The sequence below is a fragment of the Choloepus didactylus genome, chromosome 16 (assembly GCF_015220235.1).
Source record: "Choloepus didactylus isolate mChoDid1 chromosome 16, mChoDid1.pri, whole genome shotgun sequence".
Lineage (NCBI taxonomy): Eukaryota > Metazoa > Chordata > Mammalia > Pilosa > Megalonychidae > Choloepus > Choloepus didactylus.
In genome coordinates this window covers 70,742,338-71,030,695 of record NC_051322.1, presented here as the reverse complement: position 1 = coordinate 71,030,695, position 288,358 = coordinate 70,742,338, and the positions used below count along the sequence as shown (strand labels likewise).

General features: G+C 42.3%; 3 protein-coding genes and 1 pseudogene across 11 annotated transcripts; 2 read left to right on the top strand and 2 right to left on the bottom strand.

The window, feature by feature from the left end:
- Positions 1-41,060: 41,060 nt before the first annotated feature.
- On the bottom strand, positions 41,061-41,828 carry LOC119511311 (annotated as a pseudogene).
- Positions 41,829-51,595: 9,767 nt separating this feature from the next.
- On the top strand, positions 51,596-223,650 carry GNAL (G protein subunit alpha L). Of its 5 annotated transcripts, none has more exons than XM_037805470.1 (13): positions 115,106-115,201; positions 115,756-116,004; positions 116,264-116,336; positions 116,933-116,987; positions 117,242-117,361; positions 179,050-179,147; positions 209,376-209,430; positions 210,804-210,877; positions 213,910-213,968; positions 214,366-214,486; positions 216,605-216,735; positions 218,862-218,929; positions 222,476-223,650. In XM_037805470.1, the coding sequence occupies exons 2-13, from the start codon at positions 115,863-115,865 to the stop codon at positions 222,620-222,622; spliced, it is 1,143 nt and encodes a 380-aa protein (XP_037661398.1). In that variant the 5' UTR covers positions 115,106-115,201; positions 115,756-115,862; the 3' UTR covers positions 222,623-223,650. The 5 variants fall into 5 exon arrangements, with proteins under 5 accessions (XP_037661397.1, XP_037661398.1, XP_037661401.1 ...); XM_037805473.1 differs by having other exon boundaries at positions 115,121-115,201; positions 115,759-116,004; XM_037805472.1 differs by lacking the exon at positions 115,106-115,201 and adding an exon at positions 115,502-115,647 and having other exon boundaries at positions 115,759-116,004.
- On the top strand, positions 195,966-198,605 carry CHMP1B (charged multivesicular body protein 1B). Its single transcript, XM_037805479.1, has one exon. It carries the CDS (start codon positions 196,117-196,119, stop codon positions 196,714-196,716), a length of 600 nt encoding a protein of 199 aa, XP_037661407.1. The 5' UTR covers positions 195,966-196,116; the 3' UTR covers positions 196,717-198,605.
- Positions 223,651-223,872: 222 nt separating the features above from the next.
- MPPE1 (metallophosphoesterase 1) lies at positions 223,873-242,294 on the bottom strand. Of its 5 annotated transcripts, none has more exons than XM_037805477.1 (12): positions 242,178-242,294; positions 241,945-242,046; positions 240,488-240,571; positions 234,278-234,676; positions 232,291-232,399; positions 230,574-230,677; positions 229,874-229,948; positions 228,098-228,206; positions 227,918-227,986; positions 227,706-227,828; positions 226,498-226,638; positions 223,873-225,465 (listed from the first exon to the last, which is right to left on the bottom strand). In XM_037805477.1, the coding sequence occupies exons 4-12, from the start codon at positions 234,562-234,564 to the stop codon at positions 225,283-225,285; spliced, it is 1,200 nt and encodes a 399-aa protein (XP_037661405.1). In that variant the 5' UTR covers positions 234,565-234,676; positions 240,488-240,571; positions 241,945-242,046; positions 242,178-242,294; the 3' UTR covers positions 223,873-225,282. The 5 variants fall into 5 exon arrangements, with proteins under 5 accessions (XP_037661405.1, XP_037661402.1, XP_037661403.1 ...); XM_037805474.1 differs by lacking the exons at positions 241,945-242,046; positions 242,178-242,294 and adding exons at positions 240,918-240,987; positions 241,912-241,927; XM_037805475.1 differs by lacking the exons at positions 241,945-242,046; positions 242,178-242,294 and adding exons at positions 240,918-240,987; positions 241,476-241,921.
- Between the last annotated feature and the right edge of the window lie 46,064 nt (positions 242,295-288,358).

Sequence of the window (288,358 nt, the reverse complement as noted above, 5' to 3'; positions counted from 1 at the left end):
TATTGTCTGTGTGTGCTCTTTTGGTTTTGGGACTCTTGCTTTCCTTTTGTTTGAATGCATACGTTGTGTTTATAAATTTCATATGGTAGCCAGTCTCCAGGGTGCCCCCAGTGGTCTTTTCTTTCTGGTATCCATGCCTTTGTGAGGTCCCCTCCCACAATAAAGAGGGCAGACGGTCATTGCAGAAATGACAGTACTTGGTTTCCAAGGCTGGGTCATACAGAGCAAGTCCTCGCTTGTTCTGAGCAAAGCCAGCTGCCATGCTGTGAGGAGCCTCCGGAAGCTCTCTGGCGATGTCCATATGGCAAGAAACTGAGGCCACCTGCCAACAGCCAGTGATGACTCACCAGCCATGTGAGTGAAACATCTTGGCCTTGGGTCCTCTAGTCCCAGGCAAACCTTCAGATGACTACAGCTGTGGCTGACACCTTAACTGTAACTTCATGAGAGACCACGAGGCAGAACAACCAAGCTGAGCCATTTCCTAATTCCTGACCCACAGAAAAGAAATGGTTATTGTTGTTTCAAGCACCTAAGTCTGGGGACAATTAGCAATAGATAACTAATGGATTTTGGAACATGGAAATGGGATGCTACTGTAACAAAAACCTAAAGTGTGGGAAAAGCTGTGGCCAGAAGCTGGAAGGAAATTTGACGGGTGCCAATGAAAGCTTAAAAGGCTTAGTAGGAACTGTTAGCAAAAGTTTAGTGACCTTTAAGGAGGCTGCTAGTGAATGCTTGAAGGAACCTGGGGAGAATATTACCAAAAACTGGGGAAAGGCTATTCTTCTTATGTAGAAGCAAAAAGATTAGCAACACCATCATCTGCAGAATGTGAAAAGTAGAAAATGTACCTAATGAACCTAGTAATACAGCTGGATTTAGAAAATGTCACTGTTTTTTTCTTGCTGCTCATTCTAAAATGCAAACAGGCAGCAATAAATCTAAAGGAAGGAGCCAGGAATTTGGGGGTTTGAAAATCCTCTGCCTTGCAGATGACAAAGGATGCTAAAATTAGAAATGGCTACTGGGGAAAGATCCAATGCAGTGCACTCTCAAGAAAACATAGTCTAAAGATGAAGTCAAGGGTATGACTGTAAAATCCTTTGGTATAGCTTCAAAGAACCGTTCCGTCAAACAGCAGGGCTTCCAAGTACTTCAAAGGTGTCCCAGTGGCAGCTCAAGTTAGAGAAAGGCTTGTCCTGAAAAGACCTGTAGGTGGCACTTTTGTCCTATGTAGTAAACCCCAATAAGACAGAAAGACCCACAAAGACTTTTAAGAGAATTGTTTTGGCAGAAACACCATCAACTTAGACTAGAAGGGGCAGAAGAGGTTCAAAAGGTAAGGGACTCTGAACCCTCAACCTTCTACACACAGGAAGCAGACTGATAAAAACTACTTAGTCAAGAGTGGAAATAGGAGTCCAAAGGGTAGAACCAAGAAGCAAGGAGAATCATTCCCAGGCATGAGTATGACTGAGTCCTATTTGAGTCACTTTCAAAATATGCCCAGATGGATTTCAGAATTGCTATGGGCCAGTGGCTTTTCTGTACTGCTCCCATTTCCCCCCTTTTCGGAGAACAACTGGCCTGGAGTGTCCCACCATTATATATTGGATGTGTGAGAGGCAAGCAACTGACCTCTTTAATTCACAGGTCTTCAGATTGTAAGGAACCAGATATGATGGCCTCAGCCACAGTTGGGCCTGAATTAGATTATAACGTGATATTTTCATGGGACAAGACCTTTGAGAGCCATGAGAAGAGGTGGGTGTATTTAGCACATGGGAAGGACATGATTTCATTGGGGGCCAGAGAGTGGGTGAGTTGGCCAACCCCCAAAATGGCCCCAGGACTTCTCACCCCCTGGTATCCACACCTTCATGCACTGCTCTCCCACACTGAGAAGAGCTTGTCCATGCAAACTGGAAGGTTGCTGAAATCACAGTGCGTGTGTTCCAAGGCTAGGTTGTAAAAGATATTTGGGGCTACCCTTGAGCTCTCTTGGAGGACTCAGCCCTGGGGAGGTCAACCACCAGGTTGTGAGGACATCCAAGCAGCCTGGTGGAGAGGTCTATGCGGCAAGGAGCTAAGGCCTTCTGCCAACAGCCTGCCTCAAATTGCCAGTCACGTGAGCAAGACACTGCAATGCTGTTGTTTTAAGCATCTAAGTTTTGGGGTAATTCGTTATGCAGCAATAGATAATTAGCAGATGTTGGAAAGTGGAAGTAGGGTGCTATTGTAGCAAGAACCTAAAACATAGAAGAAGCCATGGATTTGGCAGTGGGTGTAAGCTGGATCTTCAGCCTCAGTAGAGAGTTCAAATGACCACAGCACTGGCTGGCTCTTGACTGCAAGCACACAAGCAAATTCAAGCCACTCAGCTAAGCAGTTTCCAAAGTCCTGATCCACATAATCAGTGTGAGATAATAAGTGGTTATTACCATTTAAACACACTCAGTGTTGGAGTAGTTTTTATGCAGCAGTTAGATGATACATGTCATTAAAAATGTTTACAGAAACAAGTATCCTGAAACACAAGTGAAATGGAGAACATATTAAGGAATCTATAACAGAGGTAGTACATGGGGTTTGGCACAACGGATTGCTTTATAATAAGTGGGATCATACTAAGTTTACTGTTCCAAAAAGCCTGTTTTATACTTAACATTTACAGGGAAAAAGGAAATGATTTGTCAGTTTCATGCTCCTTGAGAAAGATATTTTATTAAAAATTAACACTACTGAAAATGTTTATTACATGTGGTTTTCAAATGGAGAAAATTGGTATCACTAAGAAAAAAAAGTGTGGCATGGACTACACCACCAAGAAAAAAAACCAGAAGTATAATTTCATCTCATTATTTATTTTTAAAGACTATCATAATTAATAAAATGAATTTATTAATAATCTCTTTTAACTATTAATAAAATGAAAATATTTTTTCTAGTACACCCACATGCCTACCCCAATGACAGAGCTAGTTATTTTTCCATGCTTTTTTTCCAGCATTTACTCAAATGTCTACAATTTGATTAAAATCAAACAAGTTTTATTCTTTGCCCACTTACTATTATATTTCATGTTTTCCATGTTGATCCACAGACTTTATGTGTTTATTATTATTATAGATTTATAATAAGTAGTCCATTCAAGTTCCTTGACAATTTTTAAATTCCTCACTTTACACTCAGATGTGCAAAGAAAATGTGGGTTCTTTATCCCCCATACTTCACTGGATATTCTCATGCGCCTTCACCTCCCTAAGAATTGGGGACAGGTAAAGTTTAAACTTGACAATTTATGTGAGCACCACCCCTGCCCAATTAAACAGGCTCTCTTGATTGGCTTTTGGGGCTAACATGTCACATTTGCTCCCACTCTCCTGCTCTTCTCCAAGTTGGCACCGGGGCTTGGAGCAGGTGTGGGTGCCCACTGGCAGGTCTCCACCGCAGGCTGGTGCCTTGGGTGTGTGTTGGCTGCCATCAGCTGAGTGCGGTGGGTCTGGTCCCACCCCTCATATTCAGCTTGTAAAGGTGGTGGTTCTTTTGTCACAGGCGTTCCTCCAAGGAGCCACCTCCCTTGGCTGACAGACCTCGAGCTCAGCTCCAGGCGGAGCTGTGGACCCCTTGAGGTCTGCTTGTTACAATGCAATCCCCTCACCCCTGATCCAGAGGGCTCACCTGGCCACGCCCACCTTGGCAGGCTTCTCTGGCAAGCCACCCAGAAAGACTCAGAATTGCCCAGCTCATCCATTGAGGGTAAACATGGATGCCTGGTCTCGCCCAGGCCCCACCGGCACTGTGCTGACAGGCATGCCGACCAGTGCTTTCTCTACACCTGAACATACTAAATTTCCATTTGTCCACTAGCAACGGTCCCCAGGGCGGGCTCACAGGTACTCTTCCCCTCCTAGCGTGCCCAGCGAGAAGCTGGGCCAAATCGCCTCATCTTTGGCTTTAGACCCAGCCTCCTCAAGACACCTCCCCACTGTTTCTGCCTCACTTGCCTCTCACCCCTTCTCCTTCCCACAGTGGGAGTGTAGAGCAAAACAGAAAAGCATCTGCGACAGGAAGCAAAGAAAGGACACGGGCAGTGGGACCCTCAAAACGGAATAAGCAGCCAAAGAGAGAGAAATCAAGCAGGCACAAATAGTGCAACTGAGCAACTGAATCAAGGGAAGTCGGGGGTCTCGGGCTGATAGCGAGATGGCTGCGGAGTGTCCATTGGCTTTAGCAACATGGGGGTCATGGGAGACCCCAGGACAGCGCCGCTTCAGTGAAGTGGTGGGGGCAGAGCAGAGCACAGCAGTCCAGCGGAGGTAAAGAAGAAAGGGAGACTGTGTATGTAGACACTGCTTTCAAGAAATGTGGCTGCAAAAGAGAGGAGGGGGGTGAGATATCAGAAAGGACAGGCTTTCCTTTTTAAATGGGACAGACTTGAGTAAGTTAAAGACTGATGGGGATGGTCATCACTGGAGGAGAGGCTGGCAAGTCTGATAGCTTCCAGTTTTCTCCATGATGCAGGAGGGAGGCAAAGTTATCTGCCAAGAGTGGGAACTCAGGTGGCAGGGCCGAAAGACTGGGGTGAGGGAAGAAGTTTGGGGGGAGCTTCTGTGGATGACGAGCGATGCTGGCGAGTGCAGATTTATGCGGCCATCGTCTGAAGGGAGGTGTGTGCATGTCCCAGCAGATGCCACAGCCCAGATACAGTCACAAGGATGAAAAATCACCCCCGGCAGCTTGCCTTCCCCACAGGGGCCACCAGCTGCTTCAGGTAAATGTGTCACCTGGATTAGAAGCCCCCGGGAGGCAGCCACGGTGCCATCTACAATAGACACATAGCTGGAAGGGGCCCTGGAAACCTTGTGTTTTTGCAACAACAACAAAAGAAACCCAGGGTGGCTTTCAAAGAAAAAACCCAGCTAGGAGAAGGAGCCAGGAGTCAAATCCAGAGCTCCTCAAACTACACCCCATGCTCTTGCCACAGCACAGTGCTGCCTCTGTTTCCCCCGGGGCCCGCAGAGAACACAGCCCTTCCCAACTGGCCTGTAGCTTGAGGGTGAATTCTGGACAGAAGACTTGACTGGGTGCCTAGATTCAGTAAAACTGCAAAGTGGAAATATCATTTTTTTAAATTTATTTTTAAAACAACACAGTATCCCTAAGCGATGCTCAGCGATTTACTAACAAACCTTATAGCTGTGGTGGTGGTGGTGATGGAGTGGGGGGGGGGGGTCCGTAAAACATTAACAAACCATGCCTTTGGAATTCCAAGAAAAGCCAATCAGCCAAGGCTCTGCAGGATTCCGAGCGGGGCCAGCAGAGGGCAGTCTACACCCGTATGCACACTCCCGACCCAGTCCGTTGTTGGGAATTAAATTCGTGCGTGATAAATTGCAGTGTCAATATCTCCCTTAGCCAAGAAATACCCAAAATTTGTTTTCCGAATGTCTTGCACTTCTTAGCTCTCCTCTATCAATTCAGCAACAGAGAGGCAGTGCAGAGGGAAAGAGGAGGGACCAACGTGTTGGGTCTGAGGACAAAGCAAAAAGGAAACAGGAAAACCACCATAGGTGGCTGCACCTACTAAAGGTAGATTGGAAACACAGTCCCTTGGTATCTCAGCAAAAGAAAAAAAAAAAAAAGCTGCCAGTTTTAGAAATCTCAATAGCAAAGTCAATGATTAGTCTTTATGACTAAGCGACTTTTCTAAAATTCAGGATGAGTCTGTCAACAAAGTACTTATTTGGGAGCAAAACCCTGGGGGATGCGAACAACACTGAGCTGTCCCTGTGGTCAGGGAACTGACAGGGAGCAAAAAGACCAGTCAGGAGTGCTAAGAGCTCATGGAAGGGACAATTCATCCCGACTCAACTCCAAAGGGCTAGAGTGGAAGCTTCCTGGGAAAAATGCTACAGTTGGAGATAAGATGGGACACAGAACAGGTTGTGAAGCATTGAATTTTTTGTATCTCTGAATGGCTATTTTCCTTCTGTCATGCACTCTTAACTCCAGGGTGGGAAGTTTATACTCTTTATAAAAGAATTCCTGGGTGGGGGGTGTCTTAGCCCACTCAACTCAAATTCCAGATCAATTTTTTCCATCCCACAGGGGACTCGAGACCACTTTTGGGTCATCTCAGAAGGACCAAGTCAAAATGAGACCGTTCATCAATATAGTGATTTGGAACAGGTTTTAACCCAGGTTTTTTGAATCCCCTAAATCCATGTGGCATTTCATGAAGAAGAATGTCCACTAAATAGCCTCCATAAATAGTGCTTGTGATTTGTGCAGGTGTACAGCAAACTTGAGCCCCCAGACACTGTCGTTAGAATTGTAGAAGCCATCCTTGGCCATTGTTTCTGCATCAAGAGAACACAAAGCTCAACTAGACCCAAGCAATGCAGGTAGTTGCTACTTCGGATCCTCACACATTTGGAGCTTTCCTGTACCAGTGTAATCTCTCTTAACTGCTCCCACACATACACACCTCTACCCCAACCAATAAACACAAAAACAAGAGTCACCAAAACATTACTTTGCTCTAAGGATTTTGTCCTCTCAACTATGGAGTCAGTGACATTTGAAAGTTCTCCACCACCCCCACCCCCGCCAAGCCAAATTTCAGATTTGTCCAGAGGCTATTTTTATGTTGTTTCTCTGTATGTAGGGCTCCCTTTAGTATCTGAAGTAGGGCAGGTCTTCTACTGGCAAAGTCTCTCAGCATTTGTTTGTCTGTGAAAAATTTAAGCTCTCCCTCAAATTTGAAGGAGAGTTTTGCTGGATAAAGTATTCCTGGTTGGAAATTTTTCTCTCTCAGAATTTTAAATATGTCATGCCACTGCCTTCTCACCTCCATGGTGGCCACTGAGTTGTCACTACTTAGTCTTGTGTTGTTTCCTTTGTATGTGGTGAATTACTCCTCCCCACCCCCACCCACCCAGCTGTGATCCTCCAGGAGCTCTGCCGAAGGAATGCCGTGCTACATCACCAGTGTGCGCAGAGGCTATTTTTAAATGAAGAAACTAAAAAGGCAGGGATGACCTCAGATGCTCATAAAAGATTGCATCCACAACTACTTTTAGGGGTGAGACAAACTTTGTGCCTCAAATTCCAGCACAAGCATTAAAGAAAGTCACCACCTTTTGTCCTGCCAGTTCAGCTACCCCAAGTAAGTTTCTTGGGAGAAGTTTATCATAAATGTTTTAAGAGCTGATTAGCTCTTTGGATTCCTCTTCATAAACTTCTCTAAGTAACATGCTCCCTTCTCCACAATGACAATTTCATATAGTCTCCCTTTTCCTCAAACCTCCAGCTTTTTCTGCTGACATATAGTAGATGACCTTGCTTCAGATATTTCAAAGAAAGCACAAATCCCCCAGTCAGGAATTCTGCTGCATTCTGACCCTATTTTATCCAAACCTACACATGGCTATTTCCAGTTGCTTTACCTTCCTCCCTACTGAAATGAAGGGTCTTTCTTCCCATCAAACAAAGGGTAAAACTTCTCTTGAGACTTTAACATCCCACACCTTCCTGCCCTCTCAGGGACTTTACTCCACTTTCTCCCTGCTATGTCCTATAACCCCAACCTCTCTCTTGCCAGTGATTCCTTCCCAGCGCATTCAAAGGCACTTTCCTCTCTCCTCCACCAGCCCCACCCACCCATCTCCTCCTCTTCAGAGCCCCGCTTTTGACTTACCCACTCTATTTCCATTTCCTCAGTTCCCACTCACTTCTCAACCCCTCCAGCCTTACTTCCAACCCCATGGGTCCCCTCAAACTACTCTTGCTGAGGTCAACGTTGGTTTGCATGTTGAGAAAAGGACTGTTCATCAGTCTCTATCTTTTTGTCCTCTCAGAAGCATCGGATGCTGTGAACCATTTTGCTACTTCTAGAAAAAGTCTTTCCTGGGCTTCCCAAGTAACAATCCTCTTTGCCTTCTGATTCTCTGGTCATGTGTTCTGAGTTTCCTTTAAGAGCTCCTCCTCCTTCTCCAAACCTTTAATCGTGGGCATTTATCAAGATTCTGTCCTAGACACTCTCCTATTATCACTCTATAATCCCTCCATCAAAGGTCAGACCCTCTCCTGTGACTCCGAATATGCCAGTAATGCCCAAACTTCTATCTCCAAGCCAGATCTCTGTTGCTGGGTCCTCTAGATCCAGCTACCTACTTCACATCTCCATTTGAAGGTATTGCATTGCCTCAATCTTGGCATATCCAAAACAGAACACCTCATTTGCCTCTCTCAAGCACATAAGCACCCCCTCCCCTCTAGCCTTCTCATCTCTGTAAATGGCCCCTCCCCTCCATGTCACCTTCCATGCTAACAACAGGGGCTCCTTCCTGACACATCCCTCTCTGTCCCTCACCCTGGCATCCAATGGGTTGTTGGTGTTGGCCAGTTCTGCCTCCTAAATATATTTCATATCCATCCATTTCTGTCTCCCTCTATCTGGCCGAAACACCTATCACTTCCACCATGTGACACCCCCAGAAGCATCCTAAAGGCGTATACCCAGCAGCTAGTTGTAAGAACACTGAACAATATAATCCTCTGCAGGGTCTACAGGCCCCGTGTGATCTGGCCCCAACCTCAGTGTAGCCTCCTCTCCATCCATGACCCCCCTTGGCTGCTGTCCATAGGTACATGGCCATATTCCCTGACCTCGTGGGCACCACCCCTTCTGCTAGGAAGCTGTCTTACATGAAGTCAGATGTGCCTGGAACACTCTTCTCTTTTGCTTTCCCCATTTCCCTTCTTCTCTCCCTCCCTTCTACCCTACCCAACCCAACCTGGCCAACTCTACTCAACTTTAATACTGCTCCTTCAGGGACGGTTTCCTGATTGCCACCATCCCCCAAAGAGTGTGTCATATCCTTCTTTGCATCCCAGCCCTTAATTGTACAATCATCAGCAAGCAATTATGTGTTTAATTACTTGTTAAGGGAATACCTGCTCACCAACAAGCTCCATGAGAGCAGAAATCCTATGCCTGGGTTCGTTCACCATTGCCTCCCTAGGACCTGGCACTGGGCCTGACACATTGGTAGGCACTTGGTGAATATTTATTGCATGAATTAATGAAGCCTGGCTTGGGCTGTCTCAGAGCTCCTATATACCTGTCACAGCCTCTAAGCCCCATGAGCTCTTCGTGGGGGCTAAGGAGGATGGCCACCCATCCCTGGTTGTTCAGGACAGCCCCAGTTGACACCCACTGCCCTGGCACAATTATTAGGTTCACCTTCACTTGCAAGAATGTCTTGGTTGGAACTATAAAAACCATGGCCACCCCGATGCCCCAACATGCCATGCCCCTGCCTCCAGCCAAGGCCCCTCTAAAGGTCTGCAACTACACTTGTGAAAGCCTGAAGGGCTGGAGAGTTAGCACCACAGGGGCAAGATCTCTTACTAGTACATGAATGCTTCCCCCTTTTTCACCACCAAGTGGACATCCCAAGGCTTGGTTGATAGGGCTTCTCAGGGGCACAGTCCTCTGGGGCCATGAAGTCCACTAAGTCCACTGCTCTTAGCAATGCCGAGCTCCATAAGGTCCCCTGGCAGGGGCTTTCCTCCTGGCTCCCTTTATTCCTGCCCCCTATACCTCCCACCTCAAAACAAGGATTTTCTTCCATGGGTCACTAAAGAGAAGAATCAAAATAAACAATGAAAGACAGGAATAAGGGAAAACACGTTTTTGCTCGACAAAAGACCATATAGGGTCATCCGAATGTAGAACTGTCCTTCTTGAAAGGCCATGAGTTCCCTGTCATTGGAAGAGTGAAAATAAAGAACTGACTGTCACTTGTATAGAGGATTTCAGCATGAAGTAGGGTCAGGTAAACTTTTAATTTCCTCCCTACCTATGATTGCATCCATCCATCTGGTTATAGAAAGTAATTGAAATGTGGATAATTATTTATTTAGTTTGTAAACCTAATGCAAAGAGCTGCTTTCCTTGAATTCTCTGGATGATCAAGAGCCCAAATAAAGGTAGAATGCCCAAAAGAGCAAGATTTAAAATGAAGGCAAAGACAAGTATCGCCAAATGTTCCCTAACCTACATGAGTTTGCATGCCACATCTGAAAGATAATACCATCCTGAAGAGTTATTGGCTGATACCTGGAAATCCATTATCTCTAAAGTCAGGTGATCCATTCTTTTTTTTTCAATATATCATTTCTGAAGATTTTTCAATTAACTTTATTTTTAAGTTAATTTTCTAAAGCTGTGAACACTCAAAGATCGAGTTCATACCAACCTCCTATACTAGCAAGATATAGTTGGGGTTGTTTCAAACAAGAAGCAACTTTCTTTCCAAGAGAACTTTCACTAATAAATGGACTCAAGCACAGTATAATCCAACTTCAGAATGTGACGCACCAGGAAGGAAAGCAAACCTGTTCTGGGGCATCACCTACTGTGGAAACTGACCCTGCTGGCCTGGGAAAGCAGACTTGTCAATTGAAGTCAACAAGGAGGACCTCCATGTCTGGCAAATTCAGGACTTTTACTGTCCAAAGTGATTTGGTGCCGTTGTTGGGTGGGAGAATCAAGAACCCAGTTTTACGAGGTTGTATGAGTGGTGGCTTTGTGTTGCCTTCAGCTGCCTGGGTCCTGCCTCTTCAGGACAGGGGAGTGTGGTAGGGGTCAGTTTCCTTGGCACAGAGCTAGATTTTCAAGGCAGGGTTCAGGCCCATCAAGAGTCTGCAATGTTATGCAGCGAAACCGAGGCAGAAACCCTCTCAAACAGAAACAACCTGCCAGTGGGAAACAGAAGGAGGATGTCGGGAGCCTCAGTACATCTGTAGTCACAGGGGTACCCCATCCCACCAGCTATAAGGATTGCAAGAACTATCTTAGCTGCCATCAGCTGCAGCCTGAGGCTGTCCTGGCAAAGGCTGGCTCAGGAGTGCAGAGAAGAAAATGTGCCAGTGGAAGTGGCGGATGAAGACAAATTGTAGCTCTTTCCCCGAAGGCGTGACTGCCATGTAACCCAATCTTACTTATTATTCATGTCCACATTTGGCATTCACAGATATGTGTCCTAAATCCACCTAGAACACCCAAATTTCCAAATGCCTCTGAAGCATATAATTCACCCCCATTACATGCAGTCTACCATTGGTTAGAGCAAGCATTGAAACAATTTCATGACTCAGTTTTTCTTTTTTCTCTATGCCATTTATGTTGAATTTGTACACATCATGAACTGGAGTCATTGTGGAATTAAAAAATATCTTACCCATACCTTGCCTGGAATCGTAATTTTTCCAGCAAACATCCACCCATTTATTTCACTTCCTCTTCACCTGTATCTTCAGGTTTCTTTTGAGGGCCAGTTCTGACAGATAAGCAATTTGCCCTGCTTTGAGCATTAAAGTGTAGTAACAGGCAGTAAACCACAAAACGGACAACAGAACAGCCCCTCACTCTCCAGTGACTGAGCCCTTGTGCTCTCTCCCACATCTCTGCACTCAACTTCCACTAAAGTCTCTACCTCTCCCTCCCGTAGAGAAAGATGCTTCTATAGCATGGGATTAAACCACCAACATCCATCTTCACCAAAGCCAAAAGGAAACAACCTGATGGTGGCAATGGTCTTAAAGGACCTAGGTCTAGAATTTAGAACTGGGAGGGAGCCTTAAATACCCCTGGTCTAATTCCCTTATTTAAGATGTGAAGGTGGACAGTTGGAAGGGCTGAGTGACTGACTTGCTCCCATGGAGAACACACAAAGACCTTTCCCAAGGCTTCTACTGGAAATGTGGATGCTGGGGGTCAGCTAAGCTCACCCACTAATGATTCCCTCTGTGGACTCGTCTTCTGGGGTGCATAGTTTAACTGAGAGCCTCAGCAAAATTACAACTTACTGATGTCGTGCACTTTGGGGGCCACTGACAAAAAGTCAAAACCATGAATAGCAAAGACTCAATTGTCAAAAGATTAAAGGGCACATTTGTTTGGGTACAAATATGGTCCAATCAATTCTTCTAATTTCATTCCAAAAGGCAGAGCCAACTACCCTGGAATAACACTGACCCCATGCCAAATTACAAGCTCAATGTAATTCATCCTTCCTTAGTAGATTGAGTAAGTAGATTAAGTAGCATAGTAAATCAAGACATTTACTGCCCTTGTTTTACATACCTAAGTTCATTTAGTTTTTATAGAAGCCACATCAAATACTAGTGATTTTATAAGCTTACTACTATCTGATACACCTAGATATTTTTCACATTACTATCATTAAGTTTAATCTTCCTATTGTATATTTATTCAAATGCTTTATTGGCTCCAAATACAGAACCTGACATTACTAATGATTAAATTCCACCCTGTTAAGATTTCTAGATTATCAGAGCTTCTAATAAAATATGATTATGTCATCATACAAATCCCTCCCTAAATCAGATGAGCATCCCCTCTCTATACCTTTTATTTTTTAAAAAAATTATACATTGGATGAGGTACAAGACAGCCCTATGATACAATGAGACTTTTCTCCCAAGTTTGCACTCAACCCTCCATTAGTTATCCTTGAAATCCTCCCTGGAGTCTGTGCTCACCAACCAGTTACTAATGTAACTAATTATCCTGGCACTGATCCCTCTTCCTCTACCTTGTCCCAAAGACTCTATAGAGAATCCTTATCAAATATTCTGCTTAAATATACTCTAGGACAACCACTTCTGTTATGTAGTAATTCTGTCCAAGAAGAAAATGAATTTAGTCTGATATAACTTTTCTGTGAGCCACGTGTGTTCCTAGTAATCAGTATGTCCTCTTCTGTTGCTCAAATAATTTTAGAATCTCCAACAATTCCCAGAATAAGGTAGGGCCCTACTTTAAAGAATCCAACTTGAACTTCTCCTTGACTTCCAGAATGATTTTCACCCATCATTCCCACTATGCTCACCCATCATCTCCAGAGTGTTCGCCCACCATCTCCAGAGCGCTCACCCTTCATCGCTAACATTTGCCCATCCCCACTCTTCACCCATTATTTCCAGCACTCTACAACTTCTCTCATAACTTCTCAGAGAGCTCATCTGCCAGTTCTTGCACTGCCTAGGATGTGTCCATTGTCCAAGGTCAGAAAGAGTGACTCATTTAGAGTAAGAAAGCACTGTCAACCAAAGCAAATGCTTCTCACTGTGGGAAGAGGGTAAAAAAATGTGCAAAGGCTGAAACAATTAAAATAATAGCCATCCTTCATCTTCACCTTTTCAAAATGGTGCTGAATTGTCTTTTAATTTTACCTGGTCTTTGGGAAGAAAGGGATGGGGCAGGGGTGGAGGTGGACAGGCATGGAGAGGTGGAAGAGTTTTGCTAAGACTTGGCTTTGTTTGACTATTTGAAGCAACTTGCCTTTGTCAAGTGGCCTGAGTAGACTGGCCTCGTGCCTGCTGACCACTGCATGGCCCCTCGCTCTCCAGCCACTGAGCCATGCTCTCTCCTGTATCTCTGTACTCAATATCTCCATCAGTGTCTCTACTTCTCTCACCTTTTCATCTTTTCTTTCTTCCCTCCTTGAGAGAAAGATGTTTCTATAGCATGGGATTAAGCTACCAATATCCATTTATATCTATTCAAAAAGATAAAAGGAAACACCTCATTGATTAATGGTCTAAAACGACCTGGGTCTAGAATTTAGAACTGGAAGGGAGCCTTAAATAACCCCTAATCTAATTCCCTAATGCAGAGACATGAGAATTAACCAAAGAGCTAAGTGAGTTGCTCCTTGGGCAACTCATTTGACAAAGGGCCCACAGCTAGTTAATGGTCACAACAGAACTAGAATCCAGGACTACTGGGTCTAAACTCAACGCATTCCTTAGTTTTATGTACCATACAGGAGAAGATTCGTACCACCCCTTGGAAACTTGTCACTCCAGATAGTGTCCTCCCCCATGAGTGCTCGCTAAATGATAACCAACCACATTCAGCACCTATGAATAAACAGTCACCCACCACTTATTGGGTACCAGGTGCTCTGGAAAAGAAAGAAAGTCAGATTATGCTGCTTCAGCACACAAGAGCTTACAACCTATTTGGAGAACCAAGACATTCACCCAATACATCGTATTGAGCCACTATGGGCCAGGCATTGGTCTAGGCAAACTAAAGAGGCAAGAGCTGGCCCTCACTGAGTTTCCAATCTAATGTGTGGCCGGGGGGAGGAAGAAACAATGTAAAAGCACACAAATGCATAAGGCGAGATTAGATGGAGACAAATGCTATGAAGCGAACGGAATACTGTGATGGAGACACATATCCTCCTCACACTGAAGGTGATCTCCTTCTCCTCTCTGAGGTGTTGGCTGAGTCGACACTTGCATAGCAGGAAGGAGGCAGCCTGCAAGGACATGGAGAGAAGAGCAATCCTGGGCAGCAGGTCAAGGAAGCCCAGGCTTGGCATGTTTCATGCATAGAACAAAGGCCAAAGAAGCAGGCAAAAACCAAACCAGGCTGAGTCTTTTAAGCCCAGATGAGGAATTTGGATTTTATCCAAAGTGGGTAGTGGGTTTTATGCAGGGGAGTGACATCATCTGACCACAATCAAATGCTAACTGAAAATAGAAGTCGGTACACAGCCTGTGTCTAATGAGTGTGCCTGCATGTACAGAAGGGACCCCTGGACCGGCTGGGATGGGTGGGACCCCAGCTGGATATAGAAGGGGCAATGTGACTGCACAATCATTGCAAGTAAGGCCCATGTAAACACACCCAACTTATCTCCATTTAGAAATACATGGCCACACATTTGATCACTACTGGCCTTGAAAGAAAAAAAGCAGCTTGTTATCATCCCAAGCACTTAAATAAGGAGGTGGAATGCGTTATCTTTCTTATTCTGTAAATGGCAATAGCACATGGAAGATGTTGCCTAATTAGGGAAGACATGGGAAAGCCTTGCAGGAAAACGGGAGGCGCTTATGCATGTATACCCGGGAAAGAGGCCAACGGCCAGTAGATGAGACAAAACTAGTACACTTTGTTCTCAGAGTCTTTCTATGCACGTGCACTTGAACTGGTTTTAAAGTGACCTCTTAACTTTTTTCTTTTTTTTACCAATTTCCCAATATTTTCAAGAAGAATAGTTAAAACCTAAATAGCACGCCATTCCCTCCACACATACCTAATGCCAGGGAAATTTTTTTTTGTTTTCGTTTTGCAAACATTCTGTAAATTTCTTCTTGGGCTCAGGTGAATCTGGCTCACTGGGTAGTCAAAGGTAATATGGCCATACACTGCAGGCCATTCTTTCCAGGCCATAGTTTAAATTGCATATTTTTAAAGCTTTTCATATTTATTATCTCATTTAATGTTCACAACAATCCTACGAGATGGAGCAAGTGAGAGAGGCATTAAGACGAAGGGGGTTGCTCTTGTCTGCACAGCCCGCCCCAGCCCCCGAAACCTGAGCCCTGCTGAAGGATCCATCCAGTGGTGTGGCCCCTGACCCCCTCCTGGGGGAAACCTAAGGCCCCTCCCCATTCCTGCAGACTCCCAGAGACAAACTTTTTCGTGGCTGCTTTGGCTCTCAGTCCCTTCCTCTCCCCACCCACCTGCAATCGCCACCGTCTTCCCAGCACACACCGGGACAACGTGAGTCGTGAAATTTAGCATTCTCTTCAAGTTTCCTCAAAAGAATCAACTTTCACTGAAGCATTGGTGAGCAATGCAGAACTGAATGATTATTCCACCAGGAACCCAGAATAGTAATGCTGATCACCCCCATCCCACCCCCGCCATCCTGCTGCAGGAAATCTGAAAATCCACAGTAAACATTCATCCCCTTGGCTCTGCACCCCACAAACAACATCCAGCCTGGCTGGTCCCAAAGTCTTCTCTTTGGGACCTCCTCCTGCTTCCAGCCTTCTTCCCCGCCAGTCTCCCACCTCACTCCCCTGCAACTTCCCCAGTGCAGTAAATGGCCCCTCCATTCATTCCTTCAGTGTTGCTTACTCAAACCCCGCAAAGTATTCCATGGAAGGGGCCCCACTTCCACCCTCCAGAGAAAGGAGTTGTCACTATGCATGACAAACAAGGCTTCTTAAATCTATTTTTTCATTATTTTATTTTTACTTCTGGTCATACCCAGAAACACAGTTTGGCTTTCTTTTTGTTCAAAAGCCAGCCTCTCCATTAGGAGACATACTTCAAAGGAGGTCTCTTGAAAGCTGGCAGTCAAACAATCCCTTGACTGTCATCACTTAATTTTGTCTCTGACTTATTCCATTACAGGAAATTAAGCCCTTCCTCATCGAAACCCAAAGGTTCTACTGAACAATGGGTAATCGGGGTGGGACAAAATTTCTTTTCTTTTCTTTCTTTTCTTTCATTCTCCCCCTCCCCCCCAGCCTCTGGTCAATTTTCCTGAGGAGATTTTGAGAAATGAGAGAGAAAAGTGGGTGGATTTTGGAGGGAATTTCGAGGACATTTATGGGGAGAAAACCCAGAATAAGAGTTGTGACAGAAATTTAGGAAAGAGTGAGAGAAGTAAAGCCACCTTAAAAGGTATGTGGTCCCCTCCAAGCCTTCAGCAAACCGTTTATTTCAGAGGTCAGTAGATGTGCTCAATTTCCAGGGATGAGGTGGGGGGAAGTCTGACCTGAGGGGACGTAGCCGGGGGAGGGAAGTGGCCCAGGTTGCTGCTGGGCCTTCACCTCATGGTCAGCCTGGGGCCCGCGTGGATTGCTGGCAGGCGGTTAGCTCTAGGAAGCAAGCCATCACCCACTGGAAAGTTCTAAATGCCCATTCAACCTATAAAATAATTCAAGCCCCCTCCTGAAGAGAGCGTCGAGTAAAACCTTTACACTCTGAGTGAGAAGTGAACTCTATTTGCAAACACCTTTCCTTCTATCAGGTCTTGATAAGCTTTACCCCCCCCCCCCCCAAAAAAAGGGGGGAAAAACCCTCATAATTCTCCTAAGAGTAAGGAAAAGACACTTCTTGTCCCCTTTCTTCTAAGTGTTTCACTTTTTCCTTCGGGATTCTTACTATTACCTCTCTCTCTCTTAGCTCTAGCCTCCACCTACCAACTTTTCTGACAAGTGTGAACAATGTAAAACTGACCAAAAAAATAGAAAAACAGAATCTGAGTCTCTCGGACAAGAGGAAACAAGGAGGTCCGTGCATCGAGCCACCATCTAACTCTTGAATCCTTTTCTAAACCACAGTCCCCCTGAGTCTGGTCACTGACAGACACAGCCCGTTGTCTTTTTTTTTTTTTTTTCCTTAATCATAGTCCATCCAAAAAGGCTGATATTTTCTAAAGAACTTTGATGACATGAACTGTCTTGGAATATCTACAAAGAAGAATCAGGTTTGCAAAGTTTCAGTTTCGAACCCCACAGTAGCTAATGATATTGCTTGCAGACAGCCCAGAGCTTCTCTGGCTCAGCTTTTAAAATCCTTAACAACCTTCCCCTGTTTTAACTTCCCTTCTTTCCGGGAAGATCTCAGCAAGGGCCACAAACTCAAATAACTGGAGGGGCCAGGCAGGAGACTCAAAATGATCCACTCTGTTACAGTCAGCCGTGTCGTGGAGACACCCCAGACCGTTGCTCCCGGGCAGCAGCTGGTTTTGTGGACATATTTATTCGCCCGATGCTGCCTGCTCTTCTAGTTTTTTCAAGAGAAGCCAGAAACACAAATTTTTAATACCAAATGTCCCAATTTTTAAATGTTCCCGTGCATTCCTAAAGTACACATTTCCTGGATATTCCTCTAGCAGGAATAGTGAGGACAACATTTACACAGAAATACACAGTTGAAACACAATTTTATCTTCTCTCTGCCTCTCTTTTAAGAAAAGTTGAAGGATTTTTCTGAAATCGGCTATTGGTCTATTGATGACTGTTCAGACTGATGCTTTAATGAAGGTTTTCTATAGAAAGTTAATTTTTTTCCCTTTGTTTTTCAAAAGGATGGAAAGCAGGTAAAAAAAGGTGGGGGGGGAGATGCATATGCTTTATTTCTAAATTACAGCTCCTTGTTTGGGTGCCTAAAAGCCATGAAATTCCTTCAAAATACTTTTATGATGGAGGAGGAAAGGTGAGTTTTTCAAAACTGTCCTTTTCAGTTGACTTCAAGGAATATATTACTTGCGCTCTCACTAGCACGGGCCTAAGTGCCTAGAATTTGAAGATTGAAAGAAAACACAGCTCCTGCCCCAAAGAAGCTCACGGAAGCCCAAAGTCCCCACCTTAAATGGAACTGACACCACCGCCACCACTCTGCTGACACACGGTCTTATGGAGCTCTAAGTGCCCTGTAGAGGGGAACGGTTAATCCCAAGGCTTCTTTAGCTTATAGACAAAAATATGTTCAAATAGTCCCTTAAAATGGAGGAAATAAGTTACTGAGATATATGTGTCTGCTTTTAGAAATGAGTGTTATCAGCAGAGCTACCTCAGCTCAAAGGCCAGAGGTGTGTGGCTTCTTCATCTGTGTAGATGTTACACTTTGTTGGATGCCTAGAACCAAGCACTGCTCCAGGCACCAGCTACAGCAGATCAGATCCCCACCTCCGGGGTCCCTAATCCCACCAGGGCTCTCCCTGCCCCAACTGGGCTACACGGTACCTTGTACAGATTCATAATGTTGTAATTTGTTCTGGTGGCAAAAAAATGGGTAGTTATGTATATGACTGAGCTTGTCTGCTTCAGACAAAATATTAAAACACTTAAGTTCATTCATTCAAGCAAACTTCTGGGAACATACAGTTTGTATGTGAATATAAATGATAAAATGCATGGCCGATACCCAGGTAACTATTTTCAATTTGCCCAAGCAGTTTCCCATGCATAATCTCATTTGATCCCCACAAAACCCTCTTAGGTAGAAAAAGCTGACAATCCCCCCCACCCCCACCCCCACCCCCATTTTGCCAATCAGGAAAATGAGGTGAAATGGCTGAGCCCAGTTTACCAAACCGAAGAAAATGGAGCATGAAGATTTGAACCCAGGATCTCAGATGTGAGCACAGGGTTTTTTCACCTCACTTGGCACATGGGTGCAAGATGCCATGCCAAGCCCTGCTCTTAGACATTTACCTGAAAGATCAATAGCGTCAGTAAGAGTTCTCTTTTAAATGGGGAACTGGGGCTCAGCAAACACCCTTTGGGAACTGTGATGGTTAGGTTCATGGGTCAACTTGGCCAGGTGATGGTGTCCAGGTGTCCGGTCAAGCAAGCACTGGCCTAACTGTTACTGCAAGGACATTTGTGACTGGTTAATAAAGCGGAAGGCTGGTTTATTAAATCATCAGTCAATTGACTGCACCTGTGACTGATTACATCAACGAAGGGTGTGTCTTCTGCAATGAGAAAATTCAGTCAGCTGGATTTAATCCAATCAGTTGAAGAAGACTTTAAAAGGAGAAAGAGAGAGGACCTTCACTTCTTCAGCTAGCCAGTGAAGCATTTCCTGAGGAGTTCATTGAACACCTTCATTGGAGTTGACAGTTCACTGTCTGCCCTACAGAATTTGGACTCATGCATCCCCACAGTTGCGTGAGACACTTTTATAAAATCTTATATTCACAGATATCTCTTGTTGGTTCTGTTTCCCTAGAGAACCCTAACCAATACAAGAACTGCAGAGCAAAATTGGCCACTGAAAGAACCAGTGCAGAAGATTGCTAAGGGATAGAGTTGTACAGCAGCATCTACACCTGAAACACTGGGAGTCTCTGCCTTCCCAAGACATCAGACTAGTTATAATCTGCAGGAATGTAAGATAAGAACCACCCAGCCTCACCAAGAGCATTGCTCCTTCCTAGGAGCACTGGGGAGCTTGGGGAAGGGCATTGGCTTTGTGCCAACTTCCATTCATTGCATAACTGTGTGTCTTGACAAGGGCAGAGGGTATAACGATGTGTATGCCCAGAATCCATGTGGAGAACCTCCCCTTCCCCATTCTTGGTCTTTGTGCTTTGGGTGGGGCTGAACCCTTCCCTCAGCTCTGGAGCTGGGCACGCAACCCCATCCCAGCCAACCAGAGTGCTTCATCCACAAGGTCATAGGGGTTGATTTAAGGAATGGGAGTGTGATCTCAGTCTGTCCAACCAGTACTCCTCCCAGAACTTCTGCTAGAATTACCAGAAAAGAGGCATTCTCTTTGGGGCTTACATTACTAGCTGAGAGGATGGGTAAGCCATATTCACTAATGTATAGGGTGAACACACTTGAGAATGAGGCCAAGGCAGAGAGAAACTGAAGCTAAGAACTATAGCAAGTTGTTTGATGATGTTTGAGCCCCTGGATGTGGCCAAATTTGAAATCATTGTATCCCAAGACCTCTGAGCTGATTCAATAAATGCTCTTTTCTGCTTAAACAAGTTTGAGTTGGGTTTCTGTCACTTGCAACCAAGCATCTTGACTATAAAAGCTGGTATTGATCAGAAATAAAATCTCTCAAGCAGGTATATTAAATTATTAATTAGTAAGCATATTAAATGTATTCTGTTAGAAATATTGTAAAGGAAAATGTATAATTATGTGGCCACATACTGAGAATGCTTTATATTATGGTTATTATTAATAGTCATAATCATTAATATTGTTAGTAGAAATATTGATTGGCAAAATTAGGTGAGCATGATTAGCAAAACCTATGCCTCTAGCCTCCAGGTACTTGTCCAGGCAAACAAGATAAAGAGGAAAAGGCTGCACAGTTGGGACATTCTTTCAACTCCCAAGAAGAAAAATGGAAGGAACAGAGGTAGCATTTGGAGTAAATTGTTCAGCGGAAAGGACATATATGGGGAGAAGCTTCAGCTGTAGATAGAAGGAGCAGTCACTGAGCCAGCGAACTTGAGAATTTCTTGGGCATCGTATCTTCCAGTTTATTTATTCCTTAGTAACAATTAAACAAGTACTCAAGGTTTCCTCCTGGTACTCATCAGCATCAGTGAAGGAAACCCTAGCCCAAGAGATGGCAGGCCTCATTTGTGCAATAGCTTTCATGCCTTGATTTCGGTTGTAACAACTGGGGTAGCACTTCTGGTCTCTCTGCCAACAAAGAGTATCAAATCATGGCACCAAAGAGTGCTACAAATACTACCTACATGCATCATATCAATAATTTCAGGGACATAAAAATAAATCCCAGAACAGTTGAGCTGAAAGGAAGTTCAAAAATCATCTTTTTCAACCCCTTATTTCAGAGAAAATGAGGACCAGAAATTCCATGCCCAAACATGCTAATAAGCATGTAAGTAGCCAATTACCATACAACTAATGATGAAATTGGGATGTAGCCTGTCATCAGAGTGAAGGAATAAATTTACAATACCACCTTCCTCAGGTTTCTGCCACCTCTCTTTCATAGATTGTTCTTGCTGTTTTCCTTTCTAGCTAAGGATCTTGTCCCTGAAATCTTTGGATCTTTACACAAGGAAAGAAGACAATCCCCTGGTTGGATCTCAAGGGCTAAATTCTAGTCACAAGCTTTATGGGCCCAGAAATTCAACTTTGTCAATGAGCCCAGAAGGGGACTGAGCAAACCTTCCAAGAGGCTTCCGAGTAAACCAGAAAGCCAGAGTACCAGTTTTCAATTGGTTGCACGATGCCTTTGGACAGTTACAAATGGGGAGCAAAATTGCAATCAGAAAGTGCTTCCAAACAGAGGGAGCTGGTGGGTGGTCAGGATCCTGGAGCCCAGGGAGCCCGGCCTATCCTGTGTGCCGTGCAGACAAGGGATCAAGCAGAGTAGACCTGTCGGGGGCTGCCAGCACCCCTCCCCAGGCAGAGCTGCCGCGGGTCTGATAAGTGTCTCATTTCCCATTTTCCAGCCTCCTTGAGGCCCACACCTTCTGGGGACAATCTTCAGAAAGTTAGACGATGCTCACAAGGAGGCTTCCAGGCCCACGAGACACCAGCTTCGGCTGCTCTCACTGAGGCTGCCTCCCAGCCAAGCTACTGAATCTGAGCAGTCCTCAAAGAGCACAAGGGCCCCTCCTGGGGGCTGCGAGCGAGGGCAACCTCATCTCTCATGCGTGCGGTAGGAACCATCAATTCCCCGAGGTTAACCCCAAGTTCCCGGGGCCCCAGCCTGGACCTCTCCCCACTGCATCAAGATGACCTTCAGAAGCCACTGACAGCATCAGGAAATAAGCCCCACGTTTTAAAACTAGAGGGAATCTGATAGAACCCTTTGGTGAATAGATGAGACGAGCGAGTGCCAGGGAAATTAAGTTCCCTGCCCAAGGTCGTACAGCTCATTAATCACAAAACTCTGCCTAGAATCCTAGGACCTGCATCTCCTGATTCGCAGATCTGACTCCTGCTGCCTTCTTTGTAAAGTGTTTTAACCGTTGGCCACTGTGCAATAAAAAGTGTCCCCCAAACACCTATCCCCACCCGCACAAAATGCTTGACTGTAAATCAAATTTCTGTAATCCCAAGACTATCTTCCCATTGACTTCTGTGATGAAACGGCCAATCAGTCCTGTTAGCAGATTATTTGCCTGAATTCACCAGGTAGAAATCAGCCAATAAGTTAGAGTAACATTCAAAATAGCTCAAAACCACTGGCTAAGACAAGTGACGACTGTTTCTTTCATGCTATTCTACTTTCTTTTGTTAGAAAATCTCAATTTCATTCATTTTTTCCCCATTGCTTTTTAAAAGATTAACTCATTCAACTAATGTTAACTGTTGTGCCAGGTGTGACTCAAAATGCTGAGGATACAAGAGTGACCAAAGCAGTAGGAAAAAAAAAAAAAATCACTGCACTCATGGAGCTTACATTCTAGTAGGAAATCACTTGAGCTTTTTTGTTTAAAATCAACTCTGTTTAAGGTTTTGTTGAAGGCATACAATTTGCTTGCAAGGTGCTGTGGGAAGGACAAAAGGCATAGTGCTTGTCCTTTAAGAACATAAAAATAGTTGGTGGGAAAACGAGACACACTTTTGGCTTGAGGGCCAAAAGATGTCTCCAAAAGAATTCTGGGAATAATTCAGAGGAAGAGAAATCAGAGTGCAATGTTTGGAAGCAACAGGCTACTTGAGGGAAGGAAGAAAGGAGTCCAGTGTGGAAACAATCGCGACTAAAGAAGGCAATCCAGAAAGAGCTGGTGCGTTCAGGGGACCAAGAAGAGCCTCAGGATGTGGCTGCGAGCCGGGCCTGAACACCTGCAAAATCTGAGACACCGTTGCGTCTATTATGAAAATCAAAGCGGCCCAAAACTTTGAGCGAGACGCCAACATGCAAGTGGCAGAGTGCAGAACAGGTCATGAAAAACAGTGGCCAGAGTTCATTTATTCATTCGTCAAATACGTCTCACACGCAACCTGTGAGCCCAGCCGCGTGCTAAACGCCGGAGGGCAAACAGCTAGCAAATAAATAGGCATGCGTTTTGATGAGAGATATAAAAAATTAACAGGATGCAGAGAGAGAATAAAAAAGCTCTAAGGAGATAGCTCTAAGGACCTAGATAAAGGGTGAGAAGGACGAAGCCACTGGGAGAGGAAGCGAAAGTGTCTGTGCAGGGCAGCCTGGGGCTCCACCAGCCGCAGGGGCCATGGCCGGGTAAGGCTCTCCAGGGTTGAGGCGAGGGTGGGAGGACGCCTCTGTGTTGGGGGAGCCTAAGGAGCTTTGGTGAAGGAACGGCATGACTTCTTTGTAGAGAATTATTCTAACTGCTTTGTGGAGAGTAGATTGGAGTGAGGGAAAACCTCCAACAAGGGCTGTGGCCACAGCCCAGGTGAGAAATGTTGAGAGCCCAACAACATGGCTAAAACAACTGGGAAACAGTGTACTCGGGGTCCCCCTTTTCTTTTCACTCATTTTGGTTCAGGCTGATATAGGAAAATCAAGGCCAAGATTATTGTCAGAAGTCCAACACACTTGACAAAGCCTGCTACCCCAGGCCAAGCATGTCTCTAGAAATGACTTGTGTTCCCAGTTGCTCCGCTGGCCGGTCGGGAAAGACAGACCACTTCAGTTTAGCATTCACACGTGTGACTGATGAAGCACTAGGCCAAGGCCCGGGGGTGCCAGGTGAGGTCTGGCAGCGAGTGTGCTGGAAGACGGCCCTCTGTCTTCTCACCCCAGCTCTGCCCACTGTGTCCAGGGCACAGCTTTCCCCACAGGGCCTTAGGACTTCACAACAAACTCATGGCTGGGAAATTGTGAATCCCAGAGAGAGGAGGGTCCCTGCACAGTTTGCCATTTGTGTGACCCTGCATCTGCCTGGAGCCCCTTCCACCTCTGAGGGTCAGTGACCACGTCGTTGGCACTGGCCGCTGCGGAACCAGCTTCCTCTAACTGCCGCACAGTTCTAACGGCTGCCCCCACCTCCCAGCAGCTTCCGAGCAACTGCCACGACCCCAGAACTGCTCCTCACACCAGCCAAGACAGTTCCTCATCTCTTCCTCTCCTTCTCCACCCCAGAAATGGCCAGTGTTTCATGATCATTCCTAAACGGTGCCGCAGGTTGGCCAAGCCTCAATCAACAGTTCTTGAGCTTCCCCATCACACGTGCTAAAATACTTTAGTCAAAAGCAGATGAAGATCCCACAGAAACCATTTCTTAAAAAAGAATATAATGCTTGGAGCATGGTTCCCCCTAGTTTGACCACCCATGAGATGTGTCCACAATCCAGACCTGTGTCACTATTACCTTCTGCCTTGACACCAAAGTCAGGGCGTCTGGACTCAGCACCCAGAAAATGTACCACTTCGTATTCTGCACAGTCCTGGGGCTGCTGCCCTGAATGCCCACCTTTGACCTGCTCACACCCGGTCTTGTGCTGGCCTGGGGCCTCTTGACTCTCTCTCATCCCCCACCCTCACATGGCTACAACGCTCTCCTCCTTCAAGGCCAAATTTCTTGAAAATTTAGCCTCATTTATTCTCCTGTCCTTCCTCAATCCAGTACATGCAGGCTTCCCCCACCACAGCCAACATTGACTTTCGTGAAAGACCCAGTAATCTAGTTACTAGAAGCTGGGGACACATTCAGCCTCCTCTTGGGCACAGCACTGGGGTATCTTATCCGGTGGAACACTCTGTTTTAAAACTGTTTGAGCTCTTGGTCTTGCCAAGCCCTGTATTACACAATGGTGCTGCAGGATGAATTAAGTCACTGCCCCTTTGGGAAATTCAGAGCCTGCTGGAGGGAGCAAAGTGTCCTGTGGGAACACAGAAGGGGTGCTCCAGCCCAGCCTGGAAGGTCTGGGAGGCTCTTCCAAAGAAAGGGGGCTTGAGCTAAAACTTGAAGATGAGGAACAGCTCCCAACTGACACATAAGAGTCAAAAATGAGGACCTTGGTTACCAAGATCCCAGAGGAGCTTCGGAAAAGCCATCAGGACTCTCCACAGCTTGCATTTGTTCCTCTCTGAACATCCCTTTCATTCTTTTCTCTCTGGGAACTGTCTTCCCCTGGTTTCCAGTCCCCTGGGTCACCTCCAAAGCTCCAGAGTTTGCATGTTGCATATCAAGACAGGATGACTGATGTTCTTCACACTAGTTCTTCACTTTGCCATTGGTTCATCCAAGGTTGAGTTCCAATTAGGTATGGCCCCTGATCCAAGTTGGTAGGACCAGAGGGGGGGGGTCATGTGCAGCATATGTGCCAGCTGGAGCCCATCCTTGTGTAGAGGGTTTACCATGGCCTGGAAGCCAGGCAGGCAACCAAAAGATGTCTGCTATTCTGATGTAGACTGTATAATCAGATGTAGACAGTAGACCAAGACCAGCGATCAGAAGTGGATAGTAATCGGCAGCTACCGTTGAGTCGGTTTTGACTTGAGTCTTGTTGCTCATAAAATAAACTCTATCTCACAACCAATAGGATAAAGCTCTTGTACGCTTCACCCTTCTCAAGTTTCCTTGCCACCCGGCACCCTTGTGCTAAGAATGACTGGGGAACCTCTGAAATCTGTTTCTCAATCTGCTTCCCTACAGCTGATTCCTGTGGGCAAAAGGCTCTGCAGCTGTGCACAGCGATTCTAACGCTGACGAAGGCCACCACCGGATTCCCCTGGGACATTCCCAGCATCTGATGGGTGCTCTGGTCTTGGAAGCTTCCAGACTCCTGCCCAAACCTGCCCTATACCCTGTGGGTCCCCCCATGCTTCAGGTGCACACACAGTCCAGTTCTGTCCTCCTCTCATCGGCCAAGCTTTGCAGCCAGATGTGCTTTTACCCCATGTTCTTAGAGGGTGGCTCCTCCTCCCCTCTGGACCTGGGTGGGTGGGTGTACTTCTGAAACTAAAACCCACCCACATGATGGCAACACACCCCCATCTACACTTTTAGGTAAAGCTGTAATACTCAATGCTGCCTAGACATTTAATGGGCATTGGTGTCCATATAGAGTGGGTGTCTGTGGCCATAAACAGGAGTGGGGGTTGGGAATAGAGCAGGAAAAATAAGGTAGGACCCTTGCCTAGACCAGTGATGCCAGTGGGCTATGGGCTAAAGGAGCAAGAAAACTTCCACCTCATTCTCTGGGCACTCCTTTGGAAAGGGTGCCATTGCGCAACCCCAAGTCTCCCTACTTGAGCCCATGCCCAGCTTCTACAGACTGAACCCCAAACGCTCATGCCTGAAACCCCCTTTTGAAGCCAAGTGGGTTGCTGGAGCCACTTCTGTGCCACGGAGCAAGACTGGGCTACAGACAGCACTTCCTCAGAAATCCCAGCCTGGCTTGGCCCCTTCCTACCCCATGTTCCCGACTCCCCAACTGGTTTTTCCTAACAAATCACTTGCCCCCAAACCTCTGTCTCAAGGCCTGCTTCTGGGGAACACTACCCAAAACAATTCCCGACATGCAAAAATAAAATAAGTAATGCAAAAAATCGCTATCCCCAGCCCAGTGTGTGCAAAGAATGAAACTTATTTTTCCTATTAGTCGATCCAGTTCCTAATGAGGGAGCTCGTTTCTCCAGATTGAAGAACATAAAAAAGGGGGAGGGGACCCTTCTCTCTGGCATTTACTAATTTTCATGGCTTCCACGCTCCCACATGGTCAATTTCAAGCTACCAACATGCTGTCCCTGAAGGCAGGTTGGGAAGGGGTACACCCCGGCAGCTCTCGCAAGCCAGGCCTGGCTTCTCCTGATCTAGGGTCCTCCCTGGGACTTTGTCTGAGTCACAAGAAGGCATGAAATGCCGTGATGGATGGGGTGGAACTGTCTGGCCCTAAATCTCTTGTCCACAGAGAATGCTCCTGGCTCAGGACCCTCAGTCCTGGTGGCCCCTTCTGCTGCTTTCAGGGTGCCTGGGAACACCAGAGTCCTGCCAGGCTGTCTACAGCCCCACTTGCAAACTGCTACACAGCCTAGTAATCTCTCCCTGTGGATCTTGCCACGATCCCAGTCTTCCATCTGGGAAGGAAAGTATCCGTCCTTATCTTCTGTTTCCCCTTATTCAAGTTTGGAGAATCTTCTCCACTCAAGATGGGAGGTGAGACGGAGTAGGGATGGGGGCACCCCATTCTCTCTAAAGGCTTCTCAGCACACTTATCAGATCTTTGCCCAATCTCTTCTTCCTTGGGAATACTATTGTTAAAATAGCTTTTACTCATTATTTTACTGATCTGGATTCTGGGGATGGATAACAGTGAATTAGAAAACTAGGTTCCTGCCCTCATGGAGCTTATATTCCACTCTCATGATAGCAAATAGCTGCCTGGGCAAAGCACTGCAGGCAGAGAAAGGAGGGGTGCAAAGACGTCAAGGCAGGAACAGAGCTGGTGTTTAAGGAGCAGAAAGCATGCCAGGGAGGGTGGCTGAAAGCATGGAACAGGCAGGAGCCTCATGAGGTCAGACAAGCCAACAGGAACCAGATTATGCAGGGGTTGGTGGTCAGCCACAGTGAGGAGCTGGGCTTTGATTCCCAATGCAAAGGGAAACCACCAAAAATGCATGTCTTAGTTTCCAGGCTGCTGTGACAAATACCTCACAGTAGGTAGGCTTAATCATTGGGGATTTATCAGCTCATGGTTTCAGAGGCTGGAAGGCTGGCAGGCTGGCTTCCACCCGGAGTCAGTAGCATTCTGGCTGTCTGGCAACTCTTGGGGTTCCTTGGATTTCTCGTCACATGGCAATGTCCTCCCCTTCCTCCTCCATGTTCCCACTGATTCCCATGGACTCCTGTCTTTCTTTCTACAAGTCCTCTAGTAACAGGATGAAGACACACCCTGATTCAGCTGGCCACACCTTAACCAAAAATAACATATTCGGAAGGCCCTATTTATAACAGGTTCACACCCACAGGGATGGGATTGAGATAAGGTTACATATCTCAATCGATCATACTTTATAAGAAATAATTGGATTTATATTTTTAAAAGGTTATTGCAGCCTCTCTGGGGAGTGGAAGCAGGAAATCATTTAAATCAGGTTATAGCAGAAAAAGAACTGAAAGAAGATAGTAGTTTAAAAATAGAATTAGAGTTGAGGCAGGGGAGACAGAAGTAGAAGTAGTTGAGACACATATGGAACTTGGAAGTGACAAAACTTGGACCTAATTCGATGAGGGCTATGAAAAGGAGGAACAAACAGGCCTCATATGTCATTAGCTTGATCAGTGGATGGGTCGTGGTCTCCTAATTCGAATCAATTAAGTGGGGCAAGTATGACTCCCACAGTGCACATGTTAAGATAAATTGATTATTGAACATTCAAATGGAAGTGTCAAGTAGCTAATTAAATATAAGAGGAGGGATGAGTGCCATCAACCTACAGGTGGGATACAAACCATGAGCTGAGCTTAAAACCATGGCCTGGGAGGAGAATAAGGACAGAGAAGAGGTGGGAGAAAGGACAGAGCCTGGAGACTCACCTCCAGTTAGAAGTCAGTGGAAGGAGTGGAGACTGGGGAGGAAGAGCTCAAGAAGCAGAAGCAGAGGAGAACAGTGCCGTCACCAAGGCGGGAGAGAGACAAATGCCGGGGACAGGATCAAGTGACGAGGAGCTAGGTCGTGATGCAGAAGCACCCAATGGGCTTGGCAACGAGGAGGCCAGTGCCCACCTGGACCAGAACCATTCTGGGAATGATGGGGATGGTGCAGGGAAATGAGCAGACAAGTGGGAGGGACATGAAGAAGTGGAGACAGAAGGATAGACTAGTATTTTAAGAGGAAGTAATTGCTGGAGGAGTCAACAGAAGGTTGCTTATTAAACGGGGGGGGGGGGGGGCTCCAGGACTTTGGGGGAGGGGCTTTATTCTATTGGGAATAATTCAACAGAGAGCAAGAAATGTGTGGTGTAAGAAAGAGAATAATTGCTGGAAAACCAAGGCTTGCAGGAGTGAGAGGGGACATTATAGCAGATATGGAGGAATCAACCTTTGAGAGGAGCAGAGACTCCAGGAGTGAAGACAGAAAATACAGAGATAGAGGAAAATAGGTTTGCACATTTGGTCATGAGAAGACGAGGCTTCTGTTCATTTTTGTTTTCTCTGTGACGTGTGAAGCAAGATTTCAAACATAATAGATTCCCATAAAAAGAAAGACTATTAAACATCTCAGGGGTGGGAAATGCCCCTCCCTGCTTCTCCACCACCACAGATACTGAATTCAGGAATGTAGAGTAGTCTTCAGCACATGTTTACTGAAGACTGCAGCTGTGTTGATGCAGAGTAGACATAGCTACATGTAGACTGAGGGTCGTTGGTCCATAAACCTGACTACCATGGATGTAGACAGTATCGTGCCATGTCTGGATGAACCAAAATGGACATTAACCCAGAGTTTGGTGCCCCACGAGAAAGGCCTTTGACTTACTCCTCCGTTTCACAAATGTTGGTGTCCAAAAGAGGCAGGCCTGGTTTGTTTGACATTGCCCAGGTGACAATGTTCTCAAAAGATCCAGGAACAAGAGAGAGACCACACCATTTTAAAGTCTTAGGTGTGTATTGTGTGACCCAAAAATGCACAGGAAATTTTTTGATTCTTCTTAAATTGGGGCTGTAATTCAAAATTGAGCAAGGGCCTTTAACCTCTGTTGTCTCCCCAAACCCCACTAGATTGAAATAAGCCTAACAGGAGAGAAGAAAACAGAAAAACAGAAATCCAGAATGCATATGAACCAATTGTAATTGACAAAGTGGACCTGAGAAAACTGTAGCATCAGCCAGCAGTGGGAAAGGCCATAAGGCACATCAGCAATCCTGCGCACATCATAAGACTCCCAACGACTTGGGAATAGAACAGATACAATTTGTACATTTAGAAACGTGGGTGAGCAAGGGGCTAAATCCCTGTAGGTCCCTGCCCTGCTCTACACAGAACAGCTGCCCTCACTCATCCTTGCAGAAGATGTGAGACATTCTCTGGAGAGTGTTAGTCAGCTGGAGGGGCGTCAGGAACAGCTGAAAGAGGGATTACTGCACTGAAAAGAGGGGGATGAACCGGAAGTTCACATACCGATTGAGTAGACTCCCCAGCCCCTCCACGCTCTTCCCTCAGCTGTCAGAACCCTGGGGGCTAAACCCAAATTCTGACCTTCTAGGCAAGAAAAAGAATAATCTTTTCTGGGAAATACCATCATCCCCAGGAGAAAAGACACAAAGATACTTAAGGGGTGGGGGGAGACAGCACTCTCAGCCATGAAACGGTCCAGCCATAGTGCCTGACAGAAGGGAATACAGGGCTGCCCGGTGAGGCTCGCATGTCCAGAATCTTCAGTCTCCTTTGTAAGTTCAAAAGATGACTGGCAATTTGAAGAAAAAATATAGAATGATCTGTAGTTCATTTATCAGTTCATTAAGTTTCTTGGGGTATGGTAGGAGCACATTGGAAGCAATGTAGTTATTTCAGAATATTTGTTTTTCTTATTCCTTTGTTTTGTTTTGTTTGAAATTTTTTTAAATTTCTTGATAAAGTTCAAATATATACAATGAAAGACTAAGGCAAACATTAAAAAAATAACTAGAGGAAACAACTCAGAAATAAGAAATACCAAGAGTAAGAATAAGAAAACTTCAAAATTCTCCCATTATTACCCATATAGGGCATTAAATAAGATATATTACCTATAATCAGGAGCAAGATGACATATAAATTATATATATATATGTATATATATTTATATATTACTCTCTCTCTCTAACTTCCAAAGATCTAATCAAATGCATATTCTACTGCAATGTAAGATGCTGAAGTAAAGAAATAGAAAATAAAGCAAATGAAACCACTTTAGCATGATTAAAAAAAAATCAATGACTCAACAACATTAGTTATCAGGGAAATGCAAATCTCCACGTCCACTAGGACAGCCATCATCAAAATGATGGATAACAAGTGTTGGTGAGGAAATGGAGAAATTGGAACCCTCCGTACATTGCTAGCAGGAATGCAAAATGATGCTTTTTCTTGGGAAAAATAGTTAGGCAGTTCCTTTTGAAGTAAAACATAAAATTATCGTGTGACCCAGTAATTCCACTCCTAGGTTTACAACCAAGAGAAATGAAAACATATTTGTATGAAAATGTTCCTGACAGTGTCATTCATAATAGTCAAAAAGTGAAAACAACCCAAATGTCAATGGATGAATTGAAAAATAGTTGAAAATTGTAAAAAATGGATAAACGGAATTGTGCCGGTTTGTATATTTACGTCCCCCAGAAAAAGCCATATTTTTTAATGCATTCTTGTGAGGGCAGACGTATTAGTGTGGATTGGGTTGGAACCTATTGGTTCAGTGTCCATGGAGATGTGACCCAACCAACTGTAGGTGATAACTCTGACTGGATAATTTCCATGGAGGTGGTGGCGCCGCACATTCAGCGTGGTCCTTGTTTAGTTTACTGGAGCACTATATAAGCTCAGACGGAAGTTACTCATGGCTAGCTGGAGCTGAGACAGACATTTTGAAGACAGCAGTTGGAAGCTAATGCAGACATTTTGGAGAATGCCATTTTGGAATGCAACCTGGGGGCAAGCAGATGCCAGCCACGTGCCTTCCCAGCTAACAGAGGTTTTCCAGATGCCAATGGCCTTTCTCCAGTGAAGGTACCCATTGTTGATGGACACTTTATGGCCTTAATACTGTAACTGTGTAACCAAATAAACCATTTGATAAAAGCCAATCCATTTCTGGTGTTTTGCATTCTGGCAGCATTAGCAAACGATAACAGGAATGTTATTTGGTAAAGCAAGGAATGAAGTACTGAGCATGCTATGACATAGATGAACCTCCTGAAACCACAAAAACTTGAAAAGTGAAAGAAGCCAGACAATAAAGGGCATATATTATATGATTCCATTTATATGAAATGTCCAGATTAGGCAAATCCATAGGCACAGAAAGGAGACGGGTGGTTTCCGGGGACTTGTGAGAGGGGCAAAGAGAGTGACCACTAACGGAAGAGGGTTTCTTTTTTGGGGTGATGAAAATGTTATGGAATTAGAAAGTAGTGATTGTTGCACAACTTTGTGAATATCCTTATTAAAAAAAAAAACACTTGAAAGAGGGAGTTTTATGGTATGTGAATTATCTCAAATAAATGTGTTCTGTTTATGTATGTACAGTTTTAAGAAATAGATTCATGTTTGGAGTATAAATTTTAGAATAGTTACCTAAACAGGAAAAAACAAAAAACAAAAAACAAAAAACTGGAAAGTAGGAAAGGGAAAATAAGAAAATTAGAAGATAAGAACAAAAGGTCCAACATCTGAATGCTCAGATTTCTTAGAAAGAATGGAGAAAGAAAAAAGAGGGAAAATATCAGAGGCACCTAGTAAAATGGATGCAACTAGACCTGTATGAAGAATCACATGGCAAAATTTCAAAACCTTGAAAACAAGAAAAATGTCCCTGAACTTCCAGAGGTAAAAAGCAGCTTTCATTCAAAGGACCAAGAAGCAGAATGGCATTGAAATTTTCAAAGGAAGTACTGGAAACTAACAGTCAACTAAATACCCTAAAAATTCTAAACAAAATTTTTCTAATCTAGAATTCTATTTGCAGCAAAACTAGCAAGTGATCATGTGGGTAGGGACATTTTTGGATATGCATGTTAAAAAAATTTACTTCCAATGCACCTATAAAGGAAGTATCACAAGAAAAAGAAATTCATATCAGCCAGAAAACTGGGGACCCTTTATAAAAGAGAGGTGAAAATATTATCCATGATGAGGACATTTTCTAGTGAGAAGAGTTTTCAAGCAATACCCATGTAACAGGCTTAGTAAGCAACCAGTTCAGATGACAACACATCAGAATCCAAGATCTGTTGTATTCATTTCTAAAAGAAGATGAAATTGATAATACTAATGTGTTTGGAAGAGATTCTTATGATGGTGAGGAGAGGTACATATTGTAGAGTTGAATTAGTGATAAGAATATAAAAAAGATAGAAAGCAAGGATTATATACTCCAGAGGAAAAGTGATTTTAATATGCTAAATGACTCATATATAAATAGAATTTACCTAGTTATAATAATGTGAATACCAAATACTGATCAAAATTAAATTTCAATAAAACAGTATTGGGATTTTTGAGAGTACATGTAGAGTGAATGCAAGAGGTAAGTTTAGGGGTAGGGGGAGAGCAAAAGGTATTACAGCTAAATTCCCATCTTCCCTCATGGGAAGCCAATAGATTATATGCCTAAAATTGAACAATCAGAAGTAGGAATGTAAATGTGTAAAGCATAGGAATAAGATAAATATTTTTTAAATAGCTAAATCATACAATATTTGCCTTCTTGTGTCTGGGTTATTTCACCCAACATGATGTCTTCAAGATTTCCTCTTTGTTGTAGCATATAATCGGAACTTCATTCTACCTCACTTACATGAAATACCTAGAATAAGCAAATTTCACAGAGACAATAGACTGCAGGTTATCAGGGACCACAGTGGGGGAGGGGATGGGGAGTTTTTACTTAATGGATGTCCAGTTTCCGTTTGGGATGATGAAAAATTTGGTTAATGGATATTGGTGACAGTAGCACAATGTTGCAAATGTAATCAATAACACAGAATTGTATGCCTGAAAGTGGTTAAAAGGGGGAATTTATTATTATATATTACTACATACATATTACTACAATAAATTATATATATATATATTGCTATAACAAAAAAGTTTTTTCAAAAAACAAACACAAAAAGAAAAGAAAAAAGAGCTAAGAAAGTTGAAATTGGTCACTTCCTGAGAGTAAGAAATGAGTGAGAGGAGGGCAGAGGAAAGCTGTTTTTCATAAACATTAAAGAATGATTTGCCTCTAAAATTATGAGTATGCAAAACTTTGATAAATATAAAAACCAAACAAAAGAGAAGTTTCTGAAAGGTGATGTATCACGCAGTATGAACTGTAGCTAATAAGCAACACACATTTACTGCATGCCTCCTACATTCCAGGGACTGTTGTACATGTTTGTTGGATACACATCTGTGAACAAGTGCTCAAGCACACACACTTCTAAAACACATATTCAAATATTATCCCATATGCCCATACTTGTATGCAATGAGCTAGCTGTTACCCACAGTGCTGGCGTTTTATTGACCTCACAAGCGAAGTCTAGTCTGAAATGCAAGGACTGGGCTCAGGGAATGCAAGTTAGGTGATTCGAAAGTTGAGCAATGTTCCAGGTTTCATCAGGTTGTCAAAATGTTTCCTCTCTGCTTTGTTGTGAAATACCCAGTGTCTTAGTTTGCAAAGCTGCTATGACAAATACCACATAAAGGGTTAGCTTAAAAAAAAAACAAGCATTTACTGTCTCAGGGTTGCAGAGGCTAAAGTCCAAATTGAGGTGTCCATGTGGCCATGCCTTCTCCAGGGACTCCGAGGCATTCTGGGGCTGGCATGCACCTTGGGATTCCTTAGGGTTCCTTGGGGTTCCTTGGCTTGATGTTCTGCCTCCCATTACGTGGTGATGTCCTCTCCGTGGGTCTGCTCTTCTGGTTTCCACCGACTTTTCTGGCTTCTCCCTTGGGCTCCTCTGACTTCTGTGTCCAATTTTCCCCTCTTTAAAAGGCTTTGATTCATACAATTCCATTTAGTCATACCTTAACCAAAAATAACCTCTTCAAAATGTTCACACCCACTGGAATGTGGATAATGATTCAGAGCATGTGTTTGTTGGAGGTACATAATTCAACCCACCATTCCCAGGATATTTGAAAAACATACGCACAACTTACTGTTTATGAAGTTCAGTTTGATGGTTAGTAATTATTTATCAACTACACTAATGCATCATGATGATTATAAAACACACACACAAAACCAGAAATTAAAACAACTGAGATAAAAAAAATACAAATTTTTGGAGATGTTCTTACATTTTCTTCTAGAATCCCAGCAAACCATTGTGCACATCGCCTGGTAAATCTGCCCACTGCTCTAAACCCCTTCTCTACCTGGAATTAGATGGGGAGAAGCAAACACATTCATTTTGGGTCTTTGTTTTACTCCAGTGTCTTTTTCTGCACCGTTGGAGAAACAAAATAAGCAAATGCCCAAACAACCTTGGATTTAACTAGTTATTACTATATGCAAGAATTAGGAGAAATTGATCAATATAATGATGGAGCGATACATTTTCACTAAAAAATAATAGAGAAAAGCATAAAGAAGAAAATTAAAATCACCTATAATCCCACTACTAGTAAGAGATAACCCTGATTACATTTTAGAATGTAGTTTTTCAGTGACTTTCTATATGTTGATACACTTTTCAAAATGTGCTTTTATAAGTTCCTTCTTTTCATTTATCATGAACCTTTTCCCATGTCAATAAATTTTTCAACATTTTTCATTACCACAATGTTACATAATATGTGTAAATTTTATACTTCATGATTTGTCAGTGCTTTATTATGAAAAATGTCAAGTTATATAAAGAGTAAACAGAAAAGGATGATGAACCCAAATGCATTCATCACCCAGCTCCAGCAATTATACACATTCTGCCATTCTTGTAAATCTATGATTGTACACATTCCTATGCACCACTAAAATTTTTTTAGTTTGTTAAGATGAAATTTACGTATAGTGCAATGCACACACCTTAGCTGAAATTTGAAAAATGGATACATTAGTACAACTTTCTCAAATAGTGAACATTTTTCGTCTTTCTGAAAATTTGTTCATGACACTTCTCATTCAATCCCATCCACCAGAGGCAACCACTTTATATATTTTTTCAATTTGAGTTAGATGTTGTTCTAGTTTGCTAATGCTGCAGAATGCAAAACACCAAAGATGGACTGGCTTTTATAAAAAGGGGGTTTATTTGGCTACACAGTTACAGTCTTAAGGCCATAAATTGTCCAAGGTAACACATCAGTAATCGGGTACCTTCACTGAAGGATGTCCAATGGCGTCGGGAAAACCTCTATTAGCTGGGAAGGCATGTGGCTGGCGTCTGCTCCAAAGTTCTGGTTTCAAAATGGCTTTCTCCCAGACGTTCCTCTCTAGCAAGCTTGCTCCTCTTCAAAACGTCACTCACAGCTGCACTGAGTTCCTTCTCTTTGAGTCAGCTCATTTACAGGGCTCCACTGATCAAGGCCCATCCTGAATGGGTGGGGCCATGCCTCCATGGGAGTATCTCATCAGAGTCATCACCCACAGCTGGGTGGGGCACATTCCAACCAAATCTAATCAGCACCAAAGCGTCTGCCCCACAAGACTACATCAAAGATAATGGTGTTTGGGGGACACAATACATTCAAACTGGCACAGATGTGTTTCAGAACTTCATGTAAATGGCTATGTACTCCTTTGTGGTTTTTTTTTTTTTTCTCAGTAAAATGTCTGTGCAGGCAATTCATGTTGCTAAATTTATTACTAGTTTTTATTCAAAGTAATATTCTGTTACGTGAATATGCCACAACTTGTTTAAACATTCTCCTGATGATAGACATTTGTGTTGCTTCCAATTTTGGACTACTATAAATAGAGCTGCTATGAACATTCTTCTATAAATATTTTTGTGGACACATATTTAAATTTCTTTTGGATAAATATCTAGAGTTGAATTGCTGGGTTAAAAAATAAGTAAGTGTTGGGTACAAGATGAACACCCCAAAATCAGTAGTGTTTCTATGTACTAGTAATGAGCAATCTGAGGAGAAAATCAGGAAAGAATTCCATTTATGATAGCAACTAAAAGAATCAAATATCTAGGAGTAAATTTAACCAAGAATGTAAAGGACTTGTACACAGAAAACTACAAAACTTTGATAAAAGAAACCAAAGAAGACCTAACTTAACAGAAAGACATTCCGTGTTCATGGATTAGAAGACTAAATAGCATTCAGATGTCAGTTCTACCCAGATTGATTTACAGATTCAACACAATCCCAATCAAAATTCCAACAGCCTACTTTTTTAAAAATTAAATTCAGTTTTATTGAAATATATTCACACACCACACAATCATCCATGGCACACAATCAACTGTTCAAAACAGCATCATGTAGCCATGCATTCATCACCCTAATCCACCTCCGAACACTTTCCTTACATCAGAAAGAATCAGAACAAGAATAAAAAATAAAAGTAAAAAAGAACACCCAAATCATCCTCGTCCCCATCCCACCTATTTTTCATTCAGTTTCTGTCCTCATTTTTCCACTCATCCATCCATACACTAGATAAAGGGAGTGTGATCCACAAGGTTTTCAAAATCACACTGTCACCCCTTGTAAGCTACATTGTCATACAATCATCTTCAAGAGTCCAGACTACTGTGTTGGAGTTTGATAGTTTCAGTTATTTACTTCTAGCTATTCCAATACATTAAAACTTAAGAGGTATTATCTACATAGTGCATAAGAATGCCCACCAAAGTGACCTCTTGACTCTATCCGAAATCTCTCAGCCACTGAAACTTTATTTCATCTCATTTCACATCCTCCTTTTGGTCAAGAAGATGTTCTCAATACATGATGCCAAGTCCAGATTCATCCCTGGGAGTCACATCCCAATAGCCTACTTTTTAGAAATGGAAAGGAAAATTATCAAGTTTATTTGGAAAGGTAAAGGGCCCGGAATAGTAAAAACCATCTTGAGAAAGAAGAACAAAGTTGAAGGACTCCCACTTCTGGATGTTAAAGCAAATTACAAAGCTACAGTAGTCAAAACAGCAAGGTACTGACATAAAGACAGACATATTGAAAAATGAAATTGAATTGAGAGTTCAAAAATAGATCCACACATTTACAGTCAACTGAATTTTGACAAGGCTGCTGAGTCTATTCAACTGGGATAGAATGGTTTCTTCAACAAACAGTGCTGGGAGAACTTGATATCCATATCCAAAAGAATGAAAGAGGACCCCTGTATCACTCTTTATACAAAAATTAACTCAAAATGGAGCAAAGACCTAAATATAAGAGCCAGGACCATAAAACTCCTAGAAGAAAATATAGGGAAGCATCTTTAAGATCTTGTGGCAGTTGCTGCAAAGGAGAGGCTAGGCCTCCCTATGGTTGTGCCTAAGAGCCTCCTCCCGAATGCCTCTTTGTTGCTCAGATGTGGCCCTGTCTCTCTAGCTAAGCCAACTTGAAAGGTGAAATCACTGCCCTCCCCCCTACGTGGGATCAGACACCCAGGGGAGTGAATCTCCCTGGCAACGTGGAATACGACTCCCGGGGAGGAATGTAGACCTGGCATCGTGGGACAGAGAACATCTTCTTGACCAAAAGGGGGATGTGAAAGGAAATGAAATAAGCTTCAGTGGCAGAGAGATTCCAAAAGGAGCCGAGAGGTCACTCTGGTGGGCACTCTTACGCACCATTTAGACAACCCTTTTTAGGTTCTAAAGAATTGGGGTAGCTGGTGGTGGATACCTGAAACTATCAAACTACAACCCAGAACCCATGAATCTCAAAGACAGTTGTATAAAAATGTAGCTTATGAGGGGTGACAATGGGATTGGGAAAGCCATAAGGACCACACTCCACTTTGTCTAGTTTAGGGATGGATGAGTAGAAAAATAGGGGAAGGAAACAAACAGACAAAGGTACCCAGTGTTCTTTTTTACTTCAATTGCTCTTTTTCATTCCAATTATTATTCTTGTTATTTTTGTGTGTGTGCTAATGAAGGTGTCAGGGATTGATTTGGGTGATGAATGTACCACTATGTAATGGTACTGTAAACAATCGAAAGTACGATTTGTTTTGTATGACTGTGTGGTATGTGAATATATCTCAATAAAATGAAGATTAAAAAAATAAATAAATAAATAAATAAAAAAAGATCTTGTGGCAGGCAATGGTTTCTTAGTTTACATCGAATGCAAAAGCAATGAAGGAAAAAATAGATAAATGGGACCTCCTCAAAACTGAATACTTTTGTGCTTTCTAAAGAAGTTGAAAAGACAGCTTATTCAATGGAAGAAAATATTTGGAAACCACATATCTGATAAGGGTTTAATATGCTGAATATATAAAGAAATCCTATGACTCAGCATAAAACAACAGATATCACAATTTTAAAAATGGTCAAAAGACTAGACATTTATCCTTTTTAAGGGAAATACAAACAGTCAAATATACCAGTTTTTCTTTTATTGATAATTTTTCTTTGACCTAAGAAATCTTTGCCCATTCCCAGGTGGCAAACAGATTCACCTATGGTTTCTTCTACATGCTTTATTTATTTATTTAGAGTTTCAGCTTTTATGCTTAAGTCTACGTTCAATCCCCAGTTACTTTTTGCATATGATGTGAAAAAGGTATGTGCCAGTTTGTATATATTATGTCCCCCCAAAAGCCATATTCTTAAATGCAATCTTGTGGAGCAGAGTTATTAATCTTTTTGATTAGGGTGTGACCTCTTGATTGAATATTTCCATGGGGATTTCACCCCACCCATTCAGGGTAATTCTTGATTAGTTCACTGGAGTCCTTTAAAGGGAGCTCATGCAGAGAGCAGCTAAGAGATACTTTTGGAGAGACGCTTGCTGATGTTTGGAGATACTTGGAGATGCAGAAAGAAGGACATTTGGAGATGCTAAGCTAAGAGATGAGGCCCAAAGTTTGCCCTGGAGAAGCTAAGAGAGGACTCACAGACAGAGAGAAACATCCTGGGAGAACAAGCAAGAATTCAGAGGAGCTGAGAGAGACATTTTGGAGAAAGTCACTTTGAAACATAATCGGGGAGCAAAGGACCAACAGATGACAGCCACATGCCTTCCCACCTGACAGAGGTGTTCCAGATGCCATCAGCCATTCTTCAGTGAAGATATCCTCTTGCTGATGTGTTAGTTTGTAACTTTGCAGCTTAATAAATCCCCTTTATAAAAGCCAATCCATTTCTGGTATTTTGCATAACAGCAGCATTAGCAAACCAGAACAGGGTACAAGGTTCATTTTGTTTCTCATATGAACATCCAATTGTTTCATCACTATTTGTTGAAAAGACTTTCTCCCATTCAATTACCCTAGCACCTTTGTTGAAAACTGATAGATCATGTAATTGTGGATCTATGTCTTCATTCATTATTCTGATTCATTGATCTGTTTGTTCTTATGAACCACACTATCTTGATTAATGTGGCTTTATAGTGAGTCTTGGAAGACAGGTAGTGTACATAAAGAAGCTTTGGTCTTCTTTATCAACATTCTTTTGGACATTACAGGCCATTTGCACTTTTATATAAATTTTTCATATAAATTCAAGATCAACTTATCAATTTCTATGAATAAGCCTGTTAGGATGACAAGCGAGATGGCTTTTAATCTAGATTAATTTGGGGGAAATGGGCACCCTAACAATATTGAGTCTTTCAGTCCTTGGACATGCTATATCCCTCCATTTACTTAGGTCTTTGTTAATTTCTCTCAGCAATATTCTGTAGTTTTCAGTATAGAGTTTTGCAAATCTTTTATCAGATTTATTCCTAAACATTTTGTGGTTTTCAATTCTATTTTAGATAGAATTTTAAAATTTCATGTTCCAGTTGGGTTTTTTGTTGTGGTGGTGATGGTGGTGATTATCATATGGCAATATAATTTACTTTTGTATATTTTTGTATTATTGACATTTGTATCTTTTTTCCTGCAGTTCTGTTTATCACAACTTTAATGATTCTGAAGAGATTCTACTGTCTGAATTTTTTCATTCATTCAGGTGTTTTGCTTGATGTCTAATATGACCAGTAATAAAACTTGCAACGATCCCTCTTGCAATCTAAAAACAACAGGAATTTTCTTTACTAGACAGGCAGTTATGAAGTTATCTGGAAGTAACTGTCCATCTGAAAGGAATTGGTCATCTTTTCCTTGATCTCCACATTTATTTTGATCTGATTCCAAATATCCATTAAGGGCTTTTTTGCCCCTAGAACAAAGCACCAGGTTGCAAATTGAAGCAGATGCCAACATAGATTTGTATTTTCCTGGATTCTTCAAACCACAAATCAGAGCTCTATGACCTCCCATGGAATGGCCAAAAATAGATATTGGTTCCACTGGGAAACTGGCATTTATGAGTTTGGGAAGCTCCTCTGTTACATAAGAGTGCATTCTATAGTTCGTTTTACAAGGGTCTTCAGTGGCATCCACATAAAATCCAGCATCAGTGCCAAAGTCCCAGCTGTCATCTTCTTTAATATTGCAGCCACAAGAGCTGGTGTCTGGAGCAATGAGGACAAGACCATGTTCTGAGGCAGCTTGATGGTTACCAGATTTTGATACAAAATTTTGTTCTGTGTAAGTTAAGCCAGACAGCCAGTATAGTGTTTTCCAGTTTCTACCTTTGGTGGTTAAGTACAAAGCAAACTTCATTTTGTAGTTCAGCTCAACACTGTCATGTTCAAACACTTTCTGCAACCTCCCTTCCCCCCTCCAAAAAGCACTTGTTGCTGAAAATCTGTTTCAATGCCATTTTTCTCCTGTTCAATTGCTACTGGCTTTTTTTGTCTGCACCAAAGGGTAGAGAATCCTTGGGGGGAAGTGGGTGGCAGACATTTGTATTTGTATATTCACCTTATTTTGTACTTGAGTCCTGAGTCACAAAAGTCACATATTTATTCTGGAATGTTTTTAAGATTATTCCTTAAGATTTTCTATCTAATTATGTCATTTAGGAAAACACACAATTTTATGTTTTCTTTTCCAATCTTTACACCTTTAATTTCTTTTTCATGCATTATTGTAATGTCTAGGATTTCACATGTAATGTAAATAGAAGTGGTGAGAGCAGACTTCCTTGCCTTGTTCTCACTGTTAGGAGGAAGCATTCAGGTTATGATATTAGTTGTAAGTTTTTCTGGATATCCCATTATCAGAAGTTTATTTCTATTCCTAATTTGCTAGGAATTTTTCCCAAAAATGGATATCAAATTTTTTCAAATGCTTTTCCTATATCTGTTGAGGTGATTATGTCATTCTTTTTTTAACATATCAATGTGGTGAATTACATCAATTGATTATCAAATGTTAACTCAATCTTGCATTATGGGGATAAATCCCAGTTGATTATGACATATTATCCTTGTCATATATTGCTGGATTCAATTTGCTAATACTTTAAAAGATGTTTACATCTACATTCATGAGCAATATTCATCTAAAATTTCTGGTTTTGTGTTGCATCTGTCAAGTTTTGTATCAGGGTTGGACTGGCCTCAAAAAGTCACAGAATGTTTTCTACTTCCTCTCTATTCTGAAAGAGTTTGTATAAGATTCATATTATTTCTTCCTTAAATGGTTCATAGAATTCACCAGGGAAAACACCTTATACCTGGAATTTTCAATGTGTGACACTTTTGATAACAATTTCAATTTCTGTGCTAGATTCACCACTGTTCAGATTTTCTGTTTCTTCTTGTGTTAGCTTTGGTAAGTTGTGTCTCTCAAGGATTTTGACCTTCCTATATAGGTTGTCAAATGTATTGATATGAAGTTGTTCATAATATTCCCATATTATCATTTTGGTAATGTATGTAGACTGCAGTATCCTCTCTTTTATATCTCATATGGGTTATTTGCATTTTCTCCATTTCTTGCTATGGATTTATCAGTTTTGTTAACATTTTCAAATAACAAATTTCAGCCTTCTAAATTTCCACATAGTTTGCTCTTAATTTCATTGATTTCTGCTCCTCATCATTTCCTTTCTCCTACCTATCTTGGGTTGAATTCCTTCTCTTTTTTGAGATCCTTAAGGTGGAAACTATGATCAGTGATATTTAGGCATTTCTTTCTAATGTAAGTAATTAAAGCTATGAATGTTCACCTAAGTACTGCTTTCACTATCTCTCACACATTTTTTTTTATTTTTCTATGATCCATTTATTCACATTTTATGTTTGTTTTTATTTTTTCTTTTCTTACTGATTTTGGGAAATCTTTATATATTTCGGAAATTAGCCTTGCCTGTGAAATGTGTTGTGTAATTATTTTGCATTTGTCAGTTACCTTCTTATTTGCCTATGGTGAGTTGTTGTTTCTTTTTTTTTCATTTTTATTGAGATTGTTCAGATACCATACAATTATCCAAAGATCCAAAGTGTACAATCACTTGCCCTGGGTACCCTCATACAGATGTGCATCCATCACACTTAATTTTTGTTCAATTTTTAGAAACTTTTCATTACTCCAGACAAGAAATAAAGTGAAAGATGAAAAAAGAAAAGCAAACTCTAATCCTCCCCTATCCCTAACCAACCCCCCTCAGTTGTTGACTCCTAGTATTGCTATAGTACATTTGTTACTGTTTATGAAAAAATGTTGAAATACTACTAACTGTAGTATATAGTTTGTAATAGGTATATAGTTCTTCCCTATATGCCCCTCTATTATTAACTTCTAATTGTATTGTCAAACATTTGTTCTGGTTCATGGAAGCAATTTCTAGTATTTGTACAGTTGATCATGGACATTGCCCACCATAGGATTCAGTTTTATACATTCCCATCTTTTGACCTCCAACTTTCCTTCTGGTAACATATATGACTCTGAGCTTCCCCTTTCCACCTCATTCACACACCATTTGGCACTGTTAGGTATTCTCACATCTTGCTACCAACACCCCTGTTCATTTCCAAACATTTAAGTTCATCCTAATTGAACATTCTGCTCTAAGCAACCACTCCCCATTCTTAAGCCTCGTCCTATATCTTGGTACCTTATATTTCATGTCTATGAGTTTACATATTATAATTAATTCCTACCAGTGAGACCCTGCCATAATTGTCCTTATGTGTCTGGCTTATTTCACTCAGTATATCGCCCTCGAGGTTTTGTCATCAACCCATTTTTTCTTTTAATATGGTTTTGTTCAGTCACCATACATTCCATCCCAAGTAAATAATCGATGATTCTCTGCATGGTCATACATTTATGTGTTCACCACCTTCACCACTATCTATATAAGGGCATCTACATTTCTTCCACAAGGCAGGAGGGAGAGTCAAAGAAGGTAGAGAGGCAAAAGAAAGAGGAAAAAAAAAAATGACAGCTAGGAAGCAGCAAAAGGAAAAAATAACCTTAAATCAAAGTGGAATAAAGAATCAGACAATAGCACCAATGTCAAGTGTCTAACATGCCTCCCCTATCCCCCCCTCTTATCTGCATTTACCTTGGTATATCGCCTTTGTTACATTAAAGGAAGCATAATACAATGATTCTATTAGTTACAGTCTCTAGTTTATGCTGATTGCATCCCTCCCCCAATGCCTCCCCATTTTTAACACATTGAAAGGTTGACATTTGCTTGCTCTCCCTCGTAAAACAACATATTTGTACATTTTATCACAATTGTTGAATACTCTAGATTTCACCAAGTTACACAGTCCCAGTCGTTATCTTTCCTCCTTTCTTGTGGTGTCTCACATGCTCCCCACCTTCCTCTCTCAACTGAATTCATAGTTACCTTTGTTCAGTGTACTTACATTGTTGTGCTGCCATCTCCCAAAATTGTGTTTCAAGCCACGCACTCCTGTCTTCTATCACCCTGTAGTGCTCCCTTTAGTATTTCCTGTAGGGCAGGTGTCTTGTTCACAAAGTCTCTCATTGTCTGTTTGTCAGAAAATATTTTGAGCTCTCCCTCATATTTGAAGGACAGCTTTGCTGGATATAGGATTCTTGGTTGGCAGTTTTTCTCTTTCAGTATCTTAAATATATCACACCACTTCCTTCTTGCCTCCATGGTTTCTGCTGAGAGATCCGCACATAGTCTTATTAAGCTTCCTTTGTATGTAACGGATCGCTTTTCTCTTGCTGCTTTCAGGATTCTCTCTTTGTCTTTGACATTTCATAATCTGATTATTAAGTGTCTTGGCGTAGGCCTATTCATATTTCTTCTGCTTGGAGTACGCTGCACTCTTGGATCTGTAATTTTATGTCTTTCATAAGAGATGGGAAATTTTCATTAATTATTTCCTCTATTATTGCTTCTGCCCCCTTTCCCTTCTCCTTCTGGGACACCAATGATACGTACATTATTGTACTTTGTTTCATCCTTGAGTTCCCGGAGACGTTGCTCATATTTTTTCATTCTTTTCTCCATCTGCTCCTTTGCGTGTAGGCTTTCAGGTGTTTTGTTCTCCAGTTCCTGAGTGTTTTCTTCTGCCTCTTGAGATCTGCTGTTGTATGTTTCCATTGTGTCTTTCATCTCTTGTGTTGTGCCTTTCATTTCCATAGATTCTACGAGTTGTTTTTTTGAACTTTTGATTTCTGCCATATATATGTCCAGTGTTTCCTTTACAGACTCTCTCTCTTTTGCAATATCTTCTGTAAACTTTTTGATTTGATTTAGCATTAGTTTAAATTCCTGTATCTCAGCTGAAGTGTACGTTTGTTCCCTTGACTGGGCCATAACTTTGTTTCTCTTAGTGTAGGTTGTAATTTTCTGTTGTCTGGGCATGGTTTCCTTGGTTATCCAAATCAGGTTTTCTCAGACCAGAACAGGCTCAGGTCCCAGAGGGAAGAAATATTCAGTATCTGGTTTCCCTGAGGGTGTGTCTTAGAAAATTGCTCCACCCTTTGATGCCTCAGGTCACTGTGCTTTTCTGCCCAGCAGGTGATTCCTGTTAGCCTATAATCCTTGACTGGTGTGAGGAGGTATGGCGATGTTCCCCCAGGCTCTGGGGTCTGGTTCTGAATGGAAAGGGCCCCACCCCTTTCCTCCTAGAGAAGACAGAGCCCCCAGGTGGAGGTCATTAGCATTTCAATGGTCTCGCTCTCTCCTTGTGCTATCTCCACCCTTCCCCAAGTCACAGCCCTGGAAACTGAATATGACTGGGGCTTTCTCCACTGAGCCGAAAAAGAAACAGATAGTCCCCTTCACACCCAGTCCAAGGCGACCCTCCGGCTCTCCAAGGTCAGTCGTCACCCAAAGCCTCTGTCTGTTTTTTGGGGATGCGTACCTGTAGTGAGCAGTTCACACTCGCTACTTAAAACCCCAGTTGGAGCTCAGCTGAGCTATATTCGCTTCCTGGGAGAGAGCTTCTCTCTGGCACCACGAGGCTTTGCAACTTGGGCTATGGGGGAGGGGGGTCTCACGACTTGGATCCGCAGGTTTTACTTACAGATTTTATGCTGTGTTCTCGGGCATTCCTCCCAATTCAGGTTGGTGTATGGTGAGTGGATGGTCTCATTTGTCCCCCTGCAATTATTCTGGATTATTTACTAGTTGTTTCTGGTTTTTTGTAGTTGTTCCAGGGGGACTACTTAGCTTCCACTTCTCTCTATGCTGCCATCTTGCCCCGCCTCTCTCTCACACATTTTGATCCATGGCATTTTTCATTATCATTCTTTTGAAATAATTTCTCACTTCCTTGTGATTTCTTCCTTGAACCATGGGTTATTTAGAAGTTTATAGTTTAATTTCAAAATGTTTTTGGATTTGTTAGCTATTGTATTGTTATTGAATTCCAGTTTATTTCCGTTGTGGTCAGAAAGCATACTGCATAAAACTTTTACAGTTTTATAATTTAGCAGGACTTGTTTCTTAGCCCAGGCTATGCTCTATCTTGATGAACATTTCATGTGCACTTGGAAAGAGCATTTTTGCATTTGTTGCATGTTGTGTCCTATAAATATCAATTAGATAAAGGTCATCTATGACATCTATCAGATTTAACAAAGATGTTAAAGGATTGTGGATTTATTTCTCTCTTTAGTTCAGTCAGATATTGCTTTCTGCATGCTGTAGTTCTATGCAAACATAATTGTCATAGCCTCCTGATGTACTGACCTTTTCATTGTGATGAATTATTCCTCTTGATTCCTGATAAATGTCCTTATCTTGAAGTCTAGTTTGCTTGATGGTAATGTAGCCACTGCAGGTTTCTTATGATTAAGTTTCCATGTGTAGTGGTGTGCCAGTTTGAATGTCCTATGTCCCCCAAAATGCCATTATCTTTGATGCAATCTTGTGTGGGAAGATGTATTAGTGATGATTTGATTGTAATTCTTTGAGTGTTTCCATGGAGATGTGACCCACCCAACTGTGGGTGATGACTCTAATTGGATAGTTTCCATGGAGTTGTGGCCCCACCCATTCAGCATGGGCCTTGATTAGTTTACTGGAGCACTATATAAGCTCAGACAGAAGAAGCCAGCTTGCTACAGCCAAGAGGGACACTTTGAAAAACACACAGGAGCTGAGACAGGAGCTGCAGCGTACTCAGCAAAATTTTGGAGATGGACTTTGAAAGCAGACTTTTGCACCAGAGAAGCTAAGAGAGGACAAATGCCCCAAGAGCAACTAAGAGTGACATTTTGGAGAGAAGCTGCAGCCTAGAGAGGAACATCCTGGAGAAAGCCATTTTGAAACCAGAACTCTGGAGCAGACACCAGCCACGTGCCTTCCCAACTAACAGAGGTTTTCCAGACACCATTGGCCATCCTCCAGTGAAGATACCCGATTGTTGATGCCTTACCTTGGATGCTTTATGGCCTTAAGACTGTAACTTTGTAACCAAATAAACCCCCTTTAAAAAAAGCTGATCCATTTCTGGTGTTTTGTGAAAAGGCAGGATTAGCAAACTGGAACAAGTGGGTTGAATAGAATCCCCCCAAAATTCATGTCCATCCAGAACCTCAGAATGTGACCTTATTTGGAAATAGGGTCTTCGCAGATGTAATTCAGATGAGAGCAAGGTGAGATCATGCTGGATAAGGTTGCACCCTATATTAAATGCATGTCTTTACAAGAGATAGTAAAACACACAGAGACACAGAGAACAAAGCCACGTGAAGACAGAGATTGCAGTTTTGCTGCCATTGAGCCCAGGAACACCAGAAGCCACCAGAAGCTGGAAGAGACAAGGAAGGGTTCTCTCCTTGAGGCTTTGGCAGGAATGTGGCCCTCCTGACCCCTAGATTTCAGATTTCCAGCCTCCAGAACCGTGGCAGGATAAATTTCCATTGTTCAAGCTCCCCAGTTTGTGGTAATTGGTTACAGCAGCCTTAGAAAACTAACACATGATGGCATATATTTTTCCATCTTTTCACTCTCAACAAATTTGTGTCTTTGTGTTTTTTATAAAGAGCATGAAGTTGGATCTTTTTTCTTTTAAATCCATTTTGACACCCCCTGCTTTTAATTTGGAAGATTTAGTCCATTATATTTAATTATTAATATGGTTGGATTTAAGTCTGCCATCCACACTGTAGAATCATCAGAACTTCATTCTTTTTTTACAGCTAAATACTCGTGTGTGTGTGTGTGTGTGTGTGTGTAACACATTTTATTTATCCATATCATTGGCTGATGGACACTTGGGTTGCTCCCAACTTTTGACAATTGTGAATTTTCCTATCTGTACCTGTCTAGGGACTTTTTTTTATTGGATAGACATTATGAATGATATGTTGTTAAGACTTTGGATTCTGTTATATTTCTCTAACAAGTGTTTTTGTTTTGTTTTAGTCTATAAACCAGATAACTTGGCTGGACTCAAACTCCAAACTCTGTTGAGTCTGAAGTGAGAAACCACGAAATCTTTGCTCTGTTCTTTTTGCTTTTTTAATTTAAAAAAATCCATCCATTGTTGCTTAGTGGTCTGCCAAACATTTGGGTGGATTTTATATACAGATTTATGGGACTCTCCCCTCTGAGGTTCACTCCTTTCCAGGATTTTACTGTTAACTTTCTGGCTCTCCTCCCAGTTCCAAAGTCTATTCTCTGAGATCTCAAGCCAGGAAGGAGGATCAGCTTCATGAGTGTGAGGAAGTATCACTATTTAATGAATCCCCTATGACTGCATATTTATTAGACCAATCAAACACAGACCCAACTGGGAGGAGGGGCAAATTTGTGTTAACACCTTTCTATAATATTAAGGTTTCAATGTAATCATGCCAAAATGTATAACAATAACAATAACATGCCACTTTCATCAATTAAACAGGGTATCCACGCAAAGACCTTAGACATAACTCATCATTGCATCATAATTCTGTTTGCTCTAAGAAAGCAAGTTCAGAGGAAGAGAGTAAGACAGATTTAAAATGAAGTAATTCTACTGGTGGCACTGGAGATTAAACATAAAATTACACCTTAAATTAACATGCTATAATTTTGCATTTATGCACTTTAGAGTCCTTTCATGGTTTCTATTTCCAGATTCATAATCATTCTTTTCCATTAGAAATTGTTTACTTATAAGACCGCATAATTCATGAATTAAAATCATTCTGGATTAAAGAGAAAATATTGCAATTAACAGTGATGCATAAATATTAAATATTTTACTCTAATTTATCCTCTACATAGACCACATTACCCAATCTTTAAATAATTGGTATATAACTAGAAGTGTTTAGAAGAAATTGAAGTGTGAATAAAAATGGATGGAACATTTTTTCCCTAAGATTCTTTTAATAGGGTATTAAGAATGTTTTCCAGTTTAATATATAGGATATCAATAAAGAACATTGTCTTCTGTTTCTTCTAAGTAAAGTCTTAATGTGAACTAATTCTCATCTCAGTACATCTTTTGCTTGTACTTGTTAAAAAATGCATGCTGATTTGTTTCTATTTTCAATTGGCTTTAATATATAAACAAAATGTTATCTTTGTGATAATAGTTGATAAAGTTTAGCTAATTTGTTATCTTAGAAAAGTAATTAGTACAGTCCCTCAGCTCTCAGTTCAAATATCCCTTACTCTGAAATGCTTTTTCCACCTTACACACAAGCCCCCAGATCCCACAATTTCAACTGGATCTTCCCTCATTATTTCTCACCTTCACAGGCTTTGTATAATTTGCTTTATATAACAAATATATGTGTACTTCAGTTTATACAATTAAACTTATTTCTACCACACATGTCTTTAGCAACACCCACAGCAGTTGGAATGCCCAGCACATTGTAAGGACTTGATAAATAGCAATTAAAGATAGAATCAATAAATGGATGGGAGGATGAGTGAATGAAGAGTAAAAATGATGTAATATTTTGTAACTTTTCTCTGCTTTTCTGAGTTTCTACAGTGCTCCTTTCATCTACTTCTCAAAGATCTAAAGTACACCATAAATTGGGCAAGAATTTGGGGATAATGTTAGAGCAAAAGCATCACAGTTATACATACATTTGTTAGTAACAGGGCACTAAAATGTGAATCATGGATCTCCGATTTCTTAAAAAAATTAATCAAATGTAATATACCAAGTGCCAACTGTATCACAGCTTCATATTGTATCACACTAAAGAGCCTTATCTGCTGTGTGAATGGGATTTATATTAGTTACATTGAACTATCACTTATAATATTCCATGTCATTTTCCTCAAAACTAAGAAACATGCTATAGCAAGTTTTTAAAAAGCTATATTCAAATTTTCACCTGTTCCAAAAACTGTATTATATGACGGACATTGAGTGGGAAATAAAGTAGAACATGGGGACCTCTGTGTATGTATGTGTTTGTGTGTGTGCGTACGTGAGTACGTGTAAGGATAGGGCACCTTGTGTCTGAATGACCTCCGTGCCTCCCTGTGCCATTTTGTGGATTAAGAGAATACAGTGTACTTTTTCATATGCTCATTTTAGCACATACAAATAGTATATGACAAGCATATGTGTACATCTTTTAAGTTTTTAACAAGCATAGAGATTGTTGAAAATGGTGTTATGGACCTCTTTTCAACTGGAGATTTTGTTGGGGTAGAGGGTATACTAGTATTAGGGAAGTGATCAGGAGTGTGCAGACGTGTGCATGTGTGTAAGACGGGAGCAGAAAAACGAGCAGTGAGATGTGGAAGTCTCCGCAGGTAATACATTAGGGAAAGTAAGGCCTTAAAGCTAGCGTCTCTGTCCCTGCACCGGTTTTTCCGTTCTTACCACTATCCCTGATCGAAACCACAGTGGTTTTTAAAGGGCGACAACACGGCTCGGAGTGCTGACGGTCACTGCCACTGCGGCACGGTCCTCAGCTGCGCGCTGGCCGGGCTCCGGCTATTTACGGTAAGAGGCCGGGCTCGGAAGGCTGTGTTTACCGTAACACAGGCACCAGAGCGCTGGTATTTACGGTAAGTGGAGCATGCAAGGACGGCAGTATTTACCAACCGAAGGCCAGCCCGGAGGCGGTATTTACGGTAACTGAAGAAAACCCGGACGGCCATATTTACGGTACGGAGGCCGGCCGGGCAACAGTATTTACGGTAACTGGAGCTGTCCGGAGGCGGTATTTACGGTACCGAGGGCCAGGCCCCTGGAGGCCCGTCGGCGCGGTCCGCTCTCCCGCGCTATCAGGTGATCTCCAGCCTAGGCGGCCGCCGCCCACCACCAACCCGCGGAACACGCGAAATGGCCCTCGGGGGTGGTGAGAGGCCCCGGCCTGCGACCCCGGCCCGCCGCGCAGCGCCAGCTCGGGCTCCAGCGCCTTTCCGCGCCCTCCCGGCGGCAGTCCCGGCCTGAGCCCAGGGAGGGCGCAGCCAGGCGGTCTCCGGCACCCCGCCCGACCGCTCCAGGCCCGCGCGCCGACCCGTCATGGGGCTGTGCTACAGTCTGCGGCCGCTGCTCTTCGGGGACCCCGGAGACGCCTCCCACGCCGTCCTGGACCCGCGGACGCAGGAGCCGCCCGAGCGCGCCGCCCCGTCTGTCTTGGGACGCCTCCGGGAGGGCCCGCAGCCCGCCTCGGCCCCGGCCCGCGCGGCGGCTGGAAGGGGCGCATCCGGAGCGCCGGCGGCCGAGCGGCCCACCTGCGGCAAATGCCCGGAGAAGCGGCGTCACCCGGACCCGCGGCGGGCCGAGGAGCGCGAGGCCGAGAAGGAAGCAAGGAAAGTCAGCAGGAGCATCGACCGGATGCTCAAGGAGCAGAAGCGGGACTTGAGGCAGACGCACCGGCTGCTCCTGCTGGGTAGGTACCGCGCGCCGCGCCCGCGTCCTGGACGCGCACTCGGGCGCACCCCGTCGGGGCGCAACAGCGGGCTGGCCCCCGCAGGGCTCGATCCCTTTATGAGTGACAGCCTCTAGGTGGTTTGCGGGTGAGCTGCCCGCTTCTGGGATTCCCCCAAGGCCGCTGCTCCTGCCCGGTGGTCTGAGGGGTGACAGAAGTCACCAAGGGCTTGAGGGTCCAGGCACGGGGGTCAGGGAAGCAGATGGAGAGTTGTCCTTTTGTCCTGGGGGAGGGGGTTTGACAGTGATAGCAGACCTGATAAGGTCGGTTTGTAAATCCTTAAATCTTCGGTAAAATGATTATCTTGATAATGTTTACTTCACTGATTTGGCCGAGGAACACATCCGCTGGGTGATTTTGCTCTTTTCCACGCGCTGTGATTATGGCCAGTTGCTCACTTATTACTAATTAATGCGCCTCTTTGAGAAAATTTCCTCCCTCTGGTTTACTTCCACAGTATGTAATCCTCAGGGATGCCTAATGCAAGCATCTCGTTTCCTGCAAGAAGTAGTCACACTGCAGTTTGTTCTAAGAACACAAATGAAAGGAGATTTGTAGGGCCTTTTAGCTTGACCACAAAGCTTTTATTCCAATTGTATAATAGCAGAGTTGTTCCTAGGTATGGCTCGTTGTCTTTTGAGAAATAATTTCAACAGCTGAAAGTATAGCACTTACATTTCATTGTATCAGTTCAACCCTAGTGCTCATAGAATCAAAAGTAGAATGGTGTGGCAGGCTCCCAAGAACTGATCACTTTGTTAACTGAACGCCCAAAAGTTAGTGCAAAGTCACCAGTAATTTTAAGTCATAAACTACATAGTTTGCTGGTATTTTCTCAGAGTTTCAGCTATAGCAAACATAGCAGTTAACCAGTGGAAGCATTTCCCAGTCACTGTACTAGAATCAAGACAAAAATCATGAATTCCCAATGCTACTTGTTGCCTCTCCAATTTTAAGGCAAGAAAAAAAAATTAAGATGTGGCTTTTGATCCAAATTTTGTGAAATATAAGGAAGAATAGTAGTTCAGTTCTGTACTCTGCTATGTATAGGAGAAGGACCTCTTCCATGACTTGAATAAGATGCCTGCTTATAAATGAATGTGACTTTTATTTAAGATCTAGGGAACAACTAAGTCTTCAGTTTGAAAGGGCTCACCCACTGGGAGAATGAGTAATTAAAACAGCACAAACCTAGCTGCTGTATCCTGGTGCAATATCTGAATTCTAAGATAAGACAATTTTGGGGGAGAAATAAAACAAAGAGCAAAACCATAAATAAAAAGGTTACCTAACGGGGGAATAGCACCAAGGTTGCATCTATGGTGCTAGATTCCAGAAGGTGGCAGAGCAGTTTCCAGAAGTCTGAGGATACAGAATTGTAATCCTAGAATTTTCATCCCAGATAAACCATTGTTTTTGTGTGCGGGTAAAATAAATTTTCTGATATGCAAGTGCTCAAAGTTGACCCACCCACATATTTTTCTGGAAAGAAATTAATTAAAAATTACTCTAGCCAAATAAAAAATTAATCTGATTAAAATAACTGGAAAAAAAGCAGAATTCTGGTCTCAGGAAACAGCAGAGAAGAATAAAATGAGGTCTAGACTTGTGGCAATGCAATGTGTTTTTATTTTTAATTCAGTTTTATTGAGATATATTTACATACTATATAATCATCCACGGTGTACAATCAGCTATTCAAAGTACCATCATATAATTGTGCATTCATCATCCCAATCAATTATTTTAACATATTTTTACTCCAAAAAAATGAAAGTAAGAATAAATACAAAAGTGAAAAAGAATACCCAAAGCATTCCACCACCCCATCCCACCCTGTTTTTCATTTAGTTTTTGTCCCCATTTTTCTACTCATCTGTCCTGTTCTAGTTTGCTAATGCTGCCTTTTTGCAAAACACCAGAAATGGATCAGCTTTTATAAAGGGGGTTTATTTGGTTACAGAGTTACAGTCTTAAGGCCATAAAGTGTCCAAGGTAAGGCATCAACAATTGGGTATCTTCACTGGAGGATGGCCAATGGCATCCGGAAAACCTCTGTGGCCGGCATCTGCTCCGGAGTTCTACTTTCAAAATGGCTTTCTCCTGGGACGTTCCTCTCTACGCTTCAGCTCCTCAAAAATGTCACTCTTAGTTGCTCTTGGGGCGTTTGTCCTCTCTTAGCTTCTCTGGTGCAAAAGTCTGCTTTCAAAGGCTATCTCCAAAATGTCTCTGTAAGCTGAAGCTCCTCTCTCAGCTCCTGTGTGTTCTTCAAAGTGTCCCTCTTGGCTGTAGCAAGCTTGCTCCTTCTGTCTGAGCTTATATAGTGCTCTAGTAAACTAATAAAGGCCCATGCTGAATGGGCGGGGCCACACCTCCATGGAAATTATCCAGCCAAAGGTCTTGTCCACAGTTGATTGAATCACATCTCCATGGAAACACCAAAAGGATTCCAAAATCTAATCAGCACTAATATGTCTGCCCACACAAGACTGCATCAACGATAATGGCATTTTGGGGGGCATAATACATCCAACTGCCACATGTCCATACACTGGATAAAGGGAGTGTGAGCCACAAGGTTTTCACAATTACACAGTCACGCCATGTAAGCTACATAGTTATTCAATCGTCTTCAAGAATCAAGGCTACTGGGTTGCATTCAGCAGTTTCAGGTATTTCCTTCTAGCTTCTCCAATACACTAAAAACTAAAAAAGGATATCTATAGAGCACAGAAGAATGCCCTCCAGGGTGACCTCTCAACTCCACTTGAAATCTCTCAGCCACTGAAACGTTATTTTCATTTCGCTTCCCCTTCTTGGTCAAGAAGATTTTCTCAACCCCAGGATGCCAGGTCCAGGTTCATCCCTGGGCATCATGTCCTGTGTTGCCAGGGGGATTTACACCCCTGGGAGTCATGTCCCATGGAGTGGGGAGGGCAGTGGGTTCACCTGCCCAGTGGGCTTAGAGAGAGAGAGAGGCCGCATCTGAGCAACAAAGAGGTTCTCTGAGGTAGATTAGGCACAATTATAAGTAGGCTTAGTCTCTCCTTTGCAGTAACAAACTTCATAAAGGCAAGCCCCACGATTGAGGGCTTGGCCTACTAAATTGGTAGTCCTCAGTGTTTGTAAGAATATCAGTAATAATCTAGGTGGGGACATCAACATTTCTACATTTTTCCCCAGTTCCTTGGTGGGGGGGGGGGGTCCTGCAAATATGTTTCTTTTCTCTGCCCAAATTATTTTGGGAAATATTGGGATTTCACCCTAACCTATACAAACCGACCAGATCTCACTTCCTATTCAAAGTTCTGTGCAATTATAGTGGGTGAATAAACTGACCGTACAAGTTAAATTATTTAATGTGCTGCAGAAAATATAGATCCTGCATTAAATAAACATCTCTTCCCTTGGTCTCACACAGAAGTTGAAGTTTTTTTTTTTTTTTTTTTTGAGGGAATTGTTGGTTGCATTTTTATTTACCCCAAATATAAATTTCATAGTTTTATTAATTCATTTACTAGACAGTTCAAGTAGATTTGGACCTCTTTCTACTAACAATATTGTCCACTCTTTCTCTCCCATCAGGGTTTTAAATGCACAATCCCACTAGACAATCATAATAATAGCAAGCATTTATGTGTCACTCATTATATGCCGGACACTTTTCTAAGTGCTTTTCATAGTAACTTGATCAACACAACAATAACATAAGTTAGGTAACTTTATATTCCCCAGCTTCCAGATAAGGAAGCCAAGGCACAGAGAAATGAAGTAGTCTGTTGAAGGTCACCTACTAGTATCAGAACTAGGATCTGAAGCCAGGAAACCTGGCTCAAGAATCCATGCTCTTAATAACTACTCTATACCATCTTTGGGTAAGATGTAAGAAGTTGAAGTTTTAAAACACAGTCAATATTGTCCTTTATCCTTTGGCCTGATTTGCCTTAGTCCTAATCAGATCTGCTTCATTCATATCTCTAATTGAAGTCTTCTGAACTCTTTTTCAGCTTTTTTAACATTTGCTGTTTGAGGTAACACTGACATTCATAGCTTCTAAGCTCTGCTCTGAGTTTCAGGTGTCACACAGATACCTGAAGTTCCAGAGACTGACCAGGTTATACACAAAGAACTCAGCATCTCAGAATTTGGAGATAATCGTTACAACTCAGGAATAGATGTGACTGCTGTAAGATCTTGCAGTCTAGGGACCATTATAGTAAGCCTTCCCCTGATAAACTATGCTGTAAGATTCAATTCTCAGAGTTTACACATTATAGTTAGTCTGTATTAGTGAGGCATTATAATGTTTGTCCTTTTTGTTTCTAGCATACTTCACTCAAAATGCTGTCCTCAAAATCTGTTCACCTAGTTGTGTGTTTCACAGCTTCATTCCTTCTTGCAGCTGCTTGATATTCAATTCTAAGCATACACCACAGTTCACCATTCTGTTCATCCATTGCAAATCGTGAATACTGCCACCATAAACACCAGTGTGCAAATGTCCATTCGTGTCACTGCTCTCAGATCTTCCAAGTGTATACCCCATAATGAGGTTGCAGGACCTTGTGGCCCCACATACCTAGCTCGTTGTGGAACCAACACACTGTCCTTCAGATAGGCTACTCCATTCTGCTTCCCCAACAACAGTAAATAGGTACATCCCTCTCTCCATGTTTTCTCCAGCAATTGTATCCCTCTGTTTATATTTTTCCCTCAGTGTTAGAGATATATTCGCATACCATTCTGTAATCCACAGTGTACAATCAGTTGTTCACAGTATCATCATATAGTTGTGCATTCATCACCACAATCAGCACTTGAACCTACTCATTACTCAAAAAAAATTTTTTTAAGAATAAAAAAGATAAAAAAATTAATATACAATACAATACAATAATAATGTCAGAAAACACCACCACTACCAAGAATCCCTTACCTTTCCCTTATATTCCCCTCTCATAGGCATTTAGCTTTGGTATATTGCCTTTGTTACATTTAATGGAAGGATATTACAGGGCTACTATTAACCATTGAATCCAGTTTGCATTGATTATATTTTTCCCCAATACCATCCCTTGTTCATCACCTTGCAAAGGTTGACATGTATTTGTTCTCCCACATGTAAAAACATTTTCATATTTGTACATTTAGTCACCATCATTGACCACTCTAGGTTTCACTAAGATGTGCAGTACCAATCTTTAGCATCTATCTTTCTTTCTGGTGTCACACATGCCCCTAGCCCTCCTCTTTCAGTTTTACTCACAGACATCTTTGTTCGGAGTACTTACAATATTGTACTACCATCACACAGTATTATGCTATTTCTGGATCTATACAATCAATCCTGTTGAACATTCTATACTCCTTCAGCATCAAATGTCTGATCTCCATCCCTTTCTGTCTCCTGATAACTTGTGTTCTCAGCTTTAACTCTCAAAATTTGCTTATTAATGTTAATTCATCTCAGTGAGACCATACAGTATTTGTCCTTTTGTTTCTGGCTAATTTCACTCAACATAATATCCTCAAGGTTCATCCATGTTATTGTATGATCCATGACTTTGTTCTGTCTTAGAGCTGTGTAATATTCCATCATGTATATATACCACAGTTTGTTTATCCACTTATCCACTGATGGACATTTGGGCTGTTTTCTTCTCCTGGCAATCATGAATAATGCCACTATAAACATCGGTTTACAAATGTCCATTTGTGTCTTAGCTTTCAGTTCCTCTGAGTATGTACCTAGTAATGGAATCGCTGGATCATACGGCAAATCTATACTTAGCTTCCTGAGGAACTGCCACACTGCCTTCCAGAGTGGTTGCACCATTCTACATTCCCTCCAACAATGAATAAGTGTGCCTCTTTGTCCACATCCTCTCCAGCACTTGTAATTTTCTGTTTTTGTTTTTGTTTTTGTTTTTTGATAATGACCATTCTAGTAGATGTGAGATATCATCTCATTGTGGTTTTGATTTGCATTTCCCTGATAGCCAGTGAAGTTGAGCATCTTTTCATATGTTTTTAAGCCATTTGTATTTCCTTTTTAGGTAAGTGTCTATCCATGTCTTTTGCCCATTTTTTAAATGGTTGTTTGTCTCTGTTGTTTAATTGTAGGATCTCTTTGTATATTCTGGATATTAAATCCTTATCTGATATGTGGTTTCCAAATATTGTTTCCCTTTGATATACAAAAGGGTTTAATTTTGAGGAGATACCATTTATCTATTTCTTCTTTGATAGCTCGCACTTTGGGTGTAAGGTCTAGGAAACCACCTCCTATCACAAAATCTTTACGGTATTTCCCTACCTTTTCTTCTAGAAGTCTTATGGTCTTAGTACTAATGTTTATGTCCTTGATCCATTTTGAGTTAATTTTTGTATAAGGTGTGAGATAGGAGTTCTCTTTCATTCCTTCGGATATGGATATCCAGTTCTCTAAACACCATTTATTGAAAAGGCTCCTCTGTCCCAGTTGCTTTGGCTTGACTGCCTTATCAATAATCAGTCGTCTGTAGATGAGAGGGTCTATTTATGAACACTCAATTCAATTCCATTGGTCAGTATATTTATCTTTATGCCAGTACCATGCTGTTTTGAGCACTGTAGCTTTGTAATACATTTCAAAGTCAGGTGGTGTGAGACCTCCCACTTCATTCCTCTTTCTTAAGATATTTTTGGCTATTCGGAGCACCCTGCCTTTCCAAATAAATTTGGTTATTGTTTTTTCTATTTCTGCAAAGTAAGTTGTTGGGATTTTAGTTGGTATTGTATTGAATCTATAATCAACTTAGGTAGAATTGACATCTTAACTATATGTACTCTTCCAATCCATGGACACAGTATGTTCTTCAATTTTTTTTAGGTCCTTTTTGATTTCTTTTAGCAGTTTCCTGTGGTTTTCTCTGAATAGGTCTTTTGTGCCCTTGGTTAAGTTTACTCCTAAATACTTAATTCTTTTTGCTGCTATTGTAAATGGAAGTTTTTTCTTGATTTCCTCCTCCTGTTGCTCATTACTTGTGTATAGGAACACCATTGAGTTCTGCATGTTGATCTTGTAGCCTGCCACTTTGCTATATTCATTGATGAGCTCTAGTAGCTTTGCTGTAGATTTTTCTGGATTTTCTACATATAGAATCATGTCTTCTGCAAACAGTGAAAGTTTTACTTCTTCCTTTCCAATTTGGATGCCTTTTATTTCTTTTTCTTAACTAATTGCTTTAGCTAGAATAGCCAGCACAATGTTGAATAACAATGGTGACAGTGGACATCCTGTCTTGTTCCTGATCTTAGAGGAAAAGCTTTCAGTCTCTCTCCATTGAGTTTGATGTTTGATGTGGGCTTTTCATTTATTGCCTTTATCATATTGAGAAAGTTCCCTTCTATTCCTATTCTTTGAAGTGTTGTCATCAAGAAAGGATGTTGAATTTTGTCAAATGCCTTTTCTGTATCAATCGAAATGATCATGTTATTCTTCTGCTTTGATTTATTGATGTGGTGTATTATATTAATTTTCTGGTGTTTTATGAACCTTGCATACCTGGAATAAATCCCACCTGGTCGTGGTACATAATTATTTTAATGTGCTGCTGAATTCAATTTGGGAGTATTTTGTTGAGGATTTTTGCATCTATATTCATTAAAGAGATTGGTCTATAATTTTCTTTTTTTATAGTATCTTTGTCTGACTTTGGTATTAGGGTGATGTTGGCTTCTTAGAATGAGTTAGGTAGCTTTCTCTGCTCTTCAATTTTTTTGAAGAATTTGAGCAGGATTGGTACTAATTCTTTCTTGAATTCTTGGTAGAGTTCACATGTGAAGCCATCTGATAGCTAAAGGTCTATCAATTTTATTGGTTTTCTTTTTTGATGACTGACTCAATCTCTTTACCTGTGATTGGTTTGTTGAAGTTGTCTATTTCTTCTTTAGTCAATATTGCTCATTCATGCTTTTCTAGTAAGTTGTCCGTTTCATCTAAGTTGTCTAGTTTATTAGCATGTAGTTGCTAATAGAAACTTCTAATTATCTCCTTTATTTCGGCAGGGTCAGTAGTTACGTCCCCTTTCCCATTTCTGATGGTATTTATTTGCATCCTCTTTTTTTTTGTTGTTGCTGTTGTTGTCAGCCTAGCTAAGGGTCTATCAATGTTATTGATTTTCTCAAAGAGCCAACTTCTGCTTTTATTGATTCTCTCTATTGTTTTCCTGTTCTCAAATTCATTTTTTTCTGCTCTAATCTTTGTTATTTCTTTCTTTCTATTTGCTTTGGGGTTTGTTTGCTGTTCTTTCTCTGGTTTCTCCAGGTGACAGTTAATTCCTCAATTTTTGCTCTCTTTTTTCATTTAATGTAGGCATATAGAGCAATAAATTTCCCTCTCAGCACCACCTTTGCTGCATCCCATAAGTTTTGGTATGTTGTGTTTTCATTGTCATTTGCCTCAAGGTATTTACTAATTTCTCTTGTAATTTCTTCCTTTATCCACTGGTTGTCTAAGAGTGTGTTGTTTAGCCTCCATATATTTGTGAATTTTCTGACCTTCTGCCTGTTATAGATTTTCAGCTTCATTCCATTATGATCCAAGAAAGTGTTTTGTATAATATCAGTATTTTTAAATTTGTTGAGACTTGCTCTGTAACCCAACAGATGGTCTATCTTACAGAATGATCCGTGGGTACTTGAGGAAATGTGTATCCTGCTGTTGTGCGGTGTAGTGTTGTATAAATGTCAAGTTTAGATCATTTATTGTACAATTCAAAATCTCTGCTTCCTTATTGATCCTCTGTCTAGATGTTCTATTCATTGATGAGAGCAGTATGTTGAAGTCTCCAACTATTACTGTAGAGGTATTTACTTCTCTCTTCAGTATTTTCAGTGTTTGCGTCATGTATTTTGGAGCCCTCTGGCTTGGTACATACATATTTATGATTCTTATATTTTTCTGATGACTTGATCCTTTTATTAATATATAGTGTCCTTCTTTTTCTCTTTTAATTGTTTTACATTTAAAATTTAATTTGTCTGATATTAATATAGCTACTCCCACTCTATTCTTGTTGTGTGTGTGAAATATCTTTTTCCAACCTTTCACTTTCAGTCTATTTTTGTCCCTGTGTCTGAGGTGAGTTTCTTGTTGACAGATGGGTCCTGTTTTGTAATCCATTCTGCCAGTCTGTGTCTTTTTACTGGGGAGTTTAACCCATTAACATTTAGTTTTATTACTGTAAGAGCAGTACTTTCTTCTACCATTTTGTCTTTTGGATTTTATATGTTGTACCTTATTTTGTCTCTCTCTCCTTTTACCCTTCCTGATAGTCTTCGTTTCTACACTCTTCTCCACACCTCTTTCTGCTGTCTTTTCCTCTCAGCCTGTAGCACTCCCTTTAGTATTTCTTGTAGTGCAGGTCTTTTATTCATAAGCTCTCTCAGTGTCTGTTTATCTGAAAATATTTTAATCTCTCCCTCATTTTTGAAGGACAGTTTTGCTGGATTTAGAATTCTTGGTTGGCAGTTTTTGTCTTTCAGTATCTTAAATATATCATACCACTGCCTTCTAGCCTCCATGGTTTCTGTGGAGAAAAATGTACATAGTCTTATTGAGCTTCCCTTGTATATGATGAATTCCTTTCCTCTTGCTGCTTTCAGAAGTCTCTCTTTGTCTTTGAAATTGGACATTCTGATCAGTAAGTGTCTTGAAATAGGTCTATTGGGATCTGTTCTGTTTGGGGTATGCTGCACTTCTTGAATCTTTAATTTTATATCTTTCTTAAGAGTTTGGAAATTTTCAATGATTATTTCTTCTATTATTATTTCTGCCCTTTTTCTCTTCTTTTCTTTTTTCTGGGACACCCATAACATGCATACTCATGTGCTTCATATTCTCATTCAGTGCCCTAAGACCCTACTCGTATTTTTCCATTCTTTTCTCTATCTATTCTTTTGTGTGTATGATTTCAAGTTGTCTGTCTTCCAGCTCACTGATCCTTTCTTCTGCCTCTTCAAATCTGTTGTACATCTCCATTGTGTTTTTCATCTCTTCTCTTGTTCCTTTCATTCCCATAAGTTCTGCCATTTGTTTTTTCAAGCTTACAAATTCTTCTTTATGGTCATCCAGTGTCTTCTCTATATCCCTCATCTCTTTTGCCATATCTTCTCTCAGCTCATTGATTTGATTTTTGAATTGATTTAGGGGATTTGGTTATTAATTAGTTGTTTCAATCCTGTATCTCATTTGGAGTTGTACTTTGTTCCTTTGGCTGGTCCATACTTTCATGTTTCCTGGTATGGCTCATTATTTTTAGCTGTCTAAGCATCTGATTTTCTTCATTAATTTCTTCTGGAGCTCGATTTTATTCTTTTACCTAGGGTATTCTTGTTGGTTGGCTTTTTTCTCTCTCTGTTCTTTGGCATTCAGTTCAACTTATTCTAGATCTTTAACATAGCTTCTATTTAGTTGATCAGAATTTTTCACCTCTTGTTTTTCTGGTCCTTGCCCTGCCTCTATGTAACATTTTGTGAGAGGGGCTCCCCAGATACCCTCGACCCCAATCAGAGCTTCCCAGTCCAGACAGACCTAGGTCTTAGGAAAAGGGTGTACTCTATATCACGTTTCCCTGAGAGTTGAGACCCCATAGGTTGTCAGACCCTCCTGTGAAGCCTCTAGACTCTGCTTTTCCTATCCTTTCCAGCAGGGGCGCTTATCAGCCTGCAGCTTTCCACCAGTGTAAAGAGGTGCCACAGGTACCTTTTATTCTCTGCAGACCCTGTCCCTGCCAGGGGTGTGGCTGACCCAAGCCAGTTTCAGTTTTCCAGCCCTTGGGGTCTGAGTTCTTTGAAGATGGCCACCACTTGAGCTGTGCCCCCCCCCCTTTTTCTTGGGGAAGTTATGCCCTTTAGAGAATTGTCTCCCCCACTAGACTCATAACTTTGTCTCTCAGACCTATCTTAGCTCCTCCCTTGCCTGGGTCCAGTGGCCAATTTCAAATATATGAGGCTTTTGGTAATGAGCTACTTGGAATAGTAGAGAAGAGAAGGGAAGAGAACAGAAGAGAAGGGAAGGGGGAAGGAAAATGAAATCCCTTTTCAAGGCCTTTCCCCAGCCTCCAAGTTTTGTCAGTCCCAGTATAGACTAATAAAGATATGCCCTTTAGGTTATTATCTCTTTCACCTGAATAGTTACTCTGAGACAACTTTAATTCTGCCCTTGCCTTGTCAGAGAACAAGAAAAGAAGAAGAAAAAAGAACCTTTTCAGAGCTGGACCCCAGCTCCCTGGGTTTGCAGACGAGAGCTGGATACCCATTTCTACATGCCCCTTTTTCTTGGAGCCTAGCCCTTTTCCAGGATTCTGAACAACTCCAATCCAGAAGTCTCTGGTTTTTTGTTTGTTTGTTTTGTTTTGTTTTGTTTTGTTTTGCTGTTGTTGTTAGGCCTGCCTCCTCTCTGCTGGACTAACTGCTCCCAGTTTCATTGGTGCCTACTCTCAGTTTATCTGTGCTTGGAGCTTTTATTCAGCAGTCCAAGTTTGTTAACTAATTCTGCAGTTGGGGCCAAGTTGAACCCCCTTCCTTGCTCCCAGCACAGATTGTTTCTTTTTCCCTTGGGGAGCCAGCTCCAAGACAGTCTGCTGTGCCTGGGGGTGAGGGCACCAGCCCCCTGGCCGGGGAGACTTACAGGCTTTTGCTGTGATCTCAGACATTCCACCTGTTTCAGACTGGTGTATGATGCATGACTTGTCACGGATGTCCCTGAAATGGCTGTTCCATACAGTTCCTGGCTATTTACCAGCTGCCCTAGAGGAGTAACTAAATTCTACACCTCACCATTCTGCCATCTTGCCCCTCCTCACCCTGTAATGTGGTTTTAATGTGATTGTGCAGTTTAACAGAAACACATTTTTTAAAAGGAGGGGGGCATGTTAAGCAGAAGATGCTTGTTGTGTAATAAAAATTAATAAATGTATGATTATATGATACAGGGAACTGGGAGATAAGTTTGAAGAATGAAATGGTGAGCTCCAAAAGCCAATTTCTTGTAATACATTTTTGACTACTGTGCCCTTTAAAGAGATTATCATGGCCTAATAAGACTTGTATCTGTATCAAATGACTCCCATTTCCGGGGGAAAGTGTATTGTCTCCTGCTCCACCCAATGATATCAACAGTAAAACAGATACTGTTATATCAGGTTGACATTGCTTTTCAGATTTTGTGTAGATTTGAGTTAAAGTTAGAAGAGTTCTTGGTTTTGTTAGAGTGGAAAATGGATTTACCTGGAAATTTTTGAATTGGAAACCGGATTAACTGAGCATTAATACCCTCAGATGCTTGCTTCTGCTGCCACTGAATTTGATAACCATTTATTTTTACTCACTGACCCCCTTCACTAATTTATTCTGGAAATGTGCATTTAGAGCCCAGCATTGGGGGACAGTGAGCTTGGGCTCAGGAGGACACATGGCCACAGTGCTTTGCCCCTTCATTTCCACTGGCCCAAGCCTAGTCCCATTTCCCATGATTCTGTCTCCTCCCAAAGACCTTTCCAGAGGCCTCAATAAGCCATTAACTTTCTTGTGTTCATAGTGAGTTTTATTTGTACCTCGCCTGCAGTACTCTGTTACAGTCTGCATCACTTTATAGTACTTTTGTGTGATCCGACACCCCCTCCCATCAGGGATGGATGACTTCAGCTTTGTTTCCCACACAGACGTGGTACCCAGGCGGTTCTCAGGCAACAGCCCAGAGTCCAAGAACCATTATTTTAAGTGACGACTTAACAGCAAGTGTGATAGGGTCTCATTTTAATTTTTAGGTAGAGCATTCTTTCAGGCATGGGATGGCTGGATTTTAAGGGGGTGCAGAGATGGGATGGAGATAAGATGAAAGTTCCAATTAGAAGGCAACCATCCAGGAGACAATGACATCTGAGCTTCAGTGGTGTAGTAGAAATGGGAAGGCATGGTCTTGGAGGAAAGTTGGATGACAGGATGCAGAGTGGAAATGGGAGGGCATCCTCAGGCAACCTCACAGCCATACTGAATGACTGGATAGATAGTGCACCCATGAGCTATGGGAGCAAAAACAGGGGAACAGGCCAGGGTACATGTGATGACATTGTGAGTTCGGCTTGGATTATGTTATTTTGAAGATGCCTATGTGGCATCCAAGTAGCTTTGGCCAGCAGAGGTTGACTTAACAAGTCTGAAGCCTGGAGAAGAGCTTAGGGCTGAAGATAGACTTGAGGATCATTGTTTTAGTTTTCCAAAGCTGCTATGACAAATACTGCACAGTGGACTGGCTTAAACAATGGGTACTATTGGCTCACAGTTTCAGAGGCTGAAAGACTTGCTTTGGTTTCTTTCTCTATATAAGGTTCCAGTAATTGGATTAGGATCCAACCTCATTCAGTTGGGTCACACCTTGATTTAAAATAGCGTCTTCAAAAGGCCCTATTTATTATGGGTTCACACCACAAGAATGCAGATTAAGACCAAGAATATGTCAAAATTTGGGTGCATACCTCTGGCCACCAGAGTCTTCAACAAATTGGTGTTAGGTAAAGCAATGAGAATGAATGAAGGATTCCAAGAAGAATTCGTGCAGTTAGGAGAGGAAAAGTCCAAAATTAGAACGTGGGGTGAGGCAAACACCGAAGGGCTGGGCACTGGAAAAGACTGAGCAGACACAGCCAGAGAAGTGAAAATAGAGCCAGGAGAAAGTGGAGTCAAGTAAGCTGGGGGCACTGAATTCAAGGAAGGGGCCATACAGCCTATCAAATGCATCAGAGCAGTCCATTAACATAGACTTGAAATTGACCATTAGAGCTATACATGGGGGGTGGGGGTGGGGGATTCAAAGCTATTTTAGAGGCATGTGTGCCTGTTTGAATGTATTATGTCCCCCAACATGCCGTTATCTTTGATGTAATCTTGTGTGGGCAGATGTATCAATGTTGATTAGATTGTAATTCTTTGAGTGTTTCCATGGAGATGTGACCCACCCAACTGTAGGTGATAACTCTGATTGGATAATTTCCATGTAGGGGTGGCTCTGCCCATTCAGCGTGGGTCTTTTTTACTTTACTAGAGCACTATATAAGCTCAGACAGAAGGAGCTCATAGTCAGCTGGAGCTGAGACAGACATTTTGAAGATGGCCATTGGAAGCTGATGCAGACATTTTGGAGAATACCATTTTGAAATGCAACCTGGGAGCCAGCAGATGCCAGCCACATGCCTTCCCAGCTAACAGAGGTTTACAGGTGCCATCAACCATCTTTCAATGAAGGTACCCTGTTACCTTGGACACTTTATGGCCTTAATATTGTAACTTTGTAACCAAATAAACCCCCTTTATAAAAGCCAATCCATTTCTGGTGTTTTGCATCCCGGCAGCATTAGCAAACTAGAACAGATTGTGGTACCAGAGAAGTGGGGAGCTGCTGTGTTTGCAAATACCAAACATGCTGAAATGGCTTTTTAAATGGATAGGGGAAGATTCTGGAAGAATTGTGAGGAACTTGATAGAAAAGGCCTAGACTGCTTTGCAGAGACTATGGACTCTGAAGATACTTCTGGTGAGGTCTTGAGCAGAAATGATGAATGTGTTGTTGCGAACTGGAAGAAAGGCGATCCTTGTTTTAAAGTGGCAGAGAATGTGGCAAAATTAAGTCCTGATGTGAGATGGAAGGAAGAATTTGAGAGCGATGAGCTGGGATACTTGGCTGATGAGATTTCAAAACTAAAAGTTGAAGATATAGCATGGCTTCTCCTTGCAGCTTATAGTAAAATGAGAGCAGAGAGAGATGAACTTAGAACTGAACTCTTGGGTACAAAAAAACCAGAAATTGATGTCCTGGAAAACTCTGAGCTTCCAGTGGGTGGAACCTCAGAAACTGTAGCCCCACATGAGGATTTAACCAAACTTGGAACCCAACTGCTGTTTCAATACAAGTCAGGATTGGAAATGGAATGATCCAGAAAGGATTTGTGGAAAGTCCTATTGTCTGATGGCTTTGACCCCTGTGTGCTTCATGCGAAGCCAACAGGATTTTTACGAGATCTTTATAGGCAGAGCCGCTGCCGGTCTGGATTGGAGGAGACAGACAAGGAACAAATTGAAAGAAAAATTTCTTCAAAGACAGATCCATAGAGGTTGAGGTCTGGAATCAAGAGGTCTCAGACTGGGAGAACGGAGTGGCCCACATGCATGGAAAGGGTGAGTTTGCCCTGGAGTTCGAGGGTGGGCCTTCCACCTCGATGTTCAGGAAGAGTGCTGCTACCTCAGGCCTCAGAGAGGGTGGAGCACATTCCTAGGGAATTGGGGAGAGCTTGGCCACCACCCCACTGTTCTGAAGGGGTTGAGCGTGGGCCCTGGAGATGGAAGAGAATCCAGGTGCTGCCCTGATGTTTGAGGAGGGTGGGGCTGAGAAGGTGGTCTCCCCAATGTGTGGATATGTTGGAGCACTCAACCCAGCATTTGGAGAGGAAAGGGCTGCCACAAAGGCCCTTAGGAAGGGTTAGACTCCCATTCTCTCAAGCCCCAAGGATGCAACCTTATTCTGTAAATGACTCTCAGACTTTGAAGTCTAATGGAGTTTGCCCTGTGGATTTTAGGAACTATTTTGTTCCCTTAAAACCTGTTTTCCTTACTGTTTCCCCTTATGGCAATGGGAATGTTTATCTTATGAATGTCCCTCCTTTGTATATTGGAAGCACATAACTCATTCTAAGTTCACAGATCCACAGCTAGAAGGGGAATTATGTCCTAGGACCGACCATGCCTGTAATTGATTTTGATGGGATCTTGTACTTAACTGTTGTTACTGAAATGATTTAAGTTTTTGTGATATTGCAATGGGATGAATGTATTTGTATATGGAAAGATCATGTCATTTGGGAGTCCAGGGGGTGGAATGTGCCAGTTTGAATGTATTATGTCCCCCAAAATGCCATTATCTTTGATGTAATCTTGTGTAGGCAGGTGTATCAATGTTGATTAGATTGTAGTTCTTTGAGTGTTTCCATGGAGATGCTACCCACCCAACTGTGAGTGATGACTCTGATTGGATAGTTTCCATAGAGGTGTGGCCCCGCCCATTCAGCATGGGCCTTGATTAGTTTACTAGAGCACTATATAAGCTCAGACAGAAGGAGCGAGCTTGCTACAGCCAAGAGGGACACTTTGAGGAATGCACAGGAGTTGAGAGAAGGCTGCAGATGAGAGACAGTTTGAAGACGCCGTCGAAAGCAGACTTGTGCCCCGGAGAAGCTAAGAGAGGACAAACACCCCAAGAGCAACTAAGAGTGACATTTTGGAGAGAAGGTGAAGCTTAGAGAGGATTGGCTGAGAAGATTAAAGAATGACGTGGTAGTAAGTAGCTAAGGGAAACATACGGTGAATAGACATGGTTGTAAGATGGTGGAGACTCAAATGTAAGCAAAGGTGAAAGAACCAGTGGAGAGAAAGCTGGAGGTAGAGGAGTGTGAGTTGGAGGAGAGGTGGATTATTACCAGAGAAGATTTCAGAAACACTAGGAGAGAAATTCAATACCTCTCTTTCCCGTCCTCCCTCCCTCTCTCAGTTCCATGAATATAAATGCCTGACTCTGTGGACAGTGTGTGCTAAGTGTTGGAGATTCAATGGGAAGCAAAAGCAGACAAGACCTCTGACCTCATGGAGCTTTTATTACAGTGGAGTCACCAGTTATCGATCAGGTAATGGTAAAGAATGTAAACTGCAACTCTGAGAGAACAACCTGAGAATGTATTACAGAGCTTTGACCTAGTGTGGGAGGTCAAGGAAAATTGAGAAAGTAATGTTTGAACTAGGATCTAAAGCAGGAGACAGCAGACTATGGCCACCAGGCCAAATGTGGCCCACCATCTGTTTGTGTCAATAAAGTTTTATTGGAACACAGCCATGCTCATTCATTTACATATTGCCTCCTACTGCTTTCACCCTACAACAGCAGTATTGAATCACTGCCATGGAGTCCATATGGCCTGCAAAGCCTAAAATATTTACCATTTTCCAGAAAAAGTTTGCAAACCCCTGATCTAGAGTTCAGGTTAATTGCGTGCTAAGGAGAGAGAAGAGTGTTACCAGCAAGAGGCAGACAAACACAAATGGCCAGTGGTGGGAAGCGCGAGGTGTTCGTGAGGTTGCAGAACAGACCACTGTAGCTGAAGATGGGAGCACAGAGGGATGGTGCTGGAGCTAGAGAGGGAGGTAGCCCTATGTTCAGGGGCTTACAGGCCATGTTAGGGGGGTTTGGTGTCTGTGTGAAGGACAGTGGGGGGCCTCTGATGTGCTCACACAGGGGACTGACTAGCATATCAGATTAGCATTTGGAAAAGTTCGTCGGGCTGCCATGTAGAGACGGGAGTCTGCCAAGAGCAGCCCCAAGTAGATCAGAGAGGAGGCCACTGTCCCCTAGAGGAGGCCGCTGTCCCCTAGGTGAGATGATGGGTTAGAAACTGAGGTGGGAATGTGGAAGGATTTGAAGGTATGTAGATTGTTTCACCAGTGCTTGGTGGTGGCTTTTAGGGTTCAAGGAGAGAGACAGAGGGTCAAGGCCTGCATCACTGAATCTCAGTTGGCCTCAAGACAGGGAGCATTTGGGAGAGACCAGTTTTGCAGGTAAGGATCATGAGTGTTTGGTCTTGAACATGTTGATTTTGAGCACCTTTTGAAACATCTAAGACAGTGAGCACTGGTCAAATATGTAAGTTGTGGCACTCAGAAAAGAAAAATACGCCATAGATAGACTGCTTGGGGTTATTTTTATGGCTGACATCAATAGCAAATAGCAAAGGGACAGATTCATCCAGGGGAGAGTAGAGTGAGAAGTGAATCCAGCTGGGCTTTCACAACCTCCAGCATAGCTGGCTGGACAAGGATGAGCCTAAAGGAAGTGGTGAGGGGCAGCCAGAGCACTAGGAGGAAAAACAAGAAGGGACCAGGTCACAGAAGTCAAGGAAAAAGAGAATTTCAAGAAATACTGAATTACAGAGAGGCCAGGGGATAAAAAGGCAGAAAACCAGAGAGCCAGAAGCAGAGACATTGGGGAGGATATGAACTTGCTGCTGCTGCTGGGATTGGCTCTAGAACCAGGTAAGCCAAGGAGGGTAAACATTGCCCACAATGAAGGCAGGTATATATATATTTTTTATTCAGTTTTACTGAGATATATTCACACACCATACAGTCATCCATGGTGTACAATCACCTGTTCACAGTATCATCATATAGTTATGCATTCATCACCCCAATCTATTTTTGAACATTTTCCTTACACCAGAAAGAATCAGAATCAGAATAAAAAATAGAAATAAAAAAGAACACCCAAATCATCTTCCCCCTCATCCCACCCTATTTTTCATTTAGGTTTTATCCCCATTTTTCTACTCATCCTTCCATACACTGGATAAAGAGAGTACAATCCACAAGGTCTTCACAATCACACTGTCTCCCCTTGTAAGCTACATTGTTATACAGTCGTCTACAGGCGTCCAGACTACTGGGCTGGAGTTTGGTAGTTTCAGGTATTTACTTCTAGCTATTCCTATACATTAAAACTTAAAAAGTATTATCTATATAGTGAGTAAGAATGTCCACCAGAGTGACCTCTCGACTCCATTTGAAATCTCAGCCACTTAAACTTTATTTCGTTTCATTTCACAACCCTCTTTTGGTCAAGAAGATGTTCTCAATCCCACCATGCCAGGTCCAGATTCATCCCCAGGAGTTATATCCTGCATTACCAGGGAGATTTACACCCCTGGGAGTCAGATCCCATTTAGGGGACGGCAGTTAGATCACCAAGCAGGTATATTTTTACTTTAAGTTTTGTTTTGATTTTTTTTCCCAGAAAGTGCTGTAAGCTTTTGTATAAAAGGACAACAACATAACAAGAATTCAGCTTCTCAGTTCTCTCTGGGTCCTGCCAGCTTCAGGATGTGGCAGCTTTGAACTCAGCAGGGACCCAGGAGCAAGGAAAAGTCTTGCAGGGAGATGCCTCAGGTACTTGGGCACTATGTGAGACCTGATACACGTCCCTTGTCCTTGGCTAATGGGAGGCTTAGCAGGAGGTACGTGTGGGGGTGGGCAGGTGAGTTCTGACTCCTCAACTCATAACCCAACCTGAAGCATTGTAGAAGGAAAATGAGGCCCCAAAATGTGTGTTGGGTTGAGTGGCACAGAACTCCCTTTAGTTTACTTTAGTGAGGGCTGTTCTGTACACTGGGGTAAGGAGTGAGAATGGGAAACTAAATGGAAATGGACCCACAGCATCAGCACCTGGGAACCTGTTCAAAGTCTCGGGCCTCACCCCAGGCACTACTGATTCACAAACTCTGGGGGTGTGACCTAGCAATCTACACTTTATCAAGTCCTCCAGATGACTCTGATGTAAAAGCTGAAAAATTTCAGTCATAGTAGATGGATTAAACTCACAATGCCTGAACCCAGTGATCAATCTGATACTTGAAGCCAAACAATCATATATTTGTACCTGATATGAGGCAAAGGAAATATACCATACCACCTGTGAAAGGTTTTTGTGAAGTAGTAGTTTACAGGAAATGTAACAGACAAAGGATCATATGAATGGAAGCCATGGGAATGCCGGCAAAAGCCAGAACGTGGGAAACTACAGGACACATGACAGACTTAATTCAAGTAAATTGCTTTAAAAAAAAAAATGGTGAGAGAGGGGTATCCTATAGATTAAAAGAGACTTAAATCTGTCAAGCAGATGCAATGCTGTGGGCTTTGTTTGGATCCTGATTTTAACAAATTAACTTTAAAAATAAATGTGTGACTTAATGTGATTACATAAATGAATATTCTTTTTCATAGGAAATGTATATGTGAATTATATTATTTGTTCAAGGATGTGTGCAGCTTGCTCTCATGTGTTCAGAAGACAGAGAAATAGATGATGAATGATAGGGAGGGAGGGAAAGAAAGAAATGGTAAAGTGATAAAATATTAAAGTTAGTAGATTGGGGTATTGGTGGAGGGGGGTTGGGATATGCTGGAGTTCTGTGTATGGGGTTTGTATTATTTTTGCAACTGTTCCTGTAAGTTTGAATTTATTTTAAAATAAAAATTAAAAAAGAAAAATAAATGTGTGAATTGTGGGAAGATGGTGGAGTAGGAAGCTCCAGGAATCAGTCCCTCCACCAGAACAACTATTAAACAGCTAGGAACTGTCCAAAGCAACTATGTTGAAACTGCAGAGTCTAGTAGAACACTGTACAGCATCCAGGGAGGAGTGGGAGGAAGAGGACGGTAAAGTACAGTAAATAACAGTGAATTGCTCTTTTCACAAGGTGGACTGCCACCCATGCCCACTCTCACGGCAGGTAGCTTTGGGGTCCAGCCCCTGGCTTAGCTTGCTGGTGCCAGAGGGAGATATAAAAATTGACTTCCCTGAAATCTGAGTGGGAGGGTGCTTTCGATCAGCTACTGCATATAACTGGGGACCCAGCTCCAAGGATAGCCATAGTTCCAAGCTGCCTCAGACAAAAGTGATGGAGGAGACTATAAAGATGGTACACTTTGTCAGAGCTGCGGAGGACAACTGGAGGACTACATTGGCTGGGCCGGGGCCAAGTCAAAAAAGTGCAGATTTTGGGAGCCATGGAAGAAGCTACCATCACCCTTCTTGGCTCCTCCCTCATCCCCTCCCCAGGGCAGTTTGGAGCCTGCCAGCATTCCTTTTGTAGGTCCGTGGCCTTGCTCCAGCTGGAAAAGACTGACTTGGAAAATTCCTCTCTAGCTTGCCCCACCCCACCACCACCACCACCAGAATTTGCCCACCAGGCAAAAGCAGCTTGAGACAAGGAAAACAATGTAAGAAACAATTGAAGTGGATGGCTGGGAGGCAAAGTTTACCTGCTTTATGTCCTGCAGTGGAAGACCTAGAGAAGAGATATGTTTTGTACTCCTCCCTGCTAAAACAAATACATGCAATGGGTCAGCTTAAACAGTGGGAATTTACTGGCTCACAGTTTTGAGGCTAGGAGAAGTCCAAGTCAAGGCATCATCAGGTGATGCTTTCTGCCAGAAGTCTGGTATTCTGGGGCTGGCTGCTGGTGATCCTTGGTCTTGGGCTCCTCTGTCACATGGCAATGCATATGGCGGCCTCTCCTGGCCTCTCTCTTCTCTTCTGGGTTCCAATGACCTTAAGCTTCTTACTTCCCATAGGTTTCTCTCTCTCTCTCTCTCTCTGAATTTCATTCTGCTTATAAAGAACTCCAATATTGGGATTAAGGCCCATCCTGATTGAGTTAAGCGACACCTTAACTGAAGTAACCTCATCAAAAGGTCCTGCTTACAATGGATTCACACACACAGGCATGAATTAAGTTTAAGAATATTTTTTTCCTGGGGTACATAGCTAAAATCTACCACAGGACACAATATGATAAAATACAAAAAAAAAAAAAAAATCAAATAAATATGAAAGTGGACATTAATGGAAGAACTGACAGAAAAGAGGTATAAGACTTACAAAGACTAGGTAGCAAAATGGCAGAAGGAAGTCCTGCATTATCAGCAGTTATTTTAAATGTAAATGGATTAAACTCCCCAGTTAAAAGGAAGAGATTGGCAGAATGGATGAAAAAGCATGACCCAGCTATACACTGTTTACAAGAGACTCACCTTAAATTCAAAGACATAAATAAGTTTGAAAGTGAAAGGATGAAAATATATATATACCATGCAAGTGGTAACCAAAAGAGAGCTGGGGTAGTGTTTCAGTTTTCTAAAACTGGAATGCAATATACCAGAAATGGGTTGGCTTTTACAATGGGGATTTATGAGTTTACAAATTTACAGTTCTAAGGCCATGAGAATGTCCCAATTAAGGCATCAACAGGATGATACCTTCTGTGAAGAAAGGCCGCTGGCATGTGGGGTTCCTCTGTCACATAGCAAGGCACATGGCTGGCGTCTGCTTTTTCTTCACTCCTGGATTTCATTGCTTTCAGCTCCTGGTTCCAGTGGCCTCCTCTCTGAGCTTCTTTGGGTCCTCTCTTAGCTTCTCCAGGGCTTTTCTCTCTGAGCTCTCTCTGGGTGATTCTCTCTCAGCTCTGGACTTTTTCGGTCTTTTACCCTCATAAAGGACTCCAGTAAAGGATTAAGACTCACCTTGAATTGGGTGGATCACATCTCAATTGAAACAACCTAATCAAAAGGTTCCACCCACAATAGGTCTGCATCCGTATGAATGGACTAAAATAACATGGCATTTTCTGGGGTACATAACAGATTCAAACCAGCACAGGTAGCTATAGTAATATCAGATAAAATAGACTTTAAGTTTTGAAGGGCAAAGACAGTCATTATATTCTAATAAAATAAAGGGGCCAATTCAGCAAGAAGACATAACAATTATAAATATCTATACACCTAAAAGCAGAGCCCCAAAATATATGAAGCAAATACTCACAGATTTGAGGGGAGAAATAAACAGTTTTACATTAGCAGTAGGAAACTTCAATATATACCACTTTCAACAGATAGAACATCTAGAGAGAAGAACAGCAAGGAAATAGAAGATTTGAATGATACTCTAAACCAACTAGATCTAATACATACATATAGCACTTCACCTGACAGCAGCAGAATACACTTTCTTCTCTAGTGTACATGGATCATTCTCCAGGATAGACCATATTGCTACCTTGTAAGAATGCCAGGTCTTCTGAATATCCAGAATACAGTGGAATTCCCCACTGTACTTTCATTGGAAACCTACTTACTGTTAAGTGCACAATTTCTGTGCCTGATGCAATCCACGAGCTGCCAACTTTATATCTCTGATCTACCCTGGGCCACATACATATTTTTGTGGGTTGTGCATGGCCTCCAGTGCATCATTTCTGATGGCCCTGGATCCACACCAGTTATTAGGTTCTGGGATCAAAACAGTTGGTCTGTCCCCAACACATATAGCTATCTAAGCTACTTCTCCACTCTTCAAGTGATATTTCTGCCACAGAGTTCAGGGAGTTATAACATAGTAGATGCAATTGATTTTTCTTCCACATCTTTTGTCAGCTGTTATTCAAATTCCCTATTGAATACATTCCTACTGGGAATTTATTCAATCGTGTTCCACCTAACTCTTCATTGGAAACTATTAAATTTTTCCTGATTGCTATTGAAATTTAAATGGTCATACATGGATAGGGTTCATGTTTATTCCTTTCATCAGTTGTTTCCTGTTATATTTTTGCATATTTGATATTTCTCTGCCAGGAATACACCTTTCAAGAAGGAATCAATCTCTTTGGGATGTTTGATGGTTTTCTTTTGTATTTGACTATTAATATAAACCAAAATGCTGGCATGAAACTTAATCTGTATCTTTAGCTCTTCTAAGGGGAAGTACAAGGTGCAGTCACAAAAATAAATGGATCACACTCCACTGTGGAATTTTGATCACTTTTTTTTCCAAATAAATGTCCTTTTTTTCTTTCTTAATTAATGGTAATGCATACAGTGACTAAAAAAATACTGCAGTGTTTGAGTTGAATAGGAGATGTGATCTGTATATATACCTGGAATATATGTTTATCAATTTTATGTCTTCGTTTTTGCCACAGCCTCCTGTGATGCTGTGGGTTTTTAAGTTGATAGAAATCCCAAAAACCCTGGCTAGCCCTTAACTTTTTAAAACTCACAAAAGCATAACACTTCCATACAGCCTTGGAAGAGGATGCAATGAGGTGTTGCACTGTATTAAAAACTTCTGTATCGTTCTGTTGTATCAACTATTAACTACAATTTTATAGAGGTGAAGCTGCCATTATTTATATGAAGCCTAATTTCATCCCAGGTATTCATGGCGTTCTTTGACCTGTCAAAGTTCTAGAAGTTGAGAACATTTGTCAAAGATGTTCTCGTGCCTTGTAAACCCATTCAAGTTTGCACAGATGATTGGTCCTGGCCCTGAAAACTGACTCTAGCTGGATGTCACCTGCTGTTGGTTAGGTGATTGCTGGACTATAAAACGATTTTAAGAATACTTCTCCAAAGTTTGGGGTTATGCTTGCAGCCCCCTAAAAGATGCAAGAGGAGCCTGGGGTTAAGAACATGGGTTTCAGAGTCAGACACTGCTTAAAATCCCAGCACCCCCATTTACCAGGTCTGTGACCTTAGCTTAAGCCTCTTTGAGCTTCCACATCGATAATATTCTCGATGCATGTGCCTTCTGAGAGGATTAAGTGAAATTAATTGAAATAATTAATTAGCATAGAGTTTAGCACATGATAAACACCCCTCTTGTATGACCTCTGAATCCTATATTCAAATGAACCAGTTCTCCGTGTGATGCCCATGCTCTGAATTAGAAATTAAATGGTCACATGACATCACAGATCCTAGAAAAGTTAATCCAGGTGGCAGCTCTTCTCTGTATAGTAGTATGTAAGAAGTTTCCGCCACTGAATTCTAAGTTACCTCTTGTTTCAGAAGGAAGAAGGAAGGGTGGCATAAATAAATGCTGTGTCATAAGCTAAAACGTTAACTTGACTGCAGAGAAGTAATTGCCTTTCACGGAAATTTCTAGGAAGGTCTAGAGAGGGTCTGTGTATTAGTTAGGGTTCTCTAGGGAAACAGAATCAACAAAAGATATCTGTACATGTAAGATTTTATAAAAGTGTCTCATGCAAGTGTAGGGGTGCACGAGTCCAAATTCCATAGGGCAGGCAGCAAGTTAGCAACTCCGATGAAGGCGTTCAATGAACTCCTCAGGAAATGCTTCACTGGCCAGCCAAAGACGTGAAGGTTCTCTCTCTTTCTCCCTTAAAAGTCTTCAACTGATGGGATTAAATCCAGCTGACTGAATTCTCTCATTGTGGAAGACATGCCCTTCATTGATGTAATCACTTACAGGTGCAGTCAACTGACTGATGATTTAATAAACCAGCTTCCTGGTTTATTAACCAGCCACAAATGTCCTTGCAGTAACAGGCCAGTGCTTGCTTGACCAGACACCTGGGCACCATCAGCTGGCCAAGTTGACACATGACCCTAACTATCACAGTGTGCTTTCAGAGTCTCCCAGCTGGAAGGCAGAGCCACTGCTTCCAATTCTTCTCCAGTCACCAGAGTCCTCGCACTTGGTGGCATCAGGCTGGAGTAAGATCCATGAATCACACAGTCACCTACACCCAAGCCATGTCCCTCCTTCTGGGAAAGACCACTGGCTGGAATCAGGAGGGCAAGACTTGGAAAGCAGATGTGCACCAAGGCTGAATCAGAACAGAATAAGAAGGGGCTGGGGCTGGTCCCCAGAAGTGCACAGGCTTCCCCCTGAGGCCCCTTGGCTGGTCACCCTCCAAGGCCAGTAGACAAACTGCTGATGAGGAAACCTAGAGCAAGGCCAAAGCCAGAGTGTCCGCAGAGAGTCCACGTCACACATCAATCAACTGTTTAATTCGCAAAACAGCTCTGTATATTCAGAAGGATGTCAGTGCCATATGAGGGCTATTCATTCGTTTGTTCAGTAAGTGGTTACTGATATCTGCAGGGTACCAGATTTTGTTCATGGTGTTAGTATACGGAGCTGCTGCCACTCATTACAACTCAGCATAACATAGCACCCTCAGAAGGCAGAGAGATAGGGGTGTGCTTCTACCCTAGAAATGAGAAGGCAGGGCAAAGGAGCTTTGCAGAGGTGGTCAGCTGAGCCTTTGACTTCCAGGTCAACAGTCTCCCAGAAAGCTTTCTCACTGAAAAATCAAAATATGTCAAAATTTATATATATATTATTTTTTCATTTGAGGGGTTTATTGGAAAACAGAACATTAGAGTGCCAGTTATAGCAAATGAATATAAAACACTCAGCACATTTTTCATAGTTGCATCAACATTCTGCATCCGCTTTAAGCCTGTTTTGTTCAAAGTCCAGTTCAAATCTACTCTAGTTAACTTACATGACATTCCTTTGGAATGTGAGGGAGGGTTCCTCATTTTAGGAAATATGAATAAATAGTTTTCATCATCATAAGTTTTGTTTGTGCAAAGAAATTCAGTATACTAAAAAGAACCAATAAAAAGCCACAGAGAAAAGTGCCACTTTTCAGTGAAGGGTACTTTCACTGGAGAAAGACCATTGGCATCCAGAAAACTTCTGTTAGCTGGGAAGACACGTGGCTGGCATCTGCTTGCTCCCGGCTTGTGTTTCAAAATGGCATTCTCCAAAGTGTTGCTCTTGGGGCACTTTGTCCTGTCTTAGCTGCAGCTGCTCTGCATCTGGGCCTGTATGGCTTTTTTAAAGTACTCCTGTGATCCAATAAAGACCCACCCTGAATGGGTGGGGCCACACCTCCATGGAATAATCCAATGAAAAGTCTAGCCCACAGTTGAATGAGTCACATCTCCATGGAAACACTGAACCAATAGGTTCCAACCTAATCAACACTAATATGTCTGTCCACACAAGATTGCATCAAAGATAATGGCATTTTGGCGTGTACTTTATTTCAGAGTTGTGTTTTTATGTGGCAGCACACTGAAACCAACCATTTGATACGCACTTGGTAGTGCTAAGAAGCATGCAGAGAAGTAGCTGGTCTAGCACGCTGTACTCTGCCTGATGGAGAACGTTCATTTCATAGTCATGTCCATTTCACTCTTCTGGTCCCAGGACGTTCTTTCAAAAATAACACTCCCCCCATTTGGGCTGGGGGATGATCACCTCATACCTGGTGTGAGGGAGCCAGGTGGATGGTCCCACACACGGGGGCAGAGCAGTGGGGCCCAGCAGCCAAACTGACCTCACCTGTGCATGGAAAATAAGTAGTTCTCTGGTGTGAGGGAGCCACCAAAGCAGAGTAAAGGAGTGATCCTTTACCCCGATTTTGCTGTGCTTTCTTCTGTCAGAGGGAAGGCATTGTATTTCTGTCAAGCTTCAGGCTGCGGCCTCTCTCTTTTCCTAATTTCCTATAAGTTATGCCTCCATGCAAACAGTCCTGGTTTTATATCAATTACACCTGAATGTTCATTTAGGAAAATAGATGATGGGTTTCTAGAGTAACCTCAAAATCCTTTTCTTCAACCCACAACAGAAAAGCAGCAGCATACTCGTCTTTGATAGAGCCTAACACCCCAGGTCCCAGCCTGGGTCCCACCATGGGTATCCATCCTGGGTGTCAGCCCAGATTCTACCACTGGTCTCAGCCTGGGTCTCAGCCCAGGTCCCACCCCAAGTCTCAGCCCAGGTCCCACTGCAGATGTCAGCCTGGGACTCAGCCAGGGTCTCAGCCTGGGTCTGAGCCTGGATCCCATTATGGGTCTCAGCCTGGGTCCCAGCCCAGATCCCACTTAAAGTCTCAGCCTGGATCCCACTGTGGGTCTCTGCCTGGTACTGAGCCTGGGTCCCACAGTGGGTCTCAGCCTGGGTCTGAGCCTGGGTCCCACTGCGGGTCTCAGCCTGGGTCCCACTGTAATTCTCAGCCCAGATCCCAGCACAAGTCTCACCCAGGCCTCAGCCTGGGTTACGCTGTCACACCCTCAGCCACACCCTTGATTACACTGTGTATTAGTGCCAGGAGCACTAAATCCTCTCCCTACCTTGACTGTAAGCCTGGCTCCATCCCACACTTTGGCTTTGCCCCCCATGCCATGATGCTCAGTGGGGGTCCAGGACACTACTTAGGGCCCAGTGGCTTAGGGCTGAGGCTGGGGTGTGGTGAGGAATGGGTCTAGGAGTGATCATGAGCCGTAATGAGGGGTCCCCCAACCATGAAGTGCCCCTTGCTCCCATTAACCCCCAGATACAGAGTGAGTCATGGAGCCTAGGCTCTGACCAGGGGGCCCAGGGGGAGGGTCTGGCCTGTTTTCCCACTTCTTCCCCAGTCCAGGTAATCAGTTGCATGTTGCATCTGAAAAGGCCCCATCTGAGCAGATTCCTGGGAGGAGGCTCCATTGGAGCAAGCCCTTTTTTTTTTTTTTTATCTTCATTTTATTGAGATATATTCACATACCATGCAGTCATACAAAACAAATCGTACTTTCGATTGTTTACAGTACCATTACATAGTTGTACATTCATCACCTAAATCAATCCCTGACACCTTCATTAGCACACACACAAAAATAACACGAATAATAATTAGAGTGAAAAAGAGCAGTTGAAGTAAAAAAGAACACTGGGTACCTTTGTCTGTTTGTTTCCTTCCCCTATTTTTCTACTCATCCATCCATAAACTAGACAAAGTGGAGTGTGGTCCTTATGGCTTTCCCAATCCCATTGTCACCCCTCATAAGCTACATTTTTATACAATTGTCTTCGAGATTCATGGGTTCTGGGTTGTAGTTTGATAGTTTCAGGTATCCACCACCAGCCACCCCAATTCTTTAGAACCTAAAAAGGGTTGTCTAAAGTGTGCGTAAGAGTGCCCACCAGAGTGACCTCTCGGCTCCTTTTGGAATCTCTCTGCCACTGAAGCTTATTTCATTTCCTTTCACATCCCCCTTTTGGTCAAGAGATGTTCTCCGTCCCACGATGCCGGGTCTACATTCCTCCCCGGGAGTCATATTCCACATTGCCAGGGAGATTCACTCCCCTGGGTGTCTGATCCCACGTAGTGGGGGAGGGCAGTGATTTCACCTTTCAAGTTGGCTTAGCCAGAGAGAGAGGGCCACATCTGAGCAACAAAGAGGCATTCGGGAGGAGGCTCTTAGGCACAACCATAGGGAGGCCTAGCCTCTCCTTCGCAGCAACCGTCTTCCCAAGGGTAAAACCTATGGTAGAGGGCTCAACCCACCAAACCACCAGTCCCCTATGTCTGTGGTCATGTTAGCAACCATGGAGGTGGGGTAGGCGAATACCCCTGCATTCTCCACAGGTGGAGCAAGCCCTTTCTGAACAGACTGCAGGTGCACTGGTTCCATCTGAACAGGTACCTTCTGAGCAAGAGCTATCTGAGGGGGCTTACTGCCTTTTGTACTTGATTTATTTTTCAGAGTTTTCTTCTTTGTACTTTTTTTCATGCAGGTATTTTGCTTTTTATTCTCCTTGCTTTGCTGTCACCCTTTGGTAATTCCTCACAGTTTCTGGATCTGCTTTCTACCTTCTTTTTCTTTTTTGTCAGTTTCTTCATTATGCACAGGATCATTCAAGGAATGGGCATCTGTTTCCATCTTCCTTTTGCTTTTCTTGGTTTTCCAAGATTTATTTCCAGGGTGCACATCCATCTTTTTAGGCTTGGATGCAGATTTGCAAGTTCTAGTAGTCACTTGAACTACTGAGGCATTACTACAAGGCTTTTTCTTTTTTGAAACATTATCTTTTTTCTCTACTTTTACAGGTTTCTTGTTTTTTTTTTTCCAGCCACATCTCCCTTTATTTTTGTCTGCTGTGTTTCTATTTTATCATTGGTAATATTGTTATCAGGCAGGTCAGCCTCCCGCTTTTTGTTTTTTTTAAGTTTCACTTTTGAAACATCCATTTATTAGGACAAGTAGGATGCTTCGATTTGAAATGATACTGCAGATTACAATTCTTGGAAGTTGCATAGTCACAAACAGAGCAGTTGAACTGCCATGGGTTAGCATGCAGCTCTACATGTCTCTTGAAGTTACTTCTGTCTGCTGTTTTGTGTGGGCAGTTAAGTTTAGGTTCGTGTGAACCTGTCTTGCATGGTGGGTTACTTCATGTTGATTAGAGGCCACATAACTGCACTGGTAACATTTAAATGGCTTCTCACCTGAATGACTATGCATATGTCTAGTTAGATGAGTCTTCTGAGAACTTGAGTACGGACAAAGTTCACATTTATATTTGCATTATTCTGCGTGAGTTCAAGCATACTGAACATAATTGTTTTTCTGTCTGAAAAATAGTTGCATTTTCCACGTGTGTACCTCCCTAGGAAAATGGTTTCTCAAGTGTTTCCTCCAGTGATACTCATTCACTGTGGTGTACATGCAAATAATGCACTTGTAGACTCGCTTATTATCCCCAGTGCTGGTGTGGTGTTTCAGATGTGCAGTATAGTGATCGTATCAGTTGGTATTGTAGCCACAGTGGTCTCGGCAAATGGGGCCTTTGGAGAAATCTCCCTCTTCTGCAGTGGGAACAACCAGATTCCCTGGCTTTTACTTGCTTCTCTGCACTTTCTTTCACAAAAAAAAATTTCTTGGCACTGTGAACTCTAATATGATGCACAAATGGTTCTTCAGATTCTGCTTCATACTGGCATGGCTTACAGCGAAAGGGTTTTGTCTTCAAGTTCTTAACATTTGTCCTCTGCTCCAGGTGTATCATAGGAAGATCTTTATTTGAGTTATAAATTTCTGGGGCAGCAGATACCTCAAATACAGGCTGTGGTTCTGTAACGCTGAGTTCCAAACTTCCAAGTTCCGTGTTTTCCATTCCATTTCACCTTTTATTTCAGGATACTCTTCAAGCCCTTCTCCATCACTATCTGAAAAGTCATTATCCCCAAAAGGCATCAGTTCTGCCGTCTGTGTTTCTTCACCAACTAGGTAATCACAGCAATTGCCATTTACTTCCCCAGTCAAGGCCACTGTATTAGGTAGGGTTCTCTAGGGAAACAGAATCAACAAGAGATATCTGTAAATAAAAGATTTTATAAAAGTGTCTCACGCAACTGTGGGATGCACGAGTCCAAATTCCATAGGGCAGGCAGCAAACTGGCAATTCCGATGAAGGTATTTGATGAACTGCTCAGGAAACACTTCACTGGCTAGCCGAAGAAGAAGTGAAGGTCCTGTCTCTCTTCCTTAAAAGTCTTCAACTGATTGGATTAAATCCAGCTGATTGAATTCTCTCCTTGAGTAACACACGCCCTTTATTGATGTAATCAGTCACAGCTACAGTCAATTGATGATTTAATAAACCAGCCTTCTGGTTTATTAACCAACCACAAATGTCCTTGCAGTGTTAGGCCAGTGCTTGCTTGACCAGTCACCTGGACACCATCACCTGGCCAAGTTGACGAATAAACCTAAGCATCACAGCCATATTTGCAAACTGGGGTGCTCTGGCTTCCTCTCGGCTCTGCCCACTCGATGCACACATCTAGGCTCCAACTCGAGGGCCTGAATCTTTTCCTGTGTTCCCAAACACTTTAATGGAAGACCGCAAACCCCGGGCGCCAATGGACCCAACCAAGTCTTTCCCAAGTCCATGCAACGCCCTCCCCGGCCCACGGCCCGAGTCTAGGAAGAAGGAAATTAAGTTACGGGAACGCTAATGTCCCGGCTTTTCTGAACGCCTTCAAACTCGTCCTCGGCGGAGGACCCGGGAGGCTCCGCGGGTGCCTCCCGGAGGCGTGGGGCCCGGAGCGCCGGAGAGGGCCCCCCACGCGCACCGCCCGCGCGTCCCGGGAGTTTGCGAACTTCACTCCCCTGCGCATATGTTGAGACGCGCACCCGGGCCCGCCAGGTGCGGAGGGCCCAGGCGGCTCCAGCGCGGAAATCGCTGTCCAGCGCCACTGGCGGGACCTCCCGGGCTCCCGGGCTGACTTACCCTGCCCGACCACGCTCAAAGGCGCCGTCCCGTGAAAGGGAGAAGCTGGGGAAAGGAGGGCGCGAGGAGCCTCGGGCCGGCGGGGCGACCTGGGAACGGGAGAACGACTAGGAGGTTTCAGGACTAGAGAAGAGAGCAGCTCCCCTCCTTGGTCTCAGGACCAAACCCGAAGGAACTCCGGGCCCGCGGGGAGGGAGAGGCTCCCCCTGGCCTGGGGATGGGGTCCCGGCGCTGCGCCGCGCCCCGCTGCACTGCACCGACGCCCCCCGCCCAGGCCGCGGGCTGCGGCGGTGTAACTCGATCCCGCTCGGCCACCCGCCCCGGCCCGCACGGCCGCCACCGCGGGAGCCACAGGATCTGCAGATCAGCCCCGGACAGCGTCTCGCTCGCCGCGTCCTTCCACCCCCCTCCTCCTCCGGCCCAACCTCTGCGAGCCTCCAGCCCCGCGCCGCGCTTCCCGGCTTTTCTGCGCGAGGAGGGACTGGCAACCCGGCGTCGTTGCTCTTTCCTCAAGACTACTTTTCTCTGTTGCTGGAGTTTCGGGGGAGGGGTGGGAGAGGGTGGAAAAGTTGGGCGCTCCGGCCGTCGAGGCCCGCGAAGGCCCAGGAGTGGAGCTGCAGAAGGTGCTCGAGCCCCTGCCCCTTGACCCGCCGTCCCGGCCGCCGCTGGGGTCTGGGGCCCGGAGCCCTGGCGGTGCTTGCCCCGTTGCTGCGCCCCCAGCTTGCAGGAGCCGCACATTCCAGCACAAGTCCCTGCCGCCGCCCGCAGTTACCAGCAGCTGCCCGCGCACGTGGCCGCTCGGTGCGCCCCGCCCCAGGGCGAATAGGGGTGTGCGGAGCGCAGATCTCAGTCGCCCCAGAGCTGGTGACGCGCCTGGGAGGTAGGGGGCGCCCGCACCTAACTCTCAGCACCCTTGTAAAGGTCATTTGGCTAAAGGTGTGAAGGTTGATTTCTGAGCTCTGAATTTGAGTCCATTGATCTATACGTCTGTCCTTGTGCCAGTACCATGCTATTTTGATTACTGTGGCTTTGTAATAAATTTTGAAAATCGTGAACTGTCAATCCTCCAACTTTGTTCTTTTTCAAGATGGTTTTGGCTCTTTATGGCCGCTTACTCTTCCATATAAATTTGTTGATCATCTTTTCCATTTCTACAAAGTGATCTGTTGGAATTTTGATGGGGATTGAACTGGATGTGTGTATCACTGTGGGTAGAATTGATACCTTAATAATATGTAGTCTTTCCATCCATGAACACAAAATGTTCTTCCATTTATTTAGAGCTTCTTTAATTTCTTTCCACAGTGTTTTGTAGTTTTCTGTGTACAAGTGTTTTATATCCTCGGTTAGATTTATTCCTAAATATTTGATTCTTTCAGTTGTTATTGTAAATGGAATTTTTTCTTGATTTCTTCTTCCATTTGTTTATTACTAGTGTATAGAAACACTGTTTCTTTTTGAGTGTTGATCTTGTATCCCGCCACTCTGCTGAATTCATTTTTTAGCTCTAGGAGATTTGTTATGGATTTTTCAAGATTCTCTATGTATAGAATCATGTAATCTGCAAATAGGGAAAAACTGATTTCTTCCTTTCCTATTTGGTTGCCTTTTATGTATTTTTCTTGCCTAATTGCTCTGGCTAGAACTTCCCTTACAGTGTTGTCTAGCAGTGCTGACAGTGGGCATCCTTTTCTTGTTCTTGATCTTAAGGGGAAACAATCTATGTCTCTTAATGGTGCCTAATGGAAAGAAGTTTTAAGCTGGACAACTTAAATAAGAACTTAGAATCATTTCTAACTGACATTTGTTCTTGCCCAAAACCTCCAAATCGCTTATTTTTTAAAAAAAAATTTTCTTGTAAAATACACACACACAAAATAAAACTTGCCATTTCCACCATTTTAAAATTTATTGGCATTAATTATTTTTACAATGTTATGCAATCATCACTATTTCCAAAAATTCTTCATCATCCATATTAACTTTTAAGAGAAAATCTTATGTCACCATTAATCTTTGCCAGCATCACCATTAAATTCATAAGGAAATAAGAGACATTAATTTCTTCAAATTTCTCTATTTTCTTACAGTGATGAAACAGACAAAACCACAGATACTTGTCACATTACTGTAAGAAAATGGAAAATTTTCCTGGATTCCCATCTCAGACAGTGAATTTTATAATGGATGCTATAAATCAGTATTGCAAGCTAAAGACCCTTACACATTTTGAAGGTAAATTATTTCCTCGGGAACCCCAAGGACCTATTCATCTTTGGGGAGAAATTATAAGGCATCACTCAGAACTCCAAGTTTGATGTGGTGGGCCAGTGACTGACCCATTAAAAAGAGAGAGAAAGAGACAGCTCTGGCATCCTATCTTTGATCTACTAATTGGTCTTGGTATTGATGATTTGGTGTCTGGCGGAAAACAAGATATTTAAGACATATTTATAAAATCCTGGAAATGAACATTCAGGTTATGAAGTTTGTGGGACTTAACATCATCTAACACAGGTAAAAGGAAACATTTTTTTCTCCTAAAGGTTAAAAAGAAAACATGCTTCCCCACCTAAGGACTGGGATCGCTGTAAGGCTCCCTGTGACCTCCAACATTGTTTTCCATTTCATGTCCCCTCTCCCTTTCCAATCCTTAACTTCACAGGCTCCTTTGGCCCCTGAAATCCCTTTTCCCCACATTCTTGAATGCCCAGATCGCCCCACATCTCCAGGGCCATTTCTCATGTTCCCTTCTTGAAACCTTTCCTGATCTTCTCTGTTGGAAGTTCTCTCCTTAAGTCTGCTCATTTGATATGTGCTACTCTGATAACATCTTTTGTAGATATTTATAAGTTTAGCTTAAATTCATTATCTGTGGTAAAAGAAAAAAGTTTTCTTGCAATTTAGGGTCTCACAGCTTTACTGAGCAATTCAGGAGTCGGGCAGCTTCCTATTCAGAAAATAGGGAGGGAGCTCTGCCAAGAGGGTGGAAAGGGGGAGCTTGTGGAGGGTGAATCTGGAAGCCAGTGAGGAAATGTTCTGATTGACTGATGCTAAGTTTCCATTTCACATAGGGGGGTCTTACAAAGTGGGGCAGACATTAAGTTTCCATTTTACATATGGCGGGTCTTACAAAGTGGGGAGCAGATACATATTGATTGGTATGGTACGCTATCTTTACTAGTCCCAAACTAGTTTTATCACTAGGTGTTGCTTATCAGCCACTCTGTAGGATATGTGTCTTTTCTCGGAAAACCCCTGCAGGTCAATTGATTTTGTCTTCTGGCAAGCCCTTCTCCACAATGCCCAATGCAGGCTGCAGTTTTATCTTATGTAACATCAGATTATATATTCTATGAGAGTCAGGCCCATTGGATTCATTTATGTATCCTCCACACCACTTAGCAAAATCTGGCATACGACTGGAAATAATCATTGACAGAACAGAAATAAGAACATGGAAATTCCGGTATGCATTTTAATTCTAATCAAAAAAGATTTGCCATTTGTTCTTTTTTTTCATGGAGATAAAATTCTCAGAGCATAAAATTCACCTGTCTTGGTTTCCCAGGGCTCCTATGATAAATTCACACAACAGGTTGGCTTATCAACAGAAATGTATTGTCTTAAGGTTTTAGAGGCTGGGAATCCAAAAATCAACGTTCCAGACATGCTGTCTCCTGGAGGCTGTAGCGTTCTGGGGCTGATTTGCCAACTTCCTTGGGGTTGCTTGGCTCACACCTCTGCCTCTCTCACATGGTGGTCTTTCTCTCTCTATCTCTCTCTGTCTCTGGCTTCTGGCTTCTTCTGGATGTATCCAAATTTCCTTGCCTCTTTAGGACCCCAGTCATGGAGTAACATCCACCTTGATTCAATTTGGCCTCATCTAAATTGGATCATCAGAGATCCTATTCACAAATGAGTCCACACCTTAACGAATAATTACTGCTTCATAGGTCATATTTACAAACATGTTCGTGACAGAACATGTATTAAAACTTGAACACATTTTATGGGGGACATGATTCAATCCCCAACATCACCCTTCTGTGGTTTTTAGTACATTCACAAGGTTGGGCAACCCTCACTACTGTCTAATTCCAGAACATTTTCATCATTGCCAAAAGAAGCCCCATCCCCACTAGCAGTCACACCCCATTTTCCCCTGCCCATGGCCCCTGAAAACCCCTCATCTCCTTTCTCTATGAATTTGTCTTCTCTGGACATTTCACATGGAATCACATGAATGATTCAATGGAGTCACTTAATATGTTGCCCTTTGTGTCTAGCTTATATCAGCATGGTTTCAAGGTTCATCACTGTTGTAGCATGTATCAATATTCAATCCTTTCTATGGCTGAATAGTGTTCCATTGTGTGGATATTCTGTATTTTATTTACCCATTCATCAACTGATGGACATTTGGGTTGTTTCCACTTTTTGGACATCATGAATAATGTAGCTATGAACATTCATGTACAGTTTTTGTGTGGACACGTTTTCAATTCTCTTGAGTATCTATGAAGGATTGGAATTTCTGGGCTATGTTTAACTTTTTGAGGAACCCCCAAAGCATTTTCCATAGCGGCTGCACCGTTTTCCATTCTCAATAACCATCTGTGAATGTTCCGGTTCTCACATCTTCACCAACACCTGCTGTTGTCTGCCTTTTAAATGATAGCCATCCTAGTGTGTGTAAACGGGTAGTCACAGTCATTTTGCTTTGCATTTCCCTGGTGACTAATGATGTTGAGCATCTTTTCATGTGTTGATTGGCCATTTGTATATCTCCTTTGAAGAAATGTCTATTCAAGTCCTTTGCTCATTTTAAAAATTAGTTTGCTTTTTATTGTTGAATTATAGGAGTTCTTTATGTATTATGGATACTCATTTGAAAAACAAATTAAAATGTGAATATACTTTAAAACACTTTTATCAATGCAGATGTAAAATGAGCAGACCCCATGATTAATTATGAACACAATAAGATAACAACTGACAGCAGTAACATAAGCAGAAGTACCAGGAAGTTCAGGGAGATGGAAAACCACAAAGTTAGGAAGAGGGAGAGGGAAAGAAGGAAGTGGGTAAGGAGTTGCCTGTGGATGTGTGTTTTTGTAAAAGGGTTTTTCTAAGATGTGATGAGCTGCTTTGTAAGAAAAAAGCAGGCAGAGAGGAAAAGGAGAAATAAAGCTGTCTATCATCCTTCCAAGAAGGAGACAGAGCTGGTGCCTGGTCTGCTGTAGCATTTTAAGGTGTCAGGAAGATGCCGAAGAGGTGGCTGACAGATTGGGTCGTTCCTTGAACTCCCACCAGGTGGCGGTGTTGCTCCGGAAAGTGGATTGGCAGGGGCCGCTGCCCGTCTTTAGAGGGAGGCTCACACCTAGTGAAATGGAGTGCCCTTGGGGGTCCCCTGTGCTTCCTGGGTTACGTGGGGATCCGGTGAATGCCAGCCCCACCTGTCAGCACCCGAGGGGGCCACACCCGAGAGCACAGCAGCCTTCTCGCTTCGGAGTCAAGCAGCAGTGGGCCCCATCATCTCTGTTCTTTTTCTCTGCTGGGACTGTTTTTGGACTTCCCTGTCCCCTGAGTCCACAGATTCCTGGAGAGCTCATGCACTGTTCTTGAGTCCGTTCTGCAAATCTGCTGCCTTCCCTCTCTCCGGGACGAGGCACCAAGCACCCTGGCTGGCGGCCTACTCCGGTTTTGTCCCACCTAGAGCCAGTTCCCCACATGCAGTCATTATTCTGAAACCAAGCACTCAGCCTGTCACTCCCTCTTCCAGCCCCTTTGTGGCTTCGCCTTTCCTCAGCCCGGTCAGCTCCCCACGAAAATTTGGGGAGATCCACGAAGAGTAAAATCCACAAAAGGTAAATCCAATTCGCAGGCAGGTAGAAAGATAAGGAATCGAAGGAGAATTTAGACGTGCAAAAAGTGATCCTTCTTTCTCCTTGGTTAACACATTAAAGTGCAGTCTTGTGCGGGTGATGTTGAAGTTTGAGTATTTATTTGCATATACTTGCAGGCTATGGTGAAATGGTGAAACCATTTGATGAAGTGGTGAAACCAAGCCTCTCTGGAGCCTGTTGTTTACTGATGGATTTGGGGAATTAAGGAAGACTGATAGCTTTTCCTCTACAGCTGAAGGGTGGAATCCCACGGCATGAATTAAGCTGACACCCTCCTAGCTCGGCCCTTTGGGCCTGAAGGGAGTGGTGTGGCCAGGCAGCAGCAGGTGCTGGGGAAGATCAGAAATGGCTTGATAATTTGCACATATAGTAAGAGCCTCACTAGCCAGGTTCAGAGTCAACAAACTCTTCTTTTTCTTCTCTACTTACATTTGAAGAGGGAGTGGGGTGGCAAAGACAACACTAAATTCCCAGCGTCAGTTTAAAATCACCATGAGACCAGGAGACTGTGGAGATTCTCACCCTCCTGTACATACAGGGTTTGGTGTGGCCCTTTTAGAAATGTAAGATGTAATTTTAATATCTGTTCCTATACACCCATCAAAGAGCAGCAGGGACCAGGAAGGCTACATTCTTTTATATCGTGATACTCACCAGTAAATCTTGCAGCAGTATTTCCCAGCCCCGGAACGGCCCCCAAAACACCTGGCTGCCAGGACCTCACCTTTGTTGGGAGTGAATTCTCTCTGCTCCCAACCACCAGGTGTCCAAAGCTTTCTTGCACTTGCTATATTTGATGATACTAAACAATTATTATTATTAATTATTCCAGGCATGATAATGATGTTGTGGCTGTATTATTTAAAAGACCCTCTGTCTTTTAAGCATACTGAAAGATACTTGGGTGGGACATGCCGTAGAGATGGGCTTCAGATACTCTGGGGGATGGGGAGTGCTAAAGAAGGTAGAATTGATGCAGCGAGGCTTGCCACAAGTTGATGACTGTTGAAGGCTCTTGGAGACTCATACTGTCCTGTCTACTTTCATGTACATTTGAAATTTTCTGTAATGAAATATTTAAAACAAAAAAACCTCCTGCAGGCAAGCATTTCATTCTTATAAGAAAAACAGCAGCACTGGAGAATGTCGAGTTTTGATCCTTTCTTTTGGTTTCTGTAAGATCCTATAAAATTAAAGAAAGATATGTTACTTTAAATATACTATATTTGGTAAAACAGAAATGTGAAATAATGTATATCTTTAAAAAAGGTTAAAATACTTCCTGATAGACTTGATTTTTTTCTTTGGAAAGTAATTCTACCATCTGAGGAAAATTCATATGCAGTAATAAACTTTTTCCTTTATGAATTGCAGATTGTAGAAGGTTGATAATAGTGACTATGGCAAATCTATGTCCGTAAATATATTTCTTCAGACTTTTAATATTATAGAATCTTGCCTTAGGACACAATAAACAGACGAGCTTGTGAGAGAATGACAGTGAAGTAGCGGAGTACTGGGAGCTTTTATATCCTAACTGGGGCCGACAGGTACGACTCAAAGGCAGATTGGAACAGCCCAGTGCTTGTTTCACGTGCGCCGTGGATGACATGGGTTTCACGTTGGGGCTGAGCATCCTCACCGCCTGAAGGTGTTGTTTCAGAGGTGAGGCTTTAGTTCTAAAGAGCCATCCTCTCCATCCTGCACTACACACTGGTCTGACAAGCTTTGCAGGAATAGGCCACAGAGGGGATTACGTTAGCAGAGATCGGGCATCACAAGTAACCATAGCAACAAGGAATGAAATGAAAAGTCGAGTGGGTTTTGGATGCGGTGAATCAGTCGAGGGGACCAGGGGCCCTCGTGGAGGAGGGGACATGTGAGCTGGATCGTTTCTGTGAGGATTTGCACGGAAATGTGCATGCAGAGAAGGGGAAGGCAAGCGTTTGGAGAGGGTACAAAACTGGGCTCATGAGTAGAGGGAAAACACCAGGCCTATGTGAACATCGGTGAGCATTTAATAAAGTGTTAACAAGTGGCATCAGGAGTAAGTTGGGTTTAATGAAGAAGGTGGTTTCGGGGATCAAGTAACTTAAATAATAGTTCATCAATCGCTTTTTTAAAAAATATGCATACACTGTAAAAAGTGCAGAATTTATGGAATGACAGAAAGCAAAAGTGAAAACCTTCCCTCCACAGTCTCACAGCTTCTCTCTTCCTATTCACATATCAGAATATATGAATATAAATAATTTTACACTCACAGAGTAATACCATCTAGATGGCTCTGTGCTAACTTTTGGACCTAACGTTAGCATGTCAGTACATCTCCGGATCTAATCATATTTTTTTCTGACTGAAGAGAGAGATTTCTTTTATTAAAGATACTTCTAGGTAATTTTATTTTTTTTAAGGTCAGAAGTATAAACTATTTTTAATTAATTTGTAATTTACATCCTAATAAAGGCAATCTCATGAATAAGGATTAAGTAAAGCACCGTACACTCCTACAATACCTTTATAAGGTAACTGTTTTAAGAGTTGCCCCAGAATTCTGCAACCCTCTTTGCAGAAGGTGCTTGAGGACAGACACGTGACTGCACGTAGATTTAACTGTGTGTTATAAAAGCTGCTGGTGATGACTTTCATGCTCTTTGGAGCATGAAGACATACTAACAGTGGTTCCCAGGTCAAATGAAGGGCATATGTTTCCCAGTAGTATTAAAAGAGAGAAACAACTAAATGATATATGTGATCCTGTATATGGGGAACGAATGCTATAAATGGTATTATTGATTCTATTAGCATAATTTGAATATGGACTGTAGATTAGTTAAAAGCACTGTAGCAATGTTTTTGATTATGTAAGAGACTCTCCTTATTCTTAGAAAATATACACTGAATTATTTAGGGGTAAAGAAATAATGTCTGCAGCTTACTCTCAAATGGTTCAGAAAAAAATGTGTAACTATGAAATATATACATAGAAAGGTCGAATATATAATAAAGCAAATATAGCAAAATGCTAATAATTGGAGTATCAGGGTGAAGAGTATGGGGAAACTTTTCTGTAAGTTTAAAATTATTTCGTAATAAAAGCTTATATAGGTATATATATATATTCGTGCTGACTATTCATCTGAGGACTAGTCTACACAAAATTCAATTACCGTGCATGTTTTTAATCATCTTTTGGAAAAAAAATTGCTTGCTTCTTTGCAATAACCTCTAAATGCTTCAAGTTGTGTATTACCTTCTAGTCAAATTGTAAGAATCTTGAGCCATTTTTTTTCATTCTCTTTGTAGCTAACTCCCAAATCTAATCAGCCACCAAGTTCTTGCAAGTTTTTCTGAATGTTTCTCATTTCCATTCTTCTTTTTATTTTCTATTATCCTTAGCCCTCTGACTCAGAACCTCTGGGTTTCAGAAGTTTTTAACTGCCCTTCTTCCCCCTTTCCCCCCACTTTCCAATCCCCAGTCTAATCTAACTTCTGAAAGCAGAACCCTCTTCAGGTCACTGCCTGTTTTCCAGGGCTGCTAAACACAGTTGTGCTGGAGCGACAAGGACATCTGATTAAGATGGCAGAAGGGATTGAGTCCAGTGTGATGGTTAGTTTTGTGCGTCAGCATGGCTAGGGTATGGTGTCCAGTTGTTTGGATAAGCAAGCACTGGCCTTATTGTTACTGTGAAGGTATTTAGTGGATGGATTTGCCCCTAGTCGATGGATTGTGTCTATTGCTGATTGCATCTACAATCAACAAAGGACAGGAGACCCCTTATCTTATGAGTTCAAGGTCTTAAAAGCTGATGCTTTTAGCAGTCAGAGAGAAAGAATCCCTGCCTCTGCTTCAGCTAGCTTGCCTTGAGGAATTCAACTTCACCTCCATCAGGGTTTCCAGTTTAAGGCCTGCCCTATGGGGATGACGTTTGCCAATCTCACAATTAGGTGAGCCATTTCCTATAATAAATCTGTCTATATGTCAGTTCTGTTTCCCTGGAGAACACCAACACATCCAGCTTGCTGTGCCGCAGACCCAGGTACCTGGCACAGGGACAGCACAGCCAGAGAAAGGGGGCTGTGTGGGTCAAGGTCCTAGCAAAAACAAGCACCCTTTCTCAAAAGGGTTATTTATAAAGGTGGGGGGAGGATTAGCGAGACCAGTAGGGCTGGAAGAGTCAACAGGGCAGGCTGCTGGGCAGGAGGCGGCACCTGGTTGGAACCCTGCCCAGTAAAGGGCCTCTGGATACAGCCATGGCTTCTGATTAAGGAGGGAGGTGCCGTCAGACCACAGCCTGGCAGGAACGGAACTGGGGGGCTTGGTGGGGGGGGTTGGCCTCTTCCCACCTTCCGTCTCCTGGAGCCAACAGGAAGTCCAGGGCAGGGGACCCAGGGAGGCCACCTGGAGAGACCTGGAGAACCTGCGGGACAGCACAGAAAACCACAAGCTCATCTCCGCCTCACACACAGCAGCAGCAGCCCTGGGGTGCTCTGACTAAGCTGATGGAGCCCTGTTCTCCCTCAGCTTTTGAATACTGGACACCTTCCCACACCCAGCTTTCCAGCATCCTCTTACTGGAGCAACTGTTCTAGAAAGCCACCAAGCCACTGCACCCAGGGAGCTCCCTCCTGCCCTGCCCTGGGCCAGGATCCCACACACCTGCCCCCGCTGGGTCTCTGCCTAGGGACCTGCCACCAGCCTGTCTGCGGGCAGTTCTGTATCCCAGAGGGGCACCGTCTTCAGGCCTCGTTTTCCTGCAGGACGGCCCCCCAGGCTGCACCATGAAATCAGTTCCAGAGCTCATTCCTCTTGAATCTGGCCTCCTTCCAGGATAAATCTGAATACTGTGCGGTGTGAGGAGGGAGACGGGCAAGCAGGAAGGTGGCATTCCCCGGGAATGGCCAGCAGTCTGAGCAGCTGGCTGCCTGCCTGGCTGAAGAGATGACCGGACTGCTTGTTTTAGTGTTGCTAGGCTGCGATCACAAAATACCACACACTGGTTTTGGCTTAAACAGTGCAAATTTGTTGGCTTATGGTTTCAGAAGCTGGAAGGCTCTCTTCGCCGGGGTTGGTGGCATCTGGTTGCCGGCGATCCTTGGGTTCCTTGGTTTCCCCATCACACGAGATGTTGTCTCCTTCCTCTTCCAGGTGCCGCTGACTTCGGCTCCTCCCCTGGCTTTCCTGCCTCTGGCTTCTGGCGTCTTCTCTTTGTAAGACTCCAGTAATCTTATAATCCACCCTCATCCAGATCTCCGCACCTTAGCCAAGAATAGCATCTTCAAGAGGCCCTCTTACCCTGGGTTCTCCGCCACTGGCATGGGGTTTACCATGAGGAACATGTCTAGATGGGGCACGTAGCAATCCCCCACATTGGTCTTAGTGTGAGAAACCCTAATGGCCCCTTATTTCACACAGTAGCAGATACCTGTGGGGCTGGGACCAGCCTCTGAGCTCACCAACCCTACAGGCCCAGGGGAACTTGACTTTTAAGGCACTTGTCAATCTTCCATAGCACCCAGAATCCCTTTTGTAGCACAGGTGTTGTTTTAATTATTTAACTTTTCATTTGGAAATAGTTTCAAACTTAGAAACAACTTTCAAGAATAAGAAGAGTACAAAGATATACCTGTTATCAGCATTTCCCCCAGTTTGCTTTGTCATTTGCTTTCTTTCTGTAGATAGAGAGGTATGCATAAAGGTGCAGTATATGATTTTTTCAGAACCATTTGAGAGTTAGTTACAGACATCCTGTCACTTCTGTGTGTATTTCCTAAGAATAGGGATATTCTCCTGTATAACCACAGCACAGTTACCAACTTCAGTGAATGTAACATGGATAGAATAATTGTATCTAATCTGTGTTCCAGTTGTATTAATTGGCCTAATTATGTCTGTTCTAGCATTTTGCCTCCAGCTGGGGGTCTCTCCAGTCTAAGTCTGGTATGCATTTGGCTTTCAGGACTCTCAGCTTCCCTGAAACTGGAATATTTTCACAGCCACCTTTTTGTCTTTTATGACGGTGACTTTTGTGAAGAACACTGACCCCTCCCCCTCTTTTTTAAATTCAATTTTATTGTGATATTTTCACATACCATGCAACCATCCATGGTGTACAGTCAATTGTTCACAGTCCCACTGTATAGTTGTGCATTCATCACCACAATCAATTTTTGAACATATTCTTACCACACACAAAAGAGAATAAGAATAAAAGTTAAAGTAAAAAAGAACACCCAAAACATCCCATACCCCCCCTCATCCCTCTCTATTATTCATTTACTTTTTGCCCTCATTTTTCTACTCATCTGTCCATACACTGGATAAAGGGAGTGGGAGCCACAAGGTTTTCACAATCACACAGTCACATAGTGTAAGCTATATAGTTATACACTCGTCTTCAAGAATCAAGGCTACTGGGTTGCAGTTCAGCAGTTTCAGGTCTTTCCTTCTAGCTATTCCAGTACTATAAAATCTGAAAAGGAATATCTATATGATGCATAAGAATAACCTCCAGAGTGATTCTCGACTCCATTTGAAATCTCTCAGCCCCTGAAACTTTATTTCGTTTCATTTCTCCTCCCTCTTTTGGTCCAAGAAGGCCTTCTCAATCCCAGAATGCCAGGTCCAGGCTCATCCCCACGAGTCATGTCCCACATTGCCAGGAGGTTTACACCCCTGGGAGTCATGTACCACTTTGGGGCCTCCCTGCTTTTTAATTTTAGGCTAACCTGATGTTCCTCATGGTTTAAACCAGGTTGGGCTCCCAGCCCGAGTACCGTGTAGACAATGAGGCGTTTCTCAGGGTCTGGGGTCTGGAGGCACATGAAGCCCAACCCCCCAGCCCCTGCTGGTGGGGCTCATTTTGTTTTACCCAAATTGTTGTCTCATTTCTCCACTGAATAGTTACTATTTTTTGCTTTGCACCTAACAGGCAACCTATGGGGAGAGACTTTAGAAGATACAAATATCCTCTGCTCCTCATTAAACATTTTCCCTTGGTTTGGCATCCATTGATGATGATTCTTTTTTCCACCTTGTTGGAGTGATACTTTATTACAATGATACTGTAATGAGTTAAAAATAATTCTTAATAGTTCTTTTATAAAAACATATACCCAGAAGCATCACAAATCTTCTTCAGGTGGAAAATGCCAAAAGTCACTAAAAGCTAGACTTGGTAAATAATGTGGGTGATCAAATTGTAGAGACATAAGTTGTGGCTTAAGTTTTAGATCAATTAAATAAGGTCAGCCAGAAAATAATAAGTAGCATTTACAGATTACTTACTATATGCCAGGTACTGTATTAAGCACTTTATATATATACTAACTTATTTGCCTCTCATAACAGCTCTATAAAGTACATATGAAAGAAATATCTGCCTTATTATTTTACAGTTACACCTGCTGGGTGTTTCCTTCTTAACTTCTTTGCAAATCACTGTATCCTGTATAGCACTTGGCACAAATAATTCAAACAAAGCAAACAGTATTGAGCTCTTATCATGAACCACACATTGTATAAGACACCCAAGAAATAAAGAACAGTTCCTGTTCTAAAAGAGCTAGCATTTTAGTAGGAGAGAGGGGGGAGCCAGCTTAGCCAGACAGGTTTTAAGGTGCAATCATTATAAAAGACTAGGAGAAAATACATCAAGATGTTCATAATGCTCAATATTTTCCCTTTCTTTGTATTTTCTAAATTGTTTACAATAAACATGTATTATTACTATACTTTGACAATCAAGAAAAGTGAAGTTTAAAACTGAAAAAAATATAAAACTTGTCACTTGAGTTCCAGAAAACATCTGAGTAGGTGTTTGCTGATTAAAGTCTTAAAACTTTTTAGATTTGAGATTCAGAAATCTATCCAAAATATGACCATTTCTCATCACTTCAAGAGTTGCAAATCGCCGAGATCTTTCGCCTGAACTATCTTCTGAGCCCTCTGATAAGTCTCCCTGCTTCTGCCCTTGACCCCCTTCATCCACATACAACAAAACAACCAGGGAAACTGCTGATCAGAGTCCTCCAATGGCTTCAGGGAAAGGCAAACACCTCCCCAAGGCCCTACATGATGTGGTACCAGCTCTGGAAAGTTGAGCTCTTCAGCAGTTTCTACCCAAGCAGTCTTAGAAACCTTGGTGAATCTGTAGAGACCGTGAAGACGCACGTCCCTTTGCACCCACCACAGGGATTTTTTTAAGAGGTGACCCTCTGCTATGGTGGAACGGCTGCAGGGCCTCCAGGAAAGCAAGTCTCTTTCTCCACTTGCTGGGAGCGCCTTCCCTGTCGTCAAGTTTCCCGTTATTTTTTCAAATGAGGTTTTTAAAAAAATCCAGATCAGTGTTTTACTTTTTTTTTTTAATGAAGTCTGATTTAATAGTCAGAATGGTTAATGGCCTTGTCTGTCACACAAAATAAAACCGAGCCTAACTGTATTTTAAAAAGGCCCTTTTGGTATGAACAGAAGCAACAACTTGATTGAATTGTGAGAGGGTTTGGTGTGTACTAAGATGGCTTCCAAAGGGCACCACTTTCTTCCCAAGCTGCCCCTTTTCACCCTCCCCCTCACCAGCTCCCCATTGCCACCCCATAGTCCTTTCTACTAAAGGGATTTTGTAATTCCCCCAATGAGTTAAAACCCATGGCCATCCTGCCAGCTTCCTCAGGACGCCCCATTCGTGGGTTCCCAGGGCTTCCTGTACCCTTCTGTAATTATCATCCTCCAGGCCCACCACGGAAACAAATGGCCTGACACCCATTTTACACCTGGGAAGACTGAGGCTGGCTTGCCCTAATGGTCCATGGCCCCAGGGCAGTGAGTCAGCAGCCCTGGTGGGCAATCCTGGCAGCTCAAGCCACTGGCACTCCCCACCCCAGCCAAACACCTCGCGGGCTCTCCAACCTATAGCAGAGAGGGCCACTGTGGGCCAGGCCATGCAGCACAGGCTCCTGTCCTCTCACAACCTTTGGAGGCTGTTCACTGACTCTAAAACCCACAGGGAAACTGAGGCAGAGAGAAGCAATTTGCCCAAGAGCCTAGAGCAACTTCAGAGGGACCTGAGGTTAAATTGGGGGTCACCAAGCACATAACTCATTTGCCTTCTGTAAAGCACGAAAGCACCCACACAGGACTCTGGCTGCCTCTCCTCCACCCCTATCCCCACTGCCTGCTCCTCTGTCCGGGATCTGTGTTCTGGCACTTCCTGAGGAAGCCCGTCTTGAGCCCTTGGGTGAGGTTTGCCAGTTGGCTGAGGCGGAAGTCACTGAGGGTCAGGGGCAATTCAGACCCAGTGGCTAACACCCACACTGAGCACACAATGGCTCCCCCTGGTATGCAAGGGATAGTGGGAAGTGGCCCACAGGCGGGCGACCTTGGGCATGTGCTGCCCTTCCCCAGTGCCAGCTTCCCCATGGGGAAAACATCTTCTTGCCCTTTATACTCACTGGGCCACCATGAGGATTCCTTGACATAAAGGCTGAAGGAATCTTATAATCGGAACATGCCCATTGCTGGAGAGCAGCATGTCCCCTCCACACCCCACAGCCATGGGGTCATCTCCTCCAGGCCCCTGCCTGGAGCTCTGCCAAGAGCAGACAAGGCCCACAGAGCTGGAGCAGCAGCAGATTCCTGGGGAAAAAGCGGCCCAGGCCAAAGTGGGTGGCTGGGCCCAGCAGAGGCTTGCAGGCTGCAATCTTGGGGAAGGGAGCCTGTCTGGCCCCTGTCACCCTTTTGCAGGGAGCCTCTTTGACTGCTGCACCCCAAGCAGGGGCCTCCAGGGAGGAACGAGTAAGTACACTCTCACCCAGAGCCTATGGCTGGGAGGGGGCATCCTGGAAGGACTTCCCAGCACTGCCCTGAGCCTGGCTGGGCAGAGAGGCTGGGCCAGGGCCAGAGCATGCAGAAAACTCTTGAGGTCGGCCCCCAGCCATTTGTCATGAGTTTCGGGAGCCTTCTAGTCCCCCAGCGGTAAGGAGGGGCCTAGAGTGAGACAGACTTGGGTTCCAGTTGCCCGACTTCCAAAATGAGTGAACTGGACCCTATCCCTGGCCTTTTGGAGCAGAGAGCCAGTGACCAGAACTTGGAAGCTGTGGCCAGATCAGGCAGGGCCATCCTCTTGCAGTCATCCAGGGAGTGTGTATTGAAGCAGAAATTCCCATCGGCCCAGCGGGCAGGGAGAACCACACTGCACAGATCAGTGTTTTAAAAGCACCCACTGCTCCCTGCCCTTCCTCCCACAGCCCAGAGCCCATTCCTCGGCCATCGGCGGCAAAGCTCAGTCATGGGATGGCGCCACGGATGATTCTTGCCTGATCCAACTTTATGATGATGGCTGGAAAATGCTAATTTTCCAGTTACAGCACCCTTCCACATTTACTAGCTGTCAATTAACAAGACCCCTCCCTTCTCTCCCATTGATTTATCTATTTGTTATTGGTATGGGATACAGGAATTCCTATATTTTTCAGTAGTTTGTAACTTATCACAGTACTTACATATTTTGGCACTCAAATCATCCCAGATCTGGCCAAAGGAGAGCCCCTTCAAACTGGCACCTGTGTTCTTGTGAGATGCCCCCAACATTTGTTTTAATTAAATTCAGTTTTATTAAGATATGTTCACATACCATACAATCATATATGGTGTATAATGAACTGTTCACAGTACCATCATATAGTTATGCATTCAACACCCCAATCTATTTTTGAACATTTTTCTTATATCAGAAAGAATTAGAATAAGAATAAAAAATAAAAATAAAAAAGAACACCCAAATCATCCCTCCCATCCTACCCTATTTTTCATTTAGTTTTTTTCCCCATTTTTCTACTCTTCCATCCATACACTGGATAAAGGGAGTGTGATCCACAAGGTTTTCACAATCACACTGTCACCCCTTGTAAGCTACATTGTTATACAATCGTCTTCAAGAGTCAAGGCTACTGGGTTGGAGTTTGATAGTTTCAGGTATTTACTTCTAGCTATTCCAATACATTAAAGCCTAAGAGGTGTTATCTATATAGTGCATAAGAATGTCCACCAGAGTGACCTCTCGACTCCATCTGGAATCTCTCAGCCACTGAAGCTTTATTTTGTTTCATTTGACATCCCCCTTTTGGTCAAGGTGTTCTCAATCCCACGATGCCGGGTCCAGGTTCATCCCCGGGAGTCATATCCTGTGTTGCCAGGGAAATTTACACCCCTGGGAGTCAGGTCCCATGTAGAGGGGAGCCCCCAACATTTTTAAAGCACTTCCTTACTCTCTGGCATAACAGTGGCCCTGCTGCCTCCCTAGAATCAGCTGTTTTTCCGAGGAGCCCTGGTTCCCCTTAGTGGTGAATGATATTAAAGGCCAAGATGTGGGCACCTAACCAGCAGTGGGCACACCTATAACGACCTTGGGGTGCCTTTACTTCTTGACCTTTTCAGCAGACAGATCTAAGAAATGTATGCTGGTGTATACGCCTACAGGCATAACTCAGAGATGTGCGGATTCGGTTCCAGACCACCACAATAAAGTGAATATCACAACAAAGGGAGCCACTCAGAACTTTGTTTCATACTAATAAAAATTATTTATGCACTATACTGTAGTCTATTAAGTGCAATAACATAATGTCTCAAAAAAATCTACATACACTAGTTTAAACATACTTTAGTGCTTGAAAATACTAACCATCATCTGAGCCATCAGTGAGTCGTATGATTTTGCGCATGGAGGCCTTGCCTCAATGTTGATGGCTGCTGGCTGATCAGGGGGATTTTGACAAAGGTTGGGGTGGTGGTTTGGAGCTGTATGTACCCCAGAAAAACATGTTCTTAAACTTAATCCATTCCTGTGGGTGTGACCCCATTATAAGTAGGACCTTTTGATGAGGTTAGTTCAGTTAAGATGTGGCCCACCTCAACCAGGAAGGATCTTAAATCCTATTACTGGAGTCCTTTATAAGCAGAATGAAACTAAGACAGAGAGAAAGAAAGCCATAGAGGGAGCAGCCAAAGCTGAAATTCAAAACAACCAGGATCAGGAGAGGCCGCCATGTGTATTGCCATGTGACAGAGGAGCCCAGGACTAAGGATCACCAGCAGCCAGCCACAGAGTGCCGGTCTTTGGGAAAAAAACATTGTCTTGATGATGCCTTGATTTGGACTTTTTCCTAGCCTCACAACACTGAGCTAATAAATTCCTATAGTTTAACCCCAACCCATTGCATAGTATTTGTTTGAGCAGTCAAGGAAACTAAAACAGATGTTGGTACTGGGAGAAAGGTGCTGCTGTTGCAGATACCAAAAATGTGGAAACAGCTATGGAATTGGGTAATGGGTAGCGTTCTGAAGAAATGCAAGGGCCCAAAAATGAGTGAGAGCTGTAAAAAAGTTTATATCATCTTAGCGAATACATAATTCATCATGAACAGAAAGTTGGTAGAAATATGGACATTAACAATAGTTCCAGTGATGTCTTAGGAAGAAATTATAAATGTATTATTGGAAACTGTAGGAAAAGCGATCCTTGTTTTAAGGTGGTAGAGAATTTGGCAAAACTGAGTTCTGGTGTTGGATGAAGGCAGAATTTGAAAGTGATGAACTTGGATATTTAGCTGAGATTTCCAGGCTAAGTGTGGAACGTGCAGGCTGGTTTCTCCTTGCAGCTTACAATGAAATGAGAGAGAAAAGGTACAAGCTGAGAACTAACTCTTGGGCACAAAGAAACTAGAAATGGATGGTTTGGAAAAGTCTGAGCCTATCCAGATAGTACGCTCTGAGACTACAGACAGAAGTGGCTCTGTCAGGACCTGCCTGAGCTTCTAGAAAGTGAATCCTTGGAGAATAGGGCTGCATGTGAGTGTTTAACTGAACACGGAGCTAGTAAGCCATTTCGGAAGTCAGGATTGGAAATGCAGTTATCCAGGTAGGATCTATGGAACATCCTTTTGTCTGATGGTTTGGGTGCCTGTGAACTGCACACAAAGCCAACAAGTTTGTTTTTTTGTTTGTTTGTTTGTTTGCGAGATGTATGAGCAGAACCACTGCCAGCCTGGGCTGATAGGGACAGAGAAAGGACAAACGGAAGGAAGAAGGACATCAAGGGCAGAATCATGGAAGCCAAGGTCTGGACCAGAAACACCACCTCAAGCCAAGAGAGCAGGCCCAGCCACATGTGTGGAAAAGGCAGATCTGCCCTGGTGCTTGGAGGGGTTGTGCCTTGCACCCAGTTTTTCAGGAAGAGTGCTGCCACCCCAGTGCTCCAGATGGTGGGGCCTGTGTCGAAGTGTTCGCAGAAAGCTTGGCCACCATACTGATGACTGGACAGGATGGAGCCATCACCCCAGTGTTCAAGGAGATCACAACCACTACACAAGCACTTGGAAGGGGTGGGGCTGTCACTGCATGAGGCCACAAGGACAAAATGTCATTCCACAGATGACTCTCAGACCTTGAAATCTAATGGAGTTTGCCCTTCTGGGTTTCAGAATTGTTTCAACCCATGACCCCTGTTTTCCTTCCAGTTTTTCCATATTGGAATAGGAAAGTCTATCCTACACTTGTCCCTCCTTTGTATGTTGGAGGAAGATAACTTGTTCTCTGGGATTTGTGGGTCCACAGACAGAAGGGAATTGTGTAGCAGGACAGACTACACCCATAACTGATATTGATGAGACTTTGTACTTAGCATTGTTACCAAAATGACCTAAGGCTTTGGGGATGTTGTGATGGAATGAATGCAACTTGCATGTAGAAAGAACATGTCTTTTTGGGGTCCAGAGGGTGGAGTGTGGTGATTTGGAGCCATATGTTCCCCAGAAAAACATGTTCTTAAGTTAATCCCTTCTTGTGTGTGTTAACCTATTATAAGTAGGACCTTTTGATAAGGCTATTTCAGGTAAGTTGTGGCCCACCTCAATAAGAGTGGGTCTTTATCCCATTACTGGAGGACTTTATTAAGCAGAATGAAACTCAGGGGGAGAGAGAGCATCCAGAAGCTGCTGGAAGAGAAGGGAGAGGCCAAGAGAGGCCTCCATGTGCATTGCCATGTGACAGAGGAGCCCAGGACCAAGGATCACCGGCAGCCAGCCCAGAACACCACAGTCTTTGGGGAAAAAGCATGATCTTGATGTTACCTTAATTTGGACTTTTTCCTATCCTCAAAACCATGAGCCATTAAATTACCACTGTTTAGCCCAACCCAAATTGCATGGCATTTGCTACAGCAGCAAAGAAAACTAAAACAGTTAGGATGGCTGTGGCAATTTCTTAAAATAAGACAACAGTGAGGTTTGCCACATCAGTTGACCCTTTCTTTCATGAAAAATTTCTCTGTAGCACATGGTGCTATTCGATAGCATTTTACCCACAATAGAACTTCTTTCAAAATTGGATTCAGTCCTCTCAAATCCTGCTGTTTCTTTACCAACTCAGTTTCTCTAATGTTCTATATCCTTGTTATTTCAACAGTGTTCACAGCATCTTCGCCAGGAATAGATTCCGTCTCAATAAACCACTTTCTGTTCTCATCCAAAAGAAGAAACGCCTCATCTGCTAAAGTTTTATCATGAGATTGCAGCAATTCAGTCACGTCTTCAGGCTCCACTGCTAATTTTATTTCTCTTGCTATTTCCACCACATCTGCAGTTACTTCCTCCACTGAAGTCTTGAACCCCTCAAAGTCATCTGGGAGGGTGGGAATCAACTTCCAAATTCCTGTTAATGTTTGATATTTTGACCTCCTCCCATGAATCATGAATGTTCTTAATGGCATCTAGAATGGTGAATCCTTTCTAGAAGGTTATCAGTTTTTTGCCGAGATCCATCAGAGAAATCACTATCTATGGCATCTACAGCCTTACGATATGCATTTCTTAAATAATAAGACTTAAAATTCGAAATGACTCCTTGATCTGTGGGCTGCAGAATGGATGATGTGTTAGCAGGCATGAAAACAACATTCATGAATCTCCTTGTCCCTCTCCATCAGAGCTCTTGGGGGGCCAGGTGCATTGTCAATGAGCAGCCATATTTTGAAAGGAATCTTTTTTTCTGAACAGTAGGTCTCAACAGCGGGCTTAAAATATTCAGTAAAACATGTTGTAAACAAATGCACTGTCACCTGGCTTTGTTGTTCCATTTACTGAGCACAGGCAGAGTAGATTTAGCATCATCCTATAGGATTTTTTGAATGTTAAATGAGCATTGGCTTCAACTTAGAGTCAACAACTGTATTAGCCCCTAACAAGAGAGCCAACCTGTCCTGTGAAGCTTTGTAGCCAGGCATTGACTTCTCTGCTCTAGCTAGGAAAGTCCTAAATGGCACATTCTTCTAATAGATGGCCTTTTTGTCTACATTGGAAATCTGTTGTTTAGTGTAATCTTCATCACTTATCTTCTGGATAATTTGCTGCAGCTTCTACATCAGCACTTGCTGCTTCACCTTGCACTTTTATGTTATGGAGATGGCTTCCTTTCTTAAACCTCATGAACCAACCTCTGCAGACTTTTCTTCTGCAGCTTCCTCAACTCTGAGCTTGAATTGAAGAGAGTTGGGAACTTGCTCTGGATTAGGCTTTGGCTTAAGGGAATGTTGTGGCTGGTTTCATCTTCTATCCACACCACTCAGACTTTCTCTATCTCAGCAATAAGGCTGTTTTGCTTTCTTATCATTTGTGTGTTCACTGGAGTAGCACTTTTAATTTCCTTCAAGAACCCTTCCTTTGCATTCCATATTTGTGTTTCCTTTTTCCTCTCTGAAAATCCTCTCAGTAACAACATAACATATTTCTTCATTCGCTCAATCCTATCATACATCTCAAATTGTTTGGGATCTATTTGTCTGCAATCAGAGAATCCCTTTTGAATGTCGATCTTTAATTTACTTGTCCTATTTAATAACAAATATGAACAACCATTTAATGGCAGATATAAACAAATATTAGGCCACATCTCTGTATAGACTGCAAAAACTTCTGACACCAACTAATGTAAGTTCAACAACTTCAAGCACATACTACAAATACTTCAGTAACTTCATTCGCCAGCTACAGTGCAATTCAATTCTGACTCTAACTCCCCAAGGCTGGGGACACCAGTCTGGGGTTTGGGGGTTCCCAGACCACCCATACTTCTGACCAAATGGCTCCAAATTCCAGGATTCCCACTACCCCCTTGGGTTTTATAATTCCCTTGAATGCCTCACAGAATTCACTGAAAGTGCTATACTTGTGATTATGGTTTTATTAGAGCAAAAAAAAGGATACAAATCAGAAGAAGGTAAAAGAAGAGATGCATAAGATGTGGTCTCAGAGAGTCTCAAACGTAAAGCTTCTGTGTTGTCTCCCCATGGCATCAGAATGTGTCACCAGATGTGTACTGCCTGTCAGAGAAGCTCCTCACGAGCACTGGTGTCCAGAGCTTTTATTGGGGTCTCATTGCGTAGGCATGGTTGATGGAATCAGTGCCTACATGATGGAACTCAACCCGCAGCCCCCACCTTTTCCTGATGTCCGGCTGGTGTCACATGACTGGGTGCAGAGCACCCACCCCAACCATGTGGTGGGCCTCTCTGGCATGGCCAGCCCCCACCCTAAGGATACCATGAGCCAGCCCCACTCTGAGTCATCTCGGTAGGGCAAACTATCAGGTGTGGTCTGCGGGCACCTTGAGTTACAAAGACACGCCTGTCAAGGGAAATTCCACGGATTTAGAGGGTATCTCCCAGGAACTGGAGAGAAACACCACCCAAGTTCTTTATCACTCAGTCTCTTCTGTCCCTTGTCGACAGCCTGCACATGTCAGAATGCGCCATTCCAATTTTCCTGGGAAATGCACATCGTTCCCACCTGCGACAAAACTAGTTTAAGTTCAATGTAATTTCGTATCTAATTTGCTATTCTGTTATAAGCAATACTGTTGCTTTAAACTCTGTCACTAAGCCGCATTCTAAAAGAAACCAGTTGCTAAGGCAACTGGGTAAGAGTTAATTAATTCGTCAGTCATTATATGCAGATTAATCTGCCTTACCAGGTTAGAAAGGAGGTGGGCTTGTTTGATTTTTCCTTTTGGAATTAGTGGAAGGTAGCATGGTGACATTGTTTTAATCTAGAAGGGAGCTTAGAGTCCCTTCTGGAAAGGGCAAAGCTCTGAACTCAGGTAGACCAGGGGCACATCGCCACTCCAGCCCTTCCGGGCCCCCGGGTGACCTTCAGATCGGGAGCCTTAACTGCAGGCATCGTTTAGGGTGTCATGATGAACAAATGAGATGCTGAAAATAAAGCACTTTTCACTGCCTTTTAAAAAATGAAGATGAAGGGTGACTTGCAAAGATGAGCATAACTTTCTCTAGGAAAGGAAATTTTCCTTTTGCTTTTAGAATCAATCTCCCACTGTGCTCTCTACAGAGTTCTGTCAGAGAGCTGATTGCATTTACCTCATTTCATGTCCATCCTGCTCTAGTAGACTGTTAAAATGCTTGAGATCTGGGACAGCCTTTTACTCATCCTTGTAATCTCAAGGCCTGGCAATACGTTAGATATACAGTAAGCATTCAAAAAAGGCTTTATGATGAATGAATGCGTGAGTGAAGGAATGGATGGCTGGGTGAGTGAATGGATGGATAAATGAATGGATGGATGGGTGGGTGGGTAGATGGATGGATGGGTGGATGAGGGATAGATGGAAGGAAAACGCACTGCTTCAGAAAGCCTTCTTAGAGCCTCCGTCTACCCACCTGCTGGTAAGAATCTACAGTTGCAGTTAACGTTTCCAAGAAAAAGGAATTGTCCTTTAACTGTAATCAGAGTCAAAACAAATATCCTGAACTCACAAATGTATGTGATCATCCAAAAAATATTTCTTTCTTCCATCATTGTTGTGCTGAAGATTCCACATGTGCATTTTTCATACACTTTTGCAATGTGTCTTGTTGCCTTTATGTTCCTAGCCAGCAGCTGGTACTTTGCTGAGCCCAGTGCAGGCAGGTATTGAACAAATTTTTGTTGAACACACTTGTTATGAGTTCAGTTGTGTCCCCCAAAGAGACATGTTGAAGCAGCTCAGATAGTGACCTTATTTGGAAATGGGGGTTAACAGATGGAATTACTAAAAATGAGGTCGCACAAGAGGACGGGAGTCCTTATAAGAAGGGAGAAGAGACAGAGAGAGAAGTCCCTGTGATGACAGGGACCAAGATTGAAGTGCTGCAGCTTCAAGTCAGGGAATACCAAGTACTGTTGGCAAGGACCATATGCTAAGAAGAGGCAGGGAGGGCTTCTCCCCTATGGGTTTGGAGGGGTACAGCCTTGGGACACCTCAATTCCAGACTTTCAGCCTCTGGAGTGATGAGACAATAAAATTCTGTTGTTTTAAGCCACCTAATTTGCAGTCCTTTGACTGCTCTGGAAACTAAGACAACCCTGCCATGCATCGTGTGTCTTCCTAGGAGAAAAACACCTGAGTTCTTTAAGAATGTCAACGTGCAGCATCACATGGTGGATAAAATGGATATGTATTTGTTAAATCAATACTGAATGCTAATAATCATCACTGTGTTTATTGAGAACTTATGACATGGTAGACACCTTGATAAGATTAGTGGATTCATAGAACTCTAACCCCAGTCCTCTGGGGTGAACACCGTTATCCTTACCAACTTACAGATAGGGAAACTGAGGACTGCAGAGCAGACGGGGGCTTCGAACCCAGGCATTCTTGCTCAAAGTCCAGGCTTCTAATCACCGTGTGACAGGCTTCACAGGAGAGGTTAGACCTTTGGAAAAATTCCCATGCCAAGAATGTGTGTTTTCCTATGGCAAACCCCTGAGACTAGATTTTCACTGTGTTTCCCTCTTCCTCCTGTGCCCACCAGTTCCCGTCCTTTGCTCTCACTGAAATGTGCTCCTTCTCCCTAAGTTCCAACCCTGTCCTTCCCCAGGTCCCACCTCAGGGCCTTCATTCTTGATGGAGGTTGCCCAACTCCATCACTTCAAGTCAACTCACATGCCACCTAAAGAGCCTGCCAACCATCTGAATCGCTGAAGGGTATTAGTCTTACTTTCTCAACTGCTCAAGAATGTTACAATTCGGTCTTACAGTTTTCTTATCTTGTACTGCTTCTCCACAGATGATGACTTGTGTGGAGAAACAGGCATGCATTCAATTATGTGAAGCTATGCTGTGTAGACACTCAATTGGATTCTATTACTCATCCTCCTTGCAGCATATCATCATATGATGTGCTTAAAATATGCCAACATTTGGGAGGCAGTGCTGAAGTCCAGCAGCGAGTCAGAGTACTGAGAATAGGATTCATGCCTCTTAACATCCCTGACTCCAAGAGAACGTTTTTAAGCATCTAAAATGCACGCAACAGTTTGTCTTTCTTTCTGCTCCAAATCAGGGGCTTTGGGGGTCAGATTCACTTTTTAAGTACATATGTTAGTGAAGGCACTAGAAAACTCTTGATACTTAGAACCATCTCAAAGTGCTGAATCATAAAACATTCCTTACGATTTTCTCTTTATTCATATACAGTAGATTTGTTTGCAGTTTTTGCATCTTGCTTCATCTGATGTTTTTTATTTGGTGAAAAAAAGAAATATCTTTAAAACTGGTTAGATGATCTCTGAAACTTCATATAAGTTTTAAAACTTAACAGTTAAACAACATGTATTTGAATATCTGCTATAGGCCAATATTTTGCTAAGCTGTTTGAAGTTAAAGAGCGAAATTGTGTAGCAGGAATGCTAATTTCGCTGTTGCAACCACTGCCTCCTCCTAACCCTTTCAGGCCCCTTATTTGATTTCTAGCTCATAAAATGTGTCTCATACGCAACTTTGATATGTGCGCCTTTTCTTGAAATACTGCTACAATTCACAGGCCTGCCTTTGTTGACCCCCTCTGTGCCTCATAACTTCACCTAATTTGATGGCTTTCATGGATTTCTTTGAACTATAAAATAATGATAGTTTCATTCTGTTTGCAGATTCCACCTGTTCTGCTTTACAGGGTTTTTTTGTTGTTGCCGCTGGTTTTTTAAACATATTTGTAGCATCCCACCTCCTGTTTTAATACAATACTAAAACTCTTATTTCTGACACTGGGTTGCATATTGTAATGGGAAAATTATTCAAACCATTCCTACCAACTTGTTGTTATTTTGGTTTTAAAGGTGTCAGTTAAACAAAATCGCGTTTACCAGCCCTTATGAAAGAAGGCACTTCTGAAAGCTATTTAATATTACATTGGTTGAAAGACTGAGACAAAAAAGAAGATAAATTGTTTCAATAATGTACAGGAAAAGAACATTGAAAAAGTTTCCCTGCCTTTCCTATTTAAAAAAGGTAAAATTTACCACAATATTTTTAAGGTGCATGTGATTAGGTCATGGCATATTTCTGCTGCTAAGAATGGAAAATAACACAGGTTATTTCCACCAAGACACTCAGAAAGAAAAAGAGCTCAAACTGTAGCAAGTTGTTGCAAATGGCAGGAATGGAAATGAAGGCTGACATACATAGGCCACTCAACATCCATCTCTTTGCTATTTCCATGGTGCCCCCTCATTGCATTGGGTTAGTGAGTATTTACCTTTCATAAACTATTTTTGTTCCTCTTCTTTTAAAACTTCTGAAATACAGATTCTGTTGCCAAAGTCCTAGTGCAGTTTTAATCTTTAATAACCTCTAATGTACAAATGCTTCAAATTTACAAAGATCAACTATGTGAGACCAATTATTACATTTTAGAAACACTGATCTTTTTACTAAAATCCAGTAACACCACTGTCTCATGGTCTTGTGCTCTACATCACACTGGACATTTTTCCACCTTGCCCGAATGCTCCTGGATCCAGGCTTGTCCTCTATCAAGATTCCCATGACTTTTTTCATCCAGTTGATTACGTTTCTGCAGGGAGCCTCCTCATAATAGGAAGCAAATTCTTCTATACTGCTCTTGTGGACTTAAGTTCAGCTAGGGAACAGGTGGCATTTTCTTCAACAACAAATAAACAAAATTAAATGTAGAAGAATTATAAGTAAACTTTCAAATGCAGAGACTTGGTGTTTTAAATATCAGCAAGAGTGAGGAAAGCACCACTTTGTTTCTCCTTTGCCCAAATGCTCCTTGACATGGCAAGGGCCTGAGCCATCCACACCGCCCACACTTGCCTCGCCGCAGGTGGGGGCGCTTCCGTGGGCTGAATCAGGGATGAGGGAGGACCCGCGGCTGCACCCATGGTTGCCTGGCAACAGATGCTGGCCACACAAGCCTGCCGATCTGCAGTGTGGGTTCCCCGGCAGCTCTCTGCGCAGCCTCTGTTGAGCCAGCTCACATTCTGGATTCTGATCCAGTGGCTCCAAACTCTAGTGACACGAGTCTGCCGAGCTGACCAGGAAAAGGAAGGATTATTGAGTTTAAAAAAAAAAGCATCTTGAGCTCTTATCTGATTAGAGACTAAGTAAAGATCAGCTTTGTATTTTTCATAAAAAATTTTTTCATCAGTGTATAAGAAAAGTGCTTTTGCGTTTTAGAGTGTTTAGCAGTGTGTTTTGAAACACACTGTAGGTAGTGTATAGTGCAGCTTTTGGAGCCAGAAACCGAAGTTTATATTCTGTATAAACCACTCACCCTCTCTTCTGTAAAATAATGGTAACATAACTTCTATTTTATAGAGTTATTGTAAATACTAATAAGCTATTCAATGTAAAGGATTTAGCCTTTACAGTGCCAGTAATCACTCAATAACTGGCAGCTCCTTTACATTGCACATATTATTATATGGTTGATACATTAATTTACTGGATATATTATGACATGTTCATCTCAGTTTAGTCCTTCTTAAATTAAAAATATTTTAAAAAGTTATTTTACCCTAATTGCTAGATTTCAACAAGTGGAAACTTCTTGCTGTATTTTTAAGATAAGTGACTTTCAGGCTGCCTTTAAAACATAGCTTTTTGGCATTAAAAATTGACAAATACTTATAAAGGTCCCACAATAATATACTTTTTTAATGTACCTTTTCTCACTTTCTGACTGCCCCATTAGACAATGTACTTCCTGGGTTGATAATATCATGTGTGCATATATGTGTCATCACATCCACTAAGTATGTATGTGGGGGGGGGGGAGCTGTCCTATATAACCATCTACAAAACTCCAGCTTTTAGCCTAGCTCAGAATGTAGTCTGACAATGTGTGTTTGCTTCTACCTATGAGCAAGAAGAGTAATTTCTTGCTTTTGTTTTAAAAAAGCATTCCTTACGACTCCTGGGGAGGAATCTAGACCTGGCATCGTGGGATAGAGAACATCTTCTTGGCCAAAAGGGGGACGTGAAAGGAAATGAAATAAGCTTCAGTGGCAGAGAGATTCCAAAAGGAGCCAAGAGGTCACTCTGGTGGGCACTCTTATGCACAATATAGACGAACCTTTTTTAGGTTCTAAAGAATTGGAATAGCTAGCAGTAAATACCTGAAACTATCAAACTACAACCCAGAACCCATCAATCTTGAAGACGATTGTATAAATGTAGCTTATGAGGGGTGACAGTGTGATTGGGAAAGCCATATGGACCACACTCCCCTTTGCCTAGTTTATGGATGGATGAGTAGAAAAATGGGGGAAGGAAAAACAAACAAACAAACAAAAGACAAAAAAAAGGTACCCAGTGTTCTTTTTTACTTTAATTGCTCTTTTTCACTTTAATTTTTATTATTATTTTTGTGTGTGTGGTAATGAAAATGTCAAAAATTAATTTTGGTGATGAATGCACTATGTAATGGTACTGTAAACAATTGAATGTATGCTTTATTTCATATGACTGCATGGTATGTGACTATATTTCAATAAAATGATGAAAAGAAAAGCATTCCTAGTTTCAAAACAGTACTGCACTAGACAAATGTTTTATGAATTGAAAATGTGATCATGAAATTCCTTTCATGAGAATCCACATCTTGAGCAGAACTTACCTTTGGCTTTCATGGGTTCATTCAGCCAATCAACAAATAGTCCTGGAGCATCTGCACTGAGGCAGGTGCAGAGCCAGGCACCCGTGCAGCTAGGCATCCATGCAGGTGCAGAGGACAGACTCAGCGCAGCCCTCGGGGAGTTTGGATAGAGCAGACAGGAGGGTATAGATACACTGGGGCTCTGTTAGCGCTCTCCCCAGGGGCCCGAGCCCTGCCTGCAGGGGAGGAAGGAAGGCCCAGTTAGGGCTATCAGGATCATTAGGTGTTAACCAAGTGAAGAAGGGGCCACGGCTGTTCCAGAGAGGAGATGCATGAGCACCCAAAACAAGAACTAGACGTTCAGGGAAACATGTAGTTGCAAGGGCCAAGGGAGAGTGCTGGGAAGAGGGAGAAGTGAGGACTGAAGCCCAGAGGCTCACAGCCACGGTCTTGAAGGACCATGCCTGGGAGTTTGTCAACAGTGGGGACAGTGCCACAGTTGGATTTGTATTGCCGCTGGGATGACGCCATGGAGTTAAGTGAGATGGTCCAGAGGCCACTGCCAAAAGCTAGATTAGAACAGGTGATCTAAGACCAGGACAGTGGCAGATGGGATGGAAAGGACAGGACAGATGTTTAGAAAATAGACGCAATAGGACAGAGTAATTTGGATTTACAAGAGGAAAAGGAGTCTAGAAAGATGCCTGTGGTTGTTTGGTTTGGAAAACGAGAATGGGGAGCAGGTTGGGGTGTGCAGCTCAGTCCTTGGTTGAATTTGAGATGCCTAAGAGACATGGAGGTACAATTGGTGGGGGGGCAGGGGGAGATAGTGGGATGGACAGGAGGATGAGCTGGCTCGAGGGAGGCCCATGGGGACAGTGAGGCAGCAAGTGCGGAGATAAGGGACAGGAAAAGGGTGTGCTGGGAAGAAAGGGGCAGTGGCCTGAGGCACACACAGGTGATGGAAGAGGAGTTAGAGTTCCACTAGCCCAAGAGGGTGTAGGAAACCCAGGGTGATGCTGTGGGAACCCCGGATGAGAGCCCCGGGAAGGATCAGCGGCTGCTCCACAGAGTGGTCAAACCAGGTAGAGACCAGACTGTGCAGATGAGCTGCAGGCCCCTGAGACCACAGCGATTCTGGTGAGAATGTTTTCAGCACACAGCCGGGCTGTGGCAAGCACAGGTGAGCACAGGTGTACACAGGTGCGAGGGAGAGGTCAGCAGAGACGGGCACACCAAGGGCCTTTCTCAGTCCAGCTGTGATGGGAAGGAAACGATCTGGAGCCTGAGATAGAATGAAGCTTTGTTATGTAGTTTGTTTTAAAACGGGACAAAATGGAAAGTGTCTGTAATGCTTGAGGAAAGGGGGGGTTGAAGAGAGAGAGGTGTCGTCGGGGGAGGCAGAGGAGAGGAGGAACCGCTGCTTCCCCTGAGAACAGGGGGAGGAGGGACAGCTGGGTCAGGGAAGGTGTTGTGAGGGCGGTGAGGGGTCTCTCTGTGAGGCACAAGGCCAGGTCCTGTGCTGAAAGTGAGGGAGGAGGCTGGGGGTCCCAAAGAAAGTGGAGGCAGGTGGGCCATTCATTCAAACAGCAGAGCACTCAGATGGACGGCTCCCTCTTGTCCTGTTCCTTTTGGCACTGGTGACTTGTGCCCACCCACCCTCTTTGTGCCTCCATTATGGATTGGATTGTGTCCCCCAAAAAAGATGCCCAAGTCCTGACCTGAGTGTGGCCTTATTTGGAAAAGTGTTGTTAAAACCATTAGGGTGGGCCCCTAATCCAGTATGACTGGTGTCCTTAGAAGAGGATATGTGGACAGAGACACCCAGAGAAGCCGGCCACGCGCCCATGGAGGCAGAAGTTGGAATGATGTTGCCTCAGGCCAGGGTAGCCAAGGATTGCCGCCGCCACCGAAGCCAAGAGAGCCGCCTGGCACCTACGCTTCCCTGCAGGCTTCAGACGGAGAAGGGCCCTGCGGACGCCTGGATCTGGGACTTCTGGCCTCCAGAACTGCGAGACACTAAAGTTCCGTTGTTTTAAGCCACCCCATTTGTAGTCCTTTGCCAGGGCTCCCTAGGAACCTAGGCACCGTCCTTGCTAGCCCCGCAGGGCGAGAACACAGCGGGTGCAGAGGCCGGGGGCTGCGGACCCTCTGTCGACTGGGTAACGAGAGAGAACAGAGACCCGCCTCCGGCCCTCGCTCTTGCCTCTGCCGAAATGCCAAGTTCGAGTTCGGGAGAACTGCCAAGGAAAAACGGGGGCTGGAGGTAAAGACGGGAGCTCAGGGAGGAGGCGGCGTGGGTGAGCCGGAATCTTCTCGAAAATTAGCTGGAAGAAGGCGGTGTGAGCGGCGAGCAGATCCGCCCCCCGATAGAATATGCATGAGCCTCCCGAGGGCGCACCTGCCGGGCGCGGGAAGCAGCGCAGATCCAGGACGGGTGGGGACGGGACCCCTCTCGGGTCGGTGCGCCCGGAGCGCCTCTCGGCAGCGGGGATCGGGTGGGGGCAGCCGACCCGCAGGCGAACGTGTAAGCACCCCTCGATCCTTCGGAGTCTCCCGGACCCTTTCCGGCAGCTCGGGGTGCTCTAACAGCCCCGGAGCCGGCCTCCCCCTGGTCCTGCCCGCGAAGGGCCCTCCCTGGGAGCTCGGGCGCAGAGGGGCGCGCATCCGACGGTGAGGGCAGAGAAGCGCGAACCGGCCGGCAGGTACCCGGAGTCGCTCCTAGGGGGCGCGGGCAGCGCCTCCCTGTCTCTCTCGCGGGCTCCGGCCCCGCGCGCCCGGCCTCCGCGGGAGACAAGGAGCCGCGGGGCGCCCGGGACGCGGGCAGGGGCGGAGCGGAGGCGGGCGGGGAGGTGCTGCGGCCCCGGCTCCTCCCGCACCGCCCCGGCGCTCTCCCGCCTCCACTCTTTGCCGGGAATCGAGCCTTACCCTGCGGGTTTTCTAAACACTGTCTATCCTAAGAAGCGTTTCCCCGTGAGTCCTCCTCCTCCCGGGTCAGGTGGGAGCTGGCGGCGGGTGGGGAGGGAGAGGACCCCCTTGCTTGCGCTCGAAAGCACCGAAAGACCGGACCATCTCTTTTAGCAGCAAGGGGGACAGCGGCCGTCGCGGGGACCCGCGAGCAACTCGGGGCTGCGATTGCTTTTTGGAGCATTTCTAAACGCGCCTGACGTCCGACCCGGCGCGCAGACATGGGGTGTTTGGGCAACAGCAAGACGACTGAGGACCAGGGCGTCGATGAAAAAGAGCGGCGAGAGGCCAACAAGAAGATCGAGAAGCAGCTGCAGAAAGAGCGCTTGGCGTACAAAGCCACGCACCGCCTGCTCCTCCTGGGTAAGGCGTGGGGCGCCGGCGGCTCCCCGCGGCCGGAGCGGCCGTGGGACCAGGAGCGGGCGTGCGGCCGCCAGCGGGGCGCAGGGGCCGGGCCAGGGGCCAGGAGGGGCTGCAGCAGAGCGGCTGGGGCGACCGTGCAGCGGAAGGCGACCAGGGCAGGTTCCTGGAGCCCAGAACGAGCTGGTGGGAACGAAGGTGTGCGGCTGCAGGTAAGGGGCAGCGATCCGGAGATTTCAGCTTTCTTTCCACTTGTCCGCAGGGGCCGGCGAGTCTGGAAAGAGCACCATCGTCAAACAGATGAGGATCCTCCACGTGAACGGATTTAATCCCGAGTAAGGAATGATCAGTTTTGGTTCTGCTTCCAGGCTGCATGCAAACTTAGCCACTTCTCTCCCCATCCTTTCCAGAAGGGCTTTCTCTAAAGTTAGTTTAACATATTTAATAGACTGGGGGGGGGGGCACAAAAGAAATTAGCTGTTGCATTTGAAATAGTTAGGCAAATTCTTTTCCTGGTAGTGTCTAGATTTAAAGAAATAATAACTTTTTAAAAATCTGATTTATTAGGTATCCTTGGGCTATTGTTCCCTGCCCTGAGGGCACTTTCCCAATATCTCAGTATTTTTTCTCTTTATTATTTGTTTCCATTTATTTCAGTTCATAACTATTGACATATGAATAGATTCAAATGGAATATACTTACAAATAAAGTGCGTTGAAATATGATTTGGAAGTAAGTGAATGCAAATTAGAAAAGAGTATGTTTTCCTTTCCCAGATTAAAACTTCACAGATTTTGTCTTGGGGGTTGATATGACCTTTAGTGAAACGAGTGTAGCCCAGGGCTGCAGCTGGAAATTTAAAATCCCACTCAATTGATCCAAATCAGTGTTAAATGTAAATAAATTAATAGCAATTCTCTTTTAATGCAGGGAAAAGAAGCAGAAAATTCTGGACATCCGGAAAAATGTTAAAGATGCTATTGTGGTAAGGGCTTTTTTTTTTTAAATGTTTGTTTACTAGAAAATTAATGTTTACTAGAAAAGTAAACATTAAAAGTGGGTAGACAGAAATGACATATTTTAGATTATCCTGCGTGGATAATCTGTACTTTAAATGACATATTTGAGATTATCCTGCGTGGATAATCTGCACTTTAAATGACATATTTTAGATTATCCTGCGTGGAGTCTAAATGTTACATTGATTCAGATATATATTTTTTCTTCATTCCCTTTTAGACAATTGTTTCTGCAATGAGTACTATAATACCCCCAGTTCCACTGGCCAACCCCGAAAACCAGTTTCGATCAGACTATATCAAGAGCATAGCCCCTATCACTGACTTTGACTATTCCCAGGTGAGTAAATTCTTATTGAAATATTTAAGTGGTGAAAGATGGAACCATTTTTAATGAGTTTTCTAACTGACAACGTCTGTACTAATTCATTATTAACATTCTTTAAAATATAGCTCTCTAAATGCTTAAAAGCTTCTTCCATTCCCAAATATATGCATTTGTTAAAAATATTAAAGATGGCAGGATTGTAAGAAATGCATTTTTTTAATATATTGGTGAGGTTGATAAGCTGGAAGACAGCAAACCTTAAGAAATATTGATAATATTTGTAACGATTAAGCAGTTTCTCAGATATGAGAGGAGAAATTACATGCGTAGAGAAAAATAACTCATGTTATGGAATTGCCGTCATGGGAATAATAATAATAAGAGAGTTCAGTTTACTCTTAAGATGCGTGACCTTCAGATCCAATGAAAAGTGAATGCACAAGGTTGTGGTTATATAGATTGTGTCTTGCTTCCTAACGTGAAGATGCAGCAGTGCTACAGTGCAGCTTGGTTCACTTTTGCATTATTTAATCACTTAGAGGCCTATATGACTTATGCAGAAGAGTGATATAAATATTAGTTTTCTTTTGCATGGTGGATGTACATTTCTTAAAAATATTGTTATTGGACAATTTGATAATGCATGTTTCAAACGAAAACATCTTTTAAAAGTTTCTCAGAAAATTGATTTTGTTTCAATTGCACCAAAAGATTCTATTGGTATTTGGAAGTTTTTATTGCTTGGCCTGGTGGTGGTCAGACATTTTTCAATCCAGAATCCTCTCCTTGTGTAAAGATGGATGTAGTCCGGCTCTGGCTGCAGGGAAGTGTGGCACTGCTACATCACCCTTCCCATCAGCAGGGCATGATTGCACAGTAGGCTCTGTTTTGGATGACAGATAAAGAATTATTCTCTTAAGAAAGTTTTTTGCCATCCTCTAAAATGGTTTTGCTTCTGATGAGCATCCCAGTATAGTCAGAGGCATGTCTAGAATTTCCACAAGAAGGGGTAGGGAGGTGGCAAACTGGCTGGAAGAGGGGGCAAGGGCACCTGGCTTGCAGTATTGGCTCAGCGGGCACACTGCTTTTACTAAAGTGTGTGTTTAACTGGAGTAAGGGGATGGGCGAAGGGAGGGGTGAGCCAAAGCAGCACCCCAGCCACACCTGGAGCCTCTACCTTATGTATTGGAGAAGTCCCAAAGTCTCAGGGTCCCCATTGAAACTAGTGGCATTCCCATTTGACTTCAGATTTATGCATTTATATGTATCTTTTGAGTTCTCAAATTTGTCCCATTATTTTTGCCTTTAAGCAATCATAAAAGATTTCATGCACCATTCTGATTTAGGAAAAAAGTTGTCCTTAGCATATCGTGAGAAATTAGAATTAAAATTTATTCATCAGTCCCTTCTTTTGTCTGTTCGTGACAAACTCACAGGTGATAGACGATCCCATATGCAATCCAAAATTCAGCAACAAGAGGAAACTCCCACGTGCATTACCTGAGGAATCTGAGGCAGCTAATTTGTGAAAGTGTTGTTTGAGCTCAATCATGAATTTTTTTTGTTAAAAAAAAAAGAAAACTTGAGAAACCATTTCCTTTTCAATGCATGTGTTTTCATAGATATGCTAAGGTTATTTAAAAATGATTATCAGAAACCCTGAGTAATTATCACTAAAATAAAAAAGAGATCTGGTTTCAGCAGATGCAAATAATGTCTTTCAAATGTAATACTTTTTTCTTAGTTTTACTGATATTTTTCAAACCTAACAATCGGTTAACTTACCTATGTTCATGTCAAAAGGGAATGTGTTTGATAATATAGACTAGAGTTACATGAATAAGGAAATTAGTATCTAAGTATGTTCTTTTCCTCCTGAAAATGCTATTTCTTGTTTTCAAATCCCCCAGATTTTCAGCAGAGTTTATTCCATGATGCTTTGAAATAGTGGTATTACTTATATTATTAGATTGTAGAGCACTTGGATTTATGTTTTGATGACCCTCTAAGGATGAAACGGGAAGACTGAATGGTTCTGAGCAGTGGAGTCACGGGATCTGATTTCTGTTTTGTAGAGCCGCCCTGGTGGTGGTGGAAACGGATTGCGGCGAGGCTAGAGTTGAAGTAGGGTAACCATTTTGGAGGCTGTTGTATAATCCAGAGAACAGGTGATGGGGTGCCTTGCTTGGGGGTGGTTATCAGGGGATAGAGGAAAGTAGACGGGGCTGGGATTTATTTTGGAGTTAAAGCCATTCAGACTCCCTGGTATTTGGAAGTGAGCAGCGAGGGAAGGAGAGAAATGGAGAATGACTGTCTGCATGGGTGATACCAAACCTTTGGGAGGAGAGAGGGTGTTTCAGGAGCCTAGAGCTTGAAGAGGTGAGGGGTGGGGTCCAGAACCCAAGGTGGGGCAGACCGCCTTCCCCGTTTGGTTAACGGGAGAAGGCAGAAAATAGAGATTCAAATGCAGTTTTAAGATTTGGTGCCAGAAAGGTGAGGCAGGGCTTGCTTGTAAAGCCTTTTACTACAAACCTGTTAAAGCTAATTGGCAGCTAATGTGAGAATGATCGTCTGGTTTGGGAATTATCCACAAGCCGATCAGTCCGAGTTTTGTCCCATTGTTCATGGCTCTGACGGATCATAAGTGACAAAGTTCTTGTGTCCTCAAGCCTAAGTGACACAGCTATCCCTTCACAAACCAAGAGTGCGAAAGTATGTTCCGTACTGGTGACATAAGCAAGAATCCAGTTGTTCCCCAAATAACTCACTGGGTATTTGCTACTGAATAATGTGAAATGGCTGGAGACAAAGCTAACATAGTATGTTGAATTTTAATTTCAGAGTAAATAAACACAAAAGTACTTTGCAAAGTGGAAATCACTATAAAAAGGAAAAATACTTGGCTAAGCCACCAATAATTCATTGGCAGTTGCCTATTTATGGTTTTTGTTTTTTTTTTTAATATATCCATTCAGAACTTCACATCATCTTTTCTCTGGACTCAGCTCCCTCCCAGCAACCCCTTATCTGGGTGGGCATCACATCTTTGCATCTATCGCATCCAGCATCTCTGCACATGATGCAGTAGAAGTTAAATGTTCTTAGATGATTAAAAGAGTCAGTAGACGATGGATCTGTTTATCATTTATAAAACAGGAAAATTATTGTGGTTGCCCCATTGTCTTCTCCAGAATCCCATAGCACTGCCCTGAGCACAATCGTTGAATTGAATCGAAGTGATTATTCATCTGTTTGACTTTTCTTCTTAAAACGTGGATATTTTATTAGCTCTTTTAAAGTGGTGCTTTGCCAGGTTTTGTAAGGGAAAGGGGCTACATAAGGCTGAAGGAGAAATGCAAAAGCAGTCTCCTGTGTTCTGTCAGTACCACCTGGTATCAACCAAGTTGACATTTTGTCAAAATTCCACCTCAACAGAAACCCAGAGTCCAGGAAAATTCTCTCCCCTCCTCCCCACACCCAGGACCCCCAAGTCTCCCAGGTGATTGTCAGCCAGGTCAGCCGTTAGTCAGACTGGTTAACCGCGCAGGGACTGGGGTCGTGAACAGCCTAACCGCGTGGTGGCCGGGGACCAGGATGCCAGATTCAGACCTTAGCTCCACTACCTGCTAAAGGTACCTGAAACTGCCTACAGAAGCGCTCAGTGCCGGGTGTGGGGTGGGGGCATCGGTCAGCAGTGGTTTCTGATAAGGTCAAGAACAGTGAAGCTCTCCTTGGGCTTAGCTATTGTTGGCTGTGTGCTTTGTCCATCTCCTCTGTGAAACGGATGCAAAATTTTTAGAATACATATTAACCGGGTTATTGTGTGTCATCTTTAAAAAAAAAAAAAGCAGTGGAATTTCCTCCTCCCTGCACAAAAACTCCTCGTAGCCCAAAAGTGCTGAAAACGTTTAAGTTGAGCCCCTCTCCTTGGGAGGATCATGGCGTTGTGAACAGAGCTCGGCCTCCCCTGGGGTCCTCAGCACCCTCCATGGCCCCTGCTGCCCCAGCACCCCATGAGAACGGAGGGCCACCAAGCACTGTCTGAAAATGAGAGAGCAGAGCCGGCTGCGTTAGCTCCTTTCTCTCAGTGGCCCTCCTCTCCCCCACAGCTCACTATCTGAGGTCACAGTGCACTGCCTGGAGACGCTGGGAACAGTCACTGAGTGCCAGTTAATTTAAACTATAAAAGCTTCTGTGTGTCCACTTGAGGAAGAAGCTGTGGGTACAAGATGTCAGGGAGCAAACTGATCGGATATCACCATGGAGTTAAGAAATGTTTCCCACACCAACAGGAGCACGTGAAGGCAGCACTTTAACTCAGTAGGGTGTTTAAATCTATTTCCCAAGGAACTGTCTCATTCTTTGCCTTTCATTTTTAATCTGAGAGAAAATTTGTTTATCATTCTGATTTACCGAAACTTAAAATACTCTCTCAAATTACCCAGGAAAATGCAGGTAGCAAAAATATGTAACATGTCCATGCCTTCAAGACATTTCAAATATATTTTACTTATATATATTTTATATATATTATGATATATATACTATGCTATTTAAATCACTTCTACCGTCTGTATGTAAGAAATAAAGCCTGTAGTGCTGAGGTGACCCTGTAACCTTCTCCAGCATGACAAGGTGGGGTTCAGGGTTAAGTGGGAGTACTACTGTGGGGTCTCCAGCACTTGATAAATTTAACCTCACACTTCAATTTTGAACCAGTTATTTGTCTTTTGAGTTAGTACGATTTAGTGTATGTCTTAAAAAAGAAAGGAAATGCTCAAAGAGAAAAAGTAAGGAAACCGCTGCTGTACTTTCCACAGATACTTGAAATTCTTCAAAATGATTATCTATGGCATAAAATAAAAAAATACTACCTTTAGTATTTCCAGATCTAAATATTAAATGGAAACTGTTCTATGGGGCCCCCTTGGGGCCTTGTCCCCGGGTACCCCCTCGTCAGCCCTCGGCTCCCCTTTGTGGAGTCCTGGTATCCCATGGGAAGGGCCTTTGCAGGGGTCAGGGTAGGAGCCTCTCGCTGCTTTCAGGCTGCCCTGTGAGGTCCAGGGCAGAGAGGGGCTGCCTGGGAAAGAGTGGGCTTCGTGCTCCAGAGGCATCTGTCCCGTCCTTCGGGACTGTGGACAGACAGTGTCCCTGCCCTGAGGGTGGATGCTATAGTGTTCAGTTCCAGCCCTGCCACTGGCTGGCCATGTGACTCAATTGCTATCTGTCTTTTCTCATCTGTAAAATGGGGACAAGCACAATACCCACTTCAGGAGGTGATGCTGTGAAGCCTTAAATATATGTTGACATGGTACGTGGGAGGCATGTATTAGAAATCATTGCTTCTCAGTGAAGGAAAGCAGGGCTGGCAGGGCAAGTTGGCCCCTGCTGTCAGCCCAGTGCTCCTTGATCAACCCCTTCACCTGTCTCAGGCCCTCCCCAGCTCAGTGCATTCAGCCCAGACGACCAGCCTGGTCCCCTTTGGAGCCAGCGAAGAACCAATCAAACCCTATATCCGTTCACACCCCTACCCCGCTAGACTCCTGCCTCAAACCTGTGTTTACAGGTAGTCTCTTCTAGTTTGTGTCCTGGAGCTGCTGTCCCCAACACTTCACAGTATTCCTAGGAGGCCAGGCCATTGCCCGGCCCCTGCACCACTCAGGAGGCTTGACATCTTTGTGCCCCTCTCAGAACATGCCCCAGGTGAGGGCTCCCCCAGGTGTCCCAGCTGACACCTGAGGATGTCATTTCCTACCTGCTCTGTCAGGGCCCCTTCCTCCTTCTCCACCTTTTCAGACAGGCTTGCTTAAAATGGCTTTGGTCTCCACCCATCTGTGTTCTACCCTGCTGACCCAGTAACTACCAACCCATGGTTCTCGGGGGCTGTCTGGAACTCACCTGGATGTGCCAGATCTTTGTTGGAGTTTTGGGCTTGCTGCCTGGGGCTTACGGTTTTTGCCCCAATTTTGCCACAAGTTCCAAAAAGCTTCTGGCTAATTCGTTCAACCCAGTACTCACACCAGCATACCTTCGCTTCATGCCGTTTGGTGATAAAAGGTGAAATGTGTTTTAGACCCTACCCCCAAGGGAAGTTAACACTGAAGCACTGCACATTTTTAATAGTAGGAGTCTTCTCCAGAAACTTAGCAGTATTTAGGACTTTTGTAAATAAAATATTTTAAATGCTCTAGGGTTTGCAACTTTGTCTTCAAAAAAAAATCCCAGAAAAGATCCTTTTTAAAATGAACACTATCTCTTTTTTTCTAATTTGCGCATCTTTTTTTTCCTGTTTTGAGGTTTGCTCAAAATGGAGAGTACCTGTGTTTTAGATTCAAGACTGCCATGTACTGATCCTATAGGGCATCGAGAAAGTAGTATTTTTTAAGATTAAAACGGTGGTGTTCTTTGCAAATAGACTGTTAGTGACAACCCCAATAACTTGTGGGGCTGAGGGAAAAGACACGTGAGAATTCTGTGCAATTGTGTGGGCACGTAATATGGAGTGTTCGGGCACGGGACAAAGATGGACTAACTTTCCTGGCTGCGGACGTCTTTCAAATGAAAGGTTTCCCTAGCAGAGCAGTCTGTGAACATCAGTCTTCAACTGAATGTCGTTGATGATCCCCACAGCTTTTATTGCTAAAGCTGAGAATAAATATGTTGCTGGGGAGAAAGGGAGAACATTAGGGTGAACCGGTAAGGGGTCACTTGAACTGTCCTTGCTTCTTTAATAGGCATTCAGCAAGGTGAATCAGGAGCAGCACTGGCCATCAAAGAGCTTATCATCTACTGAGGAAAGCAGACTTATAAACAAATTAAGGTGATACCATTATATCAAGCTCCATTACAGGCATTTATGGGGTGCAGTGGGGAGCACAGAGGAGGGACACCCCCAAACCCACTTTGTCCTGAGCTGAATCTGAGTTGAATGGGAAGGGCTGAGAGAAGTGGGCAGAGAAAATGTCAAAGCTCAAGGGCAGGACCGGCAGCTTTGGGGACCCCTGGAGAGCCACCAGAGGGTCAGGGGGTACAGCTGTCAGGGAACCGGGCCAGGCCAAGGAGGTGGGCTTCCTCCTCCAGGTGGGCGAGTGACAGCAGGTGACGTGCCTCTGGAGAGATCACGCCAGCTGCTGGGAGGTTGCACTGGGCAAAGAGCCTCTGTCACCAGCTCCAGGCCCCACGGGGCTTTGTGTGGAAAATGTGGGAGGAAGGTGTGCCTGTTGGAAGTCAATACTGTATTTATTCTCCTGGTAAACAGATGAAAGAAATTTCCATCATTGTAGTACAATACTTGGAGTTAGAGAGATGAACCATGCTAGAATTGGAATAAGGATACTTTAAAAAAATTCACTTTTTTTCCTTTGAAGTATGATATAAAGGGTTTTCCTAATAAATGTCCACTTTTCATTATGAGACCATTTTCAACTTACCAAAAAGATGCAACAATAGTGCAGAGAACTACTGGGTATCCTTCACCCAGACTCATCAATAGCTAATGTTTCGCATATTTGCTTCCTTGGTCTGTCTTCACTAATGCACATGTTTCAGGAACCATTTAAGAATCAGTTAAAGGCGCCATGCTCTTTTCCTCTAATAGTCCGTTGAGGATTGCCTAACAATGAGAATGTCCCTCTATATGGTAATTGAAATTAGGAGATTTAACATTAATGCAGTATGATTTTGCATCTGAAAACCTCATCCAGATGTCACCAGTTGTTCCCATAATAATAGAGGGAAATAAAAGTAATAGCAATGATGATTCCGGTCAATGAGGCAATCCAGTATCAGGCACTACTTTTAATTTCCACTGCTCCTTTCCTCTAGAGCAGTTCTGCAGCCTTCCCATTTTCTTTCATGACATGGGCCTGATCTGTATTTTGTAAAATGGCCTCACTGTGGGTTTGTCTTTCGTCTCCTCACAATTCAATTCAGTTTATGAACTTTGGCGGGAAAAGAAGTGGTGTGTCCTTCTCCGTGTACCTGTTCATGTTAAATCTCCTCCTTTCATTAAGGTGTTCTCCCAGGTTTCTCTGCTGTAAAGGTACCTTTTTGTCCTTTGTAATTCGTAAGTAAATTTTAGGAATATACTTTGAGATTGTGTTCTTTTAGGCTGTTCTTATCAAACCTTTCACACTTTTAGCACCTTGATATATTTTAAACACAGATACTTAAGAGGGAAACATGTCCAATTCTTTTAACTATTTCTGAATACTATAATGAAGAATGTATGTCATAATTCTGCTTTACACATAATGAAAAGCATATCATTCCACAATAGTAATAATAATAATAATAATAATAATAATAATAATAGTAAAGTACATGGAAGATTAGCCAAGCAGCCATCTCTTGTCTTCACCAGCACACCAAGAAGCGTGGACTTGAACGTCGGAACACCTTCTCCTTACAGGAAATAAATGTTAAGGGTCACAAAGAACTAAGGCAGCAAACTTTTAGGTCGTTGAAACTTCAAATCCTTTGAATGTGTGAGGTTCCACAAAAACAGGCTATGGTTTTCAAAGTTCACCTCAAATGTGAATGTTCTGGAAGTTTGTTCCTTGGTTTACTGAAGAAGTTCTCTTTGAAGGACACTTGCCCATTTCAGAAGAACATGACATTAAAAATATCTTAATATTACAACACTTTGTCTTTATCATTTCTAGTTTTATGTAATTCTGGGAGAAAACATTTTGAACTCTCTAGCTCTCTCTTTAGAAATGGTAGAAGGAGCAGTATGACTAGGCTATTTTTATTCCAAATTAAGACTTAAAATGAGTGATTTGTGAGAGAAGTACACTAAGGTTTTAAGAGGCAGAATAATGAAGCAACCCCGAGCAGGTTCCTTTGAAAGTTGCCTTTTGTTGTTGTTTTGGTTTTGCATGAGAGTGTCATCCATGAATGTTTTTCCCCTCCCTCTTAACATAATCCCATTTTTTAAATCCTGTCATTTATTATAGGCTATAGATTGAATTAAGTCAACTTTATATAACATTCCCACCACACAGAGCGATTTCACTTTTTACATTGTGTATTTGTTGATTAAGAAGTATTTTGTATGGCACAATATTGAAAATATTTAGAGAATGAAATGAAAATTCTCCCTCCTAATCCTTTCCCCATTCCTGGGGATAGCCAGTGTGGCATTTAAGTCAGCAGAAGGGTTTGCTTGAAACTGCCATAGACTGCTTAAAGTGCAATCTCTTAAATATATTTTTATCTCATAGTGAATAGGAGTTGGTTATAAATGTAATTACAGGTAATCTTAGTATGGAGACATTAGTTATTATCCTCAATTTCCAACAAACATTTTTCAAATAAAACTTAACATTCAAATACATTTTAGGGAAACTGGTTTTAGTGCTGGCACAAAATGCCAGAGTACTTGTTAGTGAAAATATTGGGCATGGTGAAATGTTGATGGTTTAAAGGTGGAAGGTGCAGACTTCATCATTCTGAGATGTATTAGTTTTCCAGCTGCTAAAACAAGTACCATACAGTGTGTTGGCTTAACAATGGGAATTGATTGGCTCATGATTTCAGAGGCCAGAAGGCATGTGTCCTCCCGGGGTCACTGTCTTCTGTCTGGCTGGCAATCTTTGGGGTTGCTTGGCTTTTCTGTCACATGGCCATGCATATAGCAGCATGCTCTCCTTTCTTTGGATTCCATTGACTTCCAACCTCTTGATTTTCCCACAGCTTCCTCCAGTGTCCAATTTCCTTTGCTTATAAGGACTTTGGCCACACTGGATTGAGACCCATCCTTCTTCATTTTGGGCACACCATAACTAATAACTCAGGTCCTATTTACACATGGGTTCATGAACATGCCTTTTGTGGGGGACGTGATTCATTCCCCCCAGAGGAGAATCACAGATCATCCAGTTAACCCAAGAAGGATGTTTCGAGGGCATTTTGACCTTTAGGTTCAGCATAGCTAATAACCTCCTCTAGCATTTGGTAGTTCTTTGGGACTCTCTCTCTAACCCTATAAGGTCCATGCTACCTGCAAAATGCTGTCTTTCTCTCTTTGTACAGTGTTCTCAAGAGCCCACAAAAGTTTCCTCTGGATTCTGTACCAGTTTGTAGTCTTCTTTCTTGGCTTTAAGACTTTCTCTCCCTCCCACCCCATTTCTATCTCACAGACCTAGTATGAAATTTCTCCCCAAGAAAAAATCCTTCACTCCCCACCAATGTGACAGGTTGACCGCCATCTATCCACCCTACACCTGCTCCTCCTTCTACTAGTCCACACTCTTTACCTCCTTCAAAACTGTGCCCACTGCTGTTTTCTTTTTCTACCTGAAAAACGGAAATTCCCAATAACACAATTCTCATGCTTATTTAAATATAGATTTGCAAAATGTCCGTCTTGAGCACTTAGTCTGTACTCAATGAGTGTTGGTTGTCTGAAAAAACTAAAGCACTTTATTTGCCCCTTTATAAGTCCCTCCAAGCAACAAAGCCAGACTGACTGACAGAGCAGGTTTATGTGTCAAAATTTGAAATATTTACTTTTCACACCTGTCCTTCTACTCTTCAAGCCCACAGCATGACGAATCGTGTTGAATTTTGCCACTAAACCCACGTTTACTGAGGGCAGGTACCATTTCCTCATTGCTGACATGGCATTTGGCAAATGTTTATACCCAACAACAACAAAAAAATGTGCTCCAATCCAGTAGGGACATGAGCTCAGCACTCTGCTCGGATCTAATGGACAAAGAAATTTAAGGTGTGACCTGTGGCCTCTAGGAGCTTATGACTGAGTAAAAGAGACACGTCCGATATGCCAAGTGTAACTAAGGAACAATCAGGCCTCATGTAATTCCATGCCAGTTTATGGGGCAGACCAGGAATTCCATAGCCGTTCAGAAGAGATTAATAAGGTTTATAGTGTGCAGAGTGAAGGCTTCACGGGAACAACTGATGTGGTTGGGCTTCCTGGTGAGAAAAACTGCTATTGGCAGAGCAGTGAAAACTAAGAAACGGGTGGAAAGAGACCACTTAGTACCAGAAAGACGGGTGTTGGAAAGAAGAGGCACACTCGGATGACCAAATACAGTGGGAATCCTGATTTTTCATTAAAAAATGAAACAAAACTGGGCACACTGTAGGTGTGGAGTATGGCTGCAGGAAGACAAACAAGGAAAGCTTGGGAATGAGACAGAAGCATTGACAGAGCTTGGAATTACTCCTGGGCCCACCTTGTAAGAAAGCCAGTTTATCCCAAAATCGAGATCTATTTTCTAGCCCAGCAGCTCAGTTCACCTCTTGTCTGTGGGAACAGTAAGCTTCGGATAGAATTCAGGATGAGCCCATATTTGACAAACCCAGCTCCCTGGTGTTCAGAGAAACAGAGAATGTCATCTTTTAGCTTAAATTGTGAATTCACTGTTGTGGCAGTTCATTTATTACTTGCATACATAATTACTTAGTGTTTAAAGAAGTGTTACTAGTGAAAAATATGTTCAAGTTAGTTGTAATTTAGTATATATATATGTTTTTCATTTCATTAAATCATGTAAAGTTAGGGCAAGATAAATATTGGTTGCTTCATTTATTTCCAATCATACTTTCTCATTCCAAGTTGAGGTAAAATGGACCTTACCGAATCTTGTTTATCCTATTTATTTTTCAACATACCCATGAATCACATACACACACAGTGAGGCCGAATCATGCACCAAATATTATCTAAATTATGAGCATTGTTTAAAAAAATGTTACCCAGAGGGTACCCTATTGTCGATGCTTTACCTTGGACACTTTACAGCCTTAAGACGGTAACTTGTAACCAAATAAACCCCCTTTATAAAAGCAAAAAAAAAAAAAAGTTACCAAAATATTGTACTTAGTTCCATAATTATTCCTCAAAAATATCTAAATAAAAGAGTGAAAGGTCTACAATCTAACATTACCTCTTTTAATGTATATATTAAAAATTATATAATTAATATATAATATATAATTAATATATATACTAATATATATACACCTTGCAGATACATATTTCAGTGCTGTTACAGTGACAGTTTTGTGCTACCATCAGCACCATCCATCACCAAAACATTTCCCTCATTCCAAATAGGAACCCCCTGTACATTTTAAGTCTTAACTTCCTATTCCGATCTCCACCCTGTCCCCTGGTAACCTTTATTCTAGATTCTGATTCCGAGTTTGCTTATTCTAATTATTTCAAATCGGTGAGATCATATAATATTTGTCCTTTTATGTCTGGCTTATTTCACTCAACATATGTCTTCAAGGATCATCCTGTTGTCACATGTATAAGAACTTGATTCCTTTTTACAGGTGAATAATATCCATTGTCTGTATATACCACATTTTACTTATCCATTCATCCATTTATGGACACTTGAGTTGCTTCCATCTTTTGGCAGTTGTGAATAATGCCACTGCGAACATCGGTGTGAAAAATACCTGTTTGAGCACTGCTATCAGTTCTTTGGGGTTTACACCCAGTAGTGGAACTGCCAAGACATATGGTTGTTTGGCTTTCTGAGGAACTACAAAACCGTTTTCCACAGCGGCTGTACCATTTTACATTCCCATTCAGCAAGGAATGAGTGTTACTTCACATCCTCTCCAACACTTGATATTTTGTTTCTTTAATAGTAGCCATTCTAATAGATGTGAAATGGAATCTTATTGTGGTTTTGACTTGCATTTCCCTGGTGGCTAATGATGTTGAGCATCTTTTTGTACACTTTCTGGTCATTTGTATATCTTCTTTGGAGAGATGTCTATTCAAGTCTTTTGCCCACTTCTTTTAAATTCAGTTTTATTGAGATATATTCACATACCATACAGTCATCCATTGTGTACAATCCACTGTTCACAGTACCATCTTATAGTTGTGCATTTATCACCCCAATCTATTTTTTAACCTTTTCTTTACACCAGAAAGAATCAGAATCAGAATAAAAAATAAAAAAAAGAGCACTCAAATCACCCTTACCCTATCCCACCCTATTTTTCATTTAGGTTTTGTCCCCATTTTTCTACTCATCCATCCATACACTGGATAAAGGGAGTGCGATCCACAGGGTTTTCATAATCACTCCATCACCCCTTGTAAGCTGCATTGTTATGCAATCATCTTCAAGAGTCAAGGCTACTGGGTTGGAGTTTGGTAGTTTCAGGTATTTACTTCTAGCTATTCCAATACATTAAAACCTAAAAAGTGTTATCTATATAGTGTGTAAGAATGTCCACCAGAGTGACCTCTCGACTCCATTTGAAATCTCTCAGCCACTGAAGGTTTATTTCGTTTCATTTCACATCTCCCTTTTGGTCAAGAAGATGTTCTCAATTCCACAATACCAGGTCTGGATTCATCCCCTGGAGTCATATCCTGCATTGCCAGGAAGATTTACACCCCTGGGAGTCAGGTCCCATGTAGGGGGGAGGACAGTGAGATCACCTGCCAAGGTGGCTTAGTTAGAGAGAGAGGGCCATGTCTGATCAACAAAGAGGCACTCAGGGGGGAGACTCTTAGGCACAATTATAAGCAGCTTTAGCCTCTGATTGCAGCAACAAGCTTCATAGGGTTTTGCCCAATTTTTAAGTCTCTTTTTGTTAAGTTGAAGGAGTTCTTTATATATTCTTTTCTTGTTAAATTGAAGGAGTCTTCAGAATGTCTCTCATCTGCAGCTCCTGTGCTTTCTTCAAAGTGTCTCTCTTGGCTGTAGCTCCTCTTCAAAACGTCACTCCCAACTGCACTGAGTTCCCTCTGGCCATCAGCTCATTTATATGGCTCCACTGATCAAGGCCCACCCTGAATGAGTGGGGCCATGCCTCCATGGAAATAGCTCATCAGAGTTACCACCTACAGTTGGGTGGGGCGCATCTCCATGCAAATCTAATCAGCAGCAAAACATCTGCCCCACAAGACTGCATCAAAGAACATGGCTTTTTCTGGGGGACATAATACATTCAAACCAGCACAGACATTATCTAAACGTTCTATTGTGTTTTTTTAATGTTTATTGTGGTAATATATATATATTTTTTTCATTCTTTATTGTGAAATATAACATATATACATAACAGTGATAACTTTCAAAGTACAATTTAAGAAGTAGTTAGGGAGCAAATTTCAAAGAATGCGATGGGCTACCATTCCACAAGTTCAGTTATTTCCTTATCGTGAAATATAACATATATATAGAAAGTGCATATAATGAGTAGCTATAGAGTAAATTTCAAAGAATGTTATGGGTTATAATTCCACCATTTCACCCATTTCCTTCTGGCTTTTCCAATATCCCAGCATCTAAAAATATATTTATATAAAGATTCAGTATTCGTAATCCTTTGTTAAATTCTATCTTGTTTTTTGCTACTCATTCCTCTCGTTTAATCACTTTCTCAATCTTCAGGGGTGTCTAGGCAGTGACCACCCTAAGTTCATATCGAAAGGGATGTCGACATCATGAGGCAGGGGGCTACATCTGGTTGTTGTTCTTAAAGAGACTGTTGCCTCTGGGTTTTAGGACTTGTCTGGCGTAGGAACACTCTGGTAGATTTAAGTTTCTGAGAGATAAACTTGGTGAGTGGAACTTTTATAGAATCTCAGATAGGGATATAGGTATTTCAGAGCTATTGTTGGTTAGAGTTAGGCATACTGTGGCCATTTGGGGTATCTAGCTGGAGCGTGCGTAAGAGTAACCTCCAGCATAGCTGTCGACTCTATTTGAAATCTCCCAGACACTGTAACCTTATTTTGTTACCTTTCTTTTATCCCTTTTGGACAAAAAGGCCTTCTCAAGTCCTCACTGCCAGGGCCAGGTTGATTCCTGGAAAGGATGTTCCAAGTCACCAGGGAGATTCACTGCCTTGGGAGTCATGTCCCATGTAAGGGGGAGAGTAATGAATTTATTTGCCAAGTTGGGCTTAGAGAGGCCACATCTGAGCAACAAAAGAGGTCCTCTGGAGGTACCTCCTAGGCACAATTATAGGAGGGCTTAGCCTCCCATTTACGGCCCTAAGTTTTACAAGAGCAAGCCTCAAGTTTGAGAGCGTGACGTATTAATCAGGGTGTTCCTAATTTCACATAGCATATATTGTTTAAAATTAGTGGTGATGATTGTACAACTAAGTGAAGGTAATGTGAGATACTGATTGTTTATCATGGACAGAATGTACACTATTGTAGTAAAAAATATATATATGTATATACTGTAAATTTCCCATTTTAACAACTTTCAAGTATACAGTTCTCATTGGTATTAATTATATTCACAATGTCCTGCTACTATCACCACCATCCATTACCAAAACTTTTCCATCACCCCAAACAGAACCTCTGTACCCATTAAGCATTAACTCTCCATTCCCTCTCTCCCTGCTCTGGTAACCTGTAATTTACTTTTTGTGTCTATAGATTTGAATATTCTCATTATATCATGTAAATGAAATCATACAATATCTGTCCTTTTGTGTCTGACTTATTTCACTCAACTTGATGCCTTCGAAGTTCATCCATGTTTTAGCATGTGTCAGAACTTCATTCATTTTTGGGGCCATGTAATGTTCCATTGTATTCCTTTCCATTTTGTTTATACATTCATCTGTCAGTGGGTGCTTGTGTTACCTTTTGGCAGTTATGAATAATACTGTTATGGACATTGGTGTACAGAGATCTGAGTCCCTGCTTTCGTATCTTTCAGATGTATACCTAGAAGTATAATTGCTAAGTCATAAGGTAATTTTATATTTAAATTTCTGAGGAAACACTAAGCTTTTTTTCCACAGTGGCTGCACTATTTTATATTCCCACCTACAGTGCACAAGGGTTCCAATTTCTCCACATCCTTGTCAGTACTTGTTATTTTCTATTTTTTAAATAGTAGCCATCCTAGCGGGTGGCTAGAAATTTTGATTTGTATTTCCCTAATGGCTGATGATGTCGAGCATATTTTCATGTGCTTATTGGCCATTCGTATGTCTTCTTTGAGAAAACGTCCATTCAAGTCCTTGGCCCATTATTTTACATAGTGAATGATGATATATCACTTCAAGCTGTTTGGTTTGAAGTTTCTTAAGGGAATTTTTAATAGTCCTTAAACTATTGTATTTTTGTTTTTTGCTAAACTGTGTAATTAGCAGCCAAAGAAAAGAAAATGGATGCAACTGGCATCTTAACTACTTGAAAGAATTGAGCCAGTGTCTTAGTTTTCCAGGGCTGTAGTAACCACAGCTAGTTTGCTTAAACAGCAGGGGTTCACTGTCCCACAGATTAGGAGGCCAGAAGTCGGCAAGAACAGGCTTTCTCTGAACTGCTTGGCGTTCTGGGGATGGTTTGTTGCCAATTAGTCTCTGCCACTATCAGATAGAGATGTCTGTCTGTCTGTCTGTCTCTCTGTCTAGATCAGTCATCTTTCTGTCCAAATGTCCTCTCCTTCTAAGGACCCTGGTCATGTTGGATTAGGACTCTCTCTAATCCAGTTCGGCCTCATCTTCACTAATACCATTGTCAATGATCCTATTTACAAATGAGTTCACACCCCCAGGACTGGGGTTCGGACTTGATCATGGCTTTCGGGGCACATAATTCAATAGATTATCATCAGTTTTCTTATTTCTCTTATTAAAATGTTATAATTAATAAGCATTTTATCAACTATCGTGTGAATTTCTGTGATTTATTGGATGTTAATAAATTCAGATTAACCATTATCAATTTATCTGAATGGGCATTCAATTTGATTTTTTTAAATGTTTACCTGATATGTGTCAGGAACCATGCTAGTATTGGAATACTAGGATGAATTTCTATGTGCCCTGTGCATGTGGAGCTCTGACAGAGGGTACAGAATTCACATGAATAAAAAAGATAGATCCTAACATGGGTGGTGCAGAGGGAGGTGGGATTGGCCTCTGGGGGTAGTTAGTGATGCTCTCCCGGGGAAGGTAAGGCTCACCTGGTCATGCAGAATGAATGAGTTTGGCAGGTGGAACAGGAAGGCAGGAGGGCAGGACAGCCCAAGGAGGACCATGGGCAAGAAATCCCCTCAGTCGAGTGAAGAATTTAGTTATTCTTTCTCAATAGGATCTTGCAAGCTTTTCAGGGCATATCTGGGGGATTCAGGTGTGGGCTGCTGCTTGGCTCCACAACAGTTTTCTCATTCTTAAAATTTAGCTACCTACACTCTTTTGGTTTCTCAAGCCACTTTTGTTTAGATGATGCAAAATGCTTTTGTAGGCAACAACCCTGTTTTACTTAGTTCATTAGAAAAAAAATTCATACTCTTGAGAATATGTTATTCTTATGTAAAAGGCATATTAGTGAACAGAAGTTTCAGATCTTATAAGATTGTAACACTTGTGTGCACAAAGTTGCGTCTGATAGTAAGAATTTAAAACTTAGAAATATTATAGTATTCTCTTCATCCCTTGTCTTTTTTGAAAACTTAAAATTAATTATGTTGAAAATTTCCTTTCTGTTTTAATAACAACTGTTAACTGGATTATGTGCTGCCGGTCCCCCTTTATCCATTTGGCCAACTTAGCCATCCTTCAGGCAAATCCGTGTATAACAGGTGATCAGCCCAAGGATGAAAATAAAGAAAAAAAACAAATAAATATGGTAGTGTCAAGGTGAAAAACCATTTTACTTTTCCTCTACTTTAGGAATCAGAAGGCTATGTACATTTTTTACCATTTTTCTTTCCCTTGATTTTCTATTTTTTTAAAAAATGAGTTTCCACTGTGTATGAGTAAGTGGCACGGGTGTTACTGTGCTTGTATAGATGACAAACGAAGGTCCAGGAAGACGGTGGGCTCAGTGAAGTTCACCAGCACATTAGTAGCACAACCAAGACTAGGGCTACATCCCTTTATCCTGGGGCCAGTGTTCCTACTACTCCTGTGTCAAAGGACCCTGGATTCCATGAGAATTTCTCATTTCCAAGGTACCATGAACCTTACAATCTAAAATCACATTAAACTCATGCTCTTAACCCATCTGACCTACTTCAAGAACTCTGCCAGTACAGTGCCTTGGATATCTTTGAAGGCCTCCATAACAGGTATTCAGAAACATATCCATTTAAGGTCATAATATTATACATTCAGATCCAGCAAATGCACACTGCTTGTTCTGAGAACCTTATAAGAGCTGTGTAAGCACAGAGATGTTAACCATCAAAACAGCATCCTAAAAAAACACACAAACAAACAAAAAAACAGCATTCTTAGGTTGCTAACATGCCCACAGACATAGGGGACTGGTGGTTGGATGGGTTGAGCCCTCTACCACAGGTTTTACCCTTGGGAAGACGGTTGCTGCAAAGGAGAGGCTAGGCCTCCCTATATTTATGCCTAAGAGTCTCCTCCTGAATGCCTCTTTGTTGCTCAGATGTGGCCCTCTCTCTCTGGCTAAGCCAACTTGAAAGGTGAAATCACTGCCCTCCCCCCTACGTGGGATCAGACACCCAGGGAAGTGAATCTCCCTGGCAACGTGGAATATGACTCCCGGGGAGGAATGTAGACCCGGCATCGTGGGATGGAGAACATCTTCTTGACCAAAAGGGGGATGTGAAAGGAAATGAAATAAACTTCAGTGGCAGAGAGATTCCAAAAGGAGCCGAGAGGTCACTCTGGTGGGCACTCTTATGCACAATTTAGACAACCCTTTTTAGGTTCTAATGAATTGGGGTAGCTGGTGATAGATACCTGAAACTATCAAACTACAACCCAGAACCCATGAATCTTGAAGAAAATTGTATAAAAATGTAGCTTATGAGGGGTGACAAGGGGATTGGGAAAGCCATAAGGACCACACTCCCCTTTGTCTAGTTTATGGATGGATGAGTAGAAAAATAGGGGAAGGAAACAAACAAACAAACAGACAAAGGCACCCAGTGTTCTTTTTTACTTTAATTGCTCTTTTTCACTTTAATTATTATTCTTGTTATTTTTGTGTGTGTGGTAATGAAGGTGTCAGGGATTGATTTTGGTGATGAATGTACAGTTATGTAATGGTACTGTGAACAATCGAATGTACGATTTGTTTTGTACGACTGCGTGGTATGTGAATATATCTCAATAAAATGAAGATTAAAAAAAAAAAAACAGCATCCTTAATATGGACTGTGCAGTTGGAATGTAAAGACTGAGTTGATGAAAAGAGGTTTCAGACCTTACTGAGGATTATGAGATAAGAGAATAACATCCTCATGTTATAATATAATTGGCACTTTTAAAGTGTTTTACTTAATACCTTTCTTCATGCTTTTTGCAAGTTGTTTAGCCAAAATCAGGTAGGGAAGCTAGCAATTCTGAAGGTTCCCGAGCATTTCACCCTACCCAGATGGACATCTCCATGGATGAATTACTTATTGAGAGCTCACTTAATCTTACAGCACCCCTATCAGGTGGAGACTATCATGTCCCTGCCTTACAGTAAAATGGTTTTTCACCTTGACACTACCATATTTGTTTGTTTGTTTTTTACTTTATTTTCATTCTTGAGCTGATCACCTGTTATACACAGATTTGCTTGAAAGGTGGCAGAGAGTAAGTTCACAGAACCAGTCAGGAGTGGATTCAGCTCTCAGGTCCCAGAGTCTGGATGTGGGGTCTGCACACTGCACCCCGTCACCATGCTGCCTCTGGGTTCCAGAATCTTCATCTTCTACTGCTGTGATGCCTCTAACATGTGATTCAGGGAGGGACTCTCATAACTGCATGTTACTGCAAATAGTGACTCTCAAGGCAGGCTAGAATCCAGTTGTTGGTTATCTGCCTTAAGAGTTGAAAAGTTTTTCTCTCGGCCATTTATGATTTTCACTCTTGGAACAGATAGATGATCCTAGTCAAAGGTCAAAGAAGAGTTCAGTTCTCTGGAATATCTGAACCATGAACCATTGGTGGTTTTGTAGATGAGGTTACTTATGTGTGTAATAAGTACATGTTAAGTCACATTTATTTCTCCTAGTTTTAGTTATTTCTTCATAAGTGGTGTCAACTAGATCATCATCCAAGTCTTCAGAGTCTAGAATAAAATCTCTAAAGGCTAGATGATGTTACGGAAGAAACACTATAAGCAAGTTTCTCCTCTCCTCACCGTGAGCTAGCAATGAAATCTTGAGAAACGTCATTCAAAACCTGGGGCTTTGGTTGCATCATCTGTGAAAATGAATGCCAGGCAAGATTATCTCTGAAAGGCCATTCCAGCTCCGAGAGCCAGCATAATTATGACAAAGTATTTGATAAATGCAGTGGGTGCATTTCTTATACTGAGACAGGGTATAGAAAGCAAAAATCCTTTTTCTCAAGAACCTCCTTTGCTGTCCATTCCCCTCATGGATTGGGAGCGACATTCCAGTGGGAGCGGTTGGAGGCTGGTGAGAGAACCAGCAAGAGAATGTGGAGGCAAGAGAGGGCCCACCTGTTCCTAGGCCAGAAACAATGGCATTAGTGCAATGGAGAAAAATGCTATAGTTTGGAAGACGGGTCTGATGCTGTTGCAAAACAGAATGCGACAGATTAGTATTGATTGTTATGATGGAAGCACCTTCCTCGTTTACCAAATCTCACCTTCCTGTGAGTTTGTCATTGCACCTGAAATTTCTGTTATGAGGTTTCCTCCCACCATGTGCAGTGTTGCTTCCAAATGTGTGTTTCCAGAAAGGAAACATATTGCACATTGCATCTATACTGTGATATTGACCACTGAGGCAGGATGCAATAACAGTTGTTTGATTACCTGCCTAACACCGATGGACAGACTTCCATATGGAGGACGGGACCTGCTCACAGGAGCTTGTGTGGCAGTGACTAAACTTTATGGACTGGCCTGAAGAGGGGAAAATCACCTGGAATAGATCAATCCATGGTGATCTACCTCTGGATCCTCTTTGACCATTCCATAAAGAATCAGATCTAGTAGTACGCTCTGTTCCTTTGTGGGAGTTAATTGGATCATTCACTCACTGAGGTAGCATTTCCTGAGCCGTTTCTATATTCTAGGAGTAGTCTGGAGAGTTGGGCAGGGAACAAGACACAGGCTCTGCCCAAAGGACAGAGTTTATAGACCAGACTTTTGTTGAAAGTCAACTGTTTTCCCTTGAATACTCTTGCAGTTTTATTTGTTTCCTTGCATCATACGATAAAAATTTAATTGTGCAGTCATTAACAAACCTCAAGATGGAAAATAACCTGCTGTTGTTTTTTCCATTCACTCAGGGAACAGTCCTGCAGCTTGCTGGTCCAATGTGAGTTGTTTCACGGTGTTTTGTCACTGTTGTGGGGTTGTCATAGATACACCATAAACCATGGGCCATCAGCTTATGTCGTACCTTGCACAGCTTTTGGATTTTATCCTCATTCTTTCTTAGAGTCTCATGTGGTTTGTGTCAGATATGTCAGATGTAGTATAAGAATATCTTGGTGACAGTTTTCTTTTTTTAGTTTTTTCACTTCCTTTCATGCGCTGTTACTTAACATTGCTCTCCAGGGACTTGAGAACGAGCCCTGCAATTGAGGGACTTTCACCCCCGCCAGCAGACAGCCTTGTCCGGGGCTGTGCCTGCACACTGCCCTGTTATTAGATGCCTAGCACCCCAGGCCTTCTTTCACTGCAAATAGCTGAGGTTTTTGTATTATGCTCAACCTATATTTAAAAAGATATTATTGGGACATGAAAAATTGGAATATTGACTATAAGCTTTTTATCAATGTTAAATTCCTGGAACTTGATCATTGCACTTTGAGTGGTTACATAAGTGAATATCCTTGTTCTTAGGAAGATTCCATGGCAGTGTTACATGTTCAGGGAGCCTGATGTGTACAGCCTACTCTCAAGTGCTCAAGAAATGGGTTCGTATATAAACAGACAGATAAACGACTGATGTATGGATACAATGATATGGCAAATGTGGCAGAAGGTTAAATTGATGGGTCTGTGTATGGGGGATGGTATGTAGGGATATACTGGAGTTCTCTGTGTGGGATTTGTATTATTTTTGTAATTGTCCTGTAAGTTTGAAAGTATTTCAAAATAAAAAGTTAAAAAAAAGGTAAATTTTAGTATTGTAGTTAAGTTTACAACCTTCTAACTATGGCTCTTCCTATATTTTAAGGTCTTCAGAAACACAGTTTTATTGTGAGGCTCTCTTTGGTTCTTTAAAATAAAAATATTTCAGCTATAGATTGGAGGGTGGATCCTCGATAATCAGTTTTTCAAAATTATTCCAGTGAAATGTAGTGTGTTGAAATGAGCCCAAGATCAAAAAGACTTGAGTCCATCGTTGACCAGACACAGCCTCTTAATCACTCTGCCTTTCGGTTTTCACATCTGTGAAATGGGGATATTAGTCCTCACCTCACAGAGCTGCATTAAGGAAGGAAGCTTTTTCACTGTTATGAAAAGCCACAGTAAATATGAATTATCATTGTTACTACTCTAGGCCAAGTTCAACAAGAGAACTAGAAAAGGACTTGAATTTCAATGAAAATCCACAGGAAACGGAGCTGATAATTCAGTTTCTCGCCCCATCAAACCCAAGCCCTGTGAAGGTGCAAATGACCGATAATTGACTATTAATATTCTACCAAGAGTACTTGTGGTTAAACAGACTCCAAACCTTTAACCCAAAGGATTGATATTCTAGAAGTTACATTTTAAATGCCAACCAGAAAATGAGGGCAGTTATGACATAAAACTTGATTATGGCTATTTCAAATTAAGACTTTAAATGTTGGAAAAATGTGTTATATTTTTCCTTACCTACTTTCACTTACATCATCTTTTCAACCTTCCATGTTGTGGTAACTGCAAATAGAGTGTTCCCCAACTTTCATTCGTAAGAATATCTAAGCATTGAGCCACACTGAAGAGCTCCTAAGTTTCCTTCCTGTCAGCTAAGCCTTGGTGTGAGAGAGCCTCAAATCCAATATACACCTTTAAAAGGTTGAGGATTTCTGAAATGGGGACGTGTCTTATAATAGATGTATGCATTTAGTGTGCTAGCACTTCTCCGCCCATCCACCCCCACACCCTCAAAAAATCTATTATTAAAACACTGCTGCCTCTTATCATCTGTATCCTCTTAAAACGGAGAAAATGCAGCATTTTGTGGAAACTGAATCATAATATTGCCTCAAAAATGAGAAGAGAGCCATCGTAGACATCCCTTTGCCTGATTGCATAATTCTTAAGAAACATTTTATGTAATGAACAAATTACTGAGCTCTTGGAAGATAAACCTCATCTTCTGTGAGAATTATACACTACTTGGCATTTAATCATTATATATAAGAAATAATAATTAAAGGCAGTGATCGGTTATAAGAAAATTCTGAACTGCATACAAAGATAATCAAGCCACCGGGTCTTTTTAACTGTCCTGTAAGTTTGAAAGTATTTCAGATAAAAAGTGAAAAAAAAAAAAAAAAAAAAACAGGTAAATCTTAGTTAAGTTTCCAACCTTCTAACTATGGCTCTTCATATATTTTAAGGTCTTCAGAAACACAGTTTTTGCTTTGGGGAAAAACCTAGAAAGATGTTGCTGCAGCAGGGCACAAAGGATTTCAAAATTAAATTTGTTTAAGTAAATAAAGTAAATAATGTAATTAGGAGTGTGTAGCAGGAAGCATGTTTTAAAATATCCATTTGTGGCACTGTTTATAAGTACGAAAATCTGGAAACAACCCCTGCCCTCCCTAACAGGAAAGTGGACACATACTGTGTAGATTATTTATATGATGGAATATTATGCAGCAGTGAGAAAGGAATGAGCTGACACACAGCAGTGGGGGTGAGCAGGTAACTCAAGTGTTGAAAGACTTTATAGAATATGGTGCCTTTTTGTAGAGTTCAAAACGAAATACCGTATTGTTCAGGCATACACATATTTCTGATAATTATTCTTTAAAAAGACAAGAATGATAATCCCGATATTCAGGACAGTGGGGCGGGCAGAGAGATGGGATGGGAAGAGAACAGGGGGCAGTGTCGTTTATTGATAACATCCAGTTTGGGGGATGGGAGGCTCATGGGTGTTCATTATATTATGAAGCAAATGAATAATAAAATAAAAGAGGATCATGCTAGGGCCAGTGAAGATGGGATGTTGTTATCCTGTTCTATTCACCTGCAGTCCACATGAAAAATAAATTCAAGTCTTCTAATTGATGAACATAAACATTAGCTTCTGTCATTTGTCTTGGTGTCATGTCCTTGTGAATAGAAAAAATTACATGGGTGACATTGAAAAGGCTAGATGAGCATAATGCATCATAAAGAGAATCATGAATCTCAAGAATTTTATCTGAGATCTGTACTGTTGTGATAGTCTGATATTGTGGTTTGCTGCCACAGAGTTATTAAATTTATTACTACCATGAAGACAAAACCTGATTATTGAAAGGACATGGGAGAAAATCAGCAAACGTTTCCACACTTAACGCTATCATTCTGGTTCACGTCAAATTCCCCATCACATGCTGGCGGTTCTCCTTGCTCCCTGGGGCTGGTGGCCTGGGCTTGGTTCCTGCTCTGTCCTTACAAATGGCAGCACTTCCATGAGCCTCAGTTTGCTACTCTGTGAAATGGACATAACTGTAGCACCTGCTCAGAGTTAATGTATGTAAAATATTAGGCTCAAGGTTTGCATGTACTAAGTACTCTCCACTAGCTCTTTGGAAGAAAAACAGTTTTAAATCAAATTTTGTTAGTTTGCAAAACAAAGAGACCGCATCAGTACATGTAACTGTGACCAGCCCTTTTAAAGAACATATTCTCTAGACCAGCACTGATCCAGTATGGAAATCAGAAACAATGTGAGCCAGAAACACGATCCACGTATGTAATTTTACATTTCCTAGTAGCCACATTTTTAAAAAATAAAAAGAAACAGATGAAATTTAATGATGCATTTTTAACCCACTATATCCAAAATATAACTTGACCATGAAGTTTTTAAAAATTATGATGAGATCTTTTTCTATTTTTTTTTCTTATTAAATGTTTGGAATCCAGTGCATATTTTATACCGGCAGCACACCTCAAATACTCAAAGCCTCATGTTGGTCATGGCTGCCTTATCAGACTGGGCAGGAAGAGGGAACAGTGGTTTGTTCTCTGCCAGCCTCAGCACCCACAGTGGGAACCTGCGCCTGGGGTTGTCTGTACAGTGAGGGGGAGGGTGGTCTCGTTGCTGAGTGCCCCCTGGTGCCTGCTCTCTAGGGAGAGAGCCCACTGCCCCCGTGCTGGGTGGGGACGGCTTTAGCTGCGCAGCTATAGGTGGCTGCACGTTTCCACCTAGTGGGGACCAGCACGCTCATCTCAGGTCTCCCCAGTGCTGACGAGACCCTCCTGCTTTCCTAGAGCCTTCTCTGCAACTCCCTTCTGTCTTAAGGCCAGTGGGTGAGCTCCCACCCGAATCCAGTCACTTGCTTCTAACTCTCCCGGGTCATTTGCGGGGTAACCCTGGGACTGGATCCAGCCACGTGGTCCTTTTCCATATTGATAGTGTGGCTTCAGGCAGGCTTGTTCTCTGTGCATGCAACAGGTGTGACTGAGCTGTCCTTACCTGGCCATACCTTTACAAAGACACCCCTGGAGTTACACGAAAATGCTCTCTGAACTGTGCTTAAACATCGGCCGTCGCCTTGGTGCCTTTGCTCAAAAAGAGCCACGATATTATGTGTTGTTTGAGCGGAGGCAGATGGTGTAATTTTGTTCTTTTCAGTTTGTTTTATGCATGTGCTTTTTAGAGCATTTTGTAATTCAGTGAAAACACAAATTAGCATTTTGCTTCTGAATCAAGTGGTTGACTCTGGCCTGTGTGTGCTAAAAGGGCTGTATTCTTGAATCTGAGTAGGATACATAAAGGAGCATTCTCTTTTCCGCCTCGGTGGAATTAAAACCATCTTAAAGCCGGATTTCCTGAGCCTTAAGTAAAAAGAGGGTATTGTGCAGGTTCTGTGGAATTATGAGAAAGATGTGTGGGCCTGGTTGGCCTGTACCTAAGGGCATCAGAAAAGTAGGAGGAAATATATGATTCACGGTGTGCAAAGGATTTGAGTTTGGAAAAGGGGAATAAACAAGAGGAATTACTCAGTGACTACTATTTAAAACTGGAAAACAGAAGACAATTAGCACAGTAGTGTATGAAGAGAGAAAGTTCCAGATATAACATTTTCAGTTTCTCCAGAGTCTAGAATTACTGTGATTCATACTTCTTGTCAGTCTCTGCTCAGATTTTGTTCCTTCTCTGCCATTGGAAATGAGCATCTCATTCTTCTACAAGGTTTTATGCAAGATTTTGCCCCAGCGGAATTTGGAAATTAGTTTAGAAAGCAGAAAGTTGAAAGGGTACCTGAAAGTTGAGATGAAGCTTAGGTAGACAGAGCTGGAATCTTCACCATTTCCTATATCAGCCTTTAGGGAAATATTTGGGAATCTGGAATCAGTATTCGTACAGAAAATAAAAGTATGGTGCACCATATAGACCTGTTAGGAAGCGTGTATGCCCCAAAGCCTCGCAAGAAGTAGAACAAGTAGAAAATATAAATTTCAGAATTCTTTACCAATTAGAGAAACAAGGGTGCCTGAGCCCCTTGGACTGGCCACGTGGGTACCTGGGCCAGGGGCTGCCGAGGGCCAGCCCATCGCCCCCACCGTAGAAGGTGGGCTCACAGTCTTACCAAGGCCAGTGGAGCGTGTTCCCCCCGCCTTCCTAAGGGTTTTGTTTTTCTCTCTCCAGCACACAATTAATGATCTTAGGTAAAAGAAATCAGTGCCCATGAATTTTAAAGCAAATTGACATTGCCTTTTCTTCCCCTTCTCTCTCCCCCCTTCCCTCCCTCCCTCCCTCCCTCTCTCTCTCTCTCTCTCTCTCTCTCTCTCTCTCTCTCTCTCTCTCTCTCTCTCTCTCTCTCTCTCATTTATTCTCTCTCTCTCTCTCTCTCTCTCTCTCTTTTTATAATGTGTCTTTCCTAAATGGAGTCCAGGTTTGTGTATCTGAGGCCAGAAAGGATCTTTCTGACCAACTCCTTGTTGACTTCTCCCGCTCCAGCAAAATATCAAAACTTGTTTCAGCTCATAACGGGTTACATCACAAGCTCCTCTACCTCCTTCTGTGTCGAGCTGTTATTGAAGGTCTTTGAAGATTTCCACCCACTTTCTACCCACTCTCCTGGCAATTGAAAGGCATATGAATTCCTTTCTCAAGGGAGAAAATTATTGAAGTGGAAGAAAATGACTGTTCCTTGTTCTAAAAAGGAGAGAGAAATGGAGAGTGGAGCCTGCCCCCTTCGTTATTCCTCCCCTCTGAAGGGGCGTTATCAGAAAGGGTTAAGGCTTCTTGCTGAGAAATCAGAAGGGGAAGTTTGCCCATCTGCCTTTCGCACACTTATGTCAGTTTGTAATTCATTGTCCTAAAATTAATGCGTGTTCTCAAAAGACATTATGCTGGCCTGGGAGGAAACAGCAGCGACTGATAGAGCGTGTCTTCCCAGGGCTGTTTTACCTGATGCTCCAAAACAAGTGAGACACAGGAAGGAATAGGAGAGGGGACTCTAAACAAGGTTTATTTACTTCTCACCCTTTGAGCACTGGAACTTCCCCTGGAAATGAACAAATGGGGGGATCCATTCTGAATGAGAAATCGAGTTTGGTGATGATTCTTTTGCATATGGCCCAAAAAGGGTAGTGTGATGGATTGTCATGCATTTCCATTTCATTTGTTTTGTATATCATGAACCTCTTTTCATAATTTCTCTGTTACTTCAGCTCATCTTTGTATATCCTATGCTGATGGAACTATTTCTTCACCATAGGTCCACTTAGCTCTGGCGGTGAACACAGCCAGGCACCAGAGGGGGTTAGAGGGGAAAGGAGGTGGCTTTAGGAAATATCCCTAATCTGGGGCTCAGGACCCAGTTAGGAAGGTAAGACCAACATCATGGGATGATCGGATTTACCTAAATCCTGGTGAGACATTGTCTCTAATCCCCAGAGACAAATGTAAAGGAAAATAAGAATCTCACTGGCAAATGGCAAAAGTCTACACTGTACAAATTTCAAGACAACACACCTCCCATCTCCTTAAGCTGTGTAGGTATTAGAACCCAACTCTCTACTGATAACAAATCACCTTTTGGGCAACAGCCGTTGTGCCTGGAAGCACGGATGGATATTCAGTGACTAAGCCGAAGTGGGCTGAGGCTGTTCTCAACACCCCATAGCCTGATCAAAATTTTATCCTTAGTGACATTTTCCGTCATTGGTATAGGGTTTGGATCCAGAACATTTCAGGTTTTGTTTGGCATCACTTGGCAGCCATCATTTAATGAATAAAAGTGAAACCTGATTGAGTGATTACCTGTACTTGTGAATTTTATTTTATGACATTTTAGTGTGCTTTTAGAGAGCATCTGCTTGATGGGATCATGGGCAAAGTGTGGTGGGTTGGCTGATAAGAGAGAAAGGCATAAAGTGGATTTGAGCACCTGGTTTTGTTGACATTGCCAATTTCCATTTTCATCTTCAAACTTCCCGATTTTCCATTTTCATCTTCAAACTTCCTGCTGTCCCCTATTAATCAGTTCTTGGCTGTACCTGGAGCCATTAGCGTGACCAGGCCTTCGAGACCTTATGTAGCCCCAGGACTTTCTCCTCGATCATTGATAAATGCGTTATTCCCAGACTGGGCTGCATTTGAGGGCCACCTGGAGAGCTTTTGAGCCAGATCCCTCATCCCTATCCTCAGGGATTTTGATCCAGGAATTCTTGGGAGAAGGGATAAGGAATCTGTTTTAAAGTTCTCTAGAAACTTCCAGCACACCGTGAGGGTTGACAGCAGAGCAGAGCGTGGATCTCCAGTGGGGAAGGTAGAACAGTCTGCAGCTCACAGTGGACCACCCACCCTCCTTACGGTGACAGCCAGCTCAGATTGCCAACCTACAAACACAACCCTGCTGTCTCTGGAATTACTGTCCACAATCCTAGTAAAAGCTGCACTTTCCTGAAGGCCTTTTGATAGTTACAGTTCAGAATAAATCTTGATTCATTAAAAGTTATCTCCAGTATTTTTACCTAAAAGCAGGATGCGTGTGATAATTAAATGTAAAGGGTTGGTTGGAAAGAGAATTGAGTCCACCAGTTCTGTCCCTAGACCTGTCTCACTCTGTCCCCTACCTCAGTGCATAGCAGCCTGAGTTCCAGCTCCCCATCCCAGCCAGGCCTGTCCCCACAGGGCTCCAGCCAGCCCTGCTGGGCGCATGGGAATGGGTGGAAACAGGATTTGCTGAGAAGCCCAAAGTCACAGCGATAAGCAGTGTGCTTTAGAGTGCCAAGAAGTTCGTCAGAGCTTTCATGGTGTCCATGAAACAATGGCCAAACATCCCTTTTCATCACAGTTTGCTGCCCAATAACCATGTATTTAAGCCCATGTAAACAATGAGTGATAAAGGAAGTTTAAATGGTTTCAGGAATTCTAGCAACAGCAACTTTCTCCAGTTTTGTAGACGCTGAGCGATGGATTCCATGTTCTCACAGCTCCCTAAAACTTGGCTGACTTTTTATGCAACGTCATGGCACCCGTGAGACATTCTGTGTGGAAGATGATATGATCTGGGGAAATCATATGATAAAAGTATTCATTTTCATCTAACAAAATTAATCTTTTTATGGATTATGAGCATAAATAAAAATACCCCTTTTAAGTAGATTTTTTAAAAATAAAAGGCCTTGGTGTCTCTTTTTATTCTAAATTATATAAATAGTTTTATCTTGGCATTTGCTACCATAATTTGGAAACAATCTTAGCTTGACACAGAGCTTTACAGGCTATTGATACAAGTAATGCTCATCTGATTTTCCCAGAAAGTCTACAGAAAGTTTAGACCCAGAAGCTATTTTAAAAAACCTTCTTATCAAATATCAGTGTTAACAAGATATAGCCTGTAACCCAATGACACTGATATATTTCATATAAAAGTAAATATTTTGGCTTCAGTGGTAGAGAGATTCCAAAAGGAGCCGAGCGGTCACTGTGGTGGGCACTCTTACGCACAATTTAGACAACCCTTTTTAGGTTCTAAAGAATTGGGGTAGCTGGTGGTGGATACCTGAAACTATCAAACTACAATCCAGAACCCATGAATCTTGAAGAAAATTGTATAAAAATGTAGCTTATGAGGGGTGACAATGGGATTGGGAAAGCCATAAGGACCACACTCCCCTTTGTCTAGTTTATGGATGGATGAGTAGAAAAATAGGGGAAGGAAACAAACAGACAAAGGTACCCAGTGTTCTTTTTTACTTTAATTGCTCTTTTTCACTTTAATTATTATTCTTGTTATTTTTGTGTGTGTGGTAATGAAGGTGTCAGGGATTGGTTTAGGTGATGAATGTACACCTATGTAATGGTACTGTAAACAATCGAATGTACGATTTGTTTTGTATGACTGCGTGGTATGTGAATATATCTCAATAAAATAAAGATTTAAAATTTTAAAAAAAGTAAATATTTTGTTTGAAGTAAAGACATTATCCATTTTATTATTTGTGATATATAGGAAAGTTAAAGAAGGAAAGGCTCAGGTTATTATAATGAAATTGAGGAGAAAATTCTAGGAAACCAAGTTAAAGGAGTCAGTTTCCTAGATATCGCTAATGGCTGGGGAAAGGTGCTTTTTAAAAAAAAATAATGAGATGCCAGATGTCTTTAAGGTAGAAATTAAAGTGGAAGGCTGGTTTTTAGTCGTTTGAATATGTCACTCAAGCTGTTCTTTCAGAGGGGAGTTGATAGCTGTGTCCCCTGGGGAGCCTCGGGGGGGAGGGGGGACAGTGGAGGTGCCGGGTACCCCCTGAGTCCTGTTTCACCGGGACCTTATCACAGGACTGCAGGGACAGAAGATCTCTCCAGAAAGTTTATTAGCTCATCAGGATTCCCAGAGCTCTGAGCATTGTGACATCATTGTGACCTTGGGGATGTGTTGTTTTCAAAAGTGTAGCATTCGCACTCAAAAAATGGGCTTCATTTGTAATGCAGATTCATCCAGGTCTTCTTTTTTAAACACTCATTTTATTCAGCAGTTTTTAACTCTAAAACCGGAGGGGGCAGGAGGATCACAGTACAGGATGGTGGTGGGAGTGAGTCTGTGGTAGTAGAAGTGGATACCATGTTTGGTTTTTGTCTCTTACACTCCTTTGATGGGCATGTAACATAATGTAAAATTCTGTGGTTTGCAACCAGACTTGATTTTTCTATTAAAACTATTTCATTATTTAGTAAAGCAAAAATACTAAGAGATCCTAATTTCAGGGAAGAGGAGGTTACCAATTCCCAGAGTTGTTTTCTAATTAAGCTGACACTTCAGTAGCTAGGAGGGAAGCCTGTCCTCGGGGCATAAAGTTGACCCTGGCTAAAGGTTTGTATGGATTGTCAAGTCTTTGCTAGGATCCTAATGATTTCCATGAAAGTGATGTCGAAAATCTAGAAAGAGCTAAAGGCTGCTGTTATTTTTAAATTCTCTGCCTGTTTGTATCTTTGTTACCTGCCACGGGTGTGAAGATGTTTTTCTGTAGCCACAGCAGAAGCAGCTCCAATAGAGACGCCCAAGCAGGAGGGGCAAGGCTGGGAAAGCCTTAAGGGGTGCTATTTGCCTTCTCAACAGAAGGCAATTATCAGGAGATCATGCTTGTTTGTTTGAAATAAATGAGCTGATTTCTCTCCTGGGTGTTTCTCTTGGTAAAACATTTTAAAAGCCCATAATAAGGCAGGGGAGGAAAAACCTGTAACCTATACTCCTCACTATCTAAATAAGATATGAAGCTCGAACAAATAATAGCCAAAAGAAAAATCAGGCCACTGGCACGTGTAAAAACGAGATGCTGTCCGCTGCTTCAACAACCCAAGCTATGGAGCAATCTGCTCATTGGGTTTGGTCACAAGGACACGAAGCTGTATGAGAGAAACGACTTGGGAGTCAAGCCACGTTCCCATGTATGTCTCTGCAGTAACCAGGTGTACACAGAGCCCCCAGGGCCACCCCTACCTCACAGTGCAGCCCCATCCACTCCCCTCTCCAGGCTCCCTGGCTTCTGTTTCTCCAGCCTGGGGAAGCCGGGCTGCTCAAAGGCACCTGTTAGCATTTTTGTTTTCCTTTCCTAATTCCTTGGGTTCAAGCCCACCTCCTTTTCTGGATCCCTGTGACTTTCATAATTAGTGCCTCACTGCTAGTCCCCATATCATTTTCAATTCTGCCTTTTGATGTTTTCTAACTGTTTTATATATGTCTTAGCCACGGTGTCCCTGAACTGGATTAGTAGCTCCATGAGACAGGAAAGTGACTCATACTTCTGGTCTACCACCACAGTGCCTCATCTTGTGCTGAGCATATACAAGTGTCCTGAGAAAAAGCCACCTCTTTCTCATTCATCGAAATATCCCCAGTTCCTAACACAGTCCTGAGGTTGGAACACATATTAATAAATACATGTTGCATGATTGATTGATTGATTGTTGGCCTTTAGGGTATACTTGGACACTGATGATAAGTTTTGTGGGACAAGGTAATCCTCATTTTGAAATGTGCTTGGAAACTACCATCCAGGTGACACGGTGATGCAACCTCTGTATGAGAGTTTTCACATTCCGTTTGTGGAAAAGAGGGCATTATGCAATTCCTCAATAAAATTAGGTATATTTTTGTAGTACAGACCTGTTATAGTGTTGAAATGTGTCATTTTCCAACAAAAAAAATCTGTGTGAATCTGAGAAATTACCTAGTTTGAATGAACTCTAAAGACATACATAACTTCGCACATACGCAAAAATTAACTCAAAATGGATCAACAACCTTACATATAAGAGCTAAAATTATAAAACTGAAGAAAACATAGAGGTAAATTTTCATGATCTTGGACTTGGCAATGGTTCTTAGATATGACACCAAGAGCATGAGCAAGAAAAGGAAAAGTAGATAAATTGGACTTCATCAAAATTAAAAACGTTTGTACACCAAATGATCTTATCAAGAAAGTGAAAAGACAACCCACAGAATGGGAAAAAAGTGGTGGCAAATCATATATCTGATAAGGTTTGTTTTCCAGAATATACAAAGAACTTCTACAACTCACCAACCAAAAGACAACCCAATTTTTTAAATGGGCAGGTTTAACACCTGAAAAGTACAACAGATGGACTTACATCAGAGATACTTCGGATATCCACTAATTTGCAAAGTAACCAGCAACTAGAGGAACAGACTGTAATTATCCACTGAGGTTCATTCCTTATGTAGTGAGATAAAAGATAGTGGAGAGCAGATAAGACCCTTGGAAGTAAGGTTGGAAAACCTGTAGCAGGAAAAAGAAGAATTAACCAAAAAATATATATACAAGCAACAAAATACTATAAGATAAGCTGAATGACATCCACGATAACATTAAAAATATTTATGGTTATGTGTAAGAAGACATAAGAATTATATTCAGGATAGGAAAGATGGTGACTGTTGGAAGCAAAAAGAAACTGAACTTGATAAAGTAATAACTAAGTGAATCTAAGAAACAAAGATGAAAGAATGGGAATTGTGAGACAAGATATTGATACACAGAGATACAAGAAAGATGGCTACAAGATAACCTTATTTTAAGAAAAAGAAATGAGGAGCCAAAAAGTTGAAGAAAGAAGGCAGCATTTGAAGGAAATGGGACAAAATGCAGGTTTTTGCAAATTAAAAATGAGCATCAAAAGTTAGAAGAAAAAATGGAAAACATCAAAAGAAATCAGTTTGACAATAGAGCAACAGAAAGGCTGTGAGGAATTAAGGAAGAATTTCAAGAACCTCAATTTCAATATGATGATTGTTATGAGAAAAACAGAGCATGTGAATAAGGATCGATCATTTATCGTAAAACCCTTGACCAAATAATGATGAAATTTCACAGTGTGAAAATGGAAGAAATCAAGAAAATTTTCTGTGATCTTTGGTGGAGATTCAATTTCGTGGACAAGTTACTGAATACATAGAAATTCAGTCTGATGCTGATGAATACGTATCAGCTTCTGATAAAAAATGGAATTACAACTGTTGAATGGTGATGCTAAAGGGAGACACGGCCTAGGATACATGAGGACGACATGGTGTCAGATGTAGCCTAGTGTCGCCTCACCATTCTCCCAGCCCTGGAGGAACGTTCTGCTTGACCATGGCATCCTGGCCTTGGATGCGCCAACGATGAATCTTAACCAAGAAAACATTGAATCTCTTGCCCATGCTCTTGTTGAGGTTATAAAGTCATTCACAGCAGCTTAACTTCCAACTGGAGGTGATCACCCATGATGAAGGTTTTGTGGAGCTTTTGGGGCGTTTCTGAATACATGGAGAAATTCCACAGGATTAAACAACATTGAATAAAACTCCTAGGAGAAAATATAGGGGAACATCTTCCAGACCTAGTGATAGGAGGTAGCTTCTTAGACCCAACGTGCAAGCAACAAAAGAAAAAATAGATAAATGGCAGATTAAATACCTGTGCTTCAAAGGGCTTTTTCAAAAAGGTGAAGAGGCAGTTGATTCAGTGGGAGAAAATATTTGGAAACGGCGTATCTGATAAGGGTTTGATACCCAGAATATATAAAGATATCCTACAACTCGATAATAAACAACCCAGTTTTAAAAATGGGCAAAAGAAATGAATAGACATTTTTCCAAAGAGGAACTACAAATGGCTAAAAAGCACATGAAAAAATGCTCATCTTCACTAGCTATTAGGGAAATGTTAATCAAAACCACAATGAGATATCATTTCATACCACTAGAATGGCCGCTGTTAAATAGGAAATTATAAATGTTGGAGAAGTTGCAAAGAAATAGGAACACTCATTCACAGCTAGTGGGAACGTAAAATGGTACAGAGCTCTGGAAGGCAGTTTGGCAGTTCTTCAGAAAACTAAGTATAAAGTTGCCCTACGACCCATCAAATCCTGCTACTTGGGATATACCCAGAAGGACTGAGAGCAGAGACATGAACAGACATTTGCACACTGATGTTCATAGCAGCATTATTCACAATGGCCAAAAGATGGAAGCAACCCAAGTGTCCATCAAACAATGAATGGATAAACAAAATGTGGTATATACCTACAATGGACTATTATTCAGCTGTAAGAAGGAATGAAGTCCTGAAGCACATGACAACATGGATAAACCTTGAGGACATTATGTTGTGTGAAATAAGGCAGACGCAAAAGGACAAATATTACATGAGCTCTCTAATATGAATGAATTATAATATGTAAATTCATAGATATGAAGTCTAGAATATAAATTACAAAAGAAAAAAAGATACTAGGAAATGCAGTGTTAACTTCCCAGGATTTTATGTTCACTGAAAATATTTGAGATTTAAATGCCCTAGAAACATAGATCCTCAAGCAACTGCTAATTTCTGGTATCAACTGAATCAAAAATAAAATATATTCCTAAAAGGGGGGAAAATGGGCAAAAGACATGAATAGACATTTTTGCAAAGAAGATACATAAATGGCCAACAAGCACATGAAAGCATACTCAATTTATCATTAGTCATTAGGCAAATGCAAGTCAAAACCGCACTTAGATACCTTTCCACACCCTCTAGGATGGCTAAAATCAACAAAATGGAAAACAGTAAGTGTTGTCAAAAATGTGGAGAAACTGGAACCCTCGTACATCACTGGAGGGAATGTACAGTAGTGCAGCTGCTGTGGAAGACAGCTTGGTGGATCCTCAAAAAGGTAAACATGGAATTTACATAAGGCCTGGCATATACACAACAGAATTGAAAACAGGTACTCAGACAAATGCTTGTGCACAAATGTTCACAGTGGCACCATTCACAATAGATAAAAAAATAGAAAACAACCCAAAATGTCCATCCATGGCTGAATGGATTAAATAAAATGTGACATATCCCTGTGGTGGAAAATTATTCAGCTATAAAAAGAAATGAAATTCTGGTATATACTGCAACACAGAGAAGCTTTGAAAACATTATGCTGAATGAAAGAAGCCAGGAACAAAAGGAGAACTATTGTATGATTCAGTTTATTTGAAATATCCGCAGTAGTTAAATCCGTAGCAATGAAATGCAGATGGGTGGTTGCTAGGGGTTCGGGGAAGGGGGAAGGGGGGGTGACTGCTAATGGACACAAGGCTTCCTTTTGGGGTGATGAAAATGTTTTGGAAATTAAATAGAGTTGGTGGTAGCACAATTTTGTGAACATACTAAATGACATAGAATTGCACTCTTTAAAATTGTTGATTTTATGTTACATGAATTTCACTTCTATTTAAAAAAAATTTTTTTAACATGCCTAAACAGGCATCTTTCAATGTGTGTGCCCTTCATCAGGAAAAATTAGCTTTCTTCCATGTCTGTCCAGTGAAAAATAGATTTTAAAAATGTACACAAAGCACAATTTTACCAAGAACCATTCATGCTAAACTACAGATTTAAGGATAAATAGTGACAAAACAGTAGAAATAAGACAAATGCTTTGCACTTATAATAATGGAAAATCCATTTTTGGACAGCTGTCTCCTTGAAACTTGAGTGTGCTATTTGGGCCTCAGACTCTGCATCCAGGCCGCCTCGCTGTATCACAGGAAGAGAGAAGTGTAGGGCTTGGCTGCTGCCACCCAGACCTCTGGTTCCTACAGACATTTTGGTCCCTTGGCTAAAGAGAGCTGCCCTGGATTATCTGCATCTCCTCTCACACTGAGAACAGCCCTCTCTGTGGTTAGAGTGAAAATCCCCATGCCATCAGCGCCAGGTGACAGGAACGGCCGTGGCTTTTCCCTGCCCGGAGACGGAATGCCAGAGACATCCACGCTTCACCTGAAAGAAGAACATCATTGCTTTCAAGGATGATAACCATCCCTTTGTCTCCAATTAATGGGATTTATTTTTATTGCAGACTCTTTTTATTTAAAAAAAAAAAAAAAAAACAAGAAAGTACCACAAAAGGAAGTTAAACCCTTCCACAGTGCCCCCGAGATAAAGACCACAAGTATTTGGTAATGTCCCTCCAGTATCTTATAGTCAGACCCATTTTTAATTAAATTGGAGTTTTAGCGTAAGTACTGATTTATAACATGCTTTTTAAACTTGAAAACATTTTTAGTTTCAATAAATAGGCCTCTACAACCTGATTTTTAATGGCCACCCAGAATGCCATCATATAAATATCCCATTACCCATTTTAGCAAAATCTCTAGTAGACATTTATATTTTTGCTATTATAAATCACTGCAGGTACCTGTAGTTTTTTACAACTCGCTGATCTTTTTAACTGTTAGGATAAATTCCTAATGGAACTGCTAAGTTAAAAGGACAATATTTGAAAGTTTTTGATGTATATTGTTATACTGCTTTTTTTGGACTGACCTAATTTTAACTCCCTGTGTTCAGATAAAATGTTTATTTATGTCATGCCACGTTTCATCTCTTGAATTACTCGTTTATCTTGTACTTTTTTTCCTTAACTCTTCTGGGCAATGTTATCAAAGAAACAAGCCTCCTGTTGAGTTTAGAGATGAATCGATCAGAATCTGATTTTTTTTTTTCTTTTCCATTAGGGCCATATGGAAAAAGGCAAAACAAAAAGATCACTGATTAGCCAGTGAACTGATGTCATCACATAGAGCTGTAGAGAGGGAAAAAAGAGTTAGTCACACAATACTGGTATAAACATTATAGCTTAAATGAGTAAATTAGATCATTGACCACAAAACTATTTCGATAAATACTTTCCTACAATACTCATATAATGAGCAAATACAGACTTCTACAGCAGATTTGTGGAACACGCTTGTGGTCATTTCCTTGGGGTAAGTGTTTAGTTCCATGTGAGATTGGGACAGAGTATGTCGAAAACAGCAAAATATCACAGAAGTGCTTGTCGCCCTTCTTACCATACAAAGAAGACAGGGTCAGTGTCGTGATGACAAGACAACAAGATGCAGAATCGTAGAATTGGAACAGCTTTAGCCAAAACATGACCTCCCCACACCTTGCTGATGCTTTTTATTCTTTATGCCTTTAGAGTAATTAGTACCTAACTGTTCTCCAGTCTTCTCTCTTATCCTCACAATAAAGGGAAAATGTCTGAATTATGCTTGTATTTACATGATAAACATATATAATGGTTTCCTGTCATTTGTCATATTCAGAATTATATACTTTAAATATAATGTCAGTAGACTTTAAATGCCTCCATGGACGTGAGAGACATTTTCTTTCTTATTTAGCTGTGTTTATATCATAAAATGGAATGTTTGGACTCATATTTGTATGGCTGTTGAATCATAAGCTAAAAGCACTTAAGGAGTTGAACGTATTTTAAATGAAGGTACTTTTCTAACAATGTCTTTGGAAATTTAGTCTTGAACTAATGAGGCCCCAGATCCCAAACCTGTTTCCCTAGCCACAGAGGCAGTCTCTGGTTTGGGTTCTGTACCCCTGAGATGGTGGTTTTGAAAGTGAATATAATCTCTCTAGCCCAGCGGCTCTGTGAGTGTCTTCCTAGGATGCACACAAACGCAGCATTTTTAAATGCCTCGTGTGACATCTTCCCAGTTGCTGTGTCTTCAGCATGAATGTTCTATTATTTCTGCAATGAGAAATGGCGCAAATGTCTCCCTGGCTCTCACAATTACACAGTGATACAAAGGGCTGACCGTCCAGCCCGTTAGCAAGTTGTAGCCTTCCATGTGTTATCAAGTGACCCACCCATAGTTATTACTCCTTTTGCGTATAGTTTTTTAAAAATAGCCCTGCTTTTAACATTTTGGTAGTGATGACTTACAATTACACGACCGACAAAATGTCCCACTTCCTCCTTTCTGCCATGCTTTTACCTCCGTCTCGGGGTTTGCCCCTCGTCTTTCTCTTTGCCTCTTGTCATCTGTCCCTTTCCTCCCCTCTTCATTTGACTCTAACTTTTTCTCCACCTGAAAGTATGTCTATTTTTCTCTTTCTTTGTGCCACTTGCCTTCCTTTTATATATATATATATATATATATATATATATATATATATATCTCCCTTTCACAGGTCATGAAACTAGTGTTGTCATCATCATCATCATCATCCATTCATCATTAATATTATTTGCTTTATTAAATTGAATGTCATATCCCATGTTCTGATTTTTCCCCTGTGGGCCACTGGTCTTCAACAGTAATGACAACTGTATATGTCCATATCACTGTATTTTTATTTCAAACATGTGTACATAATAGATGGATATATGGATAGATACATAGACAGATAAATACAGAGAGACAAGCAGACTGACAGACCAATAGTTTGATAAAATTACAAACGTCCATAGCCCAACCAACCCATGAAATAAAACCAATTATTGAAGGGTCACGTGGGGACAGTGTTACAGATTGCATGAGAGTTTAAATGAAGGGAGTACCTGAACACAAATGTTGCTTACTACCCCTGAATATCCCAGATCAAAATTAAGAATCTCACAAACATGAAATAGTTTGTGATGGGTCCTCTGGGGGGGGTGTGCACAAGTGGAGAAACAGCATTTGGTGAGGGAGGAAGGGCGTATGTCCTAGCTGGAAGTTACCGGAAGGAAAGCGGTCCCTGCTGGGCAGAACATCCCTCAGGCCCTAGACCCAGATTGAGTGTGTTCTTTGCCAAATTCTATGCCATTGCTTGGCCTCCTCAGCATCCAGTGACCTGGGCTGAAAACATCATGGCTCGTCTCCGCTGGTCGTAACCTTAGACCAAGAGCTGGTTGGCTGTCTCTGCCTGACCTTCTGGGGCATTCTGGTGAGCCTGGCCTCCACGTGAGGGACACTCTGTCTGCTGCTGACCTTGCCTTTCATAGAAAATAAAGCTTTTTTACATTTACTCAACAATATATTGTAAGTTACCTGAATTATTTGTGACTTTCTGAGGTTAGTTATGTTCCTGGCTTCCAGGAAAGGTGCCTATTAAATTATTCATGGGATAGAACATGACTTTAAACATCAACCTACAAAACCCACCTGTAGTTGCCATCAATTCAAAGTTGCTAACAAATAATTTATATTAATTTTTAGCTCACTTGATCAGCATAAACTTTTGGTGTGGAGGTGGAAAATGCACAGTAAAGTAGGTAGAAGACAGAGTGAGAGAAGAAGAGGAGCAGCAGATCTCCTAGAAAATGTATTCATCCATCTGTCATGACACAAATATTTATTGAGCCGGTAGTGTGTGCTTAATATATGTCAGCGAACAAAGCATAAAAATTCCTGCTCTCATGGGGCTTACAGTCTAGCAGGAGGATAAAGAGAGTAAGACAAGCATAATAAATAAATAAATGATAGAGTACTTTAGAAAGTGATCATCTCTAAAAGAAAGAGCAATTAGTGTAGTCTGAGGGGCATCAGGGGTGAGAGGGCTGCCAATGTAAAGAAGGTCAAACAGGGCTGCATCGAGAAGGTGATATTTCAGTCGAGACCAGAAGGTGGTGAGGCCGAACACAGAACAGGTGTGTGTGGGAAAGAATTCAGGCCAAGGGAGCAGCCAGGGCCAGGGCCCTGCCCTTGAGGAAGGGGCATGCCTGGGATGTTGGGAGAACATAAGGAAGCCCGTGCCGCTGGAACAGAGTGAGCAAGGAGGGAAATAACAAGGTGATGTTAAGAAGGTAATGGAGAGAGAAGCACTGGAGAGGTGGGACCTAGTGGGTCCCCGTGATTAGAGACTCCCTGGAGGGTTTGAGCACAGCAGTGACCTGGGCTAGCTCACAGTTTAAAGGCATCACCCTGGCCTCCCTTCTAGAATATGCTTTAGAGGAGGCAAGGGTTGAAGCCAGGAGAGCAGGCAGGAAGCTATTGCCTTCATCTAGGTGAGAGATGTTGGCAATGGTTGGAACCATGGGAGTAAGCCGCGGAGGTGGTGAGACACCCAAAGTTGGGAGCATTTTGAGTAGAGCTGGGCTGATGGACCAGATGTGGTCTTGGGAAGAGTGAGTCACGGATGACTTCCTGGTTGGTGTGTGCAACTGGGAGCATACAGACACCGTCCAATGGGATGAAGAAGGCTGTAGGTTAAACAAGTTTAGGGAGATCAGTTCAACCCCGGCTACAGTGAGTGTAAGACCTTGTCCATTAGACATCCATGTGGAGATGCCCATGCTCACTGCTCTTTCTGCCATCCCTACAAATGGAAAGGGATCTGTGGTCAGAGAATAAGGAGACTTTCTCCGATAACAAGTGATAAATGCCAGAATGAGGCCTGGCAGGTGCTTAGAAATGTCAGAGCAATAATCAACACTATGTCTGTCATTGGTGGCTCTAATTTTTTTTTTTTAAGTTTTTCAAATATGAACTCATTTACCTGTTTCCCTGAAAGATAAGGAACATTTTTCTTGTGACAGTTAGAAAGGTGGGTTTCAGATAAAGATTACAAGGAAAATGCTGCTTCTTTCCTTAATCTGTCAGATGCTTTCATTGATTTCCTCTAGGCAGACCACTTGCTACTCATCTTCTTGATATTTAGAGTCAAATTAGGAAGGAACTGATAAAGTAAAGATCATGATTCTTGTGGACATTCTCCAAAAACCCTATTGCCACCCACTGATTTTATTGTGTGGACCTAAAAGACTGATGTCTAGGGAGTATCTGATGTCATGGGTAGTCCCTGGAAAATGTTTCAAGTTCTTGCTGGAATAATTGAAGTGATTTGAAGGAAGTTGTCTACCTAACTCTTTGTTCCTCGTGGGTTTTTTGCTTTGACCTTGATCATATTGGTGCATTCCACCTCCACTCTTGCTCCTGCCCCACACAAATGTCTTGATTTACATCATGCTGTACATTTTTGCTTCTTCTCCTTGACTCTCCTCTCCCAATGGCAGGTGTTCCCTGAGGCTCTGACCTTACCCTTATTTTCTTTCTCATTCTATCTATCCTGTGGCAAGTTCATTTTGCATTATGATTTCAATCTTCGGCCTCATGAAGATCCATCTAAAATCCATCCAGTCACCAGCTCTGACCCAGAAAGGACTTACAGTCTACATTTGTAGCCCCTTCTTAGACATCTTTCTGTCCATCACACCAGTAACCCACACCATCCCAGCACTCTAAATTAAACTTGTCACATCTTTAAAAGCACATCTGATAGTATTCTTCAAACTGGTCCCACTACATACAGTGTCTTCTCTCTCCTGTCCCTCATCACTGTTGTCCCTGGATTTATAGTTCTGAGGCCGAGCTCTGTGTGTGTCTCAAATCGTAATCCCCCAATATCTTCCCACCCATTCATATATTTATTGAGTATTTATATGCCAGGCAGAATTCAATTTACAGTGGATGGAGCAGTAGATTTGAGGCAAAGATCTTCATGGAGCTTATGTTCTAATAGGGAAGCAAGAGCGTGAATAGGGAACTAATACTCAAGTTTACAGTACCTCAGTGGCTCTGGGGTTGGGATGAAAAAGAACAGAGGGGGATAGAGATGGCAAGGTTGTAGCTGGGGTTGCTCTTTTATGTAAGGTTGTTCAGGGTATGTGGCATTTGATTAGAGACCTGGAGAAGTTCCAGCAAGAGGGAAGGGCATAAGCAGTGGCCCTGAGGGGGCAGAGCTCTGTGCTTGATCCAGGGCCAGCCAGGCCAGTGTGGCTGGAGAAGAGTGAGCAGGGGCACGGGTAGTGGAGGATGAGGTCAGAGAGCAGTCAGAATCTGGATACATTTTAAGAGTACAGCCAAAGGATTTCCTTTGAGAATCACGCCTAGCTGTGGTGAGAAAGAGGGGTCCAGGAGGATCCCCAGGATTTTTGGTTTGAGCAACTGAATAGTGGAATGCCGTTTACCAGGAAACCTCAGGTAGAGCAGGTTTTAGGGGGGGAAATGGGAGTTCCGTTTAGACTTGATGAGTTATAGTTGCATATTAGAATCCAGATGGCCCTTGGTTGTGTGAGGTCAGAATTCAGAGGCCGGGGTGAAGCCGGAGCTATAAACTCAAGTCACTGATATATTCATATTATGGATGCCACAAAGTGGAAGAGGTCACCAAGGAAGGGAGTTTAGACAGAGACGAGGACACAGGACTGAGCCATGAGGCCAACTGATTATCAGGAGGCTCAGGAAAGAGAAGGATCTATAAAAAGACACTGAGAAGAAGTACGGTGGTTTAGAAGGAAACGTAGTGGAGAGCAGTATCTTAAGCCAACAGAGGTGTCTCTAGGTGACAGGTGTGATCAGCTGACTCAGGGGCTTTCAGTGGGTCAGGTAAGAGGAGTAAGAGGAGGACGAGAACCGACATGGATTCAGCAGCCTGGAGGTGATGGGTTACCTTAACATTTACCTGCAGGGGAAATTACGCATTTCCTTGCTGCCCCCACTCCCTTTTTTTTTTCTTTTTTTTTTCGGCTTGCTTTGTTCCACTCTGCCCCCTCACAAACCTTACCCATTCCAGGCCCTCAGTAAATATTTGCTGGATGAGAAAACGAATGACGTGCCTTGCTTTCATTGAGTCCACCGTGGAGGGACAGAAGGAATAACCACCCCACCCATTACATTCATAAAGCTCCCCGTAACTCTCCTTCAGAACACTCACTCATTTGACCTATGTTCCAAAAGGAAAAGGACTATCTGCAGATTCACTGCCATCTCCTCCTCTAGCCTGCAGCATGGCTCAAAGTAAGCTCAGGAAATTGCTGTTGCTTGAATAAAAGATAAATGGGTGGGGCCAGTGGGAGCTTTTGTATTTGTTTGGTCTTGTCCAGAATTCCAAGAATATCAGGTTTGACTGCACTCAGACTTAAATCTGAAACACACTCAAAAGCTGGATAAAACTGACCATCCTGTAATATCTGCCACACTTTCCCCCTCCATTAGGAAAAATAACTAAGAGTTTAATAAACGTAGTAAATATTTAGAGTAAAAATGAAGCGTGTTGAATCGGTAATTCCAACCAGTAACTCGTAATTTCAGATGTTTCTCTTGGAAAAGAAAGGAGGCCTCCTCCAAGGTATATACCCAAGAGAAATGAAAACGTACGTCCGCCCAAAAACTTCAACACAAATATTCATAGCAGCATTATTGACAATTGCCAAAAGTTGGAGGCAACCCAAGTGTCCATCAACAGATGAACTGATAAACAAAATATGGTATATCCATACAGTTGAATATTATTCAGCAGTAAAAAGGAATGAAATTCTGATACATGCGACAACATGGATGAACCCTAAAAACGTTACGCTAAGTAAAGGAAACCAGGTCAGAATAGGCAAATCCATAGAGACAGAAAGTAGATAAGTAGTTTCCAGGGGCTCAGGGAGGAGAGAATGCAGGAGTGACTGCTAGTGGGTAGGCGGTTTCTTTGGGGATGATGAAATATTCTAAAGCTGGTTGTGGTGATGATTGCACAACTGTGCAAATACTAAAAACCATTAGTTTGTATACTATGAATCAGTGGATTGGATGGTATGTGAATTATATCTCAATAAAACTGTATATATATTAAAAAAAAAAAGAGGGAAAACATAAAACTTAAAATCAGAGAATCCCAGAACTAGAAGAAATCTTAAAGATTAGGTAGTACAAACACACAAGGATAGAATTACAAGGTTTGGGTTTTTTAGACAGTTTTCTTTCCCTTTTATGTCAGTTGCCTGATGCCAGATTAGCAGCTGCTGCAGAATTGGAAAAGGGCTCACTGGCTGCCTTTGAAATCTTGCCTTTTATGTATGTGTAGAAATTCGAGGCACCTAATCCCTCCATTCAGTGCTAAGTTTTAAGTTTCCTGTAACTATCTGTTACCTCTCCAGAGCCTCAGAACAAGGGCTGCCCCAGTGGACAGTTATTGGCATCCTCTTCCTACACAAAGGATTTCGGGGTTCAGGTTACATCACCCAGAGACTGGGGTGCCCTTTGAAGTTGTAGCGCACACTGCTTGTGGAAGCAACCTGCTGGCCCCTTACTCCCCGGTGGCATGTTTTTCCTCATCATCAATTGCATTTCTCTCCAGCCAGCCTCACTTCCTCACCAGCTATTAAACTTAGTGCATTACCTTGAGGGCCTTTTCTGAAAGTTCTGGAAACCTGTGGCAAATGCAAATCTGCAGGGTATGATAAAAGCTAACAACATTAGGAATCAGAGGCATCTAGCTAACGTCTATTTTGTCTGTTTATTGCACCACCCACTGTCATCTGTTCTGTACCAAGGACACAAGCACAGCCTCTTCCTCTCTCTTCTGCAAGATCCTGAAGTTCCAACACCTTGTGCCCTCTCTGCTGCACCCCCAGCACCTGTGCAATGCTTTATACCCAGAAAGTGTTCCCCAGATCTGCTTCCAGAATCCAGCCGCCAAGCCTACACACGATCCCCATGTGTTTCTCTCTGGGCCTGTTGAAATCTTGCAGGCTTTGCCTCGGTTCAACCAAAACCATGGAGTCATGTTCCTGGTGCCTTCCTATGTCCAAAGCCAAAGGATCCTTCTGGGGCCCCTCACCGTGCCCGCACGCCAGCACTGCACTCCATTGGCCATCTCATGCTGACCGTCTGTGTGCCCCGTCTCTCCCAGATGCACTTCCTCATTCATCTGCCTTCTGCTCTCGAGCAGAAGCTGACCACACACTGAGTGTCCATTTATCTCTGCCCTGAAAGACTGTCACTGTCCTCTTGGAACAGAGGGGGGAGCTGTGGCTTCCTGGTCAACCTGGATTCAAACTCAGGCACCCAAATACCAGGATCCATCTTCAAACCACCATGAAGGTTGTTTTGTGATTTCTCATTAGGCATTTTTAGGGTGCTTCACACTAAAATTTTCCCAAAGAAACATGGACCTAATTCTTCAGCAGTTGTCAGTATGGTATAGTGAGCCCAATGTTACAGACATTTCTTTTAAATTTAACTGTGTTGCCAAGAAGTGGGGACCCCCTTTCTCCTTCTTGTCTCTCAGCACATAGAGCAGAAAGGTTTCGATGACTAAGAAGGCCAAGAATAAAAAGTGTTATATAATTCAAGCTTGATGTTCCAAGGAGGGTTTTTGTCAGATAACTTAGATAAAGCCTTGTCTGGAAGCAAAGACTAAAGTCGTGATTCTTTGAGTCTTTTTCCCCTAATGAAAATACCTAATTATTTCTATTCCCACACAAATAAGTTTCACTGGTGAGTCTCTCTGGCATGTTTCAAGTGCACAGTTTTCTCAGAGAACTGAGATGTTACAGGAGTGGGAGTACCATGGAGAGAATAATCAAAAGCTAAAAAGTTAATTTTATGATGGAAAAGGAAAACTTGAGGAAAAGTATATGTTCCCATCACGGTGGGCTGGATTCATTTAATTCTGTAGTGTGGGTCATGGATTTAAAACTGTATACTTAGCCCAGTTGTTTTGTGAGATTGTAATTTGGAAATAAAAGATCCATAAACAAGTCTTCTGGTTATCTTAAGGAAACAAAAACAAAGAATCAAGTCTAAGAGCAGCCAACCACCACGAAACCTAACTGTAGGATGGTGAAATCTTGCTTGGCCCAGGCCAGCCCTCCTGTCTTTTGAAGCCGCAGCACATTCTGAATATTCTCCAGGTTTCCATGTGTCCCATTAGCAAGAAAAAAGAGAGCTGTCTCAGCCACATAGGTAACTGCTTCTGTACACAGCAACTCAAGAAGGAATCGGAAGTTCCTAGAACTCATAAGTGCGGTTAGTAAAGTGGCCGGGCACAAAATCAGTATACAGAAATCAATTGCATCTATATACTCGAGTGATGCATTTTTCAGTTTCAAAAATGAAACTGAAAAAAAAAAACAAATGTGCATTCCAAAGTAACATACCGCAAAAAATTACTTAGGAAAAGTTTTAACAAAAGGTGTGAGAGATCTGTACACTAAAAACCATAAAACATTACTTCAAGAATTTAAATAAGGCTAAATAAATAGGGAGATATATCATGTTCACAGATTGGAAGACTCAGTATCAATAAGATGGCATTTCTTCTCAAAGTGAACTATAGATTCAGTGCAACTCCAGTCAAAATACCAGCAGGCTTTTTTAGGGAAACTGACAGGCTAATTCTAAAAGGTATATGGAAATTGCAAAGGCTGAGACAGCCAGTGCTTTGTTGGAAAAGAACACAGTTGGAGGACTTAACACTACATAATTTTAAGACTTACTGTAAAGCTACAATATTCAAGATGGTAGTAGTGGTGTAGGGATAGAATATACATCCGTGGAACAGAATTGAGAGTCCAGAATAGACACACACTTAAAGCGTCAATTTCATCAAAAGTACTGAAATAATTCAATGGAGAAAGGAGAGTCTTTTCAATAAATATACTGGAGACACTGGTTATCTTTATGGAAAAAAAGCAAACCTTGACTTTCCTCACACCGTGCCCAAGAATTAACTCAAATGGATCCCAGACCTAAATGTAAGATTTAAAACTACAAAACTTTTAGAAGAAAGCTTGGAGGAAATATTTTTTTTTTTTACTTTGGGTTAGGCAGAGATTTCTTAGAGTGAACATACAAAAAAAGCATAAAACCTAAATGAAAAAAAAATTAATTGGATATCATCAAAATTTAAAACTTTATTCATCCAAGTTAAGAAAATTAAAGTGCTACAGTGTGGGAGAAAATATTTGCAAAACACATATCTGACAAAGGATTTGAATTCAAGATGTATGTATTTTTTTAAAAAGGAATGCTTACTCATAAAAAATAAAACTGAAGAATAAGACAAAACCCAGTTTTTTAATATTTTTTATTGTGAAATATAACCTCTATACAGAACAGTGATAACTTTCAAAGAATGATTTAACAGAGAACAAATTTCAAAGAATGTTTTGGGTTACAGTTCCACAGTTTGTTTTTTCCTTATTTGAAATATAACATATATACAGAAAGGTGGTAACTTTCAAAATATGATTTAGCAAGTAGTTATATAGGTAATTTCAAAGAATGTTATGAGTTACAGTTCCACCATTTCAGTTATTTCCTTCTATAACCTAGCATCTAAAAATATATGTATTTATACAAAGATTCTGTATACACAATCCTTTACTGAATCCTATCTTGTCTATTGCTACCCCTGCCTCTCATTTAATCACTTTCTCAATCTTCAGGGATGTCTAGGCAGTGACCACCCTAACTTGTTCATATTGAAAAGGGGTGTCAACATTATGGGGAAGGGGGCTGCATCTAGTTGATGTTCTTGACGAGGCTGTTGCCTCTGGGTTTTGGGACTTATCTAGCATAGGGAAACTCTGGGGGATTTAAGTTTCTGAAAAATAAACTTAGTGAGTGAAACTTTTATAGAATCTCAGATAGGGACCGAGGTATTTCGGGACTACTGTTGGTTAGGGCTTGGCATGCTGTGGCCATTTGGGAAATATAGTTGGAGTTTGCATAGAGTAACCTCCAGGATAGCCTCCCTACTCTGTTTGAAATCTCCTAGGCACTGAAACTTTATTTTGTTACCTTTGTTTTCCCCCTTTTGGTCAAGAAGGCATTTTTAATCCCTCGATGCCAGGGCTAGGCTCATTCCTGGGAGTCGTGTCCCACGTTGCCAGGGAGATTCGCTCCCCTGGGAGTCATGTCCCACGTAGGGAGGAGGTTAATGAATTTATTTGCAGAATTGCAATGCAGTTTTTTAATGGGCAAAAGAAATGAGCAGAAACTTCAAAAAGAAGATGTTCAAATTTCCAACAGTCACTTGAAAAACTGTCCAATATCACTGATCACAAGGGAAATGCAAATTAAAGCTGCAGTGTGATACCATAACACACCCTCTATAATAATTTGAAAGATTGACAAAACCCACTATGGGGGAGTAAGTGAAGAAACTAGAACCCTTAGGCTCTGCTGTTGAGAATGTAAAAGGGAATAACCACTTTGGAAAACAATTTGGCAGTTTCTTAAAGTTAAACATACTCTTACTGGGTGACCCAACAATTCTTCCCCTGGGAACCCAAGAGTAATGAAAATAAACATCCATGCAATTGCTTGTACATAATTATTCCTAGCAGCACTTTTCATTATGGTCAAAAACTGGAAATATCCCAAATATCCGTTAGCCGGTGAATGAATATACATAATGTAATACAACTCAGCAATAAAAACTATATAAAATACCTATTCTATGCAAATGTATAGAGACAGTTAATAGAGCGCAGGTTACCTGGGCAGTGAGAGAGGGGAATTTGGGGAATTAATGCATAACAAGCATAGGGTTTCTGTTTGGGGTGATGGGAAATTCTGGTAATGAATGGTGTAGGGGTAGCACAACATTGTGAGTGTGATTCACCCCACTAAGTGATGTGCTTGGGAGTGGTTGAGATGGGAAAGTTCATGTTGTATATATACGTTTCCACAATTTTTAAAAAAAAAAGGCGACTAAAGAAATAATAGCCACTAGATGCAGTGCATGATCCAGCATATATAATACATATATATATATATATGAAGTTTCAGTATTCGTAATCCTTTGTTAAATCCTATTTTGTCTGTTGCTACCTCTTCCTCTCATTTAATCACTTTCTTGATTTTCAGGGATGTCTAGACAGTGACCACCCTAACTTGTTCCTTTTGAAAGAGATGTCGACATTATGGGGAAGGGGGCTGCATCTGATTGTTGTTCTTGAAGAGGCTGTTGCCTCTGGATTTTAGGACTCGTCTGGCATAAGAACACTGGTGGTTTTAAGTTTCTGAGAGATAAAACTTAGTGAGTGTCTTTTATAGATACTCAGATAGGGGCCTAGGTATTTTGGAACTACTAGAGTTGTGGTTTTTTAAGCATCGTTTCTGAAAGCCATTCCTATATAGAACTTTAGACTTACTGTATAAATTAGGTTTGAGGATGGACAGAGATTATAAATAAAATCACAGTGTTACCAGACATCACACATCACAAATGGACTTTCAATGTGATATCTGCCAGATACCTGGAAAAAGAAATAACAGACACCTGTTAGCTCATTCTATTACCAGAAGGATAAAATTGAGTAGGTGCATTTTTTTTGCATGGTAAAATATATATAACATAAAATGTGACATTTTAACCATTTTTAAGTTTTTAATTCAATGGCATTAATTACATTCACAATATCGTACAACCATCACCATTATCTATTTCCAAAATTTTCCATCACCCCAACAGAAACTCTATATCTATTAAGCAATAACACCCCATCCCTTTTTTCCCCCAGCTCCTGGTAACCACTAATCTACTTTCTGTCTCCATGAATTTGCCTATTCTAGATATTTCATAGAAGGGGTGTCACTAACGCTTATTGTGTTGTTTTTTTTTTTAACAATAGTCATCCTTGTGGATGTGAAGTAGTATCTTGTGGTTTTGATTTTCATTTCCCTAATGGCTAATGATGTTGAACATCTTTTCATGGGCTTATTGTCTGTCTGTGTATCTTCTTTGGAGAAATGTCTATAATATTTGTCCTTTTATGTCTAGCTTATTTCACTAAGCATGAAGTTCTCAATCCATCCATATTGTGTCCTGTATCGGAACTTCATTCTTTTTTATGGCTGAATAATATTCTGTTGTATGGATAGAGCACATTTCGTTTATTGATTCATCTGTTGATGGACACTTGGTTTGTTTCTCCCATTTGACCTTTGTGAATAACACTGCTATGAGTGTTGGCATACAAGTGTCTGTTTGAGTCCCTGTTTTCAGTTCTTTAGGGTACATAACTAGGCATGAAATTGCTTGGTCATATGGGAGTTCTATGTTTTAACTTTTTGAGGAACTGCCAAACTGTTTTCCACAGCAGCTGCACCTTTTTACATTCCCACCAGTAATAAATGAGGGACCCAGTTTCTGCCCGTCTTCACTAACGCTTATTGTGTTGTTTTTTTAACTAGCTATCCTAGTGGGTGTGAAGTAGTATCTTGTGGTTTTGATTTTCATTTTCCTAATGGCTAATGATGTTGAACATCTTTTCATGTGCTTATTGTCTGTTTGTATATTTTCTTTGGAGAAATGTCTATTCAAGTCCTTTCTTAAATTGGATTCTTTGTCTTTCTGATGTTGGATTGTAGCAGTTCTTTACACATCGTGGATGTTAAGCCCTTATTAGATATATGGTTTGCAAATGTTTTCTCCCAATTGTGGATTGTCTTTTCACACTCTCGATAGTGTCCTTTGATACACAAAAGTTTTTAAATTTTATGACATCCTATTTACCTATTTTTTTTATTTTGTTGCCTGTCCTTTTGGTGTCACGTTTAAGAAACCATTGTGAAATCCAAGCTCATGAAGATCTGCCCCTATGTTTTCTTCTAAGAATTTTGTAGTTTTAGCTCTTAAATTTAGATCTTTGATCCATTTTAAGTTAATTTTTGTATATGGTATGAAGTAAGGATCCGCCTTCATTCTTTTGTATGTGGATTTCCAGTTCTCCCAGCACCGTTTGTTGAAGAGACTGTTCTTTTCCGATTGAATGGTCTTGGCACCTTTGTCAAAAATCAATTGGTCATAAATGTGAGGGTTTATCCCTACACTCTCAATTTTATTCCATTGGTGTTATGCCAGCACCACATTTTGATTACTGCAGCTTTGTAGGAAATCAGGAAGTGCGATCCCTCCAACTTTGTTCTTCGTTTTCAAGATTGTTTTTGCTATTCTGGGTCCCTTGAAATTCTGAATGAAACAGGATGAGTTTTCCATTTCTGCAAAAAATGCTGTTGGGATTCTTATAGGGATTGTATTGAAATCTGTTTATCAGTTTGGGTAGTGTTTCAGTTTGCTAAAACTGCTGGAATACAATATACCAGAAATGTACTGGCTTTTACAGTGGGGGTGTTCTGATTTGCTAATGCTGTCAGAATGCAAAACACCAGAAATGGATTGGCTTTTATAAAGGTGGTTTATTTGGTTACACAGTTAAGTCTTAAGGCCATAAAGTGCCCAAGGTAAGGCATCAACAATTGGTACCTTCACCGGAAGATGGCCAATGGCGTCCGGAAAACCTCTGTTAGCTGGGAAGGCATGTGGCTGGTGTCTGCTCCAGAGTTCTGGTTTCAAAATGGCTTTCTCCCAGGAAGTTCTTCTCCAGGCTGCAGTTCCTCCAGAATGTCACTCTTAATTGCTCTTGGGGCATTTTCCCTCTCTTAGCTTCTCTGGAGCAAAAGTCTGCTTTCAATAGCCATCTTCAAACTGTCTCTCTTATGCAGCTCCTCTCTCAGCTCTTGTGTGCTCTTCAAAGTGTCTCTATTGGCTGTAGCAAGCTCCCTCCTTCTGTCTGAACTTATATAGTGCTTCAATAAACTAATCAAGGCCCATGCTGAATGGGCGGGGCCACACCTCCATGGAAACTATCCAATCAAAGCTATCACCCACAGTTGGGTGGGGCACATCTCCACAGAAACAACCTAATCCAAACAGTCCAAGTTAATCAACACCAACACATCTGTCCCCACGAGACTGCATCAAAGAACATGACTTTTTCTGGGGGACACAATACATACAAACCAGAACAAGGGGTTTATTAGTTCACATATTTGTAGTTCTAAGGCCATGAAAATTTCCCCATTAAGGCATCAACAAGATGATACCTTCCCTGAAGAAAGGCCTGTGGCATCTGGGGTTCCTCTGTCACATGGGAAGGCACGTGGCTGGCTCTGCTGATCCTTCTCTCCTGGGGTTAGCTGCTGGTTTCAGTGGCTTTCTCCACAATGTCAGTGGGCATCTGCCTTAGCTGCTCTGAGTTTGCATGGGTCCTTCTTGTTCCTCTCAGGGCATTTTCTTTCTCTCTTAGCTTTCTCCAAAATGTCTCTGCCTTTTATCCTCTCATAGAGGACTCCAGCAAGGGGATTAAGACCCACTTTGAATGGGTTGGGGTCACATCTCCATGGAAACAACCTAATTAAAGGTCACACCCACAATAGGTCTGCCCCCAAAAGATTAGATTAAAAAAAACATGGGCTTTTCTGGGGTATATAATAGATTCAAACCAACTCAGGTAGTATTGTCATTCTGACAATATTAAGTCTTCCAATCCATGAACATGGGATGTCTTTCCATTTATTTAGGTCTCTTTAATTTTCTTTAGCAATGTTTTGCAGGTTTCAGTGTACAAGTCTTGTGCCTTCTAAGTTAGAATAGGGATATTTTAAATGAATCAGATCTAAATTCAATGTTTGGAAAATTCATTTTAAATGGCTACTGACCTGAACTACCTATTTCTAAGGTGTATTTTGATTATTGTAGTGGACTTTATTCACTGTGTTCCCATAAAAAGCTAAATCAAGCATTTATTTATGCCACAGCTTGTTTCAGAAAGGATCTGGTGTTGCTTGCAAAATTATAATGCAAGTTAATAAAATGACTTTGAAATGAGTAAGGGGGATGAGGAGACTGAAAATAGGAACCAGAGAGTAAGTTTTGGGAGCCAGGAGTGAAGTCAGTACATGTAAAACACTCGCACATATGGGAAGTAACCCATATACTTGCTATAACGCATTCAACTGTGACATCAGCAATGGAAAAGACACAGTATCCATAAGATTTTAAATTAGCAATAAAATTTAAAAGGCAGTTGCTTGGTTCAAGTTCCATGTGAGACCAAGGGAAGAGATATTTATTTGGTGCAGGATCTATTTCCTAAACTATTTAACTTGTACAGCTTGTTCAAATACCATAATTAAATGAAACTTTTAATAGGAAGTGAGTCCTGGTAGGTTTGCATAGGTTAGTGTGAAATAGAGACACATCCCAAAGTAATTTGGACAGAGAATAAAAATATATATGCAGAGCTCCCCTGAGGAGCTGGGGTAAAATGTGTAAGTGTTGGACTTCCTCACCTGGATTGTTGCTGATGTTCTCACAAACATTGAGGAGTGATGGTTTGGTATGCCAAGCCCTCTTTCTTGGCACTTGTCCTTATGGAGCTTGTTATTGCAAAGGAGAGACTAAAACCGCTTATGACTGTGCCTAAGAGTCTCCCCCAGAGTATCTCTTTGTTGCTCAGATGTGGCCCTCTATCTCTAGCTAACTCAACTCAGCAGGTGAACTCACTGCCCTCGTCTTCAAGAAGGTGTAGATCTTCCTGGCAACACAGGATAGGACTCCTGGGGATGAATCTGGACCCGACATTGTGGGATGGAGAATATCTTCTTGACCAAAAGGGGGCTGAGAGATGAAACAAAAAAAAAATTTTAGTGGCTGAGAGATTCCAAATGGAGTCGAGCGGACACTCTGATGGGCACTCTTACACACTATGTAGATAACCCTTTTTAGGTTTTAAGGTATTGGAGTAGCTAGAAGTAAATACCTGAAACTATCAAACTGCAGCCCAGTAGCCTTGACTCTTGAAGACGATTATGTAACAATGTAGCTTACAAGGGGTGACAGTGTGATTGTGAAAGCCTTGTGGATCACACTCCCTTGATCCAGTGTGTGGATGGATGAGTAGAAAAATGGGGACAAAAACTAAATGAAAAATAGGGTGGGAGAGGGGGAATGATTTGGGTGTTCTTTTTTACTTTTATTTTTTATTCTTATTTTTACTTTTTCTGATATAAGGAAAATGTTCAAAAATAGATTGGGGTGATGAATGCACAACTATATGATGGTACTGTGAACAGTTGATTGTATACTACGGATGATTGTATGATATGTGAATATATATCAATAAAACTGAATTAAAGAAAAAGGCAGTTGCTTGAGATATGCAAAAAAAAAATATTCCTGGTACTAAAATTATAGAGATATATTTTCCATAAATTGTCCTAGAAAGGATACTGTGTACTGAAGTAAGGAATGGCATTTTTGCTTCAGGCCACTGGTGATTCCCTCTTAGCTGCTAGGACAGGCCAGCTGCCCTGTCATCTAAGTGTATGTGGGTGGAACCCTGACTCCAAACAAACCTAGAGCATCCGTTTCAAGACATGTGGAATATGGTTTTGGTTTTTATTTCAAAAATGAAAAATACACAAAATGAAAAATGTGTTCTAAGTATCAGCATAACCAAAAAAGTTATTTTGTTGTATCATCTTAGCAGAGAATGCAAGAATATTTGATCTTCTATTTCTTAGCATAGTTCCATTTAAAAGTAGTTATGAAGAATTTGAAAGAATAAAAGGAAAAAATTAACTGTTACTCATCTGAGAATTCCAGGTTATACTATAAATATAAAGATATTCATGGACAGCAGATAAAGAAGGAAAACATTGTGAAATGGAGTGGTTAGGTATTAAAAATCAAAATTATGGTTCAAAATTTTTAAGGCTTACTTTTTTTTCCAATTCAGTTTTATTGAGATATATTCACATACCATACAGTCATCCACAGTGTACAGTCAGTTGTTCACAGTACCATCATATAGTTGCATAGTCACCACCAAGATCAGTTTTTTTTTTAATTAAATTCAGTTTTATTGAAATACATTCACACACCATACAATCATCCATGATATACAATCCACTGTCCACAGTATGATAACATAGTTATGCGTTCATCACCACAATCTATCTCTGAACATTTTCCTTACATCAGAAAGAACCAGAACAAGAGTAAAAAATAAAAGTGAAAAAAAACACCCAAATCATCCCCCATCCCACCCCATTTGTCCTTTAATTTTTATCCCCATTCCTCCACTCATCCATACACTAGATAAAGGGGGTGTGATCCACAAGGTCTTCACAATCACACTGTCACCCCTTGTAATCTACATTATTATATAATTGTCTTCAGGAGTCCAGACTGCTGGGTTGGAGTTTGGTAGTTTCAGGTATTTACTTCTAGCTATTCCAATACATTAAAGCCTAAGAGGTGTTATCTATGTAGTGCATAAGAATGTCCACCAGAGTTATCTCGCAATTCCATTTGGAACAAGATCAGTTTTTGAACATTTTCATTACTCCAGAAAAATAAAAATTAAAAAAAATAAGAATAAAAATACAAGCAAAGCAGAACACTCAAAATATCCCATCCCCTTCATCCTCCATATTATTCATTTAATTTTTGTTCCCATTTTTCTACTCATCTGTCCATACACTGGATAAAGGGAGTGTGAGCCACAAGGTTTTCACAATCACACATTCACACTGTGTAAGCTAAATAGTTATACAGTCATCTTTAAGAATCAAGGCTACTGGGTTGAAGTTCGACAATTTCAGGTATTTCCTTCTAGCTATGCCAATGCACTGAAAACTAATAAGGGATATATATGTATGGCGCATAAGAATACTCTCCAGAATGACCTCTTGACTCCATTTGAAAACTCTCAGCTCCTGAAACTACTTTGTTTCATTTCTCTTCCGTCTTTTGGTCAAGAAGGCTTTCTCAATCCTAGGATGCTAGGTCCAGGCTCATCCCTGGGAGACATGTCCCATGTTGCCAGGGAGATTTACACCCCTGGGAGTCATATTCCACATAGGGGGAGGGCAGTGAATTTACCTGCGGAATGATTAAGCCTTACTTTTAAAAAGTAAGTTTAAATTTATCATTATTGTTTGTTTTGTATAACACAATGCAAACCCTTTTGAATAAGAGTAACAACTTCATTTGTATTTCATTTGCTAAATAAATGCTCACAAGGTGATTCTCATATTCAGTAATATGGAAAAAAAAAGTAAGAACTGTCACTTGGTAATTTTCTTTTCGTGCTCCTAATTTCTATATACTTCTAGATGTCAAAAACAGGTTACATTTCACTGTGAAGCACCCGTTATTTCCACACACACCCAGAAATTATTTTCATTTTAGTATTCCTGTTAGTTGCTAAGGGAGGCACACTAAAATCGTTCTTCTTATTTATTTCTCACTTGTTTTAGCAAATATGTGAAATTCTTAGGCTGGCTCTGGACACATGTTTAATTACAGCTAATGCAGCTATACTGGCTGACTGGATATTTTATGTTTTTACAGAATTGTTTCTTTCTCTATTTATGTATTTTTAGTTGAGATCATGGTATTCTGGCTATATTTTCTAAAGTCTTTATCTTTTAGAAATAATGTTTAAATATATGCAGACAAAATGACACAATGTCGGGGATTTGTTTCAAAATAATAAAGGAGGGGGAAAAGTGGATGAGATACAGCTAAAACAAAATTGGCCATGTGTTATAAATACTGAAGCTGAACATTGGATAGCTGGGGGTTCATTCTGTCTTTTTGTACTTATTTGAAATGCTCCCTAATAAAAAGTTGAAGAAGCAATGGCAGCAGCAGCTCTGGAATTTTCCAAAAAGTTTTCAGGACCCCTTTAAAAGTAAACACGTAGAATCACAGGGGCCTGGTTGTATTCTAGTCCAACATCTAATGTTTACCATTGAGGAAGCCACAGTGAAGACTGTTGTGGCTTTGTTTCTTTGGTGTTCGCCGAAGAATCTGTTTTAAAACCACAGTGACCACAGTTCCTCTTTTGCTACCAGCAGATGCCCTGGAGGTTATGTATCTTGATTCTTGTTTACTGACCTGAACTCCCATGTGCTGTGTCTCCCAGGTCAGTGTAATTTCCTGAACTTCACTGACCTTTGGGAATCCTCAGGCGTGTCTGCTCTGTTGCTTTAACCAGGCACCTTAGGTGGCCGAGCTGCTGTGACAGGCGCCACTCCTGGTTGGCTTAAATGACAGGAGGTTATCATCTAGTGGTTTTGGAGGCTGGAAGTCAGCGTGACAGGTCTCGGCACGCCATGCTTTCTCTGAGTCTGTAGCCTTCTGGTGGTGGCTCAGTCTCGGCAGTCCGTCCCCTGGCAGTTTCCCTCTCCTCCACTTAGAAGGACTTCAGCCATTTGGGGTCAAGGCCTGTGCTGATCCCTTTTGGCCTTATCCAAGTAGGCTCTTCTGAAGTCCTGTTTACAAATGAATTCACACCCCCAGCGCCGGGTCCTGCCTTTGTGGGGAACACAGGTCAGTCTACCACTGGAAACCTGTACCGGATCTTCTGTACATGCTTTATCCAGTTAAGAGTGAGTTTACTAAAATAAGTCACTTTACCAATACAGACTTCAAAGGAATCCAGCACCGAATGAGAAAAAACATTAGTTAATAGATATGATAAAGGGTGCTAGAGCAGCCTAGTGGTTAAATACAAAGATTGTGGAATAAGACAGACCCTGCCCTGCCATTGCCTGCTGTGCATCCTTGGGTGAGTTACTTAACCACTCTGAGGGTGGGCAAGAATAGCCACTTCTCAAGGCAGTTATGAGAAGTAAATGAAATCATATGCGTTACACTGTTTTGCCCAGTGCCTTCAGCAAAATAAGAGCCATGAAATAAGAACTAAATGGTAGCAATGATTATAATATTAAGGTCTTTATTGTGACCTACCAGAAATTAATGCAAAATGAGTTAGAAGAGGGCACCGTGAAGGAATGAGGACACAAATGGAGCTGAAGCCCAGCCCACTGAGGCAAAAAGCCTGCTTGGGGAGCCATGGGACGAAACAGTTACCATGGACAGGTGCAAACAATTTTGGGGGATGTCCAAGGAGGGATTTTGTCTTGATATTTGTGCAGGAGGGAGCCTTGGTAGGTCCCACTAAATATTTCCAATTCTGCAGTTCCTGCCTTTCCACCCCCATCACCTCACCAAGGACAGAGAATACAAAAGTAGTTGAAGCAAACAGCCAGTTGTGAAAAGCTTTCTCTCTTCCCCTGTTTGGCTCACACCATCCCTGCTTCAAAGCCAGCCCCAGGCATTCAGCATGGCCCAACGAGCCAGAAAAACCCCTGCCCTCCCCAGGCGCCCATTCCCCATTATTAAAATGAGGTGATTGGAGCTCTCTGTAGAGATTTTGTATTGCTATTGCACTTGCCCTGTATGTTTGCAGTTATTTCAAAATAAAAAGTTAAAATAAAAATGAGTTGAAACCCAGGACTTCTGACCCCAGCCCATTTCCCATGTGTGTAGCAGAGATAGAGGCACCTGCACAGTGGGGCAGCAAGGAGCGGGGGTGAAGTGTACACAGGGCGCAGCTAGCCAAGCGTTTGGTCCCGAACGAGCAGAGCCTTTGGTTTTCTAGTCCCGCCATCCAGGGGCTCTTCTCAGTATGACATTGTTCTCACCCCCTCCACTGATGGAGCTCTTGGGGTCCACACCGTATGGCTCCACTTCCATCGCTGGCTGGCAAGTCTCATGGTGACCGCCATGCATTCTTGTTGTCCCCTCAGCCTCCGCTCAAAGACACTGCAGAAAGATGGTGACATGTGGACTTGCAAGGTTTGCTTTTCCTCCTCCCACCTTGTCAGGGCCCTTCTTAATTCTTGGAAGCAGATGAAGGAGTTCTGTAGTTTGAGAGTTTTCTCTTTGACTTGTGAAGTGGATTGAACAGAGTACTCCAGTTTGTACGTGGTTTTGGTTCACATTCTGGTGGATGTGGACCCATTGTAAGTAGGAGCTCTTGAAGGTATTGCTTGGGTTTAGGTGTGGCCCCCTGAATCAGGTTGGGCTTCAATTGAGGTTCGTTGGAGTCCTTCATAAGAGGTCACCTCAGTTAAATGGTGGCCCCCTGAATCAGGTTGAGCTTTAATGAGGATCACTGAAGTCCTTTATGAGCAGAGGGAGAGTCATATCGAGAGAGAAGCCACAAGAAGACACCAGAAGTCAGCTGAACAGGAGGAGAAGGAAAATGGTGCCACCATGTGCGCTGCCTTGTGACAGAAAAGCCAAGGACCAAGGATCACCAGCAGCCAGCCCCGGAATGCCACAGTCTTCAGGGAGAAAGCATCACCTCAGAACATTACTTTCCCTTCAGTTTGCAACTTCTCCTAGCCTCAAAACCACTAGCCAATAAATTCCCATTGTTTAAGGCCACCCACTATATGGTCTTTGTTTCAGCAGCTAGGAAACTAAGTCAGCTTGGTTGAGAGTGGTCACCCCAATCTCGGTTGTTGTATAGAATTGCCACTAATAAACATATTATAGTGGATAATTATTATACTTCTTTCATAAAATGCAGTATTTTCAGTTCCTGTATTTGAGTAAATCCAGGAAATTTATTTTTATATGCAATGAATCTGTCATGTGTTGAGAAATTGTGGGCCTCATATAGCAGCATGCAAGTGTCTCATCACAGCCCAAAAGCCATCCTCTCTCTTCCAAGACTATCTTGACAGTGACGTAACAGGTTTATCTTCGAGGTGTGTGTGTGTGTGTGTTTATCTTCGTGTGACGCTTAGAAAAAACTACTTGTTAAGGAAGCCTACAAATTCCTTTAGTGGAATGGGAAAGCAGCAGGGGGAGAGTCCAGAAAGAAGCATAAATCTTGGGAAACAAGATTTAAACAGAAAGGTCCAGCCATTCTCCTTCAGGTGGAGATTGTCCCCTTCATTGTCACCTGTGGAAAAAATGAATTTGTTGATGATAGATAGATGGATGGATGGGTGGATGAATGGATGGGTGGATGAATGGATGGATGGATAGATGATAGATGGGTGGATGGATGGATAGATAGATAGATAGATAGATAGATGGATGCAGATGGTGATATAAGCCATAGCTGTAAAAATTATTCCTGATACTGTATAGTCAGAATTGGATTTTCTGAGAAGCTAATAAAGCTTAAAGCAAGAGCCCCTCACTTCTACTCACCCTCTGAGACATGGTAACCTAACTTTGTACTCATAATTTTTTCGAAGAGAACCCCCCAAATTTTATAAATGTCAGGCCCCACAATACTTTGATCCAGCCTTTTGTGGAACTGTGAATCTCTAAGGGAAAGTACCAACCCATGTTTCATTTCTGCAAAGAATCTATGATGATTCCTAGGAATTACGGTAGTGATAATGAATTTGAAGACAGGTATCCACCGCTTACTAGCTGTGAAGCCTCAGAATCCTCACATGCAAATGAGAGATGGAGACAGATGCTTCCTGAGGTTGGTTGAGGGGAAAACAACTGATGTTGAAAGGGGCGTAAATATTCTAATGAAATGCTGTGTGAGCATTTACATAACTTCTTTTTATATTCAGCAACTAATCTATCATCATTTGCTTCTGTGAACATTTATGTAACTTATTTTATGTTCAGCAACTAACCAGTAGTCATTTGCTTCCATGGCACTGCTATTTGGTAATTTTGGAAATATGAATTTATAAATCTACCTTTTACTTGGAGATAAGGAAATTTCTTGTTTCCAAGGATGTCACTTGCCACGACGGATGCAAATGAGCACTGTGACCTCGGGGTTGGCATGAGCCAGCAATCCCAATTTCCACTTTTCACAGACTTTTTTTAAAATGCCAAAAAATAATGAATTACTACCCTTATCCTAAAAGAATACAGTTTTAGCTAATGCTTCTGGACCTCATTTATTCCATTTTCTCAGCCATGTCTATTCAAAATCATGGCTCACATAGAATTTGAAAAGACAGCAGGAAGGACAGAACTTACCATCACAATATGCATGTTTTTTAATTGCTGAGGTAGCGGTCCAACTAGTGAAGTTATTGAATGCTAAGAATTTTTAAATTTTTAATTGTATTTATACTTCATGAATGTCATTGCCTTTTGGCTTTTAATTTTCATTTTTGGTGATTTTTTAGAGTGATAAAAATGTTCTATAACTGGTTTCAGTGATAGCACAGATGCATACATTTTTCACCAAACTGAACATAAGATCTGTGCATTTTACTGTGTGGAAAGCATGCCTCTACAAAGGGAAACAGTTCATTTGTTACCTGTATATTGTTTTTGCAGATTCTTTTAACTTTTTGCAAGATTAGAACCCATGTGTTTTCTTATTTGTAACTTTTTCACATTTTAGGAGTTCTTTGATCATGTGAAAAAGCTTTGGGATGATGAAGGCGTGAAGGCCTGCTTTGAGAGATCGAACGAGTACCAGCTGATCGACTGTGCACAATAGTAAGTGTGTTCTCCTACGAGTTACAGATCCCTTTGAAGAATATGGTCATTTCACAATTATGTGGCCCTCCCGGTGATCCTGAAGTTTCTTGAATGCAAGGAACAAATAATTCACATTTTACTACAGAAATCAACTTTAAAAATAAATTTAAAAAGAAGTAGCTGGCAAATTGAAAGGGCTTGAGGGAAAAACCAGAAGCAGTTATATTCATTTTGTCCTAGTTATTGTTTTCAGTTTTATTCATGTTTAGGCTTTCTGTAGAGTCATAGGCATATTTATATATTATAATGTGCTTAAATATTCATGATTATATTTTAATTTGGAAGCAGGGGACCCCAAATTAAAAATTAAAATGATATTGACATTTAAGAACCTTGAAAATAGAAAATAATAGGTAAACATTCAATGAAAAAATGTAATGGAGAGAAATGAGAAAAAGACTCTGATGCCTAGGTTGGCTCATTGTCTTCCCCCAAAATACATATTTTCCCATTTCTTTTGCTATTTTAGATACATTCTATTACTATTAGAGTATAATGGTCCCCAGGAAAATGCTAAATAATCAAGATGTTCTAGGTATGTTTGCTATTTTGATAACAAAAGCTATATTTATGACTAGTTATTTTATGTTACTCTTTGGGCAGCAAGAAATGAACAATTTTGTATTTCAATTCTGAAAAACTAAAATTCATAGTTATGGAAGATATTTCGAAAGCACAAAATCTGGGCACTGACAATATTTGGATCTAATAATAGAGCTCCATGATGAATATCAGTTTAAGGGGAGAGTAGATGTTGGGTCATCGCAGCCCCTTCCTCAGGCCAAGATTCTTGTGGGACACCCAGGAGCAGCGTTGGGCATCAAAGGGAGGTCAGCAGCGGGGCCTGCAGGAGCCAGGTAACCTGGGCACTTTCCAGGTGTTGGTTGAAGCCAGTCTGGAGTGGATGGGTAAAGGGAAGATGGCCAGAAAGAAGTCAGGGGGTAGGGGCAGACCCTCCAGAACGCTGAAGGCCGTGCCCAGGAACTTGAACCATATTCCAAAAGTGGTGAGCAGCCAAAGCCAGTGAGTGTGAGGGGTACAGAGCACCCTGGCTGCTGTCTGGAGGACAGGAGGGAGTTGTGCAGGATGGAGGCCAAGAAACCAGAGAGGAGGTGGGTCAAGGTGGCGGCCGTGGAGCTGAGTCCTGGTTGCTGAGAGGCCAGACCTGGGCTGTGGGTTGGATAAACGGGAAGGAGGCAGAGGCCAAGGGGGTGTTGAGATGAGAGTTGGGTGGATAATGACGCCATTTATTGATATGATGCCCAGGAGGTAACAGGTTTGTGGGAGGGCGGGAAGATCAAACTCTGATGCAGAAAGGTTAACTCTGCCAGAGGTCTAGCAAGTGGAGATGGCAATTGTGCAGTTGGTAATGGGCCTGGAGCTCAGAAGAGAGTCTGGTGATGCAGCCCAGTGTTGGTTACAAAGCCTTGGAAATAAGATGAGCATGGCCAGGAGCAAATGTGGGGACCTGGGAGAGTTCCAGCTTCAGAAGTTGGTTTCAGGAGTGTATTTAGAGAACCGGATTCGGCATTACAGGGTGCATTTAAAAAAAAAAAAATGGAAAGAACCACATTCTTAGCGCGCACCTGCTTTAGACATCCTAGGATGGCAACAGGGAGTTTTAACCATCCTCCACGGTGTGTGCTAAAGAGACTGCTGACTAATAAACATTTCTAATTAACTAGAAAAATATTTCACATTTTCTAATTTCCTGCCCTGCTTTACAGTTCCTTCAAGACTTGCCTCAAATCAGCATCCCCATTTTGAATTGCCCTGCCCTTTACGTTCCATTTGTGAGTTACATTTTGTGGTTATTTTTGTGTCATTTAAATTGTTCTCATTCCACAACTGGATTCTTAAAACCCAAAGTGCAAGACTTTTCTAGATGAGGATGTGGGGAAGTGCAGAGAAGGTCCTTGGTGGAGCCCAGAATGCAGCCTGAGAACGACGGAGGGGCTTAGCTCCTCCCAAAAAGCCTTTTATTTTTTCCTCTTTCTCTCACTCACTCTTTCTCAAACATCTCATTTCATAATCATTTAAAAATCATGATAGAGTTATGTTTTAAATCACCATGTTTTAGAGGTGGGGAGAGTATACCAGGAAATTGCTAGCAACTGGGATTTCTAGGAGAGCCCGTATTGTCATTGGCATTCATGTACATCTTCATTTGAACTTGTGGAAAGTATGCTTTATAATCCTTTCCCAGTAGGGGAATATTGAAAACTGCTTAATGGCTATGCAGATTCTCTTTAAGGTGGTGAAAATGTCTGGGATTAGATAGTGGTGATGGCAAATATACCTTACAAATATACTTAGAAACACTGAATTGAATATTCCAAAATGGTGAACTTTATGTTACATGAAATTTTATTTTATGAGAATTATTTCAATCAAAAAAAAAAAAAAAAAAAGATTATGGCGGGAGGGGGATGGGGGGATTATCCAGGGCAGGAAAAGCGTGGAAACGACTCTTCTCGGCCTGAGTGCTGAGGACATGCACCTGGATGGCAGGTGCTCTTCCCCCAAGCAGAGTCAGGTCTCGGGGTACGTCCTAGTACCAGCCAGCCAAAACCACGCAGCCTTGCTGCCCAGCTGGCAGGTGGATGTTCCCAGATGGGGCCTCGACATCATAAAGCACACAGGTCCTGGAGATTCAGAGGCTACTATGACCTGCATTAGGCTCCTTGGTTTGCAAGGACTGGGGACGTGCTAAGGCTGCTTCAAGCAAATGGGGGCTTGTTCTGAGGACACCTGGAAGCCATCGTCCATCAGGGGTAGCCTGGCTCCTGCATCTCCTCTGGGTGGTTCTCGTTACCCTTCCCTTGTCGGCTCCACCCTTCCCTGGGTGCTGACTGACAAAGCCACCCCATAAGCTGCAGGCTGGATTCCGAATGGAGCCAGAAGGATGGGTTTTGTGAACTGCCAAGCCACCTTCCATCTAGCCTTCCTGTCCCCTGCGCTGTCCCCTCACGGGGCCCCTCCACCTGGTCAGGGGTCCCTCCTGCACCCCAAGTGGGTGAGGAAGGTCAGCCCGATTACAGGGTCTGACACCAAGACTGTCGGGATTAAAGGGGTACAGGAATGATAAATTATAACTGAGCTTCAAATATCACACTTGGGGTAAAAACGTGTGTCTTTGTAGCATCAAGCAAACTGTGTGGATTACCAGCGATGATATTTTATACAGAATTTCCCAGTCCCCACTGTGAAGATTAAATAACAATCTCTACTGAATTATCCCCCAAAATACATTTCCTGTAAGTCTTAATAAGAGGTGATTATGTAGCCATGGAAACAGCTATTTTGGGAGAGAGAAAACCAGAGAAAATTGGATCTTTAGAATAGCTTTATAAAATCAGGCTTCGTGTAATGTAACTTTGAACTCTGCTGCTCAGAGAGGCTAGCACAGGGTCTCAAACTTCCTACTGATAAGTTCGCATGATCACTTCCTTTCGGAGTGTAGCCGTTCGAGTGACTAGTTTTAGGATACTCTAATATCCCAGAAAAAAAGGAAGGAGCAGTGAGAAAGGTAAACTGATTTTGTGGACAGTCCCATATCTGCCTTCTGTCATCTGTTAGGAGTTTTTGTGACCATGTACACTCTCTTTAGCCATGATTTGTAGTCATGGCTGCCAACTCCTTGAACGCTAAGCTGTCAGAACAATCTGGAAATTATTAGCAAAAATGAAATTTCAACTTCAAAGATGAATTGTTGCAGGTAATTTTAAAATAAAGGAAACTATTCTTTAAAATATGCATATTGCTATATACTCATTAAATAAACATAATTCCTTAAATATACAGTCATCCACCTTCATACACATATGTCTTCTTAATTCTCATTTTGACTTTTATTTCTAGCCAAATTTATTTTCAGATTTATTTTCTATATCTGCAGAATTGGAAGTGATCCTGTGTACGGGCAACACTATATATATATTTTTAGATGTGACGAATACATCCAGTGGCAGGGGCAAAGTAGGGGAAACAAATATCTCAGCACAACTCGATCAGCTCCTGGTTTTCCATTTTTCCTGCCCCCTTTTGAAAACCTCTGCTCTGAGGCATCCCGGAAGAGATTTTTGAGAGGGCTTAACACAGATGTTTCTGTGTGAAAAGTTTTTAAAAAGCTTTCAGGAAACTACTCCCTTGAGTGGAGATCATTTTACTTCAGAGAATTCCAGTGGATTCCTGTTCATGGATCCAACTTAATCCTCTACGAAAGATGGGGTTCACTGACCCTACCTCTTCCCAGCCTATCACTCTAGAACCTGCCGATGTTGACCATCTGCTGTATATTGTTAGATTGGTTCAGAAATGTGTGAAGATTGGGTGCTTTGAATTAAGTATAGTTAAAACACACACACACACGTTTGATGCCTTAGAGCTATGCTTCTCAGGTTATTTCTTAGAAGGAAACCCCGTGTCAAACAGAATTATATGTGCAGCAATGGTAGGTGAAGAGCTAAAGGTGAGGCTGGGAGGTTGCCTTGGGGCGAGGGGCTGAACTCCAGCCATTAGCCTCTCTCTGGTTCCCTCCCAGGCACCCTCAGATCCCAGTTTAAAACTGGGACCAACTTTCCAAGCTGATAGCCACAGAATTACTCATCCAAATGAAATTTACAGCAAATACCAAACCAAAGCCGAATTTTATTAAAATAAAAATTTATTTTAGATGTCCACATTTGCATTTACTTTTTATAAGTCAGTCCACAAAATCTCTGTGGTCATTTTCAGAAAACCAAAACTGAAATTCATATTATATGATCTCACTTATGTGAAGTACGTAGAAGAAGCAAATTTCCTGGTAGAGTACAGGTTACCAGGACAAGGGCAGGCTGGGAGGAGTTAATGCTTAATGGGTGCAGAATTTCTCTTTGAGGTGATGAAAAAGTTCAAGGGATGAACTGGAAGGAAGTGGAAAAGTTCATGAAAGTAATGTTAGAATATATTATATTATTATATTACTGTGAGTATAATTAATATTGCTGGATTGTCCACTTGGAAGTGGTTAGAATGGGAAATCTGAATTATATATATAATTAGTATAATAAAAAGTTAAAAAGAAACCTGAAACTCAATAGTTGAAGAGGACAGTTGTCTTCAGCTCAGTGTCTTCTGCTTGGGGGAGGGAGTCTGTGGAAATACTCTGAGTTTTGTAGCTGTAGCTGCAAATGGTAGCGGTTTTTTGTTTTGTTTTTTTCTTTTTTGTGTGTGTGTCTGCTTTGTAATCGCAAGGTGCTTTTTAATTTTATGCAGAAATTTGCAAAAGAATTGTAAGAAATTTTCTTCAACATTGAAATCCTAACAATCTCTAACAGTTCTTCACATTCCTTAACGTGACTGTCAAGTCCGATAAATACTTAGGCTTTAAAAAGCATAACACCCTGCCGCAGCGTGCAGAGGGGACACGGCTCACCTGTGATGACACACCAGGCCTTTTCAGAGGAGAGCGCAGGCCCCACGGAGAAGCCCAGGGTACCGTACCTGTCATTTAAGGAAAAGGACAGCCCTGCCCCTTTGCACCTCAGGGCACTTGCCTTTTTTTTTTTAGAATAACAAAAAATGTTTTGCTAAAACATAAGATTTACAGAATTTTCCAGACAAGCCATACAAAATGGTCACAAGCTTCTTTTTTGAAGGGAAGATTCTACACTTGACAGCAAAGTCAATGATATTAGAGAGGGCTGTGATTTTTGTTTAATATTCCTATTTTAGTTCAAACAATCGAGCTTGTCCAACTGCAGCATCTAAATAAAGTTAGACTTGGCTGGAGGGTATATTCTAAAGAACTGGTCAGCTGCCTTTAACCAATGCATTTAATTAGATCACCATAAAAGTGGGGGGAGAAGCTCATAAAATTAAAATAAAACTACCTCCCTCCTCAAAAATAGAAATAAAATAAAGAAAAACACCCACACCCCTGCAGCTAACCCTGACAACTACCTTCATTCACAGTGCTTTTTACTTAAACCATGATGGGGAAAATGAAAAGCAGGAGAGGGGCCATTGCTTTTGAACGTTCTGCAACAATCCAGATGATACTTCTAGCCTCTGCTTATGCTTTACAACAGTGAATCAGGACAAGACATAGATTTGCTAATGTGCATTTAATCACCAAAGGACTGAAGATGTCTGGGCTTTTATTTTGTAATGTTTCTAAGACTGTGTCCATTAAATGCAAACGAAAAATGGAGAAGTCTTGGCAGAACAGAAGTGATGCACACTTGATGATCAGATCAATTTAAATATTATTCGTTGCATGTAGCCTAGTTCATGCTCTAGCTGTTTCTATGGCTTGGGGTTCATTGGTCTTCCACTGCTCTGCTGCATCATTTGCTAATGGATCATCTGGACTGGGAGCACTTAAAGCCTAGATGGATAGCAGAATTGTGCAGATTTGCAGTGCTGGGGACCACTTATCTTTCAAAATATCTAACATATTCTTCCCAACTTGTCTACATTAGGGTGATATATTTTGGTCATGAAATGTACTTCAGGGGCTGCCACTGGGTATTCTTCTGGAAGGAATAGTTCAAGTTTAAAAGTCCCCTCCCTCAAAGGGGGAATCCCGGGGGTCAGCAATGACCACATGAAAATAACGGGCATTGCTTTCATCTGGTTCTGCTTTAATACCCAGAACTGGTTCTGCCAGCAAACACTGGTTTTCCTTGAAAATCCTGCGTGGCAGCCCAGCCATCTTGTCAGATCCCCAGGGCACTTGCTTTTATAGTTGAACCCCGGGACTTGTACCCAATCATCTACCAACAATGGCCAGTACACTGCTGCCCCCTTCAATACGTTAAACATACGTGCATAATATCCTCATAGGCTGTGGGCTACCCAAGTGAGAGTGTATTTGTCAAAACTCAGCAAAGGTGCACTTACGATTGGTGTGGTTTTTGTATGCAAATTTTACATCAAAAGAAAAAAACGTGGGCAAATATTGATGCCTAGATAACTTGCGCACTAAAGAATTCAGGAGGAAGTGTACCGACAGCTATACTATCTTTAAAATGCATCAAAAATAAGATGATTTGATGGATGGTAGAGGAATGGAGAAATGTGTGATTTTTTTTAAGTACAGTAGAATGTTAATGGCAGAATCTAGAGTCCACTGTAAAATTATTTCCAATTTGTTGTATGTTTGAATTTTTCATAATAAAATGTTGGAGAAAAAAGAAAACTATACATATATGTAGATGTGATCAGAAGTCTGCCCAAAAATGAGCCAGATAACAGCCCAAGGTAATACACTGATGTTATGGCACAGATTACCATTTGGCACATAAGGCATTTGAGTGCATGAGGTTTATTACAGTTATTTTAAGCATTTGCTGAATTCTTTGAAACACTTTCGAGGTACCCAGGGAACTCAGTTCAGAAACTGTTCTACTGACTACAAACAAAGTGTACATTTTCAGAATAAGAGTCAGTCCTTGTACTCCTTGGCTTCAAAGGGTAGTTACAGAATAGCTCACGGTCACTGTACTTCACCATGCTGGGCACTATTCTGTACACACTGCATGAATTCACTTATGAATCCTCACCTTCACCCAATGGGTTTAGCATCTCCATTTTACAGAAGAGGAAACAAAGACACAAGATGAAGTTACTCACCTAAGAAGACATAAGACTACTGTGTAACTTATCAAGGATTTCCAATTTTAAACCTAAAGTGAAAGCCTATTTTAGGTTAAACGTTCCACAAACATTGTGAGCACAAGTGTGTGTGCCTGGCCCTGAGCTTCTAGATGAGTGAGTCATCACAGGGCACCACGGCTCAGATTCCAGAGTCACTGTCTGAACTTTTTTGCCTCCATCCAGTTCATCTCTCAAGCACAGTTATCAAATAAAAGCCAGGATAGGGTTTTTGTTTTGTGTTTTTTTGGAGAGAGGTCCTAATTCCTGAAGAGTGGATGGTTCAAGAAGGCAAAAAAACAACCCACAGCATGGGGGGAAATGGTTGTAAATCATGTATCTGTTAAGGGACTTGTATTCAGAATATAAAAAGAACTCATACAACTCAAAAATAAAAAAAATAAATATCCCCAAAATGGGCAAAGGATCTTAATAGACATTCCCCCAAAGAAAATATGTAAATGCCAGTAAGTAGATGAAAAGATGCTCAACATCATTAGCCATCAGGGAAATGCAAATCAAAACTACAGTGAGATACCATTGTATCATACCTACTGGAATGGCTATAATTAGAAGAAGGAAGAAGACAGATAAAAACAAATTTGTTGGTGGAAGATTTGGGGAAACTGGAACCTTCATGTCATTTATTGCTGGTAGGGATGTAAAATGGTGCCGTCACTTCAAAAAACAGTTTGGCAGGTCCTCAAAAGTTAAACGTAGAGTTCTCTTTTGACTCAGAAATTCCACTCCAAGAGAAATTAAAACAAATGTCCATACAAAACTTGCACACAAATGTTCATAGCAGCATTATTCATAATAGCCCAAATAACTTCTCACAAAAGAAGTTTCTCATATATTTCAAAATAACCCAAATGCACATCAGCAGATGTATGTCTAAATAAAATGTGTGATATCCATACAACACAATATTTTTCAGCCATAAAAAGGAATGAAGTAATGATACAGGATACAATATGGGTGGATTGAAAACATTATGCTAAGTGAAATAAGCCAGTAATTAAAAGGTCTAATATTGTATGACCCCATTGATATGAAATATCCAGAATAGACATGTTTATAAAGACAAAAATAAATTAGGGTTTCATAAGTCTGAGGGGGCAGGGGAAAGGACAATTAGGAGTGACGGCTTAATGGGTATGGGGTTTCTTTTTGGAGTGATGAAAATGTTCTAAAAGTGATTTTGGAGATGTTGCATAACTCTTTGAATACAAGAAAAACCATCAAAATGTGCACTTTAAATAGGTTGAAATTGTAAGGTATGTGAATTACATCTCAATAAAGCTTTTTTTTTTAATTTTAAGCCCCGTAAAATTTCAGATTTTTGCAAACACTTACTTTGTGTTTTTATCAGATTAAGAAAGAACAGGGAAGAAAAGAAATAGAAAAGCAAACATTCTGATTCAAAATAATTGTTCCCATAGGGAAAGCTCTAAAAAAAATCATCTTCACAGAAATTGGCAGAATGATTTTATGAGAAATTGTTTCCCCAAGGTGTTATACATTCAAGGCCTGACAGAGTAACATTTCATTAAATATTTGATGAATATTTGAATGAATAACTAAGCATAATCAAGTGTTTTAAACTCTGCTTTGTGGATGGGTTAACGAGCCAATGTTAGCTCACCCACTGTTGGGAGCAATGCCTGTCACAAAGTAGATGTTCAATAAATATTTGTTAAATGAACAAATTTTCTGTTAAAATTTTTTGTATTTTTCATTTTATTAAATGAACAGATTTTTCTGTTTTCTCTAGCATTCATGGTTAACCGTTCTCACGTATGCAAAATTATTTTCTCTGCAATCCTCCGTTAAAGATGAATCACTTCTTCCTTCTCCCAGTAAGCAATGAGAACATATGTTCACAATATCAAGAAATGCAATTAAAGCTTTTAAAATGGGATTTAGGGAGTGAGGAAGCTGACCTTTTATAATTTCATATCCAAGAAAGCTTTCAAAAACAGAAGTAAGAAAAACCTTCCTCAGAATAGTGCATGCGTCATTGGCTAGAATTAAGTATCTTTGTTACACCAAACTCCATTGATCACATAACATCTAGAATCCCTGATATCAACAGAAAGTACCTCTGAAATGTAAGCTTTAAATGTAAGCACAAGTAGACTTTCCCTTTGATTACTAACGATTTTTATACCTATGACAACAATTAAGTGCATAGTGTGCCCTTGTTTTATATTCTACCTGATAGCGATGTAAATCTGTGGTGTTATGCATTATTTCTGTGAAAGCGTGAAAAATTCCTTATAGCAACTACCTGAGACATTCCGTAATTGCTAGGAGAGAAATTGCTTTGCCATGACTTTCTCTTAAGATACATGCAGTGACTAAATATATCTTCTTCTAAAATAGACAGGGCTTAATAGATCATTTTGCCAAAAAAGGAAGTTTTTCATTATCCTCAATTAAACATGTTTAATGACATCTCAGATCTCTTTTAAAATAAGAATCTCAGCATAAGGTGAAGGTAGATGCAAAGATCCGTTTCTCCTTTCGGTCTTTCTCTGGCACATGGAATCATCTGAGCAAAATCGTGCATGTGGTCTTTAAAATAGAGTGGCGTGGCCCTCTGGGGCCTCTCTCCAAGAGCTCTCCCACCTAGCAGGCAGTCCTTGGAGCTGTTTTCTCCACCTTTTATTGACCACATGCTTCTCACAGTTAACATTCTTGACAGTGAGCCTTTTTTAAAGGATTTTAGGAGCCCTCCTGGGAATCACAGGTGGAATTGATACAGTCATGGACGTTTAACAGGGAAGAGAAAACACCAGAATTCTTCCAATGAACAAGTATTACGGTGAATGCAGTTTGATTCTTGGTTCCTTATTTTATTTCATTTAAATGACACTGAAGAATTTGCAAGGTTTTGCCCATTAGTTTAGGTGGATATTTTCTTTCAACCCCTGAACTACCCTAAAAAAATTTTTCTTTTTCCTGCAATAGGCTAAGATTTAAGATTTACTATTTAGTATTGTTGTCCAGATTTTAATCTTGGCTAAGATTTATTATATTTAGGACATGGTTAATAATAATTAAAGATATCCTAGTGGTTCCTGGAAAAGAAATATCTTTTAGAATGCCTTGCTTGCCAGCTTTATCAAGAAAGCCTGGCCAGCCCCTCTGTGCCTCAATTTCAGAGGAAAGTCTAGGGGAAACAAATGCCCTCTGGCTTTATAAAACATTTTCAGGTGCCTCATGGTGGCCAGGTACTTGCCTGTGTCCCCTTACTGGTCATCCCCTGGCCTTGAACTCAATAAATATTTGTGGACTATGTGTCTGAACCAGAAGGTGCTAGTCCAGCTCTATCAAATAACAGATATCCCTTCTGTTTAGTTCACACATCTCATATCTGGTGAGTTAGTTCAAAATATTGATCCTTGGCTTCATTTCAAGCCAAATGTTGGCTGTCTCAGAAACTGAATGATGTAATAGTATTACATTTTTCAGTGATAAAATTTGTTCCAGGATTTTTTTACATCTAAATAAAAAATAAATTATTTCTAGTAGAACTCACTAAGTTCTAATTGATTTCTAATACCATTTTACTTCCTACTAAAGAAGACACTAGCTTAAACTAACGAGATCTTTATGTTTTTGCTCAAAAGCTTAATTGCTTCTCTTCCATGACCAAAAGAAATGACCCTGAGTAGTTTTGTATGGGCAGTAATGGCTCATGACCCATTCCATGTTGCAGATATAGTGTGGTTTAGACTGGAATTGAAAGGATTTTAGAATAAGCTTCTCCACGTTCTCAGACCATAAGATTGCTAGAACCAGTACATCCACGGTTATTTTAAACCCCTTCCCCTCCTTACACTGGAACCAACTGAGCAAACATGCAGGTCAAACTGAGCAAACATGCAGGTCAAAGAAGGCATCAGGATTTGAGGCATTATTTGCATGGGGTCAGCTGAGCACGCAGGCTCCAAGGAGCAGCAGCAAAAGACACAAACTATTTTCTTCCACCACCAAGTTCTAGTACTCAACCCATGGTGGCCTGCGGAACAGCTCCCAGCTTTTTACCCATCCGTGTCCGTTATATACAAAAGGGGCTCAAGGGGAGGGGAGAAAGAAGGTTTTAATGTGCAGCATAATTTCCTGGCTAGTTCTCACATTAACCATTTTTAACTTAAGGATCGTAAGCTTAATATAAAGGTTTAAAAAAAAAGTTATGTGAGAGCAATCAGCTTCCAGATTCCTGTGAAGACCCCGTAGGGGCTCAAGACTGGTGACTTTGGACTAGAGTCAGCCTGCCCATGAGGCTGCTCACCCTTCAGGCTTGTGGTCATAACTCCTTCCAGCAGGCACTGTGCTGGCAGGGCGAGGTGTGCTTTTCCCAGAAGGCAATCAGACACTGTTAGGTATCACAGTGGCATTTCTATGCAGGGGAATAAACTGTGCTCACAAAGAAACAAACAGGTAGAGGATGGGGAACAGTGGTTGGAAAGAGGAGTGCGTCATGTGTTTCACAGACCATGAAATTTTTCAAGTGTTTGGTTTCCTTTTGTATTTCTTTATTTCTGTTTATAGTTTCCCCTCCCTTTGATGGGTTAGGAGCCCCACCAAAGGAGTTCATTTTCTTTCTACAAAACACATTCTAAACAGATAAGTAATGTAGAAATAGATGCATTTTCTGTCTTTATTTTGCCAGATCTGCTCCATGTGTTCCCCATTGGATTTGTGAACATCCATTACGTATTGTGGGGTTAAGCCATTTAAATAATGCATTTTTTTCTCTTAGTAAATTTTACAACGAATCTGTACAGATTGTTTCAGAGATTTTTTTTTTTAATTTAATGGTTTTGAATGGCTCCCAGTAGTGATCTTACTTGATTTAGGCACTATCATCAATTATTAGGTCATAGGTCCTCTTTTTCCAGTTTTACAAATGAGGAAACTGAGGTCCAGAGAAGAAAACCAGCTCTGGTTGTGTCACATAACTAATCACACAGCTCTGCCCAGGACAAGACAGAACCAGCACCCAGGTGACACAAAATCAGGGTCTTTTTACAGGGCACTGCTTTCCTCTCCTTTCTTTCTCATTTTGCTTTCTTTGTTGGGAAAGTCCAAAATCATCTTAAAATAAGACCGAACTGAAGAGAATCTGAAGTTACTCTTTAATAAAACCCAAGTGGCAAAATTAATATTTAGAGAGTACTTTTTTTAAAATAAATTACTCCCATTGATTTTTTTTTTTTTCCAAATCAGGGTTGTCTTTTATTACAAGGAAGACAGCAAATGAATAAAAACCTACCTACTGTGAATTCCTAGGGAAGGTGGTCATTACTTCTACTCACTGCCAAAAGAAATCCTATATTGTCATTATAGGGACTGCAGTCTTTAATTTTTGGACTGTCATCAAATTAGATTAATTCAGTGTTGAAAAGGAGAAGGAGAATCCCTATGTTAATACAATATTAGATGCCGAATTAGAATATCATGACAGACGGAAGCTATGGTTCTGGTACCAGTATTAGCTCACTATGCCACACATAAGGAATAAGAAGCCATGCATTTGGTTGCATATGGAGCAATCCAGAATTATGTTTTTGTGCTACTATTCTGTTACCTTCTAACCCTTGTTTTCATTTTTAAACCTTGACATCTAAATCTAAGGGACAGCGACTTTGCAGTTTCCCAAGATTTGAGGAGTGTCTGAGTTTTAAATTATTGCAGTGTTCCTAAATTAAAGGGTGATATGGAGAAAGAGTTAAATATATAATAATAAAGTATTCTTGGAAATGATCAACAAGTGAATAAATATCCATTACTATTTCCTATGGATTATTACATTCAACAGAAATTTATTGAGTGTCTGTTATGTTCCAGAGGTTCGAGGCAGTAAATTAAAATAAGCTCAAGGTGTAGTAAATTAAAATGTCACCATGCCAGACCTATCTAAGAGGAAAGACTGATGCTAAGCAAATAAACACAAGTAAATATATAAATACAAACTGGGATAAGTGCCCAAGGAAAAGAGGAGACACTCCTAAAGAGGATTTGAGGGATCATATTTCAAAATAACCAGAAGCATGCCTATAAGAATCCAGTCATATTTTAACACACACAATAAAACACTTTGTATTTGCATTTCCTTTTTTATTTTCAAGTGTCTTTAGATTTAGCAAATCATTCTTCCCCAGTGAAGTCAAGCCACATGTCTTGCTTGAATATCTTAAATTTAACCACTTAAGCTGGTTCAAAGGAACAAAGGAAAATCAAGAAATAGGCCATATGTGCCAAATTATAGCGTATTTTTCTTCCCCATTTTATGATAAAAATAGTTAACTGGTTTGACTTGCAGTTTTCTAGAAATTTCTGCCCTAAGAAAAAAAAAACTACTTTGGCTACAGGTGTTCTAAACTAGGACTGTTATTGCAGAAGTTCTAACTACTCCAATGATTATAAATTGTCTGTTCTTTTTTTTACACCATGTGTTGAGTCCAGAAGGTTCTCATGTGTAATCAGAATCGTCTGTAGGTCCAAAGTCTCCTTTGACAATGTTTCATAAGCCCCAAATAATGTCCCCTTTTGCTAGATACACAAAGTCTAAAACAGACTTGGAAGGACTGTTACTCTAGATGGAATGTAAAGAATGGGAAAAATTTAGAGATGGGGTTGGATGTAGGAGATAAGGGGGTCATAAAGGGTAATTCCTAAAACACTGACTTGAACAACAAGGCCATTTAGTAAATAGGGAAGAGCAGGTTTGGGGGAAAGAATTAAGGGCTCAGTTTGAGGAGATGCCAAGAATCAAGGAGACAGCTGGGTATCTGGAGCTCAGAAGAAAGAAGGCTTGCTAGAGAAACGTAATAGATTACGCTGCAGACAGTGAGGACTGCAGGGGTGTTGACAGAAGGAAGGGGAGGCAGGGACCCCAGGAATGCTACTAGAGGAGATTTCAGAGAAGGAGGAGCCCTGCCCGAGGTGAGGGCAGCCTTCTCTTCTGCGTTCCTGTCACCCCCGTGTCTCTTAGAGCTGCACCCCATTCTCTAGTTGCTGTCTGACCAGTCCAGAGCAGACACTTGCCATCATTCAGTGCATGGAGCTGCAGGTACTGTAACTTCTTTTAGTACCATCATTTAGTCCTATTACGCTTGCAGTCGGTGCAACCCTCAGTCCTCTCAAAAGAACTACTACTAAACCAGCTTTACTTTTTTTTCTTAAGCTAAATGACAATCATTCTTTTATTCTTGTTCAGTTAAACCTTCACATTCCCCATTGTTTTATTACTGGTTTCCCCTATATACCCAGAGAATCCTTTTTCTAAAACTTACCAGATGTGTGGTTGCAGGCTGTGCTTCAGGCTTCTTACCTGTAAAATGGAGAATTAACTGAGCTAATTGATGTAAAGGGCCCAGTACAGAGCCCGGCTCATACATAGTCAATAAATGCCAGTTGTCACGATCATCATCTGAGTCGTTCATGATTATATTCCAAATCTCCTCACCTATTTAAGATTGTCATTCAGCAAAATATGGAACATGACATGGAACATGGTCAAGGAACTGGTTTAAGAACTGCAGGATTCTTTAAACCCAGCAGGAAAGGGGCTTCACACCCTCTATCTGCATTTCAAACAGATGCCTTCCCTTTTCTTGGTTCATATATTCCGTTTTCATGTAAAGGGAGGGCTTTGTGGTTTTAGGGAAAAAAGGGGGGGGGGCTCTTGATTAAGCTGCTAATTAGGGATGTCCTATCCCCTCCCAACAATTAAATTCTGCAGTCTCATTGTGCCTGCTCTGTGCAGAGCTGTGTTCCATGGTGAAAAAGAATAAGAACGTTTTCTGCTTCTAAATAGTTCATCATCTGACAGGTGACGTGTCCACACGCCAGGTAGGGTGCCCCGTGCTGTGGCAGAGCTGCTGAAGGCTTCCTGGAAGAGGCGGCTTTTGAAGGATAGGCAGGATCTCGATAGCAGGGACACAGAGACAGTCTATCCGGGCAGCAGGACCAGTGTCCACGTCGTGCCTCGATCTCCGTATTAGTCATACTCCACAAGCAATGCTTCACTTCCGTGCTTCCATCTGCTTTGACCCCTGCAAAGGGGAGTGAAAGGGAACCGAGCTCGCGGGCCACTTAGCGGAGCAAGGGAGTGGTGTCAACAGAGCTGTGTTTAAGGATGACAGAAGTGGCACCAGCGAACCTATAATTTGTGGGGCAAGACCAGTTAGCAGGCTAACAGAGATAACCTGAGGACTGAATGAAAACTACCTATACGCAGAATTAGTTCTCGGTTTTCATTTTTCGAACAAGATCATTACGGCACGCTGGCCCCTTCTATATTTTGTTTTTGCTGTATTTGAGGCATCCTTTTAAAAGAAAAAAGTTACAGTGCTCACTGCCGCCGTTTGAAAGCCTGTATATCGGAAGGGCGCACTGCACGGTGCAGTTCTGAGGAACAGCCTCGTACTTACCATGCTCTGCCTGCGTAATTTAAACCACTCTTTTCGCCGGTCAGACCCAAGTGTGAGTGAAGTTCCTTGGATATTTATAAAACACCAATCCTGTCGGCACTGATGGGTCTTCTAGCTCACTAAGCCACTGCAGGACTTCTGCGTGGTAACTGCCAGCTCCCCTCAGCTGAACTTCCAGCCTCGGAGTAAACTGGGGGTCGTCATGGACTCAAAGGTATTTCGCCAGTTGCAGTAAAAGGAATTCCCAGAAATCCGGCCCAAACCGCGGCCAAAGCCTGAGGCTCAAGTCAAGGACTTCTCTTTTGTTCTGCTTTTACTGTAACCGGTGGCGCCAGCGTCCCCTGAGGACGTGGGCGTTACCTCTGCAAATAAAGACCCCCTGACGGGTCACTGGGTTGGCCCTCGGGCTGGACCCCGGAAAGCCCGTCCGGTTGGGATTTGCGGGGTTTTTATGTGCATAGCCTGTCTGCCTCAGGAGATAGATTTCTCGGAAGTTCTTAATTTTTGACTCCGCGATCATGCTTTATTCTGAAAAAAGGCTTCTGTTTCAAAGCTGGGTTTGTAGGCGGCGCGGGTTTACAACGCGCAGGGAGCGGGCGCCCGGGTCCGCCGGCCCTGTCCAGGGGTCCGCCGCTGGGGCCTCGTCGCCCGGCCGCCCGACTCCGCCCACGCCCCCACCCCGGCCGGCGCCGGGCTGTTGACGTCATCACTGCGCCGCGCGGCAGAAACAGGAAGTGGGACCAAAACAAAGGAGCGGTGCCGGGAGCGGAACTCCGTCCTCCTGCGTCTCTGCCGCGCAGACCCCGGCCCCAGCCGCAGACCCGAAGAGCCGACCGACCATGTCCAACATGGAAAAACACCTGTTCAACCTGAAGTTCGCGGCCAAAGAGCTGAGCAGGAGTGCCAAGAAATGCGACAAAGAGGAAAAGGCCGAAAAGGCCAAGATTAAAAAGGCCATTCAGAAAGGCAACATGGAAGTGGCAAGGATACACGCGGAAAACGCCATCCGCCAGAAGAACCAGGCGGTGAATTTCCTGAGGACGAGTGCGCGGGTGGACGCGGTGGCCGCCCGAGTCCAGACGGCGGTGACGATGGGCAAGGTGACCAAGTCCATGGCCGGCGTGGTCAAGTCAATGGACGCGACGTTGAAGACCATGAACCTGGAGAAGATCTCTGCCCTGATGGACAAATTCGAGCACCAGTTTGAGACGCTGGACGTGCAGACGCAGCAGATGGAAGACACGATGAGCAGCACGACGACGCTGACCACTCCCCAGGGCCAAGTGGATATGCTGCTCCAGGAAATGGCAGACGAGGCCGGCCTCGACCTCAACATGGAGCTGCCGCAGGGGCAGACCGGCTCGGTGGGCACGAGCGTGGCCTCGGCCGAGCAGGATGAGCTGTCGCAGAGACTGGCCCGCCTGCGGGATCAAGTGTGATGACGGAACCCACCCTGCGGCTTCCCGGCCGCAGCCACCTTCAGGTATACAGAGAGCCACCTTTGCCCTCTGTATATTACGGAGATACGATACACTAGAGATTGAACATACCTGAATGCTGAAATGCTCTCTATTTAAGATGCTTCTATCTTTGGGTTTACGGCGCTCACCAGATACATTAAAAAATGCCCGGCTTTCTCCATTCTTAACTGAATTTTATAGTTCTGTATAGCTTGTGATGGTGTGTATTTTTATAGCTGCCTTTGACAGAACTAGTTAATTTGGTGTATATGAATCTTTCTCAAAAATTTCCTTTAAACTCTAGTTCCCGTGTACGCGATTTTCTGCGGAGAATTAATCAAATCGAAGGATTTTTTTTTTAATTTAGTGTAACTGCTAATACCTGTAATTGGCAGGTAATGCATAAAAATTAAAGAGGGGAGAATAATTACTTAGTTTGATTACAGGGCTATAAACACCTCGTTCAACATATTTAATGGACAGTGCTATGTCTGTGTATTCTGTTGCCTTTTTTTTTACTTCCTTTTTGCCATCAAAGTGAGACTACAATTGACTATTTGTTCTCCTAACTTGTTTTGCATAATACTCCTATTGTTTACCTTCTATAAGTTTTTCATGTAATAATTGCCTTTGCAAAACTGGATAAAATGCCAACTTCGTTTATGGGAAAAATTGTTCTCTCATTTTTGTTTGCTGTTTAAATAGAGTTTTTAAAAAGACTTAACCAGGCTCTCTAACACGTTTCTAGTTATTTTCCTATTTCTACCTTGTGTTTTACTTAGGCTTCTTATAAAGCATGTTAAGTAGCATGGCAGTCATAATAATCACTCTAACATTGCCAAAGAACTGTTGATTGGTTTGGGAAAACCCTGGGTCTATGTGTTTGTAGGTTTTGTTTTATTTTTGACAACCAAAAGTAGAAATAAAATTAGAACTGTATTTTAAGTTCTAATTACTTGCATTATTTATTGGTCTTAAGCGACAACTCTTAGAGAACCTTGGGAATATAAGTTGAAATATTTGACTTAACCTGTGCCAATAACTTAAATATACAGCCAGCCAGTTGGAAGTCTGGGAAGAGGGAAAGAGGTGAGATTGGAGAGCAAGCTTAACTAAAAGGCTAGAGCCCACCTGTACTTCCTTTCGTTTTCCTGGGTATAGCTGTGTGCTCTCTGGCTGAAAAGTGCAGCAGTAGCCTCAAAATACGGAGAACAGTGACTTGCTTTTGCATTGGCAAGTATATTTCTCTTAAGTTAAAGACTTAAGGGTTTTTTAACTCTTTTCTCTCACTGCAAGATTTCTCCAAAAGAGAATTCCTGTGTTCCAAAATATAGGAATTCTTGTGAGTCATTTGAAAAATTAGTAACCAAATATTCATCATTATAATATATTTTCCAGTGTGAATGAGTGTGTTTAAGAAAAAAGTTATTAACAAGCAGATGAGAAATGATTCTCACATTTTACACCTCTTGGTTGTCTGCCCAGCATCTTTTCTCTAGAAATCTCTCACCCCTTGGTTGTAACAGAAGCAGCCATGTGTGGGTTCAGAAAGAGTCTTCAGCTGGAAACAAGTAGTTACAACTTAAAAATAGTTTAGCATTGAATCCTTTGGTAAATTGAAGACCCTTTTATAGTGCAAATATTCCCTAAAAAATTAATATATTTTGTGAGATTAAAGAATGTTTGTATATGCTTGAACTTTCTCAAAATATGTTCATTTCAAACTAGCTGAATGTACATTTTTATGAACCATAAATATTATTTTCAGGAGCACACTAGGCCCATGAATTATTTCCTCACTTTTGCAGTTGTTGAAATGCTGAAATGTAAATCACAGAAATTTATCAAATAAATAATTTTAAACTGCATTTTATTGCAGATGAGTGTGTCCTGTTTAAAAAGCTTAAGAACAATTTGAGGTAGGTTTGGTTCAGAATGAACGGTATTTTTCCAAACTCACCCTCAACGTTGTCATATGAATTTTCGTTTTGTTACCATGGCATTGTCATGCATATTTCTAGAAACCCCTGGCTATTACTTTCATGCAGCTACTGGTACCACTTTTACTCTTACTTCTCTCTTTCCTATTTCTGCCTTCAAAATGTACAATTTCTAATATGGATTCCGAAGTAATGAAAAAACATTAAAGTGGACTGAAACACAAAACTAACTTTCCTCTCCTGCTCAGGAGAACAGTTGAGTTCTGTGCACTGTTGGAGAACTTTCTTATTAAAGCTGCTTCTTTGATTGTGACATTATGACCTATTTTGAAATAAGTGTTAAGGTAGGCACATTTCTGCTGAGTATGGTGTGCCACAATGTTTAGACACAGTGTACCTACCCTCTGTCTTTGATTTGGAAAAGGGCCACCTAAAATAAGCACCATTCTGGTAGTGCCCAAGTCAGCCCGTGTCACCTACAGAAGTGAGTGACTTGAGTTTGGAAGATTCCTCCCTTGCCTTACACAGCAACCTTTTGGATGCATTTCTATAGCCAGAATCCGGTGCACAAGACTTCAGTACAATTGGCCAAAAAATGTAAGCCAGGGGATGTTAAACAACCTGAGAAGCAGGCCCCTTGTGTTGTTTTTTAATCAACTGACTAGAATTAACAAACACCTGCCTGGCTTACCCAAGTTAACTTTTCTACAACTGGATGTAAGCTCCATGCAGATCAGGACCAGCAGTGTCTGCTTGGTCGTGATGATACCCCCAGGGCCTGGAGTGGTACCCAGCACATGTAGGCTCCAGGCAACTCTCCTTGGAGTGAAGACAAACTCACTTGGGAGCTCTAATGATGATCCTGCTGGGAGCTCCAGCAGCCTACGCAGTGGGTAGAGTGGGTGAAGGAAGCTCTCCCCAGAGTCTGGGTTTAGACCCGTGCAAATCCTATGTCTTGTTTGTTTTTCTAAAAGTGTTTATTGCAGTAACTTATATACAACTCAAGATACCCCATTTTAACCAATTTCAAGTGTATTGAATGTAATGGTATTAACTGTTCATAATAGTGTGCTACCATCACCACCTATTATCCAAACTTTTTTGTTCCCTTGTTACTGGTCAAGGCGGTGGATTCTTTGCCCGATGCACTCAAATAACCAATTATCCTAAGACACCCAGGTTTCAAAAAGAGATAGAATTTTATTGCTAGTCACAAAGCAAGAGAGCAGATGGCCTTTTGGCCCAAAATCTGTCTCCCCCGAACTGCAGTAATGCTGATAGTTTTATAGTATTAAAAGATGGGCAGGTTTTTAGGATAATAAGCACAGTGGCCCCAGATGATGTAACTAGAGGTGATCTAATTATTGAGCATGTGCAGATTAAGTTTTATAGTGTTAAAAAATGGGCAGGTTTTTAGGATAATGAGCACAGTGGCCCCAGATGATGTAACTAGAGGTGATCTAATTATTGAGCATGTGCAGATTGATGACATTCTTAGTCACAGAACTTATGTAAGAAAATGGTGGCCTTAATCTGATGGGTGTGATTTTTAGTATTATAATGAGATATAGGTGACTTGTAGGTTAAAGTCTGAGCTACTGCACACGTCAGGCAGGCCCATTTTAGTTAGATTTAGCTTCGGTTATCAAGATAACTTTGGACTTGGGGGTGGGTTAGTTCTGGGCTGACCCAAGACCCTTCATTAATAAACATTAGGGGCTGTCTGTAGTGATCGTAAGACTCCAAAGTCGAGAAGCCAGATAAAAATGGGTACAAGTGAAGGTGAGTCACAAGGTTTTTACAATCACAAGGGCACAAGAGAAAGGCTACACAATTGTAACCAGAGATCAAGGCAGCTGGATAACAGTTCATAGATTTCAGGTATTTCCCTGTCTACTCTAATACACCAGAAAGTACAAAGGAATATCTATATAATGATTCGGTAATCATAATCATCCCTCATATCCTAACTTCTTGGTTACACCCTCAAACAGAAACTGCACCCATTAAGCAATAACTCCCTCTTCTCCTCCCCACTCCACCCCTCACCCCTGATAACCTGTGATTACTCTCTATGAAATTTGCTTCTTCTAGGTATTTCATATAAACAACATCATACAACACTTGTCCTGTGTCTGGCTTATTTCACTCAACGTGATGTCTTCAAGGTGTATCCATGTTGTCCCATGAATCAGAATTTCATTCCTTTTTATGACTGAGCATCTATCCAAATTGAGACCTCACCCCCTTGTTCTCGGGCTTCATACATCCTCTCTCCCTCCTGATGAACAGTTCAACCTTGTTTATTACACAGAAGGACTGAATACAGTGAAAGATTTAGACTGAAATGTATCAGATGTTGCTATGTGGGGCTTTCTTCTGGAAAGAAAAGACATGCTTCTCCCTGTAAACAGTATTCAGTGCATTTAAGTAGCAGGGAATACTCATAAATAGACACTTGGACATAGGAGGATATGGATGTAAAAAAAAGTCCTCAATCTGGACACTTGGGATCACTGAGCTTGACACTGCATGCATGCTATACCTTGGCTTTTACAAAGGGGTAAATCACTGTAAGACCGCAGATATACATGCTAACCAAATCGTGGAACAATAGGGTCAGGGAGAAAGGATTACCAGGCTTCTTGGGGAAAGAAGGAGGGACTTCTGGGGCTTCCAAGAAAAACAGAAAGTGGGAATCACACAAGGGTCTGAGAGGCCAGAAACTACAGGGAGATTTGACTGAAGGGTTTATTTTACATAAAAAAGAGTGAAGAATCCTTAGGGCAGATCCTAAGGGCTGGAGGCAGATGAAAAACCTGTAGACTTTACCCGGAGGGAAGGCCTGATGGATGAGTCACCAGGAACTATTGCCAAGGTGGAAAGAGATTAGGGCCCAGGCAAGGAATTCCAACTGTAAAGAGCCCGGGAGGGAACCAGGACCCCTGAAGAGGCCGTCCTGCTGCAGGTGCTGAGGGTATGGAGGGCTCCCTTTATGACCAGCCCCAGGGGTGCCAGTGTTGCTGGTGGGAGGGTGCCCTTTAACCTTTTACCCTTAACCATTCCACTTACCTGCTCCTTTTTCCCTGCACGGGTAATATTTTCTCCACCAATATTTTTATGTCACGTAGGTAAGTATAACTTATTAGTTTTCAAACACACTGAGAGTTTTTGTCTTGCCTTGACAGAATTCCAACTTGCTATATTTGTCACAAAAGAAAATAATTTTAAATACGTTTTCATCAAATTTAGTTGGTGCTTGTTCTCAGATCCATTTGTTTCATTAATTTAACTAGTTGATTAGTTGAAGGCATTTGACTCAGAACAATTCTCACCATTTCGTGACTTTCCATGTCCCTTTTCATGATCAACTCCATTGCCATATGAACTAGGTGAGGTTTGAGTTATTTTGGTGGACTCACAGACTTTACTGGGATATAAACAATGACTTGTTATTTTGGCCAAACAGAGGGGGATCTAAATGATGAGAATAAAACTGCTTCTGTAAACATGAATATCCTTAGCTAGAGCAGGAAATAGTGAAAAAAAGATTAAATAAATTGCTTTTTTTAAAATTCAGTTTTGTTGAGATATATTCACATACATACAATCATCCATGATGTACAATCAGCTGTTCACAGTATGATCATACAGTTGTACATTCATCACTCCAGTCTATTTTTGAACATTTTCCTTAGACCTGAAAGAATAAGAATAAAAGGTAAAAGTTAAAAAAGAACACCCAAATCATGCCCCTATTCCACCCTATTTTTCATTTAGTTTTTGTCCCCATTTTTCTACTCATCCACCCATACACTGGATAAAGGGAGTGTGATCCACAAGGTTTTCACACTCACACTGTCAACCCTCGTAAGCTATATTGCTATACAATTGTCTTCAAGAGTCAAGGCTACTGGGTTGCAGTTTGATAGTTTCAGGTATTTACTTCTAGCTATTCCAATACATTAAAACCTAAAAAGGGATATCTATATAGTGCGTAAGATTGCCCACCAGAGTGACCTCTCAACTCCATTTGAAATTTCTCAGCCACTGAAACTTTATTTCGTTTCGTTTCACATCCACTTTTGGTCAAGAAGATGTTCTCAATCCCATGATGCCGGGTCCAGATTCATCCCCAGGAGTCATATGCTGCATTGCCAGGGAGATTTACACCCCTGGGAGTCAGATCCCACAAAGGGGGGAGGGCAGTGAGTTCACCTGCCAAGTTGGGTTAGCTAGAGGGCGAGAGAGCCACATCTGAGCAACAAAGAGGCACTCGGGGAGACTCTTAGGCACAATTATAAGCAGGTTTAGCCTCTCCTTTGCAGTAACAAGCTTCATAAGGGCAAGCCCCAAGATAGAGCGCTCGGCACACCAAATTGCCAGTCCTCAATATTTGTGAGAACATCAGCAACAGTCCAGGTGAGGAAGCCCAACACTTACTCATTTTCCCCCAACTTCTCAGGGGGGCCCTGTATGTATATTTTTATTCTCTGCCCAAATTACTTTGGGATGTGTCGCTATTTCACACTAACTTACACAAACCTACCAGATCTCACTTCCTATTCAAAATTCCATGTAATTATGGTGTTTGAATAGACTGACTGTACAAATTAAGTTGATTTAGAAAATATAGATCCTGCACCAAATAAACATCTTCACAAGGAAGTTGAAGTTTTAAAACACAGTCAGTATTGTCCTTTACCCTTTGGCCTGATTTATCCCAGTTCTAACCAAATCTGTTTCATTCATATCTCTGGTTGAAGTCTGGACTCTTTTTCAGCTTGACAGTTGCTGTATGTGCTAATACTGACGTTCATATCTGCCGAGCTCTGGCTCTGAGTTCCAGGTGTCGCACAAATACCCAATGTTCCAGAGACCAATCAGATTATACACAAAGGGATCAACATCTCAGAGTTTGGAGATAGTCATTGCAATTCAGGAATAGATTTGACTGCTGTTAAGAGCTTACAATCTAGGAACCATTACAATAAGCGTTTCCCTGACAAGCTGTGCTCTAAAGTTCAATTCTGAGTTTACATATCGTAGTTAGTCCATATTGATGAGGCATTATAGTGTTTGTCTTTGTTTCTGGCTTAGTTCGCTCAAAATGCTGTCTACAGGATCCATTCACCTCCTTGTTCTGTGTGTCTCACAGCTTCACTCCTTGCAGTTGTTCAATATTCCATTGTATGCACACACCACAGTTCACCATTCTGTTCCTCAGTCCATGTACCCTTAGGCCACCTCCACCCGTTGCAAATCATGAATACTGTCTCCATAAACAACAGTGTGCAAATGTCCATACATGTGCCTATTCTCAGATCTTCCAAGTATATACCCCATAATGAGGTTGCAGGACCTTATGGCACTCACATACTTAGCTTCTTGTGGAACCACCACACTTCCCTCCAGTTAGGCTACAGCATTCTGCCTCCTAACCAACAATAAATGCATACATCCGTCTCTCCATGTTTTCTCCAGCACTTTTATCCCTATTTATATTTTTTCCTGCAATTTTATAGAGATATATTCACATGCCATGCAATTTTCCACAGCATACAATCAGTTGTTCGTGGTATCATCATATACTTGTATATTTATCACCACAGTCAACACTTGAGCATATTGATTACTATGAGAAAAGGTAATAAATTGCTTTTTAACTATTTGTTTTATAGTTTCCATAATGGGAGTGATTTTTTAGTATTGTGATTCTGTATTGTTTTGAGATTCTGTCTGCTGTTAGAGCCCACTAGGGGCTCTGCTTCAATTCTTTTCTGGTTCACACGTGAGGGCACGTTTAAGGAGACAGGGTTTCTCACCCTTTAAATAGACTGTCAGATGAAAAACAAATCTGGACTTGGTATGGGGATACTTATTCTAAAGGATTATTGCAGTAGAGGAAGGGGGACATTGCAGTAAGGAGAGCGTTGTGACCACAAGTTCTGCAGGGACTCGAGTCAAGGCACAGGGTTTTGCATTTGATAGAGAAGAGTAAAGAACCAGGTGTGGGCAAGTGGGAAGGTGAATGAAAGGGCAGTGTGACAGGGTAACAGATCAGAGAATGGCTTATGGGTTAAAATTTAGGGACCTGGAGGAAGGAGAGAAGCTTAACCAAAATTTGGTTAACATGCATTTGTTCCGATTGCCCAGTGGGGACAAGGAGTTCGGCTAATTATTTACGAGACAAAGAATGGGAATGTCAGGGGTCTGTACCTATCCTGTCCTACATAAACCCTGGGACATCTGTGAGTCTTCTCCACATCATATGGGGGTTCTTGGCAGGAAGTTGATTTCCAGAACCCAAAGGGTATGGGGAATTCTTAAACTTCACCATTTTCCAGGGTCACAGGGTTTGAGTAAAGTTCAACATTGTCAGTAGTCACTGATATCCATCAAAAGCAGTGGGTTCTTTGCCTGATGCACTCAAATGACCAATTCCTGAGATGCTGGGGTTTCAAAGAGAGAAAAAGTTTATTGCTAACTGCAAAGCAGGTGATCAGATGGCCTATTGGCCTAAATATCTGTCTCCCCAAACTGCAGTAATTCTGATGGTTTTATGGTAATCCAAAGATGGGCAGGTTTTAGGGTAATGAGCACAGTGGCCCCAGATGATGTAATTAGAGGTGATCTAATTATTGAGCATGCGCAGATTGAATACATGCTTAGTTGCAGAACATATGTAAGAAAATGGCAGCCTTAATATGATGATGGGTGTGATTTTTAGTATTACAATGAGGTATAGGTGACTTGTAGGTTAAAGTCTGAGCCACTGCACATGTCAGGCAGGCTCATTTTGGTTAGATCCTGCTCTGTCTAGCAAGATAGTGTTGGAATTGGGGTGAGTTAGTTCTGAGCTGACTCAAGGCCCTTCATTAATAAACATTAAGAGCTGTCTTTAGTGATCAGAAGACTTTAAAGTTGGAAAACAATAAGGGGTTACAAGAGAGGGTCAGTCACAAGGTTTTTACAATTACAAGATAAAGGCTAGACGGTTATACAATCAGTAAAGGAGATCAAGGTAGCTGGGTTAGTGTAGAAATGTCAACAATTTCCCTCTGGCTATTCTAATGCACTAGAAAGTAAAAAAAAAATATCTCTATAATGATTCAATAATCAGAAACATTTTTAAATCCTAACTTCTCAGTTGCATCATTGCAAAATGTCTGATTCAGAAGGCGCTTTTAAAACTCATCTCTATCTATATGTACTATATATAATCTTACAAGACCCAATTTGAGTAAGTACTTCTACAACATGCTTGGAAATACGCTGATTGAGCCAAAGTTCGTGGCAAAAGGCTGGCAGGACAGAGAGGCAGCCCCTTCTCCTGTATTCCTTAATGCCTTTCAAAGAACTGGGGAGCACATTCACATTCAGGGGCAATATTCATTCATGTTTTAATTTTTTTTGTATAACCTAAAATAACTACATTGCTTCCCATATGTTTCTACCCTACCACAATAAAATAAACAGACTATAACCCAACAAAGGAATAAGAAAAACAAATAACCTAAAATAACTACATTTCTGCAAACTTGTTCCTACCATACCCCCCAGAAATTAACAAACCACAGTCGTTCCTGAGCATTCCCAGAACATTAAGTTTACCATCCATAACTTATCTGTTCTTATTAGATTATCATTCCCCCTTCACTATTTGCTGTCCATTGCTAGGTCCCCTACATTCTATAATATAAACCATTTATTTTACATTTTTACAGTGTTCACATTAGTGGTAACATACAATAGTGTTTTACTTTTGTTGCATGAACTTGAAATCCAAGAACCCCGAACACCATCCGGCATCGGTGACAATCTAGAAGATTCTCTTGGAAATTATTCATCGATGCCTCTCAGGTCTCACTTAGATCATTAAACACCAGAGCTGGGAGGAACTTAAATATCCATCCCTGTGTTAAGGACGGGGAAAGATCATTAGAAACTGACATATTTGCCTTTTGTCACTGGCATCTCAGATTCACTCTTAATAGCTTTGAGGAAGGTACTCCCACCACCTCCGATGACAGGCTGGCTTTAATCAAGAATTTTAGAGGTATTTTTTGTTAAACCGTTTTTCATTGTTTCTACTTATACTAGTTATTATGATCTCAATCAGTTCCGCCACCTACCTGCGCCCCTTTTGTACCTACCCTGTCTTAAATGGGTTGCTTCCTGAACTCTAACTATAGCTAAAGCTCATTCTTAGGTCAACATAAGGTTCCTCCCAGGCCTTTTCCAGAGGCTGTTCCTTTCTGTGTCACACTCAGTGTTGCATATCCTCTGTCAATAGGGTGGGACCATTTCTGAATTAAATCGTTATGCATGCGTGGTCTGGGGGGAGCAGCTCCGCCCCGCTGGGGTCCTGCCCCTTGTCTGTGCGCAGCCCCTGGGCACTGTGCAGAAAATGCTCTCTTCATCACAGACACGGGGTACTTTTGCTCCTTTTCCACCAGGTGGTCAGGAATGCAGTTAATATGTCCCTGACTCTCTCCATCTCACCTCCCTCGAGGCCACGAGGGACTGAGCCGGCAGGGAAGGGCCCCACACCAGGCAGGACCCCCCCACACACACACAGGACCCCACACGGGGCAGGACCCCATGGAAGGCCACCACAGGCCATCTTTAACTTTCCAATAAGAAGGAGTTAAGATGACCAAGGGGACTTTCTCTGTCTTTGGCCAAGGGGCCCATGAACATGACCCCCTTAGATGATCTCTGTGTTCTAGGATCAGGAGCCACCCAGCTCTCCTCCTGGCCAGTGGGACCCGCAGGTCTGTCTGATAAGCTGGCCTGAAGGATGACCTTCCTTGTCCCTGGGAGGACCTGGGTTCTAGATCTGCATGTCCTGTTTGCTTTGAGTATGTTGGGATGTGACCTCCTAGAGAGCATGCTGATTTATTTGAAGATACGGTTTTTTACTCATATCTGTCTTCCCCACTAGACTGGACTCTCGTGAGGGCAGAGACCAGTTTTATCCATAGTGCCTGGCACATAGTAGGAGCTCAATAAATATTGATTGAAAGAAAAAAGAAAGGGACCCATCTTTCCTCCCTTCTTGCTCTTGCTGAAAGTCAGTGTATTCATTTCCTAGCTGCCAAGACAAATACCTTGCAGTGGGTTGGCTGAAACAACAGGGATTTATCGGCTCACGTTTTTGAGGCTGGAAGTCCAACATCAAGGCATCGTCAAGGTGATGCTTTCTCCCTGGAGACTGTGGCGTTCTGGGGCTGGCTGCCGGCGATCCTTGGTCCCGGGCTTTTCAGCCACATGGCAGTGCACATGGCAGCATCTTGGCCTTTCTGTTCCGAGTTCTGTTGACTTCCAGCTTCTGGCTATTCCCGTTTGCTTCTCCCTCTGCAGCTTTCCCTGCAAGGCCTCCAGTAATAGGATTCAGACCCATCCTGATTGAGGTGGGCCACACCTTAACTGAAGTAACCTCATCAGAAGGTCCCATTCACAATGAGTTCACACACACAGGAGTGAATCAAGATTAAGAACATGTTTTTGGGGGGTACATAGCTGCAAGCCCCCACAGCCGGCAATGGCCTGCAGTGAAGGTCGGTGGAGATGGGAGGTGGGGGGCATGCGGAGATGGGGTGCCACACAAAATACCTGCACAAAATACCTCCGTTGCAGGTTGAGCATCTCAGCCAGTTGCTTCCTTGCCTTTCTGCTGCTGGAGAAGGAGCGGGAGAGGAGGACATTCATTCATTCATTCCAAAAATAGTTACTGGGCTTTGCTGTAGGTGTTGGGGAGACACAGGGACATCTAGACAAAACCCTGCCCTCGGGGTTCACATTCTAATGGAAGCCACAGCTAATAAACTGATACCAAGTAAATATAAAACATCCTGCTGTGATGAGGGCGATGTGGAAAAACAAAGTCAGGCCAGCACGGAAGTTGCAGGGGGGCTGCGTTAAATTAGTGGACAAAGTCAGCAGGGCCAGCTCCGACTCTATGAGGAACATTTCAGGCCAAGCAGTGAGCAAGGGCGTGCAGGCCCCCTGAGGTGAGAAGAGCTTGACGTGTTTTGAGAAATAGCAAGGATGGGGCCATCTTACACTCAGCTCCAACGCAGTTTCCTTTCCTTCAGGTTTATTTTTCCCTCCCTTTATTTTGTCCTGCATTTCTAGGGAAAATCTAACGTATCAGATCTTACACACTAGCCTTCACCAGGTATGCACGGACGATTCCGGCTGCTTGCAAGCGAGCACTCACATACACACTCCGTCACACGCAACTTTTGGATCTCATTAGGAACTTATTGTGCGAGAGGAGCATCTTCCACTTTGCAGTTTTTATTTTCACTGCAACACCTTCTTCTCCTAACTTAGCCTGGGAAGAGAGGCCCAGGCCCCTTCCCAATTTCAGAGTAGCCCCCATCCCCAACCACGTAGCCTTGGGTAAGAGGGAAGATGGTCCCAGCAGAGTTAGAAGGAAAAAAAATATTGATGCAATCTTTTGTCTCTCGATCTTAAGTTCAGGGATTTTATGTTGTCTAGGCAGATACATATTCAGGAAGGAAAGAGGGAAGTTATCCCAGCTTCTCTCCTTGAGCCCGAGTTGGCGGAACGCACTAAATCCTGTCTTCAGTGGACTCGTGCGAGTGTCCCCGTGAGCTCATACGACATCCTGCAGGAGAAAGCAAACATCGAGGCACATTTGCTAACGTGGGCTGGTTTCCTTTTCAGCTTCCTGGAGAGAATTGACAGTGTCAGTCTGGTTGACTACACGCCCACAGACCAGGTACGTGTAACTGGGAGCCCGCGACCTCCCGTTGGAAAGGTTTGAAACCGGGGTATTTTCTGTGATTATTTTAAAAGAGGCTGGAGGAAAAAATCCTTAAAATAACTGCTTCTGGAAAACTCTTTGTGCTGCACAGGTGGGGTGTGTTACCCAGGTCTGTGCTCCCTGTATGAGGACACGAAACTTATTAGGTATCCAAAATTGCCAACATCAAAGAAATTTTATCTGCAAGGTAGGAATAAGCAGTTGCCCTCCCTCCTGAGCTGTCAGCAGAGATGCCAAGCCCTTCCTTCCCTTAGCTTCATAAACTGCACATTCTGCTTTGGGCCCCATATGGAGTCAGATCCAGCACGGCCCAGGTGTGCCCGTGAGGTTCTCCTTGGCATTGAGCCAGAAGAAGCACCCCTACACATCTGTGAACAGCACGCCTACACATCTGAGCCCCCACTGAGACGTTCACCCCTGTGGGCATCTACAGAGTCTTGGGGAACCCTGAAGTTGCTCGGTTCTTAATCCTACGCCCCTGCCAGAGTAGTGAGCTCCAGGGAACTCAGGAGGGTCCCCACTCAGAAGGACTGTATTCCAGAGGACTCAGGGCTTAGGCACCCCCAGAGGCTCTCTCTTTTCTGTCTCCCTCGAAGCCCCTCTTCCTCTCAGCCTGACACCCAGAAGGATCATCTGGCAGAGCAGTGGAGGCCCCCACCCGCCCACCTCCGTCTTCCAGGACCGCTGCAAAGTGGCTGCTTCAGGAGCATAGCTGGGGGGGTTGGGTGGTCAGGAAAACCCTGTATCTGCCAAATGTACAAGAGGAATCAGCTCTCTCCAACTGCACCATTTTCTCAGCCCATGGGGACATGCACTTTGGATGATACATTTTACCCCAGCATCTCTTATCATGGAGAGTATCATGAATCCACTAGCATCCAGCCCATACTGTCAGTGATCTGTGAACGCAGGGTTTCTCTTGAGCTTGGCTTCTCGTGCACGTGGTTCTGTGCTGGGAGCTAGAAGCTCTCTGGTGGTGGCATCAGAACCCTAAGAGGGGAGAGTGTCCCCAGGGTACAAGTCCCGGGATGGGGTGTCAGCGCATGACAGGCAGATGCACTCAAATATGGTAAAAACAAAATGCTTAAAGAAAACAAAGCAAAGTTACCAAGTCTCTAAGGACCAAACCAACACATTCATGGTGGTTTTCTCTGGGGGATGAGACGGAGCATTTGTCTGAGTTAAACACCTATTATCGTTTCTTTTACAACTGGAAGGAATTATTTGAATGCTATTTGAAGTGCTCGATTATTCTAATCACATTCGGGGCTTTGATTTGGAAAGAGAACGATGATGCACCTTGTTGGCTTCCCCTTTCTTGCTTTCAGGACCTCCTCAGATGCAGAGTTCTCACGTCGGGGATTTTCGAGACTCGATTCCAAGTGGACAAAGTGAACTTCCAGTGAGTGTGAGGTTCAGGCTGGCTGCCGAGGCGGGTGGGGGAAAGAAGCCCACTCCTAACAGGAAGTCAAAGGACCCCCCCAAAAACCATGGCAGCCGCCCACAGGGCTCGCAGGACTGGGAGGAGGGAGCCCCGTCCCCACCGTGCATTGCTGGCGGCTGCATTTCAAACTCTAGAAAGGGTTGAAGTGTTGCTTTTCACCACTTACCATAATGCACAAGTGAGAACACCCAGAAGGAGAACCTTGTGTTCACCCCGGATGTCGGATGTCGATATGGCGGCCCCTGTAGTGATCAGGTGTCTCATCCAATCCTTCCTTCCAGCATTTGACCTTTAGGATACTTAGGCACAATTTGAGAACTGAGATGAGCAACTCATTTTTGTCCCCCGTGAGGTCTTCTGGGTTGACCCAGGACAGACTCCACCGAATAAACTTCTTTTCCCCATTTTTCTTCCGAGTAATAAACAAGGCCCTGTCCCATGTGCTCTTTGCCATCCCCCTGCAGTTACCCAGTCCCCACCCTATTACTCTCCCCCCACCCCAGTAGGGGGCCCGGTGGTCTCCCATCTCCTGACCCACCCCTTGCAGGCCGTCGTCCCACTGCCACTCAGTGAGTCCTCGCCAAATGTAGCTCTGCTCATGTCGGTCATCTGCTGTTGTTCCTCTGTTCCTCCGGGGCCCCATCGTTTCCTCTGCACTCCCACATCCAAGCCCCGCACTGCGTGACCCAGACCGTCCCCCGCATCCCCACCTGCCCTCTGCATCCTTCCAACACCTCCCGCTTGCATCCCAGCTCATCCCCTAGCTCCACCCTGGTCCTTCCTGTTCCCCTGGCGGCCTGTGCTTGGCCAAACCCCACACATCTACCGGGGATCCCTCACATCTCAGCCCATCGTGACTTCCAGAATCTCTCTGGCATCTGCTGTGCTTCCCAGCACTTGGTGTTAGACCGACTCTCCCCTTCCCGAGATATTGCCGCAGGTCTGTTTCAACTGAGCAGGTAGGGAGGTGGAAATGTGGCTTAGGGTACAAGGGGTCCTTAGTTGCCACTGCTTCTAGCACTCTCCTCAGTGCACTGCTGGTTTACAACTACTTTTTTTAAACTTTTTTATTTGGAATTAATATCACATGCACAGACAGTTACACAAATAATAGAAACCCATACAGAGAACTCCAACATATCCCCCACGTAGATACACAGATCCATCAATTTTTAGTATTTTGCCACATTGGTGGTATTATTCTATCCATTGTCTGTCTATCTGTCCAGTCATCCATCCATCTGGCTATCCATCTGTCGGTCCATCCATCCATCCCTCCATCCTTCCATCTATCTGTCAATCTATTTCTAAACCTTTGAGAGTAGGTTGTATACATCATGCTCCTTGCACACAATACTGCCATGTACAACCCTAAGAACAAGGATACTCACTTATGTAACTGCCTTAAATACCATTATCAAGTTCAAGAACGTTAATGTTGACATAAAGCTCACCTCAACCACATCTTGATTTATAAAGCACTCCATCCTGACGCTGCTGCCAGGACGCAGGACAGGGATAAAACCCAGCTAAGTCTCTGCAGTGTTGGAGAGGTGCTCCACAAAATGGGGTGTTTGCATGGTTTGCAGTCTTGCACGCATCTTAGCCAAGTCCCTGGCACAGTGGAGCTAGCAACAGCAAAGTTTGACTCTACAGCAGTGATTTTGTTTGAAAGTTCTTCGCTAATCACCTCCTAAGCATTCACCAAGCACCTCCCTTGTACCTACACGGCGTATGCAAAGCATGGGGGTTCAGATCTGGTGGGACCATCAGCATGTGCGCCCGGGACGATTAAATATAGACAGGTCCTAAAGTGCCTGCATAGGTTTAGGGACGAGAAGACTCTGAGGACCCAAGACACTGCAGAAGGTTCGAGAGACAGAGGAGAGTGCCTCTGCAGTGGAGAGAGGGCAGAGGGAGGCCAGAGGATGGGGGGCAAGCAGCCAGCCTAACTGAGGGTGCACGCCCAGGCTGGGCTAGAGCACAGAGAACCGGGGGCTGAGCAGGGCAGTTTGCACTTAATTTGGAAGGTGAGAAGGACCCACGGTAGGTCACTGAGCAGAGGAGTCTAGCGCCCAAGAGGGATCCACAAGAGACGAGTGTGAAATAGCACTGGAGTTGAGACACAGGGTCCGAAAAGCTAGAACACGTCAGAAGAAGCATCTATCCCTGGTTGGGACTCAGGCCCAAATGTCTGAGCAAGAAATAGTAGAAATTAATAACGGCTTCATTTATTTTTATTTTTTACTATACTTTATTTTTTAGAGCAATTGGAAGTTTACAAGGAAATCAGGCAGAAAGTACAGTTCCCATACATCACCCTGTGCACACACACAGTATACCCTATTATTGACATTTTGTGTACGTGTGGAAACTTTGCTACAACTGATGAGCCAATATTATTATAATTACATTATTAACTACAGTACAGTTTACATTAGGGTTCGCTCATTGTGTTGTACCTTCCTATGGGTTTTTATTTTTATTTTTATGGTGATAACATCCATACAACATAAAATGTCCCATTTTGACCTCTTTCAAGTGTGCAATTCAGTGGCATCAGTTACATTTTCACAGTGTTGTGCCACCATCGCCACCATCCATCACCAAAACTTTGCCATCACCCCAAACAGAAACTGTACCCGTTAAGCATGAACTCCCCGTTCCCCACGCCCAGGCCTGCCCCTGGTAACCTGGGTTATCAGTTGCACATGTCAAGTGCCTCCTGCATGCCCCTGGACACTGTGCGAGCTGCTTCGTACACCCTCTCTGACCCTGCGCCCACCCGGGGACTCATGGGTGAGGGGTCTGCGAGGGGAGAGGCCGTCACTGGTAGCCCCAGACACAAAGTGGCGGTGCAGGCTGGAGGCCGTCACCACAGCCGGGCTCAGAGCCACGTGGCGGCGGCTGGCTCACAAAGTGGCAGAGCCCAGGAGAGCAGAGACTTCCTAGGACCACCAGATCATCCTCTCCCCATTGCCATTTCACAGCATGTTTGATGTCGGAGGCCAGAGGGATGAGAGGAGGAAGTGGATCCAGTGCTTTAACGGTAAGTTCATGCTCTCCGGAAAAATGACGATGAACCTGACACTCACCACCACGGCTGCGTTTAAGTCTTTCTGAAATAGTTGTGCTCTAATCTAATTACTATGTAAAATATAGCATTTTTAGAAGATTATTTTCTCCTCCTTTAAATAGGAGTAACCTAAATAAAGAATTTAAGCATCCCACTTTACAGTTATTTTTTGCCTACACTAGCAGGCTCCTTGTATGTTTCTGAAACAACCCAATTACGCGTGCAGAACTTATTCACGTCATTCCTATAATCATGGAATGATGACTTCCCTGGAAATGAGTAGTTAACTGAGTGTGAACTGTGTTGTAATCCCACCATGAATAACTGTGTTTAACCGAATGCATCCTTTTCTCTCTTTCCTTCCACCAAGATGTCACTGCTATTATATACGTGGCCGCCTGCAGTAGCTACAACATGGTGATTCGAGAAGATAACAACACCAACAGGCTCAGGGAATCCCTGGACCTTTTTGAAAGCATCTGGAACAACAGGTTATAAGAAAGAGCAAACTTGGCCTCACCCCCAGGCTGCAATTTTCTTTTATAAAAAATGCCACTGAGTTCACTTTCATTTTTATTCTTCTGATATATTTTCCCACCTTAGTTTGCCAGGCTGCTGTGACAAATAACACACAGTGGGTTGACTCAAACCACAAGCATTTATCAGCTCACAGTTTTCAGAGGCCGGGAGTCCCAAACCACTTTCTCCCGGGGCAGGTGGTGATCAGGGCTGGCTGTCCTTGGTCTCAGACCTCTGGGTGATTTTCTCTGACTCTCTGTGTCTGAATTTCTTCTGCTTATAAAAGCCTCCAATTATTAGGATTAAGGCCCATCCAGTTTCAACTGGGCCCCCTCTAAATAGGATTTTAGGGGACCCTATTCATAAATGAGTCCACACCTTAACTGATATTACATCTTCAAAGGATCCTATTGACAAATGGGTTCACACCCAGGGGAACACAGGTTAAGATTAGGAGGGTATCTTTTGTTGGGGTACATAATTCAATCCTCCGTGTTTCCTTACTGATAAAACCAAAACCATAAATGGCAGCTCTTTTAGTTCATCTAATGTATAGGCATCCTTAAAATGTGGTGTGCTCCTTGAATAGTGCTTTGTCAAAAAAATTTATATCTCTGTTATAAAAGCATAAGATTGTATCCAGAGTTCAATACTGGTTTTGTTTGACTGTTAAAATTTAGGAAGGCCCAGTGTATAACATCCATTAATAACCAGATGATCTCTAAAACCACTTACAGTACAAGGTAACAGCATAATCATGTTTGACATTGCTTGTATTGATTGCAAAGTGGCAACAGAAGGGATTATTTTAGAAAGGAATATCTAGCCCCCCACCCCCAAAAAAATGCACACACAATACATACATACATATATATAGTTAAAAATCAGTTTCTTCTGAAACATTTACGAATAAATTTCACCAAGGGGAATAGGAATAAATGCAATGGAGCAAACATAGATTGACATTGCAAAAGTTCAGATAATCAGTAAAAGTATTTCCTGGTCAAGAATTCTATTTTCTACTATTTAGACAGTTAATGGGAAAGAATGAGGAGCAGGAAGAAACACTGGGTGTACCAAGGAATATTAAGGAAATGTTATAAATTTATAAAAACTCATACAGGGAGATGACCATAATATTGTTCAGTGACAGAGCAGATTAAAAAGCACTGTCACATTATTTTTATAAAAATATGGGTGAGGACAAAAATCCTAAGAGTTAAAATTGCTAATAGTACTTGTCTCTGGGAATTAATTACATTTGCTTTTATATATATATGTTTTTTTTTTTCTATAATTTAAGATTTGTTTTTACAGAATTTTGTATTTTATAACTAGAGTAAACATTAAAGCTATTTCCGTTTGGGAGAAGAATGTTTTTTCGTTTTTATTTAGATTCTCATATATTCATCAGTCAGCCTGATTCCTTTGAAGTAACATAACTTCCAGAGGCTTTTGCTGATTTGCATAGTGAAGCCAGTTTTAAGCACATTCTCAGTTTCTATTTAATGAAACAGAGAACGTTTCCATAGTTCACCTTCAGTCCGACTGAACCCACCTTACTTTTGCTTGTCATGTAAAGTGCAATCAATCTAGATCTGATTAGTATCATGTTGCAGATCTGAAGAACTTTAGGACAAAGATCTGTTCGGAGGAGGCAGAAAGTGGAGGAAGTGAGCCAGCCACACATCGAGTTCTTTCTGAGTCACGTATTTTTTTGTTGTTAACTCTTTAACTTCTTCTCCTTTGAATTTTTTTACCCTTTATCAGTCAATTACACCACAAAACTCCAAGTGTATTTATTACATAAGTACATCTTAGCTTTGGTACCAATGCATTTAAATCCTCAAGAGGGGTTGAATTAAAAAGTGCTGAACTGCTGAATTAACTGAGCTATATTTGTTTATCACGTAAGAATGTCTTGTTTACATGTGGAATGGGGGATTAAGACTCTGGTGGAGCCAACAATTGGGAAGCCTGTACATTTCCAGGAAGATGACAGTGTTCTCCTTTTAACTTAATAACTCCTATGTAAGAGGTACTTTCCCAGATTAGCGTATGTGAAATTTATGTTTATTTCTCTTTTTCAGGTGGTTACGGACCATTTCTATCATCTTGTTCTTGAACAAACAGGATATGCTGGCAGAAAAAGTCTTGGCAGGGAAATCCAAAATCGAAGACTATTTCCCAGAGTATGCAAATTATACTGTTCCTGAAGATGGTAAGAGTTCAAAACAAGTTTCTGCTGGATGAAGCAATAAAAATAATTTGCTTTTTTTTTTTCGATAGTCCTGTAACTATAATTCAAACAGTTCTGATGACTCCAAGGAATTCAATTAATTTAAATCAATTCTCTCTTCTACTGCCCCTATCCTAAAGTCCAAGAGTATTAAAAAGTCCTATTTAGGATCCCATTTATAGTATCTCATCTTTGGACTTTACATTCAAACTGTGCAGCAGAAGAAAGGGCACTTTTGGAATGTGAATGTGAGTCATTTGCTGCAGTAATTTCTGCCTCTTTCATGTCTCCAGTCGAGTGTTCATTGGGGCTGGTTTCTTGTTAAGTTCTTTCCGCAGACTGTCTCAGTTAACCTCACGCTAACCCTATGTGGTAGTTTGTAGCTTTCTCATTTTTCCCTGGGGAAACTGAGGCTGAGAGAGGGAAAGTAACTTGTTCAAGATCACAGGGATAGAAATTGTGAACATAAGGCAGTTCCTGAGCCCAGTTCCTGTTCCTTCTTTTTTTGCTCTTGTCTTCAGCATTTTTAGCTACAATGTTGGGGATTTCCAGTAAGGGTGACTGGCCATCCCAGTTTGCCTGAGACTGTGGGGTCCCCAGGACCTGGTACTTTCTGTGCTAAAGCCAGGGACAGCTGGTCACCCTATTACTAAATGACACACTTTAGTTTTTGGTGTACACCAAGTTCACCAGAATCTTGTAGGAGTGATTTTTCTTTTAAGGTAAAATAACACCATTTCTTAAATTTTAAATTCCAAACAAGATGAAGCAGAATAAAAGGAACTTCCCTAGAAATTTCAGTGACGATCAGGGGGGCTTATCTTTTAATTAGCCATGAAGGAAGAAAAAAAACTAAATGCAACGTTTGTAATTAAACTTTCTTGCTCCTTCTGTTCAATTTCCTTTTTTTTATAATGGTAGAGGCCTCAGAGCAGCATATTCATAGGAAAATCCGGAACCACATTGGAGCCCTTAAGAAAGCCCTACTGCTAATTACTTTCCTTGTTCCTAGAAAAAGAAGTCGGGAATTAGTCTTATGGTCTAGCTCTTCTTTTCCTCTCACCAACCCTCCGTATGAAGGAAATCCCAGTGCAGGGTCCACAATTAACCTTGAAGTACACCCCACTTGAAGGCAAAACAAGTTAAAAGTCCAGGCTCCTTTCTGAGGGTTAAATCCTACACGAATCTCATTAAAATTCCACGTAGCCTTAGCATTCACCTTACTGGGCCAGGCAGTGTGCTTTCCAGGTGTGCTGCTTTTGACTTGCTCTTGCAGCCCTCCCTGTCACTGGCAGTGCTTTCTCAGGTTAATTTTCCCTTTGACCACAGACACCACCTACTGTCAGCCTCTTCACTAACTGAGCTCCTTGGGGCTGCCCCCAAAATGCCCATCTCTGCAGGCTCCCGCCTCCATGGGGCCATGCCAGCTCCCCAGCCCCACCTGCCTCACCTGAGCCCTCGTGGGTGACCATGTCATTACAGAAGCTGCAACTGAAAAGGACGACAGTGACAAGGACACTCCGACAAGTAGCCTAAGACTGTAGGAACAGATCTCATGAGGTCACAGAAAATACCAGAATGAGCCCATAAGTGTAGACTGTGTAAGGGGAAATGTCCCAAGAAGGACCTGGAGTTGGAGCAGGTAAATAGGGCAGGTGTCCAGTCAGGGACTCCAAACAGCAGAGCCCATCAAAGGAATGGGGAAGGCAAGGCTGAGGGGTCCCCTGGGAAAGCAGCTCAGCTGAGGGCACAACTTGTGCAGCTCACAGGGAGGGACAGGGCTCCCAGCTACGAGGCCGAGTGCCCTCCACTTGTCAGGATGACTCTGAAGGCAAAGACGGCTTTGGAGTCTGGTTTAGTCAGTCACCAATGACGTGTTCATTTTGTTCCAGTGGAAGTTATCTCAAAAAGGAAGCAAGTTTTATCAGAGCTATAACTACTAAAATTAAATGATTTGGGAGAAGAGGAGAAAAAAAATTACCTCTTAGTTTTTGCCTGAGCATCCATGCATTTTAATGCTATGAATATACAGCAGGCCAATAATGTTAGTTCCTTTTATTTTTTCCACAGAGGTGTGTCTTTAAAATTTCATTTTTTAATTTCCACAGCAACACCAGATGCAGGAGAGGACCCCAAAGTTACAAGGGCCAAGTTCTTTATCCGGGATCTGTTTCTGGTGAGTCATTTTGTCAACCTTGGTTTTCCTGTCACCTCCGAGTCATATTGCTCTTTGCAGGTGGCGGATCACTTACCATCTCCAAGAGCTCATGTCATCTTCTCCCAAATTCTGAGAGACAAGAGAAGGTATTCTCTTCATTTCACAGATGAGCAGGGAGGCTCAGAGAGGTTAGATTTCCCACCCCAGGGCACACAGCCTCAGCAGCAGGGCAGAGGGAGCTCAGCGAGCCCACAGCAAGGTCCTCGGAGCCCCACAACCCCTGCATATGGCACTTAGGTTAGACTTTGCTCACTTGTACTCCAGTGCCACTCCTCCTCCACACAGATACACTAAAGGGTCACGGAAAAATGAACCTATTAAAATTCAGGCATTTCCTTTTTTTTTTCCAAATTTTTACTTTAAAATAACTTCAAGCTTACATAAAAAGTAAAAGAATAGCACAAACCACTCTCCATATACTCTTTACCCTAATTGACCAGTAGTTAAATTTTGCCACGTTATCTATCTATCTATCTATCTGATCTATCTGTCTGCTCTTTCTCCCTTTTGAATGACCTGCAGTGTGTAGCTGGTTATGAGTTTTTACTAGCTTGAGAGCATTTTCTCAGTAATATCAAATGTATTTTGCGTTTAATATTGGTATTATATGCTCAGTGATACCAGAAGCATTTGCAATTAAACATTTGTTGTCTGTCTGACTGTTTCTTTCTGGAAAAGTCTTAACACAGGCCTGGGTGGCTACACATGGCTCCTTATCCCGGCCGTGTGAGGCCCTGTCCCCGCCTGCGTGGCCTGAGATCTGCTGATCAGAGCCTCCAGGCAGCTTCTCAGGGCCCCTTGCTCTGCCTTCCTCCCACCAACCCGTGTAGCTTGTAACAGTTTTAAGAAATCAAGACTCTTTCAGATGTTCCCCAAAGTGCATTTGGAGGAACAGGAGTTCCTCGGGAAGTTTCCAGGAAGTATGGGGAAGGGGCCGGTGGTTGAGTGAATTTGGGAAATAGTGTGTAAAACCTCATGAGAGAGGTTTCTTTATTGCAGGACTTCTCAGAACCTTTACTGTGCTTATGTGAGTTGTAAATCTCCTCAATAAGGGAATTTAGTTTGTAGTGTATCAAGGGATCCTTTTTTTTTTTTTTTAAGAACACCTTGCAGACTAGTGCTCCATAAAATGCTGTTCTAATGATAACTGGGAGGTTAACTGAGCGTGTAAATGTTGGACATTTAGAACAATGATTAGAAGCAGGTCACGCCACCACCTGCACACCTGAGAGAGAGGCCTTTTACTCCGTGCAGTGCACAAACCCTGTTATGCATTTTGCAAATCTAAGAAATAAAGGCTGGGAGGCATCTCCTCGCATTTCTAGTTGCAGAATTTGCCTAGGCAGTGACAGGGTGTGAGAAGGTTTGAGTTGGAGCCTGGAAGTGCAGACTGGGGTGGCAGCCAGGGCTTGGTGCAGGATTATTTAGCAGTTTCATCTGGACAGGAGCTAATCTCAGGTGGAAACACAGTGGGTCTGAGGTTATAAATGGAGAGGGATCCTGGTGGGAAGTCCCTGTACTACTGGGTATGGGCAGAGAAGGGGGAGGGTGGAATGAGAAGAAATCTGCTTTGGGAAGAGGCCACTGGTTCCTCTGGCAGTGATGGTTTTCCTTAAATGAATGTCACAGTCATCATGTGAGAAAGGTACTGATGGCCAGGAGGGTGTCCCAGACAAGGCCACTTCCCCCACGAGCAGGGAGGCAGATGCCATTTTCCGAAGCAGGCAGACACAGAGACTGGGCGAGCCAGGACAGGGAGAGCCAGATGCCCCCCCACTCCCACCCCATCATCCTGCCAGGTGTACCCCCCAAGCATCCTGCCAGGCACACCCCCCCACCCAGCATCCTGCCAGGTGTTCTCTTCCCCAGCATCCAGATGATCCCCCAGCATCCTGCCAGATGTTCCCTCCCCCCAGCATCCTGCCAGGCAGTTCCCCCTTCTCCCCTCCAATGCTCAGCTCTGTCCCCCTGCCAGCACTGTGAGCCAGTCATGTCCGTCAGCCTGAAGGCCGCCGGCAGCCAGAGCCCAGCCCCTGGACAGACCCCTCCAAGGCGAGCATCTTCCTCCTTTTAAAGCTGAGGGCGGCGGCCGTGGTCAGCTGCCCGTGTCTTGAAGCGCCCACATCCATTACTTCTCCACGTCTTCCTGGCATGTTTCAAGCTCCCCTGAGGTCCTTCACCCTGACCACTGACCATGCATGTCCTCCTGAGACAGGACCTCGGGTGCTGGGCAGCCAGGTGACCCAGGAAGCAGAGAGCCTGGCCCTGCCTGGATTCCCTGGGCACCTTTAGTTTATCCTGTTTAATGGAAATCCATGGGAAAAGCAGGTGTGTTAAGAGATCTAAACTGTTGGAAGTTTGCAAATTGCAACCACCTTGGTAATGCCCATCCCCGAAGTTTTCCTTCCTCCAGGCAAGGCCAACTCAATCGGCCAAAAGCTATTTTCATTCACTGACTCAGGCTTCCTGTGTGTCTACCAAGCACCCCCCACCTGGTGCTCTAGGGTGAAAAACAGATAATCTACGCCCTTCAGTGTCCACAGGGTTAGAAAAGAAAAACAAGGAAACATTCGTCCAAGACAGGCCCAACTATTGCTAAAAATAAGTCTACCCTTCTGGGCAGGAGCCCCATTACCCAAGGGACATCCTCACAGCCTTCTCCAAAAGGTGTTTCACAAGGTGATTTGCCAGAAAGCAGAGGCGGGGAGCGAAGGGGACGTGGGTGGGGCTCAGGTTCCTGCACTGCCAGGAGGGACCTTTATCTGGGGTCCTCCGAGTCGTGAGCCTCGATGCAACCCAGTGTTGCCCTGAGTTAACTGACAGCAGAGCCCTTCTCTCCCTAAAGGCTGTGAACCTTCCGCTGCTCAACCAGCGGCCCCACCCCCACCCCTAGAAGGGCCCATGTCCACCTCCCTGTATGAGGCTGCAACACTAGTCATATGTGGCTATTAAAATTAAGGTAAAAACTCAGTTCCTCAGTCCCAGCAACTAGTAATAGTGGCTGCCTTGTTGGGCTGGGGAGAGACAGAATATTGCTATTATCACAGAACATCCTCTTTGACAGAGCTAGTGGAGACCTTCATTTCTGGAAAATTCTGCTTTGAATTCCACTTGCAGTGGCTGTTTTTGTCGTTGTTTTAATGCAATTTTGTTGAGGTATATTCACACACCGTATAATCCACCCAGAGTGCACAATCAGTGGCTCATGGGATCATCACAGAGTTGTGCATTCATCATCAGTGGCTGTTTTTTAAATGTATTTCCTGTCTCCTTAAAATTCTAAGCTTCTTGGGGGCAGGAGGTAAGTAAGCTCCAGGGTCTTTGGGTTTCCAGCACAGCCTTCACTGCTTAAACCATTCTCAAACAAAAAGATAACCAGAAAAAAAGCGACCGAGTGTTTGATCAAAGAGTTGCCTATGGGGTAGTGGGCAGCGTCCCTGAGCCTGTTGGGTGTTCAGCCCAGAGCCCCCTCAATGCAGAGGGCCCCCCACTTTTTTTTTGCAGAGGATCAGCACAGCAACCGGAGAAGGCAAACACTACTGCTACCCCCACTTCACGTGCGCCGTGGACACCGAGAATATCCGCCGGGTCTTCAACGACTGCCGCGACATCATCCAGAGGATGCACCTCAAACAGTACGAACTTTTATAGGCACCCCCTGGTTCTCTCTCTCTGCCGCCCCACGGGCGGACGATTTATTCTAGGACTGCTTCTTTGTCAGCCCCAAGCCATGGTAGAGAGTAGTGAGTCTCTAGCTTCCTCTTGCTAGCCGTCTGTCCTGTGTCATCCACGCCACTTGTGTGTCCACCAAGCCTCTGACCACCTTGGTTCCCCTCAGGTTTGGTTTTTTTTTTTTTTTTTGGGGGGGGGTTTGTTTCCATCAGACCCAACCTTCCACGCCCTCGCCGCCCTCCACTAACTTGTCTCTCCCCACACCCTCACATCTCACTTGGGAGACCCGGCCGTGAAATCTCTCAGGGCAGGGGCCCCTTTGGGTCATTCATTGAGCCATGCAGTGAGGACAACTCACGGGATGGGAAAGATCGAGATCACACGCTTTGTTCGGAGTCGTCGGATGTGGTTGCCCAAGCGCGCGTCTGGTGTGGCGAGCCCCGGCTCTTTCAGACTGCAGCTGTAGAGGTGGCAGCCTGACGCTGGCTGTCACTTCTGCCTGCATTTAGCCACAACTTGGGGTAGAGCCCGGGAGACAGAGAAGAGAATCGAGTTTCAGGCACATGCGCCGGCCCGGGCGTTTGCACGAGAGCAACTGTGAGCCTTTCACATTCAGACAGAAACCCCTCCTGCTCACCCCTGCAAAGTGTGTCCTGTCTAAAAACAGCCCTCCAAACTTCCACTCTACTTGAACAGTAGTTGTCTTTCGTATATTCACTTTTTGTTCTTTTATTGCTGGTTTATTATACTGTACAGACCATAAAATGTAATATTATTTTGTATAACTACTAAAGAAAACTCCTTGTAGATCTTTGTGCCTTCATTATGGCTATACCTGTAAAAGAAATGTGTTTTTATCGTGCTGAACAGCTTGATGTCACCTTTACCTACTGCTTGCTCTGAAAAGGGGAATGAATGGTATCTGTAGAATTTAGGATCTTTTTCAGGTTGGTACATTATTTATAAATATCCCTTAGTATAATAAAAAATCAACTCTAGTGAAATAATTTTAGTGTACAAATTGCAATCTAATTTTTTTTTCTGCAGAGCTAAAGATTTTGCTCTGTCCAGACAATATGTTTCTTAATTATTTTGGTATTTTAAGACTCTTACAAATTCCCCTAGTGAAAATAGGGCAACCATTCTCTTAGTCACAGCTTTGGAACCATTTACTCAATCTCAGGAACAAGTAAACAAATAGCAAAAACAAAAACAAAACAGCGCCAGCGTTTGTGAATTCAAGAACAGCATCATAATTTATTTTTTAAAGAAGAAGCATTAGAAAAGCCTTATTTGAAATATAAAGTCAAAATATATGGCAGTTTATCACACTTGAAAAATTTATGCAAACTCAAGTCTCAAAAGTTAGGGTACATTATACATCTAGAAAGCAAGAAATCCTGCAGCAAATAAGGCTTCATATTCTATCCATAGGGTAGTTTTCTTAGGTCCAAGATAATATGTAAAGATGTCCAAAATTACATTTGCAAAAACACAAATCCAGAGAAGTGACAGCCTCACTGCTTCATTAATTTCCTTTTAGTCTTTTAGGCTTTGTTTAATGTTTGAAGTTTAGTTGATAAATCACCATTTTGTGATTTTTACAAACTAATCTAAATTTAAATGCTAACTTTTCCATGAAAGAAAAAATGATGGCTTTATAGACAGCGAGTCTTTCCTCTCCTCTCACCCTTAAGTATTTCATAAAACTCTCAGTTTAAGTGAGATACAAAAGAGAAATTAGTTTCAATTCCTGTTGCCTTTCAAAGTAAAACATAAGGAAAAACTGAAGAGATACATCTTCCCCAAACACAAAAAAATGAAGCCGTAAATTGTTAAATGCATTATTACTCAACACTTCCCCTCTAACTAAACTTCCTATTTAAAAGTTTGATTACAGAAAATGCCAGAAACCTGGGGGGGGGGGGGGGCGGGGGTGGATGAAAAGAATCCGTTTTATCTGTCTTAAAATTATCAAGACATTTATTTTTAAACACCAAAGGCCATTTTCCTACTGCATTTTTCAAGTTTCTTTTGATCATTGACAGGCCTTAAATTAAAATTTAACGGCTTGGTCTTTTGGAGAGAACATTGCACCTATTTAAAAATTCCATTGCACCTGTTTAAAAATTCCATTAATTCTGCGCAGAAGTCTATGAAAACAATATGCCCCAGCTCACAGCATCTGTACCTTTTTTTTTAAGTGTACAGCTATAAACTAAATAAGAATTTGAGAACCGCTTCACGGGAGGACCTGCGTCTGTGTACATACATAAAACAAGTATGTCCAGCACAGCCCAGGTCCTCTCAGGAAGTAAAGCTTGTAGTGCATGCAAGCAGTAACACTGACCACATCTGCATATTGTACAATCTTCAACTGTACATATATTTGGTTAAAATGATTAAGATGAGAAAACAGATTTGCTGTAGAATATGTGTTCCATTTTCATAGCATGAGAACAGGTCCATCAACTATTTATCCTTCAGCAATTTGCATCAATGATTTAGAGCATCTGAGACATGCACAGAGACGGCCTACATTTGGTCCAATCACCTATTGATTCTAACACAAGCACTGCTCGAAGTTCAGTTTCTTCCGCTTTGATATGTTATCGCTACGTGCAAAAGTCTCCAGCTTTTCACACTGCCTTATGCTTTCTGAGGAGATTGCAACCAAATTGAAAAGGTGAAGGTAAAAGCTCAAAGTGAGCTAACAGGACGAGCACCAGGAAGCCAGCCGCTCCACAGTACGTGGTCAGCACCACATCCTCGACGGGAAGGAAGCACTTGGAGAGGGAGTAGTCTGTGGCTGTCATGCTGCCCTAGAAAAGAAAGTAGGACATTACGGAGATCAAGCACAGCTTTAGCACACGGTTCTGACTTAGAGACCACAGGTAGAGGCAGCCTTCTCCTCACCTGAGACTAGAGGCAAGTCTGCAAGCTGCACACATCACCACCAAACAACCACAAGCACTAGCAAGAGAAGCAGAGTCCGGGACAGTGTGCCCGCTTGGCGAATGCCTGGGGAGCTGATATGCTCTATGTAAACTCCCCCCAGCACACCAGCTTCCAATAGAATATTGGGGGATTTGGCAGGGGACAGGATAGAGATTCAGGCAGGCATCATGGCGATTTGGGATCAATGTGTAAGGGGTACAAGCATGGTTTTCACGCCACTTGGTTATGCAATCTGTTACCCAGAAATACATGTTCCAGGGTCATGTCAATGGATTTTTCTTTGTAGATGCTTTTGCTATGTGGAATACAAGCAGGAAAGGTTTCCGTTTACTTTGTTTTTGAAAACATGAGTGTTTCCCCATCTTTCTATGAAGTAAAAGTACCTGACGGAAAAGCTGTATGAGTCTGCATTGGAACTGGATGCTGGAGCCCATGGGTAAAAGAAAGAAGCTAAAGCATCAGATGGTCACTCATTGAAACACCGTTTCGCAACTGGCAAAAGCTGCAGCCTCCTCTGCCAGGGTAAATGGGCTTGTTTCAAAAACAAAACAATAAGCTGAGGGAATCTAACTAAATCAGTGACCCAGTTTCCTTAGAAAATTAAACACACACACACAGTCTAATATCAGTGCACACTGTACCCTCCTGGGAAAGCAAAACACTACTCTGTACAGCCCCCTCCCCTCATCAGCACCCCAGGAATACCGTCCCCGTCTCTTTATTCCCAGAGAGGCGTTAAAGGAGAGGACAATGCGTCCGAGTGTGTGCAGGAGGGGAAGGGTCTGTTTATGGCTTTTGTATATTTTTTTACAGGTCGCAGCAATGAAATGGTTGATCTCTGGTGTTGAGTTAAATGTTTATGAGAGCTTTCAGACAAAAATAAACTTTCACATTACCATGATGAAACTCGGGTTGTTTCTGTTCCTCCAACTGAAGGACGGGACGCTGACCTCCAGGGTCGTCCCGGCGTGGAGCACCTCACAGGCGCTGTGCGTGTGGCCGCTCAGGACCAGGCGGGGCCGGAACCACCACAGCAGCTGCGGGGAGCACAGGGAGGCTCGGGGTCGCAGGCTGCACGCGCCAGGGGTGCGCGAGCTGGCGGGGCCCGGGACCAACTCCTGCAAGCGCCAGGGTTGCGTGAGCTGGCGGGGCCCGGGACCAACTCCTGCAAGTGCCAAGCGGTGCGCGAGCTGGCGGAGCCCGGGACCATCTCCCGCGGGCACCAGGGGTGCGTGACCTGGCGGGGCCCAGGACCAACTCCTGCAAGCGCCAAGCGGTGCGCGAGCTGGCGGAGCCTGGGACCATCTCCCGCGGGCACCAGGGGTGCGTGACCTGGCGAGGCCCAGGACCAACTCCTGCAAGCGCCAAGCGGTGCGCGAGCTGGCAGAGCCCGGGACCATCTCCCGCGAGCGCCAGGGGTGCGTGACCTGGCGGGGCCCAGGACCAACTCCTGCAAGCGCCAAGCGGTGCGCGAGCTGGCGGAGCCTGGGACCATCTCCCGCGAGCGCCAGGGGTGCGTGAGCCAGCGGGACCCAGGACCATTTCCCGCGGTCGCCAGGAGGGCCTGAACTACGGGGCCCAGAACCATCTACCATCACTGAGGTCGCGCCTTAAATCCTAAGTCATTATTTTGGAGGCTGGTTTATTTTTTTCTTTAAGATCCTCTGGTTTGTTTATACTATATCAAAAGTAAGTTCGGCCTCTTCGAATTTAGTCTTCTCTTCCCAGATTTTATATCTATATTTACAAATACTTATATATAAAGAGAGCACCTTTTAATTAAGTCCCTAAAATCTTAATTCTAAGCCCATTCACATTTCCAAATATATTTAGATTGGTGAAAACAACTTTGAATAAAGAATAGCTGAGAATATTATTGACTTGATACTAAGAAAGAGAAGTGGATTAACCCGGAGAAATAAAAAGGATGAAAATGATGAAATGAATATGTGAGATACTGCCAAAAATCTTGCCTTCCATCCTCTAGCTGATAACTGTCTGTCTTTCAGTTACAGTTACTCTATTCGTGAAGTGGAGTTAAATGTGAGCTTGTTCAAGTGTAAGCAGGTGAAGTCATGCTGTGACCTTAAGTAACATCACGCACCTTTTGTGAAGCCTCCTGGGAAAGCACGTCATATCTCTCCTCAAACGGGAGGGTCTTCTCCTCGGGAGGAGCAGCGTCTTCTCCGGAGCAGTTGGCATCGCTTCTCCGATAGAGTGGGAAGTGCTGTTGGGATTTAAGACGAGGCAGGTGTGACTTCCAGAAGCCCTGGCTGGCACTGCCAAGTGCGTGCAGCCACTTTGCTCCCTGCTCACCTGCAGGAGGACGGGGGCTGATGCTGCAAGCTTCTGCCCTGCCCTGCAGTTGCTGGGACGATGCTCTTGCTGGTGAGGAGATCAGTGAGTTCAACATTCAGAAGTGGTAGGAGGGGCAGGGGGCGCCGGGCATGTGACAAGGAGGCAAGGGGCACCTGTGCCATTCAAACCAGCTCCTACCTTCCGGGAGCAATTCAGTTGGTGAGAAATTTCAATGAGTTCAGCTTCTGTTTCAGAGCAGATGGTACAGCCATCCCCTTCCAGCGCAACACTGTTCACCATCACAAAACTGAGGCAGGGCAGACAGATAGGACACCAAGGCCTTGTTGTTCCCATAGAATGAAAACCATCTGCAGCGTGAGGGAATGAGCCCCACGCTGCCAGAAACTTCCCCAGGCTAAGTGTCTACGTTTTAAGTATGAGTGGATGTTAACTAATCACAATGGCATTACGGGGAGTTGAGCCCAAGACATAGAAAAAGGGTTCTTAAACCTAAGCTTGGGGGAAACCCCAACAGGCCAAGTGCTCTGAGCTCTGATTACCTCCAGCTTCAGCACCTCACACAAACCACAAGTCCTTGGGCAAGTGACGTGACCTCTCTGTGCATCACATGTAAACATGAGGGCGGTAACAGCCCACCCACGCCACAGGCCATTAAATGAAATAATGCAGCAGTGTTCTCAGAACAGAACCTGCCACTGGGAAATACTCAGAAAACATGAGCGTGAGCCACACAGGCAGGTGGCACAGACGCTCTCGGCAGCCAAGCGGGGGACACAGAAAACCCCAAATGCAACAATAGCAAAGCCCATTATGGTTATCCCTTGCAACCATTTCCCCCTAATTATGTTTTTAGAGTCTCATAAAAGTGTTTTTATTCCCTAGGCATATACCGATGCAGCCCAAAGAAGGTGCCTGTCAGGAAAGACTGCTTGAAATTGAAACAATTTTAGAGATCAAGAGCTGAGTAACCAAATGGTCTGAAATGTGAGAAATGTGTTTCCAGTTTGTCAAACACTGAACTTAGGGGGAAATGACTCGAACGCTATCATGCCTCCATTATGGTGCAGGAAAGGAAGCTAGGGTTGCTGGAAACTGTGGCCTCAAGACAAGGGAGGGGAGGAGGCAACCCCTGTGGAGACCCCCCCAAATTCTCGTTTCTGGGCGTTTAAAGATATTGTCTCATTTTGACCAGCCCAGTTAGTGGCCATGGCCCCAAAAAAATGTCAACAGAAATTTGAACACCCATAGGAAGGAATTAAAATAGAATAAAATAAATATATAAATAATAAAAATAAATATAAATTAAAATTAAAAAATTAAAATAAAAGAAGTAAAATAGAAAACTTCTTCTCTGACCTTTTTTCTCAACATATGTCTACAATGAGAATAACATATGTAGTCTTGTCCACTGTGTTGTACACACACACACACACACACACACAGACTAGAAAGGGTCTAGAGACAGGCAATAAAAATGATCAAGCAGAGGGAGCTGGTGTTTACAGTCAAGCTGAAAGGGTTAAGATTCTTCAGTCTAGAAATTAAGGCTGATGGTGGAGATAGGAGCATAGCTACACAAACACAGCAAGCACGCTCGCCACCAAATCCTAGGACACCATAACTGGAGGGACAATCTTCATAAAGTGAAATAGGTAAAATCTGAACAAATCAAAAACTACTATCTTACACAAGTGGCTGGTGAAATTCATGCCACCCAGAGCCATACAGACAGAATATAGTTCCTGCAAGGTTGTGCCAAGTTCTAGAAGACCATGGGTTGTTAAGGAGAAGCAGGGTGGTTTGAGGTTTCTCATCCTCGAGGGCAACCTGAGGTAATGTCATCAGAGATTGTAAAGCAGGCCAGACAGACCACGGTTCTGACCCAAGATGGTAACCACCTATTAAAAAGTTTCCATGGATTAGTTCTTCACAAAAATTCACATTAATACTTACTTGACTTCTTTCCAAGAAAACAGCTTTTCAGAGTCGAAAACTTTCTCAAATCGTTTTAGTTTGTACGTGCTCATCCTACATTCAGTGATGAAAAACAGTTATCAGAACAAGACATTTTTGAACCTCTTAGGATTAGCCTGAACACAGAAGGTAACTGTCAGGATTTGAACTGCAGACAAGCATTATTAGTTAAGACTCCACTGGCACCAGGCCTTGGAGGTCAAATCCCAGCCCCAGTACTAACCAATGGTGAGATCTCAGGCAAGTTACTTAACTCTACTGGGCCTCAGTTTCCCCATTGGTACAATGGGTAAAATAGGATCGCAATAAGAATTAAATAAGTTAATATATGGACATGAAGTGCATAATACAGGCTGACACTTCATAAGCACAATAGCACTATATTTATGTTATCTATTAAAATCCAAGTGAACTTGTTTCATTTTGATTCCCAAGGAAAATAATTGGCCTTTAAGTGTAAGTTTCAAGTTACACATCTCTCAAGGACACAGCCAATTCATTCATTCAACAAGTATTGGTGCCAAGACAAAAATCCTGCCCTTAGGGAGGTTACATTCCAAAACTTAAATCTTTTGAGGAAAACAAATTGCTTCAATACAGCACAAATAAGGCTTTCACATGAATTTAAGCAGGTTTAAAATTACAGCACTCCCGCGCAGGGCTTTAACGGACCACTTACTGGTAGTGGAAGCCAATGTCATGGTTGCCAGCAAGTACCTTCAGCTGCACATGAGGTGGGTGTCTGAACATTTTCTGAAACCGTGCCACATCATCCGCCCAGGCCTGTGGGAAACAAGGGTCACAGCTGGGAGCCAGAGAACCTTCTCTTTCCCGTGGCTGAAAAATAGGATCCCTGTTTTAACGGTGCAAAGTTAATTCTGAACGAAAGCAGATGCTCCATGAAGCTAATGTAGAACCTAGAATGTTTAATTCTAATACTTCTTTCTCCAAGACTACACCTAACTAATACGTTAATTATTTCATTTGATACCAAATTTTAATTAAATGGTATCCTTGCCCTGCCCCCATCTTAAAACATTAACTGACAATCCCCCAAAATATCTGGTTCCTACACCTATTATTTCAAGATCTGCTGAAGGCCATGCAGAGACCGCAGGTTAAAAGTCGATTCAGATTTGGATATAGGAATAGGCTCTTAGGAAAGGCCAAGTAAACTCTTCACATGTGTAGACCAAGTCAGGACAAAACTGTCCCTCAGCACCCTATGACTACACCTGTGGAAATGAGAGCTGAGATGTGGGAGGCAAAACACAATAAAGTAAGTCAACACAACTTTGAGACTATTCTGACACTTGCTTTACCTATTAAAGCTGGAGAATTATGAAAGTATAATTCCTATTTTTAATAAGCTTAAAAATATCAATTGGACAGACACCCTAGGGTAGGCAATCAACTGTTCTTGGATGGGTAGTAATTTTATCCTTAAAGTTTTAAATATGGCCCAATCTGAGGAAATAGTCTAGGGAAAGGGTCCTTGAAAGCATATACAAAGACTTTGCTTTAACATATAGTATTTAAAATTAGAGTAATGTAAAATCAGAAAAGCCCTTATTTTGTAAAAGCAACACATACATCCAATTTCATTTTACAACTCATTTTATAGTTGCTTTTTATGTGTACAATTTCCATGATCCCATATTTAACTATAGCCTAGATTATAACAAACATTGCAACCCTATAACCTGTCGGTGCCTATTTATTATATCTGGACCAAGACTGTATTGTACAACTTTTGGATTGTCCTGGGAAACACAAGGACTTTTTTTTAATAACACCCCTCACCCCCAAAATAAATTTCTTCTGAAAACCATTAGTGGCTGAATATTTTTACCCACTCGGGAAGAACAGCTGTTTTTTCATTCATTCCAGGAATGTAATATGCAAAGCATTCTGGGCTGGCTTACAGCACCCCCATACCCAGCCTGGGGAGGTCTCAGGCCCATCCGAAGGCAGAGGAATTTCACCCCAAGCCCCAAGTCTCCTCCTCCATCTCTCACTCAGAAGACAGACAGAAAATCAGAGGGGACCAGCAAGTAACTTTTGCAGCACAGCTCCCGTAATTTAGTGGTTAAATAAAAGAGTAAAATTAATTTGTGAATTTCAGCATATATACTGTAATTCTGGTGACACCTGCTTTTCCCCACCCCAAGAACATTCCAACAAAATGGTGTCTGGCAAACTCCAGGGTTCCTACACACACGAATGTAAGAGTAGCACTGGACACAAGTCCCAGGAACCTTCAAGATAGGGTCTACATGTCTAATTCAGGAGGAAGCAAAACTTCCAACTCAGCTGATGCTCTTCTATGGTGTCCCCAGCATGTCTATGCTCGACCCTCGAGGCAGGATTGGGGAGTTGGGGTGGCAGGGCCCTACCTGGGAGGAGCTCCACTTTCCTTCATCAAAGACATCCCCCAGAATAAAGACAACTTCAGGCTGCAGCAACCACAGAGCTGTCTGGAAGGCTCTCTCCATTTGCCATTCCCTTTGGGGGAATAAGGAAAATCAAGGCATCAGTCTACTTCTTGGACCCTTTGAAAAGTATCTCCACGGTCCCATTTTTATGCCCCACCCAAAAGGGCCACAAGTCTGCATCTGTTAAATGAGGGGATTAAGAGCCCTGAAAGAGAGCCAGGGTGCCCTCCCACCTCCTCAAACTCCGAGCTCCTATGAGGTGCCTTCAGCCAGGCCCCATGCTATACCCTGGGGGATCTGGAGAGTCCACGGTCCCTTCCGAAGGTGTCCACGTTGGACTGAGTTTGCACACACTGATACTGGTCTGCTTAGGCTTCACTTCCTCCAGAAGGGACCTCAACTTCCTTTCTTACTTCAGAGTTGGGGGGAGTTGATGAGAGAAATAAACTAGCCAATATCAAACAGGAAAGCCTGTAGTTTTTAGGCACATAAGTAATCATCCCGAAGGTAAGACAAGCAAATGAAAAGGGCGTAGGATTCGGAATCTGCAAATCCCTGCTCCACCCGTGGGTGGCCGTGTGGCCTTGCAAAGGTGAGTGGAGGTGACAGAGCTGACTCCTGCTGGGTAGTTAAGGGATTAGCTCAGATGGTGTGGCAGACAGTGGGGCATGGCAGAGTAATGCCTTCTCAACCCGCCCTTCCTCTCCCTAACCAATTCCCACCCATGGCATTTTCCTAAGGATCTCAATTTTTCCCCTTTTCAAGGCCTGTTCCCACTGCTTCCCCCCACAAAGGAGAAGGTTGTTCCAGGGCATAGAAGTAAGGGGAGGTCATTGTTGGCTGGAGGTGGCTTTTCAGGCCCCATGTAAACAGGTGCATGGTATAAATCCTGCTCAAGAGACCTCTCAAAATACATTCCTCAGCTCTTCCTGATTGATGCTATTCAGCTGGAGAAGAAAGAGCTTAAATGTAGAAGCAGAAGAAGGTGTGGAAGACTTTGGAGGAATTAGATATAAATAATGCTCAATTTGTAAGACTCAAGTCAAAGGAATTCAGGTCCTGAATGGCCCTTTCATTCATTCCTCCTCTGGTCTAAAAGTTCAGCAGCCCCTCACCTTTCCTTCTTTCTTCCTGTCTCCTGCTCCTACCACTGGGGACATTGCCCATCTCGAACACTCACCAGGTGTGAGGTCTGTCCATTTACAAAGAAGCCAATGGACAGTCCCCACCCACAAGAGTAAAGACAAGCTTGGAGAGGCACGATGAAGCCAGGGCGAGGAAAATGGGACACCAGCTGGCCAGGTGGGGCCAGGATTCTGGTCACCGGGGACACAAAGGGAGCCCTGGGTGCTGACCCGATGGTTGAAATTTCCCATCACAGGCTTTCCGGTGGGGAAACAGAGGCACGTGCTGGGGCAGGGGTGTGCTGGAGAAATAGCACTTGCCCTGTCCCCAGTGGGAAACACACAAACCCAGTGTAGCTCCTTCAGCCTCCCAAAGGAGGCAAAAACCCAGGGGGCCCAACATTACCACCCAGGGACAGGTGAGATTTACCTCCTCACCAGCCCCGGGGAAGGGTGAACTGAACCTCCCTGATCACCATCAAGCACCAGGCTCCGCCAAGGACATTTTCTTCACATGCCTGTGAGGCTGATATGTTAACACAGCCAGCATCCCAACATGTCCACAGTCACAAAGCGAATCTGTGTTTTGTAACACTGTGTAGCAGTGTGATCAGAGCCATGACTCAAGCCCAGATCTGACTCCAAAATTCTGGGGCCCTGCACACAACAGACACTTGGTAAAGAGTAAGTTCAAGGAAAAGCCAAATGCCCCAAATGTCCTTCTTTGAGAGGACAAGAACTAATGAGTCCCCTGAGGCTGCTGAGCCTGATCCAAGAGGAGAGGGCTATACCTGTTGCCTGCAGAATTTCAGAAAGGCTCCTACCTTCTCAATTTGTCTAGCCAGTGGCCCCTCACTTCTCCAAGCAAATGGGTATCAGCCAGAAACATGGCTCTCAGCACGGGTTTGAGCTCCTTGTGCTCGCGGTGCTTGCTAGGGGCTGGAGTTGTCACCTCCGGCCAATTACACTGAAAGATCACCAAGTAGTAGATTAAAAATTCACAAAATAGAAGCACAGCAAAGATAACAGCTATGAGTTTCAACAGCAAACGACTCCTCTTCTTTAGCGGACGAAAATCCTGCTTTCTGAGCCCCAGTCTGATGGTCGTCATTTCTTCTGCCCAGAAGTTGCTGGCAGTGAAGAGTCAAATCCATCAAGTTGCCATGAAGAAAACAATGACTCCCGGGCAAGGCACAGGTGGTGTCCAGGTCTTACCTGCGTACCTTAAGGGAAAAGAAAAGGACCGTGCTATATTCCTGAGCAGTGCCAGGGACACTAGCTCCCTTTATTAAGAACTGACTTACAGAATCCTAGCTACATTCCCAAATAAATTAATTGCCCCATACCTTTGCACTGATAACGAGTCGGATTTCTGGTAAGGAAAACCAGGGGTTTCCAAGGAGCTCCTTATACTCCATTTGCAATAATAATACTCTTAGAATGATCTTCCCACTAAGATGATAAAGTTTTATTAACACTCAGGTGATCATTAAATGGGAACCCATCAAAAAGGTGTTTGTTAACACAGGGGACATAATAAGAAAATTTGACAAATATAATGTAAGTGTAATTTGACTCCCAAAAGAATTCCGTACCATACCTCCACGACCTCAAAAATCACCTGGTCATAAGCTCCTTTCACGTGCTGCCTTCATCATTTTTCTACTCTGCTATTTCACAAAAGAAGTGAATTTTTATGGACAATGTGCTGTGAAGATCCAAGCAGTGCATTCCCAAGGCCAAGTCTGACAGAGCCACCAGTTTTGAATATTAATGTTGAAGTTTGCAATGTGGTTGTAAAAAAAAAAAAAAAAAAAAAGTTCTCCCATTGCAAATTAGCCCTGAAACTCTAGGTGGCCTTCTTTTATCAGACCCTTGTGTGCTGTGGCTTCTCTGCAGGAACCCTTTAGAATGTTTATGGATTTATCCTGAATCTTAGATGAACTTCATATCCTATAAAGAAAGCATCTGAGCTAGGCTGTAGCAGGCAGCTTTCTACCACAAGGTTCGTTGGGGGGTTCCAAGCACCAACGTGGATGTTGGTGACCTGAAGGCCACAAAGGGCTCAGGGATCAGGGCAGCTCCTGAAGCCTTGTGGGGTCAGGGACAGGAGAGACACCAACCATAGACCCCAAGAAAGCCAGTAAAGAAAGAATGTCCTCTTCTGGGGACACGGCTTACTATGACAAATCTAGGAATTTTCACATGGCCAGTAGACATGGAGACAAGGACAATCTCATTTCCATGGGTCTAAAACAATCTCAGTGAAATGCAGTCATCAGAACTTCACATATTTGCACACAGAAATTAAGACTATGTCCTGATCCCTATAAAAGTCCCTGGCTTATTTCACAGTGGTGTTCTTTAATAAGCAATGACTAAGATATGAGAGTTTATTTAAACCTCCCCTACAGAAAAATCAATAGGGGCAAACATGTATTTTGAGCCATTATCAAAACGTTAAAGCATAACCCGAGAACTGGAAATATCTCCAGAACTAAATGGGGAAACCCTTCAGGGATGACACCAGTGGCACATTGGCAATTGGTAGGCTGTCTATTAAGGACTTGTCTCGCTGTGCAGAAGACAGATACAGTGGCAGCTTCTCTAGACCATGCCTCCGTCTTCACATCCCTCCACCTGCACTCGAATGGCATTTTTAGGTTAAATACTTGATTAAAGAGGGAACAGTAAACAAATGCTGGCTTTTAAATATGTCCTCTCAGACGGTCCGATCCAAGGCAGCCTTGCACGTTACATGGAATCAACTGCTCTTACTGGAATTCTACTCAGAAAATCCACAATATTTATCTACGCTGATAAATCCATACTCTTTATCAACCGGATCCCAGATTATTGGTGATCATGTGACGTACCTTCTTTACTTAAAACTTCCTCATCACCTCTGGTTTCTCTAAGGTGGGACCGACCACACATGCCTCAGAAATAGAATCACCATATATTTTTCCAACTGCACATATTTGCACATAGAAATTAAGAATATGCCCTGATCCTATAAAAGTCCCCGGCTTTTTTACATCTGAGAGCAAAAAGTGGCACTAACAATAAGTCCAGGGCCACAGACGTAAACCAGTTTTAAGAGATATGTGGAACCAAACCTAGAAAGTTTGCATAAATTCACCTTGTGGGTAAGAGTAAGGATTCTCTCCTTGGCTAATACCATTAAGAGACAGACTCTACAGAATGGTGAAAATATCTTAAAACCATCCAATTCCCTTTATTTTGATTCAAATGCATCAAAAGCAACCCTTCGCTCTTAACATCTCATTTCCTTTCCAAAGGCCTAGAACCTCCTAAAATTCTAAAAGTGATGGCTGAAACAGCAGCTGAAACCTCGTAAACTCTGCTTGAGGACTCAATGAGAAGGATTCAATGCCAACCTGTGCTGCTTGATAGTTCCAAGTTTCCCTGGAGATGAAACACTAGAATGGCAACTTGCTCACTGGGCTTCCACACCCATTTATTAAATCAGAGAAAACCCTGTCTGAGCAGTCATGACTAAGAGGTGTAAGAAGCACAGAGCGGGTGGATGGCTGGAGACAAAGTAGGATTCACAGCCCACCAGAGCCATTGCATAGAGGAAGGTGGGAGGGAGGGAGAGACGGAAGGAAAAGAAAAGAAAGAAGGGGGAGCAGGGAAAGAGCAAGCAAGCCAGCTCATGCTGTACAGATTTCCTTGAGAAAAGCCTAATACCACGTGAATCATCTTCTCTCTGGTAGAACGTGATCATTTAAGAAAACCAGAACTCATCAGGGTGAAAAATCGTATCTGGACAACTTCTGACACCAAATTCTTAAACTGAATTCCCTCTGCTCAAATCTTGGAAAACTCTTTTTCTTCCTCTACTCCAAAAAAAACTCATTGTAATACTCATCAGATTAGGATCCCCAGCATTGTTTTCCACATTATGGCCAAAGCATGCCTCCTTTTCCCTTCGGAAATGAATCCAGAGTAATGTGTAGAGTGGCTGGGGGTAGAGAAGGGGATTCATTCTTTCCCTGGAAGTGGATCCAGCCAGGCTTGTACCTTGTGCTTTCCTCTGCCAACCACGCCACAAAGCATGCCAGGCAGCATGTTAAGTAACAAATGTCATTCCTACTGATGACCACAGTTTCCGGGTGGGTGTAAAGTGAGCTCCTCGATTTGCTTGTCTGCTGGATGGAGCCTTCCGCCACCCTCAGGGACAGACACACCTGCTCATGTCCTGACATGGCGAAAGGAAACCTGCTGACCTGCACAAGGAGCAATGCAGAAATTCCTGCCGGGACGCCTGGTGTACAAACACAGCCCTTCCTTCTTCAGCAGGAAAGAGGAAAACAGAGGGGCCCCGGGGGAAATTTGCTTCTTGTCCTTCTTCAGCTGTTGTATCCTGTTTGCTATGAAGATACATCAGCAGATATAAAGCAGCTGCACTGAACTGGAAAGAGCTCTCCCTCCCACCACCACTATCCTACCCCCCAGCTCTGCTCTGGGACATGGGGCGGCCACTTAACCCTTTCTGAGCCTCACTGGCAAAACGGGGGCCACAGCACCCACTTCTACTATGTCCTGGGGATTGATAGAAATCATGCACAAGAAAGTGCTTTTTTTAAAAAACACAACCCCTTCCAGAAGGCAGGTGTGTCAGGACTGAACTGGAAGATAAACCTTAGCATCCAATGAATCCCAACAGGCCCAATTCAATGGTTCTGCATACTCAGGTCAGGGAGAATGGACTGGGGGTAGGAGAAAAGAAAGTTGACGTGTGGGAGAAGCTGGAAGCTGCAGCCACCTTGGGCAGGTACCCAGTTCCCTCTGTGCGTCCATTTAGCTGGCCCTACCCTTTCTCTGCTTCGTGTCTGAAGTCCCCATCCCCGTTCCCCAATAATACACAGTTTGAGGTTTAAAATGTCTGCAGCTGCAAGGCCTGAGTACATAAAGGCTATTATCCCCGACAAGCCCAGGCTAAAGAAAAGAAGCTCATTCTTTCCTAGACTCAGTGAAAGTCTAGGACGTGTGGGGTGCAACATCTAGGACCCAGTGCAACCATCTCTTCCTGCTAATCAATAATAGTAAATGGGAAAAAAACGTGTCCATCCATCTTGTACCACAAGACTATAAAACTAGTTTGGATAGAGAAGATATTTGGTGTATTGCCTCCCTGTGATAAATGATGAATAATTTTGTCCAAATTAGGGGCTTTCCTTTGATTAGGAGGCTTGGGTTCAAAAACCAAAATTAGTAAAATGTATATTGTTTTTACTCTCCAAGTTCAATTAGTCAGTTTTATAAAGACCGTCAAACTTTGTAGCAGGAAACCTTTAAAGGCATCGCAATACAGTTAGGCCTAGCCTTGGAGCCAAAGCAGATAATCTCTCTCTCTAGACCTCTCTTGAGTTGACTGTAAGAAAAGGGAGCTAGATCAGAAATTCAAGGTCCTAAAAGCTCCCAGTAAGAACTACTGAACCTGCAGGATTCTGATATCTATCACATACACGCTTCTGACTCTTAACATTGTAGTAAACAACTCTCAAAACAAAACAAACAAAAAACAGCTCAGTAATATCTACAATTCCAGAATTTTTCAAAAGCTACAAGAAACCCATTATTAATTCATGAAATCAGTTTGGTGGGTAGTGACCAGAATTTTTTAAAAAATAAAATAGACCAAGAATAGCCAGTATCAGTTTTATTGCACCTAAGTGTAACCGAGAAATTAAGAGATAATAATGAAGATGACTGAATCATTATATAGATGCCTTTTTTTTTTTTTTACTTCCAAGTATATTGTAGAATAGCTAAAAGGAAATACCTGAAATTACTGAAACCCATTGAAATGTAAATTGTAAAAACCTCATGACTGGCCCCACTTGTACCCCCTTAACCTACTTTACAATTTATGATCAAAAAGACAACTCCCTGTATCATTAATGAAAGAATTTAAGGCAGCCCAGAACTAACCACTGACTAGTGTTTCTACTGTAATGGTTAATCCAGTTTAGTTCCAGCCTAGCTCCACTCCTTTATATTTGTAAATTCTGCTTGTTTATACTTGTTACTGTAACAGTGACAACTCCACCTTCCCTTGTTTGAATCCATAAAAACCCTAAACTCTTAGACTGGGGAGACAGATTTTAGGCCCATAGGTCATTTGTTCCCCTTGCTTCATGTAGCAATAAACTCTTTCTCCTGTGGAAAGCCCAGTATCACAGGCTGGCTGTTATGCTCATCGGCAGAGAACTCTGCATTTGATCAGTATCACGAGTAAAGCAAGGATTATTTCATGCAACTTTTGTTGCCATTTTTATATACATATATCTGTGTGTAGTGGTCATGACATAAAATGTCTTTCTTACTGCAGTAGGCAAGAGATGGGCATTGTCTTGTTTATATGCACATCCCCAGAGCCCAGCAAGATGCCTGCACACAGTAGGTGCTCAATAAATGTGAAATGAATGATTTCCATTTGGTCTCATTTCCCAAAACATTTTTAAATTGCAAACATACATGTTCTCACTCCTTTGTTCCATTACCTGTCTTCAGATATTTAAGTCTACAATCGTAACGACAAGAGGAAAAGATACAGATGTTTACTCCTTTCTGCTCTTGATAAAAGGCCCAGGAAAGAGTAAAGACTGGCAAATAGATAGAGCACATTTTTATCACCTGCTCCTGATATTTACAAAAGAAAAAGCTTGGTTTACTCTCTGATTAGAATGACAATCTTGCCTTCAGCCTTCTTGGAGAAAGAAGCTTTCTTTTAAAATAAGTATACAGTTCCTCAGCTCTCCCTGAAAACCCCAGAGACGGGGTGATGTCAGCTTTGCTACTTCCTGGCTGCTTGATCTCAGTCAAGTCATTCAGAAAAAGGAAAAAAAATAAATAAAAAAGTAAAAACAACATGCACTAAAACTTCACAATGTCTAGTAACAAGGCTTTCCTTCTAATATCGAAACCCACTACTTTTACATTAAAAAAAAAAAAAAAAAGCAAATCTTGGGAGCCTTGGTTTCAAGTTAGTCTCACCTCCTTACCTTGGGAAGAATGTGTGCTGGTAGAAGAAATTGGTACAAAGGGTCTAAGTTGACAACTGTTCCCCCAAATCAGAGCATGTTTATCTGCAATAAAAAAGAAAACATGTTTTTGTCACTAAAGAGCCTTCATTTAGTTTGCTACTATTAAAGTGGAAAATGTCCAGTGGTACAGCCAAGTGACCTGGCCAACCTTGAAAGGAGGAAAATGCCTGAGAACCACACAGCAGAGGAAAAATGACCAAGTGTATGCTATTGCCCAAGAACAGGACTTTTACATTATAATATGAAATATTATATATAATATATATACAATATTAGGAGCAAAATATGTTAGCCATTGACTGATTTTTAATTTTAAAGCTATCATTATATATCAAAATCCCCATCCAAAAAAACAGCAGGAAAAAAATCATGTTTAATATGCACTGACCTGTAGTATTTTTTTACTTGTTCTTTCTCTTAAATAGATCGTCATCACAATCTCCTGTGAAAGTTCTCATCTTCAGGGGTATCGTTAAAAAGATGAAATGGATTGCTTTCAATCTACAGTAAACTAAAGAGGGGGAGTCCCCTAGGATTTAATGCATGGCCTGGAAGTAAGCCTGTTTTTCCGGCAAATAAACAACTAATTTCCCCAATACTGCTTTTTAAATAGGTCAATCACAGAATATTGCTTTTTGAATAGGACAAAGAGGTTCCATTTTGCAGTGATAAGAGGTAGCAATAAGCCTGAACGTTCAAATATCATGCCAAGGGCCCAAGAACGCACGAGCGCTGAGCCCCAGGTACGGTAGAGGGGACACCCTGGGCGCCGTGGGGCCCAGGCCACCCCGGGTAGCCGCGGCGCGTCCTGCCCGCCGGTGCCGGCGTCTCCCCGCCGGCCGGAGCAGTCTGCGGGAACCGACGCGAGCCGCGCGCGCAACGGACCCCGCACCGCCTCCCGACGCTTCCTGTCCCCGCCCCGGCCCCCGGCCACGTCGCCCCCGACCTGTGGGGACCCGCGCCCCTCCCGCCGGGCCCTCCTCCTGGCCAGCAGTGGCCCGGCGCCGCCGCGAGCCGAAAGACACAAATAAAGGCCCAGACGCCCCAGCGACTGGAGCTTCCTCTTGGCCACCCCCGGTGGCGTCCGGGGCGCTCCGGGCTTCCCGCCACCCACGCTCGGGCGCCTCCGTGGGGAGTCTGGGGCGCCCCTGCCCAGTGGCAGGGGACGCGGGGGCCGTCCCGGGAGGGAGGACGACCCCACCAGGGCGGATCCAGGCCGGCTCCGGCTCTGGCCTTCCCGGGACCCCGAGAGGCCCCGCGCGTCCCGGAGAGGCCGGCCCGGCACTGCGGCCACGCGCCACGGACACCTTCGGAGAGGACCTCTCGGTCACAGAGCTGCATCTTTAAGGCCGAAGCGGACCCGGTCGGGGGACACCGCCCACCTGGTCCCGCGCCCCGGGCTTCCTGCGCCGCACCTGGCTGCACTGCGCTGCACTCCGCTCCCCTGCGCTCCCGGAGGCCGCAGACCGTCTCTTCACCTCTGTCGCTCCAGGGCCAGCAAAGGGCCTTCCTTGGTGCTGAGGAATGAGCATGAACAGATGGCACGACCGGATTAACCGACTGCTCATTCTGGGTTTTCTTTTCTACCAACATTTTGCATTGCACGGTATGTTATACTTTTCAAGGTGCTTTCACGTCCATGACTTACCGTAATCCTCCAGGTAAATCTGTAAATTCATAGCAGGGATCAGCATCCCTTTCCACAAGGAGCAAACGCGAGCTCCGGGCAGTAAGCCACGGGGAGTCTGCCAGCCACCCCACTCTGGCATGTTTTTGCGGATCCCTGAGTAACGGGTCAGTGTACTGAGATGGAGTATGAGAAAATGATGCAGAAAACGACCAGCAAAATGCCCGGCCTGGGGGAGGAATTCAGTAAATGGAAGTTATGATTATTAAGAATATTGCAATCTTTTCAAATCTGTCCGGGTGAGCTAAATGAACATGTTAAATTATATCACCAGGAAGCAGTTTGCCTAATCCATAATGTATGAAACTCTACAGACCAAATGACCCAATTTCTTTATTCAACAAATAATGGTCTCAGCAAAAAAAAGGGGAGGAGGGAGAGAAGGAGAGCTATTATAAAGGAGATTAAAACACACATTAACCCAATGCAATTTGTGAGCCTTGTTTGGGTTCTGATTAGAATAAACTAGCTTTTAAAAAGAGAAACAGTTTTTTAAAGATTGGCACATTTGAACATGAACTAGATGTCAGATCATATTAAAGAATTATTGGTAATTTTGTTATGATAATAGTATTGTGATTAGGTTTTTTCAAAGTCCTTATCAGTTAGAGAAATATACTGAAGTATTAATTAGGGAAATTATATGATTTCTGGGCTTTGATTTAATAATCCAGAAGAAAAAGTGGACCTGGGAGGAAAGCCATTATTGGTGAAATGTTGATAATATTGCAACAAGGAGATGGGTACGTTGGCACCATGGTGAGCAGAATAATGGCCTCCAAAGATGTCCATGTCCTAGTCCCCCCAACCTGTGACTGTATCACCTTACCTGGCAAAAGGAACTTTGCAGGTGTAATTAAGGTAAGTACCTTCAGATGGTAGATTGCCTTTGGATTATGCAGGTGGGCCCAGTCTAATCACAAGAGTCCTTAAGAGGGGACCTTTCTTGGCTCTATCAGAGTCAGGAGGAATTGTGACAATGGAAGTGGGAACTGAGAGATGCACCTTGACGAGGTCTCAACCCACCATTGTTGGCTCTGAAGATGGAAGAAGGGGCCACAAGCCAATGGATGCAGGCAGCCAACTGCCTTTAAGAGCTGGAAAAGACAAGGAAACATATCATCCCCTAGAGCCTCCAGGTGCTCTGCTGACACTTGGGTTTTAATCTACTGAGACCTGTATCAGACTCCAGGAGGACAGAACTGTAGTTGTGCTGGTTTAAGTCACTAAGTTGGTAGAAATTTACATCAGCAATAGAAAACTAATACAAGCATTCGTTATATTTCTACATTTGTATGGGTTTACATTTTTTGTAATGAAACATTTAAGTCTGTAAATCATAAACCTGAGAAATACATTTTTCAGAGTACTTTATATCTGAAGAGTAGAGTCTGATGTAACAGAATTATGCAATGCATTTTAATTCAAAACAGAATTGTATGCCATGATATGCCAAAAATTCCCTTTTATTTAAAGCATTACAAAGTATGATTAATAAAATAACATGGATTTTCAAAATCACAGAAATAAAAAAGCATAGTGCAACCCATTCCCAATTTTAGAATTTGTTTATCTAAGAGGCTGCTTTCTATTGAAACCTTATTAACATGACATCAAGAATGCTAAGTAATATCAGTAAATTTGAGCCTCAATAAATAGAATAACTGCAGTGGATTAAAACCCAAAAAAAATATGTTCAAGTCCATGAGTTCATATCAATACTTTAAAAAAAGAAGATTGTCAAACTGCACCATGAGGGGACGATCAACAAATCTGGAAAACAAAAGGAAAGAGTAAAAATTGTACCCTGCCTTTCTGATATGACCAGTACCACTGGTTTCCTAAATAGTTTATTGTGGAATACTTTATACAACTATTCTAACTGAATAAATAAAAAGGCCTTGATAGGAGTAGAACTGTTTTGTAACTCCAGGGAATGGATGGATCTAGGTAGTGAATATTTAGACCCCTATCTTTACAAATCAGGGATCAGGTGCTGTTGGGGATTGAATCATTTCCTCCAAAAAAGCATATACAAGTCCTAACATCCCCTTACCAGAACACTGCAGACTTTGGAGAAAGCATGTCTTTGCTGACACTTTGATTTTAGACTTCTAGCCTCCAAAACTGTGAGCCAATAAATGCCTGTTGCTTAAGTCAGTCTGGGTGGTGTTTGTCATTGCAGCCCTGGCAAACTAAGAAAGGTGCTTCTGCTGAAAGACCCCCCCCCCCCATCTCCTGTAGCCTTGCCCAAGGGAAGAATCTGAGCAAGCCTCTGATCAAGCTGACAATCTGCTTGACATACCAAGGGGAGGAGAATGTGCTAAACTGCTCCATGAGTATGTAAACAGCCAAATCCAGACTGGGGTATTTATTCTAGAGGACAATGGATACACTTAGGGAAAGGAAAAAGGGGGGCAAATGGGCAAGACCAAACAAACTGTATTGTCTACTGAGTAACAAAACTATAAAGAAACATTAAGTCCTATGTGGTACAGTGAATCTCCCTGGCGATGTGGGGCACAACTGCCAGGAATGAGCCTGGCCCTGGCATCAAGGGACTGAGAGTGACTTCTTGACCAAAAGAGGGAAAAGAAAGGTAACAAAATAAGGTTTCAGTGGCTGAGAGATTTCAAATGGAGTCAAGAGGTTATTCTGGAAGTTGCTCTTGTGCAAGCTCCAGCTAGACATCCCAAATGGCCACAGTATGCTATGTCTTTACCAACAGTAATCCTGAAATACCTCGGTCCCTAGCTGAGACTCTATAAAAGTTTCACTCACTAAGTTTATTTTTTCAGAAACTTAAACCCTCCAGAGTGTTCCTATGCCAGATAAGTCCCAAAATCCAGAGGCAATAACCTCTTCAAGAACATCAACCAGATGCATCTCTCTTCCCCATAATGTCAACACCCCTTTTCAATATGAACAAGTTAGGGTGGTCACTGCCTAGACATTCCTAGAGATCAAGAAAGTGATTAAATGATAGGCAGCGGTAGCAACAGACAAGATAGGATTCAACAAAGGATTATGAATACTGAATCTTTACATAACTTTTTTAAAATTCTAGGGTACTAGAATAACTAGAAGGAAATAACTGAAATGGTGGAACTGTAACCCATAACATTCTTTAAAATTTGCTCCATAGCTACTCGTTAAATTGTACTTTGAAAGTTATCACTTTTCTATATATACATTATACTTCACAATTTAAAAATGTAAAAAAAGAGAAGAAAAGAAAGAAACATAAAGATGTGATTACTCTGAAAGCCAGGAGAGTGGTTACTTCTGTGGGAAGGTGATGGGATGGGATGAACACATGAAAGGGGGCTTCTGGAGCAGCTGACAAAAGTTGTACTTCTTGACCTCGGTGCTAGTCTCAAGAGGGTTTGTCTTATAAGAATTCACCAATCCATACATTCGTTCTGGGTTCTTTTCTGTGCCTGAGTTTTATTTTACAATAAAAACAAGTTTAAAATGTATATGTTCCAAAATACAAAAAGAAAAACTACAAAATTGAAATTAATGTATTTAACGCATGGTCTATAAAATGTAACAAATTTATTCATTGGAAAATTGAGTATTCATATAAATACTATTATATTTGAAAACAAGTTCTCACAGTGCTCAAACTCCTGAGTGAGTGCTGAAAAATCAGAGTCAGGTGCAAACTTAAAATCCTTTCAAAATGTTCAAAAATAGATTGGGGAAAATGACATTATCTTGGATGCAACCTTGTGTGGGGAGGACATATCAGTGTTGATTAGATTGTAATTCTTTGATTATTTCCTTGGAGATGAGACTCACCCAACTGTAGGTGATAACTCTGATTAGAACATTTCCACGGAGATGTGGCCCTGCCCATTCAGCATGGGCCTTGATTACTGGAGCACTATATAAGCTCAGACAGAAGAGGCACGCTTGCTACAGCCAAGAGGGACACTTTAAAGAACACCCAGGAGCTGAGAGAGTAGCTGCAGATGAGAGACAGTTTGAGGACGGCTGTTGAAAGCAGACTTACTCCGGAGAAGCTAAGAGAGGACAAATGCCCCAAGAGCAACTAAGAGTGACATTTTTGAGGAACTGCAGCCTAGAGAGGAACGTCCTGGGAGAAAACCATTTTGAAACTAGAACTTTGGAAAAGAAGCCAGCCACGTGCCTTCCTAATTAACAGAGGTTTTCCAGACACCATTGGCCATCCTCCAGTGAAGGTACCCGATTGTTGATAACTTACTTTGGACAACTTATGGCCTTAAGACTGTAAGTGTGTAAGCAAATAAACCCTCTTTTATAAAAGCCAAAAAAAAAATAGAGTGGGGTGATGAACACACAACTATATGATGGTACTGTGAACAGTTGATTGTACACCATGGGTGATTGTATGGTATGTGAATGTATCTCAATCAAACTGAATTTTAAAAAAATCCTTTTGAATGTGTTATAGTAATGTTTTTAATGTAGACATGGGTGCATTTTAATATGGTTAATCTCATGTGCAATGGGACCATCAGCTGTAAGCATACTGGGAGCTTACCAAGTTCTTGAGCTGGCCTCCAATGGGTGCCCTGACCACTTGGGATTGGAAGTAACTAGGTATTCTCTATGATGCTGGACACCTTTATGGATAGCAATAGTCACCTCAACTCTGGAGATACCTTCCTGGATTTAACCCAACTGTACCCCTTAGTAATTGTGGCCTTTGTGATGGTTTGACACTATATGGATCCCAGAAAATTATGCTCCTAAAGCTAATCCATTCCTGTGAGTGTAGACCTAATGTGGGTGGCTGGGACCTTTTGATTGGGTTATTTCAGTTGAGGCCTGCCCCAGGTGGGTCTTAATCCTCTTACTGGAGAACTTAAAAGAAAATAAAGGACACAGAGAAAGACACCAAAGCTGAGAGAGAGGGACACACCCAGAAGCTCAGAAAAAAAACCACAGAGCAGCCAGAAGCTGAAAGCAGAGAAATTTGGAAAAGAAGGATCAGAAGACACTGCCATGTGCCTTCCCATGTGGCAGAGGAGCCCACAGGATCACCAGATCACCCGTTGATGCCTTGATGTGCACTTTTTCACAGCTTGCATGCTGTAAGCTTGTAAACTAATAAATCCCCATTGTAAAAGTCAGCCCATTTCCCTTATCTTGCATTTCAGCAGCGTTGGCAAACTAAAACAGCCTTGGACAGGTTATTTACCTGCCTTGTACCATGATTTCTTCATCTGTAAAAGGTATAAAATAGAATCAAAGCAGCACCTACCTCACAGCATGTTGTGTGGATTAAGCACTTTGTTCCATATAAAATGTTAGAATAGATGGTTCTCAGAAAGGATTAGCTATTGTCGTCATTATGTCGGCCAGTGGAGATAGGGCCATGAACTGGGGTGGGTGTCCCCCACCCTGCCAGTGATGGCACGGGGGCCCTTGTCTGCACATACCACCCTCCAGGGCTGGGGAGCAAGCCCTTGTACTTGTGGAGATGGGGAGCACAGTGCTCAGTCACTGAGATGCTTTCCTTCTCCGAATGCACCGCTGAGGCAGCACCACTCAGCTTCTAGTAAATGTTCAGCTCACATTTCTGCACACAGACACACCAGCGGGCACAACCTTTTAAAATACCCATCAGCCCTTACTTGACACTCTGACACAGCCCAATGCTCTGTGCGAAGTTAAGGGAGAATTTAAGCAAAGTAGATCACAATACATATATTCGACTTAAAAGTGCTAAATATGCATAGAAAAATTCACAAGTATTTGCCCAATCCACAGTGTAGAAACATGATCTCGACTTTGTTTTTACTTAAATTTGAAACTTTTAGGACTCTTTTTGATTGTTCTTTTAGAAGGCCTGTGGATTTCAATGCATTACAAATATTTTTTTCCCCCAGCCAGGAGCTGTTCAATGATTTGTGCTTGTTTTCTTCACCATTGTTTTTGTTTTCTTTTATTTTTTACTAATTCTACCTCGATATGTCAGCCATGTACCATTAACAGGGCTTCTTTCCCAGGGCTCGAGGTAAGAGACTGAGGAATAAAGCCCTATGAATGCAGCTCTTGACCAGTGAGGATGTAGAATTTCCTGTACTAGGAGAAGGCATCTAAGAGTATGAGAATTCCTTCTCTCCAGATCAGGGTCTGCCTTAACAAGCTTGGGAGGGAAAAAAAATCCAAGGCGGCTGGGCCTGCCTCAGGTTTCAAGGTCAAACGAGGGAGACTTGAACTGCCTCCCTTCCTCCCAGCTGCTGCAGAACAACCCATCACACTGGAAGATGATTATGCCAGTTTGGATATATTATGTACCTCGGAAAAAGCCGTATTCTTTAATGCAGTCTTGTAGGAGCAGATGTATTAGTGTTGGTTAGGTTGGAACCTTTTGATTGAGTGTTTCCATGGAGATGTAACTCAATCAACTCTGGGCAAGATCTTTGATTAAATTATCTCCATGGAAAGTAAAGTAGTTATCTTAGGTTAATTGTCGTTTTCTTACTCCCTTGTTATGGTCTCTTTGAAATGTTCTTTTATCATATTTTTTTATTTTTATTTTTTATTTTTCATATGGTTGATTTAGGAAAAAAAAAAAAAAAAAGGAAAAAAATATGCAGAGCCCCCTTGAGGAGCTGGTGGAGAATGCAGGGGTATTGGCCTACCCCACCTCGATGGTTGCTAACATGACCACAGACATAGGGGACTGGTGGTTTCATGGATTGAGCCCTCTACCACGGAATTTGCCCTTGGGAAGACTATTGCTGCAAAGGAAAGACTAGGCCTCCCTACAATTGTGCCTAAGAGCCTCCTACCCAATGTCTCTTTGTTGCTCAGATGTGGCCCTCTCTCTCTAGCTAAACCAACTTGAAAGGTGAAATCCCTGCCCTCCCCCCTACGTGGGATCAGACACCCAGGGGAGTGAATCTCCCTGGCAATGTGGAATATGACTCCCGGGGAGGAATGTAGACCCGGCATCGTGGGACGGAGAACATCTTCTTGACCAAAAGGGGGATGTGAAAGGAAATGAAATAAGCTTCAGTGGCAGAGAGATTCCAAAACGAGCCGAGAGGTCACTCTGGTGGGCACTCTTATGCACACTTTAGACAACCCTTTTTAGGTTCTAATGAATTGGGGTAGCTGGTGGTGGATACCTGAAACTATCAAACTACAACCCAGAACCCATGAATCTCGAAGACAGTTGTATAAAAATGTGGCTTATGAGGGGGGACAGTGGGATTGGGGGGCCATGGGGATCACACTCCCCTTTGTCTAGTTTGTGGATGGATGAGTGGAAAGGTGGGGGAAGGAAACAAACAAACAAACAGACAGACAGACAAGGGCACACAGTGTTCTTTTTTACTTTAGTTGCTCTTTTTCACTTTAATTATTATTCTGGTTATTTTTGTGTGTTTGGTAATGAGGGTGTCGGGGATTGATTTTGGTAATGAATGTACAACTATGTAATGGTACTGTGAACAATCAAATGTACGATTTGTTTTGTATGACTGCGTGGTATGTGAATATATCTCAATAAAATGAATAAAAAATTTTTTTAAAAATTAAAAAAAAAATCATCTCCACGGAGATATGGACTCTGCCCATTCAGAGTGTGTCTTAATTAAATCACCGAAGTCCTATAAGAGACTTCTGGAGAGATGCTTTCTGATGCTGACACTTGGAGATGCTTGGACATGCAGATAGAAGGATGTTTAGAGATGTTAAGCTAAGAGATGAAGCCCAGAGTTTGGCCCAGAATATGCTAAGACAGGACCCCCAGGCACTTGAGAGAAACATCCTGGGAGAGAGAAGCAAGAATACACAGGAACTGAGAGAGGAGCTGGAACACAACCCAGGATCAGTAGACACCAGCCATGTGCCTTCCCAGCTAACAGAGGTTTTCCACACACCACCTGCAATCCTTCAGTGAAGGTATCATCTTGTTGATGCCTTAGTTTGGACACTTGTGTGGCCTTATAACTGTAAATTTGTAACTTAATAAATCCCCTTTTTAAAAGTCAATCCATTTCTGGAATTTTGCATAACGGCAGCGTTAGCAAACCAGAACACACAGCTTCCAGGAAAATGCCCATCAAATTACAAAACCCCAAGTTATATTCCTGTGTCAAAGAATTACTGTCATCTCAAGAATTCCATATATCCACCTCTTAGAAGGGCTTTTATAATCTTAGAGTAAACACAATGGCCTCCTGCTGGGAAGTACCTCTCCAAAATCTGAATCTGGTCAACTTGAAAATTATCATATGGTGATGTGCTCCTTTTCCTCTTTGAATTTGCTTTCTTCCTCTTGTCCTTGATGTTCACTCTAAAATGAAGGCCCTCTGAATGTTGCCACTGATAATTTGGCCTAAATTTGTCCATACAGATTCCACACAATCATTTCCTCATCAAAACTAAATGCATTCATATGAGATTTCTCATATTATCAACATTTATGGAGAAGACTTGGGAGTGGGAAACCCTCAACTATGTCACCTTAGACAATTCATTAACCTAAGTAAGAGGCCTCAGTTTCTTCTTTAAAATGAGAGTGGCACCTTGGTGGGTGAACTCACTGCCCTCCCCCACTATGTGGGACCTGACTCCCAGGGGTGTAAATCTCCCTGGCAATGCAGGATATGACTCCCGGGGATGAATCTGAACCCAGCATCATGGGATTGAAAACATCTTCTTGACCAAAAGGGGGAAGCGAAATGAAGCAAAATAAAGTTTCAGTGGCTGAGAGATTCCAAATGGAGTCGAGAGGTCAACTCTGGAGGACATTCTTGTGTGCTATATAGATATCCCTCTTTAGTTTTTACTGTATTGGAATAGCTAGAAGGAAATACCTGAAACTGTTGAACTTCAACCCAGTAGCCTTGATTCTTAAAGATGATTGCACAACTCTGAAGCTTACGAGGGGTGACAGTGTGATTGTGAAAACCCTGTGGATCGCACTCCCTTTATCCAGTGTATGGATGGATGAGTAGAAAAATGGGGAGAAAACCTAAATGAAAAATAGGGTGGGATGGGGGGTGGTGGTTTGGGTGTTCTTTTTTTATTTTTATTTTTATTTTTTATTTTGATTCTGATTCTTTCTGGTGTAAGAAAAATGTTCAAAAATAGATTGGGGTGATGAATGCACAACTATAAGATGATACTGTGAGCAGTTGATTGTACACCATGGAGGATTGTATGGTATATGGATATATCGCAATAAAACTGAATTTAAAAAAATGAGAGTGGCAGAAAAAATAAAATAAATAAGGGAGTGTATCCTATGGTTGCTAAAGTCCTGTCTTGGTTTTCCAGCTGCTACCATCAACACCACACCCTGGTTGACCTGACAAGGGGCATCTGTGGTGTCATGGTTTGGAGGCTGGAAATCCAGCTCAAGATTTTGGCACAGCTTGCTCTATCCTGGAGTGTGCAGTGTTCCTACTATCCTCTGCCACATGGCGACCTCTTTCTCCTTGTGCCTGTGCCTCTGGTTTCCACTGATTCCTGGCCTCTCCTTCCGTGTCCAATTTTCTTTGCTTATAAGGACTTCAGTGTAAGGTTGAAGGCCCACCTCATTTGGTTTGGGCACCTGAATTAGGACCATCTCCAAAGGTCCCAAATACAAATGAACTCACACCCACGAGACTGGGACTTAGAACTTGAATATGCCTCCATGGGAACATGACTCAGTCCCCAACAGGTGCAGCCTCACTCTTTAATACCTTCTAAGTATTTGTTCTTAGTTCCCTCTGGTTGGTCGCTGGCTTCAAGCACCGTTTCTCCCCTGAGTGTTCCATTTAAACCTTGGGTTATGCAAGCAAGAGGTGGATGGTGGCAAATAACCCGACTTTGGGGCTGTGTTAATCATTACCCATTCCTGTGGCAATCCAGAGTAATTAAAATAATTTAGTTTGTAGGGCAGGCCATAGTCGTTATTTTTCATGTGTACACCTGGTCAGAATTTCAAAAGAGAAAAAAATACATTTCAACATCACTTAATGAAGCAGAAGAAAAAAATTATTATTATTATTATTATTTTAATATTAGCCCCTTGTTCTGTTTGCTATTCCCATCATTATTTCAGGTTTTTCCCATTTAATAATACCTTTCTGGAAGTATTCCTATCACCACTACCACTAGAGGAGAAAAAAAAAAAATGTTCCTTAAGAGTAGGTGAAATTCCTTACTCACTGTTGAATCCCCTATTTAAGACAGGGTCTTAAGCCTAACTTAATGCCTTATTAAATTGAATCTCCAATTTAATCCCCAATTTAATTTAATTTAATCCCCAGTTGAGCCCCCAGTTTAAGACAGGGTCTTAAACCTAACTTAACTGAGCCACAAGTAATTGGACTTGGATATTTCTCACATATATACATACAAAAGTTGTCAACTTATCCTGACGTGGGCTTGCAACTCTAGCCTGGTGACCAGGTGGCCCCACTCCAGAGGTCTGGCCTTGTCCCAAAATCTTGTGCATCTCCAGTCTGTGAATACAGCTTAACAGTCATCTTAAGGTTTTCTGCACATAAGTCTTTCTCCCCCATAAGAGGTATTCTCCCTAAGGATAGAAATCACTTCTCATCAACCTCATTCTGGATTAATCCAGAAGGAAATAATTCAACATTCAAAACTTTATGGTACAGGAAAGTTTCTAAAGTTTTCATTTTTATTTATATCCATCTTTTCATTGCAGAGATAAGTAAAAGACTTCCAAGCATAAGCATATATAATGGAAATATGATTCAAGATGAAAAGAAAACAATGTAAGATTTTTTTATTATTGATAAAGAGCTTGTTCTTGTTTTGTTTTTAAATGTATAGTGCTGTGCATTAAGTCACTATGGCATTTATATTTCATTGGATACATTTAAAAGACATATAACAGCATAATTTAAATGTGTTGATATTTACAATACACTGACAATTAAATATTTTGCAACTATTTAAACTTACAAAGAAAATGCTAGAGGACAACGTAAAATGGGTGGAGTACATATTTTTCACAATGCCTTTAACATTATGTAAGTGAGAAAGTTGAAAATTACTGAGCTAGATGAAACAGTCTCTTTACCAAATGAAAAGGTTGAGCCCTTTATCTTTTTTTTAATGCAATGTATAAGCAATTTATTGTAAGCAAGAATTTGAAGGAAAAAAAAAGAAGAAAGGGGGAAGGTAATTTTCACAGAGAGAACAAAAAAGGGTTGGGATTGGGAAAGAGCCCTTGATCTTTAATGTGCATATTCTAGCTTTATTCACACAAATACAACTTAGATAAACTATCCAATTCTTAGGGGAACGCATATTTGGGAGCATTTCATCCTTAGTCCTAATTGAACCAGACATAGTTGGATATTTGCAAAGAACAAATAAAAATCATTACACACCCTGCAAATTACAAAACACGTTACAACTTTGCCACTAGAAAAGTTACCTACTGTTTTGTGGTGATTGTTATTGTTTTTTCTTTTCAGCTAGTCAGCAGGCACTCACTAAATACCTTCCATGTGCCAGCATTGTGTTTGCTTGTATTAGGGGATACAAAATAAATACAAAAAAAAAAAAAAAAAAACAGCACAATTCAGTGTTAAGGTAGCTAGGCTTTGGGTAAGAGAGAGAAAGGTAGGGTGCTGCCTGACCCACATATGACCAGGAGTAAGATGGAAACAAATTATCACAAATGTAGTGGCTTGGAACAGCAAATGTGTTCTCTTCCAGTTCTGTAGCTTGGAAGTCCCATGTAGATCTTACTGGACAAAATTCAAGATGGCGGCAGGACTGCATTCCTTCTGCAGGCCCCAAGGGAGAAGCCCTTGCCTTGCCTTTTTTCAGGGTCTAGAGATCACTCACATTCCATAGCTCCTGGCCCCTTCCTCCATCTTCAAAGCCAGCAACAAAACTGTCAGGTCCTTCCCGCTATGGCACCACTCTGACCTTCTGTCTCGCTCTTTCTACATCTAAAGATTTATGTGATGACATTGGGCCTGCCTGGATAATCAAGGATATTCTTTCTATTTTAAGGTCAGTTTATGAGCAACTTTAATTCTGCCTACAACCTTCACTCCCCTTTGCCATGTGGCCTGACGCATGCACTGGTTCCAGGGATTAGGGTGTGGACAGTGTTGTGTGACCCCAGCATCTACTGCAGCTCTGGAGCAGACAGATGATGTAGGGAAGATGGGGTATGGGATGGACAGGTGGCCGGAAGACTGTGGCTGAAGTTCTGTATTAGGGTGAGGGCAGAAAAAACAGAAGGGAAGGCATCTAGAGGCATTTGCAAAGAAGAAGTAAAAATTATGTAATAAACAGGGAGCTCATGAGAGTTCTGTTAGATTATTATTATTACCACCACAATTAATACCACAATTCTCTGGTTGATCCAGTAAATCCATTAGGAGAGCGTTAATGATCTATGTTAATTTTAAATAAACATGAAAGGGTCTAATTCTAGAGACCCACATTTCCCCTGTTGAAAAACCACACTCCTGTTACCATGGAGAAGTTCTGAAAGCTCCTCATTTATATTCATTTCCTCCTCCTTCCTCCCCTCCTACCCTGGCACCACTTCTGACACGGCTGACAGCTGCGTGGGTGGTGGGGAGAGGATACAGATTAGAGATACCTTCCATGTAGAAAAAGTTCATGGCAGTAAGTTGATTTCACAGTTGGTCAATAATTGCTGACATCCCTCTACATGGCAAGTGCATTTAAACCATCCTTGTTTTAGATTTTCATTCATTTAATCCAAAGCCCTAGATCTCAGCAGTTTAGGAAATATGGTTCAGAATGCAAAAAAGATTGATCAGGTAACTGTTTATTAAAAGAAACTATAATATTTCCTTAAATCTAAGACTCCATCAATTGTAAAATGCACCACTGAGAAAGAAAAAAGAACACCATGGCATATCATCTTGCAGAAGATTTGCTCCAATCCATGTCTTAGAATAGATGAAATAATTTATCACCCAGACTTAAAAAAGAAGGGTCTTGATAGGACATAGGGATGTGTTAACACATGAATCATTGGTACACGTGTTATCTCTGGCTGTGTAATGAAATGTAGCAGCATAACAACTAGTTCTTCTCTCACACAGTTTCTGACAGTTGGGGACTTGGGAGGGGCTCAGCTGGGGGATCTGGGGCGGCAGTTGAGCTGTCAGCTGGAGCTGGAGGCTTCACCTGCAAGTGCACGGACATGGTGGTTGGTAGTTTCGGTTCCTCCCTGGCTGTCAGTCAGATACTTCAGTTCCTTGCTGAGTACACATCTCCATCAGAGCCAGAGTGTCTCCCCAGAAAAGGTGATCAAAGAGAGGCAGAGCCTGGGATCGAAGCAGCAGAATTCTGTGGCCTAATTTCAGAGCGACATACTATCACTTCAGCGGGAGGGACTTACACAAGCCTGTCAGGAGGCGGACATGGGGCCGTCTTAGACACATAACTGAACCTGAAGCGAATTTGCTTCTGTTATTTTAGGTAACGTTTATTGAGCACTTACTATATACCATGTCCCATACCAAACACCAAAAACTCATTTAATTCTCACAGCAATCCGATGAGAGGAATCCTATTATTATCCCTGTTTTACAATTGAGAAAACTGAAGCTTAGAAAGGTTAAATAATCAACCCAAGGTCACACAGCTGGGAGGATGAGAGCTGGCACTTCTGACACATCACTGAATGCTCCCAGCCTTTGCTTCCATATACAAGATTGTAATGTGTCAACCATAAGAGAAATTTGGAAGTCTCCAAGATTCTTCATGTGCATACTTCATATAAAGCACTCTATTGAATTGTGACATTTTAGAGTTTTAGTTTATTTGTTGTGGTTGTTCTTATTTATAATAATAATAAAAGAAGACCAAGTGTGATGGACTTTGGCTCTGATAGTCTGCACTTTCACAAAAGAAACACAAAAAAATGTATGCGTAACCACTTGCCAAACACATGACTCATTCGGCAGTAGTAAGACAGGATGTAAGAGCAAACAGAAGACATTCAAGAAAGTCAGAACAATTTCCTCTGAAGACATAATAGTCTCCATAGATAGTGTGCTGGTTTGAATGTATTATGTCCCCCAAAACACCATTATCTTTGATGCAGTCTTGTGTGGGCAGGAAACGTATTGGTGTTGACTGGGTTGGAGACTTCTGATTGGATGTTTCTGTGGAGAAGTGATCACTCAGCTGTGGGTAAGATCTTTCATTGGGTAATTTCCATGGAGGTGTGGCCCCACCCATTCAGCATGGGCCTTGATGAGTTTACTGGAGCACTATATAAGCTCAGACAGAAGGAGCAAGCTTGCTACAGCCAAGAGGGACACTTTGAAGAAAGTACAGGAGCTGAGAGACGAGCTGCAGATGAGAGACAGTTTAAAGATGGCCGTTGAAAGCAGACTTTTGCTCTGGAGAAGCTAAGAGAGGACAAACGCCCCAAGAGTAACTGAGAGTGACATTTTGGAGAGAAGCTGAACCCTGGAGAGGAACGTCCTGGGAGAAAGCCATTTTGAAACCAGAACTCCAGAGCAGACACCAGCCACGTGCCTTCCCAGCTAACAGAGGTTTTCTGGATACCATTAACCATCCTCCAGTGAAGGTACCCAGTTGCTGATGTGTTACCTTGGACACTTTATGGCCTTAAACCTGTAACTGTATAAACCCCCTTTTCTAAAAGCCAGTCCATTTCTGGTGTTTTGCATCCTGGCAGCATTAGCAAACTAGAACAGATAGTATTTGAAACTGTTTTCATAACTTTAAAAAAGAAATATTAGGCAAAAAAGACACTGCACATTTTATTCTAATGTAGAGATGTTCAAATATGAATGTCTCAAATCTGTCAAGAGTGGATACACAATCGCATTCTCCCCACATTTAGGAACAGTAGAAAGAACTAGACCACCCTGTGAGCACAAAATAAAGACAGTGATAGGGTGGTCACTGCCTAGACATCCCTGAAGATCAGGAAAGTGATTAAACTAGAGGAAGGGGTAGCAACAGACAAGATGGAATTTAACAAAGGATTATGCATTCTGAATCTTTATACAATTTTCTGCTTAGTTGCTAGGCTATTAGAATAGCTAGAAGGAAAGAATTGAAATGGTGAAACTGTAACTCATAGCATCCTTTGAAATTTGTTCTATAGCTACTTGTTAAATTGTAATTTGACATTTTTGTGTATATGTTATATTTCACAATAAGGAAATAACTGAAACTCTGGTACTGTAACTCATAATATTCTTTGAAATTTGCTCTCTAACTACTTGTTAAATTGCGCTTGGAAAGTTATCACTTTTATGCGTATATGTTATATTCTACAATACAAAATATGATTAAAAAAAGAAAAAAGAAAAAGACATTGAGTCCTTACTACTCTGTAATCCCAATATTCATTATGTGCAATAAATCATTCTAACTATTCCTTAATAGAGAATCAGATCAGAGCTTATGAAATTAGTTCATTGCATTTCCAGCTCAATTGCAGACAGAGCAATTTCTTAAATTCCTTCAAGTAGAACTCATTGGAGCCATCGGTGTGGAAACACGGCTGTGACATCCCAAGGAAAAGCCAGGATGGACACTGGAGCAAGTGGGCCAGATTAGGCTTGGCAGTTGCCAGCAGTACCCAAGCAAACTCTGCAGTGGAGCAGGGAGCCAGGGGCCATGCTACTGAGTCCACCGGCCAGCAGAGCCAGGCCAGGGTCCAAGAGCGGGGCCAGGGGATGCCAGGCCGAGGAAGCTGGGGTCCAGAAGCACCGGGCAGGGCAGGAGCTGAGAGGCTGCAAGGAGACAGGCTGAGGGCCGTGAGGGCGGGCAGGGGCCACACTGACAGGAGGGGTGAGGGCCTCAGCGGAAGGCAGGCCAGGGAGCTGCAAAGAAGCAGCTTCTCTCGAGGACAATTTGGAGGCCCAGTTTTGAAACTCCAAGCTCAGGGCCCAGATCCCCCCTTCCTGTTTCTTTAGGGAGCAGGAATGGAGTAACCTGGCCCCGGCACCCAGGCCCCAGAAGAGCTCTTGGTTGCTCGGCCACTTGTCTTTCCCCCAATAGCACAGTCCTCCATCATGATTTTGAAGCTTGGAAAATTTCCAACAGATGGAGGAGGAAGAGGAGGAGGGAGAGACAGAGGGAAGGAAGGAAGGAGGGAAAGGAAGGGAGGGAGGAAGGAAGGGAGGAAGGAAGGAAGGAAGGAAGGAAATGAAGGAAGGAAGGAAGGAAGGAAATAAGGAAGGAAGGAAGGAAAGAAAGAAAGAAAGGGACAATGACCCAGTCTGGGGGAGTGTGCACACACAAACACACAAACCACTGTGATGGTCCTAAAGAAATTTGCTATTTTCCAACAATATAGATTATCTTGTCCCTTGAAGACATCCTTTGGGGCAGAGCAGTTGATGGCTGGGATAACTCTGCATCTCTTGGTTTTAAATTATTTTTATCTGAAGAGCAAACTCTGCTTTTCTTTTGTCTGAGACGCAATCTAAAAGATAAAGGGTCTGGAGACCAATACTTGTCAGTCAGAAACGGGAAGGTGATCAGGTCAATCAACTGGAATCGTGAAACTACAGCGAGATCCTCCTGTCCCCAGCAGGCGGCGCCCGCGGACCTCCGGGGCGAGGCAGCCGCTCCAAGCAGCCGACGGTTTAGCAGGATTTTGGGAGAAGTTAGTTAGGGAAGGCAAAATCTGGAAGTTTTTAAAATTTCTTTCTCGTGTTAAACTTATTAAAGACCTACATCGGGAGCACCTCCCAACCTCTGGGAAGGGAGGGGGCTGCAGATGGAGCTCATGAGTAATGAGACCCCGTATAAACTCGGGCACTTGACATTCGGTGGCTTAAAAAGACAAATCACTGAGCCCGGAGGTGACCGTTCTGACTCCACGTGGGGAGAACACAGAAGCTCCTGTTCGAGACCCTCCTAGAGCTGGCTCCGTGATCTCTTAGCAGCTTCTTGTTTGCATCCTTTACTGCAATGAAGCTCTAATCGGAAGACTTTGAATCGGCGATTTCCACTTGGAGAACCAGTTGGACTGGATATTTACTCTCACATATTTAGTTCAGCCAGTAAACATTGTTACAGATGATGTAAAAATAGAAGGCGCTGGAAATCTGACTGCCCGGCAAGGGCGGTTCCCTGAAACCTGCTCTCCCGTGGGTCTGAGTCACTGACGTTGCTTAGCCCAAAAGCGCCACCTGCGGCAGCATCGCCGCTCCCCGCGCCCCCTCCCCAGCCAGCCCTGGTGATGTCAGGTGTCAGAATTCCGGGTAAACCATTAGGGAGGGTGGCGAAGGCATCACACTGTTAATGTAGCTCAATTTCCAAATTAACTACCTAATGATAGGAGTTGATGTTAATTAGTAAGGTGACATTCCTTGGGAAAAAAAAAAAATGTTAACATTGGGGAAATCAATTAAACGATCAGAAAAGTTTTCCACAGCCACAAAAGGACTCTAAGTTGCACAGATTCAAATAGAGCAAGGGCATGCACTTCTTTAAGGTGAGGGTCTTGGGGACAGTATAGTCTTTCTGTCTGACCATATATAAATATATTTTTATGCAATTTTATTGAGATATGGTCACACAACATAGTCATTCGAGGTGTACAGCCTCGAGGTGTTCACAGTATTGTCATGTGGTTGTGATTTCACAATCAAACTTTGAACATTTTCGTAACTCCAAAATAAAATTAAAATTAAAATTAAAAAGAACATCCAAAACACCCCATTTCCCTCCTTCCCCCATTGTTCACTTACTTTTTTAATACACAGTTTAATTGAGATATATACACACACCCTACAGGCATCCACAGTGTGCAGTCAAATGTTCACAGCACCATCGTACAGTTGTGCTTTCATCACCAGAATCAATTTTTGAACCTTTTCCTTACTCCAAAATAAAAATAAAAGTAAAAAAGAGAAAAAAAAAAAAGGATCCTAAGTGGCGACTTTGAGGCAAGTGTGTGACTTGTGCGTCCCCTGTGCTGCACATAGTGGTTTCTGTGCAGCTGTGGTAAGTGGAGTCAAGTGGCAGACTTCTTTGATTTTGAACCAGAATTGTTATTGACCCTAAGAGTTCCTGCAGAGGAGGAAAACTCCCTGTCATTCCCTCAGTGAGACTCGGAGAAAAGGACGAATTACATTCAGTGAACTCTGTGTAAAGGAAAAGGAGTAATTCCATACCTCGTTGCTGCCAAAACTCACATAGTTTTGCTTTGTTAGTCTCTGACGTTGTGATGCATCTTACCATCAACCGAGTTTTCTAATCCGTGTTGGCCAAGGATCAGGTGGGATGTGTTGTCAACTTCTGCACAGTAACAAACCCAGTGGCAACTGTAATCTCTGTGTTTCTGTCAGCAAATCATTAAGGACCCCTTGAAAAAGGACCATGCTGTCTGCTGGCTGAAAACCTCTCATAAGATGCAGGAAGTGGCAGCATCAAAAACTTGTAGAATAGGTGTCCGTAACTTGGAATAAACCTGTGCTCTCTGGCACAACACGTGCAGCAATGGCTCTGAGTTGAAAATAATTCAGAAGATGAATGGAGATTCTGAGTGTGAAGAAATTACAGGAATTCCTAAATAAATTTAATTTAAAAATTCTAAATGATAAGAAAGCATTACACATCATATGGTTGGGAGTATTTTTCTTTTTGACAGCAGCTCTATACCTTTTTGGAATTAGGACTCCATTGCACTCTTAAAGATTATTGAGAACTTCTGTTTCTGTGCTAACATGCATCAATATTTACCATATTAGAAATTTAAATAGAGACTTTTGATACTGAAGAATACACAAGGATACACAACGTGTTGGCTGTCAGAGTGATAATGACAGCACACAACTCCAATGTACACTAATCAGAGAAAGCATGGAAAAGGGCAGATAACATCTTAGTATTAATACAAAAATAGTTTTGATCTCAAGGATCCCCTGAAAGGGGGGACCATACTTTGGAACCACTGGCAAACAAAATAATAGTGTGCTTTACAATGGATGATACCTTAGAGTTGATGAATATGGAAATATTTTACAAATATTTCCACCTAAAATATTGGAAGGAGTAAAATTTTGAGTACTTAAAACAAACAAAAAAAGCATTCATTGACTGAACCCAAACTCTTTCTCCACTCGCGTCATTTTCAGCTTTGAAAAGGTTAAGAATTCTTGCCTGACAGAGATTCCCATTAAGCCCCAAAGGACAACAAAGTATCAAAATCGGGAGATCTGAAAATGTTTTGATTGTCTGGTAGGGTAATTAGTGATGGGGTCCTCCTGACAAATGAAAGGTAAACTGATTCTGAAGGAAACTGTGGATGAGGGGGACGCTGATTAAAGATCTTCGAGGACAGTCAACATTTCCGCCACTTGGCAACTTACTGACATTGTTCACCATTCACATTTCAAAGCTCTAGGCTTCTTTTTTTTTTTTTTTTAAAGAACAAACAGCTAAACTGAAACATTTGCATCTCTAGGCAAGAAGTACCCCACCAAAGGAAGGCCAATGGCATCCGGAAAACCTCTGTTAGCTGGGAAGGCACGTGGCTGGCGTCTGCTTGTTCCCAGGTTGTGTGCCAGCTCCTTCCTCAGCTCCTGTACATTCTTCAAAATGTTGCTCTTGGGGCGTTTCGTCCTCTCTTAGCTTCTCTGGAGCAAAGTTTCAGCAAAAGTCTGCTTTCAAAGACCATCTCCCAAATGTCTCTCTCTAAACTGCAGCTGCTCTGAGGTCCTTCTGTTTGTGAGCTCCAGTGATTAAATCAAGTCCCACCCTGAATGGACAAGGTCCGTATCTCCATGGAAACAATCCAATCAAATGTTTACCCACAGTTGATTGAGTCACATCTCCATGGAAACACTCTATCAGTGGATTCCAAACTAATCAGTGCTAATATGCCTGCCCCCACAGGATTTCATCAAAGAACATGGTGTTTTGGAGGCCTTGATGCATCCAAACTGGCACACCCACTGTGTTGTGAGGACTCTCAGCCAACCTCACTGAGAGGCCCACCTGTGAGGAGCAGGGCCTCCTGCCAAAAGCTGAGTGGGCCCTGGGGACCCTTCTCCTCTGGCCCCAGTCAAGCCTTCCCTTGACTTTAGCCAGCCTACACACTGACTTCCACCTCAACCCGGAGCCAGAACCACTGGCTACATTGCTCCAAAGAAACTGTGACTCACAGAAACTGTGAGATGGTTTATTGTTGTAGGCCACCAAGTTTTGGAATAGCTTGTTGTGCAGAAATGGGTCATGTATACAATGAGATACTACCACACATGGACGAAAATGGCTAACGTTTTAAAGTTTGACATAGGAATTGGTTAGGATTTGGAGCAAAGGAAACTCAACCTACTGCTGGTGAGAGTTAAATGGTAAAACCATTCTGGAAAACCATTTGGCATGATCTGTTAAAGTTGGATATATGCATACCCTCTGACCCAAGGATCACATTCTAGGATATTCCAGTAAAAGGCATATGTGTATGTACCAAAGCTTAATGCACAATAGCCATAACAACATTATGTGTAAGTAGCCCCAGCCTGCAAATAACCCAAATCCACCAACAGTATGTTCAACCAATGGAGTGCTATACAGCAGTGAAAATTAATGAGCTTTACATCTCTTCATGACATGACTTCAGTTAACACATGGTCCCACTGAATCAGGTCGGACTTATTCCAAGTTACTGGAGACCTTTATAAATAAGCAGAGTGAAATTCAGACATACAGAGAGAAAGCCATAGAAGTCAACAGAACCCAAGGAGAAAGGAGAAGGAGATGGCACCGCATGTGATGGAAAAGCCAGGGACCAAGGATCACCAGCAGCCAGCTCTAGAATGCCTCAGTCTTCGGGGAGAAAGCCTCATCTTGATGATGTCTTGATTTGGACTCTTCTAATGTCAAACCTGTGAACCAATAAATTCTCATTGTTTAAGCCAACCCCGTGTATGCTGTTTGTTTTAGCAGCCTGGGAATTAAAACACTTAGTCCTCAGGCTCTCATCACTCACCAAAAGGTCAACCAGAGTGTTTTTAAACCTTTCCCCAGGTGTAGTCCTGGAAACTGCACCCTCAGCAGGGCATTGCCACAGCCTGACTGGGGCAAAATGGACCCTGGGGATCCCAGAACCCAGACTCCAAGGGGCCATCTGCCTGGGTCAAGCCCCTCCTGCAACCTGACCTCTGGTACCCCACATCCCTTGTCCGTGTTCCCTCTGCCCACCATCTCGCCATTCCAGGTCCACTGTTGCCAGATGCCCATTCCGACAGGGGCCCCTGGCCCCAGGGCTCAGCCCTGCACACAGGGTAGGAGTGGGGGTTGTCGGGAGCCCAGGGAAAGTGCCCCCCTCCTTGAGCTGTTCCCAGAATCTTCCAGCCTGTCAGGCCCCAGCCCCAAGCTAAGGTCTTAAAATATCAGAAAGGCTGTTTGGTTTAAAACTCTTTGGTTAAGAAACCACCAACATGGTAGATATCTGAAACTATCAAACTACAACCCAGAACCCATGAATCTCGAAGACAATTGTATAAAAATGTAGCTTATGAGGGGTGACAATGGGATTGGGAAAGCCATAAAGACCACACTCTCCTTTGTCTAGTTTATGGATGGATGAGTAGAAAAGTGGGAGAAGGAAAAAAACAACCAAAAAAAGGCACCCAATGTTCTTTTTTACTTCAATTGCTCTTTTTCACTCTAATTATTATTCTTGTTGTTTTTGTGTGTATGCTAATGAAGGTGTCAGGGATTGATTTAGGTGATGAATGTACAACTATGTAACGGTACTGTGAACAATTGAATGTACGATTTGTTTTGTATGACTGCATGGTATGTGAATATATCTCAATTAAATGAATATTAAAAAAAAAGAAACTACCAACATAAAGCAGACACAAAAGGACAAATATTGTATGGTCTCACTAATAGGAGCTAATCATAATGAGCAAACTCACGAAGTTAATATCTTGGATACAGGTTACCAGAAGACAGACTGAGGGTCAAACATGGGGAGCTGATGCTTAGTTTGTGCAGAATTTTTAATAAGGTTGATTGTAACAGTTTGGAAATGGATAGAGGTGATGGTAGCACATTATTGTGAGTGTCCTTATGCTTGTGATTGTGGTTGAAAGGGGAAGTTTGGGGTCATGTATATCACTAGAAGTAAAGCTAGAGAATGAAACATGGGACTGTATAACATAGTGAACCTTGTTGTGGATGATGTACAAATACAAGAGTATTCTTTCAGGAACTAGAACAAATACACATTGATATTACAAAGTGTTAATAATAAAGTGGTATATAGGAAAAATACACCTAAGGCAAACTATAGGCTATAGTTAACAGTAATATCTTAACATTTTTCCATCAATTGTAACAAAGGTACACCAAGGCTAAGCGGTAGTAATAGGGGGATGTTAGAGGCATGGGGATTTTCTCTTTAGCACTATGAATATATTCTAAAGTTGATGGTGGCCATGTAAGTTCAGCCCCATGATTATACTAAAAGCCACCGATTGTTCACGTTGGATGGATTGTATGGTGTGTGAATAAAAATGTTTAAAAAAAAAAACCAAAACTCCCAACAATGTTTTTTTTTCCTCCAGGACTGGAAGATGGCATGGGAGAGAGACTTAGTTCCATGTCTACCCTTTCTTACCTTTTGAATTTCATGCCATATGCAAAATTATGATTATCACCATTATTATGATTAAAATAAAACCTCTTGCTTTTTCCTAGGGCTGCACAGGTATGCTCATTTGGTGAAAATTCAGTGAGTTCTACTTTTAGGCTCTTAAGTACTTTTTTGAATATATAATGTTCTCCAATGAAATTATTTTAAAAATAAAACAACACCTCTGGTTAGGAGCAGTGTGAGGCCGTATGTCTGAAGGCCAGTGTCCTACAGAGAACAGACAACCAGACAGACCCCTCCCCTTCTCTTGCCTTCCTTCTCCCAAATATCCGTCCTCCGGTGGACACACACCCTGCACATTCCTACCTTCTAATTCCTCTCTAAAGCCAGGACAGGCTGGCACATGAACATTTATGTTTTGATGGAAAATCATCCACAGCAATTCCGACCACGGCCAAATCCCCACTGGGTCCCCTCCTGTGAGTCCTGAGACTTTGCTCTGCTGAAAGTGCTCCTCTCCTAAGTGCTCACACAAGGGGGTGGCAGGCAGCAGGTCAGGGGGTGTTTTCAGACCTAATGACCTCCTCAGGAATTTCAGAATACCAGCCTGGTCCTGAAAACAAACCTGCCTTCCTCAATGTGGAGGGTTTGGTGGGACCAGAATTTGTCCCCACAGTGGGCAGAGACCCCAGAGCCCCCGCAGTGACCGGCACAGCCCAGGAACTTAGATACTTGTGGAATTAATGTTGTGAAATGTCCCTTCTCATTGCCAACCACCCCTGAGCACAAGCACCAGAACATCAAAGCTGAGAAGACAAAAACAAAGTGCGGTTCAGATTATAAAGTAATAAAAAGTTATTGCTATCATTTGTAACTGCTTAACGTTTATGCCTCACTGTCAGGCTGCATCCCACTGACTTTGAAGGTTATGAGAGGTATTTGTTCAAAGAAAAACTTCCCATGCAGTCTTGGTTCTCACAGCTTTGATGAGCGACTCATGAATTGGGCATCTGTTCAGGGCGTAGAAGGGAGCTCCGCTGAGGGGCTGGAACTGGGGAGCGCATAGAGGGCAATCGTGCAAACTAGTGAGGAAATGTTCTGATAGGCTGACATTAGGTTTCCATTTTACATGGGGGGGTCTTACAGATGGGGAGCAGATATACATTGGTTAATACGGCATGTCCAGTCTGATAAGCCATCTTTCCTGGACTGAAACTGGTTTATAGCCAGGTGTTGCTTATCTGCATTCTGGAGGGTACCTTCCATTCTTCCATATTCTTGGAGAGCCCCTGCAGGTCAATTGTTTTTGTCTTCTGGGAAATCCTTTCTTGAAAAGGGGTGCCTCCAGCAATGCCCAACTCAGGAGGCCATTTTGTTTTACCTAACAGTCCCGCTTTTGGTCATTTTTCCCATGATCTCATTGGAAACTTGACTGAAAGATCTCCGCTCACCATATTGATTTCTTTTCTTGTCAGGCAACTGAGGAGGCTTTTCCTTCTCATTTTTCATGTTTCCTTCCTTGATGGCAGTGAGATTTGTTGGATGGCTGTTCAATTACATTTAAGACCCTTGAGTAGGGTTACTTAGTCAGTTGAGTGATTATACATACCGCCCTGTCAGAAAAAGGGTGTTGATTTTTTTTTACTTTTAGTCTAGTTACAAGAGATAGTCCCAGTACTGTCTCACTTTCCTGTTGATTGGCTAACTTAAGAGCAACCATCTGACTTGAAGGTAACAAGGAATTTGAATCAAATCATGAAGCACAGTTTGTACAAGAGGAAATAAGAACATATAGGTTGATAATCATAATTACATAATAATAATGTATCTCCATATTCCATTAAACCAAGAACCTAGATCAGGAAATAGGTCTGTCCATTGAATTGTTTGACCTTGACTGAAATCATGAAACACCTTAACTTGGTCTTTAAAATATTTGGGAGGAGGTGGGGCAAGATGGAGGACTGGTGAGCTCTGTGTTTTAGTTACTCCTCCAGGAAAGTAGGTAGAAAGCCAGGAACTGTGTGGACTGGACACCGCAGAGCAATCTGACTTTGGGCATACTTCATACAACACTCATGAAAACGTGGAACTGCTGAGATCAGCGAAATCTGTAAGTTTTTGTGGCCAGAGGACCCGCACCCCTCCCTGCCAGGCTCAGCCCCATGGGAGGAGGGGCGGTCAGCTCCGGGAAAGAGAAGGGAGAACTGCAGTGGCAGCCCTTATCGGAAACTCATTCTACTGATCCAAACTCCAACCACAGATAGACTGAGACCAAACACCAGAGAATCTGAGAGCAGCCAGCCCAGCAGAGAGGAGACAGGCATAGAAAAAAACAGCACAAAAAACTCCAAAATAAAAGCGGAGGATTTTTGGAGTTCTGGTGAACATAGAAAGGGGAAGGGCAGAGCTCAGACCCTGAGGCTCATATGCAAATCCCGAAGAAAAGCTGATCTCTCTGCCCTGTGGACCTTTCCTTAATGACCCTAATTGCTTTGTCTCTTAGCATTTCAATAACCCATTAGCTCTGTGAGGAGGGCCCTTTTTTTTTTTTTTAATCCTTTTTTCTTTTTCTAAAGCAATTACTCTAAGAAGCCCAATACAGAAAGACTTAAAGACTTGCAATTTGGGCAGGTCAAGTCAAGAGCAGAACTAAGAGAGCTCTGAGACAAAAGGCAATAATCCAGTGAATGAGAAAATTCACTAAACACCACAACTTCCCAAGAAAAGGGGGTGTCCACTCACAGCCATCATCCTGGTGGACAGGAAACACTCCTGCCCATCGCCAGCCCCATAGCCCAGAGCTGCCCCAGACAACCCAGTGTGATGGAAGTGCTTCAAATAACAGGCACACACCACAAAACTGGGCATGGACATTAGCCTTCCCTGCAACCTCAGCTGATTGTCCCAGAGTTGGGAAGGTGGAGCAGTGTGAATTAACAAAGCCCCATTCAGCCATCATTTCAGCAGACTGGGAGCCTCCCTACACAGCCCAGCAGCCCAGAACTGCCCTGGGGGGACGGCACTCACCTGTGACATAGCACAGTCATCCCTCAACAGAGGACCATGGGGTGCACGGCCTGGAAGAGGGACCCAATCGCAAGTCTTAGGAGCCATACGCCAATACCAAGGACTTGTGGGTCAGTGGCAGAGACAAACTGTGGCAGGACTGAACTGAAGGATTAGACTATTGCAGCAGCTTTAAAACTCCAGGATCACCAGGGAGATTTGATTGTTAGAGCCACCCCTCCTCCCTGACCGCCCAGAAATGCCCCATATACAGGGCGGGCAACACCAAATACACACACAAGCTTGGTACACCAATTGGACCCCACAAGACTCACTCCCCCACTCACCACAAAGGCAAAGCAGGGGAGAACTGGCTTGTGGAGAACAGGTGGCTCGTGGATGCCACCTGCTGGTTAGTTAGAGAAAGTGTACTCCATGAAGCTGTGGATCTGATAAATTAGAGATAAGGACTTCAATTGGTCTACAAATCCTGAAAGAACCCCATCAAGTTAAGCAAATGCCAAGAGGCCAAAAACAACAAAAAATTATAAAGCATATGAAAAAACCAGGCGATATGGATAACCCAAACCCAATCACCCAAATCAAAAGATCAAAAGAGACACAGCACCTAGAGCAGCTACTCAAAGAACTAAAGATGAACAATGAGACCATAGTATGGGATACAAAGGATATCAAGAAGACCCTAGAAGAGAATAAAGAAGACATTGCAAGACTAAATAAAAAAATGGATGATCTTATGGAAATTAAAGAAACTGTTGACCAAATTAAAAAGATTCTGGACACTCATAGTACAAGACTAGAGGAAGCTGAACAACGAATCAGTGACCTGGAAGATGACAGAATGGAAAATGAAAGCATGAAAGAAAGAATGGGGAAAAAAAATTGAAAAAATCGAAACAGACCTCAGGGATATGATAGACAATATAAAACGTCCGAATATAAGACTCATTGGTGTTCCAGAAGGGGAAGAAAAGGGTAAAGGTCTAGGAAGAGTATTCAAAGAAATTGTTGGGGAAAACTTCCCAAATCATCTAAACAACATAAATACACAAATCATAAATGCCCAGAGAACTCCAAATAGAATAAATCCAAATAAACCCACTCTAAGACATATTCTGATCACACTGTCAAACACAGAAGAGAAGGAGCAAGTTCTGAAAGCAGCAAGAGAAAAACAATTCACCACATACAAAGGAAACAGCATAAGACTAAGTAGTGACTACTCAGCAGCCACCATGGAGGTGAGAAGGCAGTGGCACGATATATTTAAAATGCTGAGTGAGAAAAATTTCCAACCAAGAATACTTTTTCCAGCAAAGCTCTCCTTCAAATTTGAGGGAGAGCTTAAATTTTTCACAGACAAACAAATGCTGATAGAATTTGCTAACAAGAGACCTGCCCTACTGGAGGTACTAAAGGGAGCCCTACAGACAAAGAAACAAAGAAAGGACAGAGAGACTTGGAGAAAGGTTCAGTACTAAAGAGATTCAGCATGGGTACAATAAAGGATATTAATAGAGAGGGGGGAAAATATATATGACAAACATAAACCAAAGGATAAGATGGCTAATTCAAGAAATGCCTTCACGGTTATAACATTGAATGTAAATGGATTAAACTCCCCAATGAAAAGATATAGATTCGCAGAATGGATCAAAAAAAATGAACCATCAATTTGTTGCATACAAGAGACTCATCTTAGACACAGGGACACAAAGAATTTGAAAGTGAAAGGATGGAAAAAAATATTTCATGCAAGCTACAGCCAAAAGAAAGCAGGTGTAGCAATATTATTCTCAGATAAAATAGACTTTAAATGCAGGGATGTTTTGAGAGACAAAGAAGGCCACTACATACTAATAAAAGGGGCAATTCAACAAGAAGAAATAACAAACATAAATTTCTATGCACCCAATCAAGGTGCCACAAAATTCATGAGAGAAACACTGGCAAAACTAAAGGAAGCAATTGATGTTTCCACAATAATTGTGGGAGACTTCAACACATCACTCTCTCCTATAGATAGATCAACCAGACAGAAGACCAATAAGGAAATTGAAAATCTAAACAATCTGATAAATGAATTAGATTTAACAGACATTTACAGAACATTACATCCCAAATCACCAGGATACACATATTTTTCTAGTGCTCACGGAACTTTCTCCAGAATAGATCATATGCTGGGACATAAAACAAGCCTCAATAAATTTAAAAAGATTGAAATTATTCAAAGCACATTCTCTGACCACAATGGAATACAATTAGAAGTCAATAACCATCAGAGACTTAGAAAATTCACAAATCCCTGGAGGTTAAACAACACACTCCTAAACAATCAGTGGGTTAAAGAAGAAATAGCAAGAGAAATTGCTAAATATAGAGAGACGAATGAAAATGAGAACACAACATACCAAAACCTATGGGATGCAGCAAAAGCAGTACTGAGGGGGAAATTTATAGCACTAAAACGCATATATTAAAAAGGAAGAAAGAGCCAAAATCAAAGAACTAATGGATCAACTGAAGAAGCTAGAAAATGAACAGCAAACCAATCCTAAACCAAGTAGAGAAAAGAAATAACAAGGATTAAAGAAGAAATAAATGACATAGAGAACAAAAAAACAATAGAGAGGATAAATATCACCAAAAGTTGGTTCTTTGAGAAGATCAACAAGATTGACAAGCCCCTAGCTAGACTGACAAAATCAAAAAGAGAGAAGACCCATATAAACAAAATAATGAATGAAAAAGGTGACATTACTGCAGATCCTGAAGAAATTAAAAAATTATAAGAGGATGCTATGAACAACTGTATGGCAACAAATTGGATAATGTAGAGGAAATGGACAATTTCCTGGAAACATATGAACAACCTAGACTGACCAGAGAAGAAATAGAAGACCTCAATCAACCCATCACAAGCAAAGAGATCCAATCAGTCATCAAAAATCTTCCCACAAATAAATGCCCAGGGCCAGATGGCTTCACAGGGGAATTCTACCAAACTTTCCAGAAAGAACTGACACCAATCTTACTCAAACTCTTTCAAAACATTGAAGAAAATGGAACACTACCTAACTCATTTTATGAAGCTAACATCAATCTAATACCAAAACCAGGCAAAGATGCTACAAAAAAGGAAAACTACCGGCCAATCTCCGTAATGAATATAGATGAAAAATCCTCAACAAAATACTTGCAAATCGAATCCAAAGACACATTAAAAAAATCATACACCATGACCAAGTGGGGTTCATTCCAGGCATGCAAGGATGTTTCAACATAAGAAAATCAATCAATGTATTACAACACATTGAAAATTCAAAAGGGGAAAATCAAATGATCATCTCAATAGATGCTGAAAAAGCATTTGACAAAATCCAACATCCGTTTTTGATAAAAACACTTCAAAAGGTAGGAATTGAAGGAAACTTCCTCAATATGATAAAGAGCATATATGAAAAACCCACAGCCAGCATAGTACTCAATGGTGAGAGACTGAAAGCCTTCCCTCTAAGATCAGGAACAAGACAAGGATGCCCACTGTCACCACTGTTATTCAACATTGTGCTGGAAGTGCTAGCCAGGGCAATTTGGCAAGACAAAGAAATAAAAGGCATCCAAATTGGAAAAGAAGTAAAACTGTCATTGTTTGCAGATGATATGATCTTATATCTGGAAAACCCTGAGAAATCGACGATACAGCTACTAGAGCTAATAAACAAATTTAGCAAAGTAGCAGGATACAAGATTAATGCACATAAGTCAGTAATGTTTCTATATGCTAGAAATGAACAAACTGAAGAGACACTCAAGAAATAGATACCATTTTCAATAGCAACTAAAAAAATCAAGTACCTAGGAATAAACTTAACCAAAGATGTAAAAGACCTATACAAAGAAAACTACATAACTCTACTAAAAGAAATAGAAGGGGACCTTAAAAGATGGAGAAATATTCCATGTTCATGGATAGGAAGGCTAAATGTCGTTAAGATGTCAATTCTACCCAAACTCATCTACAGATTCAATGCAATCCCAATCAAAATTCCAACAACCTACTTTGCAGACTTGGAAAAGCTAGTTATCAAATTTATTTGGAAAGGGAAGATGCCTCGAATTGCTAAAGACACTCTAAAAAAGAAAAACGAAGTGGGAGGACTTACACTCCCTGACTTTGAAGCTTATTATAAAGCCACAGTTGTCAAAACAGCATGGTACTGGCACAAAGATAGACACATAGATCAATGGAATCGAATTGAGAATTCGGAGATAGACCCCCAGATCTATGGCCGACTGATCTTTGATAAGGCCCCCAAAGTCACTGAACTGAGTCATAATGGTCTTTTCAACAAATGGGGCTGGGAGAGTTGGATATCCATATCCAAAAGAATGAAAGAGGACCCCTACCTCACCCCCTACACAAAAATTAACTCAAAATGGACCAAAGATCTCAATATAAAAGAAAGTGCCATAAAACTCCTAGAAGATAATGTAGGAAAACATCTTCAAGATCTTGTATTAGGCGGCCACTTCCTAGACTTTACACCCAAAGCACAAGCAACAAAAGAAAAAATAGATAAATGGGAACTCCTCAAGCTTAGAAGTTTCTGCACCTCAAAGGAATTTCTCAAAAAGGTAAAGAGGCAGCCAACTCAATGGGAAAAAATGTTTGGAAACCATGTATCTGACAAAAGACTGATATCTTGCGTATATAAAGAAATCCTGCAACTCAATGACAATAGTACAGACAGCCCAATTATAAAATGGGCAAAAGATATGAAAAGACAGTTCTCTGAAGAGGAAATACAAATGGCCAAGAAACACATGAAAAAATGTTCAGCTTCACTAGCTATTAGAGAGATGCAAATTAAGACCGCAATGAGATACCATCTAACACCGATTAGAATGGCTGCCATTAAACAAACAGGAAACTACAAATGCTGGAGGGGATGTGGAGAAATTGGAACTCTTATTCATTGCTGGTAGGACTGTATAATGGTTCAGCCACTCTGGAAGTCAGTCTGGCAGTTCCTTAGAAAACTAGATACAGAGTTATCATTCGATCCAGCTATTGCACTTCTCGGTATATACCCAGAAGATCGGAAAGCAGTGACACAAGCAGATATCTGCACCCCAATGTTCATAGCAGCATTATTCACAATTGCCAAGAGATGGAAACAACCCAAATGTCCTTCAGCAGATGAGTGGATAAATAAAATGTGGTATATACACACGATGGAATACTACACGGCAGTAAAAAGGAACAATGTTGTGAAACATATGACAACATGGATGAACCTTGAAGACATAATGCTGAGCGAAATAAGCCAGGCACAAAAAGAGAAATATTATATGCTACCACTAATGCAAACTTTGAAAAATGTAAAACAAATGGTTTATAATGTAGAATGTAGGGGAACTAGCAATAGAGAGCAATTAAGGAAGGGGGAACAATAATCGAAGAAAAACAGATAAGCTATTTAACGTTCTGGGGATGCCCAGGAATGACTATGGTCTGTTAATTTCTGATGGATATAGTAGGAACAAGTTCACAGAAATGTTGCTATATTAGGTAACTTTCTTGGGGTAAAGTAGGAACATGTTGGAAGTTAAGCAGTTATCTTAGGTTAGTTGTCTTTTTCTTACTCCCTTGTTATGGTCTCTTTGAAATGTTCTTTTATTGTATGTTTTTTTTTTAATTTCTTTTAATTTGTTTTTTTTCATACAGTTGATTTTAAAAAAGAAAAAAGTTAAAAAAAAAAAAAAAAAAAAGGAAAAAATATGTAGAGCCCCCTTGAGGAGCCTGTGGAGAATGCAGGGGTATTGGCCTACCCCACCTCGATGGTTGCCAACATGACCACAGACATAGGGGACTGGTGGTTTGATGGATTGAACCCTCAACCATATGATTTACCCTGGGAAGATGGTTGCTGCAAAGGAGAGGCTAGGCCTCCCTATAATTGTGCCTAAGAGCCTCCTCCCAAATGCCTCTTTGTTGCTCAGATGTGGCCCTCTCTCTCTAGCTAAGCCAACTTGAAAGGTGAAATCACTGCCGTCCCCCCTACGTGGGATCAGACACCCAGGGGAGTGAATCTCCCTGGCAACGTGGAATATGACTCCCGGGGAGGAATGTAGAACTGGCATTGTGGGACAGAGAACATCTTCTTGACCTAAAGGGGGATGTGAAAGGAAATGAAATAAGCTTCAGTGGCAGAGAGATTCCAAAAGGAGCCGAGAGGTCACTCTGGTGGGCACTCTTACACACACTTTAGACAACCCTTTTTAGGTTCTAAAGAATTGGGGTAGCTGGTGGTGGATACCTGAAACTATCAAACTACAACCCAGAACCCATGAATCTCAAAGACAATTGTATAAAAATGTAGCTTATGAGGGGTGACAATGGGATTGGGAAAGCCATAAGGACCACACTCCACTTTGTCTAGTTTATGGATGGATGAGTAGGAAAATAGGGGAAGAAAACAAACAAACAAACAGACAAAGGTACCCAGTGTTCTTTTTTACTTCAATTGCTCTTTTTCACTTTAATTATTATTCTTGTTATTTTTATGTGTGTGCTAATGAAGGTGTCAGGGATTGATTTAGGTGATGATTGTACAACTATGTAATGGTACTGTGAACAATCGAATGTACGATTTGTTTTGTATGACTGCATGGTATATGAATATATCTCAATAAAATGAAGATAAAAAAATAAAATGAAATAAAATAAAATAAAATATTTGGGTTATTTATTATGGTGCCAGACGTGTTAACATAAAAGCCATGTTGTTCATGGGCAGTCAGGGGAGCTAGAGCCCATCAGTTTTGCAAGAGCTCTGATGCTCAGCTGCCAACTTCAGCCTGAAGGGCCCTGAGGAGAGTGTTGAAACTGTTTCATAACCGTAGATACATTTATAAATGCTTGCTCCAAGCCGTGTGCTCCTAGGGAGGGTAGGATGGTGTGCCAGTTTGGATGTATTATGTCCCCTAAATCGCCATGTTCTTTGATGCAGTCTTGTGAGGGCAGATGTATTAGTGTTGATTAGGTTGGAATCCTTTGAATGAGTGTCTCCATGGAGATGTGACTCAATCAAATGTGAGTGAAATGTTTGATTGGATAATTTCCATGGAGGTGTTACCCCGCCCTTTCAGGGTGGGTGTTAATTGGATCACTGGGGTCCTATAAAGGAATTCACAGACAGACGGACCTCAGAGCAACTAAGAGTGATGTTTTAGAGACATGACAGCTGAGAGACATTTTGAGGATGGCTGTTGAAAGCTGACATTTTGGAGAACGCCATTTTGAAATGCAACCTGGGAGCAAGCAGATGCCAGTCTGCTAACAGAAGTTTTCTGGATGCCAATGGCCTTTCTCCAGTGAAGGTACCCTATTGTTGATACCTTACCTTGGACACCTTATGGCCTTAAGACTGTAACTTTGTAACCAAATAACTCCCCTTTATAAAAGCCAATCCATTTCTGGTGTTTTGCGTAACAACAGCATTAGCAAACTGGAACAGATGGTAAGCCTGAAAGAATGGACCCAGTATTACAGGAGGTCAAGGGGTTGGGGTATTATCTATTGTCCCCCTTTTTTAGTTTGAAGCCTGGTGTACAAAAGATCCTGTGTTTGCTATCTAACTGCATTTAGAATAGACAGTATGTGCAAGAGCAAAGAATCCAGTCCAATTTACAAGTAGGTTACAAAACCATGCAATTATGTGCCATTTGCAAAGGGGATACAAAATTGTTCAGACAATTAAACAGGAGCAGAATCTGATAACCCACAGGGCTGGCTATAGTTTCTATTGAAACACAAAATCTCTCTACAGTCATCCTCCTTTTTTTCATTTTTTAGTATGGTTTTATTGAGGTATATTCACATACCCTATAATCATCCAAAGTGTACAATCAGTTATTTACAGTACCCTCATATAGTTATGCATTCATCACCAGAATCAATTTTTGAACATTTTCCTTATTCCAAAATAAATCAAAATAAAAGTAAAAAAGAACACCTAAAGCATTCCATCCCCCTCAATCCCACCCTGTTTCTCATTTAGTTTTTGTCCCCATTTTTCTACTCATCTGCCTATACACTGGAAAAGGGAGTGTGAACCACCAGGTTTTCACAATCACACAGTCACACCATGTAAGCTACATAGTTATGCAATCATCTTCAAGAATGAAGGCTACTGGGTTGAAGTTCAACAGTTTCAGGTATTTCCTTCTAGCTATTCCAATACACTAAAAACTAAAGAGGGATATCTATATAGTGCATAAGAATGCCCTCCAGAGTGACCTCTTGACTCCATTTGGAATCTCTCACCACTGAGATTTTATTTTGTTTCATTTCACTTCCCCTTTTTGGTCAAGAAGATGTTCTTAATCCCATGATGCCAGGTCCAGACTCATTCCCGGGAGTCAAATATCCCATGTTGCCAGGGAGATTTACACCCCTGGGAATCATGTCCCATGTAGGGGGGAGGACAGTGACTTCACCTGCCTCGTGGGCTTAGAGAGAGAGGCCACATATGGGCAGCAAAGAGGTTCTCTGGGGGAGACTCTTAGGCACCATTATAAGTAGGCCTAGCCTCTCCTTTGCAGTAATAAGCTTCATAAGGACAAGCCCCAAGATTGAGGGCTCATCCCACCAAATTGTTAGTCCTCAACGCTTGTGATAATATCAGTGATAGCCCAGGTGGGGAAGGCCAACATTTCTGCATTTTCCCCCAGCTCCTCAGGGAGGCTCTGCAAATATATTTTTATTGTCTGCCAAAATTACATTGGGATGTATTGAGTCACCCTCCTCTTGATCAAGGATAAAACCAAAGGGATTATTCTTGATCATAAAATAAGGCTGGTTTTGTCAGATTTGGCCTGCTTGTTTACATAAGTGCAGCAAGAATGGAGATTAGCCATTTAAGACTTTTCAAGTTTGCTTTGCTGGTAGTTTTCGTAAGGAATCTCCAATTGGACTTTCAAAAGCCTTTCAAGGCCAGGAAGCCAAGCCAAGAACTGGACACCAAATTTCACCTTCAGTACCTATAGATTTGGGTGAATTCCTCTTTTTCAAGGTCTCTAACCATCATATGGTTCCTATGCTTGCTGGAAGTTAATCTTCTTCATTGAGCTGTAAGGCTGGGAACCCCTGGAGCCACGTACCAGACTGGTTTTTCTGAGGGTTCTGTTAGCATTGGCTCCTTAATCCCTTAAAAACCTCTGGTCATATAGCATCATGGGACTGTGAAAAACTTCTTGATCAAATGTGAAATGAAACAAAACAAAGTTTCAGTGGCTGAGAGATTTCAAATGGAGTCTACAGGTCACTCTGGAGGGCATTCTTATGTGCTATATCCATATGTCTTTTGAGTTTTTAGTGTATTAGAATAGTTAGAAAGAGACGCCTTAAACTGTTGAACTGTAATCCAGGATCCTTGATTCTTGAAGATGATTGCATAACTTTGTAGCTTACATGGTGTGGCTGTATGATTGTGAAAACTCCATGGTTTGCACTCCCTTTATCCAGTATATGGACAGAGGAGTGGAAAAATGGGGACAAAAATTAAATGAAAAATAGAGTGGGATGGAATGTTTTGGGTGTTCTTTTTTACTTTTATTGTTTTCTTAATTTTGTTTATTTATTTATTTATTGGAGTAAGAAAAGTGTTCAAAAGTTGATTCTGGTGTTGAATGCACAACTGTATGATGGTGCTGTGAATGGTTGATTGTACACAGTGGATGATTGTAGGGTATGTGAATATGTATCAGTAAAACTGTATTTTAAAAAAATCTCTGGTCATGTCTGATTAAATGTGCATCATTCTCAAATGTGACATCCAGTCAACGCTTTGGTTATATAACCAGTGCCTCCAGTTATATCCTGTTAATGAAGACAGAGATTGAACCTATGCAAGTGATTGTATTGCCAGAAAAATAAGAATATTCAATAAGAGTTTCCAAATTTTGGAGGGATCAGGCAAGGAGAAAAGGATGAAAGATTTATGAAGTATAGTTAGCTTAGTGGAAAAGTGTAAGGGATTCCTCATATCTAGAATATGGAGCATTAAAACATTGGCAGTCCTCCCCCCTGCGTGGGATCAGACACCAAGGGTAGTAAATCTCCCTGGCAACGTGGAATATGACTTCTGGGGAGGAATGTAGACCCGACATCATGGGATGGAGAACATCTTCTTGACCAAAAGGGGGATGTGAAAGGAAATGAAATAAGCTTCAGTGGCAGAGAGATTCCAAAAGGAGCCGAGAGATCACTCTGGTGGGCACTCTTATGCACAATTTAGACAACCCTTTTTAGGTTCTAATGAATTGGGGTAGCTGGTGGTGGATACCTGAAACTATCAAACTACAACTCAGAACCCATGAATCTCGAAGACAATTGTATAAAAATGTGGCTTATGAGGGGGGACAGTGGGATTGAGGGGGCCATAGGGATCACACTTCCATTTGTCTAGTTTGTGGATGGATGAGTGGAAAGGTTCGGGAAGGAAACAAACAAACAAACAAACAGACAAGGGCGCCCAGTGTTCTTTTTTACTTTAGTTGCTCCTTTTCACTTTAATTATCATTCTGGTTATTTTTGTGTGTGTGGTAATGAGGGTATCGGGGATTGATTTTGATAATGAATGTATGACTATGTAATGGTACTGTGAACAATCAAATGTATGATTTGTTTTGTATGACTGCGTGGTATGTGAATATATCTCAATAAAATGAATAATAATAAAAAAAAAAGTATCAGAAAAACAATGAATGAGCAATATGAGAATCAGTATAAAGAGATTGAATTTTTTAAAAGGAACCAAACAGAACTACTGGAGTTGATGACTACAAAAGAAAAAAAAAAAAATAGCAGTAATACAAACAAAACCATAATCATCCTTTATCAGTTCATTCAGTCCTAGGTAATTAACCCTGCTTCCTTGCTCAATCTTGTATTAGCAATCTCATGCTTCAGTAGGATTCTGGAACCATGACCTAGTCAGTGTTATGGGCTCAGTTATTTAAGCAATGGCATGAAAAGCTTGTGCCCCTACACACCTGGCATAATCCTTTCCATGGATCCTAAAACCGTCCTTCTTGTTGAAGATGCAGCTCTCTGGCCTGCAGCTGTAGAAAGCATTTTCAGGGAAGCCTCGGAATAAAGACCATCTGCACATGACAAAAGACTTAAGATAGCCTAGCCCTGCTTAACATAATGCTGTTCATCAAACATTATTTTAAGAATAACTTTAATTATGAGCAATAATGCTATCATTGTGTAATATCAGGCAGATCAGCACTATGACATCTCATGGTCAGTGAGGACATTGACAACTCTCTAGGAACTTTCAGTTTTGAGATGTTTGTATTAGTAACATTCTACCCATACAAATTTAACCAACAGATGGTTAGAAAATCCTTTTTAATTTGAAAACACTTCCCGTGTAACTCATGACATATCAAAGAAGTCTAAATATTTCTAGCACCTTTCTTTTTACAAATCAGAAGAATGCATCCTTTGTGATTGTCCAGAAGCTGTCTGGAAAATCCCAAAGCTAGTGTGAGATCAAGATGATGCCTTTTAGGGTTTGATTTGGGGGAGGTGAGATGTCAAAAAGTTATCAGGTTTGAACATTTTGTTAAATAGGAAATGGGTCACTGTGAAACAACATTTGGTTCCCTATTTAGCCAAAGTGACAATAAGAGGTTTTAAAAGTAAATAGAGAAGTTAACATGATTGTAAACATAAACAAACAAACAAAAACAAGTGTTCTCTCAAAAGTAAGAAAACTTGTGCTCTAAAACAAAGGATGATAAGGACAATATAAAGCACAGGGGGTTATTCTGATGACATACAGAATTTTGGGCTTAGAAAAACCTTTTACAACTCTTACTAAGAACAGACCAATAATATAAGAAAAACTGTCATTTTCACAGAGAAAACCAAATTTTAATTTTGTATGATGCTATTGTCTGATAAGAAAACTCTTAAAAACCTTATAAACTTATCACATTTTAGCCAACCCTGACCATGAGAAATAAAATTTCTTTTTTGCAAACCAACTAATCTCTAGATCCATTCAGGTTTTTTCCTACACATTCCTCTTCCTCATTCTGCAGCAGCCGGTCATTTTATTTTAGGGCAAAATGAGTTTCTTTTTCCTCATCAAAACAAAACAAAACAAAACAAAAAACACACACACACATCTTGCATACTTTGTATATTTAAGTTACCAAAAAGATCTTGGAAACTGTCTTCAAGCCAACATCCTACAAAACACAATTACTCTTGAAATAAGGTTTGTCAGAATAATAATTCAATCTGGTTAAACACAAAATTTACATTTTTTATCATCTTAAAGATCTAGTAGATATAATGCTAGCTTATCTGATCAGTAAACCTGCATAAATTTAGGTGGAATATACCCAAGTAGAATAAAGTTTATGCTTGTAGAGCACTTAATATCAATAATTCAGAAGATGTAGCTGTTTTTAGTTAACTAACAATTTTAAAGTTAGTCACATTTGAAAAGATTTTTCTGAATTTTGTGAACTTGAATATTGTTTAAACATTTCAGTTTAGTTCTATGAATATTCTTTTTTCCCACTGGAAATATTAGAAGTTTGATTTCCTTAATTTCTATGGGTTTAGGAATATTAATTTATATATAAGCACTTATTTATCTTAAAGCCAATTTGAGTAAAACTCTTAAGGAGTTTTATAAATTAATCTGGTAACACCATCTGGAGGTAGGAAAATATCACACATCAAACACACAGACACAAATGAAGATGAATAGCTTCAATTAAAAATTTTTTTCAGCCATGAGTCAGACATAAAAAAACTGAAAAATAGAAAACATGGAAATATAAAACTCACTCATTTATGTAAAAGAGCTGGCTTCTTGTCCTTGTCCTACTTTTAAATTATTATCAGAATTTTGTTCTTGGCAGATGGGACAAGTTGAAGTTTATTTGTTCATACTAGGGTTAAAGATTTTCCACCCATATTTGTGGAGACATTTCAGATTGTCTTTGCCTTGATGTGTAATCTCATGGAAGCCATCATGCCTTATTTCTCAGGCTTGTTTGATCCTTAAATTTACCGTGGAGAGAGGGGTCCTGTAGATCCCGTTCTGGATCAGTTCAATCAGCTTCTGCCTTCCAGGATTTAGCATTTATGGTTCAGACCAACATATATACAAGCTGTATATAAGTCAGGGAACCCTCCATCATATGCACCTAAAACAGTTCTGAATTTTTCTGTGAATAATTATGCCTCTGAGTTCCATCTGCAATCATGGCTTAAAGGTGGCCCGAGTCTATGGAAGATCTAACTTTAGATCCAAGAAATAGGGTAAATGAGAAAGAGGGGAGTAGATTCAGAGTAATTAGGTGAAGGTGGATGAAGACAAGGAGCTGGCAGCCAAGTGGAAATCCGCCCATTTGTCGACAGCAACAGCCTTTGTCATTGTCACAGCTTCTCATTTTTTGGATGTTCCACTGGCTTTTTGTGAGGACCAGTGTCAGTCAAGGGTTTAGAACCATCATACGTCTAGGCTTCTCGTGAGCTTTTAATTTCTCATTTCCTTTTTTTTCTTAATTTTTTAATTTTAATTTTATAATTTTATTTTTATTATTTATTTGTTTATTTTTAAAAATTTAGATTGTTCACATACCATACAATTATCCAAAGATCCAAAGTGTACAATCAGTTGCCCCCGGTACCATCAAAAAGCTCTGCATCCATCACCACAATTAATTTTTTTTTCAATTTTTAGAACATTTTCATTACTCCAAAAAAGAAATCAAGAAAAAAAAAAGGAAACTCAAATCCTCCCATATCCCTAACCAACCCCCCCTCCATTATTGATTCATAGTTTGGGGATTTGTTACTGTTGATGAAAGAACACTAAAATACTACTAACTGTAGCATATAGTTTGCAATAGGTATATTTTTTTCCCTATATGCCCCTCTATTATTAACTTCTAGTTATAGTGTCTTACATTTGTTCTGGTTCATGAAAGAGATTTCTGATATTTGTACAGTTAATCACAGACATTGCCTACCACAAGGTTCACTGTTTTATACATTCCCATCTTTTAACCTCCAACTTTCTTTCTGGTGACACACATGACTCAGAGCTTCCCCTTTCCACCACATTCATGCACCATTCAACACTTTCAATTTCTACCTTATGCACACCCAGTGCTTTCATTATATGCTTCATCTCTTTTGCCATATCTTCCCTAAACTTTTTGAATTGATTTAGCATTAGTTGTTTCAATTCCTGTATCTCAGTCGAAGCATAAGTTTGTTCTTTTGACTGGGCCATAACTTCGTTTTTCTTAGTGTAGGTTGTAGTTTTCTGTTGTCTAGGCATCTGGTTTCCTTGGTTACCCCAATCAGGTTTTCCCAGACCAGAATGGGCTCAGGTCCCAGAAGGGGACAATATCCAGTATCAGGTTTCCCTGAGGTTGTGTCTTAGAAGATTGACACACCCTGTGAGGCCTCAAGCCGCTGTGCTTTTCCTAACCTGCCCAGTAGGTGGCACCTGTCAGCCTGTAGCTCGTGACTGACTGGTGTAAGGAGGTGTGGCCTCCTTAGCTTCTATTTTGGCTGTTTTCCCCCATGCTCTAGGATCCGGATCTGAATGGAAGTTGGTAGTAGAGCCGGGCACCACCTCCTCCCTCTTAGAGAAGATACACACCCTAGGGAGTTTTCATTTGCATTTAAATGGGTTCTTTGTCTCTCTGACTCTGTTATCTCCACCCTTGTCTGGATCAGAGAGCTGGGAACTGAAAATGGCGGAGGCTTTCTCCACTGAGCTGCTCTGTTTGAGAGAGAGAAAAAGGGACATAAAGCCCCCTTTCAGGGGCAGTCCACAGCCTCCAGTTTCACCTGTCAGCCAGAGATAGTACCTGGTCCTCTGGGCTCCCTCTCCTGGGACAGAGAAGTCCCCTGGCTCTTCAGGGTCAGTCATCACTACAAGCTTTTGTCTGCTTATTGGGGATTTGTAGCTTGCATTTAGCAGTCCACATTTGCCACTTAAAACCCCAGTTGGAGCTAGACTGAGGTATATTCTCTTGTTCAGAGTGCTGCTCTGTATCACAGCGAGGCTTTGCAATTTGGGCTGCCTTGGCAGGAGGGGGCTCCTGGCTTAGTCCACAGTTTCTACTCACAGATTCCACACTGCAATTTCAGGCATTTCTCCCAATCCAGGTTGGTGCATGATGTGTGGACCATCACGGTTATCCCCCAGCAGTTATTCCAGATCATTTACAAGTTGTTCCTGGTTGTTTATTAGTTGCTCCGGGGGACTAACTAACTTCCACTCCTCTCTATGCTGCCACCTTCTTCCATTCCATTTGTTTTCCCCTCGTTTCCCTTTGTAAAGAATCCTTTAACAAAGCTATTGTCAAGTCTTGTAATTTCTTAGTAGACTGCAAATACCAGTTAAAGTAGATATAACTTTCTTCATTCTGTCCTCTTTTTAACATGTGGCCCTAGGAATTCCCCCTGTGAATATCAATGTCCCTTCTTCCCTTAGGAATCAGATTCTCTAAGGCCCTGAGCACTGTAATGTATGTCCTACAGCATGATTTGACTGCTATCCCATAGCATCTGGTAAGGAAGTTCCATGACCAGCAAGTTCTGGGAGGTGAGTGCCTCAGGCCATTACCAGACAGATTAGGGCAGACATACATGCTCCAAGGATATGCTCTAGGGTTACTCCGCACCCTCCAGATCCAGGACCAAGGAGCCACATAGAGAAAACTGGGCAGCTCCACTGAGCCAGTGAGGCATGGGGAAGAGCCAGCCAGGGTGCAGTGAGATGCTACTGCTAGTGAGTAGCCTTTTTCTTGATTCAGCACGTGCCTTGTGACTGCAGTCCTTTAACTGTTTTCTGGAGCTTTGAGAAAGATGTTTCTGCCGATACTTGCTGGTCGTTCAAAGCTCCTGAGGTGGGGAATAAGCCCTGAAGTGTCTCACTCTGCCATCTTGAACAGGGCCATCCCAATATTACCTCATCTTAAACAATTACATCTGTGAAGACCCTATTTCCAGATAAGGTCACATTCACAAGGCCTAGGATTGGGACTTGAACATGTTCTTTTAGGAGACACAGTTCAACCCATAACAAAAGTTATATGTAGATTCCAATAACAGGTTCAGAAAATTATATATATTGATACACTGTGTATGCAGTGCCACATTTTGTTGCAAATTGAGGGACTGCAATGCAAACTGGGGGATTGCCAACTGTTTTACAGGCCAGTGCTGGTGCACTACTTATGCTGTGGCTCCCGGGCAAGAGGGGGTACATGGGGGGAGTGGGTGTGGTGGGAAGGGGTGCCAACTGCAACCAGGAAACAAAAGTGTTGAGAAAAAGTCAGTGAATGCAAAGAACTGAGTTACCAGGTGGCAAGGAGAGTCATGGGTGGGGAGGCCCTGGGAGCTGAGGGTCCCAGCCTCATACACCCCATCTCCACCTGTCTTCTGAGACCCCCAGCCCCAGGCCCTGCCTCTCCCCAGCCCTGCTCTGGGACTGTGGGTGCTGCCGACAGAGGCCTGAGGTGTTGACTGGGCGAGCTTTTAACCCAGGAATGGAGAATGAATCAAGCCCATATTGTATGGCAACTAGTATAAATTATGTTTATATTGTTATAGTAGCCAGTTTTATAATTATTGTGCCATATTATGTATGCTTCCGCTGCTGTTAGGATGTTTGAAAGGGGTAGGAGATCCTGATTAGGTTTTTAAGTCGGTCTTATCAGATGCACAAAGAGGCACTTAAGTATGCAGACAAATTTTACCTGTGAGAATCATAAAAGTTCCCACTTAAGTATTCGAAGTTCTTGAGAGATTTAGGTATCACATTCATAATTATAGCTTGAAATGTCTAAAGTAATTCCACCGAGCTGCGAATAGTGGAGGAATTGAATCTGTCAGCAAATCAAGCATTGATTGAAAACAGAGGAAAGTTCAGTCTTTTGACTGACTAACCTAAGCTGTCAAATAGGTAAACAAGATTAAGCTCAATGTAAAGGCTTAAGAAAATCTGGTTTTTGAATGAATAATTTTATCTAAAGCACTGATAAAAACCCAAGCTCTGAGTATCCTTTCCTGAGCACAATCCCCTCTCTCCACCACACCGTTGAGTCTCTAGACATGAATTTAAAGAAGCGAGGAAAGGTTTTGTTCGTGCTATAGAAAATGCCAAGGCCCTTTTTCCTAACTACCACACGATTACTTTCTTATTAATAAGACATTTAGAATATTTGTGTGACAGTAGTGTTTTTCAATGGGCCCTCTCTCTCTCTCTCTCTCTCTCTCTCACACACACACACACACACACACACACGTGCAAAGAATATAATCAGAGAGTTCTGTATTTGGAAAAACTAATTGAGTTCCAGAAGTCCTGGGGATTTGCACCAATGACATCGTGTTTCTGTTAAATGGATGTGGAAGGTTGAATCACGTCCCCAACAAAAAGACATGTTCCTTATCTTAACCCAGGTTTTTGTGTGTGTGGACTCGTAAATAGAACCTCCTGAAGATGCTGATTTTTAGTTAAGGCATGGCACAAGCAGAAGAAATTTGGATACTGTCAGAGAAAACCATGCAGGGAGAAGCTGGAAGTCAGCAGATACAAGGAGAGAGAGCTGGCTGTGTGAGGGAGGCTGAGATGCGAGCCAAGGAACACTGAGGACCGTGGAAAGCCAGCACCAGATCACTACAGGCTTTGGAGAGAAAGCCTCATTAATGCTGTGATTCTGGGTTTCCGACCTCCAAAACCATGAGCTAATAAATGCCTGACGTTTAAGCCTACCCATTGTGTGCATTTGCCGCAGCAGCCTGGAAACCAGGTCAATGGGCAAGGATAAAGGGCTGCCCTCCTTGATGTCCCCCAATTCCTTCATCTCTGCTTCTGGAAGCTCTCCCAGGAAGAGCCCCGGAGGACATGCCCAGGACTCCTGGATGCCACACACCAGCAACATCTCAACATTTTTTATTTGGCAACCTGCATATGCTTGTCAACCATTTATATGTCCAAATGAGGGAAAAAACACCTACCATCTCCCATCACAATCATTTTATTATAGAAATGACATTTTAACACCAAGAAGCACTATTTCAGCTACAGACCATTTTTTTACATGAAATAAACTCAGCTGGTGGGAAATCCCACTGAATAGTCCCTATTGTTTGCATGCTGGCGTAAATGTCACTGTGGGCAGAACTGAGCCCGTCTTGGGAATCACGGCCCCAGAGAATGAGCCGAGCACAGTCGTCCCTGCTCCTCGTCACACCCTGTTGGGCTGTGGTGGCTGACGCCACTCTCAGGGCAGACCCACCTTGTCACCAAACCACTCCATCCAGCGTTGGAAAGAGCTGATGTTTCTTCCCCCTTCTGCACTGGAGCTGGCCGATCCTTTACGGGAAGAGGCCTCTGCCCCATGCTCTATAAAACATTTGGGCCTCTCGATTACCACACCTTTCATGTTATTAAATTAGCACCACTTTAGCTTCCAAAGTTGTCATGAGCCAATTATGAGCCAAAAGAAATCATTTGAGACATTTACTTTCTTCAGGGAGCAAAATGAAAGGAGATTCCCTGCTTCTGAAATGAGGAGTAGCTTTATGCTGAATTTTCCTTGAAGGAGATTTAGTAGTAGTTTGCTATTTCCATCATCGTCAATAAAATAATCATATTTCCTGAAGAAAATGTGAGAAAAACTTCTGCATTTAAACATACCTCCTACTCTCAGACCACAGTATTTATTCATCTGTGTTAAGTGCCCTTATTGCACAGAGACGGACCCTTTAGGCCACCCAGAGAATAAATCTTACTGTAAAGCTGCCTAATAAATTTGATCACTAAATGGAAGCTATGTTACCTTAAAGTTTTCTATAGATGAGCAAAAAGTCAAAATAAAAAATTTGAGTCCAGTATGCTTCATCTTCCTTTAAAGACTTTCAGTTTGTATGGTGATGTTTAATGACCTCTTCCAGTTGGAATAACAGTGCCATAATCTGGTAAGGACTCAAGATACACACACACATTCATTCATTCATTCATTCATTCATTCAACAAATGTTTTTAAAGTACCTACTATGTGCCAATCATACTGCTGGCTTTGGAGAGAGAATAATGAAAACTCAGCCTTTTGCCTCAAGGGGCTTATGAATTAGCAGGGGGAAATAAATGTTAGCAAATGAGAAGTATTTCTGTTGCTTTCTCAGTTACTTGAGCAGGGTACAATGGAGCACAAAGGATAAGGGCATCAATTCTATGCGAGAGAGAAGGAAGACGCTGCACAGGGCAACAGTGCTTCACAGGTGAAGACGGAGAAGACAAGCCTGGGCAGCCAGTCAATCATGGAAGGCTGTGCCAGCCATGCTCAGAGGCTTGGACTTTTCCTCCAGGCAGAAGATGGTGAGCTGGTGTTTTGTGTTGCTAATGCTGCTGTTATGCAACACACCAGAAATGGATTGGCTTTTATAAAGGGAGTTTATTTGGTTACAAATTTACAGTCTGAAGGCCATGAAAATGTCCAAATTAAGGCATCAACATGAGTATACCTTCACTGAAGGAAGGCCAATGGTGTCTGGAAAACCTCTGTTAGCTGGGAAGGCATGTGGCTGGCATCTGCTGATCCTGGGTTGTGTCCCAACTCCTCTCTCAGCTCCTGTGCATTCTTCAAAATGTTGATCCCATTGAGTCATTTTGTCCTCTATTAGCTTCTCTGGAGCAATCTCTGGGCTAGCATCTCCAAAGCATCAGCAAGCGTCTGCTTTCAATAGCCATCTCCAAAATGTCTCTCTCAGCTGCTCTCTAAAATGTCCCTCTCTTATAGGACTCCAGTGATCTAATTAAGACCCACCTCAAATTGGTGAGGTCCACATTTCCATGGAGATAAGTCAGTGAAAGTTCTAGCCCACAGTTGATTGAGTCACATCTCCATGGCAGCAATCAAAAGGTCACACCCTGATCAGAAAGACTAATAAATCTGCCCTCAAAAGATTGCATTGAAGAATGTGGCTTTTTCTGGGGAATATAATATATATAGAAACTGGCACAGCTGATTATGAGGCTACTCTCACCTCAAGACCACTTCTCCATGCTCTGCAGTCTGAAGCTGAGGCTAAATATCTGCCAGCTGGTTCCCTATTGGAATTTATCAACCAGGAGTGCTGGAAGGAGACTGGAAAACAGAAGGAGGGGGGAGGATGTGCTTGCCTGCTGTGTTTGTCAGCATCACCTGGCAAATTCCAGCTTTTTCTGCACCCCCAGTCCCACTCTCCCTCACAAAGGCTCCAGTGTCCTTTCCTTGAAGGTCTGAGTGTTGGACCAGAGGTCTCTTTTCTTGGAGTCCCAGCAGTGAGCCCTGCCCAGAGCTCTGGATTCATATGCCATAGCGCTTCACCTCCTGGTCCCCAAAATCTGACAACCCCAACTTCCTCCTTTGTTTCCCCAACCCTAAGGTCAGCAGCTGCTTCCTGCAATTTCTATCT

Coding starts and splice junctions, on each gene's coding strand:
- CHMP1B (XM_037805479.1), top strand. CDS start 196,117: ATGTCCAACATGGAAAAACACCTGTTCAACCTGAAGTTCGCGGCCAAA.
- MPPE1 (XM_037805477.1), bottom strand. CDS start 234,564: ATGACGACCATCAGACTGGGGCTCAGAAAGCAGGATTTTCGTCCGCTA. Junction 227,987..228,097: donor AACTGAATTGCTCCCGGAAG/GTAGGAGCTGGT, acceptor TCTCCTCACCAG/CAAGAGCATCGTCCCAGCAA. Junction 226,639..227,705: donor CCCAGGAGGCTTCACAAAAG/GTGCGTGATGTT, acceptor TGCTCCCCGCAG/CTGCTGTGGTGGTTCCGGCC.
- GNAL (XM_037805469.1), top strand. CDS start 51,889: ATGGGGCTGTGCTACAGTCTGCGGCCGCTGCTCTTCGGGGACCCCGGA. Junction 213,969..214,365: donor GTGGATCCAGTGCTTTAACG/GTAAGTTCATGC, acceptor CCTTCCACCAAG/ATGTCACTGCTATTATATAC. Junction 218,930..222,475: donor TTATCCGGGATCTGTTTCTG/GTGAGTCATTTT, acceptor TTTTTTTTGCAG/AGGATCAGCACAGCAACCGG.